Here is a 288,358-nt window from a genome sequence, read left to right on the forward strand (position 1 = left end):
GATCTATGTCCAACTACAACTCTTTTTCCAGGAGGAAAGGCAAAATAGATTTTGGTGAAACTACCAGTTTCACTAACTAAATCTCCACATATCAAGGCATGATTCAGACTATCAGATAAAACAAGACATGACATTAGCATGACATTTCTTAAAGTCAAATCAAGAAGATTAAATTGCTTTTTAAAAGGTTTTGACTGGCTCTCTCGCCCCTCTCTGCCCTCTCTGATCTCTGTCTGCCCTCTCTCGCCCCTCTCTGCCCTCTCTGATCTCTGTCTGCCCTCTCTTTCCCCTCTCTCTTTGTTCCCCCTCTCTCCATTCTTTCCCCCATCTCCACATGGTCATAGCCATCCCTCACCTATCTTCTCTTTCTCTCTTTAATTCTCTATCTCCTTTTCTCTTCCTACTCTCCTATAATAAAGCATTGAAACTATAATAATAAAAAAGGGTTTTTAATGAGCCGGAAATATGACACAAAAGTTAAGAGCAATGGTTCTTGACCTGTAGGTTGTGACCCCCTTGGGGTACATATCAATTATCTATATACACATACTCACACACAGTTAAAAATAAAACCTTTAAAGGGTTTTACCTAAATTACATAGCACTCTCCCAACAAGGTTTCTCAATTGTGTTTACTACAATAGTACACATCCCTGACTATACAAGTAACTAGTCAATTCTCCTAAAGTATATAAACGTCCTATGAATATAGAAATGACTTAGAGCAACATTATTGTGACAGCCTAATGATTTTTTTTTCTCCAATCTGTACCAGCTTCATCTTCTGTTTTTTTCAACTTTGGGTCATCTTTTCAAAAAGGCTAAACAAAAACAAATTTGTGATTGCTTAAGAGTTTGAAATCAAGAACGCAAAAGCTTAAGAGGAGTCTGGCATCTATAACTAAAATTAACCAAATATGTGCTCTGCAATGGAGGGAAGTCAATTCCAGAACCTGGGATGGAGAATAGAGGAGGCCGTAATCCTCTCTAGTTGGATGTTAGCCTGGACTATAAGACTTGCCTAACTCCTGTCTTGTTGGCACAGTGAACACATTTAACTAAAGGCACACAAAGGGCCTTTATTGTTTTCTGGAAGATGATAAGACCAGCTGAATAGTTTAATGCCTTTTCTGGCTCTGGGAGATGGAGCATTGGCAAGTCAAGGGAAGTAATAAAACGGTCATGTGAAACAGGCCCTCTAGAAATATAGTAATGACAGAAATATAAAATCTAAATGTGAGGAAGATTCACTGCTGGCAATTTACCATAGCCCAGACCTGCTGTCCCTATCTCCTGAGGCTGGGACCATTCTGTCAGATGAGCAGAGTGCCCACTATTAGATTCCAATAAAGGTGATGTCAGGACCTCAGCCTGCAGCCTTCATTCTGCTTTTATAAACACAGCAGTCTGTGGAATGCATGTATGAGCCAAGGACTGTATAAAAGGTGAAACAATGACTAAATACTCAACATGAAACACAGAGTGCAGGTAGTTTAACTCTACCAGCTGCCTTCTCTAAGCACAGTCATAAATAATAACTAAATGTCATATAAAAAGAACCAAAGATATGAGGATGAATAGACAGCTTCGTTAGCATGTGCTTTTCAGAGTTTAATGGTTTACAGCAACTTTGCTTATTTGCTGGAGATGGTTGCACCTCTCTCCCAGTGCCCCTTTTGGTCTATATTGATTTGAGTCTTGCAGTAGCAGTTCTCAACCTTCCTAATTCTGTGACTCTTTAATACAGTTCCTCATGCTCTGGTGACCCCCATTATTTTCATTGCTACTTCATAACTGTAATTTTGCTGGTTATGAATCATAATGTAATTATCTGATGTGCAGGATATCTGACATATGACCTGCAAAAGGGTCATTTGAACCCCCAAAGGGTTGAGATCCACTGGTTGAGAAATACTGTTCTTCCATGCTTACAAAAAGAACACATACCTAGGGTTCTTACCTACAGGTACTATTTACTGCTGCATTAGCTTGTGATATTTTCCTTGCTGAGCTTTGTTTCTGGAACTTCCTTTCACTTAGGTTAGTTTTTCCTCTCAGCTGACTATCACGTACCTATCACCAAGGACTCATTAGTTACTTACTGAGAAGAACTGCATAAGAAAATTATGTCCAGGTCAAGTGTCTGTCAAAGGCCCTGTTTATTCTTCTTGTCACATCGCCCAACTATGTAGACAATTGATAGTTCACAATAGAATACCACTTTGTGGCTTCTCATAGATAGTCCTGAGACGTGGGATTCAAATGGACAATCCCATATGCATATGGCACTCAGTACACACTATAGTCCTGGTGGGTTTGGAAGGGAGCTCATGATTTTGAAGAGACACCTGTTCATCTGGCACACCCTTCCCTGAACACAAAAGCTCTGTTTCCTTGGAAATATTTATGTCACTGAAGCTAAAGGTCATCCAGCTCTTGTCTTTAATGATTAAATGATGATTAAAACAGGCACGTCCAATAATGAAGTCATTTAAAGGGACAACATTCACGCATGTGTGCTGTGTGTCTTGAGAGAAAAGGAGTGAATTTCTGGAAAGCCAAAAGATCGATGATGATTCAATTTTAAATGTTTTATTTAAATATTCACATGGCAGTGTTTGTGCAGGCTCATCAATGACTCCACAGAGTGCTCTGAATTCACTGGTTTACTGCTGTATTATGAATGTGCCTTTTGGGCTGCCAACACTGAAGAGTTCCAAATTAGTGTGTATCCAATACTGAAAGGAAACCTGTCCCTTACAAAAGTCCTCCACACACTGATCCTCGGAGACAAATTAGTGTTCGAATTAATACAATCGTCTTTCAGTTATTCACCCAACACTTTGGATTTAAACAGGTTCCCCCCCCTTAGTATAAAAGAGAGAAAGAATAAAGCATAAAAGGAATTTGTCATTTTGAAGTACAGTTGGTAGCTCTCCTGTTTTCTCCTTGCCTTTCGCAATCTTCATCATCTGATATTAGATCTTTTCCTATGAGTGCATGGAGCACAAAGTCCTCACATTCATGTAGACTTTGCTATCCAAGGGGCGTCTTTCTGTCCCTCACATACTAGACTTCTATCTACAAAGTATCAAGCTATACTAGAAGCCAAGTACCTGAACTAATGTAGTCGACACTGAATAGCTGAGTTAAATGAGAGAAGCACAGAAATAATTCTTTGAAAATATTCGCAACTAGTGCTACAAAGAATAAATGTAGTCTATGATGAGGACCCAAACTAGGAAATATAATTTTGTTGAAGATGTCAGGGAAGTTCCTCTGAGAAAAGTATTTCAAGCTTAATGTTTAAGCTTTGTTTATTTACTAAAAAAAAATTGATGATATATAACAATATAGGTAATTTATCTTCCATTCAATCAATCAAAAACATGAACTAACCAGTGCATTCACAGATATACTGCACAATGAAGTCAATGTTTAAACTTTTTATTACATTTTTTCTTATTTATTCTATGTGTGCATGTGTGCGCGTGGGCATGCTCATGCCACCGTGCACATGAGGAAGTCAGAGGACAGTTTGAAGAAGTTGATTTCTCTTTCCACCGTGAGTCTCAGGGATTGAACTCAGGTCATCAGACTTGGTGGCAAGTGCCTTAAACCAGTGAGTCATCTCACCAGCCTGACAGCTGACCTTTACAGTAATAATCCTGGATGAGAGAAGAGGCCCAGGCACTTCTGGTTTACAGAAGTTAATACTTGGCTAGCGTAGCTTTAATGCCTTCTACGTTCTAACTTATAACACTTCTGAAAATATCTATCCACAGATGGACTATCTGATACGATTACCCTTATCCCCCCCCACCCCGCCCCACGCAACTTTGCTTTTTGTACTTTCATTTACTCAAACATTAACTGTGGTCTGAAAATGTTAAGTAGGAATTTCCAGAAATAAACACCTCATAAGCTCAAAGTAACAGTTGTACCACTGAGTTGTTATCACTGTCCCATTTTATAATTATTATTCTTAATCTTTTACCATACCTCATTTATAAAACAAAAACCTATAAAATACGTTGATTACAACAGAAACTTCAAGTAATGAAATTGTCTTTCAAAGACATGGGATTAACGTTCAGACAATGTGTGCTGTGTGTCATGAGAGAAAGGATGCGAGTACCTGGGACTTGAAAGAGCCAATCTTCATCCAGTTTTAGATATTCAAATATTCACATGAAATTTTTCTATGCTGCTTCTTCAATGAGTCCACATAGTCAACCTGACTGCATTGTCTTATAATTTAGGATTACTGGGGGGGGAAAGCAGACTACATAAAATATTTGATACTGTCTGTGTTTTGGCACAACTTGGAAGAAAGGATTTCCTGTTTACAAGTATATAGTATATACTATTACTATGCCATGCTTTCTCTTCACTATGTAAATGGTATACTAAACTATTATATCACTTTTGTATCTTTAGTAGGTATGTTGACATGAGCATATTTACGTCTACATATGTAAATGTGAGTTACATATGTACAAATATACACATATGTATATGTCAATTGAAATATCACATATAAAGAACTCAAAATTTAGAAAGCATTCAGGAGTGTTAAGTAATTTTGCTCTCCAATATGACATGTCTTTCTGTGATAATGACAATGATATTTAAAATAATAATTCTAAGCATCCATGATTTCCTACTACATATTAGGCACAGTGCTGACTTTCACCACCTATTCTACAATCTCTATAACAATATGGGCAAATCTGTTAGAATGTGTTATTAATGAATCACCCTAAAAGAGTAGAGTGGTACAGTGACTTGTAACAACACACATACTTTATTTGGCTTCAACTGAGAAACTCTGGTCTCAGCCTATCTCAGTAGGTCTTGGCTCTATAAGCTGAGAACAGCATATGATATTAAATAGATTCTGCATACAATAAGGCTGATGTCAGATGATATTGGGTGCATGAACCCTCAGTGTCTCTCATTCTCTCATTCTTTAGGGTGACAGCTTCAAGCCTACTCACACGACAGACAAAAAAATTACAGGCAGTGAATAGAAGGCCAGAAATTCTTTGAAGACCAAAAAGTCTTTAAAGACCAGCTCGAAACAACATACAACTCACACTTCATAGCCCCTATTACCTGTCCTCCACCCTTCTATTAGAGTACATGCACAAGCTCAGGACACAGCACCCCACTCTTACCACAATACAAATATCCAAGTCAGTCACAGGGGAGGCCAGGTTTGGCGAGCAATGAAATGGAGTCCTTGTATTGAGAGAGTCTTTTAGGTCACATTTTAATATCATTAGAAAAGTAGAAGAAACCATTATCATTTCTTACAAGATATCATGAAGAAGTAATATGACTGGCTATTTTACACATGACAAGCCAAGACTGAAAGTAGCACACAGTGCTCAGCATAGATCAGTTTTCAATGGATGTTATAAAAATGAAAGAATAAAGTCATAGATTGAACAATTAATATATATTTAGATGGAGCTTTGATTTGGGCCCATATTGCCTGTGTGTGAACCAATGCTTTCCTATTAATTTACTAGCTCCTAAATATAAACTCAAGCAGAAAATAAAAGTTGAAGGATACCAGACCACTGTTAGTAGGATCTGATTATGCATAACTAGCTTTTCCTGTTGCTGGCCTTCATAGATCTACAAACAACATAAAAGTATCTCCAGTTGACAGCCTAGAAATAATTTCCATCCTATAGTGCTGAGAAAAGATTTGCAGTCTTCCTAGGCTAGTGTCAGAGTACAGAAAAAAGCCAAGATAGTCAAAGATTCTGAAAAGGAAAATTTGTATAAAACTAAGCACACATGGAAGCAGGACAGGAGGATGTCAAGTTCAACATAAATAAATACAAAAAGCCATGCAGAAAGAAATCTCTGAATATTTACAGAAAACATACCTTTGTGTTTTAGGTAAACATATCTTGGAGTACATTTAAAAAAAAAACCACCCAAGCCCAGTGCAACAATCACAGAAAAGTAATAGAATGTCCAAGTAGCAGAGCAGTAGCGAGGCTGGCAAGAGTCTATATTCCCACCAGCACTCACATGGTGGGAACCAACAGCTGCTAAATGGACTTAAAGGCCTACTTAACAGAGGGCAAACATGCCTAGTATACAAACATATGCAGGGCTAGTGAGGTCATGGACCAAGAGAATTGAGTACCAGCACCATTCTAATGATACAGCATAATTCCTTACTTTATCTTGTAGCTTATCCTTATTCCCACAGATAAGTGTGGCTCTCACACCCTGTCAAAGAAGCTTCTTTTTATAGAGGATGGAGTAGATCCCAGAAAACCATGACTGGGCACAATGCGGGGATCAATGGATCCTGGGAAGTCCTGTCCCAGTGAATATATCTGTAGCACAGCTTCTGCATCTATGGCCCAGAAAGATTGTAAGAGCCCAAACACCAGGGGTCTCCTACGTCTTAGAAATGGATGATTAAAGAAGACCCTAAAAATGAAATTATCAGTAGGCATGCTAACACAGGAAATTATACTATATAATATATTCATATATTAATGTATCTATATCCATTAATATAAAATAACAATATTATATGTATTTTATAATATAACAAGATGATATATAATAACATAATATATTGTATAATATATCAATTATAATATAAATATATTAATATAAAGCTCTGGCAAGAAGAAAATAAGGTCTTCAGGAAATAATTAGATCCTGAAAAGAATGGCAATACATGGGCAAAGGTAAATTGGTAAATTGATAATATTTTTCTCATTGATGAAGCTCTTCATAAGACATTTTAATACAAAATCAATAGTTATGTATGGGGGTTGTAATAGGGGAAGAGGCCAAAAGAATACTTTTGTAATATTTTATATTTGGGGTCACAAGGTACCAATAAATATTTAAAAGACTGAATATAAAATATGTTCCTTGATCTCAAGGTAACAAAGTTTAACATTAATAACAAGATTAATTTTTTAAAGCCTTCAAAATATTTGGGCATTTATAAAGCATGCCTCTAAATAACTAAAGGACTAAAGAAGAAAGCACAAAGGGAATTTTAAAACATTTAATTCAATTAAAATTAAAACACAGCATAGTAACCTTTGTGAGATGCAGCTAGCAAAACTATGAGAGGTAAATTCATAGCATTATACTCAGATTCAAAAGTTTTCAGTCTGTAGGTTGCTGATATGTCCTGTTCGCTATATCCTTTGCTTACAGAAGCTTTCCAGTTTCATGAGGTCCCATTTATCTTGATCTTAGAACCTGAGCCATTGGAGTTCTGTTTAGGAAATTTCTTCCTCCCCATGCCACTGAGTCCGAGGCTCTTTCCCACTTTCTCTTCTAATAGATTCAGTATGACTGGTTTTATGTTGAGGTCCTTGATCCACTTTTGCAAGACTTTGAGCTTTGTGCAAGGTGACAAATATGAATCCATTTTCATTTTTCTACAGACAGATTGCCAGTTAGACCAGCACCATTTATAGAAGATGCTTTCTTTTTTCTGTTGTATATTTTTAATAAGTGTTAAAGGAGAAAGAAACGGAAACACATAAAAAGTAAACGAAGCTGACCCCACCGAGCTCATCCAGCAAAATGACTGCTTTCTACTGATGCGTTATCAAGTCAGCGTCATGCAACATTATCGCTAATTACAAAGAGATAGTCTTAAAAATGTTTGCCCTGTTTGTCCTTATTTCTAAGATAGAATGACATTTTTTTCTTCCTGCTTAAAAGAGAATCCAGCACAAACAAAGAAGTCTGTATCCCCCTGATCCAACTCTGAGGAGGAGAAGGTTCTGCAAACAGGAGCCCTCTGTGGGATACCACTGTGCTAAATATGGCTTGGCAGGAGAAGGCTGAGTCCATTGGGAACATGTAGGTAATGTCTCTGCCTATAAAGTCTGAAATTAAACAGAAGATTGGTTTTGCCTTCCCTCTGGAAGCAACATTTTCTCTCAGTTTTTGTGTGTGTAACTAAAGTGCCTCACTTTGAAAACTTTGGATGGACCGTTTTTTCCACTTAAAAGACACTGCATCATTCACATATTTAAAAAAAAAAAAAGGAGGAAGCATAGACTGCATCCCAAACACCTGAGGTAGATGCATCCTTCATGGATACTCATAAGGAGATGGTCAGTTTTCTTAAATTTCATTCTTAGCCAGCTGCTAAATGACTGAGCACTCGAAGTTGCTGGCTGCTCCGTGAGAACAAAGGAGCCGGTCCCCACACACACTATTTTAAGATCCTCCGTGTATGCTTGTGAAATGTTTTTATTTTCAGGCACTCCAGCTGGAAGCCTCCACTGACCACAGAGTGGTTCACTCTGAAAAATGCTGTCAGGAGCAAATTCCTTGAATCTATATTTCTTCGGTCGACAGGACTGAGTTGTTATGATTTTCTCAGTGATGTGAGGCAGCTGCATCTGTACCAAGTGGTAACCAGAGGAAACTCACACAGCTTGGTGGTTGCACAGTTTATACTTAACCATTGAGTAAGCTGAGCATTTTGGTCCAGAATTCCAGTATGGCCTAAGGAATATTAGCCGTCTCCTTTTCCAAATCTGTGGGATCCATACAACCCACTTGATCCCCTTGCTCGGGGCTTACTCATTATGGTCCATGTATTTGGAGAACGTCTCGTGTGTGGTGAGTTATAAGCTCATCACTGTTTGGCTTCTTCCAAGCTGTCCTTCATTACATTCTGTACCGGTGACTTGTTCCACTTCTCCTGTCTGGGAAAAGTCTTTTTCAGACAGCCATCTGTGATTTTGACTAATCCTCTTCTTTGCATAAATATAACCTAATTAGTAATAAACACCGCGGGGGTACATCCACACTCAACAGTTGCAAACAAAGGGAGATAACCATGAGCGTCTGTTGACTTGCTGTCTACTCCAGATACCACAGAGCCATTTGAAGGACTCAGCATTTGACTCCATGGTTATAAAGCTCTCTTTAACCACAGAACCAATATAGCTTTCAGGATCTGCAGACACTGAACTTACTGCAAACAATGTCGGCCATGCTACTTTTAACCAACAAAAGCTCCCTGTTTCAAGTAGGACAGTGATGGAAATCATGTCACCTCCTCCTTTCATACTAGCAAAAAAGAAAAAGGTGACATCCAGCCTTAAAATGTGGCATTCTGGTCAACACAAGAAATACTCCCAGGAACCTGTTCTGTTTCTTATTGGCATAATACAAAGCTCTTTCGGAAACTTACACCTCTGTCTTGTCTATAACTCTAATCTAATGAATAAAATTCATTATTTTTATTTAAAATTCATTGTTTTTATTCATTATTTTTATATTCTACCAGCTGGTAGAATACAAATAAAATTCATTATTTTTAAATTGTAGTAAAATATTCATAGAATACAACCCTTCCTTTTCTCTATGAATTTGACTCTTCTAGAGACCCCATGTAGGTAGAATAATGAAACCTTTGTCACTTTTTTAGACATGCTTATGCCTTTTAACATCATGAAAATTATCACCCATGTTGTTGAGCCTTGTGCCATGGTCCTAATTATGTTTTTAACAATGAATAACATTTTTTGTTGAGCATACTTTTTTGGTTTATGTATTCATCAGTGATAATGAGTTATAACAAATTTAAATTTTCTTAAATTTTCTTACTGCTGATAAACTTCCAAAAAGAGATTATTTGCTATATATAATAAAATTACCTACAAGCTTGAAAAATGTGGAGTCCTACACTCAAAGTTAGAATTACTTAATAATTATTCACATATTAGATAGAGGTAAGCATCTGGACTTTCAGAAAACCAGTGTGCAATGTCCTTTCATGGCTTCCGAAGAATCGAACCTGCCTGGGGTGGGGAGAGAAAGAAGAAAAAACACGGAGACAGAAAATATGGAAGCAGGTGGTCTGGGTTCTCTGCTGGAGGGACCCCTGCACTCCAGAACCTCAGCATGTTTGTTGTTTAGAGTTGAACAGGGAAAATGAGGAGTTATTACATACAACTGAACCTTGAGGTGAGGTTATTAGATACAAAGTAACAAGTAGGCAGGGCTGCTGGTGTTCATCTAGATCAAGGAGACAAGTTGAGTCTTGGTAGGCCCAGTCTCTGTCAGGGAGTGGTCTTCAGGCCATAAATACCCAGAGGAGAAAGATTCTGCTCACAGTGTCAACACCCAAACATGGACCAGAGGGAAGGTTTCCTCTGAGTCTTACCTTGGGGAGATGGCTTTGCCATTTTCTCCATAGGTCTGAGGCTCTGGTGTTCTTTACCTGGGTCTGCCCATGTTAACAGTGCACATTTCCTCAGGACTTCACGTCCCCAGAGCTTCCTCTGATGGGTTCACCAGTGGCCTAAATCCATGGTAACAGGCAACTGTTATTTCTATTCGCTTTTACTATTTGTTAGATGAGCTAGGTCCTGGACACTGAACAACCCAATACGCTTGAGCATGGGGAATTACATCATAAAGAATGAAACAGGGCATGAAGAAGGGGCATGTCTGAAGAAAGTGGGTGAGTGGTTCTGAGGCATTGCACCTGACAGGGAAATAAGGGAACATGCAAGAACAACATGGCTCCACAGCATTTTGTATGTTTGTTTTATGTTACTAAAGGCCCAAATTATGCTAGCACTAGTGTTGCTACCCAATGCCTCTGGAAAGATTTTTGAGCATAAAATAATAGAGTCAATTTAAAGCAATCACAAAGACTGTGTGTTGGTAGCCTCTCTGGTTAAAAAAAAATAGTATTCTTAAAAAATAAGCAGAGACAAGTTTCCCATAGAATTCACACAACACAAGGAGAAGGGATTGTCATAGCAGAGACTAAGATGATACTCAAATACAATTAGAGAAACCTGACCATCTCAAAGGGATGTCATGGGCTCTATAATCAGAGGCAGTCATAAGGGATAAGGACCAATTAGGGTATAAAGATTAATTACAGTACTACTCTATGACAATTAAACCCAACATATTTCAAAGCATCAAGTGAGTTATTTATGCAAAATAATATTTCTCTTTGTATTATATTGTTTAAGGATTTGCCAAGATGGCACAGTTACTAAAATGTTGTTATCATAGTTAATTAGCCTTGGTAATTATCATCACATATCATCAATACTCCCATCACCACCATCATCACCACCATCATCATCACCATCACCACCAACGCCATCACCATTACATCACCATCATCATCATCATCAGAAAGGGTAAGAGGAATTTTTAGAGCTGATGAACATTACATTAACACTTTCAGAAATAAGTAGTTATAGCTAGACTTACCATCTTGCATACAAAAAAGTACAGATTTTGATATGTAAGTCATATGTTAATGCTATGATGCTAAAAGAAACCTTTAAAATTTCTACTTCACAGCATACTCAACATAAAAGGTAATAAATCAGAGGTCTCAAGAGCAAGAGTCTTGTGGATAAAAATAGTGCTTAAAAATATCCATTAACACATGAAGCATAAAAATAAATCTTGAATGTGAATGTTTATAATATTGAATGTAAATATCAAAAACTAATTATCAACCTTTAGTGATAGAAGATGGTCACAGGGATAAGCCATAAGTTGACAAATATGTATGTTTGGTTCTGGCATTATGAAACACATCAGAGAATTATAGGCTAAGAAAAGTCTTTATTAAATTAACATTTTATGATTGAAACCATTGTAAGCTTATGAAGAACAATGTCTTGCCCTGACTCATGTGTCCATTAGACACCCTCAAACCTGCTGTTTTCCTTCCAGTGGTTACATTCACAATCCTCCGTTCTACAAGATTCTCAGTGCATTGTTATTAATTATATTCACCCTCTTGTGCTCTACACCAGCCCTCATTCAGCCTAACCAGTGGAACATCGTTATCCATTAACCAAGTTCTCCTAGCTCTCCTCTATCCAATTTACCACAGTGTCTGGTTGAAGTTTGAAGCTAACCACAAGAATATTTTCTAATGGGACATGAATTTGGGCTCTAAGGGAATCCAGATGGCAATTCCCAACCAACTTAGCTCAGCCTCTCACTAACAGCTACAGGGAAAAAAATGAAAATCCTCAATAAAATAGTAAAGACTGGACACCATCCAAAATTTAAGAAGAATTAGCACCAACTAAAGGCTAGTTATTTTATATTGAGGTAAATATAAAATATAGAGCTGGAGTTATGGCAAATGCTAACTTTGCTTCATGCAACAGAATTGCTAACAATGAGCAGAAAAATACCAGAATTAATACTGACCAGAAAACTAAAATATCAGTCTTGTCTCTAGCAAAATTATTTCTAAATCAGAGTATATTTTGCCTAACTCTGGATACTGCACACTGCTGTGATACAACTAGGCACAAAGCCAAAGTCAGTTCCTGGGCACAGCACATCACCGAGGGCTCAGAATTCCTAGGTGAAGCATTTGGTAGGGAAAAACAGAGGAACCATGAATCAGTTTCCATTATTACAAGTTCACACGAACAAGAAGGGAATTGGTATGACAAAGAAGAAAAGCCAGGACAGAATAGAACGCCCAAGTGATCCAACTTGCAAGCAATATGGAAAAGTTATCCACTGGGGACTAGCCTGCCTTGAAACAAGGAGAAGACTGAGGTATAACTTTGTGATCTATTTGACTTCACCAAGTTACGCCATATAATAGAAAAACTAAAATAAAACACCTTATGGCGTAAGGTGTTTCAGGGACACGTTTTGCCTAACATTTTAACACATAAAAGTCACTGACAAGGTAGCTGCTACCATCAAATTCAAATTGCATTAATACTGAATTGGTAGTATAGAAATGCACTTTAATTATACAGTAGCACACACAGAAAATGAAGGTTCATCAAGGAGTAAAAATATAGAATGTAAATGATGGAAGCAGAAGCATACTGTGAGAGAAGCGCCAAGGCATAAAATTCTGGAGTTCTTTTTCAATCTGCAAGCAAAATTAAATTGACTTAAGATGTGCATTTGTGGCTATGAAATATTTTATGTAAAACTCGTGGAAGCCACTAAAACTAAAAACTAAAGAGAACGGAAATTAAAGCATAGCATTACAGAAAAAGAAAGGAGGGAAGGAAAAAGGAAGGAAGGAAAGAAGGAAGGAGAAGACAAGTCCATAAAGACGCGAACTAAAAACTGCCAGGACATCTCTATCAGTAACTACTTTAAATATAAGTGGGAAAAGCTCAAGAAAACATATTTCACAAGTCTTTTTTTAAAAATGGGTTTTTAATTGAAAGAGAATTATATTGCTCTCTCTCTCCTCTCTTTCTTCTGTCTGCCCTCTCTCATGCCCCTTCACTTTCAATTTGATTGCCTCTTTTTATTTGTTATTGTTACATGTATACATATATATGCATGTATGCACAAATATATCACGCTGAGTTCATTTTCATTTTTTGTGTATTTATGATTTCATAGCTGACCACTCTGCACTGAACAACAAATACTAGGACTCATGCCTGGGAGTGGCAATTTTTCCTTCTCTTAGCAGTCAAGAGTTGCCTGTAATTCTTGTCTAGGGGTGGAACCCTATGAACAATTTCTCATTAACATTGCAATTGCTGTTTGCACATTCCAACAGTCCACATTGACTGTTCTGGTCTTGTTCATGCAAGACTGGTCATGTTCAAGTTTATAGGAGAGACTTCTTCACGACGAAGTAACATATAGTTGTGTTTTACCAGATTCTCCATGTCTAGACTCTACAGTAAGCAACCCCAGTGTATCTGGTATTCTGGCTCAATCTTTCCATCTCTTCTCTTTTAAGAGTTCCTGGGCCATAGATGCAGTAGCTATGATATAGATATATCTGTTGGGGCTGGGCTCCCTACAATCCATTGATACCTGCAATATGTCCAATTCTGATTTTTCTATGGTGGTCTCCATTTGCTATGGAAAAAAATCATCTTTGATGAGGGTAGTAGCTACACCTACCTGTGGATGTAAATTTAAGATTTAGAATTATACTGATATAAGAAAGTGAAGGCAATAGATTTTTTTCTTAAGGTCCATGACCTCACTAACCCTGGGGAACTGGCTAAGTTTCCGGTATCACACATAATTTGCCTCTGTCAAATGGACCTTAAGTCCAATTAAACAGGTGTTGGTTACCATTGACATGTGGATGCTGCTTATTACACCTTGATACATATCTTGCCATATTGGTCACTGTCCTGGCTCATAGGTGTTGGAGCAGGGTAGAACTATCTAATTGCTTCCTTCCAGGGGCAGCTCCATAGTATTTACTGGAATTATGGAACCTAGAGCACAGAAAAGACACTTTCAGGTCAGGTAAGCTTGAATCATCTGAGTCCTTTGCATAAGTGTGTTGTCTTCAGCAACAGAAGCCCACCCTTGACCCTTGACCATTGACCCTTGGGAGGCTACCAAAGGCTACATTTATAAGCTATTTTGTTTTAGGAGTCACTTGGGCTAACCTGATCACACATCTGAAAGGATGTTTCAGGTGCCTGGTACTGGGCTTTTGTTAGTTTATGGTTCCTGGGTGGAGTATTGTTAGCCCAAATGGCTTAACCTTAATATAATAGCATATATATTAACACACATACACACTATATATATATATATATATATATATATATATATATATATATATATATATAATTAACTTCCATGTGTGTATGTGTGTATGTGTGTATGTGTGTGTAATGTGTGTGTAATGTGTGTGTACAAACATTTATATGTATTGTATATAATTTAGGTAAATATAAAATAATTTAAGCAATTGAGGTTTTACCAAACAGCATTGGTATCATTTGTCTCTTGGCTCTTTTTTCTCCCCTTCTGGCCTCTGTCCTGCCATCCAGTTCAGTCTGCCTCCTCCCTGTTACTTCATTTCCCACTTCATATCACTTTTAGGATATCACTTGTACTCCACTTTCATGTACCCCCCTATACCACACATACACACACACACACACGTCTACGGTCTCTTCATATTTGCTTGGGTTCTATGGTTACTCCATGTTGCATACTCACATCTGAGGATTTGAAGCTAAAGTCCAGAAATGTAAGAGAATATGCAGTGTTTGTCACTCTGGGTCTGAGTTTTCTCACTCAATATAATCTTTTCTAGGTCCTTTCATTTACCTGAAAACTTCCGGGATCTGTCTTCTTTACAGCTGAGTAGTATTCCATTATGTATATGTACAACACTTTCTCTATCCACTCATCAATGAAAGGGACAGTCATACTGTTTCAATTTTGATATGGTTAGTAGGGAAGCCAGGAACCTTTCTGATCAAGTATCTGTGGAGTAGAATGTCAAAAATCTAAAAATATATCTACCATATGACCCATCTATATGCCAAGGAGTGGTATAGCTGGGTCATATGGTAGATATAGTTTTAGATTTTTGTGGGTTCTCCATCCTGATTTCCAGAATGGCTGCACCAGTCTGCATCCACACCAACAGTAAAGAATGAGGATTCCTCTTACCCATAAATATCAAGAGCACTTGTTTTTACTTGTTTTGTTGATTTTATCCATTCTGATTGGAATGAGATAAAATCACAATCTTGCTTTAATTCACATTTTCTTCATTTGCTTTTAAGGTATTAGGCATTTTTATTACTTCTATTGAGAATTCTCTGTTTAGATACCTGGCCAATTTTTTAATTGGGTTATTTGTTTCTTTGACCCTGATTTTTGGGCCCATTGTATATTCTGGATATTAATCCTTTGTAAGATAAAAACCTAGCAAAGATTGTCTCCCTTCCTGTGAGCTTCTGCTTCCTCAATTGATTGTTTCCTTAGCCTTCTAGTTTCATCAGGTCTTATTGGTCAGTGGTTGACCTTAAATCCTTTGCTAGTGAAGTCCTGGTCAGAAAGTCTGTCCCTGCACCTATAGCATATAGAATACTGCCTATGTTTTCTTCTAGCAGTTTTAGTGTTTCAAGATTCAAACAGAAGTCTTTGTTCCATTTAGATCTAAGTTTTGTTCAGGGTGATAGCTATGGGTTTCATTCTTCTGTCTGTGAACATCCAGTTTCCCCAATACAATTTGTTGAATAAAGTGTCTTTTCCTCAATGTATAGTTTTGTCTTTTTATCAAAAATCACATGGCTGAAGTAATGAGCATGTTTGGCTCTTCTGGTATTCCATTGGTGTATATGTTTATTTTTATGCCTCTTTAATAGTCCTTTATTCCAAAAGCTCTGTAAATACATTGAAGTCAGGAATAGCATCTCTCCAATAGTCTTTTATCTCAGAATTACTCTGGCTATCCAGTTTTTTTCTGGTTCTATATGAATTTTAGGATTTTATTTCTATTTTTCTGAAGAATTGTTGTGAGTATTTTGATCAAGATGCATTGCATCTGTAAATCAGTTTTTGGTCAGATGGTCTTTTTTACAATAATAATTCCACCACCCATAAACATAGGAGGTCTTTCTCAATTTCTTCCTTTAAAGATTTGATTTTTTTTTATTGTAGATATAGTTCACCTCCTTTATTAGGTTAATTCCAAGATATAATGTTGTTTTAGATGGTACTGTAAACGGAAGTATACCCATGATCTCTTTCTCAATGTTTGTTGGTGGTGTATAGGAGGACTACTGATTTTTCTAAGGTGATTTTGTACACTGCCACTTTGCTGAAATTGTTGGCTTTCTATAGAATTTTTCTGATGGATATTTTTGAGTAAGGGATCTCTTGTGTGTACCTCATAGCATCTGAAAATAGGAACAGTTTTATAAGTCTATATTTTAAACTCAATTGTATGAGATTAGAAATAAATAATGGGAAATTAGAAAACTTACAGATATGTGGAAAGTGAGGAGCACATTGAACACTGGATGTGTCAAGGAACAAGACAAAAGGAAAATAATAAGGAAAGAACGGAAACTTGGGCATTCTATACAAAACTGTGGAACTGTGGAACAGTAAACTGTGAAACTCTTCTAAGAGTGTATGGAAGCTACCTTATACATTAATGCAAAAAAAAGTGGGCTGGTGATACAGCTACATTGCTAAAAACTCTTTCTGTCAAGCTGAAAATCCAAGACCCAGACCCAGCCTCACAAGATGAAAAAAAGATTAAACTTCATCATGTCACCCACTGACTTCCATCCATATGCACATCAACCTCCCACAAAGAGATATATGTGATTCTGGAAATGAATAAAGAAATGTCTCAAACAGTGTATCTTTATATCTTAAGAAACTGGGAGAAACTGGAGAAAGCAGAGAAAATAAAAGTAACTGTGAGAAGAAAAAATAAATAAAAATGAACAAACCGAGCTTAGCTTTTTTTTTTCAAAGTAAAACTGGAAAACTTTCATTAAAACTAAAAGAAAAAAAGGATATATTTTTAAATAAAATAGTTACAGTATCATGACTGATTCCACAGAAACAGGGGCATCAGAAGACTACTGTGAAGAACTTTATCTCAATAAACTGAATTAAAAGAAATTAATTCTTCAGATTATACACAATACAACTGAAGATATAGAAAAGAGAATGGACCACCAACAAATTTGTGATTGAATCTGCACAGAAAAATCTCCCACCAGAGAAATGCTTATGACCTGTTGACCACACTGCTGAATTCTAACAACGTTTGAAGAACTAATGCCAATCCTCCCCACATTCCTCTCAAAATAAGTTAAATGGTCAGCCACCTCTAACCTCATAATACAAGACCAGCATTATTGTAATACTAAAGCCAAATGATGACTTTATAATACATAAAAATTAAAGGCTAATACCACTAATGAACACAATGTAAGAATTCCCCCAAAAAACATGAGTAAGCCAAACTCTTATAGACAATATATCTATAAGATCATATACCATAAGTAAGTGTGATTTATCCCAGGGGTAAAAGGAGGGCTCAAGATACACATAGATCAATTATGTAGGCTGAGTCATAGTTCACTAACTGAGTACTTGCCTGTCATGTACACAGCACTGAATCCAAATTTCCAGCACTACTCAGCAACATAAATCAATAAACATAGCAGACAATATTAACATATTGGAGGACAAAACTACCAGTCATCTTAAATAATGCATACAAGGAATATGACCAAATCTAACATCCCTACAGAGCAACAAATCAAAAAATTAAGGACTTACAGAAGAGATATACACTCCTGGAATGATTATAGCCATATGCAAGGTATCACAGCTTACACCATAAGAAATAGGGAAGGTGTGCATGCATGTGTGCACACATGTGTGTGTGTACACACATACACACACAGACACACACACAAACAAATAATAAATTAAGCAAAAGTTCCATATTTTAAAATAAATTAAGAAAATGATCCCACTTATAATATCATTCTAAAATTAAATATTGGGTATAAACTTAATTAAGGAGGTAAATTATTTTTAAGTTGAAAAACTAGAAAACATAAATGAAAACAAAGCTGACAAAAGCATACGTGGACTGATACAATATGCTCATGTGTTAAAATAATTGTTAAAATGTCAATGCTACTCAAAGCTATCTACAAATTTACTGAAATGTCTATCAAAAAAATTTTAAAGCAATTCTAAGATGTATATGAAACCACAGGAAGATCTGAAGTAAACAAGATAGAGATGCATAAGAAAAAATCTCCACAGAGGCCTTACCTTCTAATAAATTATACTACAAACAACCAAGACAGTATGGTTTTGTACTTTAGAAAAGATGCATAGGTCAATGGAATTGAAAGGCAGCCCTGAAATAAGACAATGCATATATAGTTTCCTAATTTGTACAAGAAACTGATAATAGAAAAAAAATCATCTCTTCAAAATATCAATGGCATACCCGGGTATCCATGTGCTAATAAAAAAATATGACACATATCATGCAAAAACTCAATTTAAAAAGGACTAAGTTTTAAATGAAAACCCAGAAACCATAAAACTCCTATAAGAAAACAGGGAACACTTTTTTTTCCACATTGGTCTTAGTAGTAATGAGGTGCAGGGGGTTATAAAACACCCAAAAAAGAGGTAAACTTGGAAAAATGAGGTGTGAGAGAAGTGTGTGTGCATGTGTGTATATGTGTGTGAGTATGTATATGTGGCATATATGTGTGTGAGAGTATATATGTAAGTGTGTGTGAGTGTGTGTATGTTTATATGTGTATGTATGTGAGTGTGTGTGAATGTGTGTGTATGTGTGAGTGTGTATATGTATCAATGTGTATATGTGTGTGAGTATGAGTGTGCATGTGTGTATGTGTGTATGTATGTGTATATGTGTGTGAGTGTGTGTGTGTGTGTATGCCCACCCTAACATGACTCACTGGATGACAGAAAACAAGCAACAAGGAGCACACACTATGAGAAGAATGTCAAGAGAATATTAGACATGAATAAGTTAACTCTGAACATTTACAGACTGAGAAAGGCAGTTCAGACTCTAAGGCAGAGAAACAGTGTTCCTCTTGTGGAGGCCAGAAGGCAACTGTAACAAACCAGCACAATCTTGGTGGCTTAGAGCCATGGGCATCTTCTCTCTCAGGAGTGCACATAGTTAAGGTCTCCACTAAACTGTATCCCAGGGAAGGAATCCATTTCTTTGCTTCTTGCTCATTGATGGTGGCTGCCTGACACCCTGGTAGGTTAGTGGCTATATCCTTCAAACTGCAAATATCTCACCCTTATCTTCAATGTACATGAAATCTTCCCCTGCTGTTCTAAGAACACACCTAGGCAATCTGGATTACCTGGTCCCCTATGGATTCGTAACTGAGTCTCATATCCACATGCTTTCCCACTTAAGATAAGACTGCTTCTGGGGTTAGACAGATGGCTCAGTGGGTAAGAGCCCTGACTGCTTTCCCGAAGGTCATGAGTTCAAATCCCAGTACCCACATGGTGGCTCACAGGCATCCGTAAAGAGATCTGACACCCTCTTCTGGTTATCTGAAGACAGCTACTTACATTAAATAAATAAATAAATAAATAAATAAATATTTTTTTTAAAAAAAGACTGCTTCTGAGACTGTTCTATGGGCATTCACCCATTGCACCACTTTTGTTACCCTCAAAAGAAAACAAAATACAAAGGATGAAGGAAAACCTGACTTCTAGATGTTAAACAAAGAATTTGTGAATGAAAGAAAATAAGGTATAAAAGTATTTGTTCAAGTATTGACTGATATAATATTTTCTAAGTACTTGAAAAAATACCTTCTTATTCAACTAAATACAGAATAGTAATTTGCAATTTAAGATGTCGAAAAATAAAAACTGTCTATACTCACACCAGCTTGGAAAGGCTATGTGTGGGTGGTGCATTTAGAATGAGGAGATGAGCTATGCTCCCCATGAGGTTACTCTGCCCTTTTATGGTATGTGATGTGAACCACAGGAGGAAAAGTATCAGAATTTTCTACCTTTTGATTTTTGAAGTGTACATGTGAATGTACAAACTGGTCAAAATCATTAGATTGTTTTCAAAAGAGATACTATAAGAGCAAATATTTTGAGAGGAAAAAAGCTGTAGATCTATACCTCATCTCACAAACACAGAGCTTAAATGTAATGAATCTACAAGCATAAAAGCTTAAGCTATGAAACATTTGGAAATGATGGGGGAGCTGACAGACTTCACTATGCACAATAGCATCTGTACCATAGGCATGTGGAGAATCCTTGAGGCATTTATGTAATTGCTATTTATGTAACAGCTTCTAGAAGAACTTCGAATCCAACCCAAAAAGCATGAACTCTCCTGATATCACTCAATGTGTCTTACATCTGGACTTTCAGTAATGTGTATGCTCCAGTAATTGAAACAGCATGATACTGGCATACAAAGGAAGACAGCGGAACTGTGGAACACAGAGAGAACCTAGAAATAAGCTGCTATTTCTATACAGTCAACTAATTTTCAACAAATATCCAAAGAACACAATATAAAGAAGGGCCAGACTTTTGAGTAATCAGTGTGGCAAAAAAGTGCACATCGTCATTCAGAAGAGTGAGACGTGCCCCTAACTCTCCTCAGATGCAATACTCAATTTTAAACAGATTAATCACCTAAATGTAAAGTTTGAACCTATAAAACTCCTGGAGGAAGGCATATGGAAAATGCTTTGGAACATTAAAAACTGGCAAGGTCAGGAAATGAAGGTGAAAAGGAACAGAAGAGTATATTAAACCAAAAAAAGGAACTAAGAATCAAAACAACAGGATGACCAGCAGAATGGAAGAAAATATTTGCCAACTATATATATGCTATATGGTTCAAATCCAGAACTCCAAAAAGGTTAAGAGCCATAAATAATAGAAAGTGACCTCTTCTTAATGGCGATGGAGCTAAACTTCCTCAACAGACGGCGTGCAAACAGCCAGCAAGTGTGCAGGGAAAGTGAGTGGGGTGGGTACCCATAAAGGGATGGAGGTTCAGAGTACCTGCAGAGGTGAGGCTCCCTGCTGGGGGGAGGTCCTTGCCCAGAATGCAGGGGTTCTGGTGTGGGCCCCTTGTACCTGCAGAGGAAACCTGGCCTGGCGGGAGAGTCTTTGGTCAGGTCTGGCAGCTGGAGATGCTGAGACCTGCTCCATTGCTCCGATGCAGCGGCCGCAGGTTTTGATAAGAAGAGGCAGTCCCTGGTTTTAAAGCTTTATTATAGGAAAGTAGGAAAAAGAAAAGAGATAGAGAAATAAAGAGAGAAAGAAAAGATAGAGGGGTGAGAGTTGGCCATGCCATGTGGAAAGAGGGGAGAAGAATGGGGAGAGAGGGGGAACAGGGGGCAAGAGAGAAAAGCAAGAGAGCGAGGAGGGGCCAAGAAGCCCCTTTTATAGTGGGCTGGGTTATCTGTTGCCAGGTAACTGGGGGCTGTGTTACCTGGCTGTATCCAGGTGACTGTGGAGGTGGAGTCCAGCCAGAACACTGGGCCTGGCCCTATGTGTGACTGATGATCACAGGATTATGGAGTTGAGGAGTCAGGAGTATGAGACTGAGTATCTGGGAGCACGGCTCACTGGTTCCATCCCTTGTAGAATATTCTCCTGGCTCTCTGAAGTCAGCCTTGCTCAATCAGGCTACCAACTGTCTTTCACGGTCCCACACAAGTGTATATGTAAGATGCTCGATATCACTCAACAACAGGAAACAGCAGGACAAAAGCCCCAGTAAGAAACCATTTCCAACCAGTAAGAATGGTTTTTGCCAAAAAGAGACAGAGAAATAATAGAAAGTATTAGAGAGGTTGAGAATATGAATTAGTGCAGTCGTTATGCAAATAGTATTCAGGTTCCTCCTTATAATATGTAAAACAGAACTATCATGTGATTCAACTATCCAACTACTGGGTATAATAGAAAGGAAACAAAGTCAGTGTGTGAACACGACATCTGTACTCCCGTATATATTGAACCAACATCCATAATTACAAGAAATGGGAGTAGTCCATCAACCTGTAGCCAGATAAATGTGCATATACATAATAGAATACTACTCAGCCACACATAAAAAAGTGACACCCTGAGATTGGCAAGATGGCTCAATTATTAAGAATGGTTATTAAGATGCAGGTCCAGTTCTCAGCACCTACTTTGAGCAGCTCACAACCACCTGTCACTCCACCATAAGACTCCTCACTAGCCTGCACACATATGGTACACATATGTTCATCATGGCATGTATGTGTATACATACATTTTAAAGTAGATCCTTTTCGGTTCATGGTTTCTGCAGTCACTCTATGCTATATACTAACATCTGAAGATTTGGAGCTAGAACCTGCTAATGAGAGAGAACATGCAGTCTGGGTTACTTCACTTAGTACCATCATTTTTTAGGTTCAACAATTTACCTTTCATAATCAAAGCAAAAAAATAATATTTGATTTGAGAGGGTGTGGGAGAAGATGGGGAGAGTGGAAAAGGAAGGGGTTGAAACATTAAAAAAGTAGAATTATTTGGAATGACTTTACAGAAAGAAGGGAAAATATGGCTTGAACACTGTAAAACACAAGAGCTAACTAAAGAACAAAGCTATTGGAAAAGTGCCATGTGCGTTGGTTGATCTATATAGACTTAACCTTGTTAAAATGGAATACTCCTCAAACTGAGATACAGTTCACATCAACATGGCAGCTAACTGCTTGCTTTGTGAAACTGACAAGCTTATCCTAAAATCTGTATTGCAAGAGGCTCAGAATACCATCTTAATTTTTCACATTTATTTTAGTGTGTGTAGGAGGGCAGGGAGCGGATGACATCATGGTGATGAGGAGATCAGAGGACAGCGCTCAGGAGTTGGCTCTGTCCTTCTACCATGTTCCAGGAATTGAACTGTGGCCATCAGGCTTAGCAGCAGACCCCTTTCCTTACTGAGCCATACTGAAATCCTTAGAGTAACTGAAAATATGGTAGAGAATAATGAAATAGGGGTCCTTACATGTTCTAATTTCAGAACTGACCAAAAAACAACGCTATTCAAAACTTATGAGCTGGTGTAAGGATTTAATATAGAGTTTGATCCAGAAGCGTGTCCACACGTCCAGGGACAACAGTACATCCATATGCACACCCTATAGATTAAAATTAACTCAAAATGGATTGATGGTGGAAATGTAAGTACTAACTAAACTAAAACTTTTAGGAAAAAAAAAATAGAAAAGAAACAGTTTATGACCTCAGTTTGGCAAAAGATTATCATGACATCAAAAACATAAGTAACAAAATAAGAGCATATAATTTAAATTTAAAAAAACATTTATACTTCAAAGAGTATCATAAGAATGGGCCTGTCAACAGTCAGCCATGGATGAAGAAGGGTCCCCATCTATCCAATCTCAATCCAATATTCCATACAGATGACCCTGCTTATACTCAGTATATCACAAAACCAAACCCAAAGCCATGCATCTGGAAAAGGGACTGATAGAGGTAGGAGTCGAGTTGATAGAGATGGGAGGGAGAACAGAGAGGGTGTGAGGTAAGAGTGATCAGAAGACATTTTATATGTGTGTATGTGTGTGTGTATGTATGTATATGAAACTGTCAAGAAATAGACAACATACATACATACACACACACATATACACACATAAATATATGTGTGTATATATGTGTGTATATGAAACTATCAAGAAATAGACAAATTTATTAAAATGCTAAAATGAAAATAACTGGAAATAATATCCAGGATAAGAGATGTCCATCTACAGAGCGCTTCTACTGCTCAATACGGGAGAACAAATGTGCAGCTAAGACACGGAGGGTCAAACAGATTTCTCTTCACCTCATTCCACTGAAGAAGTGATTCTTAAGGATGAGCTGCTCTTCAAAGTTTGTGAGCCCCTCGGTGACTGAGCATGCTCCAAGTTGTCATTGCTCCTTGGGGCCTCATCCCTGTGACTGCCACGTGCTTTTGAAGCCAAAGGAATAATGTGCGTAACCCACAATATCTGAAACTCAATGCATATCTTACCTTACAAATGGCGTTGGAATAAATGTGGTTCTGAACCAAGTTCCCAAAAGCAAACCAGACAAAACAAAACGATAGTGACAACAACAAAAACCCAATGCAAGCCGTCAAGTCTCCCTCACATCCACCCCTCTCTATACAGGGCTCTGGTTTCTTCCTCCTCTGTGTGTTGTCATTTACAAGGCTACATATTACCCTCTGTCTTCCTCTAATCATTCGGGTGCATATTTCTTGATATCTCCAATTAATTTACTTTTGAAAGTAGGAATTGCTCGTTTTACCTCTGCTTTAAACTCATAGTGTCAAGTGCATCAAAAAAAAAATCAAAGTAATTTTTGATCAACCAATATTCTACACATGTCTGGCATTGATGTTGTCTAATGTGATGTTGCTGAATTGTTAATAGTGTTTGAAATAGGGCTATTAAAGAGAACACTTCTGAATTACATGTTTACTATCATTTTCATTTTTTTTTAAAAAAACTTAAAAGTCTAGAACAGAGGATCTCAACTTGTGGGTCATGACTTCTTTCAGGGTTGAATGACCCTTTCACGGGGGTCACATATCAGATATCCTGCATTTCATATATTTTCATTATGATTCATAACAGTAGCAAAATTATAGTTATGGAATAGCAATGAAATAATTTTATGGGGGGGGCACCACAACATGAGGAACTGAATTAAAGGGTCATAGCATTAGGTCGGTTGAGAAGCACTGCTCTAAAACCAAGTTGTGTTGAAAAGAGTGGTTTTGCTTTTACCAGGGAGCAGTTGGATAGAGAACGTCGTGATGGATTCTAACCTGGCTTCCTGTTTCTTGGATATAACACTTTCTGGGCCACTTACACATGCCACGCTATTTTGGTATCCTTCTGAATTTATATTACAAGCAGTCCGCTCTTTTCAGCGCCTGGGCCATCTGAAATAAGGAAAAATCTCCTTTGGAGTTGCAAGCAGTCAGTGGCCGGATGGACCTAGCCAGCCAAGAGAGAAATGTTCATGTTTCCACAATACCACACCTAAAAAAAAGGCTTGAGAAACTGACCTGGAAGGTCATCCCCAAATAATAATCAACTTGAATCTCATTGGAATGTAAGCCAACTAGCACCCTGAGGTGTAAAATTCTCTAAGCTCCTGTCTTTCTTTATAAATTCTGTTTGTCTTTGTTTTTTTGTCAATTTATTTTTAATCCCCTTTGGGCTTTCCTAGTTCCTAGTTGAAACTGAAAGTGCCAGAAAAAATTACAAATGCTGCCACCATGCTTATGGTTTAGCCAGAAGTGGTAAGCAGTGGAAATATCAAGACACCATAATTAAAGTCTTGGCAAATTACAATCCCTGCAAGATGCAAACCAGGCAATATCCAACGTGGCCTTGACATGGACTGAGAGTAAGGCCCTTGGTTAAGGTTTTGGAAGAGTACATATATATGGAGAGGAGAGGAGGGACGTGAGGAAGAAGAGGAAACAACTGCATATTTGGGGACAATTGGAAGAAATCCACTAGCTACTATTGCCAGTGTTTATCCTTTTCAAGAGTATTGGTCAGTGTTGGATAGAGGCATTCTCTGCCTCTGTCCAGAGTCTTAAAGATTATTATAAAAAATAATTTCAAAGTATATGGTCAGGAACTAGAGAGATGGATGGTTCAGCGGGAACAGTTGTTGATCTTCACAAGGACCCAAGTTCAGTTACCAGCTTGCTTATGCCCCTCACAACTGCATATCCAGCTCCAGAATGTCTGATGCCCACTACTGCCCTCTGTAGGCACCTGTACTCATGTATCCAAACCTACTGTCTATCTCTGTCTATCTCTGTCTCTCTTTGTCTCTGTCTCTCTCCCCCTCCTTTCTCTTGATTTCTTAAAAATAATCTTAATTTTTTTAAAACAAAGGTATTATCAATTGGATAGAATATGGAAAATCTACAACCAAGTTAAATTTTAGACTGGTTATGGGTTAATCCTATAAATATATGACTACAGGCAGATTTTCCATATAGTCAGTAAAAAGTGTACACTGAGCAATTATTGCATTGTCAGTATCCTGTTGTCTATGACCCCAGTGACAGAGAATTTTGGTTCCAGCAACAAATCCAAGAACAGATTTAGGAGGAAAATGGCAAATTTTATTTCAGACCTGTTTTGTATTAAAATGCAATAAGATCTTCAGAGCTGGGGGGACCCAAGGAGCAATAGAGGTGTTAATTTACTCTATAAAGGTAAACAAAACCTGGGGAGCAAAGATGCTGCTAAAGCTACACATGACAGTGGTTACAGAGACGGGGTGAAGCTAGCAGCCAGTCTGTCCAGAGCCAGGTGGACGAGTGTGTGCACTGTTACCTCGCAGGAGCCTGTGCTCACCAGGGCTCTGCTAGACTTTGGATGTCCTCCAACAGTGTATGTGTCATAGGCTTGGCCTCTACAGCGATGGCATTGGGCAGTGAGAGGTGGGACCTATAAGAGGATCTATGAGCAATGGGACCATGTTCTTCGTTAAATAGGATTATAAGAACCCTTCCCCCATTTTTTTCTTTTTGCCTTCTGGCTGGTGGATGGTCTTCTCCCCACCCTCATGCACTTCTTCCATATGATGCTATTTGAGGGGCCAAAAGCAGTAGGATTGTTTGACCACACAGATTGGAACTTCAGGACAGGGAAGTGGGAAGGGGTGGATTGAGGAACAGGGGAAGGGAAGAGGGCTTATGGGACTTTCAGGGAGGGGGGATCCAGAAAAGGGAAAATCACTTGAAATGTAAATAAAGAATATTAAAAAAATAAGCTTTTACTTTTTGCAAGTTTATAATTGCACGTATCTTGTTATAAGGAGAGAAGGCTGACTAATACAGAAAGGCGGTAGCACATAGTGGGGTCATGGCTGTAACTGCGATTTATGGTGGTATGGAGGAGTCTCTGGGATTGGGTATTAGGAGGTTATATAAGTCAAGACTAGGAAAAGCCTAAAATATAGTCATTTGAGATTACTGAGTGATGTCATTTGGGGCACGGGAGATCAGAATGCTATTAAAAATGCGATTAAGAATGTGAGCAATAAAGACTCGTGAGGAGGCTACTGGGAAGGAGATGAGAAGCTCTTCCCAGTCGTGCCATAGCAACAGTTAGCAGCATCTTCTCCATTTGGCCAGGGCTAGGTCATCCGATAGCAAAAATTTTCAGGCAGTAAAACATCCTATTGTTGTATGGATATTACTGTGTGCTTTGGGCAAGTTTACTTGCATCCATTGCGGGCAATGGACAAAAGTGCAGAATCTCCAGGTCTTACAAAGTTACAGCCATGGAGGGTGCAGTTGTTAGTACCAATTTTAAAAGGGCAACTACTTCAGATAGAAAACATTAGGAAAGGTGCCTGGATGCCATCTTAGAAATCTTCCCAGCCCTGTTGCAAGCTGGTACAACCACTCTGGAAATCAGTCTGGCTGTTCCTCAGAAAACTGGGCATGATACCACCAGAGGACCTTGCTATACCACTCCTGGGCATATGCCCAGAGGATTCCCCAGCATGTAATAAGGACACATGCTCCACTATGTTCATAACAGCTCTATTTATAATAGCCAGAAGCTGGAAAGAACCCAGATGTCCCTCAACAGAGGGATACAGAAAATGTGGTATATATAAACAATGGAGTACTATTCAGCCATCAAAAACAATGAATTCATGAAATTCTTAGACAAATGGATGGAACTGGAAAATATCTTCCTGAGTGAGGTAGCCCAATCACAAAAAAACACACATGGTATACACTCACTGATAAGTGGATATTAGCCCAGAAGCTTGGAATACCCAAGACACAATTCACATATTAAATGATGCCAAAGAAGAAGGAAGACCCAAGTATAGATACTTGGGTCCTTTGTAGAAAGGGGAACAAAATATCCACAGAAGAAGATACAGAGACAAAGGGTGGAGCAGAGTCCGAGGGAAAGACCATCCAGAGACTACCCTACCCAGGATTGCATCCCATATACTATTACAAAACCCAGACACTATTATCCATGCCTACAAGTGCTTGCTGACTGGAGCCAGGTATAGCTGTCACCTAGGAGGCGTTGCTAGTGCATGAGAGAAATACAGAAGGGGGCACTCTCAGCCAGCCATTGAACTGAGCACAGGGTCCCTAATGGAGGAGCTAGAGAAAGGACCCAAGGAGCTGAAGGGGTTTGCAGCACCATAGGAGGAACAACAATATGAGTCACCCAGTACTCCCAGAGCTCCCTGGGACAAAACCATCAACCAAAGAGTACACATGGAGTTACCCATGACTCCAGACACATCAGCAGCAGAGGATGGTCTTGTTAGACACCAAAGGGAGGAGAGGCCCTCCGTCCTGGAAAGACTTGATGCCATAGTGTAGAGGAATACCAGGACAGGGAAGCAGGGCGGGGGATTGATTGGGGAAGAAGAGATGGCTTATGGAATTTTGGGGGGAGGGGGGAACCAGGAAAGAGAACAACATTTGAAATATAAATAAAGAATATATCTAATAAAAAAAGAAAGAAAAATCTTCCCAACCCTAAGGTCTATGATAGGCTTCTGAGAACAGAAATGCAAACCTGTGCCAGAGAATTTACGCAGTTTGATTAAAACAAACAAACAAACAAAAAAACCCACATGCCTTACAGTATCCACATGTTGAGGACTGTTTCTCTAAGGCAGTGGTTCTCATTCTTCCTAATGATGGAACCCTTTAATACAGTTTTTCTCGTGCAGTGAACGCAACCATAAAATCTCTTCATTGCTACTTCATAATTTTGCTACTGTTATGAATTGTCATGTAAATATCAGATATGCAGGATGACTGATAGGCCACACCCATGAAGGGATCATCCTACCCCAGAGGTTGAGAATCACTGCCCTATGGTCTATATTGCCTGTGTTGAATAGGCAAGGCACTTAGAGGCTTCTACTCCCACCCTCTGAAAAGGTCCAGTCATAGCCCGCCTGGTGGCATCTCATGGCACTGTCCAAGGCATGATGATTCGCAGTCATGAAAAGTGTTAGATTTGTGGATCTTGGAAGCTTCTACAGAGATTCTGGAGAAACACGTAGATGTCAGGAAACATGCTGTCATGTCAGGATTTCCACAAGCTGTTAAAGCTGTAGTAAGGTCCCCGGGAAGGAAAAAGTGACAGAAACACATGACACTCACAAAAGGAAAAGACAACAAGTAAAACAACCTCAAGAGAGGTCCATGTGCTGTAGCTCCAGGGCCATACGGCAGAGCTCCCCAAGCCTCTGGGGTTCCACATCTGCCCCAGTGTGTCTAGATGCTGGTCATGCAGCTTCAGAATGCAATCTGTCTTGCTCCATGTCAGTATTGCTCTTAGAAAATAATATTCTTCCTGTTTGCACTGTGCGGTCACTGATTCTTATATAGATGCAGGTATCTATTCTACCTTCACAAGAGTCTCAACAGAGCTCCCCCTTGAACCTCAGACAGATGGAAGTGGCACTGTTGAGAGCTGCCAGAGCACTTAGTTGGGCAACTCTTGGAGATACAATGAATGCGCTTTGCATTGTAATATGGACATGGACCTCTGGGAGGCAGGGAGAGGGGAAATGGGGGGAACACTATGTGAGAGAGCATAGGTTTTCATATGTTAAAGACTTGCTACCCAAAGTGATACTATGAGGGCAGAGTAAAACCTCTGAGAGGTAGAGGCCTCCCTTGTAGGCCCCTAAGACAGTGGAGGCACACCTTAAGAAGGCACTGTGCTTCCCTGTCCCTTACTCCTGTTGGATTTTGCTGCCTAGTTGATGAGGTAAGCAGTTTTTCCTTGTTCCCCATTCCATCCAAGATCTGCTGTCTTGCAAGAGGACAAGAGCAAAGCCTTTTGATGCTAAACTGGAACCTTCAGATTTATGATCCCAAATAACCTTCTTCTTCTTCTTTTGATCCGTTAAGCAGTTGGTGCATTTTGTTATAGTGACGGGAAGATAGCTATAGTGGTGGCTCTAAGTCTAGACATTCTTAGTAACTTTATCTTTGAGTTTGTATTTTGTAAGTAAAGTTGCATGGAGCATATGAGAAAAGAACTGTGCCTGTGTACGTCTGACATTCTTACTTCCCTATTCAGGTGTTACATGCATGATGTCTCAAGCCTTACCCTCTAGTTGTGGGGAGATGGCAAGGATACAATGTAACGCAATACAATACAATACAATACAATACAATACAACACAACCAACACAAAACAATACAATACAATACAATACAATACAATACAATACAATACAATATAATACAAATGTGTTCTATTTTGGACTGAGTAAGAGAAGAAAAAGAAACAGGGTGAAAGCCATGAGGGGCGGAGCTACTGCTCAGTCTGCACATGTAAGCTAGTACAAAATCCTTTCTAAGAGAAGAATGACAAGAAAGCCAGACTCTTTTTTTGTGACAACTAAACATTCGGAGGGAGACAGTGATGGGCGAGGGAGATGGGCAGCCTCAGTTTCTTCTCAGTCTACTTCTTCCATGCTCATCAGCAAGCCAGCCACATTGTTGGCTGTATGTGTGCCCATCAATTCACACATACGTGATACATACAGATAAGCCACACAACAGAATGGGTGTCTGCAGTGGCCTCTGTTCTGGGAGGGACAGAATACACAGGCTGTGTGAGGTACACAGTGATAGGTTTCTGAATGATATACTTTGGAATTTGAACCTGTATAACAATATAATCCCAAACCCATGCTAATAATTTGAGATTTTAATTGTTTTCTTTCTTAGGGGTACAACATTAAATAACAAATAGAAAGTTACTAAGGCAAGTGGAGAAAGAATAAAGCAAAGGGCTTTCAATGTTCATTATTTTTTGGTGGTAAGTTTTAATGCATTTTGAGCAGAAGTGCTTGCATTTTGAATTTACTCTGGAGCCAGTCTTGGGAGGGTTGTTAGTGCATATTGTGCAAGTACAGTTCTGTTCCCAAGGTATGAGGAGAGGACTTTCCGTGTGCGCTCTCCCAGCGGGCAGAGGGCCGGAACTCCAAGGGCCATTGCTCACGTCCCAAGTCTGTCCTTCTTGCTGTCTATCCATAGGCTGTGGACTCTAGACAGATGTGGAGGTGGAGTGGGCCCTACCTATTTTTAAGAAAGCAATATAAGAGTCACTTGTGGGAAGCCAGACTTCAGAAGGTCAGGGTTCAGTGGTAGAGCACATTCCTCGCCTACACAAGGCCCTGGGTTTAAGTTCCATTACCACAAAACAAAAAGACCCACGAAAACCAAGACCAGCACTTAAAATCTTGTGCAATGCAGTCTATGTAGAACAAAACATCACTTTTAAGTTAGATGGTACACTTGAGCAAGACCTTTTACATTTTCTCCTTTTTTAAAATTTTGATTGTTTAGAATTTTCTTTGTCATTAAGGAAAAACACTGGTAAATGGGTCAATGCCCAGTACCACAGGTTGTTCTTGGCACTTGACATCTTTGGTCTTCTTTTGTCCAAGTGCAGTTGTAGGCAGCAATACACTAAAGACCTTCGGTCTTTTCTCAAGATCAAATTGTATCCCGCGATAAACATATGCCTGTAGCTGCCTAGAAATGGGAATTCAGTCTGTGTCTTTGAGAAATTTTTCTCTTAGCTCAAGGCCAACGGGTCCCATGGGACTCAGCTCCACAACAGTTGCTTCATTAGCAGCTAATGAGTAAGAACGCTCAGGGCCAGAGAAAAGAGGACTGCCTGCCTTTACAATCCAAAGTTCAAGGTTAAGGCATTAGTGCGGAGAGTGAACCTGGCTTGCAGAAAACCAAAACCTTCCCTAATGAAAACACAAACTGCACAGACCATGAGACATCTTTGAGCGATTATACCTAAAGGCTAACACTGCTTGTATGGAGCTCATTAGATTGTCAAATGTTTCCCAGAGTGTCATATTATAGCCTCCTACTCAGAACTAATTCCTGGATGAGGCTTTGCCTTTCAACAGGTTTACTAATCACACAGGGAAAGCCAGAGCGGGAGCAAATTTGTTTCTATGGATTGCCAGGACTGGCTCTCATGATCAGGAGCCTGTTTCTTCAGTGTGAACAAGTTGGGATTTCGTCTCAGCTGACAGCCACAGAATTGGACGCTCTTGACGAATGAATCTGTTTACTCTGGGGTAAGCGGTTCGAGCCAAACGATTTGATGGAAAAATAGTGAGGGAAAGATTATGATTTATATCTGAGATAGAGCGGTAAACTCATTTGACATGCACAATAATGCTTGGCTTGAAAATACTTGAAAAATCAGTATCAGGCATGGTTGTTCACACCTGTAATTTGAGCACAAGCACTGAGGACATAGAAACAGAGGGGTCAGAAGTTGAAGGTCATCTTTGGCTACACAGGAAGTTTGGAGCCAGCCTGTATTATGTGATACCCCATCTCAAAAACAAAACAAAACAAAAACAAAAACAAAAATAAAACAATCAGAGATCAGGAGAACTGTTCTTTCATCAATACCTCTTGCTTAATAATCTGATTTAAGGAAGAATCAGATCTCTGGCCTGTCCACACCTCTCAATTCCCTTTCCCAAGTCAACAGTGAAGCCAAAGTCAATGATCTGGCCAACTCTACAGACCATTGTGGGTATCAGTAGTCTGTTCCAGACCCTTGCCATTTATCCTGTGTCTTCAGGATGCTGGCGAGACATTTTTCTCTCCATCATTGGTCTTATTTGTTTCAAACTTAGGATAATTACATATTTCATTATAGTTAATACATAAGTGTGCAAGTTAACGAAGACCGCTCAAATCCTACTGCACAGGATGGATAAAAAAACAGCAACAGAGAGGAAGGGAGAAAGGAATGGAGGGAAACAGGAGAGAGCGAGTGTGGCAAGGAGGGAGGCTGGTTGTAAACCACCACCTTGGGGTTTTCGTTGGTGAGAAGAGCATTTGTGGGCAAGTCCAAGTATGTATGAACTGTTGCTGATGTCTAGCTTACCACCTGTGTGTGTCTCCTTATCCGTGGAGTAAAGAATATTAGTAGTCAGACATGATGGCACACACCTTTAATGCCAGCACTTAGAAGGCAGAGGCAGGTGGATCTCTGTGAGCTTGAGGCCCCCTGGGTCCACATATCGAATTCTAGGCCTGTCAGCTTCCTCTCAACAAAAGAATATCAGCGAGATTGTCCTTGGGAGCATGTGACGCTCAGTGCCAAACCACAAAACCTGCAGAAAGTATGGGGTTGTACAAGTGTGCCAGTCATAATAAGCCACCTACACGATTTTCCAAATCATCATAGAATTTATACTGCTAATCACTTCATATTTTAAGTGTGGACTGCTTCAGACTTAAGAGAGTCGATGCTATTTTAAAAGGGAAACCTTAGGATGCCATTTTGCTTCCGTCTCACTGGACTGAGTCTTGGCAAGCATAAATTTGACCTTGTCTAGATTTCTATAATCCTCTTGGTCCAGTGCAATACTTATATAAGGCTCATCAAGTAGGCTCCAACTTCTGATTTCACAGACCTTAGTATATGAATACTGTCTCCACAGAGAGCCTAGATACTTGAAACTTTTATCTGTATGAAAGAACACGAAGATGAGAAGAGAAAAAAAAACACACACACAAGACTTCTGGCTTTGACATTCCTTATAATACTGTGTTTGAAGAGACAAGGAAATAAAAGTTTGCTAATGAAACACTCTTGAAAACACTGTTGCTTGTAGTAAGAAGTAACCTTCAGAAGGGGGTTGCCCAGTGCAGCCTTCTAGAAATGCTCATGTCAAGATGCTCAATCAAATTCTCACCAAAAGCAGGACTGTGAAGAAAGGGCAGAACAGACAGAAAAAGCAGTGACCTTTGAAAAGCCGTCACTCTTCCTGCTCAAATTTAAAGAACATTCCCTGTTTGCTAAAAAAAAAAAAAAAAAAAAAAAAAATCAAGATTGTCCTCTGACTGAGAACTGGGAGCATCTTGTTTGGTTTTGGGTAGGTGAGTAATTACCATCCACACCCCACAAATGTGAATAGGCCTTCCCGGAAATAAGCCATCCAAGTCCATGACGAACATCAAAATTGTAGACATAAGGAGCACAGCAGAAAATTGTAGCGTGACAAAATAGCTCCATTTAATTATGTGAAATTACATAGAATTTTCATCTTCTGTAGAGGTGCTTTATTTAAACTTACATCTAAAGGCACGTCTTTTGGTTAATGCTCCTTTCTTTCATTGCTAGTGAGGAAGCTGATGGGATGGAACCGGATTCCTTGACTTTACAAGTTATGTGACAGTTTGCAATGCTTAGGACTTTTTCAAAGTTGTAGAGTCACCCTTGACCTTTGTGACGTTTAAAACTGCAGACCACCTGATATCATTTTCTTGCATCTAACACTGCACATTTCCCAGCCTATGGAGGACTTTCTGGTTTGTTTGTTTGTTTGTTTGTTTGTTTAATTCAGATTAAAGGTCAGATTTGGGTTCCGATATCTCTCAAAACTTTCACTTTTGGGGGACATCCTAGGGGAAGGTGCCCTCCATATGAGGCACTGGAAGCCCCTGAAACCTCTCTTGGTAGCCCTGATTGCTGGGTCATTCCAGGAAAGGGTCAATATTGACTCAGTAATAGTCCCCTCAGGTCAGCTGCTGTCAGTGACTGCATGACTGCAGGGCAGAAACAGAGGTGACATCAACCTGACAGTTCTATGAGCATCATCCCACATCAGCTCCCACGGTCCCTTTCAGAGAAAGGATCAGCATGCTTCCCGTGAAGCCAGCTTTGGTCTGCTACCCACGGGACATTGACTGAACCCAGGGACTGGGGCCTTAGGCTCACTCTCAATCAAATGTGATTTATATTCTCTAGGGAATAAATAGTAAATAACTAAAGAAACATGAAGAGAAGACTGAGTTGGGCACAGAGCGTTGTTGCTTTCCCAGTGCCGTATCTAAGGAAGTCCATTGGAAGCAGTCCACATTTGCCATCATCCATAACTTCTCCATGATCCAGTCACATCCGAGCAATTCAGGAAAAGCCCAGCCTACATATGAGAATTAAAAATGAACTTAACTAAATAATTTTACAATAACTAAATAAATTTATAGTAAAATAATAAATAACTGCTTTAATTGTGTACCAGCCAAGGCCCCCCTCTATATACTGTGTGGGTTTGATCTTTGGGACCACTCAGGTCCCCTCACAAGCCATAGGCTTGATGTTACGTACAAGTCAGGCTCCTTCCTTTATTCCCATTTGCATCCACGTATGATGTGTGTGCCAAAGGAGAGACTCACAGAGATACAAGCTTGTCCAACTCAGCACACTTTCATCTTCCAAGGCTTAGTGTAACAGAGGCTCAATTTTCTAGCCTTGTCTTGCAATGGCTTTGTTAGCTGCCTTTGTCTTGATGGTCATTTAAGAAATTTTACTCAACAAAGAATAAGTACCTGTCTGGTGGGTACAGGGACCCTGTTTGGTGACAGAAAGGGCAATAGCAAAAGCAATGAAAGTGTTCCTTTTTCTCCACACCCTCTCCAACACCTGCTGTCTCCTGAATTTTTAATCTTAGCCATTCTGACTGGTGTAAGGTGAAATCTCAGGGTTGTTTTGATTTGCATTTCCCTAATGACTAATGAAGTTGAGCATTTTTTTAAGATGCTTCTCCACCATCCGAAGTTCTTCAGGTGAGAATTCTTTGTTTAACTCTGTACCCCATTTTTAAATAGGGTTGTTTGGTTTTCTGGAGTCTAACTTCTTGAGTTCTTTATATATATTGGATATTAGCCCTCTATCTGATGTAGGATTGGTGAAGATCTTTTCCCAATTTGTTGGTTGCCGATTTGTCCTTTTTTTTTTTTTTTTTTTTTTGCCTTTTTTTTTTTTTATTATTCGATATAATTTATTTACATTTCAAATGATTTCCCCTTTTCTAGCCCCCCCACTCCCCGAAAGTCCCGCAAGCCCCCTTCTCTTCCCCTGTCCTCCCACCCACCCCTTCCCACTTCCCCGTTCTGGTTTTGCTGAATACTGTTTCACTGAGTCTTTCCAGAACCAGGGGCCACTCCTCCTTTCTTCTTGTACCTCATTTGATGTGTGGATTATGTTTTGGGTATTCCAGTTTTCTAGGTTAATATCCACTTATTAGTGAGTGCATACCATGATTCACCTTTTGAGTCTGGGTTACCTCACTTAGTATGATATTCTCTAGCTCCATCCATTTGCCTAAGAATTTCATGAATTCATTGTTTCTAATGGCTGAATAGTACTCCATTGTGTAGATATACCACATTTTTTGCATCCACTCTTCTGTTGAGGGATACCTGGGTTCTTTCCAGCATCTGGCAATTACAAATAGGGCTGCTATGAACATAGTAGAACATGTATCCTTATTACATGGTGGGGAGTCTTCTGGGTATATGCCCAGGAGTGGTATAGCAGGATCTTCTGGAAGTAAGGTGCCCAGTTTTCGGAGGAACCGCCAGACTGATTTCCAGAGTGGTTGTACCAATTTGCAACCCCACCAGCAGTGGAGGAGTGTTCCTCTTTCTCCACACCCTCTCCAACACCTGCTGTCTCCTGAATTTTTAATCTTAGCCATTCTGACTGGTGTAAGATGAAATCTTAGGGTTGTTTTGATTTGCATTTCCCTAATGACTAATGAAGTTGAGCATTTTTTAAGATGCTTCTCCGCCATCCGAAGTTCTTCAGGTGAGAATTCTTTAACTCTGTACCCCATTTTTTAATAGGGTTGTTTGGTTTTCTGGAGTCTAACTTCTTGAGTTCTTTATATATATTGGATATTAGCCCTCTATCTGATGTAGGATTGGTGAAGATCTTTTCCCAATTTGTTGGTTGCCGATTTGTCCTCTTGATGGTGTCCTTTGCCTTACAGAAACTTTGTAATTTTATGAGGTCCCATTTGTCAATTCTTGCTCTTAGAGCATACGCTATTGGTGTTCTGTTCAGAAACTTTCTCCCTGTACCGATGTCCTCAAGGGTCTTCCCCAGTTTTTTTTCTATTAGCTTCAGAGTGTCTGGCTTTATGTGGAGGTCCTTGATCCATTTGGATTTGAGCTTAGTACAAGGAGACAAGGATGGATCAATTCGCATTCTTCTGCATGCTGACCTCCAGTTGAACCAGCACCATTTGTTGAAAAGGCTATCTTTTTTCCATTGGATGTTTTCAGCCTCTTTGACGAGGATCAAGTGGCCATAGGTGTGTGGGTTCATTTCTGGATCTTCAATCCTGTTCCATTGATCCTCCTGTCTGTCACTGTACCAATACCATGCAGTTTTTAACACTATTGCTCTGTAGTATTGCTTGAGGTCAGGGATACTGATTCCCCCAGATTTCCTTTTGTTGCTGAGAATAGTTTTAGCTATCCTGGGTTTTTTGTTGTTCCAGATGAATTTGATAATTGCTCTTTCTAGCTCTGTGAAGAATTGAGTTGGGATTTTGATGGGTATTGCATTGAATCTGTATAGTGCTTTAGGCAAAATGGCCATTTTAACTATATTGATTCTGCCGATCCATGAGCTTGGGAGGTTTTCCCATTTTTTGAGGTCTTCTTCCATTTCCTTCTTCAGAGTCTTGAAGTTCTTGTCATACAGATCTTTCACATGTTTGGTAAGAGTCACCCCAAGATACTTTATACTGTTTGTGGCTATTGTGAAGGGGGTCATTTCCCTAATTTCTTTCTCAGCCTGCTTATCCTTTGAGTATAGGAAGGCCACTGATTTGCTTGAGTTGACTTTATAACCTGCCACTTTGCTGAAGTTGTTTATCAGCTGTAGGAGCTCTCTAGTGGAGTTCTTTGGGTCACTTAGGTAGACGATCATGTCGTCTGCAAATAATGATAGTTTGACTTCTTCCTTTCCAATTTGTATCCCTTTGACCTCCTTATGTTGTCGAATTGCCCGAGCTAGTACCTCAAGTACAATATTGAAAAGATAAGGAGAAAGGGGGCAGCCTTGTCTGGTCCCTGATTTCAGTGGGATTGCTTCAAGTTTCTCTCCATTTAGTTTGATGCTGGCTACCGGTTTGCTGTATATTGCTTTTACTATGTTTAGGTATGGGCCTTGAATTCCTGTTCTCTCCAAGACTTTAAGCATGAAGGGATGCTGAATTTTGTCAAATGCTTTTTCAGCATCCAATGAAATGACCATGTGGTTTTGTTCTTTGAGTTTGTTTATGTAGTGGATTGTATTGATGGATTTCCGTATATTGAACCAACCCTGCATTCCCGGGATAAAGCCTACTTGATCATGGTGGATGATCGTTTTGATGTGTTCTTGGATTCGGTTGGCAAGAATTTTATTGAGTATTTTTGCATCGATGTTCATAAGGGAAATTGGTCTGAAGTTCTCTTTCTTTGTTGGATCTTTGTGTGGCTTTGGTATCAGCGTAATTGTGGCTTCGTAGAAGGAATTGGGTAGTGTTCCTTCTGTTTCTATTTTGTGGAATAGTTTGAAGAGTATTGGTGTTAACTCTTCTTTGAAGGTCTGGTAGAATTCTGCACTGAAGCCATCTGGTCCTGTGCTTTTTTTGGTTGGAAGACTTTCTATGACTCCTTCTATTTCTTTAGGCATTATGGGACTGTTTAGATGGTCTAGTTGGTCCTGATTTAATTTTGGTATTTGGTATCTGTCAAGGAAATTGTCCATTTCCTCCAGATTCTCCAGTTGTGTTGAGTATAGGCTCTTGTAGTAGGATCTGATGATTTTTTGGATTTCCTCAGTTTCCGTTGTTATATCTCCCTTTTCATTTCTAAGTTTGTTAATTTGGATACTTTCTCTGTGCCCTTTGGTCATTCTGGCTAAGGGTTTATCTATCTTGTTGATTTTCTCAAAGAACCAGCTCCTGGTATTGTTGATTTTTTGTATGGTTCTCTTTGTTTCTACTTGATTGATTTCGGCCCTGAGTTTGATGATTTCCTGCCTTCTACTCCTCCTGGGCGAAATAGCTTCTTTTTGTTCCAGGGCTTTCAGGTGTGTCATTAAGCTTGTAATGTATGCTCTCTCCATTTTCTTTTTGGAGGCACTCAGGGCTATGAGTTTTCCTCTTAGCACTGCTTTCATTGTGTCCCATAGATTTGGGTATGTTGTGTTTTCATTTTCATTGTGTTCTAAAAAGTCTTTAATTTCTTTCTTTATTTCTTCCTTGACCAAGGTATCATTGAGTAGAGTATTGTTCAGTTTCCACGTGTATGTGGGCTTTCTGTTGTTTCTGTTGCTATTGAAGACCACTTTTACTCCATAGTGATCAGATAGGAGGCATGGGATTAGTTCGATCTTCTTATATTTGTTGAGGTCTGTCTTGTGACCAATTATATGGTCGATTTTGGAGAAGGTACCATGAGGTGCTGAGAAAAAGGTATATTCTTTTGTTTTAGGATAGAATGTTCTATATATATCTGTTAAATCTAATTGGTCCAAAGCTTCAATTAGTTTCATTGTGTCCCTGTTTAGTTTCTGTTTTCCTGATCGGTCCATTGAGGAAAGTGCAGTGTTGAAGTCACCCACAATTATTGTGTTAGGTGCAATGTGTGCTTTTAGTTTTAATAAAGTTTCTTTTACAAAAGAGGGTGCCCTTACATTTGGGGCATAGATGTTCAGGATTGTCAGTTCTTCTTTTTGTATTTTTCCTTTGACCAGCAAGAAGTGACCCTCAGGGTCTCTTTTGATGACTTTGGGTTGAAAGTCAATTTTATCTGATATTAAAATGGCTACTCCAGCTTGTTTCCTGAGACCATTTGCTTGTAAAATTGTCTTCCAGCCTTTTACTCTAAGGTAGTGTTTGTCTTTGGCCCTGAGGTGTGTTTCCTGTAAGCAGCAAAATGTAGGGTCCTGTTTACGTATCCATTCAGTTAGTCTGTGTCTTTTTATTGGGGCATTAAGTCCATTGATGTTAAGAGATATTAAGGAATAGTGATTGTTACTTCCTATCATTTTTGACGTTATTTTTTAAATTTGAATGCTTAACTTCTTTTGGGTTTGATGAAAGGTTACTATCTTGCTTTTTCCAGGGTGAAGTTTCCCTCCTTGTATTGGTGTTGTCCTCCTATTATCCTTTTTAGGGCCGGGTTTGTGGATAGATATTGGGTAAACTTGGTTTTGTCATGAAATATCTTAGTTTCTCCATCTATGGTGATTGAGAGTTTTGCTGGATATAGTAGTTTTGGTTGGCATTTGTGTTCTCTTAGAGTCTGCATGAGATCTGCCCAGGACCTTCTAGCCTTCATAGTCTCAGGTGAAAAGTCTGCTGTGATTCTGATAGGTCTTCCTTTATATGTTACTTGGCCTTTTTCTCTTACTGCCTTTAGTATTCTTTCTTTGTTTAGAACATTTGGTGTTTTGATTATTATGTGACGGGAAGTATTTCTGTTCTGGTCCAGTCTGTTTGGAGTTCTGTAGGCTTCTTGTATATTCATGGGCATCTCTCTCTTTAGGTTAGGGAAGTTTTCTTCCATAATTTTATTGAAGATATTTGCTGGCCCTTTAAGTTGTAAATCTTCACTCTCATCTATGCCTATAATCCTTAGGTTTGGTCTTCTCATTGTGTCCTGGATTTCCTGGATATTTTGGGTTACAAGCTTTTTGCATTTTGCATTTTCTTTAACTGTTGAGTCCATGGTTTCTATGGAATCTTCAGCATCTGAGATTCTTTCTTCTATCTCTTGTATTCTGTTGTTGATATTTGTATCTCTGTCCCCTGATTTCTTCCCAAGGCTTTCTATCTCCAAAGTTGTCTCCCTTTGAGTTTTCTTAGTTGTTTCTACTTCTGATTTTAGATCCTGGATGGTTTTGCTTAGCTCCTTCACTTGCATGTTTGTGTTTTCCTGTAATTCTTTAAGAGATTTTTGTGTTCTCTCTTTCATGAGCTCAGCCTGTTGACCAAAGTTCTCCTGTATTTCTTTAAGAGATTTTTGTGTTTCGTCTTTCATGACCTCAGCCTGTTGAGCAAAGTTCTCCTGTATTTCTTTAAGTGTTTTTTGCATTTCCTCCTTGTTGGCTTTTGTATTCTCCTGGATTTCTTTCAATGATTTTTGTGTTTCCCTTGCAAGGGCTTCTACCTTTTGATCCATTGTCTCCTGAATTTCTTTATGTATGACCTTCATGTGTTCCTGTACCAGCATCATGACCAGTGATTTTAAATCCAAATCTTGTTTTACTGGTGTGATGGGGTATCCAGGACATGTTGGTAGAGGAGAATTGGGTTCAGATGTTGCCATATTGCCTTGATTTCTGTTAGTGACGTTCCTGCGTTTGCCTTTTGCCATCTAGATCTCACTGGTGTTAGTTTATCTTGTCAGTGCTGGACTCACCAGTGCAAGCTGCCCCTTCCCAGTTGGCCTCTGGTGCACAGCTTACCTCCTGCACTGCTTGTAGACAGTGTGCTGCTGCCCAGGCTGTTCAGATCCCAAAGCAGGCACCCGAAGGCTCCCGCTGGGGCCCGCTGGATTCACTGGAGCACACTGACTTCTCCCAGCTGGCCGCCCGGAAGCCCAGCTAGCCACTTGCAGGACTTGGAGATGTAATGCTGCCGCCCAGACTGATCTGGATCCGGAAGCGGAGAGAGTAGAGCTAAGGGCTTCTGCCTGAGGCCTTGCCCCAGATTGTGTCTGTGGAGCAGATGGAGCCTGTGTGCACTCCCAGGGAGTGCCGACGGTGTATGCTACTGTGACCTCCCCTGAGTTCCGCTCACTCCGCTGGGCAGCCGATCTGCCAACCGGGCTATCGCACACAAGGTTAGCCTGGTCGCCCAGTCCCTGAGTCCAGGCAAAAGCCTGGGAGGCCAAGGTCCGAGCAAAGTTCCCCTACGGCTTTGACTGTTAATTGGGTTTGCCAGGTGACTAGGATGGCGGGCGTGTGCGCCCGCGCTCCCTGAAAGCGCCGGGAGAGTCTGCTTTGCTAACAATCACCTGGGCGGGTTGACTCACAGATGGCCCACCAAGCCGCCCAGTTCTTGGGGTCAGTCCTGTGCCTTTTGGGGCCTGGACCCCCGCTTTGTTAGCCTTAGGCTATGCCTGTTACAGGTCTGCCCGCCTGAGCTCTCTGTCGTCCTGCAGGCAAAATGGCGGCGGCGCGCTCGCAGGCCTGGGCAAAAAACCTCCTGGTTGGGTTGGCACCCCGATGGCCCCCCGACCCGCCCAGGGCCTGGGTGCAGGCCAACGCCCGTCGGGCTCAGACCACCGCGGTGTTGGCCTCGGATTATGTTTGTGTACCTCAGTCTGTCCGATTCCTGGAGTACGGAACCAAGATGGATCCTCCTCTCCTGACTGGTGGGAGGCCGAGTTCTGAAGTGGCCTCCGTGCAGGAAAGGCGCCGCACAACTGCAGCTGCTTGCTGTCCGGCTGGTCAGCGAAGGTCAGTGGTCGTGGGCGCAGGGCCTAACTGGACCCTGTGACGCCTTGGTTCCACTGCTGATGGCCCTTCAGCTGGAGCAGCCACTGCTGCCGCTGCTGCCGCCGCCGCCGCCGCCGCCCGGATTTGTCCTTTTGATGGTGTCCTTTGCCGTACAGAAACTTTGTAATTTTATGAGGTCCCATTTGTCAATTCTTGATCTGGAAATCAGTCTGGCGGTTCCTCCGAAAACTGGGCACCTCACTTCCAGAAGATCCTGCTATACCACTCCTGGGCATATACCCAGAGGATTCCCCACCATGTAATAAGGATACATGCTCTACTATGTTCATAGCAGCCCTATTTATAATTGCCAGATGCTTAGCCCAGGTATCCCTCAACAGAAGAGTGGATGCAAAAAATGTGGTATATCTACACAATGGAGTACTATTCAGCCATTAGAAACAATGAATTCATGAAATTCTTAGGCAAATGGATGGAGCTAGAGAACATCATACTAAGTGAAGTAACCCAGACTTAAAAGGTGACTCATGGTATGCACTCACTAATAAGCGGATATTAACCTAGAAAACTGGAATACCCCAAACATAATCCATATATCAAATGAGGTACAAGAAGAAAGGAGGAGTGGCCCCTTGTTCTGGAAAGACTCAGTGAAGAAGTATAGGGCAAAACCAGAACGGGGAAGTGGGAAGGGGTGGGTGGGAGGACAGGGGGAGAGAAAGGGGCTTATGGGACTTTCGGGGAGTGGGGGGGGCTAGAAAAGGGGAAAGCATTTGAAATGTAAATAAAAAATATATTGAATAAAAAAACCCCTGGAACTTAATAAACAGGAGTTTTTCACCCCCCCCCCCCCAAAAAAAAGCAACGAAAGGGACTCCTTTTGCCAGAACCAATTATTTTTCTTCTGCATGGAGTCTTCTAAGGAGGACACATCAGCTACACTTCACCTTGACCTTCATTGTTAGGACTAGATAAAACACTTTCTTAAGAAGAAACAATAGCAATAACCTCTTTCAGAGAAAGTGACTTGGAAAGCATACTGTGTGGAGTTGTCATCATTCCCAGTGTTCCATATGCAATATAGCTCCATCTATTCTCTCTTCCGGCCACGGACCAGGCCAGGGAGCCGGACCTAAGCTGGGCCCAGTATTCTCACTCTCAGAAATGTGAAGTCAGATAGACGAATGCTGAGTTTGTTTGTGGTGTGAAGCAAAGCCTTTCTTCAGTGAGCAGAGTGCAGGGTGATGAGTTACTTGAGAATCAGTCAGCAGAGGGACAGGAATGAAGGAAGGTGGCCTGCAGAGCGGAGGAGACATGGTGGGCCCAAGGGCTGGAGGAAGCAGAAAGGCTTCGTGGGAACTTTTTCATTACCAGGCTTAAAGTTCTTCATAAAAATGGATTCTTTAGAACAAATTCTACCTTCCTTAAACCAACATGAGTGGATTTCTGTGAATAAAAATGTGATGACTAAGCAGCAACGTGTGATCACCAGGACTTTAGCCTTAGTCACAGCTGACCCTCAAGCTCTAAGCTCGATTTAACAACTTGTTTTATGTCGCCTGAATCATAATCACCTTCACAGAAGACCCCCATATTGCACACTCCGCCCACGGACGGTGCTGAGTGGATCAAGATTTCTTCCGTCTGGGAACGGATGATGCAAAGGGTGACATCAACATCCTGCGAGAAGCTTGTGACAGAGGCACAGGCTCGCTCACAGACATCCCAGGAGGTAGAGTCCAGTTTCAATTTCACTTAATTCAATGAGAGTTATAATTACTAGTTTGTAAAACAACCACACTACACAGGTGAACCTAAGCTTAATTTCTGTAATTCAGAATTGAAGGCTGAGGGCATAAAGATAGCTCATCCCATACATAATCAGAGGTGAGCCTCCCTCTCAAAGTCCTGCTCTCTACTGCCTCCTCCCATCTCTCCTCCCTTGACAGTTAAAAACCAGGGACACGGAAAGATCTGGCAGTTTATCAGTCTGGCTAAGAACATGGGTGGTTGAGAACTGACCTTTGGCAGCACTCTTTTGCACTGAGGTAAAGTTTTCACTGACAAGATTTTTTTTTTAAAGCAATTAGTGCAGTCTTTTAACAAGACTATGGAACCAGATTTATCTCCTTCCCTTCCGGAGGAGGCATAAAGATGACAATGGAGGAGAAGCTGCATTGTGTCATTGGAATTGGGGAAGCAGGTAATGGTATGTTCTAGAAGTTAAGAAATGAGAGAAAGTTTTATGGGAGAAATGGGAGGAAGCCCCAGTCTGTGACAGAAAGAGAGGTGGGAGAAACAGGAAGAGGGACTGGGCCTGGTGAGAGGGAATTAGAGGTCATGGGAGGGGGGGGGGGTTGCTCTGCTAAACCTTCCAGGAGGCTGATTGCCTCACTGAGGCAAGGGATGAAAGGTAAACAAAAACACCTATCTACCTACCCTGTGGGAGTCCAGATACTGGCTGGCTCTCTCCAGAGGAGAGGGTAGAGCCACAGAGACAGGAAGGCCAAGTCCACACAAATAACCCCAAACCATGCCAGGCTCCATAGCTGTGCAGAGCTCAGCTGCCCACTACCCTGCAGAGGGAGACAAGGACATCTTCTGCCTCAGCCCCAAGGAGAGTCCTCTCACTACTGAAGCTATCTTAGAGGGCAAGGCTGGCTGCAAAATATTTGTTGAGAACAAAATAAAAGACGCAGACAAGTGAAGGGTGTGGTGGGGAGCAATGCCCCAAGAATCCAGAGACCGGAAGTATATGCTTCTTGGCTGAACTACTGGCCAAGGTCTAGAGTCTAGGCTTTCTGACATGGGCTATCTAAGAGAATGAGCTTCTTGGGGGGACACTGAAGATCTCCTGTGTGGCCCGATAGAGGGACGCCGTAAGTGGAGGTGGCAGGCAGCCTTGAGTGCTAGTGGAGCTGTTGAGCCCTGCTGATGGCATAGTCAGGCAGGTTTTGTTTGTTTGTTGTTTGTTTTCACATCAAGAATGGGGACTTTCTGAGAACCAGTGTACAAAGAGCCACAGAAGACCCCCACAGGCAACTTCCTCTAGGAGAACAGACCTGCCCAGGACAGACAACTCCAAGAAAGATGCACAAGCCAGTGAAGTGATTATGCTAATAAAGCCCGACAGCCTGAATTCGATCCCTGGAACCCACTTAATGGAAGGAAAAAAAATCTAACATCCACGAGCTGTTGTCCTTCGTTTTCCTCCTGAGGCACATGATTCCTCTCACCCCAGTTTAAATATACTTTTAAAAAAATCCATAGCATCCAGTCGGCTTAGAACAGTTAGCCTGTGGTGGAACACGTGCTGATGTCTGCCTTGGCTGCTTATTCTCCATCTCCTCAAATCCATCTCTACCCTGACCAACCCTGCGCCTAGAGGGCCTGGCATCTAGGGACAGAATCACCAGGCTCATGGCTTCCGTGCACAGGCAGGTTGGGCCAATGGGTAGCACCTGCAGCCTTGAGGAATCAGGAGGGAGGAGCCTCGGTAAGAGCCCTCTGCCCAGGCTGCTGGGCAACTCTCAACTGCCAGCTCTTCCCTCTTCCACGGTCCAGAAACCCCACCCACCCCGGCTTCAGGCCTTGGAGCCCCACCTTTCCATTCCAGTTCCTTTAACCTGCTTACATCCTTACCGAAGTCCCTCTACTATTCGATTAAAAACTGTGAATGTGACCTCCCCTTTATGCAGCGGCCCCAAATGATAAACATTTACATCTGAATAGAATGGCTTACACTTACATAGTCCTAAATTTAGTATTTGTAGAAGGTGAATTCTTTTCTTGAATTCTTCCTTCTGAGTTCAACTAGCAGAGTTCTTTTGGGTACATATGTGCCCACGAGGGAGAAAGAGTTTGAGAGAACTATTGTGTCATATTTCCTGTTTTTGAAGTAATCACATAGAAAAGATTTCCTAGTGCTAATGTTCATTGATGGCTTCTTTGAAGAACAGGAAAGCTATGCAATACTAATATTTGGCATTATTGGGTAAGTATACATTAGTAGGTACTTCATTATATGGGTAACAGACCTGCTCACAAATGAGTTATCTCTTACTGTGCATTGCTCATGGTATGTGCCCTAGCACAGCTGTGACCTGATGATTCCTTTACAAGGGAAATCATAAGTAATAACCATTGTGAGAACAAGAAATAGTAGTTATAATCGTAATATACATGTAATTTTGAACTGTGATTTTTCTACTTAAAGATGAATAGTGACCATGCTTTCCATGTTTCCACATACTTTTCATAATGATTACTTGCAAATTCTGCATTGTATCTAATCACATGACTGCACCATGAATCACAGACCACTACTGTTCCATTTTCTCCCAGGCAGTTTTTCCATAATCTATATGAAATTTTACTGCACATAAAATAACATGAAATAACCGAATAGGCATGAGTCCTGTCCTTAGGTGAGTATGATAGTTTGGATCTTAGTTTGCTCTAGGAATAAGCTGGCCCCTAAAGTAAAGAAGTCTCATGGAGATGTCACTTCTCAGAGAAAAGGAGTGGGAACCTATGGTGACCATCTGGTAACAGTTCCTGTGTGTGCGTGTGCTTGTGCATGTGTGTGTGCATGTGCGTGTACGTGTGTGTGTGTGTGTGTGTGTGTGTGAGAGAGAGAGAGAGAGAGAGAGATTCAATATAATAATTGACAAGTGACTTACATAGTCATGATAAATAACTCTATGAACAAATGCCAATGAGATTCTGGAGGAACCAATAGCTCACTATATGGAAGCCACTGATCTCCATGGAAAGCCAATGGATTCTTCTGTTCTGGAAAGTTCCACAAAATGCAATGAGAGAGAACTGGTGTCAGTCTGTGCAAGCAGCACAGGGGGCTGCTTCAAGGCTACAAATCATCCTTGTGGCAGGAGTGACATGAGGTGTCTGTCCTCTGTAGCTGCAGACAATGACCATATCCATAGGGAGGCAGGGCAAGAGGCAAGCATGAACTTGATACTTGTACTTACATGAAATTCCCCAAACAACTATGGAAAAACCCTTGAGGAGGTAGCCAGCCTTGGGGACAGATCTCACTGGGGAGAACTTTTGTAAGGCTAGCTAGCTGTTGAGACAGAATTATTTTAAAGTACTACTTATTAACTACCGATGGTGTCTTAAATTCTGGGTCTAGGAAGGCTGGGGAGATAAATTGTGCTTTTTAATTTTTGTACTAGGTGCTTTGAATACAGACCCTTCATTGTTCTCTAACTTTTTGAAATCTTTGTTTAAAAATAAAATAATTGGGGTGAGATCAAAAATTTAGTTCAGTGGAAGGAGCATAAACCTGAGTATATCCCAACTACATTAAAAAAAAATCATACTGGCAACATTAGAATTCTTAGTAAAACAAAATTTCCTAGGTGTCCAGTTAAGGTTAGTGACAGTGCTAAGGTCTCATGACTGCAGGAAAGGCCATTATGGAGTCACTAGATGTAGAAGTCAGGATTACACCACTAAAATTAGGGTAAGATACAACAAAAACCAAAACGAAAAAGTAAAAGAGAAACATTAACTTTAAAGTCCTCATTGGGGTTTTTGACTTCTAGTTTTCCTTCTCTTTGTTCCTTATTTCTGCAGCCTTATAATTCCAGTTTTCCATTTGAAAAACTCCAAGACTATGAATTTATTGCTACAAAAGCTCCGCTGACCCCCATCTGTGAGCTTACACTCTAAAGATTTGGTAACTGCTTTACAGTTCCGTTTTGGTTTCACAGTTACTAAGTTGGGTGCTTTATGATGTCCAAGGAGCTGGAATATTTGCCATTAACTCGGGATGTGGTGAGAAAATGTAGTGCTTTTTCCTGTGTTTTTCCTTGGGGAAGCATACCATTGTTTTTCTTTGTGCCTTGGGATGTGACTGAAGGTTTTAGCTGCAATGTCCACTTTAAAGGCTGTAAATTCTACATGAAGACACACACACTTCAATCTACAGATCTACTGATCCACCCCTTGCCTTATCTAACAAACCGAAACTGGTGTATAACATTTTCTTCTGTCTTTCTTTTCTCCAGACCTTCAGTATTTATGTCATTCCTAATTTTTTTAATGTTACTCTTTTGGAATATAAAGGATTTACCTAGCATGCCGTCACTGTGGCAAGTTCCTTGTGTAAATACGTACAATATATTTGTCTTTCTCGACGATTTTGATTAATATGAACTGGGTTGCCTTGCTAGCACTTCATGTTTTCCATGCTTAAATTTGTGAGTGTGTGTGTGTGTGTGTGTGTGTGTGCACGTTCCTTTGTGTGCATGCACATAAGCACAGAGGTCAACATGGGGCAGTCCCACACTCCACCCCCCACCCCACCTTATGTTTTGAGATAGTCTCTCACTGAACCTGGGGCTCTCTGAGATTCAATTAGCTTGGCTGGCCAAGACGCCTCGCCTCAGGCAGCCTCCTCTGTCTGCTTCCTCAAGGGTGGAATTTTTAGGAGCACACCAGCATGCCGGGAGTTTTCCAAAGGTACAGGCATCACACTTAGGTTTTCATACTTGCTGGCAAGCACGGTACCAGCTGAACCATCCCCGTAGCATTCTATGTCAAAGTTTTAACCTTTCCACATCAACTTGAACCGCCCTTAAATGGGTTTTGTTTCTGAACCCCACCTAAGTTTTCCTTGATTACCCAGCAGTCTATTCTATTCCAGCCACTGTCTGATTATCTTCCTTGGCCTTTCTTTATCCCTCACCCCACCTCTTCTTCTCATTGTGCTTTGTTTCATTGTTCTGGATCCTGATTGTGTTTTCTTATAGAGATTGTTGCTCCAGTAACTTTGCGTTTTAAACTATAACGCAGTACCTGGCTGTTGTTCAACACTATTCCTGAGACATGAAGAAATATCTACTTACCGCAGATAGGGAATCAACAGACCAAAATAAGGGTGCTGTAAAGGTCCAGTTTTGTGAAACAATGAGTTTTACTGGGGTTGCTTATAGGAGTAGAAAGAACACAGAGACATCACCAGTTATCCCAGCCTGGGTGACAGCTCATGAAGGCTAGAAACTCAGAGCATACTGTGCAACCTGCAGACATCTCTCTACAAGGAAGAGAGTACTTTTCCGAGTAATTCAGTTGGGCGGAGTACCTTCGAGGCTTGAGCGTCTTCTTGGTAGCTTGGATAGTCTGAGAGTGTCTCCTTGTAGTTCTTACTGTTCATGTATCCTTGGGGACAGAGAAACCTGGTGAATCTGGTCAGTTTCAGGGACTTCTGAAGCCTTGGAGTCATTTCTGTCCTGAACTGCACAGGTGTCCCTGCAAGTGAGAATGCTTTATATCCATGTAGAATATCCTATGTGTTAAGGAGCTTCCCTGAAGGATAGAATGTTTCATCTCCTTTGTACATCCTATGTCTTAACAAGCTTCCCAGAACACAGAGGGTGTTATTGTCAAGGAAACCGCCACCCAACACTGGCCCAGTCCACATAATTTAAATTAGTCCTCACTATAAATGTATGGAAAATTAATAAAGTAAAAAGTATGTAGTGATGTGGAAACTACACATACTGATTTCAATTTTATTAGTAGTTGTTTTTATTTTATTAAAAATGGATTTTTTTCCTTCCAAAATACTCTAGTTCTATGGTTCCCTCCTGATATTCCTTCCAGTCCCTCCATACTACTCAGCCATACAGATCCACTCCCTTTGTACAGGACATCTGAGTGATAATAGTCAAATATAACATAAAACAAAACAAAACTTATTGGAATAGGACAAAATGAAGAGAAGGGGCCAAAAACAAAGCAAAGCAAAACCCACATTTGCACACATAGGAATCCCATAAAACACAAAATTAGGAGCCATAATATACAAAGAACCTATAAGGTTTAAAAAAGAAAACAAAAGCCACACCCAACAAAGAACCTCCAAAGGTGTGGTTAGCTCCCTGTTGGCTACCTACTGCTGGGCATGCGGCTTAGCCCTCTCCTGGAGTACTTTGTTTCCCCACTAGGACTCCCTTATAGGATACTCATTGTTTCATTTGTAAGTGGTTATCAGTTGGAGCTGGCTTCTGGGTTAGGGGTGGGGGCCTGTCTCACTTCCTTCAGCCCCTGGGCCCTGTCTGGTGCAGCTCTCTGCAGGCCCTGTGCATGCTGCCACAGTCTCTGTGAGTTCATATGTGCATCAATTCTGCTGTGTTTAGAAGGCCTTGGGAAATGCAAATCAAAACAACCCTGAGATTTCACCTTACACCAGTCAGAATGGCTAAGACTAAAAACTCAGGAGACAGCAGGTGTTGGCGAGGATATGGAGAAAGAGGAACACTCCTCCACTGCTGGTGGGGTTGCAAACTGGTACAACCACTCTGGAAATCAGTCTGGCGGTTCCTTAGAAAACTGGGCACCTCACTTCGGAAAGATCCTGCTATACCACTCCTGGGCATATACCCAGAGGATTCCCCAGCATGTAATAAGGATATATGCTCTACTATGTTCATAGCAGCCCTATTTATAATTGCCAGATGCTAGAAAGAACCCAGGTATCCCTCAATGGAAGAATGGATGCAAAAAATGTGGTATATCTACACAATGGAGTACTATTCAGCCATTAGAAACAATGAATTCATGAAATTCTTAGGCAAATAGATGGAGCTGGAGAACATCATACTAAGTGAGGTAACCCAGTCTCAAAAGATGGTATGCACTCACTAATAAGTGGATATTAGCCTGGAAAACTGGAATACCCAAAACATAATCCACACATCAAATGAGGTACAAGAAAAACTGAGGAGTGGCCCCTGGTTCTGGAAAGACTCAGTGTAGCAGTATAGGGCAAAACCAGAACGGGGAAATGGGAAGGGGTAGGTGGGAAAACAGGGGGAGGGAAGGGGGCTTATGGGACTTTTGGGGAGTGGAGGGCCAGAAAAGGGAAATCATGTGAAATGTAAATAAAAAAATATATCGAATAAAAAAAATTAAAAAAAAAAAAAGAAGGCCTTGTTTCCCTGGTGTCGTCCTCCACCCCTATGACTCTTACGTCCTTGTCCTTTCAGTCACCTCTTCCACAGGGTTTCCTGAGCCCTGAGGAAAGAGATTTGATGGAAACATCCAGTTTAGGGCGGAGGGTTTCCAGGTCTCTAACTCTGAATAATATCTGTTGTGACTCTCCGTATTTACACCTATCTGCTGCAGGAGGAAGTCTCCCTGATGATGCTGGGCAAAGCCCTGGTCTATGAGAAAAGCAGGATGGCACTGGGGTCATTTGATTGCTTTGTTCCTTTAGTAGAGCAGTTGTATTTGGTTTTTCCCTGGGTCCCTAGCCTTCTATACACTGGTCTGGTCACCTAAGTTGCATATCAGTTTTGTAAAGCATTTATATTATATACCTTTAGTTTTTCAGATTATAATTACATAATTTTCCCCTTTTCTTCCCTCCAAACCCTCCCATATACCCCTCATTTCTCTCTTTCAAATTCAGGACCTCTCTTTTCCTTAACTTGTGTGTATGTGTGTGTGTGTGTGTGTGTGTAAGTTGGGTCTGGGTTCCACTCCACAACTCTACATTTTGACCTCTCTTTTCCTTAACTTGTGTGTGTGTGTGTGTGTGTGTGTGTGTGTGTGTGTAAGTTGGGTCTGGGTTCCACTCCACAACTCTACATTTTGATTGCTTGTCATTTTATTTTATAATAGTCTTCATCTGTTGCAAACAGAAGTTTCTTTGATAAGGGGTAAGGACTATCCTTATCACTGGGTAATTGGACAAATATTTAGAATATTTAGAATGTAGTTACAAAGGAGGTTTAATAAAGTGGCAGTTGTAAGCTATCCTCCAAGACCCATGACTTCACCATCCCTGAGTAGTTAGTTTCCTAGGTTTCCAGTACCAGGCATGATTTCCTTCTTGTTGAGCTGGTCTTAAGTCCAATTAGAGAGCTGTTGGTTACCACCAAGGTATGTGTGCCACTATCACACCCTTGGGGTTACTGTTTCATGATGGCTGTTGTGGGTCATAGGCATCACTGTTGTTTGTTTGCATGGTACCTTCTAGTTCCATGAAGGCTAGTCCTCAGGGAAGAGCCTTTCATGTCAGTTCCAGCTGAGAGGCCTCTGGGCCCAGTGTCTAAAATGCATGATGTCTTCAATAATAGGACGTATTTTCAAAGAGACTAGAGCAATTGGAACTATGGGAAGTTAAATTATCATATGTATCCATGCTTTTATAGGAAGATAGATTTATGAGCTTAGTATACAGTAGCAGGAGATTAGATTGGTACTCATTTGACACCCCAGCTGCCATCTTGACACTATTTCCCTAATTTGTAAGACACAGAACATTTGTTCTATATTTTTTTAAAAAATGCAGTTATATTGATGTCTTTGTTTTGAGCTGAAGTTTAATAATTAACTATTAAATGTTTGTCTTAGGAAGGATGTATTTACTGCTAGGCCCTGCAGGGCCAATAAGAACCGAGATGGATCATACTCAGAATCCATACTTAGTGTACAGATTATTCCCAGACTTGCCCTGTACTTCTTGTTTCTCAAAAGAAAGTTAAAGAAATCAAGTCCTAGTAACTAAGGAAAAGTTCTTAGAATATCAATAGATAGAAAAATTAGTAAAGACACTGTCACTAAATAACTAACAAAGAGGTTCATATAATCCTAAGTACCATCAACTGAAGAAATAACTTCAACTAGAGACATCATGTTCTCATAGGATGCAGACTGGCAAGATGTGGCTGACTGGCCCATATCCTGCTCTGCTGGACCAGGCACGTACATGAGCCCTACCCCTGAGCCTGCTGGGGGATGAAGAGAAGAGGCGAGGTCCAGACAGAGTTCTGGCATCTTAAACCCAGAATGTCCTGTTCAAAAGCCAACTGGACTCACTCTTTTCCAAGCTGTGGCTGACAACCTGCAACTTTTCCCATCCTATCTGCACAGGACTTTCTATTTTTAAGCCAAGGACAGGGCTCTGCTTCCCCCACACAAACTGCCAGCCCACTGCCCCGGGACTTGCGGTGAAGTGCCTTTGCTCTGCCTCCAAGTCAGTGACATCCGCCAGTTACCTTCTGCAGCCTTCCCCAACGGTTGGCAAAAAATAACTAGGGTGCAGCCTTTACAATTACAGTTCTAAAGAAAACTACATATTGGTAATTATAAGGAAATGCCTACTTTTCTAAGTGTTTACGGGCAATGGGAAACAGGAGAATCCAGACCTTTTCATGGACCTTTCCGCCAGAATCTGAATGAGAAAGTTCTTCAGGGACCAGGCAAGGGGAGGAGAGGCAAACTGCCCAATTGCCAAGAGCAGGCCAGTGTGATGGCTCTGCAGGGAATTCCTGTTTTCAGATCTTCTGGAACTTTGGTGAGGGGAAGAGAAGGCAGGGTGTCCCCTGCCAGGAGCATCAGGAAAGGCTCCACCTGGCAGAAGCAATCGCTGCATGCTAATATTTTTCTCTTCTTATCTACACAAGAATATAAATGAAAATTCAATTTGTTTTGCAAAGTCTTATTTAAAAACAACCCCCCCCCCAAAAAAAAACAGCAAAACAAAACAAAACCCTACAACTGCAGCTAGAGCTTAGCAATGTCATAAGGGGACCATGTCGTCCATCCCTGTGACTGAGAAGAGGCAGCACCAGGGCCCCTTCAGTCCCACTAGTCGGGAGGAGCCGGGTCCACCAGTAACCTTGTTGAACCAAGAGGGAGAGATGGAGAAAAACATTCCAAAAGTTACGCCAACACAAAACCATCTTGACCATAAAGAACTAAACCAAATACAACAAAGTGGAAAAATCAGCATTTCTAGAATAAATATTTTACTTTAACTCAAATTCAGTTAGCAAGTTAAGAACCCATTATTCTGCAATGCGAACCGTTTTTTACTATCTGAGGAAGAGGACACACAGAGTCTGAAGGCGATGTGACGTGGCTTTATTGAATACAACACCACCCGATATTTATAGTCATGAAACGGTCTTAAGATCGCTGCCCATGTGCTCCCTAAAGCATCACTCCCATGCACTCAATCCATTTATATTAACATGAGGAATTCGCGGCTCGTCAGCCAGTATCCATGATAGCGCGTTTCATAAAACTATATGTAAGTAGAAAGAAGTAGAAGGAAATATAAAAAGGTTTCAGAAAAAAATATTTCCATATCTAGTCATCATCTTCCTGGTTTTCTGTAAAAGAAATCAGTAACAGTTAGAAGCATTCTCAGTTCCTTCTGTGCTTACTTTCTTTAATAACATATTTAATTTTCACCACAGAAAAGCTATTTTATTCTTTTATCACGTTGTCGGCCTGAGTTTACACACTTTGCTTACATTTAAAATCAAAGGCACAACCTAAATGTAGAGACATAAAAACAATTTTCTTTTGAAGTATTTTAACATTAGCAAGAGAGGCATGTGGCCACATTTCCTTGCCTCTCCAGCACCCAGCCCATGGAGTGGGTCCTCAGAAGAAGATCTCCAATCTGCCCTGAGCTCCCACTGATGAGAGAAACCAATTTCAAGGGCATCAGAAATAGAGTCTCTGTACCTGCAGGGAGTGTGGCCAACAACCCTAACGGACACTTGTAATAATATTCTCAAACTGCAGCTGTTAGACAGTGGGGGCATAGTAACAGGAGAGGGCATGATTTGCATAAATGCTTTCTCTGGCCTTCTACAAGTTAGCTCTGTAACCCATGTACAGCATTTAGGAATTAAATCTCTCTGGATTGGCACAGGTGGAGTCTGTTGCCACCATGCTGAGTTTATTCTCTTTTATCTTCTGATGAAATCTTGGGTCCTCACAATGCATTATTATTACTTTTTTGGACAACTCAGATATTAAAATATAAAGCTTCCAATTTCATCTCATCATTTTGGAACGCTTTAAAAGCAGGGTGCCAGTACTGGCAATTTCTATATTAAAAACTTGAAAACCAAATAAAGCCAACACTATCTTAATGATATGCTTTTTTTTTTTTAATTCCTAGAACAGCACTGCTGACAGATTTGATAAGCCCAATTTAGGAAACACTATGAATAAATAGAATTTCTCATCCAATATTTATAAAACATTCATAAGCTGGGTGTGGCGGCACACGCCTGTGAATCCAGTACTCAGGAGGCAGAAGCAGGACAAAAGTTGGCTTAAGGCCTGCCTGAGCTTGCTTCAAAACAACACACACACACACACACACACACACACACACACCACACACACACACACACACCATTAAAATATTCACCTGTCAAAAAAGATTCTGGAAATAGCAGCAATGTTTGGGTTTTGATCTCTTTCTTTTTTTTTTTTTTAAGTAAACTTTTCTCTATACTTCTCTAGACTAAATAGGTTTTCTCCTAAAAAAATTAGTTTTTTTTCCTAGATAAAATGAAGATAAACGTCTGAATGTCATTCATCGTATTATAAACAACTGGTGCCTGAGTCAGTGATGTGTGAGAAACCCCTTTCGAACAACAGAGATTATGCTGCTACCCAAGCAATTTAAAACAGCCAGGGTGATGCATAGAAATGAAGGGGGAAGAAGGGACAAGAGTGGGAGAAAATGTATTTGATTGTTTAATGCTAGCACACTGCATCTATAAATCTTAATATCGTGGACACAATTTTACTGGATGTAAATATGCTAGCAGAAGCTTGAGCAGTTCTATGAAGGAGACACTTTGTTCTGAAAGTTACTGATAAACAGAACATAAGGCACTGGTGGCGCTGTTGATCCTGAGTAACAGGACACAAAAGGCACCCGCGCACATCAACACACTGGTAACACCTACCTCGGTCGTCAATAGTTGATCATCTTGCGAAGGGCATCGTAGCACTTCCATTTGTCTGGGATATAAAAGGGCTCAAAGATGTGAGGAAACGGGGTGTCATATCCACATACTCTAGATATCGGGGCCTCTAGGTTCAAGAAACATTCTTCCTACAGGGAAGGAGCAAAAATGGGTGACTTTAGCATGTTCCATTCACAGAAATGAAAATTTCCACTTAAAATAACTCACATATTTATGACACAATTACATCTACGGATTTTAAAATCTCTGGGTTAGCTGTTATTTAAGAGCAGGTATGAACAGCATGTTGGCGAGATCCCAACTTTCCCAACTTTCCCTGGAAGACTTTTGAATATCTGCACGTGCCTCTGTGGCCACCTTTATCTATTACCGGCACCAGTGAAGGATCTTATCAACCACACTTCTGCAGGCAGAAATGCCAAGCAAGACAACACAGCAAATGCTCATAGAACTTAACCCTACAGCTTGAAATTAGTGACGACGTAAGCTTTCTTCTCGTTCCCTGTATCTTTGTTTACATTTATTAAACGAATGTGTTGCCTTCCTAAGTTCATGCCTGGGATTCCGCTGTGCTTTAGCCGGGTATCGGGAATTGGACCGTGGTCATCACTCTCACAGCCAGGCTTCTGAAGATGCTGCTGGCTCGTGGCTACCACAGCCCAAGGCCACTGCCTGTCTGGTCTGTGCTGACCTCTCGGGTGTTAACCTGAGATGAAGTTGTCTCTTTTCATTGTCATTCCGGAACGGCACAGACAGATAACAGACGGAAGTTCTGCCCTGGGCACCCATGTTGATGATCTAAGCATGGCTTAAGGCAGTAGCCAGATATTTTGTCTCCCCATACAGCTCTGTAAGGGGAGGCATCCAATTAAAAAACATAAAATCTAAATTTTGGTAAAACAAACAATGCACAATTTTTTTAAGGGAAAACTGTTATATAAGATTGTTAAATTAAATATGAATAAAGTGTTAAACTGATAGAAGATATAACAAAATGAATCTGAAGAAAATAGCATTATTTTTTTTTTTACTATTCTCTGAACTATTTCCATACTGATTCAACTATTTCCATACTGATTTACTTCCCAAGGATTAGCTGAAGTCTAAATATTCTTACATGCCACAGTCTTTCTAAATTATCATTCGAATGAATATTTTATAGGGAGAGATCATGATACAGTATTCAATCTGCATCCATAGGGCAAACTTTTTTCATCAGTACAAGTGTAATAGGGACAGAAAAGCCATGCTGACCAGATCAGTAAACCTCAGAGAGCAAAATGGACATGTATAGCCCTCTCCTTGGTCCCATTAATCACAATGACTTACAGAACCAAACACCACCATGCCAGTGTTACACTTCCCAGCAACAGCCACAGAACTTCACCATACGAGCTCACAGAGCCATGGAAGCATTCCACCTCTAACAACCAAACTGGAAAACAGGCAGGGTGGAGGCACCTCCACTGTCTTCAATGCATCAGAAAATTTTAAAGAGGTTTAAACTGTCAATGTGGGATAAACTCAGTTACATGTTAGAGGGCTCAGCTGTCTTCCCATCTTCCTTGAATACCACTTTCTTTGTAAGCGAATTAGCTATGGACACAATGTACAGAAGATGGAAGACAAGACATTTCACTAAGTGACTTTGATTTTACCCTTGTAACCACTGACTTGGAAAGCCAATCTATCTCATTATCCTCAGTCTCTTTATTGTAGACAATATCCAACCTGATCACTGTCAAGCAGCTGTGCTCCTAACTCAAGGATGTGAACTTTGCCTTTTCCCCAAAGTCATATACATGTCTGCACCAGCAGAGAAAAACCAATCTACCACCCAGACACACCTGAACTAGAAACATCACCCTCCAAGGCTAGGAACAGCAAAAAGGGCAAGGGTTTCAGTTTATACTTTTTAAGATTTATTTTAGGCTCTGTGAGACAACACTGAATCTGTCTTCAAGTGACAATGAAAAAAAAATTAAAGAATCAAGTTTTGTCTGAATAAAAGTCCTCATTTTAGGTTACAGAAATTGATGGTTTTGTGTGTAGCTCTTTCTCCCCTCAGAAGCCAAGAATGAAAATTAAATAGGATAGAATTAAATGATTATATGCACAAGAATGTCTTCCACAATTCAGGGGTGAGAGTTCAAGGACGGTGAACAGAAGACCACGGATGGCGCTCTCAGTGTAATTAGCATGTGCCCCAGAGAGGTGATCCGAATTGAAATTCTAACTTTTTGCTAAATCAAAGACATTAACCAAGAACCATCAGTTATTTCTTCCACAGACATCAAGTGGAACATATTGTAAAACAATTGGAAATATGACGTCTGGATCAACCAAGCAGCTGTGCTCAAAGACCTGGTCTATATGCAAATTACCCACAGGGCTACACTCTTTTGAGCTCCACCCAAATAGCACAGCCTTGCTCAACATCAGGTTTTTCATAAGGAAGCCATATACACATATCAACAGATAAAGACAGATAGACAGACGGACATATGAATGCTCACACTCACATACACACTTTGGAAAAGAAATGTCTGAATCTCATTTTCAGATATACAAATATATGACATTAATCCTTCAAAACATCTCTCTCCACTATAACCACATAGCAGAAACAACCATGTGTGCTGAACTGTCAGGACAATCTAAACCAATTACATTTATCTATCTGTTCTCTTGGCTGCTTAAGTACAATCAGATGTTTTGCTTTACTTTACTTAGTTTGTTTTTGTTTTATTAGAGACACAGTCTTCCTGGGCAGCCTTGCACTCACTACACAGACCAGACTAACCTTGACCTCTTGGTAGTTCTACTGCTTCAGCTCACCCCCACCCCAAGTCAGCTCACCCCCACCCCAAGCCCCCAAGTGCTGAGATTACAGGTATGAGACACATTCCCAGCTTAAGCACATACTCATTTAAAAATTATATTTGCTGACATTTAGCTCAGAAATAGCAAGTGCATAGAATGAGGAATTAAGGAGTGGCCTGGCCTACAGAGTTGTATAGACGGTTTTATGTAGTGTCTAGGGCAGAGTCTAGCTAGTGTCTTTCTCCACAGAGAGAACAGGGAGGGTGAACTGCCTGTATCCAGCTCCAACATGATCCGGCACTACCATGACATCACTGGGTTCAATACACATCCACACAGGAGTCAAGAGAGGCTTTCTTCCAGGTACTTGGGGTCCAGCAAGAAGGATGAATGTGAACCCTGATGTCCTTACAGTGACAGCTGCAAACTGATGGCTCATGGGACATCACAGTCCCTCCAGAAAGCCCCATGTAACTCCAACATGGCACAGACATTTCCTTCTGCATGTGCTTTTGCAACTGTGAGGTCCCCCAAAAATATGTTAACAATACTCACATAGTACCAGGCTCTGTGCTCAATGAGTTATATGTTTTATCTCATTTTTATTTCATTTCATGAGTGAAGAGACAGACTGTTGAAATTGTCTGAGGTCAAAACCTGATGTGCCCGGGCAAGGAAGATCCAAACGTTGCTGCTAAAGTCTCTTCCTCAATCTCAGATTTATTACTTTTAAATTTTTATTAGAAGTGTATGGTGTGGTGGGGCGGGGGGGGGGGGGGGGGGGCGAAAGGCAGGGAGGGAGGGGCATCCTCAGGCCACAGAGTGTACCTAGAGTTCTGAGAACAACTTCTGGGAGGGAGTTTTCTCCACCCCCCAGGGGTTCTGGGAGTTGAACTCAAGTCATCTGGTTTGTTTAGCAAGTGCCTTCACCCCTGAGCCACCCAGCAGCTCTACTGTGTATTAGTTTTGAGAATGCCAATAGTAAGAATTAGGAATGTTTGCTTAAAAGATGACATGGAAGGCAGACTGGGTTATCACAGTTTTATAAAAGATCATTGAGCAGTGCAGGGGGTTGGGAGCAAACTTGGAAACCTTGTCCACATCATAAGAAGTGAGGAGGCCGTATAAGATGTGAGGCTGAAAGCAGACTGTGTACGATGGTAACACACACAAGGGCAGAAACAGATGCCCCAGGACCAGGAGCCTCTGAGCTACACTGAGGTCTGTGCAGGCACAGTTCCAGCTGTTTATACAGTAGCTATTTGGACTGCTCTGTGCACCACAGCCAGCAAGGGAGGCAAGCAGTATATAATAATTCCAAATCACCAAACCCATAGATGCAGGCAAAATACATCTTCATTTGCCTGATTTTTATAATATAACATTCTCTTCAATTTCCTTGTTATGCTTTTGGAAAGCAAAGGTCATGAGATCAGAAGAGACAAAGTTTTTTTTTTTTTAATGCAGTGAAAAGAAAAACAATTGTAAGTGCATAGAATCAGACCCCTTACAGTTAAAGATAAATGAAATATTACCAAGATTTTAGCTATCCTACATTTAAGTCTCTGTTTTACTAGAAGTAACTTTAATTGCTTGAATGCGTTTCTTAAAGGTCACATATTGGAAACTTTCTTAGTTCCCTAGGTCAGTGATACTTGGACATGGAAGTTTGGGAAGCAGATATGGATTAGATGAAGTCGTGAAGATTGACCCCATCATGGCCCTGTGAGGGCAGCAGTGGCTGGAGAAAAAGATCAAATGTAGCCTCCAGAAGGAGTCACCCCATCTATTCTCTATAAATTAACCAGTTTCAGGTATTTTTTAACAGAAATAGAAAATAGTCAAGAGAGTAAAATACACTAACATTAATGTGTATGTTATATGTATGTGTGTGTGTATATATATATATATATAATTATATAATTTATATATATTTGTATAATTGCATGTTAGGGCTTTCATGGAATCCCTCAAGATCTTACAAATGCATAACATTTTACCCCATTAAAAAATTAAGTTCATCAGCTATAATCTCCCTGTTTCATGTGATAGTGGTCTATCACTGAAAACATTTAGTTCACCATTCCAGAACACTGTGGCTCCAGCAGCCCTCACCAAATCTTCATGTTGTTTTATGGTAAGGTTGCATAATATAATTGGCACAGCATGGAATCTGGAATTGCATCTGAAGAGAATCTTTACTCTAGGGTGATTTCATCTCTCCAAAGTCTCCATATGCAACAACAAAGCTGAAATCACTATTTCACATTATGATCGCTTTTCTGCCATTCTGCAGCTTTTGTCCAGTTACCTCTTTAGATGCACAGTAACATATGATAAGTTGCTGGTTTTCATGGCTGACACGTCAGAATGTTTAAAGATCACAGGGTTTTTATTTTCTTCTTGAGATTTTCCAAGTTAAAGGAGTCCCTTATCTATAGAAAAGCAGGTATTTGAAACAGCGGGCCAACTCATCGAAGAAAGATTCAGCTATGCCAACTGTCAAACCTGAGTTATGGCATCCGTAATATAGCACACAGCCCAGCAGCTCCTTACGAAGCCTTAAAACACATAAGAAATCACCCCCAGTACATCAGCCGCTCCGTGAAGGAGGGTGGAGGAGGCAGAGCAGGACCACTGAGCAGGCTGCACTCAGTCAGAGTCTGGTGTTGCCCCCTGGTGGGGCGCACAGGTCCTGAGCTAGGCAGGAGAAAGTACAGGGAGACAGGTAAATCAAAACCTCACAATGGTTAAAGTATCTAGCATATCAAAAGAATGTCTTTTCCACATGCTGAGCCCACGGAAAAGTGATGTGTCAACACACAGAAGATTGTGAGTGGAGTCCCGAGGGTTAGTGGATGCCACGAGGGCTGCACCTTTGGAAAACGGGTCAAGAAAACCGTACCGTAACATTTGGTATGCCTTTAAAAACAACCATTTGTTTTTTGTTTGTTTCTTATTTTATGTTTTACTTCAAGGACATTCCCAGCTCATATTTCTTTCTAAGAGGAACTCTGGAATAATGTGTAGTCAGTTCTTCTAGTGACAGAAATTTGGATGCAGTCCACTGTGCAAGACTCCACGCCATCACGAGCTGAGAGCTGTGAGGTCAAGTTCAAAGTCTGAATCAAAAACCTTATTAAGTCTTTCCTATGCTTTTTCATACGTGGTATGCTGGTGCTGACTAGAAAAAAAATGATAAACAATTAATTATTAACTAATCTTTCTGGGCGCTCAATGGTATCTGAGGAAAGCAGAAACAATAGGAACACCTTGTAAGTCAAATAGACAAGTGTCCATTATAGGATCTAATAAATCAGGCTTTTGTGTTTTAACAAGGAGAAAAATCCACAACCTAATTCCAAGGTGAAAGACAGATTTCATTCTAATTGGCTTTGCTAACAAAACAGTCTAGTATTGATAGCCCTTTGATGGTATCCATGCCACTGTAATGATTTGAACTATAGACTGTATCTTATGTGAGGATGGGCATAGATTCAGTTGCAGCAGTGAATAAGGCAGACGGACCAAAGAGTTATCATCTATTTCAAGGAGTATATTCTGAAACAGTGTGATGCTATTTGTCAGTGTACTGGCATTTATAGTTATATCCTAATATAATTTAGTCATCATTAATTTACTGATAAGCAAAACCACAGATGTCCTTCTATATAAAGATAGTTGTCCAGGGTTCATAACTGGAAGTCCAAGCGTTAAATACTAAAAACACAAGAAAGACTAAACTCATTTTCCAAAATGACATGGAGCAGATAGCTTGAAAGTCCATGAACCTTATATTAATCTCACTTATGTAAGGCTAGACATCACCCTGCCTCCAAATATTATCACAGAATATTTGTTTTAAATCTGCCATGAAAACTTGCCCACAGTCAAAACATGAGTTTCTGCAAATGAGAAAGAGTGACTCGGACATCTTGACTCACACTTTCTCAGCACATGAGTCACAGAGACCTGCTGAGGGCCGTGTGCCAGCAACTGCAGGTCACCGAGCTAAATAAATACAACGTCACCGATGTATGCAATTACGTTCACCCAAGCTAATGCTTTAAGCACTATGTATCACACTCTTAAAGCAGAGCTTAGACTGTATGTGTATTATTATGTGCCAGTTTTCCATGGGATTCGATATATAAATCATTCTTCAGTAGTCAGGGTTCCCACCCAAACCCCCAAGTCAACAGGATACCCTCCAAACCTACATGTATACTGTGTTGTCTCAATACTATGCACATGGGATGCAGACCACTAACACCCATATAACTAAACAATATCATTATATTCAATGAATAATAGAATTTTATCCAGAGTTATAAAAAAGCTTTATTACTGTTAAAGTCAAACTTTCTCAGCAAATTTCAAAGTGTAAAAATCATAGTGTTAACTAAATTCAAATCTGAGGTCTCTATTATACAAGTTCTTAGACACATCTTCAATGCCTGTTGTTAAGACCCCATTTCTTTATCATTGATGCAAATCCCTAGCAAGTTGATAGGAAAAATTTTAACAATTCTTGAGCTACTTAAAGAAAGAACTGAATATCAAATTAACGTTTTTTATTTAAATTCTGATTAAATATATTTACTTAAATTCCAACTCTATTTTAAAAATGAGAGTTATTTTCTGAAGTTGGAAACAAACACCATTTCTGATATTCCTGGGTTTCCCTGGATACAGCCAAGCTATCTAACACCTAGTTGGAGATAACATTAAATAAGAAAAAAAAGAAGGAAAGAAGGAAGGAAGGAAGGAAGGAAGGAAGGAAGGAAGGAAGGAAAGAAAGAAAGAAAGAAAGAAAGAAAGAAAGAAAGAAAGAAAGAAAGAAAGAAAGAAAGAAAGAAAGAAAGAAAGAAAGAAGAAAAATTTCATGGTCCAGTGTCACAGCATGCTACAATACTAATATCTTAATACAAAAATCTCAACGACTCTTGACATATTGCCTAAAGAAACTGAAGTAGCACAAATTTTAAAACCAAAATTTAGTATTAAATCAATGCCTCATACTAATCCAAAATTGTTGTAAGTTAGAGATTAGATTCTAGCTTTACTAAGCTAGTTTTCTAAATTTTGCTATTTTATAATAACAGCTGATGAAAAGAAAATAAGGTTAACTCATAACTCACTTTCATTTATAATGTAGCTAAAAGGAATATTTTTAAAACATGGCACTATACTGTGATGATCTAGGGACCCATAAATTTTAAAATATTAGTTGATTTTAATTTTCATGAATTCTAAATTAGGCATCAGAAACATAAAACCTAGCACCACACCAGTACCACTTTGGTTTCCCAGGTAAAACCTGCAAAGATTTTTATCCTACTTTAGACTTGCCCCTTATTGTGAACTATGACCTGAGATGCCCACCATTTTCAATAAATGGTAGAGTAAGGAAAAAAAATGACTTAAAATTAATTTCCTTGTTAAACCTTCCTACAGCGCATTTACTAATGACAACTGGACTCTGAAGGGCTTTTGGGCTTCATAATTTTGCAGTCCGAGGCTGAGACTCCTCGGAGATAAAGTATGTGCAATTTGACATGTAGAACGCACTGGGACACAATGCTTTTGTTAAAATATGTTATATGCAGGAAAGTGGGGGAAGGCAAGGATCTCAAATTTCCACAGACGCCGAAGCTTCTCAAATTTTACAGTTCAAATTCTTCCTATAGAAAAGAGCACGGGCTGAGACGGCAGCGGCACTGGAAGGCGAAATTTCCTTAGGATGCAGACACATAATGATAAACATAAGCCGGCAACAGCTCGGGGGTCCCCTCAGGAGCAAACAGCTCTGTTCTCGATAAGGTAGGATTTCCGGTGTACTTGTCACCGACAAATTAAAATCCTCCTGAAAAGTGACTTCGGGTGATCGCAAAAAGTCCTGTTTCTGCATGTTTTCTCATAAAATACTTGGGGCCGCAGTCTACCCACCCCAGATGTTCAAAAGTCAGATGTCAGGCATCGACCCAGCTAAGGCGACCTTTGTCTCCTGGCGGGGAGATGCACTGTTTTCTGCTTTGAGCTGCTGAGTTAGTGAGTGGTGGGCACTCTCTGCAACCTGTTCTTAAGTTTCAAACCTAACCATAAACTGAAACTAAAAAGAACAGATGGGGCCCTCTCAAACTGGTCCTATCTTTCTAATGAAAAAACAAAAACAAGAAACTGAATTTTTAAAAAGGTAGCTAAAATATTTGTTATTTCAAAACTTAGTATTGCAAAATTATCAAGGTTTATCCTTCCCTTTAAACTTGTTAGATTTATGTGTTGTTGTTTGTGTTTAAAAAGAATACTAAAGCAGCTTGCTAACTACACATAAACACACACACACACACACACACACACACACACACCAGGCAAAGGGGAGAGTGAGCACTTTACTATATATGCATGATGCCGACAGACAATGTCGATGTCTTATGAAATGAAACACTTTTCTAAAAAGCTCATTCTCGGTGCCATGGCAACGTAACCGTTCAAGTTTGATTTGAGTGACTCTATCAGGCCGAGTTGTTCCGCTGTTTGACGCTGGCCACTAGATAGATGGCTTCAATTTTAACCGTAAAAGCCCAGCAGAAATAAATGTTACACGTTGTTCTCAATCATTTGGCAGATGTCTGGTCAGAAATGTGATGCTGTTGTTTGCTGCTATTCATAAAGTTTAGTCACTGAATAAATTAAGCCCGTGTTAGGGAAGTGTGACGGAAGCTGGAAAGGGGCAGGTGAAAACCCCCATCATTCAGATGTATGTCTGCGCCCTCAAGCCAGTAGCCTGCTGGTGAAAATAAATAAATAAATCCAGCCGTTGCAGTGACTGCTAGTATCAAATAAAACTCAAATAAAAAAAATAAAATAAAATAAAAGGCAGAATCCAAAGTACATTTTTCTCTCTAGTGACGTTTCTGCCCTTAAAATTGGTTATTTTTGACAAAAATTCCTGTTTCACGTTGAATGTCTATGAATTTGCAAACAGTTTCCTGTGTTTCAGAACTCAGGGGGTGGCTCAAATCCATGGGTTTTTCTGTACTCCTGTGATTGAGAAAATTGGTGCTAATAAGACCATTTCCGCTCTTCACGCAGCCTTAGCACAGCTATACTATGTGCTCAGTGCAGATAAACTTCCAACGAAGAGGCTAAAACCCACAGATTTATCAGAGGGGTGGCTGGTGGCTGACATCTGGCTCTTAATACTTTATTATAGTTAAGTGTAGAAAGGTCTGACGAAAGACACCCTGAGCAAGGAGCTTGAGGTGAGCTACACAAACAGTAGTGATATAAGAGGTAATATTCATGTGTTTATTTAGATGGATCAGAACTTTTTTTTATTCTTTTAAATCCTTGTCTTCTAGGGACTGATTTCCATAAATTAAATCTGAACCTCCAATGAAGAATCTGTAGCTAAGGCAGAAAGTACTGAATAATCCCCGAGTCCCCCACCAGAGGCCACAGAGGTTCACATTACTGGTCATTATGTCACGGCTAATGATGTACCTAAGCATAAATGGCCTCAATTTCCCATACACTTAACACATGCAAGGAACAGCCAGAAAAACAACAAGGAGAAATACAGGGGGAGGGGGGATGAAGCTGTCCATTTCCCTATGAGTTCCAGGAAGGGGCAGCAGACACGCTCCTAACCCAGCCTAAACAATAACTAAACAGATCGTCCTATTTGATAACGAATTAGCATTAACTGTCTATATAGCCTGGCTCAATCCTTTTAACATCTCTGTAGTGGTGACAAGTGAGTCCTGAGAGGCAGGGGAAAGAGCCAACTCACACAGGTACACACACATCTGCCAACCTAGACCTGTGGGGTTCACCGGACACAGGTGCAAGGTGCATCTTGAAAGACTAGAGTCTCTGTACTCAAAGACTTGCTGGGATCCAAGGTGATTCTGTAGTTACTGTTACTACTGCACCTGTGAACAGGAGCCATTTGTTTTTCTCAAGGCTAATTGAGACTTTGTTTTTTGGTTTAAAAAAAAAAAAAAAACAACTCTCACAAGCAGCAGAAGAATTGGAGCCTGTAGTGGGGAAGACTGCTCAGACCATGGGGACTGGACAGCCTTCTTTAATCAGAATCACAGCAAGTGGGTTTGCAGGCTTGATGATTTTTTTTTCTTTTGAAGCAGCTTCCTGAGATGTGTGTGTGGTGTGCATGGGAGGAATTTGTTTCTAGTTAACCCTGAGCAGCTTGCTTTCGTGCGAGTATGTGACTGTGAGACAGCACTTGTTTCCAGCTCACGGCTGTCTGCATAAGTTTGACGGTTTCTATAGTGAGTTTCAAATCACAAAGCACTTCAGAAGAAAAGGAAACCAGCCCCCTTTCATTTATTTCTTTATTTATGAGATAGTCTAGATGAATGTATCTAAGTTTTTTGATTAAATATTACAACTTTTTGAGAGGCTGGCGAAATACTTTAAATACACATAGTTTGCAAGTCTTAGTCTGGCTTTGCCTTAAATTGGGGAATAAAATTTAATCTCCTTACAGTAAATATTTTATAGTTGTTCTATACACTTGACTGAATTTTTTTAAGGACTCTACCACCAAAGAATAATATCTGTAAAGTATTTAAATTAATGGTTTTTGAGAATTAAATTAAGTCCTCTTTTTTTTTTAAAAAAAAATCAATCAAAACAAGAGGCTATAGGGCAAGCCACTGAAATTACAATCATGAATTCAGTATAAACTTAATTCAGCAGCACAGGGTCCATCTCAGAGCACATACACCAGCCCCAATCCATGCTTATTCACACAACCGACACTGGGTGCTTATTAAGGAGCTGTGGGCTCCCCTTAGCAGTGGAAAAGGAGCTGAACATGTATGTAAGTTCCTACAAGTGGACACTGCCGTGTACAGACGGAGCTGCACGGGGCAAACAAATCCTAGCTGTCTGAGGCACACATTCCAGTCACTCTCGGAAAAGTTTCACTTTTAAAAGCACATGTGTCTGCTTTCTGACTCTGTCTCTCTGTCTGTCTGTCTGTCTCTCTCTGTGTGTCTGTACATACACAGATATGTGCAGACACATACCTAAATGCATATAAGTGCACATGTGTGCATATATGAATCAGAGTTTCCAATGCATTCGAATCTCATCATTTTCAATCCCCAGTCTCCAGAAGGAGCATGCTTACATTTGACATAACAAATCACCAACCCACCAGGATTTTCCCTAGGTTTCCTCCAAGGCTAATTACGTAGCAAATCTAATTAAGTTCATATGATTCATCTCAGCAGCAGGTACTTCAGTCACTCAGGCACTGCCAAAAGGGGTCTGAAGTGTGTGTTCTCCCTCCAAAATAATCACACTGTGCGCCAAACTGATAACCGTTAAACACAGCTGCAGAGCAAATGTGCGGTCTCGGTGCTGTAAATACGGTGTTCACACATCAATCTGCCCGCCAAGCAATTGCTGGTTCAGAACTACCGACCATGCACAGAATCTGCTCCAGAATGCTCTGGACATTAGTGCTTGTTTCCCTAGTGGCCTTGTATAGACAGGAGGGTACCCTGTTCATAAGAAACACACTGAAAGTCTGAAAAACTTCAAACCTCAAAAGCTGAAATGCATCTTGCTAGACTGCTTTAAGTTCAACAGCTCACATGAATAAGAGCATTCTGTGCATCTGAGAGTACATTTGCAGAACAGCTGACATGAAATATAGCTAACCTCGTTCTTAAAAAATCACAAAGTCATCAACACAAACTAATTGCCTCTAATTGCAGTTCTTAAGAATACTAGCCAAAGCTATGATGAACCAGTGCAGCAGAAATTAAACTCTGTTTCAATAATGTGACTAATTTCTGCAGAAGGAGATCCTTTGCAGAGGGGTGCTCCAAGCTCAGTGGGTTGCGGGTTGTTTAAGGACAGGATCGAATTCCCTCCAGAGATTGTGAGATCACCATGGCAACTACCCTTCCCCAAGATACGCAAGAACCAGTGTTCTGGAAATATGCTTGTCTTTCTGTGGTGGTGACAATATGACCTAGTTTTAGGGACAAAATCTACCTGGTCTTGTGCAAAGTGAACAACATGTTCACTGGTTGAATCCCCACCATAGAATATAGCTTTGTTAATGAGTGCAAAAATACTAAGATTAGCTATTGCACTACACTGTCTAAACAAAGCACAATTTGTGACTTAAGTTATTCAGGATGTTACAGCTGGAGTAGCTAAGCATGTAGACCCAGGCAGAGAAAAATGGCCATGAGAGAGCAAAGGGCTTATCAGGACTAAAGCTGGCCAGAGGAAACGCCAGATGTGCCCCACAGCTCCTGGAGTATCTCAAAAGGGGCACACATTTCAATAGTTACTTAAACTATATGTTGTCTTTCGAGCTGTCTCATCTTGGTGTGTGGGGTAATACAGATTTGTGAGTTAAGTATCTTGGTTTAGGTTGTGTTTGTTTGTTTGTTTGTTTTTGTCATTACTGGCTTGGCTGTCAGTTGCTAATTGTCTAAGTGCTGGCTCAGTTTAAGTGCAAAACCAACAGTGCAGAATATCTATCAGACACCATCTCACAAGCCTTTGTATTAGTGATACTCAGCTTAAAAGAGCTGCCTTGCCTTGAGACATTAAAGGACTTAGCTACTGCAAACACACACGCAGACACACGACAACCAAGCAGACACAGACACACAGACACACACACACACACACACAACTTAGAAAGTAGGCTGAGGCGATTTTCACTCCTTAGTGATGCCTAAACACCCTCTCCTTCATGCAGTAGATGCTATACTGTTGCAACAGCTATCTTGCCCCCTAAATAAGTTTCCTAGTTTCCCCAAGCCAAGGAGATAAATGCATGCCTTCAAAAGAAAGGAAGGAAAGAGGAAAAGAAGGAAATAAAAGAGAAAAGGCAAGGGAAAGGGAAGGGAAGAGAAGAAAGGGGAGGGGAGGGGAGAGGAGAAGAGAGGAGAGAAGAGGAGGGGAGGGGAGGGAAGAAAGGGGAGGAGGGGAGGAGAAGGCGAGGGGAGGGAAGAGAAGGGAAGGTAAAAGGGGAAGGGAAGGGAAAGGGGAGGGGAGGGGAGGGGGGGAGAAAGGGACGAAATCATTGCTTTCTTAAAAGCCCGTTTTATCTAATGTTTCTTGCTTTCCTCTATCCTGCTCTGGTCACACGGTGCACCTTCCAGATTCAGCACAAACGCCCTTCTCCAAGAAGCCATCCAGTAATTTGATATTGATTTTTTTTAAAGAATACATCCATTTTTCTCAATTATTATTACTCAAATACAACAAGCCTGCACTGTAAAACCCCACTATGTCCCTCCCTGTATGCACAGGAAACACATTTAAGGAGCACGGAAAAGGAAGGAAATTCCAAAGTAGGGGTGCAGAAGGAAAAGGGGGATAACCAGATGGCCAGCAGATCAGCTGCAACCAGAAGACGGCTACAAGTGGTTTTCATATTTTACACATCTCTATCTTATGCAATTCGTTCGGGAAGCTATGGAGCTGTGCGCGTTCTCAGGGCTTGTGCAGGAGGAATCTAAAGGTATCATCAGAGATGAATCATGGCCCTGCTGATAATTCAAACAGGAACAGCGATGACAAGAGGAAGTTCGGGAGGGCACAGTGGAAAGGAGCAGATCGCATGCGTTTGTAATTTGAGGGCAATTGATCCATTTAGTTAGAAATGTAAGAATGAAACCCCAAAATGTCTACTCGAAAAAGTCGAGAAAACAAAAGTGAGGATCTTACAATTAAAGATACTACCCTATGGTCTGCAGCTAAGTGGAATCTTTTCTTGGCTAGCATTTGAAGCTAGCCAAGGAGCCAGCCAAAGGAGTTAGAATCTCCTTTCTCTGCCAGTAATATATATATTTACTGTCATAGCCAGTGTCCTAATGACAATGTTACTCTCCCATTACTCATACCACTGTTCTCCTTTCTCAATGTTCTCTCCCTCAGTGCTGAGTTTTAAATGAACTGAGCCCCTCAGAATTTTACTACCTAAAAGAGTTCAAGGGAATTATGAAATAATACAATGATGAAGGCAAGCTTGAAGCAGAGCATTTTCTTTGTGCCCAATTACACAAAGTTAGTTCATTAGGGCATGCTTGCTTTCTTCAGCGTTTAAAAATTCTGATTTATGAAAATTCTGGTGTTTGGAAATTCTATTATTTGGTCTCTGGCTATGCACTGATTTCTGGGACCATTTAAGTAATTGACAAACAGCCTTCCATTCATGCTGTGAAAATAGACTTCTTTGTGCAGAAGACTGACAACTGTCACCGCATCTTTGACTGCATGGCTAACACTGTATTGGGAAGCAGGAAACAACTACGTAAGAAACAGTACGGTTCTTCCTCACACCCTCGACCCTCGGTCCTCTCTAGTGTGGGCTCACTAAGACAACAAATAATCTTAGGATCATTAACTAAACAGAAGGGGAAAGGCTCGCCATGGGAAAACTGTACAGAAAGCACAGAGATGGTGGAGAAAGCAGTCTCTTTTTATGAGAAAACCCCATAAAGTTTAACAAAATCTTCCATAGTGAAAGGAAGGAAAATATGTCTGGAGGCTAAAGCAGGATTCCCCCCTTTTGTGGGTAGGTGAGAATCTCTGGGACGGTGTAAGATGTTGCCTATTTAGTAAAAAGCAGGCCCAGAACACACTAGAAGCAAACATTTATAAATCACAAATCTAACAAAGTTCTTACATTATAATACTCTCAGAACCTAGCTATAAACAAAAAAACAAAAACAAAATATGTAAAAACAGTTAGAAAGTGGAAAAAAATGTTAGGAGCAGACCTTTCTCCAAAGAGAAAATACAGATGGCCAACAGTCACATGAAAAGATGCTCTACACAGTGAGACATTAGTATGTGTGGATGTGTGTCTGCTTGTGTGTGTGTGTGTGTGTGAGAGAGAGAGAGACAGACAGACAGACAGACAGACAGAGAAAGAATAATAAGAATGGAAACACTTCACTCACAAACATTTTCTCACTTTCTTATACAACTAAATACGCACTTCCCATGACCCTGCAGTCCAACTCTTGGGCAGTTATCCCAGAGAAATGAAAAGTTTTGTTCACACAACTAATATGTACCCAAATGTTCATGATAGCCTTTTCCTGACAGCAATGTCCTTCAAAGGGGTGAATGAGGGTAGGACTATAGTGCAGGCACACCATTACAAGCTAATCAGCAGCAGGGAAATCTATTGACAAACCTTGGTGAGTCCACGGACAGTAAGCTCAGTGGGAGAAGTCTCAATAATGGGACATATGATTCCATCTATACATACAAGCATACACAGACAAAAACTGAAGACATTGAGAAAAGATGCAAAGTTGCTAACAGACTGGGGAGCCTGGTCCAAATACACATGTAGAGAGTAAAGTGGTTTCCTGTGATGAAATAGGATCTTGTGGCAGTAAAGGCTACTCAGATCTACACATGGGATAAAAGTGCATGATGTTACACATGTACAAGCACACACACAGAAACATATGTTCAGCAAATGGGCGAAAACTGAGAAAGGCCTATAGTCTAGTTCATACTTTTATATTCTGTCAAATGACAGTTCATACTTCTATATCCATGTCAAATGAGAGTTCATACTTTTATATCCATGTCAAATGACAATTCCCCAAATTTGATAAGGTTCTACAATTATGTAAAATGATACAACTGAGTAAGGTTTTAGTAAGGGTACTCGGACCATACCTACCATGTTTTTTTAACTTTCTGAATGCCTGTAATTATTTTAAAACCTTTTACAGACTTTTAAAAATATATGCATATTTGAAGGGAACAATGGAGTACTATTGAGCTATTAAAAACAATGAATTCATGAAATTCTTAGGCAAATGGATGGAACTAGAAAGTGTCATCCTGAGCAAGGCAACCCAATCACAAAAGAACACACATGGTATGCACTCACTAATAAGTGGATGTTAGCCCAAAAGCTCAAAATAAACAAGTTACAATTCACCAAGCTCAAGAAAAAGGACTTAAGTGAGGGTGCTTCAGTTCCTCTAAGAAAGGGAACAAAATAGCCACAGGAGCAATAAGGGAGACAATGTGTGGAGCAGAGACTGAAGTAAAGGCCTCCCAGAGACTGCCCTACCTGTGGATTCATCCTATAAACAGTCAACAAATCCTGACACTATGGATGACAAGAAGTGTATGCCATGGTTGTCTCCAGAGGAGCCCTGCCAGAGCCTTACAAATACAGAGGCAGATGCTAGCAGGACTAGGCATGGGGTCCCCAATGGAGGAGCTGGATGGTGGTCTGGAGGAGCTGAAGGGGTTTACAGCTCCATGGGAAGAACAATGATTTCAGCCACCAAGATGCCCCAAGACTCCCAGGGACTGAACCATCAACCAAGGGGCACACATGGTTCCAGCCAAAATTGTGGCAGAGGAAGACCTTGTTGGGCATCAGTGGGAGGAGTGATCCTTGGTCAGATAAAGGCTCAACAGAGGCTCGAACAAAGGGAAACGTGTGTGTGTGTGTGTGTGTGTGTGTGTGTGTGTGTGTATGTGTGTGTGTTGGGTGGAGAGACACCACCCAATATGTGGAAGAAGGAGGAAGGGGAGGGGTTGTGAGTCTTAGGGGAGGGGGGGGATATCTGGAAAGGTTTTACCATTGGCAATGTAAATGAAGACGATATTCAATAAAAAAAATTAATTAAAAAATTTAAAAAAATCAGTTCATAGGAGTAACTAAAATCAGAATTAAAGCATAAATTGCTTTTAAGTACCAATGAGGAATAAATGAATCAGCCCAAATAATTTAAGCATGTTAAAAAAAAAAAAGAGAAAAGAAATCCCTTGTTGAAGAAGAAAGAATGGGAAGTGGGGGGAGGGGAGCCCTGGGTCTCAGGGGATTCTGTCAGTGACATCTAGAAGAGCACACATAACACACAGTCTTCCCCATCTCCATTCTTCTTGTTTGTAGCAACAGAAAGCCTACTCCACAGGCTTCTAAAACTTGGTGTATTAATTTTAATAGTGTACAGTACATATTTGGTATAAAGTAGATGCTAAAAATGTTTCTTATTTCTTGGTATAAAATAGATGCTGAAAATACATGTCTATTACGTTACCCCATGATGAAGCAGGTGGGCAGACAAGTGAACAATGGGTCATAAACCCACAATTAAGCTTTTAAAAAAAACTGCTGAATCTAAAGGATGTTCTAGTCTCACTATCCAAAGGAAATCCCTAAAACTGCAGACTTCTTGCTTTACTAACATTTGGACTCCACTACAGTAGCGTTTCAGCAGAATCTCATTCTTTAAAATGACCTTTGTCTTAGGATAGTTTTAAGTATACAGCATAATTCTAATGGTCTACAGAGTGCCTATAAAGTATAGCTTTTACTGTCAGTGTCTACCGATGTGATGCATCTGTTGCAACGAATGGACCCATACCTACACCTCACCATTAACTAAAGCCCAGCCTTCATCCAGGTTTCTACATCCTGTTGTAGTGCCTTCTTCCACTCCTTGGTCCATCCAAGCAGCCACTGTGTTCCACCTTCCCTTCTTTAGGATGCCCGGGACTGTCCTCACATCTTAGAGTTTCCTCATTTTGATGAGATTGACAGTTCTGAAGCACATTGACCATTCTGATTTAATGTCACCCACTGGGACTTGTCTTAAGTTTCTCATAGTAGGACTGGGCTAATACTGTTTCTACTTAAATATTTCATCTTAAATGGGGCAGAAATAATTGAAGTTTAACCATTTAAGTTTCTAGAAACAAGGCAATGGCTTTCTGCTGACTGTGCTTAACCATTTCAAACACCAAACTAGTTCTCAGAACAAGGTCTTCTATCATCAAATAGATGAACTCTGTGTCTGTCAATCCACTGTATGTGAGGCAGCCACAAACTGGAAAACATGATCTTTGTCTCACACAGCCCACAGGCTACCTTGTTTATTTCAACTGCTAATGCCACTTGACAGGCAGCTCACAGTCTTTTCAAATTCTTCATAGACTATGTTTCTCCATTGAGATGCGGAGCTTACAGACTCTCTCTAGGGCTGTAGAGGTGGTTCCATGGTTAAAAACATTGACTGCTCTCCAGACGCCCCAGGTTCAATTCTCAACACCAACATAGTGGCTCACAACTGTCTTTAACTCCAGTTCTAGGGAATCTGATGCGCTCTTCTGGCCTACACGGGCTGAAAGGACTTTCGGCACCAGGATGAAAGGATGAAAGGGGGGAGTATAGGGGGTTAGGTGAGTGTGGCTAGGCGGCGTGGGGGAAGGTGTCCAGGCGGGCCCTTGCCTGGGCACTTCTGCCCCTGAGGGACCACACACACACAGACATGGTATAGAATAGAGTTTATTCAAAGTAGGGGATGGGAGTTAGTGGTAGAGAGGGGGGGGGAGAGAGAGAGAGAGAGAGAGAGAGAGAATAGAGAGAGAGAGGAGTGAGAGAGTGGAGGCCAGCCATGACCACATAAAGGGGGGAAGAGCCCTAGGGGCAGAGAGGTGAAAGAGTGTGGGAGAGCATAGAGCAAAAAAAGGGAGAGGAGGGGCAAGTAGCCCCTCTTATAGTGGGCCAGATCTCTGGGGCGGGGCATACCTGGCTATTGCCAGGTAGGTGTGGGGTGGAGCTTAGACAAAACCCCAACACGGGCACTACGCAGGCAAATGGTGCACAGACATACATTCAGGCAAAACACCCACATACATAAAAAACAATAATAAGATATTTAAAAGTTTTTCTATATAGGAACTCCATTTTCCTATATGTTGGTAGCAGAAAATAGATGTGTCTGCCACCAAAGGTTCCAGGTGCTGCAGCAATTGGGACGTTGCAAGGAAATGAACTTCACAAGATGGATTTTTAAGGCATAGCACCCAATCAATGTTCTGATTAATACTAACAAACACAGGGTTTTTTTTTTCTCCTGTGTGTTCTTCAAAACTTCCCCTTGTTAAAAAGTACCAGTAACTCCTTATATTGAATGTGCATTACTGTAAATATGTAATGGGTAGTGCTGGCTGCCCACAGAGAAACCATAGTCATTCTCCATGGACTCTAAAGGAAGCTGAAACTTCCCCAGACCCAAGGGTGGGCCTGGGGAGACTTAGCAAACCAGCATTTTCACCCTTCAGCACTGGCTCAGGTATTTGGCTTCATGGTCAAATCTGGATGAATCTACAACTCTGGCTCAGAACTGATAAAGCCACGTGGCCAGGCTTCTACACAGAAGCAACACCATCATTCCAGCCAAGCAGAGGCCAAGAGAATGGGAAAGCATCTTCACCAATCAGACATCAACAGAGGGTTAGCATTAAGAACACACAAAGAACTGCCCCTCCCCCTGATCCAACTGAATATAAAAAAAAGTACAATTTAAAAATGAGATATAGAACTAACCAGAGAGTTCTCAAAACAATGAAATACAAATTACTGAGAAACAGTTAGGGACGTGTTCACCAACTTTGGGCATATACCCAGAGGACTCTACATCTTACTAAAGAGATTCTTGCCTATGCATTTTCACCAATGTTCTATTAATAATAGCCAGAAACTGGAAAGAGCTTAGATATCCATCAACTGATAAATAAAGACTGAAAATGTGGTATGTTTATACAATGGAATATTATTCAGCTGATAAGGAAAATAAAATTATGGACTATTCAGGTAAATGGGTGGAGCGAGAAACAATTATCCTGAGAGAGTAACCCAGACCCAAAAAGAAAAACTTTGCATATTTTCTAAGTGTAGCTGTTAGCTTTTAAGCTTTAGATATATGTGTTTCACTTAGCATATCCATAGAGGTTAGGTAGCTAGCAAGGGAACAGGGTGGGGGATGGGACGAGATAGAGACTCTTCCAAGGAAGGGGAATAAACATGGTGGTATAAGAGGGGGGGGATTAGAAGAGGGCGATCCAAGTGGGAAGTGGGACGGCAGGATAGAGGAGGGAATGCGGGGAGGGATGATAAACTCTAGAGGCCATTGTAAATGTCATTTGAAAAAAAATCTAACTGAATTAGAAAGGGAAAGAATAATATACCACTGGCAGGAGAGGGTGGCGACAAAAATTCAGGTGGGGTGGGAGTGGAGGGAAACGTGAAAAATGAAAGATAGGCAAAGACAAAGTACTAAAATTACCCAGGGTCATCTATCTGCTTCAAACACACTTGCAAACCTGTACTCAGACTCACAGACATGTGTGTGTGTGTGTGTGTGTGTGTGTGTGTGGTGTGTATGTGTGTGTGTGTGCACGCACTCGCATGCACATGCACATGCATGCAAGCCTGTGTGTGTGTGTGTGTGTGTGTGTGCACATGTGCGTGGGGGGGCGGGTGTGCATGCACTCGCATGCACATGCATGCAAGCCTGTTTGTGTGTGCGTGTGTGCATGAGCACACACAGACACTCCTTAGTATATCCTGATTGGCACAGATACATTACATTTCCTATTACCATTTCACAAGCAACTGTACCATCTCTCTCATTCATTTCGCTACTCAACCCTGTCAGAACAGTAGTCTGCGTTTCCCAGGCGTTCCCCAGCTGGCCCACCTCACTCCTAAAAGTCTACCTGGTGTTCTGCAGCACTGCACTAAGGCAGCTCTCATATTTGGCTGCACATTATAGCTGCCTTCAGAGCTCTGGAAACAGAGTCTGGGGTCCCCCGCACAAGCACTGATATAATAAGTACTCTGGGGTACAATCAGGGCATAGGATGTTTGAAAACTTCAAGGTCAGGAGTAAATGACTTTTGAACCTTTGCAGTCAGCTTTACATCAAGCGGGATGGGCAGGGCAATCCACACGGGGGATTGTTTTCTTATGAAGTGCCATACCACTAGGGCTGGAAGGTGAGACAGAAAAGCAGTGTGCAGAAAGAAGTCCTAGAAATAAGGCCTGATGTGAGAATGTTAAGAAAAAAGAAACGCTGGATAAGAAGGCAGATGCCAGGGAAACACTGAAGGGGAAGAGTTGAGAGAAACTGCCAAAACTAAAACTCACGAAGACACAAACATCTCTTCACTCTAGAACAATCTGGACGGCATCCACACTATACAGTATAAACCTACTCATTGATAAAGGAATGCTCTGTAAGGGATTTTTACGTCTCAAGACTCGTGCATATTTGGAGGTAGCTTATATGTGGTTAAAACTAAGCAGTAACTGCTTTATTACTTTTCCACGAAGCTTGAGAAAGGTGGTAATTCTAAAGCAGTAAATGTTGATGTGTGCTGTGGCCGTAAGCAACACGGTGATCCAGAAAGCGCTGCTAGGACAAAATGAACCAAGAAAGTGATTTTGTGTAGCTAAAGCAGCACTAAGAATACCACTCCAAATAAGCAAGTGACAGCTTCTCACATACCCACCGAGCTCATATAAGGTGCGGTAGGAGTGCAGACTTCACTCTGAATTATGTCTGAGTTATGGGGGGAGGGGGAGGGCGTCATTCCTTATCCCCACCTTAAGAAGAGAACACTGAAGCTCAGAGGGGCAGGAGACTAGTGTAAGTCACATGGTTCACACGGAACCAGAGGGTGCAGAGAAACCTGCCTGACGAAGTGGCAGGATACAGAGAGACCCTGCACCCCCAAAATGGACCAACATTTTGTGTATCTAAGACACACAGAAACTAATGCAGTTTGAGATAGCCATTGGTTTCCCACAAGCATCTACATGTGAACACACATGCACAGACACAAATAAAACCATTTCTGCCCAATTCCAGAACCTAAGATCATAACTCCTTCAAGCCATTTCATAATCTATACCCAATATATCAGATTTACAATTTCAAAGGAAACTAACCCATGAAAGTTATTGACAAACTTCTATTTGAAAAAAAAAATCACTAAATGAATTTGCCCATGAACTTTAATTTTATTCAATTAAAGCATATCCAGGACATAAATGAAACAGCAAGTTTAGCCTAGCAGGCCATTTCTAGAGCCAGTCACTTGCTTTCTCCACAGATGTAGGACAATGATAAGAGACAAATAAGAATTCTTTATTCTTCTTGATACAAGCTTTTCTGCAATTTTCATGTCCTCCTAGGCAAAAACACATGCCCAGACAACTGCCTTTTGTTTACACACCACAACAAACAACCTCAGAGAAGTCCTTGTAATTGTACACTTATAACTGTGTACAGCTGAAGATGACAGTGTAGGTACCAATTTTGAATGGATACCCTTCAGTCCAGAAGGCACCGCAGGCAAGCCTCCATGAATGGTGATGAGAGAAGGAGGGAGGGAGGAAGGTGGAAGAGGAGAAAGATGGGGAGAGAGAAGGGGAGGGGAAGGAGGAGAGGGAGGGGGAGAGGGAGAGGGAGGGGAGGGGAAAGAGAGGGAGGGGAGGAGAGGAGGGGGAGGGGAAGAGGGAGAGGGAGGGGAGGGGAAGGAGAGGGAGGGGAGAGGGAGGGGGAGGGGAAGGAGGGGAGGGAAGGGGAGGGGGAGGGTAGAGGGGAGGGAGATGGGAAAGGGAGGGGGGAGGGAGGGGGAGGGGAGAGGGAGAGGGAGGGGAGAGGGAGGGGGTGAGGGAGAGGGAGAGGGAGGGGAGGGAGAGGGAGAGGGAGGGGGAGTAGGAGGGGGGGAGAGGGAGAGGGAGAGGGAGGGGGAGTAGGAGAGGGGGGAGAGGGAGAGGGAGGGGGAGAGGGAGAGAGAAATCTGCACTGGGGCAGACCTCTTGGCTTCTGACTTATATATACATATATACATATGTGCGTGCATGTGTGCGCACATGGCACATCACCCTTCTCTTCTTAATCTGGAGCCTCTTCTAGGTCCCACACATGAGCAAGCTCCAGGTGAACACCCTTAGTTAGCAGGCGGCAGTACTTCAAACACTGCGGTGCACATGAAATGAGTAAGAATACCTGACTTGTCTGCTGTCTTCCCTAATGGAACAACAGGTGTAAGGGGTCATGGTTCCTCAGACAGAACAGGGGTTACAGAACAACAGAAAAAAATCAGCAAATAGGCATTTCATGTTTTGGTTATTATTTACAGCTGGGGAGGTCATTAGACAATGCTTTCTTTCCTATAAGGAGTGTGCTAAGATGAAACTGTCTTTCCCTGCTTCACTGGGGAAACAGGATGCTCATAGGCTAGGGCTGAAGAACCAGCTATGACTGGTTCAGCACCACTGAGGCAAAACCTCACTGTGCTTCATCGAGGCAAGAGGAAAGTGTTTTCTCAAAGTTGGCACACAGAAACTCATGCAGTTGTGGAGGAAGGAGGCCAGGTCATACCTCAACCCTACAGTAGAACGTGGTAATGTAAGAGTCTACTATGTAGTACTGGTTGTGAAGGCATGAAAGGGTCACAGCAAGTAACTACGGCTGCACACCACTGTCAGAGTCCCCGAGAAGAAGCACTGAGAAGCCACTGGTGCAAGTGAAGCCCCAGTTACAATGGAGACCCCCAAGATATTGGAGATGCCAGAACCAAGAGATGCCCAGCAAAGAACGCAGTCAGTGTGGCGAGCTGGGGGGGAGGCGGTGCTCAAGCCCTTTGGAAGCTGAAAGATTACACTGTCTGCGAGTGAGTCACAGACAATTGGGCCTAGAGCTGCAGTTCTCAGATTTACAACACTGCATTTTGGTATTGCTTTAGAGTGACCATTTTTCCCCCAGCTATTTTTGAAATAAAAATATTTACATACATTACTTGTTTTTAATTTTTAATTTTACAAAAAACTTTGTCCTTTTAAAGAGCTTTTGAAATATTGGAATTTAAGACCTTGGAAGCTTTTGGAATTAGACTGTAATTTATATTATGATGGGAAAAAGGGTGAAAATTATGACTTCAGATGATGTGCATCAATTTGACGCAGATGGAAATTCTGGCTAACTTTAATTTCACTCTGACCTGACTAGAACTTGTTGGGAGAGAAGTCACAACAAGAACTCATCTAGATTCAGGCTAGCCTGTAAGCCAAATCTTGACTGTTAACTGCTATAGGAAGATCCAGACCTTGGGAGGCAGAGGCAGGTGGATCTCTGAGTTCAAGGCCAGCCTGGTCTACAGAGTAAGTTCCAGGACAGCTAAGGCTATACAGAGAAACCCTGTCTCAAAAAACCAAAAAAAATAAGTTTTTTGGAAGATCCAGACCATTCTAGACACCACCATTTCTTAGGCAGGGAGTGCTGAACAGTATTCAAGAGGAAGAAGCTAGGCAAGAGAAAATACTGAAGAAAATACAGAGAAACACTGATGTGTTTGTTCTTTGTTCCTGACTATGGGTACTGGGTGACCTGCTGCTTGAATTCCTGCCCTGACTTCTCAGAAATGATGTACTGTAACTTCAAACTGTAAGACAAACAAATCCTTCCTTTCCTAGCTTGCTTCTTTTTGGTCAAGGTGTTTATCATAGCCAAAGAACTAAAACCAGGACAGTGGTATACATTACAGAGACAATGTCAAAATAAAAATCTACTCTTATCTGTTTCTTTAAAGTACAGACAAACCTGGGTTCTCTGAAAGTTCTATGGAGTTAAAAAATAAACAAATGTAAGCAAGTTAATGAAAAAATATATGAGCTGCACCAAGCACACACACACACACACACACACACACACACACACATCCAACATCATTCTCATGATGTGTTAGCAACCTGTCAATGTCAATGTCAAAGTAGTTAAATTGTCCATTCCACGGGTATCCAACTCAGACTGCCCTCCCTCACAAGAAATGTGGCTGCATACACAGTGAGAGATTATAGAAACGTGTGGGGAGAATTCAAGCTATGGTGTATCCATGGTAGGCATTACTGATCCTTCACAGCACTCTTTCCAAGTCAAGTGCCTTCCAAGTCAAGTGAACTCTTAGGCAGTTCATCAAAAGGAGAGCACGGGCTGCACATGAAGTCAACTATCAGCCTTCAATAGACTCTGACTCATGACTTACTAGAACACTGCTTACCTTTCTACACCACGAGCTGGTATGGGGGCAATAACATTTGCTTTTGTAGGCAATTTTAAGTGGGTTATTTTTCATTTCACACTTTAGGTGTGCTGAGTCATGGGTACCTGATTCATAGGAAAACATTCCACTTTTGTAATATTGAAAAATTAATCGCAGTCAAAACTAATATCCTTTTTATTAGAAGAAGCTAATTTTTGCAGGTCTATTTACATATCATAAATGTGGCCACTGTTTCACATGTATGAATATAAAAGGATATTCGTTAACATGATAAAGCAGGAAGACAATAAGAACACATGCTCCATCATTCCCTGTAGTCAACAAAACTGAAATCTAAATAGCAAATATCCTATCAGATTTGGTAGAAAGAGGGGTGTATTCTTACTCTTAATGATTTCATAAAAGTTCAATTTATTCTTGTTCTATGAAAATATTTACTCTGATAAAATGTCCTTTATTCATTTGAGACTAATGTGCAAATGCTCTTATCTGCTGCATTTAAATTTACTATTATTTGCACATAGTGATGCTTATACGAAAATGCTCCCTAGCTCCTTGAAGATCTGGAAGCAGATAGGACATGTGGCTGAGAAGTCAACCTTGAAAATGGCAGATGGTTTGTTTTGCTCGAAAATATTTTTAAAAGAATTAATTTCCGCCATTTTAATTAGAGTAGAAGCTTTTTTAACAATCACTCTAAATTATCTCATCAGATTTACAAACAATGCATATGGAAAAGGACAACATGAGAGCTATGTTACACAAACACTAAAATTTATCTTCATAGGAAACTGATTCTTTTACTCTCACATCTCGAAGTTGTAGCCATCTGATTTCCCTCACACATCCACTTCTGCAGTGTAGCCTGGTGTGCTACACGGTCCCCTGGGCAACTCTTCAGGCACAAGAGACAAAAACTACCTTGAACGAAAAAAAAATCTGTTTTATATAATCACAGAGGAAACACGGTGAATAACTGGAGAAAGCAAGTGATATTTAATGGTGGCCAGTCTACCTGAATGCCCTCTATAAGGGACTCTCTGACTCTTCAAAGCTTATAATAATTCTCTGAGGAAGAAACTATCAATGGGTAAACTGGGGATTGTAAAGAATGATGCATAAGGTCACACACCCAGTGAGAATCAATCAGAATTTTGATGGTTTACCAGTTCCTTCCAAAACTAAGAAGTGGGAAGAAACCTACAAGTTATGTCATATTCTTTTAAATATCAAAACCCCCACCAGGAAAGTATATTCCATGAAGACTGAAAGTTGAAAGCTTGCAGACCTAGAAAGGCTATTGGTTTTCAGCTGGTTAATGCCCTGAGTCCCTGCAAACAACCCTGAGACCTTAAGCTTTGGTACGCTTCCACTAAAGCATACACCACACTTGTGTACTTGTTCAAATACGTACATATTCATGCACATCCATCTGGTAGATAGCAATGATTAATTGCATATCTGTCTTCAGGGTAGATGGTTAGAAACCTGAGGGCACAAATGCCATCTTTTAAACTACTGATTATTATGTCTTGTAAACATAAATGAGTAACTGAAAACAATTTAGTCTGGTTTTAAGAACTCAATACTGATCAGCCATAACGACAGAGCACATACAATATATATGGGGATTTGAGGAATTGGGGATTGAGGGGGGAAAACCCCACTGGTTTATGGAGGACCACAGAAGGACGAACCTTGGGGGCAGTAAATCCACTCGTCAGTTAGCTGGGAAACCCAACTCTGGACAAAGTTGTACTGCATTTTATGCCTTGAAAGTGATTCTGCCCTGGGCACAGCCTTGTGAGGAAGAATGGCTCATCTTTTTCAGGTCTTTAGACTCACATGGACTGAGGAAAAAGCCACGGGTGGGGAAAGAAAACTGCAGACAAAGCATCTTCCTGAAAACAGATGTGTATTTCTTCCCCTATGAGCACACTGCCTTACAGGACAAAAAGTTGACTGTGAAGGTGTCACATTAGGGGTTGTGAAGGGGAAGCAGCAGCTCGGATCATGCAGGCAGGTTCAATAATATTAAGACCTTAAAATTGAAAACAATTTCCCCAGGTCTGAGCAGGGAACGAGAGACCTGACTATAGCAGAAGGTTCATGAGCACAACCTTACCATAGGTTTTTAAGATGGGCAAGGCATCATGACCACAGGCAAAAGGAACGCTGTCGTGTCAACACTGTGCCTTTAGCCTACAGACTCATACATTAGACTCCAGTCTTGCAGACTTATATGAAAATACATTTGTATTGGATTGAGCTACTAAATTTGTGTTTTATTGGGCTACTAAATTTGCCACACTGTGTTCAGGCAGTAACAGGAAACTTGTCTGGACATCTGTATCCTAGAGCAAGGCTACCCCTTAAGGGTGAAGGAGAGAAACTACAGAGGCCCTAAGCAAAAGTCATCAGATTAGTCAGGAGAAGAGACCACAGCTGACCCCAATGAGCAAATCCAAAGAAAACAGCGATGGACGAGGCTGATAGGGCCAGCCCTTTTGTCTCTGGAGGAACAACACTCTAGTTGTAAACCCCACCCCGAGATTCTGTCCTGAGAAGACTACTGAGAGCCAGCTCGGGGCATCTAAGGACAGACAGAGTTAAGAGTGACACAGCTCCTTGATGACGCCTCCTCTCAGCTGCTACCCAAGGTCCACAGAATGTGTGCACTACACCAGGTCACCCTCAAAACCCTTAACCAACTCCTGGGCCCAAACACAGACAGCAGGGAGACGGTAGCTCACAACTGAGAGAGGGCAAGCAGAAAGGATGGCCGTCTCTCTCCCAGATAGGCCCAGAAAGCGGAAGCCAAGACGGAAGGTCATGTGCCCTTTAAGAACCCAACGGGATGCACCTTGCATTCATGACTTTTCCATTAACTAGAGTGTTGTTAATGAATGGCATTAACACAAGTATTGTCAAGTACTCACTTGGTACCAGCTTCCTGACTATGAGGAAGCAACCTTCTGATAGAAAAGAGTGTATTCTTTAATCTTGTGAAGAACTGGGTAAAGTCCAGGTCAAGGGGAGGGAAGACTGACACAAAACTCAAAGAAAGGAAACCAGCAGACCGACCACACTGAAGTTCTGCTGGCTGAGCTGTCTCAGGATATGGAACAGCGGTTGATCCTCACATACACACTAAATCATTACAGTGTAAGGAAAATCTAAGATAAGAATATAAGTATAGCTTCAATACTAAAGGTGCTCAGGCTGCCAATTAAAAAGGAACTCACCAGGCTTTGCAAATGTTTTAACATCTGTTTTATGATTTAACTGTCAAACTAAATTATGCTAAACTTGAAATTACACTACCTATGGAATCCCGCCAGCTATCTCCACTCTTCCAGAATCTGGAACTCACAGCACATGAAGGAAATCTTAGAAACTACCAGAGTCTGACACACGCATGATGGCAGAGATGGCCCACATGTGTACTTTCACTTTTTAAACTGCTCTAATGTGATTTTTCTTTACGGACAAGTTCATGCTTTAACATGGTATTATCAGGAAGGAAAATAATGTTTCACTCAATCTATGCTTTCTATAAGGTGAGATGTGGTAGGTGTTCTATATTTATTTAAACAATTTATTCTTTACATTGTCCCAATAAAGAACTATAAACAGGATATCACTATTTATACTTCAACTAAAATTACCCAAATTGATTATTATACAGTATTTAGAGATAATGGTTTAATAAAATCAAAGATGAGGCATGGCAATATGAGAAAAAGAGTAGATAAAATATACTCTGAAGAGCTCCAATATTCAAACTGATTGCCAATAGTCTGTGCTGTTAATAATAGACAAGAGTTTTATCATAAAGAAATATGGGCATTATAAAATAATGGATGACATAAAGTATGCTATTTCATTTGAGCTAAATTATGCATGTATGTTTATAACAATAAAAGAACCATTGGATAAAAAACTCTCCCCACAGAGGTTTTCCCCCATTGAATCTGAGGAATAATATTTAACAATCTATGCACAAGACGGGGCAGTGTGACGTAACGACTGGTGTTACTTTTATGTGCCACAACAACAAAGCATGCATAGATGCTCCAACAGTGAACATTCAGTGATAGTTCATTTCACCTCTGCTGAGGCTTAAAGTCCTGAAACAGTTAACGAGTCAGAGGCAGTGTCAAATAAGAGGCACTTCCAAATAATGGAATATTATACCCGCTAAACAATTTTGGACAAAATTGGCATATGCAATTATGTTCATAATATGCAGAAAACAGAATACATACAGCACAATCTCAAAAGTATAAAACTGAAGTGTTACAAACAAACATGTAGGCATACAGAGAAGGTGGAAAAATTAATCCCACAGTGCTTTGTGCATCTATCTCATAAACAACATGTGTGTTTGCTTTTTTAAAAATTATTATTAAAAATAGTTCACTGAGGTCAATGTCCATCTTTCAGCCTGAGTCCTTTGAAGTATTTTGGATTTGAAAAATCATAGCTAGATTGATCAAATTGTAAAATGCTTTGTGAATTTATTTAGGGAATGATTTTTATATTTAGCTGGGTTTTTTTCTAACTCATTAGGTCAAGAATTCAAAACACATCTACACATAGGTCCATGGATGCATTCTTTTTAATTCATTAACTTTTTTGTTTAAGTGATTTATATACGAATAAAAAATTTCCTCCAGTATGAAATGTGTGCTTCATATTATGCTAAAAAGAATGAGAAAACAATATTTAACATATTAGCTTGGACATGTACAGCACATTTCATAAAAGAACAAATATGCTTTAAGTAGATACTATGCATCCTATGTTTTCTGTAACTGCTAGATGCATTCTATAATTTTGTTGCCTTCCAATGATGTTCTTGCTATGCTCCACAAGATCTTTTTTAAGCCAACAAAGAACACACCTGAAGATCATTAAGTTTCGATTTACTGAACTGAAAACTTAAGCTCTTTCAAGGGGATATATATATGAAAAATAGGTAACAGAGAATCTTTAGCCCTAAAAGCAAAATCACTGCCTGAGAGAATGGGTGAGGCCAGCTTTGGGGTAGGAATAAAGGAGATATAAACTCACTACATCACTATTATTTGGCAGTGTGCTGGCGATTCTGCATGGTCCACTAGATATAACCATCTCTGTTTTAGAGGTTAAGAAACCAAGAGGAAATATAAAATACCTCAGAAGAAGACACCGTGTTAAGTAATAACTTCTAACACTAAACCAATTGAATGAAACTGATTTCCCCCATGCCATTACGTTTCTGAGATGTAAAACTACGTCTCAGATTGAGAGCACATCTCCGAGTGCACTAGAGTTATGTAATTTAACTGGCAGGAGAGGCTGGGAGGATCAGGGCTCTGCAGCAAGCCCAGAAGAGTGGTTTCGGCACTGGTCTGAGCTGGGCTGGAGCCCGACTGCATGATGCTCTGGAAACTGGCCTTCGCCTCCCAGGAGCAGGCTGTGGCTTACTTAGACCAGTGGCTCACCAATTCTCACTAAGCCTCATACCCGGTATCCCAAAGAGATGGGCATAAAGCCAAGCCGCAGGAAGGAGTCAGGATCAGGATAAAGGCTTGAGAGCCGTGATGACTTACTCCAATCCACAGCATGTGACTCAGGGCAAAGCTAAAGCTGAACCTCCTGTGCCTGCTTTATCCTTTTCTTGAAATTTCCAGATCACTTACCATTAAGTGCTAGTATTCCATCAACAAACAAATAGTCACAACGGTTATTAAATAATTGCATTTTCTATGAAAGGCTGGCTTATCTAGACAACCGTTGGTTTATGCGTCCATTTTTATTCGCCCCCTCAAATTGTAGAGAGAATTCTACATTCTTGGTGGAGCCTTCAGGCACTACCATCTATTTAGACTGTCCAGATGACAAACTACCGGTAAATCATGCTTCAGTAATCGTGTTTAAAGTATCTCTAAACTAAACTGTCATTTCTCTGCAAAGACAACTCCTGGCACTTTAAACCCCAGCTATTCCTGTGTTCAGTCTTTAGCGGTTAAATACGTCTGCTATATCTATAACACTTAATGTGCAATTAAAGCTGATGCAAAGTATTAGGAGAAAGAAGCACAAGGCAAAAATTATTTTAAGCAATAAAACAATGCAAAGGAACAACAACAATAACTCCTAATATTCCCTGTGTAATGAATTCCACTCAGTGTTCTGAAAGCTTTAAGCAGGTTGGCTCATTTAATCCTAACAATAACTTCATGCAAGGGGCAATATGGCTTTTCTGATTTTCTAATGAAGAAACGGAAGCAGAGATTAAATAGCCTACAGTCATCAGCAGCTGCAGGACAGAACAGGCACTTGAATCTAGCGAGCCAGCTCAGAAGCTACGGCTCTAATGCCTAGAAGCAAAGCTTATGTGCATTACTCGTTATAGCTCTCTTCTTACAATCCCTGGTGAAAGTGGTCCAAGAGGGCAAAAGGAAGAGATAAAGGTATCAGTGAAATCAAACAACTCGGCTGGGTGTCCTGGCTCTGCGGGTACGGGGCTGAACAGATGTGGTCATGGCGGTAATATATGCAGAGGCAGGTGAGGAACACAGCCATAGTCTTGCTGCAGGCTGTTCCTTCTACATCTTGGTGCCACAGAAAACCCCTTTGGTGTAGCTTGACTAGTTAGGACTCTTACTTATAGAACATTTAGAATCCACTCAATAAACTCAAGAAAGGAATGGCAAGATGGCACAGAGACTAAAAGAACTTGCCACCAAGCCAGATGACCTGAGTTCGAGACCCCAGAGACCCACAGAGTGGAAGGAGAGAACTGCAAGCGGGCCTCTGACCCTGGTTCACGCGGCGCACACATAAATGCATGTGAAAAATGAAAGTGAAAAAAATAAGCTGTACGAAAAACAGGCAAAGATTTGCTTGCAGTGGGAATGAGTCTAGAGGTAAAACAGATAAATAGCTTATTATCCTGATGAGTCCCCAACCTATGAACTTCCTTATAAATCATTTAAAAATTATATTTTAGTGTTTTTCCTTAAACGTCTCAAATGAATGTTTTAAGCATTATTCCCATACCCTATCGTTGCTACTATAAATAAGACTTACGTTGTGGCAAACTGTATTTTCAAGTTCTATTTGGCACTTATAACAACATCATTAAAGTCTCTGGTTAAATTTCTGTGTCAATAAATAACGCTTTTTATTTTTTCATTTCTCCTATCCTTACAGGTTTTCAATTCTTTCTTGTGTTCGTATGCTGCTGGCAAGGGCATCTAATAGGGCAACAAATATAATTAAATGAGTCCTAATTTTAAAAGCCAATTCTTTCAACATTTTGCCATTACATATGTTTTTGTCTTAGGTCTTTGATATTTACCAAGTGGCAAATCTGCTAGGAATGGTTTCGTTCTAACAGTGTTAGCTCCTTAGGATTTACAGAGCAAATCTTCATGCATTCATACTGTGATTCTCTCTCCTCGCAGTCAGCTAATTATACGTCACTTGATGTAAACCCACCTGCCGCTCCCAGATCAGTTCAGCTTGACCTTGAACATCCCAAGATTCAATTTGTTACAAATTCACTTCTGTTTGTGGAGAAGCTTCATCTACCCTTGAGTGTTCTTAAATTGGCATTGACAGAGTTTGAGATTATGCTAACTTCATAATTTACTTTAAACTTGGTAAAATGAAATGGCTCACATCTCTTTTAGAACAGTTTACATACCAGTTCTGGTAGCCAGTCGAACCTAACAATAACAGTCAGTTGGGTCTATCTCTACTCTTCAAGAAAACACAAGCTACCAGCTCAAGATCATGGATGCTATATGAGGATTTGGGATTTTTGTTTTCTTTTTAACTGAGTCAATTTTGACATTTTTTACTTTTCTAAAAAAAAAAAAGTCAGACCTTCAGAATTGGCATACATGAAATTAAAATCCAAAGTTCTAAAGGTCATTAAAAGAGAATACATATATTGCATGTTAACAAAATCAAGTCTAAAAATCCAAATCATAAGTAAAGCAATGGTAAGAAAGACATTAACCAATCTTACCTTGCCCTAATTCTAAAAATGCTAACAAAATACATACAACGAGTCTACATAAAGCACACACCGTTCATAAGGACGCCTGAAGAGAATTTATGAAGATACTGACATTCTCTTAGCATGTAGATTTCCTCATATTCTGTTGACATGATTCAGAGGTATATTTATATCATTATAATAGTAACTACTTTTAAATTAGTCTCCCATAGACTTTCTTATTTTCAGCAAAATACAGATGATTTCTTTTTCTTTTTTATTGTACCCACACTGTCGCCGCACTGTCCTTCTCTTTTTTTAAATATATATATTTTTATTTTCTATATTTGTTGTTTACAATCCAAAAGCTTTCCCCTTTCCCAGTTCCCCCCCTCCCCATATGTCCCATTTCTAACTCTTGGTTCTAACACTCCTTTTGTTCATTTAAAACAATCTTTGATTCTGCTTCTTTTTCCCATTAAATTATAATTGTAATTTTAGGGTGACATTGGTCAAACTGAATAAAGCTATGATACTAAAGGTGTGTCTTACTGTACACATCAACATTATCTCTGAGTCATATATATATACATATATGTATATGTATATATATATATGAAGATATATATAAGAAGATACACATGTATATGAATGTGTGTGTGTGTGTGTGTGTGTGTGTGTGTGTGTGCATCTTCTTCCTTGTCCCCTCATTCAACTGCACAGCTCTTCCCCCAAAAAATACTTTCTGAAAGAGAAAGCATCCCTGGGGACCCTGACTCAAGACTGTGTACAAAGCCTCTTATCATACTACTTGACAGCATCCTCTACATCCAAAGTTGTATGCTAGAGAGGTTTACCTTAAACAGTCATGTAAAATCCTAGAATAAATTTCCTACTTGCTATTTTCCTTACATGGTGTTTTTCTCAAAACACCATAAGAAATTTACAACACAAAGCTTAAACTTTCTTAAAACTCCTAAAATGCCGTTGACCTCAGACACCAGCTATCTCTAAGTAAAATGTCATCTGTTTATCTTTACGACCAAGATCAACCCAAGCTATGGCTCCCGTGCTGCCAGAGCTCAGCAGAGGCCCAGACTTCAAGGTGGCTTTAAGCCCAGAACAATGCAAATGGCCTCTCAGATATTGCATGTAAAAGGCGTGTTTAAGAACAGAATTCTATAAGCCCACATGTAAGGATGTGTGGGCAGTGGTAGGAGGAGGAGAGACATTTCTTTCTTTGATTAGGAGCAGAGAGAAGAACAAAAGAGCTACAGGATGGAGTCTCAGAGGCATTCATATGTGGCGTTAGACTGTATCCAATTTTCTTGAGCTGTCAAGAAGCCATGTACAATTTTTCCTTTGACATCTGAGAAGTTCATGCCACTTCCTTCATGACAGTTTAGGATGAAGAGAGGAGGAGCTGACTCCCCGAAATACCAGCTGAGGAACACAACATCATCTAAGAACAGTTACATCTATACTCTGCCCCCATTAATGCAAGAGTGCCTGATTTAAAAAAAAAAAAAAAAGGAAAACAAGCAATGCTGGGGAGAGGGGAATGGAATGCACACCTGAGAATGCAGAATCATACATGAGACACCACTGACACTACTCATAATTAACACAAATAAAACTATCGTTAGTGAAAGTAAAGACCTTGCACACTCAAGTGGGGGGGGCATCACGGACAAAGGAGAGGCTGTCCAGAAGAGCAGTTGCACTTCCAGTCCTGCTACAGCAACGTCACCCAACCGAGAAACAAAGGTAGATACATCACCACCACCATAAAGGTCTATCTCTGCGAACTTTCTGCCTCTGTCTCAATAGTGACAAAAAAAATTAAAAGAGAAAACATGGCATTATCTTGTGTTATATTCTCCTATTTTATATTTAATGTTTATTTTGGATGATTTATGCATTCCTCCAGAACATAGTAAATAGAAGCTGTGAAGGACAATAAAATACTGTTCGAGTCCCCTGTGTTATAACTCTGGTTATTCAGCCAGGGTGCATCTGAGCACCAGGAAATACCAACTGAATAGTAAATTCAAGATCAAACCCTCCACACCTGGAACTCACCACACAGATAGAGGGCCTCGGGTCAGAGGTCAGACAGACATCAACGGCACTAAGAGGATGGGCTCTCAAACTCCTACAGCCAGCAGTGTGGGGTTTGTTGCCATTGACACTAAGTCTCGCTAAATGACACTAAAACTCTTTCATACTTGTACTTATTAAAATGGATCAAGTATCACAAAACACCCTTTATACTAGTTAATCATTTTGTAATCCCTGGAAAGTTATTTTGCTGCTTAAACTAAACAACACAAAGATTATTCAGTTAAAGATTATGTAAAATGTTGGCCTTCCTGTCAATAAAACTTAGATTAACTTAAATGACTGCAAAAGCCAACACAAGAGTAATTCCAGTGTTCTGAGCATAAGACACATGCTGACAAATATTAAATAGAAATAATTTTCAACTTTAAAGGAAACTATCATATCTTTTCTTTTTATAAAAGACAGATTTCAGAGCCGTTTGGCTATCTAGAATCATATGGCCATAGTTCAATTCTGCTACCTAAATGCAGCGTGGATTCTGATCAAGTTGTAAAGCCTTTCCGTACACAATCATTTTACCTGTGGGGGTGGCAGTAGTTGCTATTTCATAGTACTGTTTTGGGCTGCAGCGTTACCAATACTGACAATAAAACAATCTAGGTAAAGAGCCTAGGGAATGAGTGATAGTTTGGCTACGTGTCCTTCTGGGCAGTTAAACTCATATGGTCTCCATCTTCCTTAAACAGAGTACTGGCAAATCAGTAACTTGTGGTTTAAGAGAGAAATAAAGCAGCAACTTTTTAAAAGAAAAATCAAAACTATATTCTTTGCCTTAGGTTTTTTAAAACATGAACTTTTGCTAGATCAAGTAGTTAAGCATTCTCAGGCCCTCGTCAGGGCAGGGTGTTCCTGTGCAGTGCTTTCTGGACAAGCAGCTAAGTGGATCTTGTCCAGCGATAAATAACAATAATAAAAACAGAGAAGCCCTAAGGACCTAAGCTTCTGCCTGGCAATGGGCACACTTTTGTATGACGCCATCTTATGAACAGGTCCTGAACACAAACAAACTGGCAACGGAAGCTGGGCTGTGTATAGACACGGGCATTAAAAGAAACAGAAATAGAAAACATTTCAATGAAACTTTAAGATGAGCAAACATCAGACTAAATAATTGCGCTTTCTCAGAGAAGCCATGTGCTTATTGTCTGTTTCAGAGGCATGTTCAGTTTGATGGGTAAGCACATTTAGCCAGGTTTGAAAAAGCACGGTCTCCAGCCTCCAAGGTAAGTTATTACTAGTGGCATTACTAGTAGCACATTATTACTAGCGGCATATTATTACAAGTGGTACTGTCTATATACTAGTGAATTCTGGTGTAGATTATGGAAGTCCAGTGGCTGCGACCATGGCAAGGAACAGAATCAGAGTCCAGAGCTATCAAGAGAACACGTTTCTCTCTATCGGATTGTATCTGCTTCCTGGATGTCTGGCATGCCTCTGTCCCTTGCACCATGGCATGCCCAGCACTGTGTCACACTAACCCCCATGAATCAACACAAAGTATAGCTGCTAACCTACAGACTCTAAGTTTCTGATAAATGCCACACCTCTCCATTCAGCCATATTGACATGTGTGTTCCCAGCATAGCTCATACTTTGTCTTATTCCATGATTTTGTTTCAGCAAAATGTCATGTAATATTTTTCTTTTAACAGTGTACCCAAACAAACCCAAATTAAGAGTTTGAAGTTAAACAAACATAAGAACGCAATTAGGGAAAGAGCTGGCTGCAGGCTTCAAGTCTGGCCAGCCAGGGAGCCTGGGCTGTTTCACAAGCGCTGACACTCACAAACACTCCATGTTTTCCTTTTCCTAGAAAACATTTTCGTCTTCTCTTTGACAACATAGCTTTTGCCAGAAACTTCAAATGCCTAGTCTGCCAACATGTTTCAAGGTGACCATGTTAATATCATGATTATAGAATACTTTTACAAAACAAAAAAGTATGGGATGAACTTTTAGCATTCTGAAGTTATCATCTATGATTTGCTTTAGTAATTAATAATGTAATATGATATCTTAATCATAGCATGAATGCAAAATATAGTGCAAACCATGCAAGACACTTTCCTGATGATTTTCATCATGACCTGGAAGGTCATGTTCTGAAATGTACGACAGAAGCACCAAATACACTCAACCTACTTCTCTTCTGTCATTTTGTTTTGAGGCAAGGACTTGCTATGCAGCACAGGCTGCCCCCAGTACTAATCCACCAACCTCAATCTCACAAGGGGTTACAGGTATGTGCTACCATGCCCAGTTCACTATCTAATGTTGATAACAAAAAGAGTTAAATAGTATAAGATGAATTATACTGTAAAAGAAAATACAAATAATGCATGCTGTTTTACATCTTTTTTCTTTTCTTTTTTGATACAAGGTCTCTCTGTAGCCCAGGCTAACCTAGAACTCTTGGTTCTCCTGAGTGCTAAAATTATGAGATTAAAAGCATGCACCACTCTATCAGACAGAGGATTTAATCCCCATTTTTGTGATAGGCTTTCACAGAGCCCCCGCCAACCTCCGACTCACTCTGCAGCAGAGGATGCCCCACTGTCCCTTCTCCTTCCATGGGATTACAGGGGGTGTGGGGGGGGTGCTGCCACACCCAGCTGAGAAATACCTTTTCTGGACATTGTCAACTTTTGTATACAAAGAAATGTTGCTTACCCATTTGAGGGAAAATAAATCTCTTTTACTCACAACATGAGAAGGAGAAATGCATATATCTTAACCGGTGTTTAAAATTTAGAATTAAAAAACTGATGTGTGAGAAATGTACAAAGCAAAATCTTTTTAGAGAGTATTATGGGCCTGCCATCTGTGAAGGGCCACTGGGTCACTAAAACACTGCTTGTGTCAAAGCACCAGGTACTCTATGACCATCTTAGCAAGACAGAAGATATTCCAAAGAGACACACTTGTTCCCCTCCTGTCTTAAATTGGCTATGAAAATTATTGACATAATGATCCCCAAGTAACTGGAATTATACCAGGAAACAATATTCTGGGATAAGAAAAAGGCTGAGGGCTGTCACCAGCCAGAGGAGGAACCTGCCTTTCAGGAAGAGATTTTACAGTTCAGACAACGTATAACAACTTTTTAGGACAGACTAGAGCCGAGACAAGGATAGGCCAGTGATGGAGTGGATTATATCTTGACTGGACAAGACTGCTTAGTTACGCCGCTTGTGTCCTCTATTTAAACCCAACCCTCATGTCAGCACCCTAAAGATGAACTTGGAGGACACGGGTCTTCCTTATCTATTCTTCCCGATGAGGCCACAGACTAAATCTCCTCTCTCCACCGTTCACTTTTCCTTGCCTCTTTAACTGGCAAAGTGAGAATCGTGGCTTAGACTAGACTTAATCAAAAAGGGGAAATGAAGTGAAAACTTGAGGGTTCTTTGGAAAGTGGTGGTTAAGTGGTGTTTGGCTGGGAGCAAACATGTGAAGGAACCTTTGGCTGAAGTGGACACAGGTGACAGACTCGTGAAGGAACATTTATCTGGAGCAGACACAGGCAAAAGGATGTTCTGCTAAAGCAAGCCTGTGAGAGGACACATGATGAAGGATTCCTTGCTAACAACACGCCTGTACTGTTCCACCTGTACTGCATAGTTGAGCTGCATTTGTTGGGACTCCATAGAGAGAAACGCACCAAAAAACTTCTAGTGGTGCATTGCAGTTTCTTGAAGCTTCTGCTGATTCAGGCTGATTGGCAAAGTGATGCCAATTGAGACAAATGCCCATGGATGACGCGAGATGTTTGGAGGATATAAAAAAGACTGAACAGACAGTGGAGGAGGCTGAGCTAGACCTATAGAGCTAGTGGTACAATGCTTGTGGGTCTCATGTCTTTGCTGATCTTCAATTCCCTGAGAAGGCATAGCTGAGAACTCAGGGCGTTCCTCCTGGTCCCTCCTGCTGACTCAGGCTGAGACTGAGACCTGGCTGTCTCTGCTAGGTAGCTGCTGATTCATGCTTGCTATCCCAACTCTACAAAACTGGACTGCTGGTGTATCCAGCAGCTGATGTGTTTGCGAGTGGATCCACCTGCTGCTGCTAACCTGTGAACTGAACTGCTGGTTTCTAGACAACACAGATGGGAGTTGCTCCAAAGAACCTTTCTAAACAGGTCCACCACCACCACTACCAACAGTCCCCATCCCTGCCCGATACCCTGTCTTTCTCACTACCTCTGGTGGGTGGTGGGCTAAAAGGGAAGTTAAAGTGTTTAAGAACCATCATTAAAAATAAACATTGAAAAAAATCAAAGTTACATACATGTCCATGTAAAGTACAGACTGGGTCCCACCAAAATTCCATGTTGAAACCTAATTCTCAAGGATAAACACTATGTGTGAAATATTATTATTTTTTCTGGCATTTTCAAAGAGAGTTCAACAAATATAGATTTGAGGGCAGAGTGTTAATTTTTCTTCTTGTGTTTTAAAGTTGTCACTGCGTTCTGGCCTCCACTGTTTCTGAAAAGAAGTCAGCCATCATTTGTCTGCAGGATAAAGGCAAATTGATTTTTCTATAGTTAACTCTGATAAGCACTTAATTCAGTACAAACCATATTCATATTATAAAGTCTTATTCACAATATGGTATCCTGAAAAAGAAAAAAGTAACAGGACACGTTTTTTTGTTTTGTTTTGTTTTTTACTGTTTCTTTTTTTTCTTTTTTTATTTCACTCGATATTTTTTAATATACATTTCAAATTATTTCCCCTTTTCAGGCCCCCCACTCCCCGAAAGTCACATAAGCCCCCTTCCCTCCCCCTATTCTCCCACCCACTCCTTCCCACTTCCCTGTTCTGGTTTTGCCTTATACTGCTACACTGAGTCTTTCCAGAACCAGGGGCCACTCCTCCGTTCTTCTTGTACCTCATTTGATGTGTGGATTATGTTTTGGGTATTCTAGTTTTCCAGGCTAATATCCACTTATTAGTGAGTGCATACCATGATTCACCTTTTGAGTCTGGGTTACCTCACTTAGTATGATGTTCTCCCGCTCCAACCATTTGCCTAAGAATTTCATGAATTCATTGTTTCTAATGGCTGAATAGTACTCCATTGTGTATATATACCACATTTTTTGCATCCATTCTTCTGTTGAGGGATACCTGGGTTCTTTCCAGCTTCTGACTATTATAAGTAGGGCTGCTATGAACATAGTGGAGCATGTATCCTTATTAAGAAAGATAAGTCACGTGCCCAGGACATCTTTATCTTCTCTGGGTCATTTTTTTTAATCTGCTCTGTAACTGTCTTAATGCATAGCACAGTAGAAGAATAATGTGTCCAAGGTCCTGGGTTCAATGCACGACACACACACACAGCATGACAGAATTTACATTATTTCAAAGATAAAGAATAACTGCATTTATTGACTAGAATTGTAACAAGTGGCATCTCTTGCTATAGACAAAGGTAGGATCTGACGCTATGATGGGACAACGGGCCACTAACTTGACCATGCCGCTCCTATGCCCTTAGGATTCCCAACACCACTGTGACTTCAGCTACTTAATATAGAAACACAAGCCGGTTCATGGGACTCAACTACAAGCCCCGGAGTAATCTCCAAAATGTCTGGGCAAGTTCAGAAGTATTTAAGAGGGAAAAACTGTGACAGCTTGTATTATAATAAAGGTTGGCTTAAAACCTTGTGGTAAAGTGCAGTCTGCATTAGGCATACTCTTGGAAGACTCTGCCTTGGGCAAGCACAGAGCTGCAACAGTGTTTTATAAACGGAAAGGCATTTCAGGAAGGGAAATTAGGCTGCATGCAAACACCCAAGATAATACTTTCTTGTAGGAGTAATACTCCTGTAATATATATAATGTATGTGTGTACATATATATGTATACACACATATATATACACATACAAATGATATTTTTATCATATTTATTCATAAGCCACTATATTTCACATGATTTTCCCCACTGTTTTCTTTCTCTGAGGCTATGTGCTACTAAACAAGTGTCTATAGAATGATTCCAGGTCTTGGCAACACGATGAAATGCAATTGAAAGGAGTTTTGCTGAAAGAATAAACACACTGAAATAGTGAGCGATCCTGCACACAGCGTTGATTTGCCATGAGAGAACAATGTGGTCTGACCTTTCGGCAATTATTTCAAAAACCCAGCCTCATAAAAAGAAAACGTAGCTACTAATAGGTTTATTATTTTTTTTGCAAGCACTGATTTGTAATGTTATTAAAAAGTTAAAGGCATATTAAACCACATGAATATAGATTTATCCTCATTCTGTGCATAAATACTAGCTTCTATACACATATTCTGAGAGAAAAAATAGATTCAAATTTAAACACATAGGAAATATTGATGTTGTGAAATTGTTAAGGATCACCTAGCTTCCATTACAACAAACAAGTTATTTAGTGACTCCCAAAGAGTTTCCTACTAGGTATATGGATGTGAATGAGCAGAGGCTCATTTCCAGAATAAGAATTTGCTGCAAATCTTTTTTCTACATTACATTTAAAAGAAGCAAACACTGAGAACAAATCTAGCATTTATCATATTGGTTATGTTATTGTGTTATTGGTTACATATCACTTAAGAGACCAAATGTGATTTGAGGATATTGCTATTTAGTTCTGCCTTCATTACCCTGGACCTTTTGCTTAAAATGCAATGGCACAGTATGGGAGGTGGCATCTTCCACAGCGTAGTTCAAAGTGGTAAGTATTCAACCTCTATGCATAGGTGAATCCTGGTTTGTGCTGACTGTTACAGTTTGGAAAATGAAGTAAAGGATAAGCATTATTCCATGACCAATCAGGTCCTCTGTGTCCCCACAGTCAGGCAGATACATAAAACCCCCTGGGGGCTTCCTGAAGGGTAAACAGCCTTTTCAGTAACTAGACTAAGGAAACAGCAGGCACAGAGGCTCTGTTGCCTTCAGCTGATCTCCCTGACACAAAAGCAGGAACTCCACCATCACTGTGTATCTGAGTGTTTCTCTTTCAGCTAAAGGAACGTTAGGATACAAAGCAGCTAGCTGTGTCTGGTATACCAATAACTAAAGGAGCATGAAAACCAACACAAAAATAACAAACATACTTTAAGTGTTGGCTTGCAATCTCAAAAAAGATAAATGTGATAGTTAATCCTCCTCCTTTCCCTCTTCTTGTTCGTCTTTTCTTCTTCCCCTCTTCTTCCTCCTGCTCTTCCTCTTCTTCCTCCTCCTCCTCCTCTTCTTCCTACCCCCCTCCCTCCTTCTCTCCTACTTTTCCTCCTCTCCCCTTCCTCCTCCTTCAGATTTTTTTGAGACAAGGTTTCTCTATGTAGTTCTAACTTCTCTGGAACTTACTCCATAGATCAAGCTGGCCTCAAACTCAAGAGATCTGCCTTCTTCTGCCTCCTGAGTGCTGGGAGTAAAAGACTGGTTTGATAGTTAATTTTCATAATCAACTCCCCAGGAAGCAAGAAGTGTTTGATTATTAGGAAAGGACACTTCAGAGTGTGTCTGTGATGGTATCTCTAGATGCAATTAGATCATGAGGGTTCTAATCCATGAAAGCACACACACACACACACACACACACACACACACACGGACACACACACACACACACGGACACACACACACACACACGGACACACACATATATACACACACACACACACACACACACACACACACACGGACACACACACACACACACACACACACACACACACACACGGATAAGCACCAAATAGATGTAGCCCTTAATAGACCATAATATAATGCTGAATTTAATGCCCAAGAACCCAAGACAAAAGACAAAAACCATAAAGAATAGAAGTGAAGAAAGATGGTGTGGCCTTGCAAGGAAATGAAGGCTGCAGGAGGAGGTGTGTCCTTGCAGGGGGTGGGGTGATGCAAATCTGGCTTCTCTCTGCATTTCCCTTTATATATATATATTCAGGTTCACCATGGTATTGGCTGTTCTGTTCTATAACTGTTTCTCCCCTATTATGGACTGAACCCTCTGAAAACAGAAGTCCTTCTTCCTTTGTCAGAGTATGAAGTGTATCAGAGATGACTGTATTTCACTTCTGTGGCACTAAAAAAATAAACCAAAAAACAAAAAACATGCTAATGGAAACTTTCACTAATAATGAAGAACTGTAATCTACAAAAAATGTAAAATGTTATCAGTGGTAGAGCATCTGCTGGTGCCATAGTCCTAAGCAATAGACTTTCAAAGGCAAACTGTTCTTCACCAGATATGCCTATCAGTTTGTCCCTAAGCACACATGAGCATAACAGTCTGGCATCCTCACAGAAAATATGGAAAGCCAAGAGTGTGTCCTGTTCTATCAGTGAGCCAAGCCCTCACTTTGAGAAAAGAGTTTTCAATGAGATAACACAATGAAGAGGGTGGGATAGATTATTAAGATAATGCTTCCTTGGGAATTAATAGGTAACATTTCCTCCCAGTCTTCAGTAATGACCTAATGGTAAGAAAATTCATACCAAATGAACTTGTAAGTACTTAGAAATTTCTTCAAATAGTACAGCCAGTATTTCAAATGGAGGGCTTTTCTAGAAGGGTAGTGTACCAAATGACAGGTTTTTATTTATTTTAAAAAATATTTATTTTAATTTATTATTTTATTTATTTATTTTAGCTTGTTCTTATGAGAATTTATTTTAAAGTGTTTTCTGGTTCCTGTATTTTTTCCCCTTCATTTCACACTTTGAGTATAATGTGTCTCAATCACAGGTTTAGCGTTAGGAAATCATTCTCTAACAACAGCTAATCTACTAATAGCTATGATATCCTCATAGAAAATTAGCAATGCAGAAAAGCAGCGATGTATGCCCCCCTTCTTGAGAATGTTTTTTTTAAAAAAAATATCACCCTACCTTGACACATACAGTGTTCTTACTGACAGAAGATTAACTCTTTAAAATGCTTTTCAAATGGTATTTTCATATTGTTTTATGTAAATACCACCTTTGATCAACCACACAGCACAATCTCATTCCTTAACTTGGCTCCAGTACCACAAGGGACTTCTATTTCTCACCTACTAGGGTACAGAAAGTTCTCCTTAAGAAACTACTCCTGAATAATGCCTAGTCTGCCTGTGGTGAGAGAAGAACTATGTATTTTTTTTTTACAAAGATCTGCATGTTTGCTAAGACCAGCATGGTGAAACTGTCAAGAAGGGCAGAAGGAAAAGTGGAGTCTATAGGGGCAAGAAGGCAGGATAGGAGATAGGAAAAGCAAGAGAAAAGATGGGGTTCTCTGACCAGCCCAAAAGAGGGCTATATGACATCTTCCCATGGCAGAATGCAGCCAACACCTGTGTTGCTCTGCCTCCCAAGACTCAGTTTAAACACTAGTCAATCTAGGTCCTATTTTATTGAATGATTCAGGTCTTGCTGAAACAAATACTACGTTTAATTTATTAAGTTATTAGCTGCCCACATAATTAAATATTCCATCATATTCAACATTCCACAATATTTTATCAACATATGTACAGTACTTATTTTAATGTACTTGAACTGCTTTTGGATCTACTGCATGAAAGGTGGTTTTAATAAAAATATATGGGATTATGTGATATTAAAATATTAGTCACAAAATACATTCAAGATGGTCTGCTATGTATACTTAAGTTAGGAACCTATGCCCAGAAAAGTACATGGGTAAAAAAAATATGGAGTATAAATTTGGAGGTCAAGTGCTGAGGCAGGAGATTGTTAAGAAATGACATGAGATGAGAGGAAAGACAAAGGTATGCTTCAGTTTCTCTGACTGCTGACTAAAGGTATTCATACCAAAAGTAAAAAGTATGAGCACAAAGGAGAAAAAGGATGATTTAAGGACCACAGGAAAGCTGAAGGCAGCTCAGGAAGGACCAAGACGCTACGGGCCTGTTTCAAAGTATGTATTTTGTACTATCCAAGCCATCAGCTGGGGATTTAAAATTGATCCAGGAAAGAAATGCAGGGTTAAGAGCAATCTAACCCTATCAAAACATGTAAGTAGCCATGGCACGTTTCAAAGAGCGGCTTAATCACAGCTATGGAAGCTCCAGGCACGGGTCTGAACATGTGAGTCACACAGAGTGATCTTTAAACATAAAGATACCAACAGCCTTCAAAAATCATTCTAGTTATACGTTTTAACTTCATTTTTCTTTTAAAATATTAAATGTATTATCGTGTGTGGTGTTGAGGAAGGGACATGCGGGTCACAGCTCCCGTGTGGAGGTAAGAGAAGAGCTCTATGATGTCATTTCTCTGTGACGTCAGTTCTCTCCTCCTCTAGGCAGGTTCTTGGATCACAGTCAGGTCACCAGGTTTGAGTGGCACATGCCTTTGCCTACTGAGCCGTGTCATCACAACTTCTAGCTAGTAGTTTTAGTGAAAACAAATAGGTATCTTGTGCCGACTGGGACACAAAACTACTTTAATTAGCTAGAGTATCTGAGTCCCCCAAAAGGATTTAAGTCGGAAAACTATGACTCTCCAAAAAAAAAAAAAAAAAAAAATTCAAATCTTTCTATTTTAAAAAATAATAATTAAAACATTCAACATTTCTGAATCAAATGCAATTTTTGGTCATCTCCGCAAATTGAAAATATCATTTGGAATATTTACATTAATATTGAAAATCAAAACAACAATGAACCATTTCATTTCTGTTTATAGTCTTCATTTTCAACTGTTGTCTGTTTGTTTGGGCTTTTCGCACTAAGTACTGATTTAACTGTTTACAGTTTAGCAGGGAATTCACTGGCAGTAATTACTCTCTAAACATAACCATATTTCTTGTGACCATGAACTCACTCAAGAAAGGAGATGAAGGCCCATGCGAGCATGCTTGGTCTAATCTGAGCTATAAGTTGAGTTATGCTAATGAACCAAACTAAAATGATCTTCCAAAATTACAAATATTGCCTCCTACTTAAGAGGCATGACAAACTGAGGAAATTAGCTGCTTCTTCAGAAAGCACAGTCGGCCTAAACAAGAAGAACACATGTCAGGCTGACAACCCAGGCCTAACACATCATAGACAATTTACCATGCTGCTTCATTTAGCCTAGCAAGTTGTGCAAGGTAGCCAAGAGGATTGGCCAGGACAAATAAATACATCTTCTAATGTCTTATCATTTATAAAATTTTGCATGAACTTACTGTAGTTGGAAGTCTTTTTATTTCATTTTATGTATATGAGTGTTTTGTCTACCTACACATATTGGTACCACATGCGTGCCTGGTGTTGACAGAGGTCAGAAGAGGGCATCCTGAAATTAGAGTTATGGATGGTTACGAGGTATCATGTGAGTGCTTGGAACCAAACCCAAGTTTTCTGCAAGAGCAACAAGTGATCTTCAGTGCTAAGCCAACTCTTTAGTTTATCTGAAAATATTTTAAGTGATACTTTTATTTAATACATAATATATATGTACATATTACATATATTATAATTATATTATGATAATGTATATTAATGGAAAATGTAAGATATTATTCCATATCAAATAAGGTACTAAAATCATGTCAATGGGTGCTGAGTGCCAATTTGGTTTGGTTTAGAATCACCTAAGAGATTGTGCGACATAGCCAGGCATATCTGGGAGAGCAGATGCAGGTTCACTGTGGTTGGAAGACCAATGGTGAGCAGCCCTGTCTATGTGACAGCAGCCTGGACGAAGGAAATGAGGAAAACAACAGAGCAGTATCTTTTCCCTGTTCAGTGTTCTAGCCTGCATCACATGGTGGTTCCCTCCCTCGTTCCTTCCTGCCGCCATGATGTCCTGCCCAACTACTTGGAACCAAGTAAACCATAAACCAATAGTTCTCAACTTGAGGGTTGTAACCCCTTTGTGGTCACATAGTTACATTATGAATCATAACAGTAGCAAAATTATAGTTAGGAAGTTGCAACAAAATGGTTTTATGGTTGGGTGTCAGTACAACAGGAGGATCTGTATTAAGGGGTCACAATATCAGGAAGGCTGAGGACCACTGCTCTGGAACCGTGGGCCAGAGGAAAGCCCTCCATTATTTCTGTTCAGCACTACTACTATTCATTATTTTGTTCACTGACAGCAAGGAAGCTAACCCACACAGATATATTTTAAATCATTTAAGGATTATAGTGCTAAGTGAAAAATAGACCTCTTTGGGTATTAAAGGAACTATTTGCAGAGACTAATTCACTAAAGCCATCATATGTAATGAGACAGAGGAATGGCTTCCTTCAGATGACTGATTTTACCAGCCTCTGAAACTTCACCAGTCAGCGTGTGAATACAAATCTCTTTCAAAGACTCAAAAGTACCCCTAGTTTATTTTAAAACAAAGAACAAAAAAACCTCTGTCACAGGGTCACAGTGCAGAATGGTGAAGCATACAGCACACAGAGTCGCTGTCCAGTTTACAAACATGAACCACAATGAATTTTTGTTCAGGGGAGTGGTGATGTTTTAAAAATAATCAGTTCACCTATCAGTCCTGCTAACAACAGGACAGCAAGAATAGCACTCACCTTCAAATAAATCAAGAGTGACACTGGGACACAAACGACTCATTTAAATCATTGACTGAGTTTTGCTTAATCACCTACATGGCTCTGTGACCTGGCTTCCAGAAGGGAGCAAGAGGTCTCTCTCTTGAACTCAGAAAGCTTGACTCTCATAAACTCAACTCAACATCATATTACAAAGATCATAAAGTAGGATCAAATTGACTTTAGTCTAAGGACATACAGATGGTTCAACATATCCAAACTGGTCAAAATAATACACAATGTACACATGCAATATTGTCACAAGTGATGCAGGGGGGAAAAAACAAAAAAGGCACACACACACACACACACACACACACACACACAAAACTTTGACAAAATCCAACAAGCCCTTAACACAAAGCCCTAAAGATACTAGGAATAAAAGGGGTATGCCCCAGTTTAATAAAGGCTCCTTAGGATAGAACTGCAGTCAACACTATACTGAACAGGAGAAAAACAGGAAGTTATTTGTATTTTCTTAGAAAATGTTCACCATGGTGGCTACTACTTCCCATGTTTTTCTTTTAGGCTTTACAGTCTCTGAGCTCATTTTGAATTTATTGGGGGACTACAAGAGGAGGACAGATCTGAGAGATGTTAAAAGTTTGATTCCATGAGCTGGCAGGAAAAGGAAAGTTAGGGAGGCTGCTGGGGAGGGCTCTAACCAAGTAAATGGCATTCTTTGCAAAGCAAGCAGCCTCATAGTAATGATCAAGCCCAGTTCTAACCACAGTAACCCCTCCTTATCCACACAGAATGCTCTGAGTCTTCCAGGGGGTGCCTAAAATCACAACCAGTACCTAGTCATAACATGTTATCTTCCCTCTTTGTATATACCTGTGACAAAGCTCGACTCAAAGACTATCTGTAATAGGATTTACAATACATTTTAACGATAAGCTAAAATAATTACAGCCATATCCTGTAATAAAATTCCCAGACTGACTACTACTAAGCTTTGAGGGCATGATTATATGATTATTATATTACACTATTATATATTTAAGAAACAGTTACTTAAATGCAAGCAGAATGGTAGAAACCATAGACAAGAGGAAGCAATGTGCTCATCTCTCTCCTCACTGAAACAGTAATCTATATTCTTGTTTTCAAGACTTCACACCCAGTGCTCACTTTCCCCAATGACATCCTTATCTCAGTGAAGCCACGCCTCTCTTAATAAGCCTAGTGTGCATTTTCTTTTGACTCCCAGACATTCCACCAACCACACTGCTTGCCAACACTACCCTCTTAGTTGTTGAAGACAACTCCAAATCTCTCAATTAGATTACGGAGATAGTATTTTAATAAATCTCTCAGCCTACCCTTTCTAACTAGAACACCCGTTAGTCCTCTGCTTAAAATCCTTTAATTATATGTCACTGCTTGAAAGGATAACAGCAAGGATTACTTACTTACAACTATTTGTCAAGAGTCTTATAAAGTCTACTTTATGCATATTTATGGGAAACTTGGAATTGAAATCAAGGGAAGCCAGCTCAGCTATGGGATTTCTTCCATACAAAGGTAAACTCTGTAATATTGCATTCCAGATTCTTTGGTTTCTAATCCCTTCTTGTCGATCTTGACCTCAAACTACAGCAGTACTCTAACCATATCAAAAGCACACTTATCCCTAGAATTACACCCCTTTCTACCCAGACTGAATTCACTTTCATTTCTAGGATCATGGTCATCCTCTGGCTACATGAGCTACCACATATCAATTACACTGTCAAAGATTTTACAATCCCACAGTGCTCTGTTTGACTGTGTTGTGTTATATTCCATACTAGATCACAGTTTAGCATCTATTCCATTTAATAAATTCAAAGTATCTAAAGCAAGGACTCCACTCCTCATATCAAACGCCCGTATTGAGACACTGCGTAAAGTACACAGGCATGAACTATCATCACTCAGGAGACGACCAGTGCAACCAGCACATGGGTTTCACACAGAGATGCAAGACACCTAGCTGGACCACTGTTTCAGGCACTCGAGGTCTTGCATCAGCAACTCACTGCTGCAATGAAAGTATCCATGGAGGTTTTCAAGCAGAAGATGGGCAAAGTGAGGTTTTGAAAAATAAAGACTAGAATGCGATAAGAGGTGAGAGGTTGGAGCCAAAGAAGTAAAAAGTCCTCAATAAGCTTGAGGTGTGAACAGGAAGTGTTCACACCCGGAGAAGCTCATGTCCACAAGCTGACAGATACCCTGCATTCATTACTCGCTATTCTTGCTGTTCCTTGTTGAGATCCTTCCACATAAATCATTTAAAAAACAGAGTGAGGGGAGGGAAGGCAGGTGGTAGAAACCGAGCACACAGAAGACACAGAGGGAGAGGAGGGACTTCACCCCAGATGCTCATGAGCACAGCCATCCACAGCACAAGCTGGGACACTAGGACAGAACCACTGTCTGTGGCCACAAAAGCTGCTCACCAAAAGTACTCAACAGGCTTCGGGGCAAAACTGCTCTTTACAAAGCCCAGGTCACAGACTTTCTATGCTGACCAGCTCTCAAGAGGCCATGGCTCCTGTGTTTTAGCAAAAAGGCACATTTCCCCTGACTCCTTGCTTCATCTGTTGCTAGCAAATGATATGTCGCTAATAAACATTTTTTTTAAATTAAGATAACAAAATTGTAGGAAACTATTCATCACATTAGTATCCTGATGACTCTTAATTGATCAACATGATCAATATATTTACCATATGTGTGTGTGTGTTTATATACACACACACACACAAACACACACACACACAGAGAGAGAGAGAGAGAGAGAGCAAGTGAGAGAAATATATATAAATAAAAATAGATATTACAGGCAAAAACTCAAAATCATTTACGATCTGTCTTCTTTTCAAAACATGACACTCTTAACTACAATATTTATAAATTTGGTAGTAACAGGTTTATAAAGAAAAACAAGTCTCTAAATCAACCTTTCTAACACGAAACAGTAAGAAAAGCAAACTCCCTTCTGTTAAACACTATGAAACTTTCCTTTTGCACAATGATTCACACAGGTTATATAAAAATCCTCTCAAATGATCAGAACCCGACAGATCACCTTACAAACTATGTGTATCTGTGTGTGACTTCTCAGTTCCTACTCTCAGCTACAAGACCGCACAGCAAGGATAGAACAATGGTATGGAAAGTTACCCTCCTCTCCAATTGGCCTCTCTAGTGCAGAGTTATTGCTTCCATGTGTTGAAAAAAAGAAAGAAGAAGAAGAAAAAAAGAAATCTTTAAGCCAACCACAATCCCTAAAACTTTTGGCGCTCTTATTGCGTATTGAATCCAGAAGGGGGATTTTTTAAAAAAAACAAAACCCTATTTTTTTATTATCACACCATTATATCAGAGTCGGAGACTTGTCATTATGGGACTCTGCCGGAAGCTAATACTGAAGGCTGGTTTCTAAAATGTTCACAGGAATCACGCTATGTTTCTAAAGCTGTGAAATGCCTAAACTGGTCAGTCTTAACATTTAAATATGTAACTGCCGAGCTGGAGACCAGATCCTCAAATTAATTTGGGAGAAGTTACAATGGGAGAAGTTAGTGCTTTCTGCACAGTGGACATACTGTTTTTGAAAATCTGTGCCTACAAAGCTGAGGAACACAAGCACAATATAAAACTCATTTTCTGAAAACAAGGAAATCTATCATTTTTGGCTTTCTTTTTACTTCTCTACACACCAGGCTTCAAATTTAACCCTTTAAGTCCTCAAGGACTTCAGGATTCATCATGTGTCAAAGGAGAGGAGAGGGCAAAAGAGTTCGCACATCCCAAAGTAATAACAGATGAGAACATAAAGTTCGATGGGGAGAGACGACAGCGGCGCCTTGGAGGACGGGCCAGAGCATCTCTCCCGAGGGTAACAGGCCTCAGCTTGCTCTGCCTCCCAGTTACCTTCTAAATTAAAGCCAACATCCTCGATTAAATGTTTTCCTTTCATTCTTATCAGCATCCTTTAAAACATAGGAATCTATATACTATATACTAAATATAAGGCAGTCATTTCTCTCATAAATTTAGCATTATTTCACAATAAGACTTTATAACAATGCTAATAATAATATATGGGGCTTTGTGAGGAAGAAGCAACAGCTATGAAGAGATTGGAAATATGGACCGTAAACATCTTGCCTGGTGAGAAAGGACATCTGCAGTACATTAAAGTTAAACAAATGAATTATGACTATATTTCGTATTCATTCTTTTATATTTTATTTCTATAACTAAAAATAATCATTCTATAGTAATGCCAACAATATCATATTGTCAAGGTGTTCTTCTGTCAGAGATTTAATTTTTGTTAGCAAAGTATGATGTTTCTATCTAATAATATCAACTATAAAACTTTGAAAAGCTATTTAGTAGGGTGTTAAACTCTTGGGATTTTTTTAATTTAATTTTGACTATGGATAATAGGTTGAAAGATAATTAAAACATTTTTAGGTTTTTAAGAATTTTCAGATGTTTTTGTATTTGGAAACAGTAGTTTTACTATTGGATAATAATTTTCCTAAGCACTTTAAAGAATTAACTATGGGTTTCTAAAACCCGCCATGTATGTTTTCCACATAATAACACGTGTTGCAACATTTTTAGTTAAAATTTCATAGAAAAATGTTAGATTCTCTGACCCAACGAGAACCAGATATTTCAGGACGGAATGATAAAATTCAGGGTCCACCCTCATTTAGAATTTCAAGCTTCTTTCTCCCCAAAGAGAATGAAAACTTTCCTCCAACATTTTCTCTTTCTTCTGCTCAGAAGGCTGACTTTCAAGACCATAACCTGGTTTCATCTTTGCTAACCTTACAAGGTCCAAACATCAAAAAGAAATGTAGAAGTATGAATCACTCCAAGTGGTGAAAGCAGCTCTAAGTCACTTCAGGGACTCCATTTCAAACAACCCGTGGCACCAGTAACCTGATACAGGTTTCACTGACAGAAGGCTGTGAGCGCCCACCTCCCGGCGCTGCACACGCGGACAAACAACTGCTGAAACCACTTCAGCTTATTCTTAAACATATTACTAAAAAGGGACAAGGCACACATCTCTAGCTTCTGTCTTTATCAATAGGTAAAAGCAATAAAAGGCAAATACACTCATAAGACCTATTTAAATTCATTTTCTGCATTCTGTGTTTAGACAAAGAAAACGAATTAAGACAAAACAAAGTTCTAATTAGAGGCAAATCCCATACAAATTTTACAGCATTACCTAATTCACCTTGTAGTTTACTCGTTGAATGATTTCTTTATAGAAACAGACAATTCTATAATAAATTCAAAATTTCTATGTTCCTCTTGGGGCTACTGGACTCTCAGAAATGATTGCGTATGTATTCTCTGAGCATTGGTTCAAAATTCCTGGACTAGTTCAAGATCTCTACCGTCTTTATAAACCTATAAATTGGTCACAGCAATTTAGTGGCAAATGCACATCTGTTAAAAAGAGGCTGTGTGTTCCAGGTGCCTGCAAATACCTAAGGAGCCACAGTCAAGTTGTGAGAGTCAGGGCATGGCACAAACTGCCTTGCTTTGGTGCATCTGAGTTATGGTACAAATATGATTACACAGTGGATAATCTCTCTGTCAACTTCTACCACCATAAATCATCTCATAGCTTCAGGACCTAACTGTGACACAATCTTGTTGATTTCTGGTGCTGGCAAGCTGCAACAGCAGCGTTTAAACTCTTAACCCAGTGTTTCTGAAATGAGGATTTGCTAATGTATTCCTGGGGCTGGAAAGTCATTTTTCCATAAACTTGAGTCCACATACTATTTGAAATCAAGAGACACCAGATTAGATCATCTTTCAAAGTTCATTCCAGTCTGAAAACTGCATTATACTCAACAGCAGCGTACCAACAGAGATCACATTTTAAAAGCAAGCTCAGAGGAAGAAATGTTTACAAAAAGACACAATCCCAAGTTCAACTACCTTCTACTAGTGGTCCTTGTATAATTATATGCAAATGATATTCAGTATAGGCAATGAGCTTATTACCTAAGCAGTGGCCTAAACATGAAGGGCTGTCAAAGCTCCTATCAGCAGCAATCTTTTCCCTCCTCTAAGCTTCATTACAATCCGGAGTTATCAGGAGTCAGAAAAACCACTTTCTTTTGCCAGTTCTGCCTCTGGCTTGAAACAACATCTTAGTATTACAGTGATTATTCCTGCAGCCTCGTTTTAAAAAGAGTTGGTACATTATGCTACTCAATAATTAGCATGCAGCATAATGCAAGCCAAGTATTCAAGATATGTAAGTAATAGTAAGTAAGAGGAAAGCAAAATACTAACAAAATTCAAATATTCACTCTTCTCAACCATGTCAGTACCTATAGATGACAGAATGGCTTAATTTCCATTGAATATAATTATTACTCAGATTTGGTTTTTAAATATTTTGTTTAAATCTGTTTCCATAGTATTATTTTTTTTAAAAAAACTATTTAATTTTACTAACTAGCACATAAACTATTTTACTAGAAAAATTCATTTGCCGGTTAAAAATTTAAAACTTAATTTACAGCATTATGCCTTCATTGTAACCTCTATGAAACCATTAACCCCATACTTACAGCTTCTCTACAAAAATGTATCTTAATAAGTAAAGAACCATAATATCAGAAAAGAGAAGAAAAGCATTTATAAACTGTATTTATATTCGAAGTTTAAAATGTATGTAGTTTATATTCTGTTTACTTACTTTTTAAATTTAAAAAAAATTGGAAAAATTTAATTCCTTCACATTGTGCCTATGTTTTATACACGTATGAATAAACAGTTTTAAGTAGAATCTTCTCCTAAAAAGATTCTACTTTTTAAGAGATGCGGAGATTTTCCCCTTTTACACAGTATCGTAAGAGAACATTTTAAAAATGAAAGTGTTTAATTCACCTCTCGAGTACTTCCAATAACATCCCACACTTTTATAGCTAATTAAACTGATAAATATTTTTTTAAATTAGGTATTTTTGACAGATTTAAAGAGGAGTACTATACATGTCTAAAATGAATTTTCATAACCAACTTATTTCATAACAACATTAGAATTTATTGCAAGGGAATGATTAGGTTGATATGTAAAAGAATTTCTTTTTCCTTTTAATGCAGCAAACACAGCTTATTTTATTAAATTCATCTCCATCTTCCATAAAGGATTTTGAATTTTCTTCTTTCAAGATATACCTATGCCATTAACTGAAGGCTAGCATAGTCTCAGTGGGAACTGTTCACTCCCCAACAGTTCAGACTTTGGTATTCTGCGATAAGCAATTGTGCCTCTGGAACAGACATGAGCGACCCCACAGATGTAAAGAGCAGCGCTGCATTACTCTACCTGGACTGTGGAGCTGATCTCAGATGCAAAGCCTCCAGTCAGGGGAGCCTCGTGGCTAATCATCAGTCGCCCGGTTTTGATCACAGACTGAAAGAGAAGAGGGGAACCTGACATTGAAAAGAATGCATATTTTACACATATGAGAGCATTTTAATTCACTAATAAAAACAAACTGCTTACATTCCATAAATAAAAATCAGAAAACTGATTTTATGTTTAGTAAGTTATTACAAATGTCTTTCAATTGGGTACATTTTTTTGTACTGTATAGAAACTTTCCCATAGCTTATAATCTTAGCATGAAAGAAAAATGAGATTTATAACTCCGTGTAGTATATAATTTAAAACGCATGCCTATTTTACAGGACATTTTTTGTTATAAGTGAATTACTGTTTCGTCTGTCCCTATCTTGGTCTGATTTTTCCATCTTTTTACTTTTAAGATCCAAATGTTTTTTTGGACGGGGGCACATGACATGTGAGTATATGCAACGGTCTTGAGAAATACTGGTTGTGGACAGGAAAACACAGAAACAGCATGGAAACACCACAGTGAAGGTAAAGTCAGTGTGTCCTTGAGAGACTTGCCAATAATGAGTCACTCTGAAAATGAAGGGTCACAACCGTCTTCACAAATATGCACTAAGATCTTGTGAATGATCACAGTGCCACAGTGATATCCAGTGGCTTAAACAGTTGCTCACGACCAGTATGAAAGATCGTTTACAAAAACAAATCAAAAGTCATGGCTATGCTATCACAGCAGGAAGCAGGCAGGATACCAAAATCAACAAGTTATTGCTTAAAATATATTAAACCATATTTGCACGGAGAAGAGGTAAACTCTTTTCTAAATTGCTATCAAGGTTATCACCCCTCTTTTAAGATGTTACTGTTTTATCAATTTAAAATGAAATCTTAAATCAAGAGATACATGTCTAAAAGGAGGCAATTCTAACTTAGAAACAACGATAGCTTCAGCCTGAATGTGCTAAGTCCTAAAGTACGGCAGGACTCACAACAAAAATAAGTCACTGTAGTTACTAAGTAGTGACAGGAGAGCATGAGAGGATAGGAACACTGTAAGGACCCCAACCACTTCCACAGAGCCGACAACCTGAGGAACAGGCATTTGGCTTTCTAGGGCTGAGGTAATCTGACACTTTAAAAAAAATACAATTAATCTTCAATGTGCTGGGCTAGAAATAATGAAATACAAACATTAGATAATCAAGAAAAAAACCATTTATGTTTTCAAAATATACTGCATCAGATTTTTCTGCCTGGGTTAATCAGCTAGAACAATTCATTTATTACTGGTCAGATCTCTGAATGCTCGGTGGTGACACAGAGCCCTGCAAGCATGATGTGACCAATGAAGCAGCTAACACCCACCCGAGCTCGACAGTGTCCGTTCATGAGTAACAGCTGGAAACGAGAGACTGCTCTCTTATCCTAAAACTCCATACGAGGCACAAGTCCTTTCTAATCCAGGTTTGGACCCATTCAAGATCAAACGGCAAGGTTTACAATCAACCTTGAAATCCCGCTAGAATTCTGGGCAAACAGTCTATGTTTCTAGCAAGCTACAGAGTGGAAACTCTAAGGAAAAACTAGACTCCAGCTCTGACAGTTCAAGCAGCACGATATCCAAGCCTACAGAATCAAGACCTTCTGAGCATGCTTCAGGCAGAAATGGCTGCAGCAATGCGCCTCCATGCCACAGAACACTGCCGAGAAAAGCATGGCACCATGGAAAGATTCCTAAAGCAAGTCAGTTCGAAAAACAAGCAACCTAAAGGGCAACAGCTCATTTGCTGGAAAGTGATAAACCATAAAGGCCCCTTTTAAATATGTATGCGATTAGAAGCACTCCTTCTACAGGGTCAGAACTGGTTTCTCCTGGGAAATGGTAGTTAAGAAGGAACGCGGAAGGGAGTGTTAAACCTCATACAATCATGTAGGTTATTGAGAGTATTCTCGGAAAATCTAAATAAGCAAAAATAAAGGAGAATTCCATGAATTGATGCTAAATTGACAAATACATTATGGTCATAATCTCCTCAAAAATTGTTTTTAATAATATTTTAAGATTCCCTTAAAAAAAAAAAAAAAACCAGAGGAATCTTTAGATCCCAGACTGCAAGTGCAAAAGGTCACATTAAAAACACTGTCAACCAGCCTCCCCCTGCCACCTTCCTGGAGGTCTGTTCATGCAGAATGACAAGAAGCTCCTGGCCGAGACTTCAAGACAACAGACCCCAGACAGAATGACAAATATACCCTTCAAGGCCAATCTCTCTGCCTGTGCCTAGCAGTAAAACCTGTTGTCATTCTCAGATAAAGCACGTTGCTATCAGAACTGTAGACACAACTCCAGAAACTTCTGACACCCTCAGAACGAGAGGGCAGAACAGATGAAACTGAAGCTAACCTCACTTTGGATGTGTGGAGATGGCCACCACATTCACACAAGCAAAGGGGAGTGGGAAGAGGAGGAGCACAGAAGCCATGATTAGAACTACAAGTGTCGGGGGCTGGAGAGATGGCTCAGCGGGTAAGAGCACCGACTGCTCTTCCAAAGGTCATGAGTTCAAATCCCAGCACCCACATGGTGGCTCACAACCATCCGTAAAGAGATCTGACATCCTCTTCTGGTGTCTGAAGACAGCTACAGTGTACTTACATATGATAAATAAATAAATATCTTAAAAAAAAAAAAAAACTACAAGTGTCTCAGACACCATCATGGCCGCTGCTCTGAGCCAAGGATTGTGTGCCCACTATTTCATTTAATTTGGAAAGTATTCAAGTTTCATTTCTGAAGCTTAAAAAAATCTCTAATCCCTGGTCAGCATTTACATGGATAGAATAAAGAAGAAACACGGATATTTTCAGCCATTCTAAGAATGAACATAGACTGTGAGTGCCTAAATACAGTTCAATAATTAGAGGACGCAAAACAGAAACTCAGTGTGGCATGTGCCTTTTGTCATCATATTCGCATTCTTAGCTAAGACTTCTTAAAATTGGGTTTTTTTTTCTATCCCATTTTATTATTTTCACTTTATTAATATTGAAATCACTCCAAATTTATAAAACAGAACCCTATCATTTGTGGATCAATTAACTATCTAGTAAAATCAAGTATAGCTTCCAATAATCATACACCTAGGCAAAATTTAAGACACACAACTGCCTGGAACTGTCTTTACAAAGAACCTTACAAAGCGCTTTCTTGAGCTTTCTTAAAATTAGTATGGTGTTTTTCTTAAAGGTGGCTGCCATCAGCTTTATAAGCAACAAGATGACAGCTATAAATGCTCGTCTAAAGAAAGGGAAGCTTAAAGTTTTAAGTTGTCAAGTTCACATCTGAGGTATGAAAAACCTGAAGTCTTTCAACAACTTTTCAATATAAAAGCTAAACCAATCAAAGCCAGGAAAGACCACATAGTTAGGATTTTCCAGCTCTTGCTCCTTCAACTGTTCACCACTACAATCTGCCCCTGGATTAAGGTCTGTCGCACATGGGGCACCAGCAAGGGTGAAGTCAATTAAAGATTAGGACTGTGAAAAAAAAAACCTCTCCATTTTTCTCCATATTCCACAAACAAGAGAGTCTCTTCCCTACTTGTGAAAACCTTAAAGGCTGCCTCCCAAAGGCTATTTACCATTTAAAAAGATCATCTATCAAACAGCAGCAACCTGCTGTCACAGGAGAGGCAAGGAAAATGGAGACCACAGGCAAACACGATGTCCCGTTATAATGGAACCCAGATTTGGGATCTATGCACGACTCTACCCCACAGCTGTGCTTAGAGCGGGCATCTTTAGCAATGAGGAGAGAGTTAAGCTTACCTATACAGGATAGCTAGGACAATGTTGGGAATGTGGGCAGTACTCCAGGCAAGCCAGATCAAACATTATGAAAACATATTTAAAGGTATTGTACCCGCTACCTTTGCACATTTATACAAACACCTCTCACATTACTAAATCCATTTTAAAGTAACATAAAAATACACCTCAGTCTATCCTGCAATGGTTTGAAGTAAATCTTGAAATTAATGGAATTTTAACATAGCTTTTATCTGTTAATTTAAAGCAGTTTTTAGCTGTTAAAGTAAAACATAAAATTCATACCTATATATGGGTCCCCTGTGATGTCTCATACATGCAGGCTAATGTCACTTTAGCAACAAGATGCCAGTCTCCACAGAGCTAAGTTGTACTCTGCAAAAATGGTCACGCAGAGGTTGGCTGCCCAAATGCTAGACATATGTTTTAGTGAATGTAGCCTTTAAGGATTTTAACACAATCCAACCAGGAAAACTATTAAGCTGTCATTCCAGGAGAAAATGATACAGACAGGCAGACCATTAAGCTTGCACATGCTAGAAAGTACACCACCAGCATTCAGAATGCTATGTAAGTGTATGGCTCTCTCTCTCTCTCTCTCTCTCTCTCTCTCTCTCTCTCTCTCTCTCTCTGTGTGTGTGTGTGTGTGTGTGTGTGTAATTGCATGTGTGTATGAGTGAGAGTGAGTGTGAATGTGTGTAAGTGTATATGTGTATGAGGGTGTGTGAGTGTGAATGTGTATGTATGAGTGTATGTGTGAGTGTGAATGTATGTGTGTATAAGTGAGTGTGTGTATGTATGTGTATGAGTGTGTGTGCGCGAGAGTGTGTGTGTATGTGTGAGAGAGAATGTGTGAGTATTTGTATGTGTATGTGTGTTATTTCTTACTCAAAATCTATAGCAAAACCTTCTCCCTATAGACAATTTAATCTTACCAGCACCAGGCTGAACAATACATTCTAGTGCTGGTGAGATACAATAAGAATATAATATTCTAGATAGGCAATCTAGCAATTTCCATCAGAATGTAAAGATAAAGATAGGTAATGAAACATCAAAGTCTGCCTTTACCAGTAATCACAATGATTGACAGAGTCACAGCACGTTTTACTTATGCAGCACATACTACTCAGTAATTGCAGTCTAGAATTGGTCAAGGACACAATATTGATGAGCTTCAAACATCAATGAGAATGAATTAGGCAGGTATTTTTTGAAACATTTTGACGTGTAGTAGCCAAACACATCTCTCAGGCTAACTAGAAAAACAAAACAAAACAAAAAAAGCACAATTAGTCACAGGCTGACAAATGCACCGCTGGATGCCTGGAAACCAGTATTTATCAGCATGCCTGCCACACATGACTGGACCACTGGCCAGCGTTCCACTGGAGAAACAGCAGCACTAAAAAGAGCTGTCGAGCACTCCTGAGAGAGTTCTGAAAAGTCCATTTTGGCAAAGAGAGTGCTGGCAGGGCTACAAATATTTAATATTGTAGGAAAGTAGTGTAAACTGAGAAAAACCGAATCCCTACGGCTTTGTCACCCATGTGGGAAAGGAGGTAAAAGAGCGCTCAGAAAGCAATAGGAGACAACCGAACACACCCAGGGGGGAAAGCACCACGGTACCCCAGCCTCCAGGCACTGCTATAACACATCCAGATCTTCTCCATGGTTCACACTTGCCTCCATTATTTGGAAAATCACTGTGGAAATCCTGACAAAATTACGAGTGTCCATGACTCTAAAAGCTACTTCACAATACTTTGGATAAGCCTGCCGGCGCCAACCAGCCTTTACCTCTGCAGTTTGCTTGTGAACTGCCCTCGAAGGCCAAAGCATGGGAGCTACTGGCTAGTTTGAGAACATGGCTCCAGCCGCACATGTAGCAGAGGATGACATTGTCGGGCATCAATGGGAGGGGAGACCCTTGGTCCTGTGAAGGCTCGATGCCCCAGTGTAGGGGAATGCTATGCTAGGGTGGTGAGGCAGGAGTGGGTGGGGGAGCAACCCTCATAGAAGCAGGGGTTTGGGGGGTAGGGGGTTTGCAGACAGGAAACGGGGAAGGGGGATAATATTTGAAATATAAATAAATAAAATAACCAATAAAAAAGAACATGAGTCATTTTCTGCCTTTCCCTAAACTACCAGACATTTTACCCCCTTCAAAGACACGCTCTATTCTTCCTGCCTGGTCCCCACAACAAGCTGGTACTATTTTCTCAGTTCCTTACCAGATTCTAGTAGAGTCTGAGAAAGCTGACAAGACCGGGACCTTTTATAAACCCTAATGCCAGGGTATCAGTGCAAGTTTCAATGAACATGATCCAGGTGGCACACACTGCTCCATCACTCTTAAAAACGTTAAGGTTGTTCCACACCATGTCACCAACTAGATACTGAGTGACAAGCAAGGAAGCTTGGAACAGTAGTATAAACAAGAAATTCCCTTTCTTCACCATCTGAAGTATTTTATGTAACTTCTCAATAAACTTTTAATGTTGTATAAATTCCAAAGGTCACTAGTTCATTTCAAAAACAACATCTTGAGCCATGGGATAGTATTGGGGGAAAGTAAGAGAGTTAACTCAAGTCCCAAAGAGTTTTAACTTTAATTGCCCCAATTTCCTAGGAGAAAACATATCCTCCAAACAAGGAATTTAAAAACTGTTTTAAGAAATAGTAGATAAAAGAGAAAGAATGCTGCTGCTAAAATTAAATTCACTGAAGAACTTTAAATTTTGACACTTTCCTCCTTTTCTAAAATAACTGGGGGTGGGGGGTGAACCTGTATTTTCCTCTTCTGAAAACAACATTTGGCAAACTTTTCTCAAGTGTTGACAAGTGGGAAAAATATGGCGTCTGGCCATTGTTGACAGTGATAACTGGTAGAGATTGGCGACATCCATCCTGCTCCCTGGTTAACACAAAAACTAAGAAAGTGACCCGAACCCAAGCCAAGGCATCTGCCGGTTCTGTTTTACATGGCTGTTCGAAGTGTGTATCAAGGGCACAATTCTCCCTGACGCCAGCTGGTTGCCTACCAAGGTAATACTTCTCCACAGAACGATCAAAAGTATAAACACAGCTACACTCCTGTATCACCATGGATAAATGGTTTCATTTCCTAAAACTTGGTCCAACTCTGTTAGAATAAAGGGATTTTTAGTACATTATGAAACGAAATCATGTGCAGCTCATAATCTATGGTCAAGGTTAAAAATCTTTTGGGTCTTTCTTGGATGCAAACAGTGTTATAGGAAAACTTCAAGAATGTTTCAGAAAATTTAACAGTCTAAGCATATATAAGAAATCCAGAATAGAAGTAAAAATACAAACTCATATTTTCATTAAAACCAAGGTCATATGGGTAAAGTGCTAATATGACAAGTGGACTCAGGAAGAGAATTCCTTCATCAGAGAGAGTAATAAGTACCCACAGACCTCGTGTCTACTACTTGGTAAGGAAAGTTAAAAACACAGAGGTGTGAACATGCCAAGGCCAAGAATTATAGCCTCAAAACTTAATGTTACTGGAATATTAGCTCCACATTACAATAGCTATCAAGATGATTTACTGTATTAGCAAGAGGTGATGATAGTTACAAAGGTGATTCATAGTTTTAATCAAATTATAAGTTTAATTTTTTCAAGAAATTTTACTTCCTGCAGTGTTAATACTTTCCTGATTGACTTCTAATTCTCTAATCATAATGTTTTTATGGGCATGGACCTGGAGAAATGTTCAAAAGAAAAAAAAACTGACCATCCTTCTTCCTCACATTCTATAAGAAGTTAGAAGAAACAGGGGAAACACGCCTGTTACTGGACAGCTAGCCAACCTACCCAGGGCTAGTGAAACTGTGGCTCTTGGAGAACCTACAACAGCCCCTTTACTAACCAATATAATCCCTAACTACTCTCTAAATATTTGTCCTTATACCCACAGATAAGTGTAGTTCTCATCAAGAAAATGTCTCTTTGCAGCAGATGGAGACCATTACAAAAACCCACAACCAATCAAAATGTTGGCATGTGGATCCCAGTCCCAACTGATACATCTAAACCAAACTCCTGCACCCAAGGTCCATGAAACACCTCAGAAGAGGGGCATAGGCTGTAAGATTCTAAGAGCCAGAGGGAGGTTTCTGGGAGACTGTGTCTCCTGGGAATGTCAGAAGCTACACCCTGAAGTCTCCCTAACATGGCTGCCTAAAGATAACTGAACCAGGATGCAACCATAGATGAGATAACATGGAAAGGAGAAAGCTCATGAGGCCTCAACCCTAAGAAAATAACTGTTGGTAACTAGGAGATGCTGCAGAGAACTAGTCTCCCCCAGGGAAAAACACCATTTTGTTATCCAATATTAAATGATTAGTACTGAAAATGTGTGTGCGCGCGCACACTCACACACACACACACACACACATACATGAACTGAACAGGTTGTAATTATATATTTAGAAATACAAATATGCACACATGCGTACACACACATACACCACACATACACACACCATGCATGCACATGTGCATGTGTGCAAATACCAGCCACACCATACCTATATATAACAACAATTAAAGAAAAAAGGCCACAAATTTGAAAGAAAGCAAGCAGGAGGGGGTACAAGGGTAGGTTTGGAGGGAAGGGAGGGGGAAACGATGTAATTGTAAGTAGATGAGATACATTTTCACTGGTTTGTGTAACAGTTTCCTCTGAGACTAAAACATTGTATCCTGCAACCTTAAGAAAGGGGCTAAACAACTCAAAATAGCTTCAGGAAGTCCCTGCCGTTGAAAGATTCACTAGGACCAACTCTGCCAGAGTAAGAAATAGAAAGTGAAAGACCCTCTTAGAAGAAAGAGTTGAGCTGCAAAGACTCTTGAGATCAGACCAGCTGCCCCTAAGAAAGAGTCACCAGCCAAACTGCCTGAAGGGGTTTAGACCAACTGAGGCACCTGGAAAGACACCCTCCAGCCTACTGAGCTGCCTTCAGGTGGTGCAGTGTGCTCCGGGTTCCCAGATTTTGGGGGCTGTCACCCATGCTACAGTGAGCTTTGGTGATGCAGCTGTCTTTGAGCCATTACTGCTTCTATGAGTAATTTCTCACCCATATTCCAGTAAATGATCCCAATAAAACTTCTGGGTCACCAAGTTGGACTTTGGTAGTATCTATACTTATATCTTCTCTGTCTAAAGTGAGTGAGTACACATGTGTTGTCTTCCTAGGAAAAGTGTTGTCACACAATACCTTAAGAAAGTCTAAATCCCTTTTAGAGACAAAATTCTCAAAACTGCTTTATAAACTTAAATTACATTTATAACACTCAGTGTCCCTAAGATAAATAAACTTCATTTCCTCAGCAAGATGGTTCCCTTTAAATGTCAACTTGATACCATCTTGACTCCTGACAAGAGAGTCTTAATGCAGTCTAGAATACACAAGTGTTGTCCAGTGGATGGGTGACTGTTAACGACTACCTTGACTGCATTAGCTGATGTAAGACAATTCAGACTGAAAGGCAGGTAGCACTATTGCCTGGGTTTGGGTCCTTGACCAGATAAAAAAGGGGAAACGAGCAGAACACAGGGATGAATGCATTCTCTCTGATCTTGGCTATGGATGAAACTTGCTGTTTCAAGTTCCTGCTGCCATCCCTTGCCACAAGGATGACCTGTAACCTGGAAATAGGAACTCAAAGATATCCTTTCTCCCTAAGTTGCTTTCCTCAAGGTATTTTATACCAACAACAGAAATGAAGTTAGGACATATTCAGGTTCAACCATGAACCAAGGAAAGACCAAGATATCTATAAAGAGCAAAACAAAATTTCTATTCACGTCTCTCCCTTAGTTTTAGATGTTGAAGAAGTAGACTGTTTGCACTGTCTTAACTACTGGGCTTCCACACAGTGCATGGAGTAGACCTAGTCCTATGCTCAGGGGTTAAAGTGGGAAGATTGCCAAGAGCATGGGCAGGAGAAGAGCTTGCTGTAGCAGGCATTCTCCAGCCCTAGTCACCCTGACATCATGACACTACCTGCCCCAGGACCTCTTGCAACAATGGTGTTATAGTGAAAGAATATAAGTACACAAATTAAGAGTCATCACAACTGGAAGAACAAAGGACTTTGGGAAAGAATCAGAACATAAAACGTCAAGAAGATACAGGTAAAATCTGAGCCACGTGTCCAGAGCGTCAGGGACAAGAATATATGTCTGCTGCTGAAGTCTGTCGTTTATTCTAACTTTTATCAAATAACACCTCAAGGAGTAAATATCCCCATTAGCCTGTCTGCTCTCCTCACCAAGAGACTATCACGGTTTAAGAAACAGCCACCATACCAAGAAGAGAGACCCTGCTGCCCTGGCTCTGGTAAGACTCAACACCACCTGGCAATCCTGCTGCTGAGCCCCAGGCCCTCAGCTCCAGCTCAGGGACTCCGGATCCATTCTTTGTGACTTTATTCAATAGAACCACATGCTGGAGATGATGAATAGATGTCTACAAGCTGACTTTTTTTTTTTAAGAAAGTTTTTAATTCCCCCATCCAGGTGCATTTTCACAAAGAAGGAAACATCTAATACACTGCCATGTGCTCTACTTGAAATCGAAGTCCAATTTTTGATGGTCTTCAGTGAGTCACCCTGAGCAAACAATAAAGTCCCTTTAAATTCCTCAGCCCTTGAAGCATCAGCTCAGATTTCCAGCCTTTTATTCCTAGACAACTACCTACCGGAGGTGACCAGGAGCTGGTAAAACAATATTCTTTGACACGTCTGAACTTCCAGGCATAAACTGTTACTCCTCTGCCTCCGAGTTATGTTCTGTTTCACACATGAGAGCAGAGGGAGCCCACGAAAGGAGGAAACAAGTTAACATGAAGGATGGGGGCTCAGTACAGATTCATTAAAAAGTTAATATGGAAGGCACAGCCAAAGGTTTAAATGAAAAGCTTGGAATAGTAAAGTACGTGTGTGTGACAGTATTACAATTCTTAAAGTATGTGTTATTCTTATACATAATGAATTAATTCATTGATGTATAGTACAAAAGTGAATGCATGTATTTGTGTTTATATATATATTGCTATACACAAGACACTCGACACAACACATAGTGTTGTACGCATATATGTGTGTACATATTTTTACATAGTTTTGCAGAGGGTGGGAAGGGAGTATACGACACAAGAAACTAAGATTTTTGGACCCAAAGCAACGAGCCATTTCAGCATCAGCTAGAAGAGCAACTGTTCATAGGCTCTCAGGAAACAGCAGACACTCAACTCCCTAGTCAAAGGGGTAAACACCAGCTATTTTTCCTTTTGAAAAAATGTCTCACAGACATAATTCTATAGAAATTATAACTCCAGCTGGAAAAAACCGTATCCCCAAAACTCTATGTATTCACATTTGTAAGTACTTATAGAAACTAAAAAGCCACATTGGGGAACTAGTGCAGAGAGGTTCTCAACCTGTGTGTCACAACCCCTTTTGGGGACAAATAACTATTTCACAGGGGTCAGGTAGGACCATTGAAAAACACAGATGCTTACATTATGATTCAGAACAGTAGCAAGATTACAGTTATGAAGTAGCAATGAAATAATTTAATGGTTAGGGGGTCACCACAGCATGAGCAACTGTATTAAAGGATCACAGCATTAGGAAGGTTGAGAGCCACTGCTTTAGAGGAAAACCACCCATCACTGAGTCCACAAAGCTGAAGCCATTCATTCCTGTTACCCAATAATTATGTAATCAGACGCCTCTGTTTTAAACTATATTGGTATTTTTAAAAACTGTGCTTAGACACCTACATGTATTATGAGTAAATATTATTAACAACTATATCCTTTCTGATGATCTTTGCATAAGCCAGATCCAGTATCTCATTTAGAACACAGGACTGAAACCCAGAGTGAAGAGCCACCAGACCTCATCAGCCTGGGGACAGGAGTTACCGAGTCAAGGAAGAGCTGTCCTGAGACTACTCGTTCCAATGTGTGACTCTGTGAATTTAAATCAGTATGTTTACAACTCTCTCTCTCTCTCTCTCTCTCTGTCTCTCTCTCTCTGTGTGTGTGTGTGTGTGTATGTGTATGTGTGTGTGTGTGTGACAGACAGATTTAAAGAAGAAATTCAATAGCATGAGATACGTTTATTAACGTTGATTTTTATTGGCTTAAACTTATTATTTGCTGCCAGTCATGATCCACAGGGAAACGAATAACATCTCAAAGACGCGTGCACGAGAGAACTTGCAGCCTTAAGGATGAAATAACAGTGGCAGGGCACGCGGGTGAATGCCTCTTGCTTATGGGACTCAAAGCCTAGGCACTGGCTCACTGTCCTATCAGCTGTCCAAAAATGTCAGGACTGGACGTGTCATCATGCTCTATGATGACAAAACATTAAATAGCACACCGGTCATACTGTTTCTTCAGGAGCCTAGTTCACAGGAAACCAGACACCCCATCCAACCTGGGAACTAGACCATACTGTGCCCCTGGGCACACAGAGCCAGGCCCGAACCCCTCCACGCCCCGCATGAGACACATACAAAACTTCTTGTTTTTGTGATCCTGTAGCATGCAATACTGCTTGAAGTCTCAAAGTGCCTCTCTACCGCTTGCTGTGCAATGATGTTTTGATATTGGGACTGCTAGTGCTAATGGGTCGATAGCGACTCAAATTTTGTCCTTTTTTTTTTTCCCCCAGGAATAAGAATATTTGAGGACTTAATCCCAAAATAGTTTTGTCTGGTTGGTTTTTAACAGAAAAACTGAAAGCCAGTACCAATGGAAACAGAAAGAAAACACCTTCCATGGAAGATTCACTGAGCCTATCTTTTAAGAGTGAGCTAGAAAAATCACATCGATTATTTCTTTTCCATATTGTAGTTTGTGACACTGCAATGCACTATTAGCAAAAAAAAACAGTTAAGAGACAAAGTGAATGGAAACATGTTTGACAGTGCCTTTAAGGGCATTAAAAGAGACGGTGCCCAAATAAGTGCCCGTAAAATATAATAGTGGGATATATGAATATACATATATATATATATATAAAAGCTGGAATGCTCTCCAGGCCCAGATGTACTCCAAATGAAACCCACAAAGATTCTTCCAAAGAGACTGCTTCTATGCCTAACTCAGCCGCTTCAGGTTCTTGCAATTAGATTTCTCAGTGCTGAAGTCCTAGGGAAAAGGATGGTGCTGGTGATGGTTGCCATGACAACGATGATGCTGGTGAAAGGAAGGAGTGAAGAGGAGGCAAGGCAGAAGCAAAAGTAATAGGCTATGAGAGATGTCACTCATCAGCCTGCCTGCCTGACTGCAGTTTAAGATGAGAATACGATTTAAGCATCTTATTATATTTTTAAAATAGTATTTATTTCTTACTCCAGTTTTACATCTACTGGATAATTCATATCATATCATTGCTACATTAAAAAATTATATTCAGATCATTTAAAATACTGACCAGAGAGATGCTTGGAGGGTAAAGGCTCCAACTGCCTAAGTTGGAGCCCCAGGACCCCCATGGAGGAGAGACCTGAGTCCCACATGCACACACTCATGCATACATATGAACACACAATAATGTCAATAGGAAACAAACAAACAAAAGGATACTTACAAATAATCTTGTTAAAAGTAAGTAGCCACCTTAGATCCTGCAGTCATCGCTCTGGTTTGATGCAGGAACACAGCTTACCTCTGTGTTACTTCTTCTGATGCTTTTAAACACGATTTTACATTTTCCAGCTTTCTAAGTACTCCAAAAACTTAAGTTTAGAAAAAATGTGTTTAAAACAGCTACAATAATTAATAAATAATGATGATCATGGTGATGGTGATGGTGGCGACGACGACGACAACTCACCATGGGGTGGAGAACTAAGGTACTTTGCAGAATCTCCCTTAGTCTTGTTCAGGTTACAGCACAGGCTTAATCACCAAGTGAATAATGATAAAAAATAATCTAAGTGACCTCAGCAGTAACTAGGCTTAAATTTCGAAGAAACAACTGCCAGGGCTATAATACAGAAATTCTGGTTAGGAAAAGGGCAGCTTCAGCGTGGAATTGGGCAGCCTGGGCTCAGGCCTAACTGTTGTACTCAACTGAGGGGTCCGGTGAGCTTAGCTTCTCCAAGCTTCAGTAGTTTATCATCAGATAGAGGAGTAGTCACCTACTAGTTCTGACAGGTGTTTAAATCTGAGGCATTGCACATAGCTCCTAACTTGGTGCCTGCACTGAACACTCTATGATACTATCTTTAATATTAGCATAAAACAGAATTTTTTGTTCCATGTTAATTTGTGTTCTCTATTTCCTTTGAGGTTTTAATACAACAGTATTCTTTATTTTAACTTTTTTTTTTAACATTTCAAATGTTATTCCCTTTCCTCGTTTCCCCTCCAAAAACTCCCTAACCCATCCCCTCTCCTCCTGTTCACCAACCTACCCAATCCCACTTCCCTGACCAGGCATTCCCCTGCACTGGGGCATCAAGTCTTCACAGGACCAAGGGCCTCTCCTCTCATTGATGTCTGACAAGGCCATCCTCTGCTACATATGTGGTTGGAGCCATGGGTCCCTCCATGTGTACTTTTTGGTGGGTGGTTTAGTCCCTGGGAGCTCTGGGGGTGCTGGTTGGTTCATACTGTTGTTCCTCCTATGGGGCTGCAAACCCTTCAGCTCCTTGGGTCCTTTCTCTAGCTCCTCCATTGGGGACCTTATGCTCAGTCCATTGGTTGGCTGAGAGCATCCATTTCTAACAGTAGTCTAATAAAATAATAACCAAAGTACTTTTCATTTGCTACATTTGAAGTTTAAATAGTGCTCTATGATACTTTTTTAAAAAGTCTTTTTTTTTTAATATGAGTACACTGTAGCTGCCTTCAGACACACAGCAGAAAAGTGCATCAAATCCCATTCAGATGGTTGTGAGCCACCATGTAGTTGCTGGAAATTGAAGTCAGAACCTCTGGAAGAAAAGTTGGTGCTTTAGCCACTGAGCCATCCCTCCAGCCCCTAACATCTGCCTTTTTAAAATGTGCTGGGGTTGAGCAAGCACAGTCTTACAGAGGATGCAAGCTCAGTTCCTAGAAACCAAGTCTGTAACGCAGGCCTGTAACTCAGCATCAAGGTAGCCATGACCTCCCCTGGCCTCTGTGGGCCCCTGGACTTAATGCACTCAGGTATATACAATTAAAAATATTCGAATAAATCGTTTTTAAAAAATGTGTGTGCACACACATACACACACAATGAATGAAATATAATGAGTTCACACACACCACACACCACACACCACACACACACACACACAGCCATAAAGATGGCTTTACAGGTAAAAGCACCCGCCACCAAGCCTGATGATCTGACCTGAGTTCAATCCTTACGGCTCATATGGCAGAAAAGGAGAACAGTTCCTCCTCTGACCTATACATGCTCACTGTAGCATGATCCGCTACACACACACACACACACACACACACACACACACACACACGTACACACACACGTACACACACACGTACACACACATGTACACACACGCACATGTACACACATGTGCAGATATATGTACAATAAATTGTTTTACTCACACACAAACAGAAATGCAAGCAAGAATGGGATGATCTTTCAAAGGATGAGGTCAGTTCTTCATGAGGACAGAGAATACAAATGACAACTGAAAATCCTAGCCTGGAGGAAGGATTGTTCTCTCTTAGGTATATTAATTTCCTTGCTTGACACAATGAACATAAATGGCAAGAGAAGAAAAATCTAAGCACAGAAAGAACATGGCATTCATATTCCTTTTGTGAAAAGATTATTTGGCAAAAGAGAGTACATTTGTTAAAAACCGTATCCTAACAGAGTTTTAACCTTCTCACACAGCCCTGCTACAGAATCTTACGGAGGCTCATACTCTGCCAACCGTGATCAGGAGTCTCTAAGGCAGAACTGAATTGGAAGACATCAATGACCTGAGTCCTTCCACTTACAAGCACTCATCTGAAAAGTCGTGAGTCTTGTGAAAAGGTTTGTACTCCCATGGCTGTTCCCAGGGTGCTAGGATTCAAGCGTCTCTTCAAGTCTTCATCTTTCACAAAAAGGCAGAAAGGTTTCCAAATAGCAAAACAAAATGCAATGCCTGTAGCTCTGGATAGATGCTACCACTGAAATATGAAATATCCCCTGAGGCTCCCTTTGGAAAGCGGCTTGCCAGCCAGTGGCACTGTTTTGGAAGGCTGTAGGAACTTAGAGGCGGGACCTAGCTGGCACGAGGTCACTGCCAGGGAGGGGCCTTTGAAGCAGACATACAGATCCCTAGTTCCAGATACTCTGCTTTCCACTCTGTGATGTCCAGAGAGGCCTCTGCTCACTTTCCTGATGCCGGAAAGGCTGAGCCCCCTGAAAGTGTGAGCCAATATAAAGTGCCCCCATTTAGTCAGTAAGCTGGATACTTTAATCACAGAGATTTTAAAATAACTAATATAAAAAATCTTCCATTTCAAGTGCCTCATGTACAAATTCCAGGATCTACAAAGTTAAATGATTTAAGGAAGGACGCTATTCAGTAATAAAAATTAGGAAGGAATTCTAAATCTGCCTGAACAGCCAGTAGAATAATTCTTACACAATACTAGAGCAATTAAGAAACCAATAATATAGACTCAGCATTTAAACTGGTAAGGACTGCTTTCTGTGGTCATCGTATTAAATGTTTTTTTATTACTGAGTGGGCTTTATAGCCTGGGCATTGGGACCCGAGCGGGTAAGGAACCACCAAAACACATTCTCAGAGACAGTAGGCCAAGCTAAGCGTGCTCAAGCTCTTGCACACACAGATTCTTGTGGGATTAAGCTTCACTAGGCATGCCCTGTTCAGTCCATTGCCTCTGTGCTATCTAAGCCTGCATCAACTCAAACTTAGTTCCGCACTGAATGAAGAAAATGGGTTCCAGTAGGTCCTTAGTCATTCCTATCAAAGCACAACAGTGAACGTTCACAGAGGTCTCCACTTTCCCCAGTCTACAGTCTCTGTCCTTCCTGTCTTCAGGATTTAAAAAATAAAAATAAAAATGAAAATAATGCACTGGTCTTTCCTTTCTCCTTTTTCCCTCCCAGGTCTAACAATCACGGGCACCACGATCCAGATTTGAGCACATGGCACGGCCAACTCTGTGGAGACTGAATACATAGAGCGAAGGCTCAGATTTACCTCATTTCTCTCCTCCTTGTGACTCAGACTGAAACCGGAGCTGCGGCTACAGCCACAATGTTACTGGGCATATAAAATGTCAGCATCACCACTTTATGAGCTCTGGGGATAACTGCTGGATTTAAAGATCCATCCATGAGAAGTGGGACAAACCACCGCCTCAACAACTTGGCTCCAGCTCTTTCGGAATAGAGTATTGAGAATACCAGCAGAGGAGGCGGGTGGGAGCTATAGTCAAGCGGAAACAAGATCCTGACTCCCCCGAGAGCCCACTCGGCACCACGGAGTACCACGGCGCTGAGCAGGTGTGGGTCATGGATCAGAACAGACAGAACTGAGCCTCTGTCTCCCCGAACATCTGACATGGTGATGTCAGTGACACTTCAGAACAATGAGCACACCAGGTACCAGGACTTATAAATAATCCTTAAGAACCCAAGGAGGTTTTAGAGCACTACGTTAATTTAACTTTCACGGCAGGGGCTAGTTAGGCTACCTTCTTATATTCGGTTTCTTCGTGAACCTTAACCAAGAAAGAAAAGTTTAAAACTATACATCACTAGCTCTTAGGGTTCAAACTTCATGCACCCCCTTTCCTACTGGAGGGTTCATGTGAGTGTCACTTGAAACATGCCCCCCTATTTATACCCCAAGAGTCCTATCAGGTAACTTCTGGATGGGCTCCCGTAGTAGATTAGACATGCAGAGAACTGACAGCTATTCCTTTGAACTGGCTGAGTCCTAACCACATGCTATTTCGCAATTTGGAACACACCACCTCCCGGTCTCCCTGGTCTAGTCACATACGATATTTACATGAAGAAAGAAAAGCAAGAAGCACTCCCTGCCATTGTCGGGGATATTGTGCCATAGTAGGGAACTGAGATGAAGCAGTATCAGCTTACTCACTTCGTCCTCCAGAACAAGCCAGCTGCTCCCTAAATGCAGATTAGGATAAATCACAGACATAACTGCATTTTTCTGCAACAGAAATGCTAACACCAAATCCTTCCGAAAGTCGGAGAAGAACATGTTCCAGTGGTATCTTCTAACCCACGGGACACTTAGAAATATTTTAAGACCTTAGGAGCTGCCACAACTTGGGGGACTGGATGAGGCAAACTGCAAAGAGAAGGAGACACATGGGCGGGGGAGGGGGACAGGGGCAATGGCATCAGGGAACAGAAACTGGAGTTACCTCAAAACATCCTTCAATGCACACAGGGCATCCCAGAAAAGCACTACCTGGTTAAACATGCAAATAGTGTCGTGGTCCTCATTCATTTTAAAAAGTATAATTTCTATACAGCTCACTGATTTATTCAACATACGAATGTCTCAAAGCCATCAGAGTGCTTTTAAACACAAACTCCTGCATCCAAACATGACAGTCTTTTACAGGACAGCCTGGACCAGTCCGCGATTACTCAAATAGAGAAGTCCTCTTCCTTCTCTGTCATTCTTGCACCTGTCCTTGCTGTGCCCAACCTGAGCATCGCCACTCAGTCTAGACAGATCCCATCAATACCATATTTTGCTCATAGTTGATACTTGCGTGAAACATTAAATATTGAGAATAATGAATCTTTTTCAGGCCAACTTATAGAGAAGAACAAATGCTAAGCCCCAAAAGGACTAAAGGAAATAAAAGCCATGAAACCTAGGGAAACTAAATTTAAAAAAAAAAAAAAAAAACAGCACTCATGGAGACATATCCCAAACTTAAAACACACAAACATCACTAGACTCAAAAAGAACCAATGCAAGCCCAGCCATGGATTCAAGGGTGGGCAGGGCACTCAGACAACATATGACAACAGACGGTTGGGATGCTAGTGCTGAGGAGAGATTTTCATTACAAAAAGGAAAATCTAGTTTTCTGAACAAGGGTGTATCACAGAGTATGGGATAGAAAACACAAGAAACTAGTGAGGAGAAACTCAGGAGAATTTGTACAAATTGCTCATAACTGTGACCTAAGGGTTGCAATGAACTGCAAGTCACAGTGTGTGCAGGCCTCATTGCTGCACACAGAGCTGCAGAATACAGTATCATTTTAGGTACCATTTACCTCCCAAGCCTCCAGCAAGCAGGTCCTCTCATTTCACTGCTGCACTCACTCAGAAGAGATAAGAGGGTTCTCTATAGCAATTAGGTGCCAGCTAATCCTGATAAATATTAAATAGCAGGGAGCTTGGAAAGACCCTGACAAAAAAATATTTCTCCTCTCCTCACCCAACAAGACTCACCAATACAACCATCAGCCAAATGGACATGTGGTGATGACCCAAGAAGATGCTATTTCAGGACTGAACGTAGACCAGTAAAAGAGCCACCTCCTGTCACCATATGTCTCTGATAATGGAATGTGGCTGGCTGATGACACAGTGCCTTTGAGTTTCCAACAAGTTTCTATGCCTGTTTTAAAGATAAGATTCTAGAATTTAAATCAATGTAAAGACATTCAGATGACTCAGAGGAAACAGAACCTGACAGAGTTTATTCTTTGAATCCATCATTTGCTTACCTGCAATACATCTTTGAAAGACTGCTAATTCTATTCATAAATATGTGTAGAAATCAGCTTGACTCATCAACCCAGTGATCAGGGGGTTATATACGTACAGGACATAGGACTGAATAAACTCCAATTTGCAAACTACTAAGTATTGACGTTTTGTTGTCGGTAGACTAATCATTAGCCACTGAATCAGGGACAACTTCAGTAGCAGGCAGAGACTGATAAATTCTATGCCACTATTCAGTTCTCACTTTTCAAATAGGACCTGAAACATAGGATCAGCAGGAGCAATGGTCTTGAACCCAACACTCTAGCGCAAAAGAAGAGAGAAATGGTTTTGCTTCAACAGCCCAAAGGCTGGTGGCTCAGAACACACAGAGTTGATCATTTAAATGGCCACTACTTTCCATAAAGTCGGACAATAACATAGTAGGCAAGAGTCATTTCCCCGGCTCCAAGACATAAATTGGGTTGGCTGGTAGAAAGGACTAAGAAACAAATGGTTAAACTTCCTGAGCCTGTGGCCTATGAGGCACACACAGGTGTATTTCAGCAGGGGGAGTGATGGATTGATGAAAGGTGCTAACACTACCGGGAGGTTACCTACAAATGTCAGAGGGTTGCACCCAACCTCTGAAATAACTGGCAGCCGCCTGTCTGAGTAGACAGAACACAACAGCAACTGGGGATCGGAACACCAGAGCGACATGACACTAAGAACTCTTCCTTGTTTTCCAGGCTCCACGGACATTGGTGAGATCCAAAAGCAGCCTCCACCCCCCCCAGCCCCCACTCCAAGGGAGGCTGTGAGGCTTTTGTTGCCACAATGGTGATGAGGGGGTGGAGTTGCTGCATGTAAAGCAAGGCCCTGCTACAATGTTATGTCACCCGGAGACTCCGCAGCTATTGGCAGAGGAACATGGAATAACACAGAGGGAAGTCAAGGCTCAGATGGGCTGACATGCAACCCAGCGTATTACAGCCCCGGTAGACCACTTCTTTCTACCAATACGTCCACCACACTGACAAAGCCATATCTGCACACATCTGGAACTACACACCCTTTGCATTACCTAACAGCTCCCAATTCTCCCAGGTTAGAGTCTAGCAGGCTCTGGCCAGATGCAGTGTCAGGACCAGTGGGGAGGCAGCTCTGTGAGGCCCAGGCGAATGTGTCCTGGCCATGGCTTTGCTCGCATCTTACGTCCTGGACTTGGAGAGAATTCCTTTTAATGTCCCTACAAAACAGTCAGAGGGGGGTTATTCTAGAAAACAAAGGTAGTCATTTGTTTGACCTTTCTATTTCCCCATTCTTCTCTGAATAAATATTTTCTTGGCATCATCAGAAAATGATAAAGTTACTGTTTGCTCCTCTGAGATTGTGATTAGCTCCCCCCCCCCGCCCCCGCCCAGTTCTAACCTAGGGGGTTTTCGGTACCCAACTGGCAAGCAATGTCCTCAATACTCAATATACACTAAAACCAGCAGACTACAGGAGCTCAGGACAAGACTGCTGATAGAAGTTTTCCGAATCAAACAGAATCCACACCATAAAACGCAGGACCCAGAAATCCAAAATTCCTTTCTCATAGATACAGTGTTTGGTCAGCACATTTTCAACCAGTATGCCATGGGAATCCAATTAAAGGAACACTGTGTCTTTTGTCTAAATAATTTGTCTGTTGCGTTAGGGGTATCTTTCTTCTGCTGTCACATTTCTTCACTTATTCCAAGATATCATTATTTTCTCAGGCCAAAAAACATTACAATATAATGGCCTTTGTCAGAATCCGTAGGCTAGCTCTTGATAGAGAAGAAACTAATTCTTTCCATAAGCTGTTAAAAGGCATTATCTGCTACAATTACAGTACATAAGTGCACACATAGTACAGCGCCTAGGAACAAAGACAATGCTGTTCCCTGTTTACGCAATAATGAAACAACCAGAAAACAGCCGTATGCCTAAGTCCTCTAACAGTAATCTTAATGGGGCTATTTTCTTTCTTATTGTTACATTGGAGCCCTTCAAGATTTGATTTATGAGCAACCCGTCGGAGAATCTCTATGGGATATTACATCAAAAAGAAATTTAATTTTATAATGAATGTTTTTGAAACCCTTCATTGTCTAGTTATTATTTCTACTACACATACTTCTAGCCATGCTGTTTGTGATTCAGAACACAAACAAGCGTGCGCACGCACACACACACACACATAAGCATGCACACACACAGCAGCGTGCACACACACAGCCCGGCCTGTGCCCATCCATCTCCACTACCCTCTAGCTCTCCACTTGCATCTGTCATCAGACCCCTCAGCCCTTCCCACACATTAATATATAACATATGCGCCCCAGTCAGAGTTTCCCAAATATAACAAGTCGGTAGCTTCTACTATCAAACTTTTATAGACTCGGGTTTATAAAGCAGGCATCCTGAAATAATAGGGTATCTTCTTAGATACTTTGCTCATAATTAGACTTACAGCTTCTTATGGTCAAAGATGTCCCTCCCACAAAAGGAGCTATTCATTTCTCTTCATATAAATTATTTCTTGAAAGAAGCAAACATAAACATAATTCTTCTATCAAAGCACATTTAAAGTAAGCCTCTTAAAATACTTAGGTACTTGAAAACTTTTTTCCTTGCTTCCACACTGTTGTCAAACAATACCTAAGTCAAGCCTGTTCTATCCAGATATTCATGTAAGGTGTTCTAGCCACCCTGAGCCTCCTAAACTTATGTCAATCCAGCTCACACTACAGTTTGTTCTTGCCTCATCAAAGAGCGAAGACTGTATGGAAGCACAAGGCTCCCTGCTTTTGACCTGGTCCCCTGACTGAGACACACCCCCTTTGGGTTTATATCCACTGATATCTCAGCCTTTGTATTGGTGATGAAATAGAAACTGCAAAGCTTTACCTGGGAGTGAGCATGCTCAGTACTATCTCCCTTCCTGGGAGGGAGCATGCTCAGTACTGGGAGGGAGCATGCTCAGTACTATCGCCCTTCCTGGGAGGGAGCATGCGCAGTACTATCTCCCTTCCTGGGAGGGAGCATGCTCAGTACTATCCCCCTCCTGTCCTTGCACCTCTAGCTGGGTCTTAGTGTACCAGACCTAATGCTTTGTCCATTTGCACCCAATTTTATCCAGTTGTCCAAACTTTTAGAAACTTAATTCCAGCCGCACTAGCCAAGTAGTCTGTAGCTGAGAGGTGGCTCTCAGGCCCCAATGCTCTGAGACCAAGTTTTAGCTTAACACACAGTTCAGGGGTAGAATCTTTTATCTAATGAAAGCCACCGATATAGATTGTTTAGGGGAAGGAGGGTTTGTTTTGACTGCTTTCAGAGTCCATTCCCTCACAGCTGAGGGTATGGTCAAGCACTGAAGATCACGTGAGGACAGAACAGGAAGCGGAAGAAGGGCGAGGGGGATGTGGTAAACTCTAGTTTAATATTCCATCTGCCCCTTGTGCAGTGGGGCCACCTACCTTCACGATAGATATTTCACCCTCAGGATAGATATTTCATCCACACAGACATACACACAGTGTGCCTCATCAATGAACATGTAAGCATCACACCAACCTTTCCCTCCTGCCAAATATACCCTACCTGAACACTCAGCCTAGAGAACGGCCATTACCCTATCTGATCCCTAGAAATCAACATAAATGCCACACTCCATCTGTTCTCTTATATTCAGCCTGAGATCTGATTACCACCAGACTATCAGTGAGGTTTCGACGTTACCACTGCAATCAATCCCCTGGGTATAGTGGGACACTTCTTGCTTGTGGCAAACACAGTCACGATGCACAGCCCCTGCCATCTCTCAATAATGTAACCAGATAACGCACTATCCAAACTAAAACATTTTTCAGAGAAAAGGTGTACTAATAATTGTTTTGAGACAATAATGGTTCTGAGCAAACTGGGATTACTAGAAAGCACTGAGCCAACAGTGAGCCCCGAGCCAAAATCAAAAATAAAAGAAAGAGGATGGGGCCACTCTGTGGGTGGTCAGCACCTCAGACCTGTGATAGGGTTATAGAGGAGGACTGGGCCAACTATATTTACAGTTTAAAACTTAGATATAAGGAGAGCTGCCCATTGGAGATAGGTGGTGCGGCACAGGGGCTGGACCGGAGCTCATGACAGGGTAATCAATCACGAGGCTCTTCAATAGTACATGGGGAATGGAACGAAAATGAGCAATCGTGAAAGCCGGTCTGATGAAGATGTGAGAGCTGGCTGGAAGCCAGGCTGGTAAAGAGCGGAGACCTGGCTGTCCTACCCTGCAGGCTGCGAGCCTCCTCCGATTCTATCCACTATATCGAGCCGTGCTTTGCAGATTTTTCCTGAGCTAACTCCAAGAATTGCAGTTCTTAAAATCAATTAACTAAAAAACTAGTCCTCCAGTGAACTTCGGTCACCTACTTCAAACCTTCCTCTTATGCGGGGAACAAGTTTTCCACCCACTCGCTGCCTTCTTTCTAAGTTTTCCTCAGGTCACTCAGTCACCAAGTCAGAGGAGCGGCCGCAGCGAACGTGAAGCAACCTGGGTTTGGTGTGCCTGAAACGCTCAGCAGCCCTCGCCGTGGTCTCTCCATTTAGGACTATTGCTAGGCAAACTGCCCTTTCCATTACTAATTCATCCAGCTTCAGATACCTCAGGATTTAATGATAAATAATGTTCCTCTGGACCAGCAATAGGAAAAGAAAGAATAACTGAGGGGAAAAAATTACATTCATCAGAGCAATTAAATCTCTAAGGTATCTGGGCATAAATCTAGCCAACCATGAGCAAAAGTTTTGTCGTGAAATTTTATACAGAAAAGAATACAACAAGGTTTGACAAACTGAAGAGAGATAGCATTCATAGAAATGAAGAAGTAACACTGCCAAGATTTCATGTCCCCTGGATAATCTAGTAAATACTAATAGCTGGGTTTGTGCCCCCTCTCTCTCCCTCTCTCTCCTCTCCTCTGCTCTCCTCTCCTCTCCCTCCTGTATGTGTATGTGTGAGAAAGAAAAAGCTTATCAAACTAACCTTCATACTTGTACAGAAATTAAAAAGATTAGAAATAATTAAAGATTTGGTTTGAATAATAAAACTTTAAAACAGTCCCTAAAATACAAAAGACTATCTCTATAATCTTGTGATAAGCAAAATTTCAAGGTAAAGAAAACACAATACTTAATTGAAAAAGATGAGTAAATTTGGTGATAGCAAAATTTAAAATTACTATGCACTTAAAGATGTCACTAAAAGAATAAAAATACAGGCTTAAGCTAAGAATGTAATACCATCACTAATTCATATATTGTTATCCAAATGACAGAATATACTACAATCAGCATAAGAACTTGTTTATTTTCCCCATTTATAAGAAGGAAAGAAATTTCGAGAACAGCATAAGAACGGTCCTGTATGTTTTGAAAAGATATGCAAGCTCACTAACAATCACAGGAGGGTAGATCGGAACCCGACAGGATACCATGCCATCTCACGCATGAGGCGAACACACAGGCACGGCCACAGAGCAGAACACAGCCCAGAAGCTGCTTTCCCGGGCATTTCCCAGACAGTTGCTGCATGTGAGCATAAAGAAGCATGTGGAAAAGCAGAAGCACTGTGCAAAATGCAGAAATATGAAAAGCATCTTCCATATATGTTAATAGGGAAAGCATCCATTTCGGAATATTCATTTAATATTATACTAGCAGGATGAATTAGAGGACTGTAGATGTGCAAATTAATCACAATTGTCCTCTCTCTCCCCACTCAGAACATGCTACAATGTGTCTTCCATATTTCATAGGAAACAATCACCACAGTTCTCTGGTCCCTATTTCCAGACCCTACAACATCCTCCCTTCTCTCTGCTACAAAACTCTTTGGTAATTTTCCATTAGTGGTTTCAATTATTTCTCTCCTCTCATTTCTTTTTTTTTTTTTTTCCTTACCCATCCTGGGTTTGGACCTCTAAATTTCCATTTAAATTTGCCAGGGACTCTGGTGTTGTTAATCAGTTGCTCAGTTCTCCACGCTCTACCTGGGGACCCAGCGTGCATCACACAATTCAGATGGTCCCTATCCTCCAGTGCTCCCCACGCTGTGTTCCCAGCAGTTCACACTGCCCTGTGTGTTCTAATACAGATCACATCTCAGTGTCCTCCTCCAATCTGGGTGGCCCTTCTGGACTTATCTCCGTCTAGTCATTCTCTTATGATCCTATCTAGCCTCATAGATGTAACCTTTATACTCAAATTAGTTATTACCCTTAGCTGAATATCCCACACACTCCCATCATGAGACACCCAAACACCACATGCACCATGAACTCTGAAACCATGTGCAAAAATAAATATTCTCCTTCCCCTTTAAGTTGTGATCCCAGGTATTTTTGCAACAGCAAAGAAGCATTAAAACACATATACAAAGCTATATAACTATAATACAAATACGAAAACTGTATTTCTGAAACAAAAAAAAACCCTGAAAGTTCTACTATTGAAACCAAACTTAGAATAAATTCCTTGATGCAATAATAGACCTCTGTAAAGTTACTGCTAACCAAACATCCAGGATCAATAGGTAGGTCTGTTACAGAACCACAATGGATTTACTAGCTATAAGAAATGCTTGTTTTTCTCCTGGTTGGTGGCTATGTAGTAGTAGAACTGTGACATCGCCATGACTGATGGAAGGTCCCAGCTTATCATTATGTATTCATAGGATGGTTAGCATTAATTACTGCTTTCCTAATTAGAAGCAGAGACAAAAAGGTAGGGGGAAGAGATGCAGTGTGTTAGATATGACAAGGAAGTGGCGGGGACAGAGCAAAGGTGCAAGAAAACAAGGACACCAGTAACAGCCAGGATGTCTGCAGCAATTCTCTCTGTAGTTCGCACACGGCATTTGATACTTTCACCAGGGTAATAAAGCCATGATGAGGCCAAGCTCAAAGGAAAGATGGATATAAATGATGTAGGCACAGGCAGGCAGACAGACACACAGACACAAAGAGGGAGATAGAGAGGGAGGGGGGTGTAGATTTGATACGCGTATATACCAAAGGTCTATGAGGAGAAGGCAGTGAGCTGGTCTTGTATTGTTTTATCAAGACAGTGATTCTGAGTGGGATGGATCAAGTATTTTAGCAGGAAGTACAAACATTTCTAAGAATTCCTGACATTTGCAAAACTGAAAATAATACCTTCACTTTCCTAAAGTTTGTTTTTCTTCTAGTCAACTATCAATGGCTGGGTTTTAAACCTCTAGATATAACTCACTCACTGGGTCTCAGGATGTGAGTCAGTGGTATGTCATTTGACTGGTGTGAGACCTTGAGTTCTATGCCTAACACCGCACATACACATAATAACTTAAGCTCATTATTTTAACAACTGCATGAAATTCCCTAGAATATACCATCTCCCCACTTATAGGTCATTCCGTTTGTTTCCAATTATTCAAAATAACTGCATTCCATGGCAGTCTTCTCACACTAACACTTTTATGTTCCACGGGCTAAAAGAAAGGACCATTTTATTGACTAGATATTGAGAGCTGAGCATTTCCTTTTTCTTCATTTGAATTATCTAATCATCCCCACCCTAAATACCCCCATGAGAAAGGTACCAATAACCCATCTTTCCTGAAGGATACAGCTTCCAATAATACTGTGCATAATCTGTACTAGCTGCCCACTTGTTTTCTTTGTCAGTAACTCTATTCTTTGCTCTGCTTTTACTAAGAAGAAAAAGATATACTTCAAATGCTGTGAATTTTTTTCTGCTATATGTCCAGTATATGTATATTTTTCACTGTCTGTCATTTTATTTCTTTGCTTATAGTAACTTGCCTTAAGAAAAATTTCACTTTTTACATAGTCAAATACCTCTGTTTTTCTTTATAGCTTTTATGACCTCATTCTTGTTTTTTAAAAATCCCTCAGGCTCAGGGTCAGAAAAGTTGTTTCCTAAGTCTTCTATTACTTTGTTGTGATGGTGTTTATGTGAACTGGGAATACTGTCACCGTGGAGTGAAGGGAAAATTGAGTGTGTTTTGTCTTCAGATTAATGTATGTTTTTCCAGCACCACTTATTAAATAAATTATCTACCCCAATGATTTAAAATATCACCTTTGACATACGCAGCTCAGGTTCCTTCTTAGTACTGTCTTAACACTACATCAGCAACTATCAGAAACAGTTGCGGATCTTCTGTTCACAAATTATCTATCATTGCTGTTGAGATAGAAGGGCAGAGTGGAGTAGTCAGACAAAGACCATATGTCCACACGGCTGCAATGTCTGTATTAAGCCCTTATAGCAAAAGCTTGCTAATCCCCAATCTGCAAATTCATTTCTAACCACAGACCATTTATAAGACATTACACTAAATTTTAATTTCATCTACTTGGAAATCTTTCTACCTTGGCTACTTTTGAGGATTTCTTCTTTGATGCAAAGTTTCAAAGTTTAAGCAGTTAAAAAAAAATTAAAAGCTCCTTGAGGATTCAATATGGGGTTGTATGAAATGGTGTTTATGTAACATTGCTTTACCATCCAGAACACAGTATATTTCAGCCTAATTTGATGGCCTTCCATGGGACTTTATATATCTACGACTATTCTCATAAAAATTTATTCTGAAATATTTTTATTTCTTACCATTATGAATTGGACCTTTTTCTGAGATTTTTCATTTCTTGCTATTTGTCACTAGTATAGAAAAAGGCTATGGATTTTGAACATATTCATGATACAGAAAACTTGCTTTTATTTTTTTTTTCATGCGTGTGTTTTTCAAAAGAGTTTTTGCTACGTTGAACAGGCTTGTCTCCAACTCCTGGAATCAAAGAATCCCCCCATATCAGCTACCTCTGTAGTTAGTGTACAAATCCCTACTACCTCATAGCTCAAACAGTGGTAAAAAAAAAAGACTCCTAGTTTCACAAGAACATAATCTCATCCTTTAATAGATGAATAATCTTGGGTTTTTTTTTCCCCTGTTTGTACCAACTCATTAATTATCAGTTTATCCCTATACTGCTTAGATAGATAGATAGATAGATAGATAGATAGATAGATAGATAGATAGATAGAAGCAGTGAGAGCTGACATACATTTTTTGGTCACCATCTGGCAACTGACTTCTTGCAATGGCCCCAGCATTCCACAGTCCTTGTTTACTCTAGTAAACAACTTTGTGCATTGCTCTGACAGGCTAGGCTCGGTCCTGCTTCTGGTCCTGTGCACTTGCTACTCACAGCTGCCCGTATTTATTTACACAGTTTCCTTTTTTTTACTCAAGAGCTCACTCCAAAAGCACCGTCCGAGGGCGGTGTTCCTGATCAGTCACTCAGCACTTCGCTCACCCTTCAAGCTATTCCTTGTACTTCACAGTATTTATTACCTAACTACACACATTAGTATACTTGTTTATTGTCTCCCCCAAAAGAATCTAAGAACCAGGAATGAAAAATATTCTCTGTTCTCTTCCCTATGAATACCTACCTATCATAGGAATAAACATAATGAAAATACAGTTTTAACAAGAATGCCTTCAAGGGATCCTATTATGATGGGATGTTGTCTACAAACTTTGACACCCAGTCTTGCCATAGAACCTCTGGGCAGGTACCAGGATTCCCTGGAGACAGACCTCCAGCTTTGCTCCTTCTAGGAACTTGGAGATAGATATACAACTCTCACACTCTATGTCTCCAGTATTAGTTGTTTGTTGTTGTTTATTTGTTTAGTTGGTTTGGTTTGGTTTGGTTCCATGTAGGAGAAAGAGAAACAACATTCTGAAACCTTCAGACTGTGCTCAAGGTGGCCACAGGTTAGGCAGGAGTTACCCTCAGGTTTCTACACACACACAAACCTGGGCACACAGCTCAGTCTGTTGAAGAGCGATGGAGATTTGCCCACAGCTAGCTGATACATTAAACACTCCACAGCTCGAGCCCCGGGTAAACATCAAGCCAAGCATACAGCACTGTGTGCAACAAGAAGGAAAAAACATCCTCCCACTGCCTTATGCCTGCCCCAAAAGCTCTCCTCTTGGAAATTCTGAACTTGGTTTTGGTGCCTGGGAAGGCCCTCGGGGACATAGTTAGACTATCACCTTCAAGAATCCTGCCAGAAATGGATTTCTCTCTACACCGTGTAAATGATAATCTAATATAGCAAAATTAGATCAGTTACAGAATAAAAAAATCACATCAGTTACTAACATTCAGGGAAATGAACCACACCTACTTACACACTCTGCCTTTTGAACACTGGAAACGAAAATCCAGTACCAGTTCAAACCGAGTTCACTGAAGTTCTGAGGTTTCATCCATGCATTTTCTAAGAAATCCCACAGGTCACACTAACAGAATTTCAATGAGGTGTAGCCTCACCTGGAAGCGGGAAAAGGAGCCTGCAGTTCTAACAGCATGACTGCCTTCTTGGTCCAGCTTGCATTTCCCAAGTTTCCTGTGGGAGGGCACTGTAAATTTATTTCTCTACTATTGAACATTACATCTGGCTGGGGAAACGTCTTGCATACTTTATTTATTATATGTTATTTGGAAGGCTTTCACTGTTTGCTCGGAGAGTACCCCAATGTCATTCCAAAGAATCTAGTCACCACATATGGTGGTTGGAAAAGCCTCCGCTCTCTCATCCCACAACACAGGGATGCTTCTCACTCCCTCAGTGGGTTTCTTTTGCACATGAACAAAAGGGAACTTCAGTGAGTTGGTTGCAGGACTCCCCCCTAAAAAGGTTTCAGTTCCACTATCAGGAGATGCCAAGCAATTCGCAAAATGTCTCCCAGCTCTGCTGTTACCACAAGCATTAACACTCACAGATCCACAAACAAAAGGTTTCTTGTAAGGTGTTTTGTGGTCATACAACTGAGAACAACTTCTAAAACTCCAGATCACAGCACAGGTGAGGAAACTCTATGCATCCACTGGGCTCAAGCAGAATAGCAATGTCAAGCTAACTGGAGCTGAGAGACATTGAAGACTTCTGAAACACAAAACTGAAGTTGGATTTACATAAACCGGAACCCAAACACTCTCCTGAGATAACCATAATTTATCCGCCACTTTCTTTGGAAAAAAAAATAGCAAAGTTAAGGGAAAAGGAGATGAAATAATTGTGATGCAATTTAAAAGTGTGGTTAATTAGATCATTTTGGAGAGTCCACATGAATGAACTAGACCTCCCAAAGGGAGTTTAAGGGTTTAAGCGACTAAACAATTGTTCGGTGTCCTCTGAAGCTCTCAAAGACTACAATACAACTTACATGGACAACATAATAACTGCTTTCCCCCAAAAGAGACTGAAGTGATTTATACAAATCCAACACGACTTACATCTTTTATTTAACATAGACCATCTGGAATACATATTGAATGCATTTGGCGCATTTTCTTTAATTTACTTTAGTAATCCAGAAAGTCATTCTATCTACACAGCTATCCGCCCCCTTCTCCACGTTTCTGCTCACTACAGTTTCATTTATCCATGGTTAACAGACAAGTCAGAAGGTCAAAGGTACCCTAACGCCACTTCACAACAGCTCCACCATTCTCCACACTTCACCTTAGCCCAGAGACATCCTATCACCCCCCATCAGGACCAGGGAGCGTACACAACCATCAGCTTCTTCAAGAGAAACCATTCACCTCTAGCTTTCATCATAACATACTGTTGCAATCATCCTATTTATTAGTTACTGTTTTTAATTCCTTATGATTCCTACTTTATCAATTTGCTTTTTCACGGATATGTTGTGTAGGAAAAAGCACGGTATCCCTGGGCTTCAGTCCTCTCCAAGACATGAAAAGAAGCATCCACTGGAGGAGTGAAACATATCCTTTTGACCAGAGAAAGACTCCTGTATTAACTGAAATATCCAAAGAGCTGTTAACTCTTTTACCTTTTCCTAATGGCCTGGAATTTTCACTTGCTGGGGGGGGGGGGGGGGGGCGGGGAGAGAAGTCTTAGGTAGGAAGTAGAAAAGAAAATAGAGAAGAGGCTGACTGACTAGCTCAAGGTCATCGGCAACCAGAAGAAACCCAGTCAGTGCTCTCCCCGCCCCAAAGCTCCCTGTGCTCACAGAAGCCCAGAGCCTGCCTGCCTCACATTTATGTGAGGGCTACAAATGCCAGGGGAGGGTGCTTAATGGTAGCAGATGAGAGAAGACACATATCAGGTTGTGCTCGGGTTTGGCAGGCGTCTGTTGCAGGCAGGGAGGAAAAAAATGGCAGCTCCAGATAGAAACCCTTCTCATCCCTTCTCCAAACACGTTCAGCGAGCCGAGCAAACTCAAGGTCCCGCTGTGTATTTTGGAGAGGAACTTTGGGGAGACACATGGTAAAAATGAAGAAATGGAGACCGGTCATGACTCACACCCCACACTTACTTGTCAAAAGACCCAATCCACTATGCAGCCAATCCTCCATCTTTATTCTGATTAGTGGGGCCAGAAGGAATGCAGGTTGGGCCCACTTATGGAGCCCTCCCTTGATAAGATGAGGAGAGGCTTCCAAGGACGCCATGAGTGCACTCTATCAAGATTAATAGCCATGGAAGTTCCGAGGAGTCTCCCTTCCCCAAGGGTGGAGCTGTTACAGACCACAATTTACTTGAGAGATTCTGTTTTGTTTTGTTTTTTAAACATCCTTGCCTCATAACACAAGAAACTTCTCATCAAATTATCTTCCTATGCAATAACCTATTGGATTAAACATCTCAGTAGAGTCACACACTTCAAAACGTGCTTCATAGGGGAAGACAAAAGAAAGACTCCATATACTATATAAACTGGTATAAGACACACTTACTAAAGAAGTACTCATCCTAAAACAGACAACACAAATAGTTCTTATTGCCTTAAATTTAACGAACGTTGTCCTCTACATGGCACCAAAGTGACATACAGTAAAGTAAAGGTACATTCTACCAGCCAGCTTTTAGGATTAAGCATGAATAATGGTCTTTTTCCAAGAGTGCTATGGGTACACATGTGAGGACATCTAACAAACCTTGGCTCTTTTTACCCAGTAACAAGAAGCAAAAGGTCACAGTTGACACACAAACGCAACACTGAGTAAGAATCCCTTCAAAGTCTGTAGCCATACAGGCATGCTGGTCCAAATGCTGACCATATGTAGAAGTGGCTAATGCAGACCAATGTAAAAGAAATAAAAGTTGCCATTTGCCATGGTGGAAGGTGGGGAGGCATGGGGTAAGGGGATAACATTTTTGTGAAATAAAATGTTTGATAAAAGACAGTTTTCCCCAGATGCAAAATATGTTTATTTACTGATTGATCAGAAAAGTACCCAAATGCCCTTCTAGAAAGAGATTTCCTTGGGTGTATCATAGAGATGGACACTGCCATTTATCCCACATTTTATGAGAGGTACTACATAAACATCTAAAATAAAATAAAATAAAATAAAAAAGGACCTAAAAGATGGTGGGGGTGGGGGACGCTTGTTGAACAAGCCTGGCCACCCAAATTTGATCCTGGGGCCCAGATGAAAAGAGAAAGTCAACTCTATAAAGTCCTTGAACCGCTGCCTGCACACCGAGGCTCGCAATGCCATACCCCTCCCCCAAATAAAATCATACAAACTACGCTAAAAATATATTTTAACACTAATACCATTTGAGATGTTTTTACAAGATTGCTACCTTCCCAACCCAGTTTTTACTGCTCTATGTAAATAATATCCATAAACCTCTGCAAGGGAGCTCATTGCCTTTTCAGGGTATTCCAAAATAACAGCATGCAAGATACCAATCTCCTTCCAAGTCATGAAAGACCTCAGGTCACCAGACAAACCGCTAGTCGGGTTTAAAACATATCAGTTTTAAAGTCATGTTAACTGAAAGGAGCCACTGGACATTGTGAGAGGGTGATCTAAGAACACCATGAGGAACCTGGGAACCAGGACACTTACCTACCAGCTGAGAGGAATGGGGACAGCAGTGGCCTCCCCACTCAGAGGAGATGGCCCACCTTCGGGGTACAGGGGATACCAGAGCCCCAGAAAGACTCTAAGCGTGAATTCTACACACACTGTTATTTTCCCAGCATGCCTCACGACACATGATTGTGCAGCACTGAGTTAATCCAGCCCTCCAGGTCATAAGCAATGGCGTCTCATCTGCAACACTCTCACTCTCCTTTGCTTCCAGGTCATTAGGTTAAGCACTGCAATAATGGCCTAGTAAGTACAACTAATCATCAGGACAGAACGGCTCCGAAGGGACCAAAAAGATGGGAATAGCACCTATGGCATGAATAAGCTGGGGAGAGTGTGAATCATGTCCCAGGAGGGACAGAAAAGGGACAGTGTGTAATATCCTCATGCTGTTCAGAATGGTGCACAATTTAAATGGATTATTTCTGGAATTTTCCACTTAATAATTTCAGACTATGAGTAACTGAAGCCACAGAAAGGGAAAGTAAAAATGCAGATAATGGGTTGGTGGCTATGCAAAGGACATGGAGAAGAAAATAACAACGGGGTCTGGAAACTGTGCACACATTTGCATGGAAACTGCATAGAAATAAAGCCTTCTAAGAAGGAAGCGCAGAAACAGGTGCGAAAACACCTTTCAACTCAAAAAACAAAACAAAACACACACACACACACACACACACTCCCTCTAGCAGCAGAAACTGCATGACAAAGGAACTGGCTGCCTCATTTTTATGGGAGCAGGCAAGATGCTCAGCTCGATGGCCATTTGTCAGGGCATCATCCTTCAGGGCACTGTAGCTACATTTCCTTATTCTCCAATACAATCCTGAGCAAAAAAGATCTCCCTGACTCTCCCTGGTAATGAGGTAGCATTATAATTTAATGGTGGTGTATACCATGGAAAAGAAGTACTTCTTATACAAATGATAAGGCGTCATACAACCCCATGCCTGCAGCCTCATTAAAATGCACAGACAAAGGCAGGAATTGAGCCAGCACTCTAATACATGTGATAGGAGAGGAAACCCCACGAGAGCCCTTTGAACTACTACAGAGGAGGAAGCATGCGAGGCTGTAACCGCCAGGCACTCTACAGAGGCTCCAGACCACTGGGGCCTGGAAGCAGACATGCAGGTCACCCATGCGTCTCAGCCCCCACGACGAGCAAAGCCATGGGAAAGGCTGGCTTGAAATCGCAGTTGTGAAACCTTTCTTAGCTGCCAACATTTTTCAGTCACATGAAAAGTAGGGTTGTCAGGCTTCCTTAAAATTCCGTTCTTCAAAATAAGCCTCTCATCATCCCTAGAGAGACTAATTAAAAACACAAACCCGCATTCCCAACCAGCCATCCTTCGGCTCAGAAATACTAATGAGAAACTAGACGTGAAGATAAAAGGCTATTTAGCAGATTAGTCAGTCGTCCTCCGCCCTGCCCTTCGGTTCTACAAGCCAAACTCCCCTGGAAGAAGTTAACTGAGACACAGAAGTGTGTCTCCAGTGAGTCACACCAAGACGCGCCATTCCATGGTCCTGCACAGGGACTTGTAAGGAGCGAGACTGAGACAGCCCATCCGTTATACCTCGACATCTCAATCAGCGCATAGTGAAAGACTAGCCCTCCCTGTCATCCCTCCCCAGCACTGTAACTAAAGAAAAGTCTGGAACATGCTAAGTGGGATTAATATAAAATTGTATGACAACTAGCAACACACGGTCTTCAGCAGCTCTGTGACTAAAAGGGGAAAAAAAGAGAAAATATATAAATATATAGTGCCAAGGCGCTAATATCAATTGATGGCTACTGGGGGAAGCCTACTTTCTTCAAGGTTTTGTCCGGAGTGGCTACTCATGCCCCAGAGATAGCCCTATGCTCATGCCCATATCCATGTCACTAAGTGGCTTTAAAATCACGGCGCATTTATTTGGGAGGGAAGGGCAGGACTGAAAAGGAAGGAAGGAAAGAAGGAACGCAGGTAGATTTTATGAAGACATCAGACAAAGATATGAAATTCCCAAACACCAAACGGTGGGGGACAAAGAGCCAAAGAAAGAGTAATTTTATTACTTTCTAAATCTGATGCAAGAAATTAGAAACTAATAAGAAATACCCAAACAGCCATCAGTTAATGACTTCATTAAGACTGTTATAACCAAAGGGAAATTAATTATTTGAAGCAAGACAACTAGTACCCTGCAGGAACCCAGAAAAGCCTGTTTATGTAACTCTGTCGGGGGAGGAGGCTGAATTACCCAACATACTTGACCCTTCACCCCTCCCGTACTGTGAAGGATTCATGTACACCCCACAGGAGGGAAATGAACCTCTTCACAGCGAGCACACATTGACAACATCAGGTGTAGCCATGGAAGCACAGTAGGTATCTGCTTTGGTTCTGCATTAAATGAAGATGAACAGCTGTGGTTTGAAAACAATTAAAAGTGCTGATATCTTTTTCACATGTGTTTTTCCCCCATAGAGTGTCAGTCCATCTCCTATCATCATCAGCTATCAATATATCAGCTCTGGGTCCCCTCCTGTGGTCAGCAGAATGTCCCCTCATCTTCTTATGTGTAGTTCTCGATCTAATGTGAACAACAAGTACAGAAGTCAGCTAGGACTCTACAAACAGCAGCAGAAGCTGGCGGAGTGAGATCAGGGATGCTCTCCTCCCCTACGGAAGGAGTGTGTGCTCTTCTGCAAGGGCTTTAACAACTTCTTCAAAGAACCTAGAAAGCTTGTTTTCCACCTTCTTCACAAGTGTTTGCCAAATGCTATAAAGATAGAAACCTCATCTCTGAATAAATAGTCTAAATATAGGAGGAAGAAATCAAGTTCTGAGCTGGGTGTGGTAGCATACTCATAATCACAGTACTCAGGGAGCAGAGGCAGAAGAATCACCTAAATTCATTCTAGTCTATGTAGTTGGCTCCAGACCAGCCGGAACTACCCACAGTAAGCCTGTCTCAAAAACACAACAAATGCATTTCTCCTTCACGCGCTAGATGTGAAGGTCACAGAGAGGATGCACAGAGTAGGCGAAACGACATGGATGAGGAGATCAGAAACCACAACCACAGTGATACCTGCTCCCAGAGAGCTGGAAGCAAGGAGCCTGGGGGTAACGTGGCTGTCCGGCTGAATACAGGCTGGAAGGCAATGTGAAGCCACTCAGGAGAAAGTCCCCAGAGGAGAAACCCTGTCAGCTATGGTTTCCAAGACTCGCCCAACCTCAGCGAAAGAATGGGAACCTCTGTTTTAATGTGGTTATGCTCTACCTACAAGGCTGAAAAAACAAAACAAAAAACAGCAAGGCACTTGTCACATTGGAGAATGATAGCAGCTACCAAGGAAAGGGCTAAGGACACACTGCAAATCGAGAGAGGAAGCCTGCATAAAACAAGCTGGCAGTCTACAGCCTTGCATCTGACCACAGCTGTGACTAGACACTTTTATAAGAAAGAATGCAGCCCTTGGGGGTGGGGAGGGGGGCTAAAAAACCTGATAGAGCTGAACACTACCCTGTGCACAGAGAAACGTCAGACAATGACAGAAGACAGCAGACAGCAGACGACAGCAGCAGAGCGAGCACATCAGAGACTTTACATTTTGTCCTGAAGTTCACCCCGAACACTGAACGGATTAGAACTACAGGGAAAATGCAAGTAATTGGTCAGTTCAGTTAGGCACGGTGGCGTACCTTGCTGGCTACAGCCATCATGAAACACAGGCACACAGATCTCTGTGAGTTCCAGGCCAGCCAGGATTACAGAATAAAATAGTGCCTATAAAATAATAACAACAACAATAATAATAATAATCCAAAAGCACAAGTAACAATTTATTGCTAATGGCTTGGAGAACTGCTATGCTCAAGGTGTGGGGAGCACCCTATTCTGGTTACACACTGTCATTTCCTGGCTTTCCATGGTAGAAAAACAGGGAGTTCCCTGGGGCCCTTTAATAAAGGTGCTAATCCACCGCGAGAAGTCCACCCTTACGACTTCACTAGGCCCGGCCTATAATCACTATGTGTGAGAATTTTAACATGTAAGGTTTGAGGGACATGAGATCATTCAGTCGCTTACCCCTGGATAGCAGGACCGTCTTCAAAGGAGCAGGAGGACAGACAGTAAGGCAAGAAAGACCACACCACCAGCTCAAGTGAAGAAAAGAAGAGTCATTGGTCCCAGAGGTGGCACTGCTGTCTACTAGGGAGGCAGGCTGACAGGAAAGAGGAAAATTAAATAAAGAGATAACAAGAATGTCACTGAAAAAGTTCTGGGCCGCACGGCTAGTGGGTGGGATCTACCTACAAAGCTGGAAAAGTAACTTGTTACTGATTGTGTTTAGGGAATAATAAAACATACAAGCAAACCAAAATACAGGTCTAAGTAAGCATTAAACTTAAAAGTATTAAAAGAGAAACTCTGTAAAATAAACATTAGTGGAGGGCTTCACATATTATCTGCATTTTTTATTTTTCTATATAATATTGAAACATAACGCTTCTGTTTTTAGAAGCTATTGGGGACTTTTTCCTTTCTTCACATAACTTTGGGAACAGAAAACACTTATAGGACCACCACTCCTAATCTTTGAAGACTCTACCAGCAACTTTGTCCTGTTAAGAAAAAGGCCTTACACCGACGAAAGGCAATTGGTTTTATTTCATTTTTTTTGTTTGACTTTTTTGCCTTCTGACAGTTCCAACTGATTTAATGTCTCTTTATGGATAAAACTGATTTACGCTGAGAAAGAAAAAAAAAAAAAAAAAGAAGGAAAAGAGAAAACATTTCCCAAACCTTCTATTAAGGATTTCCAAATTCTATAGTCTGGCGTTCTACATTAAGAGTCTGCCTCTAGAGGGTAAGAAAGGAGCCGTGAGAAGCAGGAATGAGGCTCAGAGGGCAGGAGGCTCGTAGGACATGTGTGTTAGAGAACAGAAGGGTAGGTTTCCATGATAATGAGGTGGGGGCAAGAAAATCAAGGAAGAAAGTAAGCCCTAATTAGAAACCAGTAAATAAATTTAAATTTTAAGGAAAACAATTTTTAAAAGGTCTGCAATGCAATTCCTAAGGAGCCAAAGCAAATCAAGCAGTCATCATTTTCTACAGAACACTTCTGACATAATACTAAGCTTCCTACCTCCTGGTGTTCTACAACCACTGCTACCTAAACTTGACAAGTTCCCTTCTAGGGATTCACTGCTTAAGAAAGATACCTTTCCCTGTTCCCTATCACTAACTCCAAATTGTAGCTACTTATAAAAGAATACAATAGAGTGTTTACTTTAGACTAGTGTTATAACAAATTCTCTGCTTTAAAACAAATACTGTGCTAGACATTCCTTATTTTTTTCAATAAGCTTACATAAAAAGTTAATATTTCTCATTTTCTCTAAGAATTCAATTACTTCAAGTTTGAGCTTTCCAGTTCCAGTTATATACTATAAGCTTATATATTAAAAAGGTACAAAATCTGACTTACTTGAAGAATACAATACCAAGATGGAATGGCTGAAAAAAAAAAATACTAAGGTTCATGAATAAGATGCTGGTAAGAAACATACAACGTAGACCAGAATACACAAATCATGAAGCTTCTGGCTATGAAATGATAAAGCACAAGACTCTCTTCCAGCTCAGGGTGACAGAGTGCGTACCTTTTAACAGGAAAGGAGGGCAAAGGGTAGGCGGGGCCCTGACAGTAAAAATAGGAACACAACTCGTCAGAGGGAGTGATCTTCAGACAGGAGACTGGGGTAATAATGAAACCATAAACAAGAACAGAGGAAACTCAGTTCCCCAGACAGGAGAGAAACTGGGGTAGAGGAAGCTAATATCTTGGGGGGGGGGGGGGGGGCAAGCTCATCAGCAGATATAGAAGGGGTGCAAAAACTTAAGAATAGTACCTCATTAATCTGCACAAATGTTATATTTTATGGGTCAGTTGAAGTTACATTCAATTTCAAAAACACTTGAAATCAAGTGTGGTGGTGCAGGCCTGAATTCCCAAACTTGAGAGCCTAAGACAGGAAGACAGCACAAGACCAGTTGGGACCACACAGCAAGAAACCTTCACCCCCAAGGAGAGAAAGGGAAAGTTTGAGAGTGAAAATAACAAGATTGAAGAGGCCAGTTCTATCAACTGCTCCACTTCTCCCTACAGAAGGCCTGACTCCAGAGACAATCCAAAGAAGCCAATTTCTGATAGTGATTCAAATTGTTGACAGAGATAACATTATCCTGCAAAAATGAAGACCACTCCATCTGAATATCAAGTAGACCCTCCAGAGTGAGGAAGGACTTTGCATCTATGATCCCTAAGCATAGGCTCGCCCCAAGCACCAATCAGAACATTTTGCCCTAGGGCAAAGACCATGGAAACCACATCAGTTAGCTACCCAGGATAACCAATGCCAACCAAAACAAAAAACAGAAAGGACTAAGAGTGTAATTTTTCAAATATGCCTTTATGAAAAGTTAAATTGCATAATCATTCAACACCCTAGGAAGAGAGCAGAATGAAGGATTTGGTTGCTGAATCCAGGGAAACACTCCTAATTAAGGTCACTGTCTATGACTGGATAGCTTGTCTGAGCTGCGCACAAAATGGAAGACTCTCTTCACCAGCAGGGCTTCCCCCTCTCTGTCCTTGTCTGGCAATCCCAACTTTCCCTATCCTCTACCTGGGGAAGGCTGAGTAGCCCTTGGCTACAACCTTCCTCTTCTCTCTGAAAGAACCAACATAACAAGTACCTGGGATTCCTGGAATGACCAATTCTCCACACAAATGAGCCATTCACAGAACTTTAAATAATTTTTATTTACTCTGAAGAAAATGCCTTTCCACACTCCAAAGTCCATACATACCCCATTTACCCCAATAAAGTGCATGTGTACGAGCCCATCCCTAATAAACGTACACACACAAGCTAAGATCATCCAAGAGAGCTGATTCATTGAAGACCCTCACAAAAGGCCTTCACCTAAAAGAGCTGTAACACTAAGATACGGAGAAGGCCTTCCTCTCCCCCAACCCCTCCAGCACTCATTCCCAGCCAGACTGGGATCCTGCAGAAACCCCGCCTATTCCAGGCTCCTCCTCATCCTTCCAGTGTACATCAGAGTCTAGATACCCTGAGAGGGAGGAAGCAGGGGTGCAGAACCACAACTGGACCCCAAAACACAAACCACAGCAGAAACTTCAAATATTCAAAGAAGGAATTTTTAAAAAAAAGGGAAAGAGACAAAATGTTGTTTTAAAATAGAATAGAGAAAGCCAGGACAGAAAAGAGAAGAGACTCAGAAAAATCCAACATAGGTTTTTCGTGCAGCCAAAAGGAATGGGTTTTCTTTAAGAAACCATACGAAAGGATTTCCTCATGTTTAATTGGGTAAGAAGGTCCCAAAGGAAAATTGAAAAACACAAGGTGAGTGTTACAACACTCAGACCTGCAACACACTCAGCATTAAACTGTGAGGGGAAGGGGCACAGGACTGTCAGAAAAACACACAGAGAGAAATCATGTACAAAAGTTCTCTCCTCCAATATGATGCAAGGGTTGAGCAAAACCATCTTCAAAGTACTGAGGGGAAGGCTGCTAAGAGCCCAGCCAGCCCTAGTGCTCATGGGTACACAGCGTGTCAGGAGTATCCAGACACGCCACGCACCCTGCTTAAAGAGAGCAGTTCTCACCCTGAGATTTCATCTTACACCAGTCAGAATGGCTAAGATTAAAAATTCAGGAGACAGCAGGTGTTGGAGAGGGTGTGGAGAAAGAGGAACACTCCTCCACTGCTGGTGGGGTTGCAAATTGGTACAACCACTCTGGAAAGCAGTCTGGCAGTTCCTCCGAAAACTGGGCACCTCACTTCCAGAAGATCCTGCTATATCACTCCTGGGCATATACCCAGAGGATTCCCCACCATGTAATAAGGATACATGCTCTACTATGTTCATAGCAGCCCTATTTATAATTGCCAGATGCTGGAAAGAACCCAGGTATCCCTCAACAGAAGAGTGGATGCAAAAAATGTGGTATATCCACACAGTGGAGTACTATTCAGCCATTAGAAACAATGAATTCATGAAATTCTTAGGCAAATGGATGGAGCTAGAGAACATCATACTAAGTGAGGTAACCCAGACTCAAAAGGTGAATCATGGTATGCACTCACTAATAAGTGGATATTGACCTAGAAAACTGGAATACCCAAAACATAATCCACACATCAAAAGAGATACAAGAAGAAAGGAGGAGTGGCCCCTGGTTCTGGAAAGACTCAGTGAAGCAGTATTCGACAAAACCAGAACGGGGAAGTGGGAAGGGGTGGGTGGGAGGACAGGGGAAGAGAAGGGGGCTTACGGGACTTTCGGGGAGTGGGGGGCTAGAAAAGGGGAAATCATTTGAAATGTAAATAAATTATATCGAATAAAAAAAATTAAAAAAAAAAAAAAAAGAGAGCAGTTCTCTAAAAGGCCCAGCAACGTGAGGGAGAAGGAGGCCAGGGGCAGTCAGAGGAGACGAGCTGGAGACTCTCACGGCTCTTCTAGAGCAGCTTAAAGAAGCAAAACAGGGGCTTTGAGGAGTCAAGAATCAGATTGGACCTCCAAGAGGGATGAACTAAAAGGCTTGTTAAAGACTTTTTAAAGGTGAGGTAGGGAAAGTGGTCAAACACAGTCCTAAAACCTAAAGGAAGCTAAAAGAATGCAATGACCACATCTGAAGTATCAGTTGGTAAGAACAGGCATTTCACATGTTCTGTGCAGTGCTGGCCATGTGATTGACTGGCCATTGTGAGTGTTTCTAATGCTGTGAAGAGACACCATAACCACACCACCTCGTAGAGAGGGAAGCATTTAATTGGGGCTGTCTTACACTTCAGGGGTTTATGGTAGCACACAGGCAGACATGGTGCTAGAGAGGCAGCTCAGAGTCCTACAGCCAGATTGGCAGGCAGCAGGAAGAGGGGGTGACATTGGGGTCGGCTTAAGCACTTGAAACCTCCAAGCCAAGCCACCCTCAGTGACACACTTCCTCCAATAAGTCCACACCTCCTGTGGGGGCCATTTTCACTCAAAGCACCACAAGGCCCATCTCAATGGTGAAGGCCATTTACATTATCGGGGTGTCTACTGGTATCAGAGCAGCTACTGGTTCTCCAGCTTCCATAACCTATCCATGCGTAAACTATAGGAGATGACATTCCTTGGGATTAGGAAACAGGATGCAGTGGTACCAGCCTCACAATGCAAAAACAAACAGTGGGCAGAAAACAGGAAGAGGACGTGAAGACAGAGATGGCGCCAAGCAGAGCATTGGCATCATCTTCTGACATAGTGAGAGACCGAGAGATATTGAGAGTCAACATGGTGGCTCACACCTGCAATCCTTGCTCTTGGGAAGCCAAGGCAGGAGGACTGCCCTGAGTTCCAGGCTAGCCCAGACCTCAGACTAAGACTCTGTCCCAAGGAGCAAAGGGCAAGGGCAGGGGTGAGGGGAGAAGGGACAATTCTGAAATTTAGTGATACAAGGCACTTGTCTGAAACAAGTAATTTAAAACCAAAAGTTAATCAGCAGAAGAACATGCTCAGGAAAGACCGTGTGATGTCAGCAGGAACGGTCACAATTCAGCTTGGCGGGACTGAGAAACAGATAGGGCATTATGGAGGCAAACCTTCCAGTGCAGCTGTGGTTTTCTAGACCGAATTAAGTGAATGGAAGATCTGCTTCAAAGGTCAGAGGCTTGAGACACTATCCCATAACCAGGCTCCAGACTGAATGAAAGCAGAAAGCAAGTTCAGTCCATGTTCCCTCCCATTGCTCTATGTGCTCCCTCCCACTGCTCTCTGTGTGCTCCCTCCCATTGCTCTCTGTATGCTCCCTCCCATTGCTCTCTGTGCTCCCTCCCATTGCTCTCTGTATGCTCCCTCCCATTGCTCTCTGTGCTCCCTCCCATTGCTCTCTGTACTCCCTCCCATTGCTCTCTGTGCTCCCTCCCATTGCTCTGTGTGCTCCCTCCCACTGCTCTGTGTGCTCCCTCCCACTGCTCTCTGTGTGCTCCCTCCCACTGCTCTCTGTGCTCCCTCCCATTGCTCTCTCTATGCTCCCTCCCATTGCTCTCTCTATGCTACCTCCCATAGCTCTCTGTGCTCCCTCCCATTGCTCTGTGTGCTCCCTCCCATTGCTCTGTGTGCTCCCTCCCATTGCTCTGTGTGCTCCCTCCCATTGCTCTGTGTGCTCCCTCCCATTGCTCTCTGTGTGCTCCCTCCCATTGCTCTCTGTGTGTCCCTCCCATTGCTCTCTGTGCTCCCTCCAATCACTCTCCATGCTCTATGCTCCCTCCCCTTGCTCTCTGTGCTCCCTCCCATTGCCTTCTGTGTATCCCCTCCCATTGCTCTCTGTGTTCCCTCCAATCATTCTCCATGCTCTCTGTGCTCCCACCCATTGCTCTCTGTGCTCCCTCCCATTGCTCTCTGTGCTCCCTCCAATCACTCTCCATGCTCTCTGTGCTCCCTCCCCTTGCTCTGTGCTCCCTCCCATTGCCTTCTGTGTATCCCCTCCCATCGCTCTCTGTGTATCCCCTCCCATTGTTCTCTGTGCTCTCTCCAATCACTCTCCATGCTCTCTGTGCTCCCACCCATTGCTCTTTGTGCTCCCTCCCATTGCTCTCTGTGTTTCCTCTCATTGCTCTCTGTGCTCCCTCTCATTGCTCTCCGTGCTCCCTCTCATTGCTTTTTGATCCACTGAGATGTGAACAAGCAAGCAGCCTCTGGCTTCCACTGCCATGGAGCGACCTATGGCCACCACACTTTCCTCCTCATGACAAGCTGCATCCCTTCAAACTATGATCCAAACAAATGGGTTGTTTCCATGAGAAATCTGCTCATAGCAACAACAACAACAACAAAAAGGTAACTATATACCATGGAGGCAAATACAAGTTTCAAACTGGACAAATCAAAACATGGCACAGACCATGTGTGTTTCTATAAGCATGCTCAAGTCCCTGTGAAAAACTTTACATTCTTTCCAAATTGTATTAGTTCCCTGATTATTAATCACATGCCTTCAAAGGTAAAAATCTAAAGGAAATTCTGTGCCCCAATCTCCAGCACAATCAAGATAAAGACATATAAATCCATGCTCTGGCCATCAAACCTTATGCACCATGAGGACAGGAATGACGGGACTCGCAGAGGAGTCCATTTTCCTGGTGTTCATCTAAAATACACTTTTCAGAGACTCAGAGGGGGCAGAATCTAACAAATCCATGTTGGCACCAGGGTTTGCCCCAGCACATCAGTGTTGCGCCACACCATGAAGCAAAGTAAAAAGCCAAGCATAGCTGGAGTGCTGACTCAGTGCCGGCAGCACTGCCATCCACCCTGCTGCCTGGCTCCAGCAGGCCCACTTGAAACCACTCAGCTCCGACTGAGAACTGATTATTACACAGCTCTCCCAACTCCAGTGCATCCTACCCCTGCATAACCACAGGCCACAATCGGGCCTGCCCAACCTAGCTTTGTGTATAACTTTCATTTTTCTATTCACTTCCCCAGTGACACTGAAAAAAGGAACACGGAAGAGCAATAAGGTAAACAAAGTCATACTGATCCAGCCATTATGTCCTAAGTAATGTCCAGTTTCTGATGCTATGAGGAAACATCATGACCAAAAGCAACCTGGGCATCCCTATGAGCTAGTCTGATGGAGATACTTTCCCAAATGAGGTTCCTCTTCTAGATAACTCTAGTTTATGTGAAGCTGTCAAAAATATCCAACCAGGTCATAATACATCATCAAGAATACATACAATTTTAGAAAGCAATAAAAGAATAATAAACTAAGAGAAGCCAAGTTTCAGAAAGAAATGATGAGGAACAAATGTGCAGAGGAGTGTATGTCCCTAGAAGGGCTGACTATGTGCAGAGAAGTATATATATATCTGTGCCTGATGAGGGTCACCTGATGACAGAAGAAATCTGAAAAATAATTTTAAAAAATTAAAATATATATATATATATATATATATATATATATATGCATATATATATATATCTGTGCCTGATGAGGGTCACCTGATGACAGAAGAAATCTGAGAAATAATTTTAAAAAATTAAAAAATAAATAAAAGTAAATTTTTAAAAAGCCTTTTAGAAAAGTTTCATAACTATCCAAGCTAAATCATCACAGTTAGACACTGAAAAAGTAGGGTCAGATTGTAATAGGAAAAGGTGAGGCGGCTTAAGTGCTGCTTAGTGCGTGTAAGTGCAGGTGTAATGGAAGAGAGTGAGCTAAACGGCCGCCAAGAGACAAGAAGGAACGCTCAACACACTTAGATCTCTCTGAGGCCCATCAGATGCCTCAGCATCAAAAGGCACTTGCTATGCAAGGCTGGAGAACCAAGGTAGTGCTGGAATCCACATAAATGCCGGAGAGGACCAAGTCCACAAGGCTGACCTCTGACCACAGAACATGTTATTTCACATGTGCGTGCACACACACAACATAATTATATTTTTTTTTTAAATTTTTAATCTAGATGTCTTGCAGTATACCTAAAATTCTAAATGAAGGACAAAGGGAGGTGACCAGTTATCACTATGACATCAAGTGGTAGATTCCTTCCTAAGAACATAGGCTAATTCCCTCCTGTCAATGTCACATGAAGTGACAGGTTTCTTCCTAAGAACCCCCCTTCACTATCATAAGAAGTGGTAGACTTCTTGCCAAGACACAGAAGATGAGGTAGTGGATCCCTTTCCTTCCAGAACAGCAACAACAAAATAGTTAAAGCAAAAGAAAAACTCTTGAGTCAAATTCACATAATTTAAATATGTAAACGAGGACTTGCAAAATACATTAAAGAAGATTAGAAACGGGGAAAAAAAAGGAGTTGTATAATTTTTCTCTCTCTGGGCCCTGTAAAAAGATAAAATAAACCAAATAAAAGGAATATGTTAGCTTGAGTTAACTGAGCAGATACAGTATTTCTGTCATGTATTTTAGAAGAATGCAAGTATGTACATATGGGAGAAATGCCTAGGCATCTTATAAAACATGGTCTAAGCTGAAACTCAGCAACATCTGTAAAACTCTCAAGTGATAACTTTCAGAGCATAAAATACTTTCATTGTAAAGGTATCCTGACATGAGGCATCTGTTCTCTAGGAGGGGATCAGGCCCGGGGATGGATTACAAGGGAGCCGCTTCCTAGCTGAGTGACTCAGAGGTTCCGACTTCCTGAGACTCAATTTCCTTCTCCCTAAAACAGTTAATGATAATTCCCACCAAACACACCATAACCGCAATGGTTAAATAGGGGAAGGAGTCCAATAACACAGACACCAAGGAAAAGCTCCACACTCTCCGGTGATCTACTTCTACTGCCAATGGCTGCTATACGTTCCAGGTGCACACAAACAAATCATCACAAATCACTCATTTCATCGCATCTCAAAACTATGTCAAACATCTGCTCACTCTCTGCTTGGGAAGCCGTGAGCTGGGTGAGAAACTCGAGGGCTAGAGGCAAAATCCAGCTGCCAGAGCCGCAGCTGGTCCTTCCTGGCCATCGGCATCCCTTCCCACCTCGCATCCCGCCGCCTCCAAACTCAATTTCCTCCCTGTAAAACAGACCCTGGTGTCAACTTAGAACCGCTGAGAATAACCAAGAGGATTTCCATAAGGTGTGCGGACTTTTGACCACTTCCATATATCTCTCACTGGGAATGGGGCTGCTACGTCCTATGATACAGAATATATTACACAAAATTAGGTTGAAGCCTAGAGGTGTTATCTCAAACACCTCTAAACCCAGACCAAAAGTAAAACAAGTGGCAGGACTGGCATCCCCAGTCCTTTGACTCCCTACAGAAAGTATAAGTTCATGTACTCTTTTTTTCATTGAAAGATCAAATACCACAGGCTATTTTAAAACTCAATGAGATCGTTGGTAACTATATAAGGAGCACCTACTATACCGTACTCTTCATGGAGTAGGATGGCTCCGCATAAAGTCACTTGCAGTCAAGCCTACTGGCCTGAGTTCAACTCCTGGTACCCACCACAAATCATCCTCTTATGCACTCCCAGACATGCTCTCATATACATGCACACACTAGATAAATAAATAAACAAACAAAGAATATAGTTTTAGACACTATTCATAGCTAGTTCAACCTAGGGACCTAAGAATACCTAGCTGGCCACGGGGTCACAGTATAGCACTGAGTGAAGCACCCATACTTCAAGACAGCAGACAAGAAGGTGAACCCTTCCCTGTTGAGACTCCCATTGGTACCTCAACTGACTGGACACAACCAAGACAGAAACAAGCAAACAACACAGGAAAGATAACCTGACAGGTAAGGCCCAGTCTACCATCACTTTCCTGTTCTGGACCTGAAAATACTGCTGTCAGACAGGGATGGGCAGCCCTGATCAACCTCTCTGTAAAGTCAAACTACATCACAACCAACTACAAATACATGAGACTCAGTCTCCCAGCTCCTAATGAAAAACATAAATTTCTTCCAGACAGTTAAGTCTAAAATTATTTATTCAATTACCTTTTCCATATTCACTTCCACAAAAGCTTTTAATATTAAAAAACAATTTTTCAACAGTTTAAAATGCCTTTCCTTGAGGTAGATAATGAGAAGAATAAACCACTTAAAAGTTAAACAGAACACTTTAAATCAATAATAACTGTAAAACTAAATACCTTTGTGTTGCTGAAGACACATTATTTCACCCAGTAACTCTTTGACTACAACTTTTACTTTCAGAGACGAGATTCCTGAGTAGCTGAGTTCAATCTAATTGAGCGTCCATACACTAATATACAAATAAATAAACCACTTAGGGTACAGCATAACACATACCCTAGAATACACCTAGTGACAGAATATTTATTCAGAACTGTAATATAAAATATAAGTAACTTGCAATGACAAAGCCAGACACCACTATGGAAACGTAATGATCTCCACCCTAAAACCCTGCCTAAGAGAGGCCTCTAGTGGCTACGGTCAGTTACTAACCACCCCACCCACCTCATGAAGATTCAGTGACCATAGTCATTCTCAATGCTACCATCTTTGCCCTCTTTTCTCTCTATAACCTCTCTAACATTTACTCTTTCTCTGCCCCCACTCTCTCCCATTCTCTACCTTATTCCCTCGGTGGTGCACACATAGCCCCAAGCAAAACATGTAGCTTACAGTCACTGAATTACTCAATTAAGTCCAAAAGACCAAATTCTTTTAAATGCATATGAACCAATGAGCAGTGCTTGTTCACCAGGAACTCTGGGGAGGGAAGCACTCAGGTTCCCATGGATACACAGTGTAGCCATGAGGCTCAAAGCTCCAAAATTTAATGACTACTCAGCTCATGGCGGCAACCTTAATTTTTAAAAATGGCATCAAAGGTGATCGAAACCAGCCCAATGAAAATGATGTTTTCAAAGGTTGCAAAGTTAGGGTTAAGTTGATAAGCCTTCAAAAACGTAGGTTTTCCTCTATCAAAATGCACTCATCAACCCAGGTACAAATGGGAGGGCTAGGCCATCTTGGTCCTACCTGCAGCCTCCCTTTTTCTTACTGAGATCTCTCTGCTCCCAAACCCTTCTGTCCCTAACCCACCCTGCCAGCTATCACCTGCCTGGCCTTTAGGACTGCCTAAATACAGTATCCCAGTAGAGTATTTTATGAAAAGAAAAGAAATCGCTGTCTAGAAATGAGGGAAAGAACATTACTAAACCAGGGACAAATGATTTAAGTCATGCTCTATGCCACAAATGAATTACTTCACATTGCTTATCTCCGATGATCACCCAGCTCCAAAACACACACAGCGATGGGTGCCCCTGACCTGAAGCCACAGAACAACTACTCCCATGTGTGGACAACCAGAGTCAGCCATATAACTGATGCTTAACAAAATGGAGAGGGTGAGAGAAGATGCTAAAGAAAAGAAGGCAGAATGGGAAAAATTAAATCTATATTCTTTTGTGATTTTGTTCATTTTTTTTAAACCATAAGAAAAATAAAACACTGTGTCTTAGACAAGGTTTCTATTACTACAACAAAACAGCATGACCAAAAAGCAAGTTGGGGAGGAAAGGGTTTATTTGGGTTCCACTTCCAGCTCACAATATATCATTGGAGGAAGTCAGGACAGGAACTCAAGCAGGACTGCAACCCAGAGACAGGAGCTGATGCAGAGGCCACGGAGGGTGCTGCTTACTGGCTTTCTTCTGCTGACTTGCTCAGCCTGCCTTCGTATAGAACCCAGATCCACCAGCCCAAGGATGGTACCACCCACAATGGGCTGGGCTCTCCCCCACTGATCACTAATCGAGCAAATGCCTTACATTTAGATGGCATGGAGGCATTTCCTCAACTGAGGCTCCATTCTCTGTGATAACTCTAGCCTGTGTCAAGTTAACACAGAAAACCAGCCAGTACACATTGCTTTGGGTTGGGGGGTAGGAGAAGCAAAGGAAGCTGTGACACTATCCTGTACTAGAAAGTTCTCCAAAGAGAAAAGCACTGATTCAACACACAGGGGCACTTATGAAGAATGGAAACCAATCAGCTCGGGCACAGGAAGGCAGGTCTTTGAAAGGGAACCAACTACTAGGATGTGCTCTAGCTATAAATCCCATTGACAGTGGCACACCTGCAGTGCAGACTAGGAAATGAGAGGAGAAATGGCAAAGGACAGCTTGATAGAACGAGGTCTGAATGGTAAAACATGGGCTTCTGATTTATTAGAAGATGCCATAGACCAGTCAGTCTTCTTTGACCAATGCACATGTCCCAGGTACAAAGTGTGACCATTGGGATCTCAAGCCTATATAGGCAAAAACACACGGTGAAGTCAACATGAAAATTAGAATTAAAAAGCAAAACCTAAAAACTAAGCACAGAAAGGTATTTTTAAAACTCATCAGGACCAGTCTGTGCTGCCAAAAATTCTTAATGTGTGGCCTTCCACTGGAGTACAGTCGACTTACCAGGAGCCACACTGTTGGAGAAAACCTACTCTCCCTCTTGCTCCCAGCCTCTTACAACTGCCAGCAGTTGGGGGGTGGGGGGCAAGGAGTATATAAATATATATAAACATACATATAATATATAGAGATATATATTAATTAGTGCTAAGCACCCTGTTTTCTCTTATTCTCTGAATCCTGGCTAATGATGGCTCTCTGTATTAATTGTTTTCTACCATAAATTAAAACTTCTCTATGAGGGTTGAGAAATGCACCAATCTATGGGTAAAAATAATAAGTCACTATGTCCATGTAGCAGAATAATAGTTAGTTCTCCCAAAGCTGGCATTCTCGCAACCTTTACAGATACTTCTTAGGCAAGTCACATGAAAACAATCTGTAGATATACTGCTATAAAAGCGTGGGGTAAGGTCCTCCTCCCCTTCTAAGGTAGAAGAAAATTATGTTGTACTTTAGCAGATCTGAGTCTAGTAAGAACTTTTGCGGACCCAGTCAACATCAGTAAAACACTTGACTTGGTCACAAGTACTTAGTATCTTAGATCCTTGTATAGCTGTATCTTAGATCCTTGTACAGCTGGTCAAAACCTAGTTAAAACACAGCTACCCTTATTTGCAATGATGTCTTACCCAATTGTATTTTCAGTGTGGACAGTATTTCAGCTTGGAGATACAAGGTACGGTCCTGATGTGACCAGGAAAGTGTTCTGTGTTTTGATATATAACTGGGTAAATTATTTTTAGAATTTTATTTAACTGTATCTATGTCATCTACATTCAAAAACGATTTGTAGCACCTTAGGGCAAAACACAAATATAATAACATACCAAATTAGTATCATGAGATCAAAGAGACAGCCAGAGGAAGAAAGGAGAATTATCTATCAATTCCTGTAAAGAAAGGATATGTCTATCAATTCGGTTTTTCCTGCCTTTATCAGATGCACTAGTTGCATCCTAGATTGTTGAGTCCCTGAAAGCTGAATTTGCCTCAGGAAGATGAAAGACAAGACCAGAGTTGTCTGCCAAACGAGGCCTCTGGCTTGTCAGCCTCATTATCTTGGTTCTGGGTTGGATTATTTTTATCCTGCTGACTCTCTGGTTGATGGCCCTCCAGTTTGACAGTGTAGCCAGCTTGGCATTCCTGAATGACTTCGGTCTCTTTATGACTCTCTTCAGTGCCTATCTTGGTATAATTCTTGCTTTCCTTTCATGATACCAAAGGGAATGTTTTGACACTAAGCCTTCCCCTTCCCCTCCCCCCCCCCCGGGGAAATTAGAAATGATTGTGTGTGTGTGTGTGTGTGTGTGTGTGTGGTATGTATTATAAATGTATGTATTTGTGCTACATGTGTGCCTGGTATCCACAGAGGCCAGAAGAGAGAGTACAATCTCCTGTAATTGGAGCTACAGGCAGTTTTCGAGAGACCATGTGGGTGCTGGAAAGCAAACTTGGGTCTTCTGCAAGAACAGCGAGTGTTCTTCTTACCCTCTGAGACAAAGACTCAGGATCCTAGAAATGATCTGAAAAAAGATGGCCCTACAACCACAGTAGAAGCATACTAAAAATAAAAGCTTTGTTTTTTGTTTTGTTTTGCTTAATTCAAGTTAAGCTTTTCCTCTTCTTTATGAAGTTTATAGATACCAAAATGTAGTCATATTTTTAGTGTGTGTGCATGTATGTGAGTATATGTACGTGTAGGAGTGTGTATCCTCTGGTCTGCACAGCAGAGTTCTGAATGTTGCCCAGGGAATCCAATCACAGCACCAGAGTGCATCAAATAAACCTTTATGATTAAGGAAAAGTATTAATTTATGAGACGAACTCTACTATCTACCTTTGAGATTATATAAGTGAACTATAACATGTTTGTGACAATAAGCAGGGGTGTGTGTTATAATCTCTAGTGTAGTGAGTGAAATAATAATAAAACTGAAGATCTAGCAAGCTAGTAAAAACTGTAAATTACAAATAGCTGGTCATCCCAAAAGAATGAATGAAGTATGTACAAAAACAGCTGGGGTGCATATAAAACAGACAGAAGATGATGGATGTAAACTCACATAGAAGCAATTAAATAAGTATAAACAGATTAAATAATCCTAACAGTTTTATGAATAAATTCTGGATAAAATTTCTATTAAAAACAAAAATTGCTTAGAATTAATAAATAAGGAATTAGAAAAGCTTCATTGTCATTATCTGTGTTAGGCACTGAGTTCATTCCCACTAACCATCTGTAAGAAAAGCCTATGCCCACGTGTCTTCCCTGTGAGTGCTTCATAAGAGAAATGGAGCCAGAAAAAAAATCACACGGAATCATCTTATTAACAACCTAAAAACACAAAATAAAATAAACTGTAACACAGATAAGTCTATATATAAATATACATGTAGTTTAAATGAAATTTCTCATCTGTGCTGACAACACTCCTTCCAAGATCCAAAAACCCTCTGACAACAAAGCCCAGGACCAGACACGAGAAGCCCTCTTTTGAGTCATTGGTCAGGTTGTCCAAGAGACTCTTAAAGCATCACAGAGTATTCCTATTGCCCTTAGTGGCCCCCACAGAGGTGGAAGATAAGTCTCTATTGCTGAAGACCCCATCAACTTCAGAAACAGGGTCCAGAGGTCCCTGAGTTAGAAATGATGCCACCTCTATGAAGATTAGCTTTCATGATACCAGGAGGCACCACGCCATCTTCCAACAGAGGGAAGCAACCTACAGTCAACAGTTACGATGCCCATGAACCACAACAACAGGCTACAACAACAGAGTTAGGGTTTATGCTGCAGTATAAGCCTCAGGGTGCAGGACAGGCTCACACATCTTGGCAATAACCAACAGCAACTCTAGCTGGACTTAAGGCCCGCTCAACAAGAAGAAAGTCAGGCCTGGTACTAGAAACCAAGCTAACTACCCAGGACTATTGAAGTCATGGGTCTGGGAGGAGAACTTACAACCACGACTTTCCTAAGCCAGGATAATCCCTAAATATGTTATAAATATCTGTTCTTACACATAGAGATACATGGAAGTCCTTACCCATTATGAAGAAAGTTTCTCTTTGCATCAGTTGGAGAGCACAGCAGAAAGCCACAGCCAACCAAAACAGAGTTATGGAGTCCCGATAAATGCAGCTACAAAAACAGCTCCCACGCCTTAGACTCAGGGAGCGTTGTAGAGGTGTGTACAGAGAGAGGGTAAAAGCCAGAAGAACGGGGAGTTGATTGCGAGACTGTCTCTCAATTAATGTCAGAAGCTACACCTATAAAATCCCACCAACATGACAGGGCAAATGACCAAAAGTGAGCCGCAAAGGACAAGAGGCATCCGAATGAGGACTGGTGGGAAGGGCAAGAGGCCTCAGCCCAAGAGGAACAAGTTCAGGCAACTAAGGAATGACAAGAGCAGGAGAAATAATCTTCTCAGGGAAGAGCATACCAATTGAAACATATATACATTCAAGTCCATTATACAGACTGAGGAGGTTGTATTTATATTTTTTAGGACTATATATGGATATACATATGTATTTGTATGCAGAAATAATTGATGAAAAATAGGCCATAAATTTGAAAGACAGGAGAGTTATAAAGGAAGATTTGGAGAAAAGAATGAGAGATGGAATATGATGTAATTATATTATAATAAAATATTTTAGAAAGCAATTACAAAGGGAGGAGCCAGGCTGGGTTGGGACAGAAAGGGAATGACTCTAGGAGGAGTTGAGGGGGTGAGTAGGATCAAAAGACAATACCTGAAATTCTCAAAAGAACTAAAAATATTTTTAAAATTTAAAAATAGTAATCATAAAATACTCTAAATCTTAGGGTTTATTTGCTATAGCAACAAATACAAGAAAAAGAGAGAGAGAAGTACCTGTAATTACTATTTAGACTTTAGTAGATGAGATCATCACAAAACAGAGGATCTGGCTTTCCCTTGAGCGCTGATGTAAGAACTGGCACTCTATAAACTACTCAGAAGTCAATGCGTAAGATACCGGTTATAAACTCAGCTCTATTCTTCAAAGACAACTACACAGTTTTACTTAGTAATAAGGGCATCAGCAATCTAACCTAAATATCAGGACCGAAACTATAATTCAGAGTAGCCAGAATCTCACAACATAACATTCAGTTTGTGAGCCACAGGAACAATATGATATAACTAGGGTAATTTCCTAAATAATAAATGTGGTTGATTATAGAGAAAAAGACTTTCAAAAGTGGAGCCAAACCCTTTAACTCACTAACTCAAGCCAAGCTTGCTGAACCTAACCAGTGAGAAGTCAGCTGCACGGTGACTTCAGTGGTCCTGACACTCTCTTTATGCCACTGCTTCCCACAGAAGTCAATGTGAGTTTCCTGCAAGGCCAACATTGGGCTATTTTAAACAGAGAACACCATGGGAGGACAAAGACAGTCTAAAGGGATCTGTTTGTTTGAACATCAAGCTACAGCACCGATACCATTCACATCACAGATTTAAAACTTTAAATCAGTGGAAAACGCTCATGCAACTCACAATTTCAAAATAGTTCTTTTCAAGTATCCAAAAAAAGTTGACAGAAGGCTTTAGGGAAACAGTGATGCATCCGTTATAGATTTATACCTTGCAAACTGTATCCACATCCCAAGGCACAATCGTCCGCAGATCGATGACTTCACACGACACTCCAAGCTTTTCGTGGGCCATGGAAGCCACCTCCCGGATGACATGAACCTGAAAATGAGGGAAAATACAGAGAGAATGACTGGACCAGCTTGGAGCTTAAAGACCAGCTGAATGTCAGCATCATTCGTAAGGATACTGTCTGCAGGGGGAGAAATGATCTGCAGGGAGAATTCATTAGTGTTGACCACCAAGCCACAGAAAAGTATCAAGGACAAAAGTCTAGACAGCAATTAGAAAAAAAATGCCAGGAGAAAAAGAGAACTATTCATTCCAAAAGCTCAGAAGGCAAACAGGGGCAGAGGCAAAGGCAGGATGAGCAGAGAGAGAGAGAGAGAGAGAGAGAGAGAGAGAGAGAGAGAGAGAGAGAGAGAGAGAGAGAGAGAGAGAAAGAGAGAGAGAGAGAGAGAGAGAGAGAGAGAGAGAGAGAGATCCCACACACCAATAACATTTAAAGAAAGGGGGAATCAGAATAATAGTTCTAAACATGAAACAGATAAAGAAACTAAAAAGGGGGAGAAAGTCAGTAATCCCAAAAGGTTTCATAGACAGAGTAGAAAGTACTCACACTCAAATAAGAAATAGCTACTGGGTTTAACAACTAGGAAAGGCACCAGAGAGATGACTCAGTGAGTAAGAGAACCTGCTGCTCTTTCAGATAACCTGGATTCAATCCTTAGCATCATACATAATGGCTGCCAGCCAGATCAGAGACAGACAGACAGACAGACAGACAGACACACAGACAGAGTGGAGAACTACAACACCAAGCCCTGCTGCTACAGCTGAGGCAAATCCAATGAAACTATCACTAGGAAAGAGAAAGGTAGCTTAAGACACCGAATTCTGTCACAAGATAACAGAGGTAGTCCATGAGGCCAGCAAAGCACTCATGAGAGAGAGCAAAAGATAGGATGAGAAAGATCTCAGTGCAACATGTAACACATATATGCAATAGTGATCGATTGGAAACAAAGGCATTCTTAATGGGCACGGCTGTGTGTACCCATTTAATATCTCAGTATGACTGAACAGGTACCTCCGGTCACAAAATGAGAAAATGCCAAGGAAGGAAAGTGCAGCATAGAGAACAAGTTAATAAAATTGTGTTGCTTGTAAGCTGGGCACAGCAGCAAGCCTGTAATCCCAGCACTTGGGAGGTGCAGTCAGGAGGAACAGAAGTCCAATTGCACCATCAGCTGCTTAGCAAGTTCATGGCCTGACCTGAACATCATTAAGACTCTGTTTAAAGGCAACCATGGCTGAACAAGGTGCAGAAGATAAGTACTCGATAAGTCCTCAGCCTTAAGTAAGACTTTCCACCTGAGGCTCAGGGCCAATGTAGAAGAGGGGTCAGAAAGAACTGGAAGCTGGCAGAGGAGCTGTAAAAACACCATCTTCCTCGCAAGACACATCGAAACCTAGAATTTAGAACAGCTAAGGATGGCTTCCCTTGCTCCTCACAAGAATCGGCCTATCAATGGCCGGACATGAACAGAGGAAGAGATTAGGGCTGCCACATCACACTGTGGAAACATTTACTACTGACAAATTGATAAGGAGGAGGAATCACTGCCTTCAGTTGGGAATTGTAACGCAAACTAGGCTCCAATGGATAGTTCCAATCGATCACTCACACAGCGATCCCTGTGGTTAAATTAACTGGGTCACAAAAGTCAGAAATCTAGGAACAACACTGAGGCGCATAAAGGAGAGGCTGTGATAAAGATGAAAGAGAGAAGAAAGAGGGTTAAGAAGTGAAAGTAATCAGAGCGTGTGTGTGTGTGTGTGTGTGTGTGTGTGTGTGTGTGTGTGTGTGTGTGAATGAAAGTTTCAAAGCAGAAATTAATCAAAAATAAAAATAAATAAATAAAGCTCTCTTTTAAAAAGAAGTTGGATTGCTTAATTAAAATGGGTTCAGAGTAGATCATATAGAGTAGAGCAGTCTCCTCAGTCTGCACACAGATGCACATGTGCACTGCAGTAATAAACTATCGATTAACTTGATAGGAGTCATCATTTAACCATATGTACATATGAGAAATCGTCATGCTATCCACCTCAAATTATTCTTATCTGTCAGTTACACCTTAATAAAGTTGGAGATGAGGATGGATAGCATTAGCACAAAGAGACTATCTGAGACATGAAGCACACACCAGAATGACAAACAAGAGTTTCTCAGGGCAGTGTGGACTCAGCAGGCAGTCAGCATTACTGACCTGAGTACCCCAGGCAACCAGAGTCACATCGCTGCCCTCCTGGATGACTTCAGCCTGAGACAAGGGGATCTTGTAGGGTTCTACTGGGACCTGTTCCACTAAATACATAATGAGAGAAAAACAAAAGTTAATTAATGTTCCCAAAGTGACACTTGTGTCTTAAAGAATATAAGACATCTCGCTATGACAGGGTCCCGTTGTTGAAAGCTTCATGTAAAAATATAAATTTTATTATATAGCTCCATGACATCACAGCCCAGATAAATATATGCAGCATTTGAAATATATCATCTATCCTGAAACATGAAAGACCACAATAAATCTTAATGGTGCATCGTCCAACCTAACTCATCAGAACTGGCAAAGCATAAGACTGAGAGTAGACAGTGAGAGTTGAGGCGTGACGATGAACGAGGGAAAAGGACTGTGGTGGGTGGAATTCTCTGCACTGCACAAATTTAAAACTGTTATTGTTATAATGTCTATACATTTAGGTCCAGTGAAATGGTTCAGCACGTGAAAGTTCTTGCGGCACAAGCTGGACGACCTGAGTTCAATTCCATGAACGCACATAAAGGAAGGGGGAAGAAGAAAAGCCACTAGACAATGTTGCCCTCCTGCTCCACGAACACACAGTGTCATGTCCAAACAAAATCATTTATAAGTTAGTTTTAAAGGAAGCTCAAAAATTATTAACAAATTTCCTAAAAGCCTATGTCGCTGTTCAAGTACAGTCCTCAGACCAGTTTTCTTTCAAGCAGGAAATGTGTGACCATTTGAAACACAGAGGAAACACATAGTAGAATTACGTTTATTGTATTTCATTTTCGTACTTTGCATCGATGAAAAAATATCACCCAGAAGTGACCAACAGATGGAAAATGGACAGACAGACAGACACATTTGACCAGGGGACTAAATTCTCTGAGTCTGTTAACCATTATGAAAGTCTGGACCAAACCAAGGATACCTGGCCAAAGATAGCACCCTGGCCCTCTGCCGTTACTTCAAGCTCTAGCAGCAAGATCACAGGCCAGCAGAAGGGACAGGAAACCAGCACACATTCTAGTCTGCCTGTGAACCAGGGAGGGACATGCAAGAACCCTGTCTTCCCATCTCGTAAATCAATTGTCAGCTGGTGAATAGCAAATCCCTGGAATGAGGACTCCAAGGCTGGCGCACTGGCACGACGGCTTGGCATCTTGGCACATCTTCGTTGAGAAATTGCCAGCAATGACTGCCTTGTTGTCTTAAATAAATTACCCAGTACAATAAGGCCTCATTATTTCAGCAATTAAGGAACAGCGTGGCACACAATGCTTTATTCTCTCTCTCTCTCTCTCTCTCTCTCTCTCTCTCTCTCTCTCATTGTCTCTCTCTCTCATTCTCTCTCTCTCATTCTCTCTCTCTCTCTCTCTCTCTCTCTCTCTCTCTCTCTCTCTCTCTCTCTCTCTCTCTCTCTTTTACATCATACAAAATATGGGACTCAGGGAAAGGCATATTAAGACCAAATTGGGAGCCATAAACCCTCTGTAGGGGGCAAGTGAAGTCTGGGGTAAACATTGAGAACCAATGTCTCAGCACACAAGCGTGCCATTTTCCCCCCTACCCCCCCACCCCGGCCAGGTATGTCTCAAAGGGATGGCAAAGCCTTCCACTAGTCCAAGTGTGACTGCTCACAGTGTGTCCAGAAAATGTCCACTTTCTATTTTCTAACCCCTGCCACCATGTTTACAGCTTGAAGATTATTCCCGTGTATAATCTACTAATCCTACCAAAATTAGATAAATTGGACTCCTTATTCAGCTATACACAAAAACCCTGTTCAACAGTGTATACTAAACAGGATGAGCTTCAGGATGCTGCAGTTTCTCCATTCAAGAGCCCAAACTACCAGATCCCAGTCTTCTCGTATGTCTTGTCTATGTAAGCCCACGCTTCATTCTCTCACCATCCCAGTCAGGTCAGTCCCTGGAGCTATGCTGAATGACGCAGATCTCTTCAGAGTTCTTCACAGCTTTGCATCAGTTTAAACGTAAGCACTTGAACATGCTCATCTGTAAATGAGCCAAACCAGACAGACAGACGAGCCAGTGAAAATCCACAGGTACTCTGTGGTCATATTAGTTTAAATGATAACATATTCCAGAAGGTTATTTCAAATTTGTAAGCATGCATTCCTACGTGCTATGTGCTTTCTGAAAAAGAGCAGGCAGCAGGAGTCGGGACTCTGGCATCACATGCGCTGGCTCAGAGCACACACACCACCTATATCCATTCCCCTCTCCCTCATGCTGATGGCATACGCATCCTAATGAGCCGTGCAGAGAAATCCTCAGCACCAGCTCCACAGCGATGGTGGGCAGCACAACTGAGAGACCAAGAGGTCGTCATGAAGCCTAACAGAGGGCACAATTATTGGGCTTGACAGATTTCATAAACAGATACTGTAAACCTCTCTTACACATGAGAACATGCACGCCTAGCCCATGTTCACTTATAGACTCACAGCATGAATACGTTCATTTTATTTCCAAATAGCTCATTTCATTTCCCTTACTGTTTCTCCAATTTTCTTCTAATAAGCCATCTTAAACAGATTTTTGTAAGAAACAAAATACATAATAATAGATACACTATGCATAATATAGTCAGTTAACAATGACTAAGCATCTAATATATCTAAGCCTCAAATAAAGACACTGGATAAAAAAATAAAATAAATAAATAAATGAAAAAAACACTGAAGAAGTCACTCATACTATTGAAAAATGAAACCTTCTTTGGGAATTATAAAGATAAAAGATACTATTAGTATTAGCCAAAAAATAAAAACATTATATCGACAACCTATCACCAGCCACTCTGGGAGTCTAAGAGGAGGCAACAGCCCACTTATGGAAATTAAAGAGATCTCACCAAGTATGGCCCAAGTAGGGGAAGTCTTGGAGACAGAGGTGGTTGGCATGAGAGACAATAAAGAAAGATTCTGGTCTAGAGAGCTAACCCCAAGACAGCCAGGACTACATAAAGAAAAACTATCTCAAAAAAAAAAAAATCTGAGAGGAAACAAAAAGCATGGACATATACAGCAAAGAATACACGGGTATCCAAGAAAATAGATATTTCAGATGAGGCAAATACTGAAACCTCTGAGTTATCATTCCCTGTATCCCTTGAAAGACCTGCCAATGCCTTTTGATTTCCTAGGCTAATTATTTGTGTACAAGAAATTCAGCACTGATCATCATGCTGCAAATTCCCCTTGAGGTACATGATGACCATTTCAGATATATAAGGATCATCGATCCTTCCCCACACATTGAACTTCGAGAATGACAGTTTCCCCACAAAAGTGAAACACGGGTAGAGTTTTATTATACCTGACGCCCTGACAAGACATAAATGTTTCCTGTCTTTAAAAAGTACTGTGCATTTCTGGAATGTTAGCCTATGGTGCCTGATGATGAAATATACTCAATGTCTGCATAGCATCCTGAAAACAACCTGCTTCACCCATCAGTTCCACGGGAGAGGGCTCCATCATTATCTCTGCATCTAATTTGGTAGTCTCTTACAAATCATCATATTACTTTTGTGTCCCAGGATCCCACCTGTGACTATGGAAATATCACAGCAACAAGAGGATACATTATCTCAATCATGACAGACATCTTCTGCATTCTGAGGAAGAAGACAACATTACAATCTACAAAATTTCACTAACCCCATCATTAAGGCTGCATAGGACATTTATATTCTAGGAAGAATTACTCTTGCCCACAGGGCCATTTGCTGTGTATATCTCAGAGGCACTGTGGATTATTCCCTTTTTGAAATGTTAGTACAAATAATGCAAATGAAGCTATTAGAAAGCAATGCACCTGTAGGTGGAACAGAGCCATGCTTAATTCTGTATCTGTGATCTCTTTGTATCCTGGACAAACTTAACTGCAAAGATGGGAAGATACAAAGCTCGTATCTATGCATGGTAGACAATGATACCCTTGAGACCTGACTATTAAATAAAAGCCATCTGAACAAATGCTACAAGAATCCACAAGTATCCTGCATGTGATCAGAATACTTCTCATGTACATACGTGTATATATAATCATTGTAAGGCTGTAAGTGTCTTTATGGATACCATTATTTCAGAAGGTCATGTATTCTTACCATTGAAATGTCACTCAAGAACTTATTGTTTCTAATTCAATGGCAATGTTACTCTAGAAAAGTCTACTCCTTTTTTACCTTAAATGCACCTGATACCACTTTTGTGCACGTGTGAGCGTGTTCATGTGTGTAGTATGGAAACATGTGCATGTGTGAACACGTATGTGGAAGCCAGAATACAAGTCTCAGGTGTTATCTTCCAAAACATAATATACCTCCTTTGAGTCAGGGTTCCTCACTGGTCTGGAACTCCCCGAGTACACGTGACTGGCCAGTGGGCCCAGGATTCCTCCGGTCTCTGCCTCCCCAGGATTGGAATAACAAACATACATCACCATGCCTAACATTCTACATGGGTTCTGGTGATAGAACTCAGTTCCTCCTGGTTTATAACACAATTATTTAACTGAGTCACACACACATGGGGTGGGGGTGGGGCAGGGAGAGAGAGGGAGGGAGAGGGAGAGAGAAGAGAGAGCTCCTGAAATCACTTTTAATAATCACTTAATTGAATAATCACATCCTACATCTCCAGCTTTTCTGCACGAGACAAATTAGAAAGCTTCTCAAGATGGCTGGCAAGCGTGCGTGGCAAAGGCAGAAGTGATAAAACAGCGTCTATCTGCTCTTTGCAAGACCAGCAATTAACCTCCTTACATTTTGCAGTCTTGTTTGACATAACAAAGGAAAGCTTTCATGGGACTGAGACTTCATAACACAGTGTAGTGAACTTTAACCACGGCTCCAGCCCCTTTCATCTTCGCAGTTACTCGGAGTAATTGTTTCCATGCAATCAGCAGTATGTTACATTCCCAGGTTGGCAACAGTGCTACCTAATCAACTGTACTGACAACTGTTCTTTCTTCTTTAAAACACAGGAATTACTTTGGATATTCCAAATGAGACACACTCATGAAGACTCAGAGCTACCATGCGCAAATAAGAGAAAGCACATGAAGTTTCTAGCTCTGCGTCTGGGTCTCCTCGCATGGAAGGGTTGTTCACATCCATTTACTTACAAATCTCATTTTTCTTAATGGTTGAATGATATTCCATCGTGTAAGTGTACCACATAGAGGTCAGTAAGGGGTCATTAGGAGCAGGGCTTTCAAGGGGGAAGAACACAGCAATATAACTAGTAAGGGTGACTAATAGAACAGGAAGTTAAATGGGATGGGGTTTGAAAGAGAAAAACCAAAAAAAAAAAGGGATAGATGACTGACAATAAAGATTTTCTGAAAACGACATGAAAAACTATTGCCGATGCTTCCTAAAATATAAGCATTTCATATATTTAAAAAAAATTTAAATGTTGTTACACTTTTCCAGGACAACTATCTCCCTACTAAACACTACAAGCTAACAAATAAAAACCAAATGTCAGGAATGGGTTAACTCTATCAGAGTTGTTGGCCAGTTAGGTCCTATGGACGCTCACATTTTGCAGGTTCTTGCCACCTGAACTGATGGCAAGACCCTGTTGCTGAATATATCACATATTTGTGCCATAAAGCATGGAGAAATCACACAGGTACTGACTGGGAAGCTTAAAACTTCCTGGATAGTTTTTACAAGAAGTTGCTATGCATGCTATGAGAGGAAGAAAGTATAACTCAGTCTTATCCAGACATGCTGACAGGTGCAACAGTGGCACAAACGGCACAGGACTAACCAGCCACTCTCTAATTAGAAATAAGACCTGGTCCCCAACATGGAACCCATATGTACACTGTTATCAGAGCCAAACTCATTGTCTAGACAAGACATAGACCTAGAGGAGGATCTACTCTGACTACTATGATTACAGTATTAAACCAACTCCTAATGATGTCTTGCTATAGTATCTCTCAAACCTCATCAAAGGTTCTTTTTGCAATCCATTGTTGAAGTGTGAATTTCTGGTTTCATTGAAGACTCAGTTATGTCATGATTTTTTCTGGAAGCTGCCTTATGAGAGGATGTTTTGCTGAAAACAGACATGTGGTATTTTTCTGGAAGCTGCCTGGTGAAATGGCATGTGATGTTTTGCTTAATCAGATGCTTGAGAGGACACGTGATGTTTGGAAAGAGTATAACAGACAGTAGACAATGCTCTGGCATTGCTTTGCCTTGATGGTCTTTGCTGATGATGCTCTGGTATTGGTTCGCCTTGCTTTCTTCACTGATCTTCACTTGGAAGATATAGGAAGAAATATACCAAGGAACTTCTGGTGGGGTTCTAGAAGGCTGTTTCTTGCTACTTCAGGGGACATGTGCTGAACCTCAGAGTATTGCAATTTCTTCTGGATCGAGCCACTGCTGCTGATTCGTGTTTGGTGTTCTCCTAGTGGACTGGACTGCTGATGATGAAAACTGGAATTTCCCCAAAGAACTACTTCTAAACAAATCCATGTTCTCCTTCTTCTATTAACCATCTTCCTCACCTTTGGTCAGTGGTGTATAAAGGAGGTTGAAGCATTTGTTTAACAACCCTTATTACAGTAGGTTTTGAAAAATATAAGTCTACAAGTGGTGACTGAAATAGAATTTCATAACTAGTCAAGACGCAGAGAATAATTGAATGCACAGTGCTCAGGCCTAAATTGGACATCTCTACACACTCTCTTCCTGCCAAGTCTCAGGGAACAGAAATAGTAAGAGCCCAAGGTAGAGGCTGAAAGGAAACAATATTTCCACACACACTAGAACAGTTACAAATATGAACTCATAATGGTTGTGACCTGTGCAAGCTCAAATCAAGTCAAAATTCCAGTATGGAGAGGGGAAATGGGTATGAAGTCCCATCCATTGCTGTTACCAAGCTATTGGTAATTTATTGATGCTGAGCAAAAGACAGTTATTGTTAAGGGTGTGGCTCTAGCAGGTCTCACATGCTCCAGTGGGTGGTCACAACCTAACAGTGTCTAGGCAACACCAATGAGACTTGATGAGTTTGGAAAAAAAAGACAAAGTTGAGTGGATATGAAACTGGGAGAAGTTGGGGGAGGGGATGAATATGATCAAAATACAATGTATGAAATTCTCAAAGAAATAACACAATATTTAAAATAGACTACTAATCTCAAATGAATTTTCCATAGCAATGAAAAATATATGAATGTCACACAAGGAAAATAATTGAACACTAAATTTCAGTCACTACACATCAGCAATAGAGAACTGGGAAGTAGAAAATCACTTAACACAAGAATTGAGGTACAAAAAAAGAAAAATGATTGTTACTCCCAATTTAAAATGGGCCACTGTTTTGTTAAGCTGATAAGAAAAAAGCACCAATAAATGGATACATCTTTTCAGAATTTTCATTTTTAATTTAAGTAATTCTGTTTTTATTTAAAATAAAACAAATGGGGGCTATAGGGATAGCCCAGTGGTTAGGAGCTCTTAATGCTCTTGAGTTTGTCTCCCACTACACACATCTGGCAGCTGATAACTGTCTGTAACTCTACTTCCAGGAGACCTTTGTCTGGCCACTGCAAGCACACGCTACACACAAACTCAGGCAGGCACACACGCATACAAAAAACAAAACACAGGCATAATACATCATGTTAGGCTATCCCTAATCTCTGCCACATTCACAATACAGTTCTCAGTCACTTGCGCAGTTATAACCATGGCTATCCACAATACTCCTCAAAACACTGGTTTTGTGGAAAACATACAGCGGAACATCACTCTTAAATGGGTGCAAAAAGGAATTAAACAGTTGCCCCTAGACTCAGGTTACCTCAGTCACAGGGTACATCCCAGTTCGACTCTTTCTTCTGACAGTTAGTAAACCACTGAATACCTCACACATTTCTGGACTTTGCCACATCACCACTAACCTTTAGACATCCTCATCGTCAAGAGTAGTTTTGTGGTGTTTCTAGAACTTTTGCTTGGAACGTTGACTAGGTTGTTTGTTTTGTTTTGTTAGAAGGGTCACGCTATGTATCCCTGTATCCCTGGCTGGCCTTGAACTCACAGCAATCCTCTTTCCTCAGTTTCCCAAATGTTGGGACTGCAGGTATGTGCCACCACATCCAGCTTTCTCGAACTTTCTCAACTGTGGTTACCTATTAGGTAGGAACCAGCATTAGTTTTTATTTTTGTACATGAACAGGCAATAGCAGCTACTGGACCCTGGGGAGAAATTAGCAAGATACTCTTGACTTCAAGCTCCACATACTACTAGGGTGCAACCAAACACTACATGGGGATTAGAGAAAGCAGTTAAGGACTTAATACCAATTTTGTGAGCTTCTAATTTACAGAACAATTTTTATTAATGTCTCAATTCACTGATAATTAATTAAATTAAATTTTTAAAAAATTTAATAAAATTTTAAATAAATTAAATTTTAAAGAAATAATTCTTTAAAAATTTATTTGAAGAATACTAATAGCTTGATCTTTAGTATTTGAATATACAGATTATAGACTTGATTTTTATACAGACACATTTTTAACACAGATGTTAACTTTCTTCCCCTAAATACCTGAATGTATATAAACACATATTTTCTTCAATACTGTTTAAAACAGCCAGAATTTAGAAACAATTTGGTGTTTCTAAGCAGGGTAAAGATGTGGGTATAGTACATAGTTTATGAAGTAAAGATCATCTTCACCTATGTTAACTGACAGAAATATATCCAAATACATGGCAAGATGGGGGCATGGGTCAAGAGCCCCACCCTAACTGAAGAACTATTTGTGGCTGATGGCTTCTAGTGAGGAAGATTCAGTTTTCCTTAAGGGTGTGGTCCCAGGTATGCCCACCATATTACAGTACACAGTCCCACACCAAGGAATATAGAAGGATCACCAGTTGGACCCAGTGATTATTTAAAAGTGGTGGCCATAAGGCTGGGAGGGTGGGCAGGAGTAGGGGTAAATGTGATCAAAACACATTATATAAAATTTTAAGAGAATTAATAGAAATATATTTTAAGGAACAGTTCCTTATAGAAAACATACAGCTTATTCTTTTATCACTTGAGTACACAGACATATATTTATAGATTTTTGTACATTTATAAAAAATTGTTTCACAAAGCAAGTTACAGAAAAGTGTTTATATATTTTTATGTTTTATACATCAGCAAGTATCATCCACCTATTCACCTATGCAGATAAATATAACTCCATAGAAGTTGGGCTAAGGGGGAGAGGGGAGTAAAAAAGTTGGAAGGGAAACTATTTTTATTCTGTATAAAAACTATAGACGGCTACAGAGCTGTAATGGGCAAATTTGGTACAAGGTACAGCGACTCATGATCCTAAACTTTACACACAGGCAAGAAAGCATCACTCTATCATATGGCATAAGCTTGGTCGCTAAGAAGATAACTCACAGAAAGTAAGGACACATGTTCAATGTTCAAACTTAATCTGGAAAGTAAATCGGAAAATTCTTCTGGGCCCAGTGCCACAAACAGCACAGCTTATCAATCAGAGAAAACACGTCAACAAATTCAAAGGTAATTCTGCACTTCAAGTTCACTGAAGACCTTTGATTCTGTTCTCAACATTTTATTGAGGCACTCTCTGCAGCAATGAAATTATGTCCTGTTAACTGCAGATACACTTGTTTTGGATACAACAAAAGTGTTCCTACATGGCTAAGCTAGAAACAGATCTCTGTGAACAATGCATAAGAGAACAGAGACATACAAAGTAAACCACTGTCAGGAAACACATGCTTCCGAAGTGATACACAGATACACAGATTCAGATGAGATAGTGTAGACACTACACACACAGACTGAAATTATATATTCTGATTACACATACAAACACACACACATATAATATATATTGGGGGATAACAAGTAACTATTTTAGATGACTGACATTTTAGGTTCCTAAGGAAATCGATGTTTAGAATCCTTAAAAATCCTTTATTTCAAGAACTATGGAGACAACAGTACTTCAGGTTTGAGGAAATCTCTCTCTGCTAGCAATACAAGTCAGTTTTAAAAACTAACTGGATAAAGTAAAATAGAAGCCCAGTGCATGAGCCTTCAATAAATGATAGTGTGTGCATACAACGGATATGAACTTAAGGTAATACATATGCAACAGAACTGGTTATGCCTTAGATTTTCAAGTCCTTTTTTCTTCATAACCAAAATGCATTTTCCAATTAACTCAGTAGCAGTCAGGTGCTAGATAGAGGTGCAATATAGTAATAATATTTAAAGGTCAGTAGCTTGCTGAAGAGAGAAGTAACCTACTTTCCTTAGTAGAAACAATTTTTCTTACAATAATAAAAGTACTCAGTAATAATAATGATGAACAACAATTCATAAACTGAAAGGCAGGTTCATTCTCTGATTAATGCCCTAATATTGTACACAACTGTACAGAATTATCACAGTGTAATACTAATGACCAATGACTATTTGCACAATGGGCCATGATATAGCAATCCAGATAAACTAGAGGTAGGCGACAACATGGATGAATCTCTGCGACACCAGGTTGGGGAAAAGAAGACAAAGAGAAAATATGAGAGACTCCATTTCCACAAAGCCCAGCTAATCTAACATGAACAGCTAACCTAATCACAATCAGAAAGCAACTAGGCTTCGCACTGAGAAAAGAGATGGGCAGGAAGAAAAGAAGAGGGGAAGGCTTACAGGAGTGATCAAATGCCCTGCATCTTGTTTTATACAGTGGCTACAGGGATGTACGTGGTTGTCAGAAACCCATCAAACCGAACACAATAGCTGTGTGTTTTCTTGTACATAAATTACATCATAACAAAAATGCATGGCTTCAAATTTAACTGTTCAAAAGTGGATTGGCAAAGTAATGTTCTTGAATTCACGGTTTGGGGGGGAATATACTTTAGATAGAATAAATCATTTGATATTTAAATTTTCCATGACAGCTAAGAAATAAGCATTCACAGATGTGTGTTTATAGAACTGTGATTGTGAGCTACAGGAAGGGTAACCAGGCATCTTGGTCTACTGCAGACAGACCCCCAGGGAAGCCCGATTCCACAGCACACTGTTAATAGTACCTGCCTGACCACAGAGTCCCCTGACCCAGAGGACCTAGGGGTCACTTATCTAAAGCAGACTTTCAATGTCAAGAAGTACAAGTACCTTTTCTTTCTCCTCCAACCCACACTGACCAAACAGAACTAAGCATGATCTTTTATTCTTGCTAACATTTTACATCCTGCAATCAAAATCTAAATAGATGGGTTTTCTCTAACGTTTACATCTGAGGACAAAATTAGCTATCATAGAACTCAATCTATAAGAAAAGTGGAAATCAAGGTTAGGGGAAAAATGTTTTTTAAAAAATTAACTATGTAAAAGAATGTAAGGATAGTCACAAACACAAAATATAAGAAATCTTTACCTGCTGCCCGGTAAAGTATTTTAGGTTCAAAAAATATACATGGATTTTTATCTTCTATGCATGACAAGAGAAGTCCCTTGGCCTGGAAAGGGCTTCTGGGTATAACCACCTGTAAAAAACAAACAATTTTAATAAAATACATCCCATTAAATCTACTCCTACGGTTGATACTTAATCAGTCAAGTGTAACTAATTCAACTGGGGAATGGGTATTTGCATTTACTATAAAATTTACCCCTTGCCCTCAGAAAAACATTTCTAAAATGACATGCCACTAGCCAATGTAAAGTGCCACAATCCCCTTCATTCTAATGGTCAAATGGAAACCCGAATTTCCTAAGTGAAAATGCAATCCACTGAACTCTGTGGCCCGTGTATTAGAGCATCCCATTACACAGAGAAGAACATGGCTAGTCCACGGCTCCAGTGCACAGCAAAGGGCTCCAAGAGCTTTAGGAATGAGGAGGAGGTAGACAGGAGGAAATAGATGATGGTAGACAGGAGGAAGTGCATGAGATAACTTGGCAAAGCACTTTGCGTGGTCATTTCATCTCTCCTTCACAGGGACCTCAGGAAGCAGCTACGCCTCTTCTTCCCACTGAGAACCGGAGACTGCAGCATACAGAGAGCAAGGACACTGCCTAGGGTCACAGCGCTTGCCAGAACAGATTCTTACTCTCTCTGGATATAGACTGGAGGCTACACTCTTGACCATCAAATCACAAACTTGCATCTAAATTCTCATGATTGTAAAATAAATAAGAACAAACTTCAGTTTGGAAGGATTATTAAAATAAACATGAACCTCCTACAATGATCAAAGAAGACTCCTTGAAGCAAACTACCTTTGGATCTCAAACACACTATTGTGGTTTTTGTTTGGTTTGGTTTGGTTTGTGAATCTGGAAGTCAAGTCCTTCCTTAGCTTGCACATGCTAGGCAAGCCCTCTACACTGAGCGACACCCCCAGCCCTTGATCTGGTTCAGAGAAAGCAGTACTAGGTAGACCAGGTGGACCTCACACTTTTAACCTTACTGCCTTGAAGGAATTGTGTTCTTTTTATTAAAAGAATTTTGTTTAAAAATAAAATAACATAAATGTCTCTATTAACCATACTACACAATGCCTTTATGCTTCTGTTCTTTATTCTGTCTTTCTGACTTTCTTTCTTTCTTCGTTTTTTGTTTTGTTGTTGTTTTTGTTTTTCTAAACAGGATTTCTCTATGTAGCCTTGGCTGTCCTAGAACTTGGAACTCTATAGATCAGGTTGGCCTCAAACTCATAGAGATCTGCCTGCCTCTGCCTCCCAAACACTGGGATTAAAGGCATGGACCACCACTGCCCTGCCATAAAATTTGTTTATTTGTATTTTATGTGCATGAGTATTTTGTTTGTATATATGTCTATATACACAAGGGTTGGAGTGCCTGCAGAGGCAGACATCTGAGAATTTGAGTAAGTCACCCTGAGATGCTGGGAATTGAACCCCAACAGTCTTCAAGAACAATTACCACTAAGCCATCTCTCCAGACATTGTTTTCTTCATATAGTTATTTTCATTAGCCGTGTGTGTGTGTGTGTGTGTGTGTATTTCAAGTTTAAAAATGAAAAATAGAAAACACAATAGAAGATTAAACATTCTGTTGTTTAAAACCCTAGGATATGATATATACATTAAATATGATCAACATCCAGCTCAAACTCAATAACTGGTATTGCCCCAAAGTGGCTCTGTCCCAAACTGTCACTGCTGGCTTGTATCAGAAAAGCATACAGACTCATTCAACTGAGACAAACCTTATTCTTATGATCCAGCAGAAAAAAAAAAACAAAAAAAAACAATAAGGTAAAAATGTAAACATTTTTACAACTGATTTGTGCTGTGAAAAACAAGCATGCCTCTATGTAAAACATCTGTGTGTTTCTAGAAAGCTGTTTGGTGACTATCAAGAGACAAAACATTTGTGACATTGAAAAGACTTAAAAGCAATCACAAGCATCAGTTACAAATAGGAGACTCTTCCAGTGGACTGAGCAGAGCTACTTTATTCTAGAACAGAAAAGATTCACATCTAGATAACAGCCCTCCCTCCATCTGCTCAAAAACTGAAATCTGAGCTAAGAACAGACTTGGGGTAAATATTGACTAAGCAGCAGGTTTTATTAACAGCACATCAAAAGCAGTTAAACAAGAAAAACCCGTTTGAAAGAAGGAACTAGAACAGTGGAAGAATATCATACTTTTAGAACCTATGCAGTTAATTAATGCCAACTTCTGGTCAGTGCTGCTTCAGGAGAAACAGTCTAGAAAACTGGGCAACGGCAAGTCAATTTAAAAAGAAATGCTACCCCCCCCCTTCTCAAATATAGTTAAGTTGATATCATTTCCAAAGTCCTGATTGTCCTCCTTCAGGTAAGAATGCTGTGGGCTAATACTGACAGCATGAGCAAAGGGGAACAACTAATCATGACCAAATAAATGAAATAAACAAGGATACCTTGATTCCTGGGCAATGGGCAAAAAAGGCTTCAGGACTCTGAGAATGGTAGAGAGCCCCATGGCCCACACAACCCCACGGGGCCCGGATGGTGAGGCTCCCGCAGTTGAAAAGATCGCCTGAGCGGTAGCGATACTTGGCGGCTTCGTTGACAATCTACAGAGAGAAGAGACATGCCACAGTGACTCTTTCCTGCCCAATAAATGTCCTAAAAGCATGACACTGAATCTTCAAATGCATTCCCACTACAAAATGCCAACTGCAAAGCACAAATAGACAACAACTGCTGGGCAGGGCGGAGCTGAGTGGGAGGAGCCGGCATCTAAACACTGGAGACTGACCCTAAGAGATACCCTTCCCAGCAAAGCAGCAGGCAACCTACCTGATCAAAAGCTGGGAAAATGTAGTCGGCAAACTGGATTTCTGCAATAGCCGTAGCACCAGTGACCGCGATGCCAATGCCAAATCCAACAATTCCTTGTTCACACAGCGGGGTGTTAAACACTCTATCTTTACCTTTAAAAGAAAATGATTAAATAAAGTTAATAGGAACATAAATATCAAGAAGAAACCGTAAACAGCAAAACAGTTGATTTCAATACATAAGCATATTAAATATAAGAAACCTAAACATACCAATTAAAGAAACACTATCACACTGAGACTGTCTGAAAGGCAAATCCCGGGTATCTGAAAGGAAAAGAATAGAAAACTACACAGCGAAAACCCTAACCAGAAGAAGTTCACATCACACAATCATCAGCGGGCATCAAGAGGAAGACAGGGTCAAAGATAGTAAGAGTCGGATTCACACAGACTTAAGAAGACATGCAACAATGAGCGCCAGGCAGTACAGAACAGATACCACAGCTAAAGAGAGTACAGGCAAGTCCATTAGTCAGCATTAGAGTCTAATATGCCATCTGGGCAGTAACGGAAAAAACTACTCCCCAGAAAGCAAAGGATCATCAAAATTATGGATATAGCATAATAAATGAAGTGAGTTAGATGCCACATGCAGGATACCACCTACACCCAGAACTCCAATACAGAACCATCCATGTGCTGGGCCATCCATCAACCTATCCCAGCAACTCTGTAAAGTGTAAAATCAAATGCAGCATGTCTCAAAAGAGGAGACTTGAATGTGGGAAAGAGACTTGTTGGGAGAAGTGGGGGTAGTAAGCAGAATGCACTTTGCACACACATACACACACACACACACACACAAACAAATATATATATATATACATATATATACACACACACACACATATATATATATATATGAAAGTGTCAAATTACAAATTCATTAAGAATTATTTATAAGAACCATACTGAGTGTGTTCTCTGGCCATGGTGGGATTATACTAGGAATCAGTAACAATAAGAAAATCTATATATGGGGCTGTAGAGCTCAGTGGTAGCTTAGAGAACATCTTCAGCTCAAGCTCCAATATTCAAGATAAAGTAAAATAGGGAGAAGGGGAAGGGAGGGAGGAGAGGAGAAAAGAGGGGAGGGGAGGGGAGAAGGGAGCTATAAGTTGAGACAAAACAAAACAAAACAAAAATCATATCCCCTTAAATTGGAAAATATAAAAGAAATGAATCAATCTCTAAATGCATATGACCTACCAAACTCATCCAAGATGGTATCACTTAAATACATCTAATACATCTGTGACAAGCAGCAAGACTAACTAACACAAGAACCTGAGTCCAGTCCTCAAAACCCACATTTTAATAAAATCCAATCATGGACCTCCATCCCTTTGCAACTTGGCCTCTCAATAAGTACCTACGGTCTCCTAGACCTTTACTGCCACCCCTTTACAGCCATTTCTTCTAGCCTACCTCCATTTCTTTATGACTCCTCCTAATCTGCAGAATAGCTCTCTACCAGGAACCCCACAGCTGCCACACTAAGATGGGGTTCAGGTATGCTACATGTGCCTTCCTTCCGCTCCATCCCCCTGAGACTTACCCTCTTGCTGCAGAATTAGGGCTGACCTACCTTTGACTGCCATCCTTTTCAGTCATTCCTTCCTGGCCATCTCCAGTTCTTTGTGACTCCTCATCAATCCGGAGAACAAGGTCTCTACTAGGGACCTATAGGTGCATACTTAGCCATGAGATTCACAAAACCCACAGCCGCTTAACTAGGATGCAGTCATTCCTTCTAACCCACCTCCATCCAACTCATGGAACTGTTCTCTACCAAGAGCCCACAGCTGCCACATTTGGCTAGGAAGCAGACTGGGGCAATAACAACCAAAGATTGAATACCCACCCAACACAGTTGAGACCAGACATCTATACTAAGAAATACCACAACCATCATAACTCCAGGAGCTCAATCTCAGCTCAAAAACACAAACATGAACAAGCAAGACAATATGTCTCACCCAGAAACCAGAAATCGTATTGCAATAGGCCCTAAAAAAGCAACTTAGCTGAAGAAAAAAAAAAACTTCAAAATATCAATTATGAATATTTCCAAGGACCTAGAAGAGGATATGAATATATGCTTCAATGAGATCATGAAAGCACAAACCAATGAATGCAATAATGAAAACAATTCAAGACATGAAAGTAGAATTTAACAAAGAAAGAGGGTCGTTAACAAAGAGCCAAAGAGAAATAAAACTCAAAATGAAGAGTTCATAAAGTCAAATTAGAGTTCAAAGGTAAGCCTCACCAACATATTGAAGTAGAAGGGAATTTCAGGTGTTGAAAACAACAGAGAGGAAATGGGCAGCTCAGTCAAAGAACATGTTGACTGTAAAAAGAATGATCCATAAAGCATGATAAAATCACTACAGACGGTTTGCTACCTAGTAAAGGAGGCATTGTCAAAGCAGGATTTGAGGGCTAAAATAAACATACAGAAGGTGAGAGACTGTGTAATACATTATTTTGCTTTACAAAACAGCTGCTGATGAAATCAATGAAATCTTAATAAGAAACAAGTAAAAAATAAAATTCAGGAGATACAGCCAAAGGTAAACTAAATTAAACTTCTTAATAAGGAAGGATGATGATCAGCTTCCAACTTGGGCCACTGACCTACTAATAAAGGTGCAGAGTTAAAAAAAAAAGGGGGGGGAGGGAGGGCAGGCACAAAACATCGAGGAAATCTGGCACACTATGAAAAGACTAAACTTACAAATAATAAGTCTAGAACAGGGGTTCTCAGTCTTTGTAATGCAGCAACAGTCCATCGTGCTGTGCTGACTCCACAACCATAAAATCATTTTTGTTAAATGATTCAAAACTGTAATTTTGTACTGTTATGATTTATAATATAAATATCTGTGTTTTTCGATGGTCTTAGGTAGCTCCTGTGAAAGAGTATTCAACTTCCAAAGGTGTTATGACCCACAGTTTGAGAACTCCTGGTATACAAGAAGGAGGAGAAACCCAGATAAAGGCACAGAAAGTATTGTTAACTAAATCACAGAAGAGCATTTTCCCAATCTAAAGAAATACCTGTCAAGGTACAAGAGGCATATACAACACCAAATAAACAGAACCAGAAATGAAACTCCCTACAACATATAATAATTAAGACCTCCAAATGTATGGGGGAAGGGGGGATATTACAAGATACAAGAGAAAAAGACCAAGCTACATATACTGGCAAGCCCATCAGACTAAAACCTGACTTTTTATTGGAGGCTCCAGATATTCCACAAGCATGAAAAAAACACAGATGCCAGCCTGAACCACCACACTCAGCAAAACTATCAATCACAATTGATGAAGAAATAAAAACAGTTCACAATAAAAACAAATTTAAACAATGTCTATCCACCAATCCAGCCCTACAAAAAGCATTAGAAGGAAAAAAACACTTGAAAAATATCCAAGAGGATACAAAGAATAAATAATCCAGAACAATCAATCAAAAAGGGAAAATATACTGCATATTAAAGGAATTAATAGTTCTTTTTTTTAAGATTTATTTGTTTTACATATGTGAGTAGTATACTGTCTTCAGACACACCAGAAGAGGGCACTGGATCCCGTTACAGATGATTGTGAGCCACCATGTAGTTGCTGGGAATTGAACTCAGGACCTCTGGAAGAGCAATCAGTGGGTGGGTGGGTAAGGGAGCACCCTCATAGAAGCTGGGAGGGGAGTGGGATGGGGGATTTGAGGAGGAAAAACTGGGAGGGGGGATAATATTTGAAATGTAAATAAATAAAAAATTTAAAAATTAAATAAAATTGCATAAAAATTAATAAACAGTTTAACAATTCTATACATTAATGGTCTTAATTCCTCAATAAAAAGACACTGACTAAAAGAATAAATTAGTAAACAGGCTCCATCTTTCTGTGGGAGACCAAACTGTGGAAAATCAGACCTTCAACAGCTCTCACCTTGAGAGTTCACTGACCTTGCAGTTTACAGCTGAACCACCCCCTTCTTCACACAAGGCTGATCAACGGGTTCTCATCCTGGCCAAACACCTGGGGTTGTCTAGGTGGAAACAGCATTCCAGAAAAGCTGCTGGATGCCACAGCCAGCATCCGTCCCGGATGACCTTTCCGTCCTGGATGACCTTTCCGTCCTGGATGACCTTTCCGCCCCAGATGACCTTTCCACCTTCTGTGCTTTTAGCATCCCCCCTCAGCCCCTCCCTACTTCCTCTTACAGAGTGTTCAAAAACAGGCGTTTTCATTAAAGAGTCTTTGACAAGACACCCCTTTTTGCTTGGCCTCGCTCTGTCTTTTCTGCCCATTTCTCTCTTTCAGGCTTGGGTTCCCCTCAGCTCCCCGAATAACTAGGTCCTGCGGGACAGGATATCTTTCTGCTGTATCCAAGAAACACACTTCACCACCAAGAACAGACATCACCTTGGGATAAAAGGATGGCAAATGATCAGTGTATCACTCAACCCTCATCAGAAAATGTTTCTTTTTGCAGGGCATGGCAATTAACACACAGACCCACACTGGACAATGTGCAGTAAGTCGAAGACTTTAGAGCACTTGGTCATAAAAGGGATCTTTATCAAACCCCACCTTCCCCCCCCCCCCCAGGACTCACAGATCTATGCAGAAGAGAAGGTGGAAAGAAAAGCCAGAGGTAGGGGATGGCTCCTCAAAAAGTGTCCTCAGATAAAACATGACTGGCCACATATTAACTCACAGAGACTGTGACAGCGTGCACAAAACGCACACAAGTTCAAGCTGCACAAAAATCCCAACACAGAAAGCAGAAAGTATACACACCTTCAACCAAGAAGTCATTGTGACTGATGCTTGCTGGGAAAGAGAAAGTCAGTTTTCTACAACAGCGTCACTGGATATCGATCACACTCCAAAGCAGGCCCCATGCCCAGGAGTAGTTGGCCAACACACAATGGACTCATGATGTTGTGTGCTTTTTTGTTTGCCCACCCACCCCCATCTTATTGGGTTGGTTGTTTGTTTTGCTTTGGGGGTTGTTTTTTAAGAGAGAGAGAGAACATGGAGTTGGGTGGGTGAGAGGTAGGGAGGAGCTGGAAGAAACTGGGAAGGAGGGCAAGCATATTTGTCCAATCACAAAAATCATGAGGCAGAAGTAGGAAGCTCCCCAAGACTCACTTGATGGCCCACCTGGCTTACTCAGCAAGCTCCAGACCAGCGAGAGACCTTGTCTCAAAAACAAGGTGAAGAATGCCTAAGAACTGACACCCCAGGTTGCCCTCTGGCCTCCACACACACACCCACAAACACACATGTGCATCCATAGAAACTTCCCAACTACACCTGGTCCAGGGCCCACAGCACAATTCTACCACATCTTTAAAGAAGAATTAAGAGCATTCCTTCTTAAATGACTACATAAAATAGAAAAGAAAGGAATGCTAGAAAACTCTGTATAAAACCAGTATTGCCTTGATGCCACTCCCAGATAAAGGTACAAAAAAAGAAGATAAAATTATAGTCCAATATCCTCAATGAATAACTTAGGTGCAATATGTTTTAATATAATATTTGTAAACCAAACTAACAAGACATGAAAATTTGTTTCAAGGGCCAGGAATGGGAGCGTAGGGGCGGGAGGAGCTCGATAAACCCCCTCACACAGGCTTTGCCTCAAACCACAGCGTAGACCTCATTAACACACCACTCACATCTCAGTTAAAATTTCACTGCTTCTCCGCTAGTGCCAACATTTTATGACAAAAATCTAATTTCAGAAATCTGATCAGGAACCCAAACATCCAGGGACAGACCCGGTTGGTATTCAAACTCTGTTTCTATAACCCAGGATATCAGTTCATCTTGGTATGCAGAATTCACTTTCGGCTCAATCACTCCCTTTGAATACCAGCCACAAACAGGGCAGGTGCTGGAAATGCCGACTAGACACATCCTGTACTTTGTAACTCTTAAAAGCAGCTGCAGAAATTTAACAGTGTGATTCACGCTCATCATAATCTGCGACAGTCTTCTGAGCGTGTAACCTCTACGTCTTATCAATGCCCTGCTTCACTGCAAGTACCTGGATAATGTTTTTGAGGGGGGAGACTCTATTGCTCGAGTGGTAGCAAATGAACACAAATCCCAGCTGCCTGCCTGCAGTGGAAGCCAGCTCCAGCAAGTCTGAGCCTCCTCAACCAAACGAGCAGCCATTTGCTCCTCACAGCTTCAAGTTCATAGGATACAGGTAGGTGTTTTTCATCTTGGCGAACAAAGTACAGCTTTTTCAGCCACTAGAAGGCAGAAACATGAATTTCTCAGACTTCTTACTTTAGAGGAAACAGTTTAACAAACAGGACATTTTTAAACGCTCCAAGAGAAAGAGCTCCCACGTAATCACAAATCTCTTTCTGTCTCCGGCCCAATCGTGACTGGTGGTGTAGGCACGAAGAGTATACACAATGTTGATGGCTTCTTCTTGCCATCAGACAGTGCAGTTAACCCAATGTAAAGCTCATTTATGTGATATCCTGAGAGATGAGACACTGCAAACAGCAATGGCGCTGTTTGCCATTGAAGCAAGACAGACCGGGATACCTATCTTCATAAATTACTAAATTACCCAAGGCTCTAGTCTTACCTGCAATGGAAGAATCACGATGCAAAACAGACTCAATTCGTTCACACATTTATCTCAGCGGTGATCACAAAGCACCGAACATTACATTAACATGTTTCTATATATTAGAGTTGTAGCTTGGCTTTTATGCTGTAATTAAAAATGCCACGACCAAAAGCATCGTAGGGAGGGGAGGAAAGAGTTTATTTGGTTTACATGCCCAGATCACAGTCCATCTTGAAGGGAACTGAAGCCAAGGCCACTGAGGAACACGGTTTAGGGGGCTGCTCTCCTATCTTGCTTGGCCAGCTTTTTTAAAAAACTTAACAGCAGCTGCCCAAACTCTCCCATGTCATTACCCAAGGTCATACACATACACACATACACACACACACACACACACACCACACTACACCAAAAAAAAAAAAAAATTACCTTCAGGCCAATCTCCCGGAGGCATTTTCTCAACTGAGGTTCCCTCTTCCCAGGTACATCTAGGATTATGTCAAGGTTTACCTAGAACTAGGTAAACAAAAAACTCATCCCCCCCCCCCCACCTAATCAGTGAGGCTTATATTCTAGACAATGGAAAGTACAATAAAGAACAATTGAGTAGACATGCAGTGTGCTTACAACACTAGGCACTGTGCAGTACAGCAATGAAAGGAGTGGGTGACAGGGAGTTGGAACTAATGTGGCTTCAAACAGGGAGTTCACAAAGTGGAAACTCACCAAGGAGGGGTGACATTTAAGAAAAAACTGTGGGTGCTAGAGCGATGGCTCAGTGGTTAAGACCACTGACTGCTCTTCCAGAGGTCCTGAGTTCAATTCCCAGCAACCACATGGTGGCTCACAACCATTTGTGATGGAATCTGATGTCTTCTTCTGGTGTGTCTGAAGACAGCTACAGTGTACTCACATATATAAAATTAATTCTTTAAAAAGAAGGAAAAAGTGAGAGGAGGGAGAAAGAGAAAGAGAGAGAAAGAGAGGGAGAGAGGAAGAAAGAGGGGAGTGAGAGGAAGAAAGAGGAGAGAGAGAGAGGAGAGAGAGAATGAGAAGGAGGAGAAGGAGAAGGAGGAGGAAGAGGAGGAGGAGGAGGAGGAGGAGGAGGAGGAGGAGGAGGAGGAGAAGGAGGAGGAGGAGGAGGAGAAGGAGAAGGAGAAGGAGAAGGAGAAGGAGAAGGAGAAGAAGAAGAAGAAAAGAGAGAGAGAGACTGAGAAACTGTGAGCCACACATCACACATGCATCCACAGATGCCTGGGCACAGGGACAGCCATAGTCAACCTCCATTGTCAACCCGACTGCATTACCAGCATCTAGTAGACAGAGGCATACTTCTAGGTGCATCTGTAAGGACAATTCAGACCGACACTAAGCATGGCTTGGGAGCATCCCATGGGCTGGGGTCTCAGACAGATGGGATGGAAAGCAGACGCTAGCTTAATAGTGACCTGGCCCTTCTCTCCACCCTACCTGCTGAGACAAGAAAGGCCGTGCTCCTCCACCAGCTCCTGCCATCACAATCTTGTGCTGACCCCCCTAAGCCCAAGCAATCCCAGGCGAGCCCTCTGAAACCATGAGCCAAAGCACATCTTTCTGTCCACATTGTTATGCCAGGTGCTTTGGTCACAGCACTGCAAGATGAGATAAAACGAGGCTGAGAGTGGAAAGACCTTGAAGAAATCACTTCAGCATATCAGAGAAAGAGCACAGAGGATAGCCAGGGATCTAAACACAAAATTGTGGCAGAGATAAGCCAATTCTTAGGGAAGAGGTTATAGAGGAGCAGCATGGGTCAGGCAGGGCCTTCCAGGCCCTTTGTCTTGGTTTATTTCCCTATTTGAGTAATCAAATACTCAACAAAAGCAAGTAAGAGACCTAAGGTTTATTACAGCTCACAGTCCCAGACTCTAGTCCATCACAGCAGGAAGTCAGAGAAGAAGGAATTTGAGGGAACAGCCACAATCTACTCATGGTTAAGAAGCACAGAGGGAGCCTGGCAGTGGTGGTGCATGCCTTTAATCCCAGCACTAGGGAGGCAGAGGCAGGAGGATATCTGAGTTCAAGGCCAACCTGGTCTACAGAGTGAGTTCCAGGACAGCCAGGGCTATACAGAGAAACCCTGTCTCTAAAAAAACCTAAACAAAACAAACAAAAAACAAACAAACAAACAAAAAAGAAGCACAGAGTGAGAACTACATGATGATGCTCAGCTCACTCTCAACTTCCAGAGGCCAGGGTGCTGAGGATTGCAGTGTCCCATCCAAAATTAATACCATTGCCCACAATAATTCATGAATACAATCAAGATAATCCCCCAAGGCAAGCGCAGAGGCCCATCTCCGAGGTGAGAACAGGTCTGGTTCCCAGCACTAGCCATCCAAAATGCCCTTGTAAACACTCTTCCTGAGGATGAGTAAGAAGGCAGGTGAGCAGGATAAACAGGAAATGGCAAAGTCAGATCACCCTGACTGTCACTGCATCACTCTCTTCCTGGTTGGCGTTCTATGAATAGTCTGTAAAAAGCAAAGGAAGTCACCGCAAGACAGACTGCAGGATACCATACCACTGAGGTGAAAGAGACTCAAAACAGCAAAGAAGGTGGGATGGACGGGCGAGACTGGATGAATTCTAAAACCCGAGTCAAAGGAGGATTCACTGAAGAAAGGATGCTGCAGTCTGAGTCACAGACACGCAAAGGATACTCGGAGTCTTTGGGCCTGAGTAATGTTTAAAGATACCACAGCCAATGAGTGAGGCTGAGAAAGGAAAAACAGATACAATGCTGCATAAAAGCTTCTGGAGATGAGACTCCAAAGTTTTGTTTGTGCCATGCCTTGGACATCTAGGTAGACTCTCAGAGGACTGTGGCATATGAGTGAGACGGTTTGGCATAAGTAACCTCACGTATTAATGACTTAAGATGGGATATAATTACTGAGTGAACCCAGAAGGAAAGGTGAGTGAAGAAATGAACAGAAATGGACACTGGTAGTGCCTTCGGGTTTGTATTACTGTGATGAAACAAGATAACCAAAAGCAACACCATGATCAAAACCTTGGGGAGGATAGGGCTCATTTCCTCTTACAGACTCCAGGTAGCAGTCCTTCCCTGTGGGAGGTCAGGACAGGAACTGATGCAGAGACACTACTTACAGACTCACTCTTTAGGGCTTTTCTTCTACCACCCAACCTAGTCCACATGGGGAGTTCCAGGCCAGCCAAAGCTACATCATAAGACTCTGTCCCCCAAAATAATTTAAGGCGGAAGAAATAACAAATTTTCAGGTTAATAGACATCATCAGTAGAGAAAGGGAAACTGGTCCAAGAAAAATTAATGAAATAGAGAGAATAACTAGGACCGTGTCTCAGTGACGGGGAAGATCAGTAGCACCCTGACATCCCTTAAGATCCAGATGGAAAGGAAGCAAGGACACAAGCACTGAGGCCCACACATGGACACAAGCAGCAAGGAAAGAGGGGCCTGCCCAAGGTCTCGGTGGCATCGACTTAATAGTAAAATCCTACAATAGACCCAGCTTTCTCTTTGTGGTACTAAGGACCAAACTAAGGGCCTCATGTGCACTAAACAAGTGTTCTCACACCCACAAACAGATTACTAGCAGGGGGGAGGGGAGGAGGAGGAGGAAAGCAGTACTGAGAAGGAGAAAGAATGAAATAGTATGGAAACACACCCAGAGTCGGGCAGCAAGGGCAGTCCTTGAAGGTCACCACCAGCCTTGAGCCCAAACTGAGAACACTGGGTGTAATGGCTTGTTTTGTACCAATGGCATTCAGCTCAAGTGGCCTTAGGATTTACGCAGCAAGGTAGATTTAGCTAGAATTGGATCCCAACAAGCAAATATTGTTCAGAATTCAAGATGGAGATAAAAAGAAGAGAGAACATCAGAGAGGACAGAAAAAAGAGAGGGGGAATTTGTGGCTTTAAGAACCAGTAATGCAGTACTTGGGAGATGGCTCAGTGGTTAAGATCTCTCCCAGATGACCCAAGTTCAATTCTTGGCTCCCACATAGTGGCTCACAACTGTCTATAATACTAATTCTAGGTAATCTGACTCTTCTGGTTCCCATTGGCACCAGGCTCTCATGATGTACACAGATACTTGTGAAACACACATGCAAAAAACATAATTTTTTTAAATATTTACTTTGATTTAATATGTATTGGTACTGGCTGGCTGTGTGTGTCAACTTGACACAAGCTGGAGTTACCACAGAGAAAGGAGTTTCAGTTGGGGATGTGCCTCCAGGAGATCCAGCGGTGGGGCATTTTCTCAACTAGTAATCAAGGTGGGAGGGCCCCTTGTGGGTGGTACCATCTCTGGGCTGGTATTCTTAGGTTCTATAAGAGAGCAGGCTGAGCAAGCCAGGGGAAGCAAGCCAGTAAGGAACATCCCTCCATGGCCTCTGCATCAGCTCCTGCTTCCTGACCTGCTTGAGTTCCTGACCTGCTTAAGTTCCAGTCCTGACTTCCTTTGGTGATAAACAGCTGTGTGGAAATGTAAGCAGAATAAACCCTTTCCTCCCCAACTTGCTTCTTGGTCATGATGTTTGTGCAGGAATACAAACCCTGACTAAGAAAAATTGGTACCAGAAGTGGAGTATTCCTGTGACATATTTGGGAAGGACTGTGGAAGGACTTTGGAACTTTGGGCTAGAAGATCCATTCCATGTTAAGAGCTCTGTGAGATGTTGTGTAGGAGCTTGGAAGATAATATTGAGAACAGTGTAGAAGATGGAGGCCTGGCTTGTGAAATTTCAGAGGGAAAACTAAAGACTCTTATCAGGGCCATGTTTTGATTGTGAAGATTCTGTGGTTTTGGTCAGCTGGGGCTGAAGAATCAGCTGTGATTAACAAGATACCAGAACCACTAAAGCAAACATTTGTGTTACTAGGACTATTGATGCTGGTTAGCTGGAGGTAAGAAATTGGTGGTGATTAAGAGACCAGCATCGGTTAAGAGCACCAGCTGCTCTTCCAGAGGTTATGAGTTCAAATCCCAGCAACCACATGTGGCTCACAGTCATCTGTAATGGGGATCTGATGGCTCTCTTCCGGTGTGTCTGAAGACAGCTACAGTGTACCCACATACATGAGATAAATAAAGAGACCAGCATCACTGAGGTGAAATCTTCTGGGAAGTTTTTTCTGAAAGCACAAAGGCTGTGTTTCAAAGATATCCACAATTGTACCTTATGCTGTGGCTGGACTTGGTAATGTGTAAGAGTCACCCAGGTTGTACTGGTTTTGAAGGCATAAAGGGGTCATGAAGAGAAGCTGAGGCTTGGCACTATGAGAGGCCATGGAAGGCCACTGGTGAAGGTGCAACCTCAGTTGCAATTGATGGCCTGGGACTGAAAGTGTCATGCATAGGAGTTGAGGCTTGACACCATGAAGAGAGACTATGAGAGACTATTGGTGAAGCCTAGTTACAGCGGAAGACCCCAGCATATTGGAGATGCCAGTACCATGAGATGACCACTAAGAACAGCAGCAGCAGTGGAGTGCAAACAACTGGAGCCTAGAAGACAAGGTGTTTGCTACTAAGGGCAGAGATGGAAAAGTGACCCAAGCCCTTGGAGGAGCCTAGAAGATCGTGAGTTGGATCCCAGACACTGAATCATTGTAGTTTGAGTTTTGCTTTTGATTGTGACTGTGCCCTGATATGTTTCCCTCTTGAAAGAAGCATTTTAGTGGAGCCCATAGTTAAGAGACTTTGAATTTTTAAAAGACTTTGAATTTTAAAAGATACTGGATATTTTAAAGGGATTGGACTTTTAATATGTAAAGACTGTGAGGCTTTTAAAATTATTTAGATCTTGGGAATGAATAAGAAAGTAAGGGTTGAGGTTTAATAGTGAAATATTTGTGTATCAAGTTAACAAGGAGTCAATTGTACTGGTTGGTTGTGTGTGTCAAATTGATTCAAGCTGGAGTTATCACAGAGAAAGGAGTTTCAGTTGGGGATGTGCCTCCAGGAGATCCAGCTGTGGGGCATTTTCTCAATTAGTAATCAAGGTGGGAGGGCCCCTTGTGGGTGGTACCATCCATCTCTGGGCTGGTATTCTTGGGTTCTATAAGAGAGCAGGCTGAGCAAGCTTGTAAGAAACATCCCTCCATGGCCTCTGCATCAGCTCCTGCTTCCTGACCTGCTTGAGTTCCAGTCCTGATTTCCTTTGGTGATGAACAGCTATGTGGAAGTGTAAGCAGAATAAACCCTTTCCTCCCCAACTTGCTTCTTGGTGATAATGTTTGTGCAGGAATAGAAACCCTGACTAAGATACCTGCATATATATGTACTATGTGCATGCCTGGTGTTTTCAAAGGCCAGAAGAGGATATCAGAGCATCTGGAACTAGAGGCACAATGGGTATAAACTGCCTTGGGGGAACTGAAAATCGCATCTGTGATCTCTGGAAAAGCAGTCAGTCCTCATAACCACTGAACCATCTTTCCAGCCTGTAACATAAAATTTTTACAATCTATTATAAATGAACCAATGAAGTGTCAGCATGGGGAAGGCAGTAAAGACCCACTCCTAACAGAAGAAGGAGCTACTGGCCACTAACAGCTGCTGTGGAAGGATGAGTCCCTTTCTTTACAGTGTGGCCCCCAAGAGGCCAACCATGGTCCAAGCCCAGCTCCATACTCAAGGATAGTTGGGGAGCAGATAATTAGACGCAATCAACATTTCAAAAAAAGACGAAGAAAATACAAAGTATAGTGAGTGGAGAGGGGGTGGCAGGGGAGGGGAATGGGTCAAAATACAGTGCATGAAATGCTGAAATTATAAAGAAAGCATTACTTATTTTAAAAGAAATAATTTTAAAAAATGATAAAAAGATAAGATTGCCAGAGCAGCAGTCCTGGGACCAGGGAGCTGGAGAAGTTCATGGCTGAGATCAAGATGTGGGGGATGCTTCAAAATGAGAGCTAGAGAAAAGATACTGCTATCGATAGTAAGAAGAGTGAGAGTCTGAATGTGATGAGCAAAACAAAGAAGAAATGGAATGTTGGGGAGACCATCTGTGAAGACACAGAGAGACGATGGAGAATGACCGTAGACAAGGACTCAGGGCCTAGACCTGGACCGTAGACCTAGCTCTCAGCAAGGACTGGGCAGGACCAGCAAATGACAAAGAATAACAGCACATGCCTATCAATCAATACACACTGCAACTAGTTAATAGATGTTTGTTTTTAAAAGATAAATTAGGTAAGGAGAGCTACATTTACCTTTAGAAGTACACTTTATTAGCTTGTCCTACCTTTTATTTTTTAAGACTTATTTATTTATTATCTAAGTACATTGTAGCTTCAGATACTCCAGAAGTGGGCATCAGATCTCATTACGGATGGTTGTGAGCCACCATGTGATTGCTGGGATTTGAACTCAGGACCTTTGGAAGAGCAGTCAGTGCTCCTAACCAGTGAGCCACCTCTCCAGCCTCTTGTCCTACTTTTTTAAGATTTATCATTTTTTATGTGTGCTTGTGTGTCTCTGTGTGTCTGCACACATGAGTGCAGGTGCCCTCAGAGACCTAAAGAGGGCATAGGGCCCTCTGGAATTGGAGTTACAGTCAATATTGAGTATCCAATATGGGTGCTAGGAACTAAACCCTGGTCTTCCTGAATAGCTGAAGTGTTCTTAACTGCTGATGTAAGACCCCCAAAAGCCCAGGGTGCCCCAGCACCCCACGCCTCGGAAGGCAACACCCAAATCACTCGCGAGAAACAGTCTTGATGCAATAACATGAGGATTTCTTTATTCCAGAATTCTGGGTTCCATAGCTGTACACCGAGCAGGGTTAGAGGACTGTGGACCCCAAGTGCAGAATTGTGACAGCTTTTATAAGTTTACAACAAAGCCCAAGAATCACAAGCCAATCATTTCTTAGCATCAAGAGCCCGCGAAGTGCGAGCCAATCGATTTGTACCATTCCATAGTTTTTAGGCCAATCAGTTTAAATTATCAGAGCCCACACCCAGTGGACCAATTAGTTTCCTATTTTCTTGGATGTCTATAGCTGTGTGAACTCCTGCATAGGGGTAATGGCATAAACAGTTTAGAGAAGCAAGATAAGCTTAGCTCATTTCCAGTAACCTTGTGGGGCCAGGATCACCTATTCAAGGCCTTTCTGCCTAGCTCTTAAAGGGCGGACTCTGGACTGTGACCTTTTACCTAGTTTCTAACAAAGAGCACAAAGAGCAGGCTCTGGAATGTGAAGTGTTTGGGGCTCCTTAGAAGGCCAGAGTTAGGCTGTATTTTCTATTCTTTCACTGAGCCACCTCTCGCGCCCATCCTAGGTTCTGGGATGAGTGAACTCAGCCTTTTGAAACCTAGAACCAAGTTAGTTCTTTTGAGTTCAGTACTCCTAGGCAGCATATGGTAACATAAAAGTCTCACACAGCTGTCCTCTTTGTAGCTTAGCAAATACCAAAACTGCTGATCTCTGAAATAGGGGATCCATTCATCTAAGTGATGGCTAATATGTGGGAGCAGTTGAAATCCTTATCTTTCCAAGCCTCTGAGACTCGGGGAGAGTCACATGGCAGGCCTGTATACCACACTGTCGTAGATATAATCAATTACTTTACGTATTTCACTTTAAAGGAGGAAAACCTCACCTCCCCTGAAACAGCACCTGCATCCTCCATCTTTAACTGGGTCAGGAAAAAAAAAAAAAGAAATATTACACATACTTCTCCAACTGTAAATCAAATTAACACTTAAGGTGAGTGGGGTAGGGTAGCTCAATGGGAATGACATCCATCTATGATGTTTGTTCTCCATGACCAAAAAATTTAAATAAAGAAAAAAAAAAGCAATTGACATTTCAGATAAACATATGGCTATAGAGAACTAGAGTAAAGGGGGTGGGGTGGGCAGGGCATGCCCATGCCATGTGACTTACAGTTGGCTATGCCCCTTACATTTCAGAGGACATCTTTGTAACTGCCCACAGTTAACATCGAACGGGTTACCTGGAAGGGAAGCTGGGGATGTATAGAAAGGCAACGAAAAGAGATGGAGACCAAGACAACACCTGCTGCTCAGTCTCAAAGTTTAAAGGAGAAGTCCAAATATATAGGTGGAGGAAGACCCTTCCCCCAAACGCTGGAAACTTCCCAGTAGAACAGGTTTGGTTGTTGTTCCGCAGGTGGCTAGTGTTTCTCAGGAAACTGCAGGTCCTTGAAGAACAATGGGCTTCACCTTGGTCTGAGAGCTCCACCCTAGGTGGAGGGGATTATAGCTAACACAGGAGTTCCCCCTCAAAAGCTGGATGAGGAACTTCACCTTGGTCAACATCAAGTTCCTGCCAGGTGGCAAGACACCCCAATAAGGCTCTCTACAATCCTTGTATAACTTCACAGTCTCCAAAAGCAATGAAAATCACGTGGAATAGCAGCTGCCCACTGTCTCAGTGACTTCACATTTGTGAAAGTATGTATAGTATTCACACATAGCAGTATGATAGCATTCATACTACCGATGGTATTCATTTGTAAAAGACACAGGACACAGACCTTCCCGTACAGCATTGTCTGTACAGTGCCAGACAGGAAAACAGAACCAGCAAGTTAACTTCTGCTGAAGAAGTAGAGAGGATCAAGCTGAGTCCAGCAGTAATCCTGTCTTCAACCCAATACGCAAAACATTGGGCAAAGAAGAAACAGCTAGGAAAGGAAAGGACCACGGATGACTGCTGGCCAATCACCTCCAGGGATTTGGAACTCAGTGAACCCTCGCTCTTCTCTGTCCCTAGACAGGTTTCAGAACCCATTCTTAATTTTAGATAGTTTGCTTTGAAACAAAGTGCCGCTATGCGTTCTTGAAGCCACCTCGGATAAAATTAAAATGTTCTTTTCACATAAAATTTTCTGAAAAGGCAGAACTAAAACTAGCCATGTCTAAGTAGCTTCTATGTCCCCAGATTTCAGTAGACCAAAACATCTTCTCAAAGAACAGCTGTCTTAGTTAGGGTTTCTGTTGCTATGTAGAGGCACCACAACCAAGTCAACTCTTGTAAGAAAAGCATTTAATTGGGGCTGGCTTACAGTTCAGAGGTTCAGTCCATTATCACCATGGTGAGAAGCATGGCAGCACGCAGGCAGACATGGTGCTGGAGGAGGAACTGAGATTCACAAGCAGCAGGAAGAGAGTGAGACACTGGGCCCGGCTTGAACATCTGAGACCTCAAATCCCACCTCCAGTGACACACTTCTTCCAACAAGGCCACACCTCCTAAGAGTGCCACTCCCTATGGGCCTATGGCGACCACTTTCATTCAAACCACAACAGCCAACTTAATCAACATCTGTTCAGAGAAACTGTGCAACATGAACATATGTGACTAAGGCATAAACCAAATCAGAGAACTAGAAGTCATGAAAGTACAACTATTTTAAATGCTTGCATCATGTTTAATTATGTATAGAATATGGTGTTGGTATTGAGAGGAGGTGTGTGCAGGAGAATGTAGTAACCTGCAAAGGCCAGAAGAGGCTGATAGACACACTGGAGCTGGAATTACTGATGATTGCGACCCACCTGACATGCTTACTGGGAACCACCCTAAGGTCCTATGCAAGAGCAGTATGCACTGAGAACCACTAAGCCATCTCTGCAGCTCCTATATAGGTACAATTTTAACAATATGAAAAAGAAATACTGTATCATTATCATCTTTGTCACAGACTTTCTGGAATATGTTGTGACAGTTCGACATTTTTTTTTCACATCTGCTCTCCAACGCTTTGATAAAGAAAAAAAGCATTTTTCAGGGTTGCCTAAGGCCGGCACAAAACTAATCTAGATCATTCTGTATCCACAAATTAAATGTTCTTTTTTTCTAATATTAAAAACAAAATGGAATATTCTTAAAGAATTATTTTTTTCATCCTAAAACGAGATGACCACATTATTTATCTTCCAAACTGGAACACTTCTCCGGGTGCTAGGTATTAAAAAAAAAAAAAAAAAAAAAACAGATATTAATTATCTTCGAAAGGGGCACTAGACAAAAAAAAAAAACAGCTCCAGGTAACAGAGACACCCAGCCTTATTATTAAATGTCAGTGACAGTGGCACCCATGAAAACTAATAAGGGAAGATGGGAGGTTGGCTTCGCGGTGAGCGGTTCATTATCCTGTCCTAGAAATGAAGAAGGGAAGGGGGACAAGCAACCAGCCATGGAGGTGGTGCCCAGTCACTACCAGGATGCTCACTAGGACTCCCAGATGGCACTCTCCCACTGTGCCCATCTGGCTGCTAAGGATGCTGCTGTGGGAAGCATCAATTGTCAGCCCTTCCTCTAAGGACTGTTTCAGCAACAGCAAGCCATCCAGCCTGAGGCCCTGGTGGGCAGCCCACAGGCCCTGCTGAATCTTATCTGAGGACAAAGGCCTGGTCCTCTCAGCACAGTGAATTCAACTCAGAAGTCGCTCTGACTGCGCATCTCATGGAGCTGGCTGTGAGTGCCATGGGTCTTACACCACGCCTGGCCATCTCCCACTGTTACCTGCTTTCAACAGGTCACAACAAAGTTTTTACCATCTTAGAATGTACCAAGTCTCACTGGGCGGTGGTGGCGCATGCCTGTAATCCCAGCACTTGAGAGGCAGGCAGATTTCTGAGTTCGAGGCCAGCCTGGTCTACAGAATGAGTTCCAGGACAGCCAGGGCTACACAGAGAAACCTTGTCTAGAAAAAAAAAAAAAAAAAAAAAAAAAAAAAAAAAAAAAATTAAAAGAGAGAGAGAGAGAGAGAGAGAGAATGTGCCAAGTTTCAAAGTGTAGAAAATTCACTTGTATTTATACTAATATCGCAAGCCTTCAAAACACAGACTTTCAGGAAGCAATCATTGCAAGAGCCTTGTCCTATAGTTTCTGCATCTTATCCACAACACTCAGGCAAGCATGCCAGTGTATGAGGGGGAAAAAATCAAAATCAAATAGGGGCAAGTGTATATGCTCAGGAAACATTTGTAGAATGACATGTACAAAACACAATGTCCCTGAGATAAAGGACTCTGTAATGCTGGCTGTGCACACAAGAGCGCTGTAAACCAGAAAAGCCCAAATCAATTCCAATGAATAACAAGAAGAAAAAAGCTATAAGCTTTTCTAATAATAACACAGACTCCATCCCATCACCTTTGGAAATGGAATGAAATACAGTGCCTTAAGCTTGGCAGTTATCTGACATTGGGTAAATGAACAGGCTTATATATACCAGGCACTGAAGACTAAGGCCAGGGTGTCTGTGGAACTCATATAGACATATGGCTGATAGCCTACCAAGTACTAAGACAAGTAGATATGGCAGCAAGGTAGACAGGAGTTGAGTTGAGTTGAGTACCTAAGTGGGAAATTGAGGGAGAAATACACACATGAAATATTTAACTTAAATAATGGGAAACATGACAACAAAAAGACGGTAGTTGCTAGTTGTAAGTGCAGACATGCCCACAGTGCGCTGACATGCCCACAGTGTGCAGATATGCCCACAGTGTGCAGACATGCCCACAGTGCGCAGACATGCCCACAGTGTGCTGACATGCCCACAGTGCGCTGACATGCCCACAGTGTGCTGACATGCCCACAGTGCGCTGACATGCCCACAGTGTGCTGACATGCCCACAGTGTGCAGATATGCCCACAGTGTGCAGACATGCCCACAGTGTGCAGACATGCCCACAGTGTGCAGACATGCCCACAGTGTGCTGACATGCCCACAGTGCGCTGACATGCCCACAGTGTGCTGACATGCCCACAGTGTGCAGATATGCCCACAGTGTGCAGACATGCCCACAGTGTGCAGACATGCCCACAGTGCGCTGACATGCCCACAGTGCGCTGACATGCCCACAGTGCGCTGACATGCCCACAGTGCGCTGACATACCCACAGTGCGCTGACATGCCCACAGTGTGCTGACATGCCCACGGTGTGCTGACATGCCCACAGTGTGCTGACATGCCCACAGTGCGCTGACATGCCCACAGTGTGCAGACATGCCCACAGTGTGCAGACATGCCCACAGTGCGCTGACATGCCCACAGTGTGCTGACATGCCCACAGTGCGCTGACATGCCCACAGTGTGCAGACATGCCCACAGTGTGCTGGCATGCCCACAGTGTGCTGACATGCCCACAGTGTGCTGACATGCCCACAGTGTGCAGACATGCCCACAGTGTGCAGACATGCCCACAGTGCGCTGACATGCCCACAGTGTGCAGACATGCCCACAGTGTGCTGACATGCCCACAGTGCGCTGACATGCCCACAGTGTGCTGGCATGCCCACAGTGCGCTGACATGCCCACAGTGCGCTGACATGCCCACAGTGCGCAGACATGCCCACAGTGCGCTGACATGCCCACAGTGCGCAGACATGCCCACAGTGTGCTGACATGCCCACAGTGTGCTGACATGCCCACAGTGTGCTGACATGCCCACAGTGTGCTGACATGCCCACAGTGCGCTGACATGCCCACAGTGTGCAGACATGCCCACAGTGTGCTGACATGCCCACAGTGTGCTGACATGCCCACAGTGTGCTGACATGCCCACAGTGCGCTGACATGCCCACAGTGCGCTGACATGCCCACAGTGTGCAGACATGCCCACAGTGCGCTGACATGCCCACAGTGCGCTGACATGCCCACAGTGTGCAGATATGCCCACAGTGCGCTGACATGCCCACAGTGTGCAGACATGCCCACAGTGTGCTGACATGCCCACAGTGTGCAGACATGCCCACAGTGCGCTGACATGCCCACAGTGCGCTGACATGCCCACAGTGTGCAGACATGCCCACAGTGCGCTGACATGCCCACAGTGTGCAGACATGCCCACAGTGCGCTGACATGCCCACAGTGTGCAGACATGCCCACAGTGCGCTGACATGCCCACAGTGTGCAGACATGCCCACAGTGTGCAGACATGCCCACAGTGCGCTGACATGCCCACAGTGTGCAGACATGCCCACAGTGTGCTGACATGCCCACAGTGTGTAGACATGCCCACAGTGTGCAGACATGCCCACAGTGCGCTGACATGCCCACAGTGTGCAGACATGCCCACAGTGTGCTGACATGCCCACAGTGTGCTGACATGCCCACAGTGTGCTGACATGCCCACAGTGCGCTGACATGCCCACAGTGTGCAGACATGCCCACAGTGTGCTGACATGCCCACAGTGTGCTGACATGCCCACAGTGTGCTGACATGCCCACAGTGCGCTGACATGCCCACAGTGCGCTGACATGCCCACAGTGTGCAGACATGCCCACAGTGCGCTGACATGCCCACAGTGCGCTGACATGCCCACAGTGTGCAGATATGCCCACAGTGCGCTGACATGCCCACAGTGTGCAGACATGCCCACAGTGTGCTGACATGCCCACAGTGTGCAGACATGCCCACAGTGCGCTGACATGCCCACAGTGCGCTGACATGCCCACAGTGTGCAGACATGCCCACAGTGCGCTGACATGCCCACAGTGTGCAGACATGCCCACAGTGCGCTGACATGCCCACAGTGTGCAGACATGCCCACAGTGCGCTGACATGCCCACAGTGTGCAGACATGCCCACAGTGTGCAGACATGCCCACAGTGCGCTGACATGCCCACAGTGTGCAGACATGCCCACAGTGTGCAGACATGCCCACAGTGTGCTGACATGCCCACAGTGCGCAGACATGCCCACAGTGTGCAGACATGCCCACAGTGCGCTGACATGCCCACAGTGTGCAGACATGCCCACAGTGTGCTGACATGCCCACAGTGCGCTGACATGCCCACAGTGTGCAGACAGACATGCCCACAGTGCGCTGTCATGACCACAGCGCGCTGTCATGTCCCATCCTCAACCCACTTTTCTATGTTATCTGAATGCATACAAATTACTCTGGGCAACAATGTAGATTCTTTAATCTCGCTGGTTTGTTGGGGTTTTGTCTATTTACTTTAATCACAGTAAGGGAGGGGGGGGAAAGATTAAAAATTCATGACTACACTTACAAGGATTCCAGAAGATTCGAAATGTGTTAGGTCACAAGAAAGAAGGTGTGTAGAGGATCAGTGAAATGATATAACAAGCTGTAAATGTTACAACGGGGCATGCAAAGGGAGCAAAAGAACAAGTCACAAAATCCTAGCTCTGAGTAAGGCCTTCCTACCAGCCCCAGGCTCTTCAGGTACAAACAAAAGTAGTTGTTACATCACTAGCCCAAAGTCTACTGGCAGTGGTCCGACCAGTGCCTGGTCCTCTCAACAACAAATACGCTCTCCCTAAATTTTCGATTGCAAGCTACTCAACTCCTAAGTGCTTAAAACATATCAAATTAGACCATAATTATCTGGCCATAGCTACAGATACAAAATAGTTTTAAACACTGACTCCAAATGTCAGAGGTCTCTGTGAGCAATGCCCTAAAACTCTCTCAGATGTTTCTCCAAAAAGTTAAAACAAATAGACAGTTCAGTTAAACTTTTACAGTATGTGACTTAGTTACCAACAATAAAATAAAATAAAAAGATTCTTTAAACACCAAACAATGTTTAAAGAGGTCAAGAAAACTCTTAATGAGAACATGTTTTAAACAACCTATCCAAAAAGGCTTGACTTAATATTGACTGAATAATAAACTGCACAAGACTGTATGTAGTCCTGGCAATTCTGCAGAACTGTTAGCAGCTGTGTTACAGAGATGGACACATACCTACCTCTTCTTTGGCCGGAATTAAGATGACATAGGCGGTAAAGTACCAGAATGCTTTTATACAACCTACTTTCAAGGGGGCAAAGGTGGGCTGGGTATAGTAGATCACATCTAAGACCTTGGGCTGAGGCAGGAGGATAGAGGGTTCAGGGCCTGCCTAAGCTACTGAGCAAATTCAAGGCCAACCTGGGCAGCTTAACTCAAAACACAAAATGGGAGGGCTGGAGATACAGCTTAACGGGATGGTGCTTATCCAACACTTGGAAGGCCTTAATTTCCTTTCTCAAAATCAGAAAACAAAGAGGTTAGTACAAAAACAACTTCAGGTAAGTCCTCCTGTAAGTTCAGAGTCTCTAAACTCTCCACCCACCGTAGCATGTGTATAACTTAGCAAATAACCACAATAATAAAATGGCAGTAATCGGAGAAAGTTAAGCCACATTCGACATTTCCTGTTTGAAATCAGGCCTAGCACAGCAGTTCAAGGTGGGACCTGCTGAATGATGTTTCCACAGAAACACTGTGGGAAGATGTGTTTCTGTCCTTCCATACCTAAGGCACCTTCTAATAGGTTAAAAATAAAAAACCCTTGGCCTATAGCAAAAGGCAGGATAGTAAGGTGGGAGGGACATCAGGCAGAGAGAGGAACTCTGGGAAGGAATCAGGCGGGGAGGAAGTCAGACATGGACTTACGAAACCGAGTAACCATCCATGTAGCAGAACTTAGATTCGTATAAACAGGACAAATGAGTTTCAAGCTAGTTGGGAACAAGCCAAAGTTAAGGCCAAAACCATTGTAAACAAAATGAAGCCTCTGTGTCATTATTCGGGAACTCGGATGGGCATAGAAAAGCCCATACAGTTACAGGGACCTTGAGAGTCGGGATGCCAGGGTTTAAATATGGCTCTAACAACTTCTCAGCCACGTGATCGTGCATCATGCTTCAATTTCCCCATCCATAAGTTAAAATAAAAAAGAATTAACCTATGGAGGATTTTCTAAGGAAGAAAAGCAAGCTACAGCATGCAAAGGGAAATGGAGCACTATCATCTAGATGGTAATAGGTAATGGCAAACACTGTGGAGGATTAGTAGCTGAGGCTACTCTGACACTGAGAAGTACTGGGCACACAGTCCTGACGGGCCCCAGACCATCAGGTGCAAAGGCCAATCAGCACTGACGACATGCTACCTGTCCTCTGTGATAAAGTTCAACCCGATGTCTGTGGCACCGGCGCATCAATGCACAGCACTGGAAGGAAACTCCCAACAACACAGAACCCCTAAACCTAGCACCTCAGATCCTGCTCAGCCTAGAAGCCCCCCTAGGGAAAGCTTTGATACTAGCATATTTGGAGGTGCTAGAATCTTTAGGAGGTGGGTCCTATGAGAAGGAAGTTGGGTGACTAGGGGTACCATGAGACTCTAGTCCAGGGTTTCTCAACCTGTGGGTCGCAACCCCTTTGAAGGTCAAGCAACCTTGTTGCCAAGAAAGCACAGATATTTCTATTTACATAATGCAAATCATGTAATTGCAGTTATGAAGTAGCAACAAAAATAATTTTAGACTTGGGGGTCACCGCAAGATGAGGAACAGTATTTTTTTTATTATTCGATATAATTTATTTACATTTCAAATGATTTCCCTTTTTCTAGCCCCCCCACTCCCCGAAAGTCCCGCAAGCCCCCTTCTCTTCCCCTGTCCTCCCACCCACCCCTTCCCACTTCCCCGTTCTGGTTTTGCCAAATACTGTTTCACTGAGTCTTTCCAGAACCAGGGGCCACTCCTCCTTTCTTCTTGTACCTCATTTGATGTGTGGATTATGTTTTGGGTATTCCAGTTTTCTAGGTTAATATCCACTTATTAGTGAGTGCATACCATGATTCACCTTTTGAGTCTGGGTTACCTCACTTAGTATGATATTCTCTAGCTCCATCCATTTGCCTAAGAATTTCATGAATTCATTGTTTCTAATGGCTGAATAGTACTCCATTGTGTAGATATACCACATTTTTTGCATCCACTCTTCTGTTGAGGGATACCTGGGTTCTTTCCAGCATCTGGCAATTACAAATAGGGCTGCTATGAACATAGTAGAACATGTATCCTTTTTACATGGTGGGGAGTCTTCTGGGTATATGCCCAGGAGTGGTATAGCAGGATCTTCTGGAAGTAAGGTGCCCAGTTTTCGGAGGAACCGCCAGACTGATTTCCAGAGTGGTTGTACCAATTTGCAACCCCACCAGCAGTGGAGGAGTGTTCCTCTTTCTCCACACCCTCTCCAACACCTGCTGTCTCCTGAATTTTTAATCTTAGCCATTCTGACTGGTGTAAGATGAAATCTTAGGGTTGTTTTGATTTGCATTTCCCTAATGACTAATGAAGTTGAGCATTTTTTAAGATGCTTCTCCGCCATCCGAAGTTCTTCAGGTGAGAATTCTTTGTTTAAGAGGAACAGTATTAAAGGGTCACAGCACTGGGAAGGTTGGGAAACACTGAGCTAGCCCTTTTCTCTCACCCTTTGCTTCCCAGACACCGTGAGGTGACTATTTCTCCTTGGCTTCATGCTCCTCACACCGCCATGGGCCCAAAGGCACCATAAATAAAGCCAAAATGAGCCTTCCCTCCTTTGAAGCTAATTTCCCCAGGCTGAGTCACAGAAGCAGAAATCTAACATTGTCCCATTGATAAGGCGTCGGCTGGGCAATAGGGAGGCTGCCTGGCTTCTTCGTCCAGATACCGCGTGCGCAAGGACTGGACGGAGGGGGGCTGTAAGCGGGAGGCTCAGTCATGGATGAATATGTGTAAAAGCTGCGGATGGGCCTGAGGGGTCAGAGGCAACTCAGGATGGAAGACCACGACCATCAACTGTTGCCGCTACTGTGTGTCTGCAAAACTCTGGGCACCACACAGGGTCAAGAGCTGAAAGAGGTGCACAGAGCCCCCAGCACAGGAGAAAGAGCAGCGACCCTGGCAGGCAGGCAGCCCCCGTTAAGCCAGCAGTCTCTTGGGGATGTGTTCCTTTGCCCCAAGTTACCTGAGCAACCTAATGCTTGCCATACACTTGAGCAAAAACATTATGCCAGGTGGTCGACATGGGAACCGCATGAAGATGAGGCCGGCAGGCCAGGGCCCTGAACAACGTCAGGATTTTCCTAGCAATGGTTTTGATACAGCCTTTGATCCCGCAGAGGGTATGATATTAACTGGTAGTCAGTCAACGGCTAGGGCTCGCTCTGATACTGCATTGCAGGCTGGAACTTTGCTTCTATGCATGAGCTGATTGATGTGACTACAGGACATGAAATTCTTACTTTTGATCAGATGGTGGCATTGTGAATGACTCGAACGGCCTGGACTTTAGAAAATTCAGACTCTTACAACTATTTAAGCTTCAGAAACTTGAAAAGAAAAACACAAAATTTGATTTTGGTCAAGATGCCTTGTTTCAGTCAAACCAATGGAGAGGAAATTTGAGAGAGCTCTTTTATCTTTTTGTGGCAGGTGGGGACAGGCCTAATACCTGCTAAGCACACACACCACACACTCTACCACTAAGATACACCTCAAGTCCTCGCTCTTACACCTTTTACTAAGACCAAATGGACATGTTTATTGGTGAGATATTGTAAACGTCCCTAGTGCACTTAACTAAAATGCATCAAGAAGGCCTAGGAATGTATCTCAGTGGTAATGTTCTAACCTCCCTTCCATTATACAAGGCCCTGGGTTCTATCCCTAGCATAAGAGGACAGAGGTGGGAGGTTAACACTGGGAATTAGAGAAATTCACACTGGAAATGTAATTTTTCAAATAAATGCACACATAGCTGATTCTGATAAACAGATTCCAGGAACCAAGCAGAGGGCATTTCCAAATGAACCTGTGCCTGTGTCCTGGTGGCTGACTTTTACCAAAGCCCATCTTTCCATAAACACCAAAGACAGGCTTGCATCATCCTTATGATACCAGCTGGAATTTAAGGGCAAGCCAACTCCATTTTTCTTTTAACTCTCCCTTCATTTATATGGAAATGAGATGTTTCCAAAAATGTATCTGTACCCAGTACCTACGTCAACAGCAACGCTCCGAGTGCACAAATTCCTCCAGCTGATTCTTGACTGTAAGGGAAAACAGCCAGGCAGCAGCATCTGAAACCCGTGTGCATGTGCGTCATTCACCAAGAAGGACATTACCAAGCTGTCAATTTCCATTAACCTGCCTTGCTTTAAAAATAGCCTAAACTTCCCTATCTAAATAGGATGCTGCCCTTTTCTCCGAAGTGAAGGGAACAGGACACGGAAGTATAAAAAATAAATGAGCTTTTTCCCCCTTTGTAAACAGGAGAAGGTTGACAGCAAACCAATTCTACATCCAAACTGAAGAGCTATTAATAAAATAAAGCACAAGAAAATGAAGAATCCATTTTAAACAGAAAACAAACAATGTTCTTCAAATATCATCGGTCATTTAAAAAATAAAAAAGATCTGTCAGTTTCACAGCTAGGAACAAACTCAAGGCAAACATGTGAGCGAAACTAAACACAACTTATTCCATAATTATGATCTTTAATATAGCCCCAAGGCAGCACAGTGTAAAAATGTCCCCCAAAGAACTGATGTTTGGCCAAAGAGGGGAAAAAATAGTTTTGAACAATAGAAATTATTCTTTTCCAAATCTGGAGTGTTTTCTAATTTTTATAGCTTATCACATCATCATTTCCTGAGCTAGCTCCAGATATTTTTCCCCTAAAATCAGTTATAACCAACAAATCCTACAGCCCATTCCTACAGCCTAATTGCTTGCAGAGAGAGCACTTTTATGTTTTATACTCCAATGAGGAGATAACTGTAGAGTCAGAAAAGCATCAAAAAGGGCTAGAGAGATGGCTCAATGGTTAAGAGCACTGGCTTCCAGAGGCCCAGGTTCAACTCCCAGGACCCACATGGAAACTAACAGCTGACTGTGACTCCAGTCTTAAGGGATCTGATGCCCTCTTCTGATCTCCAAGGTCACCAGGTACATACACAGTGCACAAACATACTTGGAGACAAAATATCCATATACATAAAATAATAATGGTAGAAAGAAAAGTATCAATAGAAGTATCAAAAAAGCAGAAATTAGGCAGGAGAAGTAATTAACTGGCTAGCAAATGCATTATTTCACTGAGTGGGAAACATATTTTCACCACACTAATTTCAGATAACAGGTATGTGACTCTGTATGTTATCTATGCACACATATTCACATAGCATCCAAGCAATGCTTAAGTCTGTCAAAAACAGAATAAAATGGTGAGACCTCATTGATGTTAATGATAGGCTTCGGCTCAACTAATTATCCAGGGTACAATCATAACTGAGAGATTGGGTTTGAAAATAATTCTGAGCAATCGAAAGAAATGGCAGTTGGTTCACTGTAGGTACTCTGAGGTTCGCTAAACCCTCAGTCCCAGCAACTTTGGAAAAGTCCATCAGACATTACTCCCAACATACAACCCGCTCTATCCACTAAATCAGGACTTATATTTCCTTTATTTGCACTAAATCATGACAAGTGGCTTTCCATTCTTCCCTTCATTCAATCACTATTCATGTCTGACACTGCTGTGGCCACTGTGGGGCACGAAGTCAAACTGATGGGTAAGAAACAATCGAACTGACTTCTAAGACACAATGCTACACACATCCAGAAGAGATCATTGGGAGGATTATGTGGAGATATCAAAGGTTATGGGCAAGATGGGCAGGGTCTTGAAACAGGCTGGTTCTGAGGCAGAGGCTCTGAGAAAATAGGTAGGAAGACTGAAGGCAGTTAATGACATGGGGGGTGGGGGGGGGGTGGGGGGATAAAAGTCTAAAGCTTGAAGCTGAAGCCATATTGCTTTAGACTCTAAGGCTAAGTTAAGAACACAGATAGTCACTGATAGACTCGGGAGGAACTTTTAAAGAAGGGAGTGTTGACCAGAGCTGTATTTGGGGAAAACGAACTTCACTGATGAACTAAATTAGGAAGGTGAAAAAAAAAATTCTCCTGGCTCAAGGTCATTCTGATGGCAGTAGTGAGAGCATAAACTATGCTAGTGACCCCAGGGACAACAGCAAGAGAACTCCCAAAGTAAAACCACAGGACTCGGCATGCCTGGGGTCATTCTGAGGATCTATGCAGGCTCCAAGAGGCAGGTAGATTTTAGAGGTCACTATCTAGAATTAAACACAGCAGGAAGGCTCCCATGTTGGCCCCCAGCCAGCTAGCAATAGTAGAGGAAGGGGTGTCACCTGAAGAGAATACAGACATTTCTTTCAGTGTCAGAGACATTGGGGGGAGGGGGGGACTTTAGGGTTTTTTTTTTCTTTTTGAGATAATAATATATTTATTCTTACAAACCCCTTCCCTTTCTTCTCTCCAAACCCTCCCATACGCCCTTCCTTGATCTCTTTTAAAGTCATGGCCTCTTCCTTTGTTAACTGTTGTACATACATGTGTGTGCATGTGTGGTTTTCCCCCTAAATACATACATACAACTCTCACAGTCTATAGCATGTTCCTTGTATGTATGTTCATGGGCCCAACCACTTGCTATTGGACAACCAATGGATAGGCTCATCCCTGGTGAAGACTGGTATTTAAGCATGGGCCCAGTCAGTTCCAAACCAGATGCGTAGCTAAAGCGAACCAGGATACAGACTCTAACCCAGCCTTCCGAGATTAAAGAAACCTCCATTCATCTTCTATGACATGAGAGGATTTAGTCACAGCATCTTGAAGCCTTAGTCATCTAAGCTAATTCTGACCATGCTTTTCCATGGAATGCTGCCTTCATTTGGGTCAGCCAGTATTCCCTGACCTCTGGCGGGCTCCAAGGAGATGCCTCAGCCTGTTGTCCATTCATTATTCACCCCTCACTATTCCCCAGCCTCATCCTCCCCCATGTTTCTGAACCTCATAATGCCTATCAACTTACCCTGACTGACTATCTTCATCCTTCCCTGCTGTCTCCCCAACAGAGCCAAAGACTAATCCTCACACTTCTCAAACAGGAGTCACAATAGCTGCACTTTCCAGAAGTAAATATTCCCAGGTATCACCTCAGATCTACAAGTTAAATATCCTGGGGAGCAGGTTCCCACAGTCTGTGTCCTTGAAAACCTTCCAAGTTCAAATCCCTGACCCAGCAATCACTTCACCCCTGGCTGCTCTAACCCTAACCCAAACCCTAACCCCTTCTCAGAACCCCCATGCTGTAGCCAAAGTCACACACTAACTTAAACTTGTATGTATGTTTTCAGGGTTGACCTCTTGGTATTGGATAACCAACTGGTAAGCTCTTCCCTAAGGAAGGCTGTTGTTTAAGCATGCCCTTCATCTTGTCCCACAGCATCCATATTCTCATAGGAAGGTAGCAAGTACCTGGGCACGGGAGCATGGTGTCTAGCTTCCCCCAGGATTCACCCTCCTGTACCTCTACCTGCCAGAACTCTGACCCCATGGTGCCCATCTAATCACAAAACACACAGGACATCTCCCATAGTCAACCCTTTATCTCTGTGCATATTACCTTTTCTGTTTGAATCAAGTGTAAGATTCTGCCAGGTGTGGCTGAAGGGATGATGGCTCAGCAGTTAAGTGCATTGACCGCTCTTCCAGAGGTCCTGAGTTCAATTCCCAGCAACCACATGGTGGCTCACAACCATCTATATAATAGGATCTCATGCCCTGTTCTGAAGATAGCTACAGTATACTCACATGCATAAAATTAAGTAATTAAAAAGATTCTGCCAGATGGTGCAAGGAAGCTGATAGTCTAGAGCTTCCTCAGAAGACTTTCTATCCATTCACCTTATTCCATTGTTTCCCCCATGCCCTGTTTCCAGACATCTCTGGTATACTCATGGTCTGAGTCTTTGGGCAAATTTATGACATTGAACTGGGCTAATTCTTGGCTAGCCACTGTAGATCCCATTTTTCCATGCTAAGGCATTTTACTTTTAAACTTCTAACAGCTTTTCCAGGGCTGTCCCTGGTCTCACCATTCAAATCCACAATAACTCCTTTGCAAAGAAAGACCCTCACATTTCAGTGGCGTTTGGAGAGGAAATAAAAAATAGATTCCTTTATTAGTAGTGTCTTTTTGTAGAGGTCTCCACTGCCATTTGCTATCAAAACTCTTGGTGTACAGTTTAAACTTCACATAATTTAACTCACACACTTTTATTTAAATTCTGTCATACAGAAAAGAAACAAAGTTTCTTGGCATTTTTATGTGGTTTTATATTGTTATTTCATACTTAGCTATTTTACTCCATATGTAATGCAGTGTTGGTTTATCTAGTACACTGTGATTTGCTTAAATGCAGAAATAACATCTTGAAATTTTGGTACCCTCTAGGGCATCAGTTCTCGGTCTTGGCTTCATATGTGAATTACGTAAGGTCCTCTTAAGACTGTAATACCACATCCTACTCCTTCAAGGAAGGTAGCATCTCTGAGGTGATGCTGGGTATCAGTGATGCTGAATGTGGGCAAAACAAGGGAACAGCACTCAACAGGACTGGAGCTGTCTGTAGGCCTGTTCTGGATATCTACTCAACTTATGAACACAAGCAACCATAAGGCATCTACTTTCCTTGGACGGCACCATCAGCAAACACTTGATCCTGATAAACTGACCCTTAAACCAGGAAGGTAACACCACTGAAGTACATCAGCCTAGACCAAGTTTAGCCATATTTTTCTTGCCTGTTGGAAAACTCTGCACAGTTAGCTGTCTATCTCTCATGACCACTCGTCAAGGTATCAATGGGACCAATTCATAACAGCCTTTCTCTGCTGTGTGTACTACCCATTGCTGCCTTGTTATTTCTTCATAACTTGTGGTCAATAGTCCAACAATCATATCATATGCATGAGGGAAACCAGAGATATTTTGAGTGGCAACCTTCCAGTTCTTCAGATACTATAAAACAGACCCAAGTAAACAAAACAGACAGAGTTGCCAGGCAGCAAGGGTTCCAAAACAGATATAGAGCAGAAGCTCAGGAAACTCGCTCTGCCAGAAACATAAGCCAGAGGGCGCATGTTGAACGTGCATGTCCACAGCAGGCCTGTGGTTTTCCCTGAGACCTGACTACTCAAACAGTGATATGGCAGAATTACCGAAGCTACAAGTCCCCCTCAAGCACTCCCGAAAATTCAATTTTAGCAAAGGCAGGGAGGGATCTTAGATACCTGCAAAATTGCCCTATCAAAAACACTTCCTCCTCTCCCTTCTTCCTAGATGACGGACAGTAGTCTGGTGAAAGGCAAGAAGAGTCAGGCAAGGCAAGACACCGAGCAACTGCTAAAGCCTTCATAAGACAGACTCAACAGACAAATATGGACTTCCTGTGGTCTGGAAAGAAGAAGAGATTACATCCCATCCTAACTATGGCACCTCATCCCTTCACAGTTCATCAGAAATTAACTACCTAAGCAGACACCACTAATACCTGAAGGGGATCAGCAAATAAAGCTAATCAGGTAAATGGTGCTGCATCAATCCCTCTACCCTACGGAAGTCACATGTGAAACAGACCCCAGGACCAATAATTCTGTCCTGTGATCCATGCTCCTTCCCTAGACCCTCCAGGTACAACAGGAAGTGGACACCATAACCAGAGCAGTGGCCCCATCTCTTGAAGGCCATTTCAAAGAGTGAGCCATGCAGTCTGACTTGGCTGTTTCTTCCTCTGTAAATGAAGACTGTGGAGTAAGCATCCTTACTTAGGCTGGAAGAACAGGGAACGAGTTTTACTTTGCAAACATCTTTAACCACAATGGGAGCTAACGCCAAGCGGTGAGCTGCCTTCTTCTACTCCACGCTCTAAGAAAAAACATCTGCTACCCACAGAGCCCATCAAGATAACTGGAGAGAACGGAAGAGCAACCAAGCATTGAAACTATTCAGTTCTAGATTGGCTTAGGAGTCTCTGGGAGCAATCAAGACAGGATATGTGGGTCAGAGTCTCCAACAGATGGGATCCCCCTGAATTTACCTTCAGCATCCTGTGCGGTGAAAGAAACCATTAAAGAGAACACAGCTAAGACAGTAATAGCAAGCATGTCTCTTTTTACACAGAACATACTCCGAGAACCAAGGAAGCAAAGAGCTATGATATTCATTGGTGTACGTGGACAGAACGATTTAAAGTATTCCTTAGGCAGAAACTCCACTGAACATTTATTTAACACAAGGAAAGTATACCAATACAATGTGCTTACCTGGAATCCCAGCACTGAGGAGACTGAGGCAGGAGGATCACAAGATTAAGGCCACCTGGGACCCTGGGAAAGGAAGGGGGAAAAGGGAGGAGAAAGAGAGGGAGGGAGACAAAGAGACAATGAAAAGAGGAAGGGAGAAACAGACATACCATCCCATTGTTTAATTTCCATTTAAACAGGCACAACAGATTGGTGGTACGCTGTGTGCTCCATTTCTTGTTTTAATTAGAGAATTAAGATGTTCCTACAGTGATTTAAAGTTGCCTCCTGAACTTGATGAACTCCCACTTTTTTTTTCTAAAAACAAATGCTCAAACTCAATAAAGAAGAGACCTTGTCTAATTTAGAGTCCAGTGCTGGGGGTGGGGGTGGGGGGGTGTCTTCCTTTCTGGCTCAGAAAAAAGTTTCTCCTTTGTTTCTGCTGGACTCCCCACTAACAAAGACCAGAAAAGAAAAAGATGGGTTAAGTGAGCAGCCTGCCCAGAAAAATGAACAGAAATTCCTCATTACTAAAGACACTTGTGCTTCCAGGAGCCAGAGTTGCAGAATAAGAATTCTTTGGCTAATTTATGGCTGGCCAGACGCCATTGCTTCTGGCTGGGGGCCAGAGGACCTGTGGGAAGGGGTGGCAGGGTGCCACAGAGAAGGTCGAGCACTGCATGGCTAATGCTGCCTTTGGGTGTAGCTGCTCACCAGGAAACTGAAAACTTTCGGTCCAGCAAGCTTCCCTAGTGACTTCTCAGCTCGTGACATTTGCCAACCTTTACCTAACCGATCTTCATCAACCCTGCCAATCAAAGCAAGCGAGAAACCCCATCTATTTAAATGGGAACAGAAAACAAAGCCAATGTTCTCCAAACTTCTGTGGCTCTCACAAAGGAGTCTCACTCAGCAAATACCTGGCAAATGACATTCATGCTGTCTGTCCCCTTCATGCAAGGCTTGTTTTTACTGGCTACGCCTAGTCTGAGCAGAGAATGACTCTTTCCTAGTGAATTTAATAATGATTACTATGTGATCTTAGAGCTGTGTTACATGCACTAAGCAATGAAATCCCAAGCCAGGATTCGAGGCAGGGAATGTGCCTCCCTGTATACTATAATAGCCTGTACATTAAGATTCCTGAGGTGACTCGGTAAGTGACAATATCAGCTTTGTGTCAAGTTAACCTGAAGTGGCTATAGTTGTCATGCATACATCATCTATAGGCAAAAAAAAATCCTCGAAAGAACTCAGCGGATGATGAGATTTGATTCAAGTTGAACAAAAGATAATGGGAGAATCCAGGCATTCACAGATATCAGAGGCTGATCTGGACCATACCAGGGGGTGGGGGGTGGGGGGGTGGGGGGTCATCATACCCAACCTCTTCACCCTCATAATCCAGAAGTCTAAATGAGCTATTATTAATCACACTTCTTTATTGCCTGATGGTCTTTAATTTTAAGAAATGTAATAAATCGTTAAATTGATAATCCCCAAGGAAATCTGAGCAATTAAAACTGAGGAAGCCACAGTGCTATTTGGAGAGGGAGGAGTCTGTTTTGTAACCTAACCTAAGCTGATCTTTGAATCTCCAAGTCAGCAGCAGTCTGTTTTCAATTCTTCAACACCCATGGTTTTTCTTTGAAAAGGAAGAAGACAATGATGACAAGATACACAAACAACCGTCAACAGTTGAATGAAGGAGTCGCAGAAACTGAGTGTTGAACCCTCCCAAGCATGGCTAAGAGCATGGCGTGAACATCAAAAGGGTGAAGAATAAACCAAAAAATGTACTTAAAAAAATGTAAGTGTGTGTTGTCCAGATGTGCGTGAGTATCCCCACAGGCCAGAAGACGACATCGGATTCCCTGGAGCATGAGTTACAAGCAGTTGTGAGCCATCCAACGTTGGTGCTGGCATCTGAACCCGGGTCCTCAGAAAGAGCAGCAGGTGCTCCTACCCAGTGGGCCATCTCTTACCTCCTCCCCTTTTTGTTTTTGTTTTTTTAATGTGTTAAATTGACAAACTACAAGTATCCCAAAATGGTCATATTGCCATCTCTAAATGGGAGTCCCTTTGCGGGGGGAGGGCCTTGTGGCTGTAGATATATAATTACTACAGCTGAAAAAAAAGTACAAAATACCAAAGGGTAGCTAAGACCACCACTTTCTAGTCTTCACATACATGACAGCCATGCCCCAGGAACGGTAGGCCATCATGTGGCATTCACCTGGTGGCTTTCAACTCTTAAGATGAATTTGTCTTTTTGGTGAGTGTTATTTTATGTTAAATCTCTCTAAAAATTATTGCCTGGCATGGTGGGGTAAGTCTTTAATCCCAGCACTCACGAGGCAGAGGCAGGTGCGTCTCCATGAGTTTGAGGCCAGCCTGGTCTACATAGGGCATTCCAGGCCTGTCAGGTCTACATAGTGAGACCCTATTTCTAAAACAAGAAAGAAAGTAATGTATTTCTTTCTTGTACTTTTATTTGTGCAAAAGTAATGTATTTGTGCTGTTTTTATTCATTTGTCCTTGTTTGTCTATGGTGCTGATAATTCATCCCAGGGCCTCCCCCTTCCTAGGTAAACATCTAACACTAAGCTCTATCCCCAGCTTTATCTAAAGGAAACACACCATATGTTCCCCAGCGATCTATGGCTAAAGTGGACAATAAACTGGAAAGGTTTTACACCGAAAACTTGAGTCAAACAACTCTAAATACATAAAAAGTTTAAAAAAAAAATAAAAGTGAAATAATCAAAAATATTTATAGCATACTATACTACAAAGTAACAAAGAATATTTCCACCTAGTAAAAGGCATCAGAATGAAGAAAGACAGGCAGAGGCTGGGCGGTTACTATCGCAAATCCATCCCTCAAGGGACATGCGGCATCGTCACAGCCAAGGCATGTCATACTTGAAAATGTAAGCGCCCTTTTACGGTTTAACACACGTCTTTTCATAAAATACACAGCCTCGCTTTTCTGCTCTAAATGGCCAAGTTTAAAAAGATCAAAGAGTCAGTGCTGTGCTGTGGACAATCACTACCTGGTCACGCCGATCTCCGTCCATCTCCCAAGCTCCTGTTCACACTCACATCCGAAAACTTTAAAACCGTGACACGGCAAAGAAGGCTGAGAAAAACTGGCTTAAGGACATCGCAGTCTGCATGATGCTTAAATGTCAAAAGGAACACCTGTCTGCAGCTCTAACATTTAGTGTTTAATCAATTAGGGAGGGGGGAAACGGCGAAAATACCAGCTGCCAGCAAAATGACTTCATACGCACGGAGAACCTGTCTGGGAGAACAGCACCGAGTTCTCAAACTTTTTAAGATGAACTTCTGTTAGCTTTCCTTACTCCACAGATAACTCAAAAACTTTAAGCTTTGCTAAATTAGAATTCCTCTTCCTTTTCTTTTTCTTCCTTCCTTTCCTCCTTCCTTTCTTCCTTTCTTCCTTTCTTTCTCTCTCTCTCTCTCTTTCAGTTTTGTTTGGGTTTGTTTTGAGACAGGGGCTCATGAGCTCAGGTGCCAGGTTGGCCTCAAACTCATCAAGAGGCTTTAAACTCTTGATCCTCCTGCCTCTGCCTCCCTTGACAATCCCCTGGGATGGGTTTGTCAAGTTCTGGGGATTGAATTCAGGGCTTCCTGCAATTAGGCAGCACTGTTAACAAAGCTGACAGACATACTTATAAGTAAGTTCTCTAGCTCCAGAACGCTTTATATTGTCTCTCTCTCTTGTGTGTGTATGTGTGTGTGTGTGTGTGTGTGTGTGTGTGTGTGTGTGTGAGAGAGAGAGAGAGAGAGAGAGAGAAAGAGAGATGTGGGGAGGGGAGGCTGGGGGAGGGTATCCCACTGTATATATATAGCCTTGGCTAGCCTCAAACTCATAAAGTTCTGACTGCTTCCACTCTGCCTTCTGGGATTAAAGGTGTGTGAGTGACATCACCCTGGGCTAAAAACTCTACATTTCTAACTTTCTTATAGAAGGGAACTGTAGGTCTGCACGCCACAGGGCACTCAGCACGGCTAACCTCTCAGAACTTCCATTTCTGTGGCTTTTTGTGAGAAATGATCCACCTAGATCAAGGCTTCTCAGCCTCAGTACTATTGAGCCAAGAATCTCTGGGCTACACACAGTCTTCCTTTCTCTCCAACTCTGATACCCTATAAAACATCGAATAGCTCATCCTCTTAAACGCTGTTTGTTGAGACATTGTTCAGAAGTACCATTAAGACAATACTCACTTAATTTTTGAAAAATTCAAATACAGTGGCCACTTCTGACAACTTAAATTTTAGTAGATTCCAAAGTGGTGATTTGTAATAAAAATCAATTTTAAAAAAATCAACAAAGCAAATAAGCAGGTCAATATAAATGACGTATGGATTAACAAGAGCCCATCTCATTTCTAAAGGTAATTCCACGAATTGAACAAAAAACAAAAAAATCGTAAGAAATTGATAAAACACACGTACAGTTCAATAGGACAAACAAGTCGTATATTCCATTTCTCCAAAGAATTCATGGTTTTATAAGATGTTTTCTTTAGCAAAATTAAGCTTCGGTTTTTTAGACACCAAACCCTCATCTCTCCGACCACAGCCCTTCAGTACAGGCCTGACACTAAGTGCAAAAGCGAGACTATCAGTCAGACAAGCCTTTCGGCAGTAGGAACGTAGAGCAGAAAGCCAGTTGCAATGTTGACGATATTAATATCATTATTCAGAGAAAAGTTTGAGAACTGTCAAAAAGCTATGCATCTGCCCCTCAGGTTTGAAACTACTCTGGAAAAAGACACTTCTTAAAATAATATTCAACAGTGCCTAAGGTATTCAGGGAGAAATACATGAGGGGAACCAGAAGAAAGCACAAAAGATTGCCTGGAAGTGTGGAGAAGAGTCCACGGGGCTCCTGACCTTCCGTCTCCACCCTACCAGTGAGGGCAGATGCCAAACGTCAACTCGCAAACACAGGCACATCGCAGATGAATTTTTCTCTCTCGCCTCATGACTGTCCTCCTTCTCCCTCCCAACGCCAGCATCCTAAAGTATCTGCGTATACAGTTCCATCGGTGTTTAGAGGAGAAGACAGCTAAGTGGTTATATTAGCTCTCCCAAGCTGCTGTGGCAGCCACACATGTATGAGCGAATGGATGTAGTAATGGAAAATCCCCGGCGCCGGAGAAAAGGCAGATGTCCGGCCGGGCAGGAGACTCCTTCAAGTTCTCTTTCTCACCTAAGTTTCCTGCAGTAAATGGGCCAAAGAGCGTCTAAGAGGCACAGCCCAGCAACATTTATAGCAGTGCAGAATGGTACTGTGCAGAGCACAGCTTCAGGCACCATTTGGGTTTATGTGGAGGGGCTTTGGGTAGAGGCGGGAACACTGAGAAGTGGGCCATGAGGGACAGAGATGGGAATGGTTTGGGATGGGTGGGGAGGGTAATAGAAGACACGGGGTATGACAGTGGAAGTGAGGGTTCTGGTGAGGGGAGGGTTCAAGCAGGAACGGGGAAGGGGAACGGGGAGGCCAGAAACGGTGGGGACGATGAATAGAATCATCCAGAACTAGGGACGGATGAAAATGCTGCCAATTAAGAAACCTGTTAGTTTGAGTCCTAACTTAACAAATACATTTGTAAAGGAAAAAAAATATAAATGCACACAGCAGTCTCATGGAAGACGTACACCCCGCACATGGGGTCAAAGGAGACTGTCGTGTAAGCACGTGACCTCCCACAGAAGAGTACACTTTCCCCCACAAACCAGGGAATGTAAACTTCTCTCCCAACCTTTGCTTCCCTAGAAGTCCGCTAGCTCCATCCGATGCTGCTGAGACAGATCTCACACGCCCACAGCGTTTAAAGCTGCCATTCAGTGCCCAATGAGTTGCTAGGGACATATTCTATTTCTTTTAATTGCCAAGACACTCAGTTTGTTCTTTTCCTTCCCTATCAAAGGGCAGGGAAGGAAAAGAGAAACTGTTTGATACTTTTTATTTCCCATTCATCCTGGCTATATGAGTACAAGCTTTTGGTTTAGTGAGGTCTCGTCCACTGTAATACAAAACAGTGTCCAGCCTTCCAATTCTACGTCAGCAAACCTGCGAAGAAACTTCAATCTTTACCTCCTGATGGATGCAGAAGGCTTAGCCACAGTTCCACACCGCACACTGCTCAGCTCTCATTGAAAAGCACAGGCTGCCACCTACTGGCCATGAGCCTTCCTGCACCACACACACAAGGAATCCCAGAACAGGGCTTGGTCTGCTTTCTACTGCGGTGATAAAAACACTGCGACCAAAAGCAACTTGGAAAGGAAGGGGGTTATTTCACCTTACAGCTTAATGTCTGGATGAAGGGAAGTCAGGGCAGGGACTCGAGGCTAAAACTGAGGCCCAGGAACTGAGGCAGACCATGGAAGACTCCTGACTCTGGGTTTACACTTACACAACCCGGGACCTCCCGCCCGGGGGTGGCACTGCTCACAGTGGGTTTTGGCCTCCCACATAGATCATTGATCAAGAAAATGCCCCACAGGTGTGTCCACAGGCCAGTCTGATGGGGGCATCTTCTCAGTCAAGGCTACCTCGTCTCAGATGACTCTAGCTGTGTCGAGCTGTCGAGAACCAACAGAGTCAGCTCATCATAAGAAACGGTGTCTTCAAGTATACTATTACAATTTTTTTTTAGTTTGTATAAATTATTTTAACTCCACAAAATAATGGTAAGCAGACATGTTTATATGAAACTGAAAAATCCATGGAGTACACTCAGAAGAGCTGAGATTATTTTTTAAAGTATTTATTTGATTTTTGTGGTTTTGTTCCTTTCTTTTTTTTTCCCCCCCTTTTTCATGCCAAGAATCAGAAATATTTCTTTGGGTTTTTTGTTTGTTTGTTTGTTTTTGTTTTTGTATTTTCGAGACAGGGTTTCTCTGTGTAGCCCTGGCTGTCCTGGAACTCACTCGGTAGACCAGGCTGGCCTTGAACTCAGAAATCCACCTGCCTCTGCCTCCCAAGTGCTGGGATTAAAGGCGTGCACAACCACTGCCTGGCTCAGAAATATTTCTGTAAGTGTAAGAAAAACTTATTTTCAAATATACTCTCTCCAACATTACCTTTTAGTTCTGAAAACAGAACTTGGTCACAGAGCAGGACTTAACTGTCCATCTTCATCAGGTTAAGATCTTTTGAGATTCGAACGAATCACCCCACAGCACCTGTTCACACTGGTGCTATGAGTTAATCTGACACGATGCTAAAGCTAAAGGTGTACAGATGAAAATCCCTGAATCTGGATCTGGCCGTCTGCCTCACTCTCATGCTTCCCCAGATATAATCTATAGCGTGCACCAGGCAATTGTGTTTAAATTTGTCTAACCTGAGAAAGTTCTGAGAAACGGCTGCTCTGTCAATATCTAGGTCTGTGCTTGCTGCTGTTTATTTACATGCTTTCCTGATCATGACTTTATGAACAACCTTCATTAGATCATTGCTTTCTTTGTTACATTCGTGTGTAAAAGTACACTGAAACTGAAGTAAGGTTGTTTACAGCACTAGACTGTGGTTTGCCCCATTCTTTAAGGTCTCGCAGACAGATCTGCATAGTTCGGTGAAAGCAGACAATCTGCGCACTGTGGGAGTCTAACATGAAGATCTGGAGCAAAATAGTCAATGTATGACTCTCAAGTGCTGAGTAGAGGTATAAATTAGAGGAAGAAACTCCGAAGTTGCTAGGACATCAACAGGAGAAAACATGGACGAACTGCGCCAGACAGGATGGATCTGGTAAAGAATCACACAGGTGACCCTGTGGGAAGAGCCAGGAAAACTCTCCCCAGCTTAACTGCATCACACTGAGTCAGCTGAAAAGGGGGCTGCCTTCAGCAGCGTACAGCTGCACCACACAGAGAAAACGCCAAGCTGTGGAAAAGCATAATTCTGCCTTTCAAATACTAATATATACAAACCTACTCAGATATGCTCCAGAGGTACAAATACTCAGATGTGCCCGATTGTCTCCGGAAATACCTAAGCGATGTTTCCGCTCTCCTCTATACTTCCTGAAATAGTATACAATATACACTCATCTCTCTGAAATCAAATGTATAAGAAGTTTCTTGTTTTTCTAAAGATTTAAAAGTTGCTAAGAGTGTGTGGTAAGAAGGCAGCCTTTTAACCAACTTCCTCTGCCTCTCAAAGGCTCACAGAACACACAGCCGGGAGGAAGCAGAGGATTGGAACCCTGTTATCAGTGGCAGAAAAAAGAACATACTGACTGTTTTCAGGACACCACACAGAACACCATACCCCAGATATACTCAAGAATGGTGCAATAGGGAAACACGGCAATTTTGTTAAAACTTTCAGCTGGCCTCACTGCCCATTCAGAACACACCTGAGCACTCCGGGGCAGAGGCCACAGGCAGAGAGATAACTGATACCAACTTCTTCTAAGACTGAATGGATCTACTTTGCGATTAGACAAGAGTGAATGAAGAAACACAGCACAGGGCACCGGAAAGGCATCATTAATAGTAAAAGAAGAAACACATCCATTAGCAAGTCAGAGGGCCGAGTGTTGTTAGAATCAAAGCAAGTTCAGCTGGCTCTACCTCTGACTGAAAAGACAACGAAAAGCAGAGAGGAAATGTGTGCCATGCAAGAGACACAGACTGGCTGTGAGCAAAGACTCAGAGAAGGGACTTCAGTGTCCCCTTAGCCAGGCCACAGTGCAGATCCATTTACTCAAACACAGGTCTAATGTGTTGCAGAGATGCACATTAGCTATGACGAACTTTTAAGTCCATGGCACTAAGTCCTCTAACAGAGAATACCTCACGTACAGAATGGGCTTTTTCTGGTCATCCCCAGGTTTTAAGTCTGAGGTTTCCCAAAAGAAACTAAGTTTGGCTTCAAGACTGAACCACAGGAATCCTGCCTAGCTACCCTACAGATCAGCCAGATCTCCACAACTGTGTAGACCGATGCTGCATTACAAATTAAATCTCCATAATGTCTTAGAGTTTTCCTTGTCATGAAGAGACACCATGACCAAGGCAACTCTTCTAAAGGGCAGCATTTAATTAGGGCTGCCTTAACAGGTTCAGAGGTTCAGTCCATTATCATCAAACTGGGAAGCATGGCAGTATCCAGGCAGACAGCATGCTGGAGAAGAAGCTAAGAATTCTCCATCTTGACCCAACTGCAGCCAGGAAAGGGCTGACTGCCTCCCAGGAAGCTGGAAGGAAGGTCTCAGAGCCTACGGCTACAGTGGCACACTCCCTCCAACAAGGACACACCTCCTAATAGTGCCACTCCCTGGGCCAAGCATATTCAAACCACCACAACCACCAACAGAAACAAAATATCCACTCTTACTAACACAAACTAGTGGGCAGAATCTTGAGTTAGAGACAACAGGGCTGAGCTTGACTCTGGTGATGGCAAGAGGACGAGGTCCTTGGAGAGATGAACGATGTGACAATGATGTTGTGAACTGTTTTGGCGGTTTGCAATTTGTGATACATGTAGTATAAACTACATTAGAAGATTCCAGCTAGAACAGATTTGGAGAAACCCAGGCCATAGACCACGCAGGATGTTGCCAAAATAAAAGGAACCCAACCAAACAATAATGCAGCAACATTATGGACATGTCTTATATTTTCAAGATCCTTAAGTAAATATTCTACTGAACGTGGTTTATATAGCTAATAACTTACCATATTTGTCTCGTAACCCAACAGTGCATCGGAAGACTCCACCAAAGGCAACATCTTCACCAAATATTACTGAAAAATGATTGTTCAAGGAATATATTTAGTATTGACTAAAATTTAAGTCATGAAAATTAAGAAACTTAAATATTTAGATTTGAAATTATGCATACACATACATACTCATGTCTGTGTAATATAAAAGTGGTACAAACACATATACATAATATCTATTTGCATATATCATACATATATGTGTAAATATATACACATAATCCTATGTATGTATAATACATATATGTGTATACACACATACATACATATACACACATGTATACACACACACAACATACACATACACACACCACACACACACATACATAATTATGTACGTATATACAAAGTCAACCAAACTCTAAGTACTCAGCAAGATTAAGCAGTTCAGCAGTTAAGAGTGCACACTAAACTTGCATAGGAATCAAGTTTGATTCCCAGCACCCACAGAAGGTGGCTAACAACTTCCTGGAACTCTACCTCCAGGGCAATCTGGCACCTGGAGCATCTCTAGCCTCCATGGGCACTTGCACTCAAATGCACATACCCACATACAGATAACAGACACATAACTAAAAATAAAATAAATTTTAAAAATTAAATTACTTGTAAAATTCTTTCAAAGACACATACACGAGCAAACTTTTTTTTCAGCCATGAGGAAAAATGAAATCCTAATATTGTAAGGAAAATGGGTGGAAATCATTACACTGGTTAAACTAAACCAAACTCAGAAAGATAAAATAAATACTGCCTGTTTTCTCTCATATGTAGAACCTAGGCATGTGTGTGTGTGTGTGTGTGTGCACACATGCACGAATGTGTGTGTGTCTGTGTGTGTGTGTGTGTATGCGCGCGCGCGTGTGTGTGTGTGTGTGTGTGTATGCGCGCACGCGCGCGCACATGTGTGTGTGTGTGTGTGTGTGTGTGTGTGTGGCCAGAGAGGTTATCATGAGAGGATTGTAATAGATCTTAAGAGAAGGAAGAGGAGGAGAAAGAGAGGAATAAAATTTGACACTGAAAGCAGAACGCGGACAACCTAAGGGTAGGAAAGTAGGTGAGGGAAGGAGACACATGCATTACGTTTACCTGCAGTGGGGTCTTTGGCCAATGAGTTATCCAAGGCACTTGTTATTGACTGGAAGAGGTTCATTTTCTGAGTTTGCCCTATGAAAAGTAAAGTTATATTATATCAAAATTCGTAACTTACGGAAAAAATGACCAGTTTCCTAACAGTTGTTATAACACGGTTTTAAAAACAAAATAAAAGGGCAAGGTAGGAAGAAAGGCCCAGAAACTATCACAGGAATTTACCTAATGGTTTGCAGAGATCCCAGATCTATAAAGGCTGCAACCGCAGGAACCTCCACAGGTGGGTGGATGAGGAAAGCCCTAAATTACTAAACAATGTTTAGAAAAATAAGTAAATGGAGAGAAACAGCCAAATGGTGAAGTGTCTGTAGACAAAAGTTACAACTTTCAGTAGAAAAGGAGCTAGAGGGAGCCAGACAGTGTTTGAAGGGAGCTTCCTAACCAGGTGTTCCGAACCACAGGTATAAAGAACGCACGTGACCAGTGGCTGTTTAAACTGATGACAGCAGCAAATGCCCACCACCCATGAGGCAAGGAAGCCTAAAGATAAACTCCGGTGTGCAGGACCAACCGTCAGTGCTGGGAGAATACTACAGTCTCTTCTGTAAACATGTCAGACTCAGTCCTTCCTATTGTCCTACTGCTTAATACGGATGCAGGCCAATGGCTGTCTCTATAAGGTCTTTAGGAAGGAATATAGGAACAGATACAGAGAAGGAACTTAAAATAGTGTCTCGTAAACCAACGGTGCACTGGAAGACTCGAAGGCAGCATCTTCACCAAACAGTACTGAAACATGATGTTTAAAGAATATATTTTGTAATCCCTAAATGCAGAGTGAAAGCTAGCTGTCGATCATTAGGCCCCCTCAAGGTCATCAAAAGCTTTTTCGGACAGAATTCCTAATGTTGCAAATTAAGGATATGCATGACATGACTTTGAAGCTTTGAACAAACTAAATGCTGGCGGAGAGTCACAATCACGGAGCTTTAGGCCAACTCCTCTTCAACAGCACTCAGAGCAGAGACAGGCTTCATGTGAAACTTCTTAAAAACAGTCCTTACCTTAGCACTTTTCTACCTCCATCTCCTGCCCCCACTCTGACCACTGCCCCTCTAACCCCCATGTTCTTTAAAGTCACCCAATGTGAGGCACACTCAGGGTCTAATAGCCAGCATGGGTCATAACAGCTCCTGCTGTTGGCTTCAAACCTGACCATGATGTGATGGTCTCTCACCGTTTCCTCCTCTTCCTTAGCCCACCAGGCTCCTCAGTGAGCTCTCGCCTCTGCCATCTTTAAGTCTTCCACTGTTCTCTCAGCCTGACCTCTGACACTCTTCTGTCTGACCCTCAAGTGTCTCTGATCGCTTCAATACCGTGCATGTCCAAGCATCAGGCCTTGGCAGCCCCATCAGAACACCTTGCTTCCCTCTGCACCCACAATAATGCCCTGTTCATACTCTTGTTTCTGCAGTCAATAAGAATTCACTCGGGCTGGAGAGATGACTCAGTGGTTAAAAGCACTGACTGCTCTTCCAGGGGACTCAGGTTCCCAGCACCCACATGGCAGATCACAACTACCTGGAACTCTTATTCCAGGGGATCTGACACCCTCACACAGACAGAAAAACCATCAATACACACAAAAATAAATAAATTAAATTTAAAAAAAAGAACTCATTCAGAAAAGCATCATTATATCAGGTATGTCAAAGACTACGGTCACACCAAAATGTCCAGAATTACTTCATAAAGTAATTTTCTTCAGGCTACAGTTGTTTCAGTCAATAGTTGCCTTCATTAAATCTTTCTCTACCCTCTTTACTGTTGCTATGTTAAACACCATGACCAAAAGCAACCTAGGCATTTATTTAGTCATACAGGTTATATGTAGTCCACCACTGAGGGCAGTCGGGGGGAGGGGGGGGGATTCAAGCTGAGACAGGAAGCACAGAGAGAAAGCTGCTTACCAGCCTGCTCCTTGGCTTCCTATATAAGCAAGGACCACCTACTCAGCCTTCCACAACAATTAATGATCAAGAAAATAACCCCACTGGCTGCCGAGGCCAATCTAAGTGAAACACCCCCCCCCCAGGCTATGTCAAGTTGACAGCTGACATTAACTAAAAGCCTATCGGGGTGGGGCTGGTGAGAAGGCTCAGCGGTTACGATCACCAACTGCTCTTCCAAAGGTCCTGAGTTCAAATCCCAGAAGCCACATGGTGACTCACAACCATCCATAACAAGATCTGGCACCCTCTTCTGGAGTGTTTGAAGACAGCTATAGTGTACTCACAATAAATAAATAAATAAATAAATAAATAAATAAATAAAATTTTTGGTGATACAAGACATAACAGTTTAGGATAATTTTTTTTTCTTAGTGACAATAATATACCCACTCTCTCCGACTTCATACATGTGATAAAATGATATTTTTGCTTATTAGGATTTTCATAGTTAAGAACCTAGGGAGAATAGGAACATCTTTTTTTTTTTTTTTTTTTTTTTTTTTTTTTTTTTTGGTTTTTTTGGATTTGGTTTTTTCTCGAGACAGGGTTTCTCTGTGTAGTCCTGGCTGTCCTGGAACTCACTCTGTAGACCAGGCTGGCCTCGAACTCAGAAATCCGCCTGCCTCTGCCTCCCAGAGTGCTGGGATTACAGGCGTGCGCCACCACCGCCCAGCTAGAATAGTAACATCTTAAGAGCTGATCTTGTTTTCATTTTAATTTTGCTGACCATTTAATAGCAAATGTCCCCACAAGACCTTTTCCCAGAGCTAGGGGCAAACCCATATGCTGCCCAAGTGGGCTGCCTCTGAGCTCTACCCCACCACCACCACCACCCGGTCTCTTGATTCATTTCATCACACTGTTGCTCAGCAAGTTTTTACTAGAAAAGGAGTAAAGTCGTACCACTCTGAAGCAGGAGGATTAGGAGTTCAAGCAGGTCATCCTAGGCTACAGCCCTAGAATGTATTCTTGACACTGTGAAAACATGGCCTCACCTCATGGGAAATAATTGACAAGTTATTTATGTCTCGGTGTCAGCACACAAATTACATTTTCACTAGCGGACATATTTGCCAAATATTGCAAAGTTTAGGGCAGGAGTGTTCTTTAGTACTGTCCCAAGTCATAAAGGACAATTCTGATACAGTAACATCTACTTTCAATCCTTCTGAAAGCTGAAGAATAGATGGTATAGAAGAAACCATGTTGTCCCCAAGTACAACTTTATTTTATAGTCTCAGTATGTAGCTGGCCTAGAACTTAAGATGGCCCTGCCTCAGCCTCCAGACACTCTGTTCTTCTGGACTGGCCCTCTATTAGCCTATTAGGTACTCTGATCCTTCTCTAATTCCCATTAAAACATCCCAAATATCTACCCACAACCTAATATTGGAGAGGACCCAAAACTGCACACGTGTCTGGGGGGCACACTATCGTGCAAGCACCCATGTATACACACACAGTTTGTACTTGATGTAAATGAAAGGGCTTGGTTATAGCTCAATGACAGAAAGCTTGCCTGGCACACCTGCTTGTCTTCAGTCACCAGCAACATAAACTAACAAGAACAAAATAAAGTAAAAGACTCTATAGATCCAACTGTGCCTATGTGGTGTCTATGAAAGCCAGGGGTCAACATCTGATGTCTTCCTTTATCGCTTTTTTGTTTGTTTTTGTTTTGTTTTAATTTGTTTTATTGATAGCTTGTGGCCCTGGCTGGTCTGGAATTGACCACAGAGATCAGCTGGCCTCCAAGTGCTGGAAATAAAGGCATGTGCAAACACATCCAAATCCACCTTGCTTTTGAACTGACAGTTTATTGGCTAGCTAGATAGCCCTAAATTCTTCCTGTCCCAACCTCCAGAAATGGGAGTACAGGCACTTCCCTGTCACATCCAGCTTTTAATCCCAGCACTGGGGAGGCAGAAGCAGGTAAATCTGAGTTCAATGTCAGCCTGGTCAACAAAGTTAGTTCTAGAGCAGCCAGAGTCCTACAAAGCAACCCACATTATGACTCCCCTATAGAAAGCCCTACAAAGACTACACTGGAATAATCCCCACTCCATGCACAGTCCAAGGCCCTGCTGAGTCCTGTCTCTGCCCACCTGAACTGTCCCATTCAGCATCACTGGCCCAAAATGGGCTCATCTCAGTGACTGCTCTGGCAAGGAATCCCATCCAAAGACTTTCTAGGTCTATGTGGTCTGGCGAGAATGCAGACATGCTCTGGCTTACGGTATGATCTGTCTAGAATACCACCTTTAATCCCCAGCAAGGTAGGTAAGGTTAGTTTATAGAAGGAAGCAGCCATGTTTGAAAGTGACATCTAATTGGAAGGCAGACAAGGTGATAAATCAGAGAAAGATTTTACATAATGAGTCAGATATAGGATACACCCAACTCACACAAGAACAGCACAGGAAAGAGGAGGTGTTTAAGAGCAGCAAAAGGAGAAAGAACAAGCTGGACACATGTGGTGGAGGTGTGTGTGTGTGTCTGTGTGTTTGTGTGTCTGTGTGTCTGTGTGTCTGTATGTCGCCGTTTTATCAGGACATTTTTACAGAGACAGGTTGCAGAGAGAACAATCTGGACACAGGTGAAGACAGAAGGAGCCAGAGAAGGAGAAGGAGCCAGAAGCTCAGAGCATGCTGCCAAAGTCAGTATACGGCCAAGTAAAGCAATTCAGTAAGAAGCCTAGAGATGCTTAAGATTAGATTGTAAGAGACTAGAAGTTTCCAGGCCTAGACCTAGGGATTGTAAGGACAAAGAAACACTCTAGGCTCAGCCCCAGCTGTGTGTTCACAGGCCTTCAGTACAATTCTCATCCCATTATCTGAGGAGATAAAAGCAACCTTAACTAACATCTAGCACCCAACATGCTTAGAAGAAAAACCCAACAAGATCAGAGAAAGAGAAAATCCACCATCACTGCAGAAAGCAGAGGACATCTGACAGAAACATGGCGGAACACAGGAGGCATCTGTCCTCCTTTCCTCCACAGAGAAAAACTTGCCCGGGATCATCTCCAGAGAAAGCATCAGTTCTTTGAGTTTGGCTGGACACTGAAAGATACATGGGGAGACTCCAGATATGGAAATCTCTGAGATTCTTCCAGTCACAGTAAGGTATCCCAAAAGACAATTTTATTATATAGACAGACTCTTCCTGTATTAAAAAAAAAAATGAGAAGATGTCAGATCCCTTGAAAGCAAAGATAGGGCATGAGGGGATAGCAATATTATTTGAAAAAGCCATGCAGGTAGTTATTGCAACCCTGACCACCAGAGTAAACCCATCCCTACTTTCAACGGCAATCTTTACATATTTCTTCTTTTAAAAGACTAAAAGAATCAATGTACAACAAGAAAAATAGCTGTGCAGCAAGAAAAATTAGTTATGATACAACAGAGGCTAGAGAGACAAAAGACAGAGGAAGTAAGAGAACAGCAAGTACTTATTGTGAACCTATGGTACCTGATGAAATTGAGGACCAAGACACACATCCCGGGCTGGAGAGATGGCTCAGCGGTTAAGAGCACTAACTGATCTTCCAGGGGTCCTGAGTTCAATTCCCAGCAACCACATGGTGGCTCACAACCCATGTAATGGGTTCCAATCCCTCTTCTGAAGGCAGCTACAGTGTACTCCTACACATACATAAATAATTCTTTAAAAAAAAAAATAGACATCCCAATGAACTTACACTGCCACCTCTTTATGAAATTTAGGAAAGGCAAGCATCCTCACTAGATTTCCCAGTTATCCAAGAACAAATGCCAGAAAATGTTGAAAATTCACAAAATTAACAATTGGTCTGGAAAGATTTAGCAATGGCTGTACTAGAAGCTAGTTCTCAGTTACAGTGGCTGACATGGCTGCACAAAGAAGCTGCAAATGGAAAATTGTAATTGGTCTAAAGATGTTAATATCATGAACGATCAATTGTTAGATGAATGTTAATACGCTAATTTACAAAAGCAGATGTAATTTGATGACTCTGTTATTATACAATGTACTTTAGTAACTTTAAGAGGCTAGGATACAGTGGAGGAACAAGGGGAAAGGTCTATGTCACTCACAAAGACTATGCAAAACCCTGGAGAGACTTTTACTGATTCTTTACATAGATTAATGTCTGCTATAAAATAGGATAATATCAAATCCAGATGCAAGATGGGCATGAATTGAAACTTTAACTTTTGAAATGCAAATGCAGACTGTAAAAGAGTTCTTAGACTTCTAAAAGCTTGACAAGAACCTATGGATGTATGGATTTGAACTATTTCTGATATTGACCCTATTGACTATGTATTTGAAAAAGCAATGGCCAATAATCCTAAATTTCTGAATTGTCTGTTTTTCTGATTATAGGTGACAAGGTCATTTGAAAAGGAACTGTAGATAAGGCATTCCTAGAGACTGTACTGGAAGACCTCAGTCTTTCAGGATTTGTAGAAGGTGTGGAAAAGGCCTAATTAAAATAATTAATGCAAACCAGCAAAAGATTTGTGAGGCAATCCCTTAACAATGGGAAACTCCCAGGTGATAATCCTTTAAATATAGGAAACTCCCAAGAAGTTCACTCATAACCCAGGCAACAAACAACATGAGCCAGATAATTCCTGTCAACAATCCACAGAGCAACTAGAGAAAACCAAACTCGGTAGGTATTGAATATCTAATCCATGGTACAGAGGCAACACTGCTCTGGCAATAACCACAAGTAGCTCACAAGGACAGAGCAGCTTCACTTGATAGGACAAGTCATTCTGGGGGTACTGGGACACTAACAGCCCTACCTTTAAAATGGTTAACTGACAAGAAAATGTCAGTTAGAGCAATGGACTTTGAATAGGGAAAAAAATACAGGGACTTGAGCTGCAGGTACAAGGGCAACTGGAAACCCCACATATAACAGTCTATAAGTCTTCAGAATCTTCTGTATGCGTCATTTAAAAGAAATCTGGAAATTAGAATATGTTGACTGATCTAAGGGCTGGAAATAAAATCACCAAAACTATGAGTCCATTACAAAGTGGAATCCTCTTACCTTCTCTATTACCAAAATGATGACCTATAATAATAATCTATTTTAAAGACTGCTCAAGATAGAGAAAAATTTGCTTTTACAGTACCAACTTAAAACAATCCTCAACCTGTGAAAACAAACCAATGGAAAGTTCTTCCTCAAGGAAGGTTGAATAATCCAACTCTGTGTCAATATTTTGTACAACACCCACTAGAAATAATTCATAAACAATTTCCTCAATCCATAATTTACCATGATATAAATGATATCTCGTTGACCAATTCTGATACAAATACAATCTCTCTAGAATGCTTAATGAAGCAAGAAATATTTTACCTATTTGGGGTAAAATACAGGTGCTCCTGAAAAATACTGAGAGGAGATTCAATCAAGTATCTAGAATTTAAAATAAGCCAACAAAAGATTCAACCACAAAAGATACATATCAGAAGAGATCAGCTACAAACTTAACTATTAATGACTTACAAAAACTATTGAGAGATATTAACTGTTTACAGCCTACTATTGGACTAAATACTCAAAAGTTGAGGAATTTGTCTCAAACTTTACAAGTCTGATTCAAGCTTAAACAGTCCTAGACAATTAACACCAGAAGCAGAGAAAGCATTGACTCAGGCAGAGTAAAAGTTGCAGGACACACCTGTGAACTGCCTAGAAACCAAACTTGACTGTATTGGTGAGAATACTTGCCTTCTACTCATTATGGAGAGAGAAGACAATATTCTAGAATAGATCTTCTTAGCACATAAACAGAGGAAAAAACTCAAAACATGTTGAACAGGTTTGTGGACTAATTATAAAAGTTAGACTAAGACTTTATCAAGTATCAGGAACAGACCCATAATAAATAATAGTACATTATACTACTGCAGAAATTACCTCATTATGGGTAATTAATGAAGACCAAGCAAAGAGCTTGTAGTAATTATTTGGAAGAAATTAACAACAAATATCCAAAAAGCAAGCAACTCCAGGTCATAAGAAGAATTAATTGTATTCTACCCCCTTATAGTAAAAGAGACACCAATTTCTGAAATTCCTACATTTTATACTGATGGAAATAAAACAAAAATGACGGGCTATAAGTCAGGAATAAGTAAAGTAATTCAAAGCCCATATGCTCTGGTTTAAAAATCAGAGCTATATACAACTCTTGCAGTATTATTAGATTTTTCTGAATCTATCAATATAATTACTACCTCACAATATGCATAGAGATTGTGTTACATATAGAAACTGCTGAACTTATTCCTAATAATTCAGAATTGACATCATTATTCATACAACTGCAATAGACAATTTGAAACAGATTATCTATTAGATATCACCCATATTAAACCTCATATGGATTGCCTGGTCTACTGGCACAAAGAAATGAAAAGATTGACCAATTATTAATAAAAAAAAATGTGCTAGAAGTCTTAGAATTTCATAGAAAAATAGCATGTTAACAACAAAGGTTTAAAGAAAAATGTTCCCATTACTTTGTAAGAAGTCAAAGAAATTCTTTATAAAAAAAATGAAAAAGTCCTACTTGTTCTTTGCATAATCAGGTTCTACTACCTGCTGGAAGTAACTCTAAGCATACCCAAAAAAGTTAAATTTGGCAGATGGAGTTTCATTTTGTAGAATTGGGGAAACTAAAATTTGTACATTATAGCACTGATACATATTCAGGATTTCAATGGGCTTCTGCTTTGCATTGTGAAAAGTCTGAGTCTGTAATTGTACATTTGTTAGAAATTATGGCTATCATGAAGATACCCTTACAAATTAAGACTGAAAAGCCCTCACATATACTTCCATTAAAATGAAATAGCATAAGACATATTACAGGTACAACATACAATCCAATAGGTCAAGCAGTTACAGAAAGATCTAATCGTACCTTAAAGGAGATGCTTAATAAACAGAAAGGGAATAAGAACTGAATAATGCTTTATTAACTTTAAATGTTTTGAATGCCAATGAGGCAGGAACAACATCTGCTGAAACACAAGATTATAGAACTACTGAATTAGATCAACCTGCATACTTTAAAGATGTTTTCACATCAGAATGGAATTCAGGAAATGTGTTGTATTGGGAAAGAGGTTTTGTCTATATTTCCACGTGTGATGAAAGACTATGGATTCCATCAAAACTGACAAAGGTTCCATCTGAGTAAGAGAAACTTCTCCGTGAAAGGCAGGACTCAAGGAAGGAAGCGACAGAAAGGCAGCCATGCAAACAATACAGAAAGCTGGCGATCCCCTCCCCCCCTTTATGGTCTTTACAGATCAACAAACTGGCTGAAAAAGGACAAATGTTCATCAGACTGGCAGACTGGAAAGCCTTGATGCCAAAATAAACATCTACTGAAGGACAGATGGTCAGGACTGCAGTGTGAAGGATCATCACATCAATGGATCTTCATAAGGACATTCAGACCGTTAAGTTTATGGGATTGATAATTGTTTTGGTAACAGAAAGGGGAAGATGAAGAGGAATTTTGATCCAGAGGCTGCTCTGGCAAGAGCTCCTATCCAAAGACCTTCTAGGTCTATGTGATCCTGCTAGAATGCAGACATGCTCTGATTACAATATGATACAAGTGTAATACAGCCATGCCCTTAGTACACACCTTTAGTCCCTGTGGTTGGTATATGCTAGGCCCAGGGAGTGGCACTATTTGGAGGTGTAGCCTTAGGGGAGTAGGTGTGTCACTCTGGGCGTAAGCTTTAATAGCCCCCATTCTAGCTGCCTGGAAGCTAGTATTCTGCTAGCAGCCTTCTGTTCCTCAGCTCCTCCCGCACCATGCCTGCCTAGATGCTGCCATGTTCTCGCCTTGATAATGGACTGAATCTCTGAACTTGTAAGCCAACCCCAATTAAATGTTGTCCTTATAAGAGTTGCCTTGGTCATGGCGTCTGTTCACAGCTTTAAAATACTAAGACCAGAAGTTGGTACCAGGGACTGGGGTACTGCTGTGATAGACCTGCCCATGCTTTTGTCTGGCAGAATGTGGACTTGGAGACTTTGGATTTGGAAAGCAATGCAATCCTTTAAGTGGGGCTTAATGGGCTATCCTAGTAGGAATATGGAAGACTTTGTTGCTGAGAGTTCTACATCTTCATCTGAAGACTGATAGCAGAATATTGGCTTCGAAGCAGCTAGTATTAAAGCCCACGCCCACAGTGACACACCTACTCCAACAAGGCCACACCTCCTAACAGTGCCACTCTCCACAGGCCAAGCATATACAAACCATCACAGTTCCTAAGAATGAAGTCAAGGTTAGTTTGTAAAAGGAAGCAGACATGTTTGAAAGTGACATCTAATTGAGAGGTGGACAAGGTAACAAATCAGAGAAAGATTTTACAGAATGAGTCAGAATTACAATATGCCCCATTCTCACAAGAACAGCACAGGAAAGAGAGGCTACTTAAGCGCAGCACAGGGAGAGAGAGCATGGTAGACACAGGTGGTAGAGGTGGTGTGTGTGTGTGTGTGTGTGTGCATGTCTGTGTGTGTCTGTGTGTGTGTGTGTCAGTTTTACTAGGACAGTTTTACAGAGACAGATTGCAGAGAGAACTAGCTAGACACAGGTGAAGACAGAATGAGCCAGATAATGAGAAGGAGTCAGAAGATTAGAGCATACTTAGTATTTTCTAAGTTATGGTCCAAAGTTAGTATGTGGCCAACGCACTTTAGTGAGAAGCAAAGAGAAGCAGGATTGAAATCGTAATCTTGGAAGATTAGATTGTGAGGAGGCTAGAAGCTTCCAGGCCTAGGCCTACAGATAGTTAGAACAGAGAAGGAAATGCTCTAGGCTCAGTCCCAGTTATGTATTACCACAGCTTGGGTAAGGCTCTCATATCATCCCATCTTCTGAGGAGATAAAAGCAACACTTATGGAAACTGAATGTCTTTGTGTCTCAGTATCTTCATGATACTGGATGATAAGATGACCTCCTTGCTGCCCGGTCTCATAGGGTCACGTTTTGGGTTATGCCAAATCTAAATAGTCAGAAAAACAATTACCTGGCCTCAAGGGTTCCTAGCTTTGCCATCAAGTTGTCTCAGCGAAAGAGAAACATTCAGACATCCTCACGTACTACTTCCACCAATACTTCAAATCACAGTGAAATTTAAGTCTTCATCATGTGCCCTCCCGCTCTCTGAAGATGGAGTTCTACCCCAGAATCCCCGACTTGTACCAGTGGTCCTGGCACCTTACCCTCATTAGTGCCAACTGTCAACCTGACAAAACCTAGAATCACTTAGGAAACAAGCCTCAAAGCACACCTGTGAGGAGGCACCGAGAGGAGGTTGTTTAGTAGAGGCAGGAAGACCCACTCTAAATGCCAACAGCATGAATTTATTTGCTGGGATTGGACTGCATGAAAAGGAGAAAAGACAGAGTACCAGTATGCATCCCATCCTACTTCCTGACTGCGGATGTACTGTGACCAGCTTCCTCGAGCTGCTGCCACCACCAGGCCTTACCCTACAGGATGGACTGTAAACCAAAATCTATCCTCCCTTAAACTGACTTTTGACCTGAGTGTGCTGGGGAAGGGGGTTGAAGATGATGTAATCATTTGTAGCAAGAGAGACTATAAATGGTGATGTGGTATTTTTCTTGCTATATACATCTAGCAATACCTTCCACTAACTCTTCTAATAACACAAAAACATCGCAAATCACCTGCTTCCTAGAAATACACAATGGCTTCCGATAGCCCAACAGAATCTGAACCAAAGTGCAATGCACCTCTCTCTCTCCCCAGGCTTTGTCCTGAATTTTAAAGCCTCTACATCTTTCTTTCGTATATCTTTTTCACTCCAAATAAAGTCACATTGCACAAAGAAATATCAGGTTTACTAATCTGACTTCATTCATGCTATTCCTATCCCATAAAAAAGACAAGCCTCATCAACAAAAGGCCTTTGTCTATCCTGGTCATCACAGGAACTGCCTACCCCACTACCAGACCCATCTCAATCACATTGGTTTTCCCTGTTGATACAACACAGGACGAGCCTACGAGGGGCCTTAGACCTACTCAGTCTTTTTTCTGCCTGAAAAACAATACTCCTGTGGTCTTTGCAAAGATAAGTCCTTATCCCAGTCCACTGTGCACCTTAGAAGAAGTTGGCCCCGGCCACCAATGGAAGCAGAACCTTTTCTGTGTGAGATCAAACAGTATGGATGCACGGGAAGCCTTTGCAGCACCCGTGAAGAGCAAAGAGTCCAAATCTTCATTAACAGCCCTAATATGCAAAGTTTCAGCACCTAAAACTGTTTGTAAGTGTCACACACAATGGGACTGACTGGAAAGCTGACTCTGCCCTTCACCACACTTAGGAAGGCCACAAGCATCTCTGAGCCTCGACTGCCTTATCTGTGCAGTGGGCACAACACCATCTAACTCGCATGATTGTTGTCAAGCTAAGAGACTCCATACCTCCAACAGCTGAATAAAAGCAATTGCTCAACAATGGACAACAGTGTTCACATGGACAGGAGAAATGGCTAAGGGCACAACTTTCGAAATATGAAAAAAAAGAAGCAGAGCTCAAGTCAAGAAAGAACATGAACTAGTGAGCAACGACATGGGAGAGTGCGCCTCAGCAGGAGTGAAACAGCCTCAAACACAAGGCGCAGAGGAGAGTACAAAATCCCAAGGGTGTGTGCTTGGGCTTTGCAGCCTTAGCCCCTAACACACTCTTACACGTTCTTACACACTCTCACACTTAATACGCCGAACACTCTTATACACACTGGGTGTAAACTGGTGATTCGAAGTAGGCGTTTAAAAACTCCACTAAACCATTCCTATCTTCGAGTGAGAGCTCTAATCTCTGGGGCTCTATCATTGCGGGCAGGAGAGCCCCAGACACGGAATGTATGTCTGCATGTTTTATAACACGGTGAAACTATGACATTTTTTACAACACTGTGAAACCATGTCTATTCAAAGTTTCCTTTTACTGAGTTAGTACTTCCAAGATAGCAGACACTGTGTTATATATATTAGTGATGTTTAGTCAGTCCTTAGTTCTCGTCTCCTTTTGAAACAGCTGTTATCATTAATCCCTTAATTACAGAGATGTGAGGCTTGCAGAAGTGAGGACTTCAAAGTCCCAGGCGATGGGGACGAGACCAAACTCAAGACCCTGACTCTCACTACTCAATTCTACAGGCCCTCAAAACTCCACAGCATCATGGGAAATTTTTTTCTAGTTGATGCAAATTGGACTTGTATCAAAACTACAATAGTGGAGAAGGCAGTGGTCTTCAGCAGCCTTCACCAGGAGTGGTGTAATCACGCTTTTATGTTTTTTCTAAACTATGCCTTTTATCTGTAAGATGCTTGTACTGTTTCTATAGTAACAACCTAGAGACATGACATCACTCCGATTTTAGTAATTTCACAATTGTGGAAAGGAGAATTAGGAGGACCTGTGCTCTATTTCTCCATTACTAGGCCAAAGTTTCTTTGCTGTGAAAACAGTACTGAAGGCTGGGAGGGAAAAACGAACTGCTGTTCCCTGCTGTTCATCTTTCTAATACTTTTATTTCACAAAACTGGGAAAGCCTGTTCATTTAAACCATATCTAAAGGCCTCTTATTGCCATCCATGGAGTGGCAAGTCCGAAATCCTGCTTACTCCATTCTAACCCTTGGAGCTATGTGTCACGAACTTCTGTCCTGTGTACTGTTGAATAATCTGCTTCAAGGCTCCAGTCTATCTAACTGCAAAGTAAACATTAAGACATGACCTACCTCACATCCTGCCCTATGAACTAAATGAGATGAGGAATTTAAATTTCGCCAATAGCAAGCTTTCGATAAATATTCAATAATTGTTCACAAGTAAAGACGGACTTCAAAAAAATGCCAGCTCCGGCTTGGGAGAAGTTATTGGACAAGAAAACAGGATAGGTTTCCCTTACTTTCTCCTGATGCTCTGCAGTTAGACCTAGGATAGCAGGCGACTAGCAGGACAAAGAGTGTAGCGAAGGTGGCACAACAGGAGTCTGTCATTTGCTCTTCCCCACCACCTCTACGGAGTACTGCTTGGCCAAGTGGCAGCAGGGCCCAGCAGGAACTCGGTATTAGGCTCAAATAGAAGTCTGGATTCTTTCCCATTTTTAGGCAGAACCTGTTTCGTGACCTTGAGATAATCAAATTCTAGTATTTACTCCCGAGGTTTACACTTTCCATCCAAAAGAAATTTAAAAGGCAAATATTTTACAGACAGTTGCCTCAAGTTAGTGACTCAGTCTAGGACAAGCTGACACCTAAGACCTGATACGGGAACGAGGGAACGAGGGATAGAACTTAGGGAAAGTGGGGAGGAGGCACTCTTTAGACAACTCTTTACACCCTCAGGCCCTCCCAGAAGGCAGAGTGCCCTCTCACCTATCTTGAAGTTCCCAGGAACTGCATCTGAAAGGAAGAGTCACCAAGTAAAATCAAAAGGAACCCAAACCGACCCGAACCAGGGAAGCTCTGGATTATAGTCTAGAGTCTAGGGCAAGGCAGGGATCGACCAGGGAGGGATGCAGCGAGATCGCCAAGTCTCACCATACTGCAGGGACTCTGGGTCCGGCTGGAAAGTGAAGTGGGCCACCCGCCGCTTCTGGGCCGCGTCCTCGCCCCCGGGTTGCAGGAAGCCTTGCACCAGCGCAGCGCAGCGCACTCCGCACCACCGCCGCTCCGCTCCCGCAGCCCCGAGCCGCAGCAGCCCACCCGCGCGCGCAGCCACGGCCGCCATCCCCGGTTCTCAGGCACCGCAGCCCACGCTGCCGGCAGGGAGGGCGGAGCTGAGGCGCAGGCCTCCTCATTGGGCCGCCTCGAGGGGCGGGTCTGTGAAAGAGACCAATCGGAGATGGAAGTCCGGGGGCGGGGATGGAGACGCTTTGACCTGGCAGCCTGCACAGACGGAAGCCAAACTAAGGCCCTGGCAGCCTGAGGTTTGGTCCCTGGTTCTGAACCCACCCCGAAATCAGCTGCAGGACTTGCGGTGTCACAGCGCGACTGGCTGTGCTCTTACCCAGTGTCATTTTTTGCGGTGCCATTTTCAGTAGCGTTTTCGTTTTAAAACTGTACTTCCTCCTGTGTTTCTCATAGTCTGTGAGTGCAATTGTTAGCCATTGCAAAGACAGGCATTGGTTTCGGGTTTCTGGAAAAACCCTAGAATTCTGGAAAAGCCTTCACTCTTATTTTGCAATAATAAATAAATCTAGACTTTTTTAAATTGATTTTGTTTTTCCTGATTTCGATCATATCAAAAAAAAATGGTAAGTAGAAATTTCGGTCTTCAAATCCACTAGGAATTCTTGTTGAGGTGCAGCAAAATATCACCTGATGGTCTTACTCTGTGTAACTTAGAAACATGCAAACGTTGAAGGATTGATTTAAATATAAAATAATCAACTTTATATAAATTTTATTTTAAAATATTTAAGTGTTTAAAAGTATATACCCTCCTTAGCCATGAGTTGGAAGATAGCCATCAACATAGAACACAACCGAGACAAGAACCTATGTCTAGATCTAGAGGAAGGATTCCAGAGTGAAGGGAGCACTGTGACAGATTGAGAGAACCGAGAGGAAGGCGCCAGGGAGGAACGTTCCTCCTGTAGTATTTGTGACCTCTTAACAGATCTTTGGTTTAGCTAAGAAGCACACAGGGGATGAGTAGAAATGGAATTTTAAGTATACAAAAAGGCACACAAAGGAGACAGCTTAGACAGTGACACATTCAAATGTGATAAGAGACCTAGAAGAGCACGAAGAGAAACAAGCTCTTGAAGGTCAAGATGCTTCCAGAGGTAAGACTGGCCTCCACCCACAGGACCGGATGTCACCAAAGCAGATCACAGGGAACGACAGTCTTCCACCACAGGTGAGATGGGTGCAAAGGCTTATGGGAATGAAAGAATGAAGTGCCTTCCAAGGTGAAAAAAGAAATGTCTAGTTCCTATGCTGAGAGCCTCTGCCTGTCCCCGTCCCCAGTCACACTGTGTTGAACTTTGTTTGGGAAACTGAAGATTCTTTTCAGGGAGTCAGACTAGCTTTAAATGCCTCTGGGAAGTGAAAAAAAAAAAAAAAGAATTGGAAGTTTTCAGTAATTTTATAATCAAAAAAAAAAAAAAAAGATGAAACTGACTACATTTGGGATTTCTGATGGCATGGTCCTAGGTTCTGCAAGACACCTTACTATGCTGCAAACGGGTTATCCTCTTTGTTGGTGCCATTTCCACCTGGGTTTCTGAGTAACCCCCGGGACACCAAGAGCCTGTGACGATGGAGGCAGCAGATATCACAGTTGCTGTTCTTTCTTGAGAATGATTCTTGGGTGGTTTTCTCTCCCAGAACTTCACAGCTATTCACTCTACTTCTGCTGAGACTCAGCTCTTTTTAGGTTCAGTGATCATAGGTAGAAAGTTAATACTTTCTTTGCAGGTGGATCCAGAGGAAAACCATGACCCTCAAGCTGACATGCCATACAGAACAGTAAAATGTTGCTCCCGTTGGCTAGGAAGTATGCAGATGTGGCCTCCAGAACTGAGAAACTTGGAGACATTTGGCAGTTAATAATGGGTTTGTAACAGGATTTATTGTTTTATATTTATGCACTCTTTAAACTCAATATTTCAAAAAGACAAATTAGTCAATGAAAACTGAGCAGAAAGAACTAGGGTATGGCTGAGAGGGTAGAGGAGCTTGCTGCTAACCTTGATAACCCGGGTTCAATACCTAAAGATGACATGGTAGACAAGAAATGACTCCCTGGGGGGTGGTGAGATGGCTCAGCGGGTAAGAGCACTGACTGCTCTTCCGAAGGTCCTGAGTTCAAATCCCAGCACCTACATGGTGGCTCACAACCATCGTAATGAGATCTGATGCCCTCTTCTGGTATGTCTGAAGAAAGAAAGAAAGAAGGAAAGAAAGAAAGAAAGAAGGAAAGAAAGAAAGAAAGAAAGAAAGAAAGAAAGAAAGAAAGAAAGAAAGAAAGAAAGAAAGAAAGAAAGAAAAAGAAATGACTCCCTGAAAGTTGCCCTCTGATGTCCACAAGATGCCATGGTATGTATACACACACACACACACACAAATAAAGTGTAAGAAAAAGAAAACTTCAATGGGCAGAGAATTGCTTGTCCTGATTAGACTTTTTTGTAAATTTGACACAAGCAAGCAGGGTTATGTGGGAAGAAAGAACTTCAATTGAGAAAATGTTTCTGTTAAATTAGACTACACACAAGTCTGTGGGGCATTTTCTTGATTAATGATTGGTATAACTAGGCACTAGACACTGTGGGCTGTGCTACCCTCGGGCAAGTGGTCCTGCTCGGTGTAAGAAGGCAGGCTAAAAAGCCAGGAAGAGCAAAGCTTGGCTTCTGCTTCAGTTCTGCCTTGAGTTCCCTTCCGGCTTCCCTGGATGGTGGGATACAAGCTATCTGCTAAAATAAAGACTTTCTTCCACAAAATGCTTTTAGTAATGGTGTTTTGTTACAGTGATAGAAACCAAACTAAGACAAAGATATGGCTCATAAAAAAAAAAAAAAGCAAAAAACAAAGTAGCACAGCCACACTGAAAGACAGTTTGATAGTTTCTCACCAAATTACATTGCTCTTACAATATAATATTGATAATTTTCTCAAGTAACTAGAAACTTGATATTTTCTCTTGATATTTTCCCAAGTAACTTAGAAACTCAAGTCAACATTATGTCTCTTTATTTTTCTTTCGTAGACAGGGACTTCTGTCACCCAGCCTGGCCTGGAATTCAGCAGGTAGCCAAAGATAACGTTGAACTCAAGTTCTTCCAGCCTCTGCCTATGAAGTCCTGGGGTTATAGGCATGGGCACCATGTCAGGCTTTGCACAAAATATTATCCCAGCTTTGTTCGAGCTTGCCAAGCTCAGAAGCAAACAAACTGAACATCAGTCAGTGAATACATAAGTAAACTGGTTCCTTTAGGCAGCAGAATACAATTCAGCAGCAAAAGCAAAGGAAACATGAGACAAGCTGTGATGGCTAGTTTGTTTGTCAACTTGACTATATCTGGGATTAATGAAAAACCAAAAGTGGCTGGGCTTACCTGTGAACTAATTTTGCTTAAGTGAGTTCGAGGGCAGCCTGGTCTGCAGAGCAAATTCCCACGAAAGCCAGGGATACGCAGAGAAACCCTGCCTCGAGGCAAAAAGAAAAAGCAACACAAACAAACAAAACCTCACTGAAATGGAAAGGCACAGTTCTAAACCAGATCTTTAAGGTGGGAAGGCAGAAATTTAATCCAGAGCTTTTGAGACAGGAAAATCCACCTCTAGTCTGAGCCACGCCTTCTGCTGAAATCCCATATAAAAGACATGAAAGAAGAAAGCATCATTCTTTGCCTGCCACTCTTGCCCTCACTAGTAAGTCCACCCCTTTGCTGATATCAGAGCCTACTTCCTCAAAATTCTAACATATGCTCAAAACCAGCTGAGACATCCAGCCTTGAGAACTGAACAACTAATGGATCATTTTTTATTAGATATTTTCTTCATTTATATTTTAAATGTTATCCCCTTTCCTTGTTTCCCCTCCAAAAATCCCCATCCCATCTCCCCTCCTCCTGCTCACTAACACACCCACTCCTGCTTCCCTGTCCTGGCATTCCCCTACACTGGGACTTCGATCCTTCATAGGACCAAGAGCCTCTCCTCTAATTGATGTCTGACAAGGCCACCCTCTGCTACACATGCAGATGGAGTTATGGGTCCCTCCATGTGTACTCTTTGGTTGGTGGTTTAGTCCCTGGGAGCTCTGAGGGTACTGGTTGGTTCATATTGTTGTTCCTCCTATGGGGCTGCAAAACCCTTCAGATCCTTGGGTCCTTTCCCCTGCTCCTCCATTGGGGACCCTGTGTTCTGTCCAGTGGTTGACTGACAGCATCCCCCTCTGTATTTGTCAGGTACTGGCAGGTCTTCTCGGGAGACAGCAATATCAGGCTCCTGTCAGCAAGCACTTCCTGGCATCCCTAATAGTGTCCAGGTTTGGTAACTGTATATGGGATGACTCCCCAGGTGGGGCAGTCTCTGGATGGCCTTTCCTTCAGTCTCTGCTCCACACTTTGTCTCTGTATCTCCTCCCATGGGTATTCCAGTTCAACTACTGGATCCTTGAACTTTCCATTCACAGCTCCCCATTGTTTGATTAGCTGGACCACAGCCTGTAAGTCATTCTAATAAATCCTCTTAAAAATATATATATATATATTACATATTATATATACATATGCATGTGAAAATACATATATACACATATGCATATATACATATACATATATGCATATATACATATATACATATATACACATACACTTGTATGCATATATACATATATATATGTATATATATACCTGATTAATACACAAACTAACCTGAAAAAGGTACCTAACTGTGCAATTCCAACTATATTACACTCTAGAAAAATAAAAATGATGAAACAATAAAATATAAATAAGTAGTTACCAGGGGAAGAGAGGAATGAAAAGGCAGAGTATGGAGGACTTTCAGGGTAGTTAAAACATCTTCTAAATTATAATGGTGAATAAATTCAATAAGTGAAATACATTTTCAAACCCATTCACTCTATCACAACAAAACTGGACCCTAAAATAAGTTATGGACTTTGGGGAGAATGCAGGATCAAAGTGGAACTTCATGGGTAACAATGTGCCTCCAAGGAGCAGTGCTGACTGTTGGGTAGGCTGCATATATGACAGAAGAATTCTCTATACACAGTTTTCAATTTTTCTATGAATATAAAATCATTTTAAAAGACAAAAGATTATACCAAGATATAAATAGATATTTCTTCATAAGATATTCCAGTTGTCAGAGGAGGGAAGGGAAGCTTTGATCAGATTATAAAGTTAATTAATTGGTTAATTAATTTAAAAGGCATTCCAGTTGTCATTAAATGTTTTTAAAATATTCAATATTATTAATCATCAAGGAAATTCAAAACAAAACTAAAATGGGATACCATTTAATATCACTCAAGAAATCTAAATGTAAAATGAACCCATATCCAGTACTAGTGGAGCTTAGTAAGGAAACAGTGTATCAGCCACCCAGAAATGTCAAAATAATTATACAGCCCATCAGTTCTACCTCTAAATGTTATGTGACCAAGAGAAATAAAATTACATTTACAATCTAGAAAGATTTTCATAGCAACACTATTTGTAATGGCAAGGATGGAAGGCATCTGACTGTCCATTGAATCAAGCATGGGTAAATGAAATGTGGTATAGTCAGAAATAGAATATTAATACCATGGCAATAAAAAGAAGTACAGTTACATGGATGAATCCTGAAAGCATACCAAGGGAAATAAGCCAGAGATAAAAAATGTAAACCAAAGAAGGGTGGTGGTGGTGCACGCCTTTAATCCTAGCTCTTGGGACACAGAGGCAGGAGGATTTCTGAGTTTGATACCAGCCTGGTCTACAGAGTGAGTTCCAGGACAGCCAGGGCTATACAGAGAAACCCTGTCTCTAAAAAACAAAACCAAAAAAAAAAAAAACAAAAAAACAAAAAAAAACAAATAAACACAAAATATAAATTTATATAAAAAATTGTAAACCATTCCATTTATGTGGGAAATGTTACATAATGTAGATAAATGGTTTACAAGGATGGGGAAAGGAGAAGTGGCTATAAATGAACATGGAGTTTCTTTGTGGTGATATAAATTGTCTTAGTAACTTTTCCATTGCTATAAAGAGACACCACAATTAAGCAACTTACAGAAGAATTTATTGGGGGGTTGCTTATGGTTTGAGAGAGTTAGTCCATGGCCATCATGGCCAGGAGCTTGGCAGCAGGCAGGCAGGCATGGCGCTAGAGCAGTAACTAAATGCTCACATCCTTATCTGCAAGCACAAAGCAGAGAGGGACAGGGGAAGAAGAGAGTTAACTAAGAAAGGCATAAGCTTCTGAAACCTCAAAGTTGACCCCCAGTGGCACACTTCCTCCAGCAGTGCCACACCTCCTAATCCTTCCCAAACAGTTCCACTAACTGGGTGGGCACCAAGCATTTAAATAATGAGCTTATAGGAGACATTCTTATTCAAACTACCACAGAAATGTTGTAAAACCAAATAATGGTGATAGTTATAAAACCTTGAGAATATACTTAAAAAAATACAAAGATCTGTGACATCTGTATGGATTAAACTCAGTTCTCTCCAACAAAGCTCATGAGAATACATCAATACAGCAATACTAACGGCCAGGCCTTTGAGATGTAATCGGGTCATGTCAGAGCCATCATGAAAAGATTGATGTCGCTGTAGGGAGAAAACACTTACTCGGAGGAATGGATTAGTTACTAGGGGAGTGGGATGTTATAGGAGGAGTGGGATGTTATAGGAGGAGTGGGATGTTATAGGAGCCTTCTTGGTTTTCTTTTGCCTCATCTCTCACCAGACACATTCTTTCCTTCTCATTTCTCCTGTTATTCTCCCATTGTGATGGAAGCAATGTGAGCCCTTTACAAGAAGCTAAGTAGATGCTAACACAGGGCTCTTGGACCCACAGAACACGAGGACAGGAGCTCTGTTCTCTTAGCTCCAAGTCTTGGAGGTGCCGTGTAGGGATTTTTGTTATTGTTTAAGACTAAGCTGCCCTGAAAATGAGGAACAAATATAAGAGACTGGGAACAACCTTCCACATTCCCAGAGTGGACAGTTGTAAGACAGTTGCTGACATGCCAGAGAGTGTGAGGGTTAAGAGACCTGGGACTTGGTTGGAATAGTGCAGGCTCCAGGGGCAGTGAAACCAATACAGTGGCTAGTAACCAGACTCATTACTAGAAAATACTCTGGAGTCTTGAGTTGAGCATAGCTCACATTTGTAATCCTGGCATTAGGAAGTTGAGACAGGAGAATTACCTTAGTTGGAGTCCAACCTAGGCTACATATGAGACACACACACACACACACACACACACACACACCGTGGAACCTGAGAAGCCTGAGCCCGTGGTCAGTGGTAAATCAGTTTCTGGAGACACTTACCTTATCTGCTGACTGGCCTGACAATTCTGGGGCTTCCATGGAGACCTTCCACAGCCTGAAAACATGAAGAGTGATCCTCCCACAGAGCTCAGCGCTGCCCTCTCCACTCCTAGCGCACTCGTCAGACAACCCCCTCAGGGTGATCATTCGGCACCATGGTGAGTGAGCATGAACTGGAGGCATAAAAGACCGACCAGTCCACAGACCGCAGAGGTGAGTGTGGTCAGCATATGATCCTGGTGCACAAGGACAGATGGTTCTAGCGAGAAGAGCACTCTTGTGAACACCTGACCCGGGGCTAGACCTGGCAGGCTCCATGAGTCCCTTTGCCTCTTCCCTTTGATAATGCTCTATCCTTAAAGACATTTATCATGTTACTTTTTATCATTCTGATTACATTTATCTAACTTTGCTCATCCATCCTTTCCTTATTTGGCATCCAGATGGTTTTGCATCTGCTGCACGTTTTCCTTTTCCGCCACACCAACGCCCAACGCCCATCTCTAAACCTCAGATTACTTCAAGTGGCTTCCATTCTCTGTTCTTTTCCCCTATCCCCTGCATCCTTCTCATTTTACATTCATTTGCTAAGTAAATTTTACTAGTTTTACTTAGTTTCGTTGGTGGAGGGAGGTTGTTTTGTTGCTGTTTTGTTTTAATTTTTTTGTTGTTGTAGTTAAGGGTTTTTTTCCCTTTTCTTTGTTTGTTTGTTTGTTTGTTGAGGAAGGGTTTCTCTATGTAGCCTTTGACAGTCCTAGAGTTTGCTCTGCAGGCTCCCTGTCTAGCTTTATTTTTCCTTTAAGAAATTTTTATCATGACCGCACACTTTTGCCATTTTTCTGTTCCAGCCATCATTGTTCATGTGTTAGCTGGCCTGAGTCGATTTTAAGTGTCCTTCTACACTGAGTTTACTGGGGTGTTTTCCAGTAAATTTCCAGCAGATTGTTCTCTCCTCTCAGTGTTACTGGGAATTGGGTTCTCAAGAGTAGACTGGTTACCGAGAAGATCCTCAATCAAACCCTAAGAGATCATCATCGTCAATACAAGAAAATGAAAAACAGCAAGGCAGCATAAGGTGCAAAGAGGTCATGACCTCTCCATTCCTGAGTCCAAAGAAGTTAAGATTATTGAACACTAAGAATTCAATATCTGCATCTAAATGAATCACTGACTTCAAGGGTGAAACTAACAGAGGGGTGATGTGAAAGGAAGACAGCAAGGAAGAAGAGAAAGCAGTAACGTGGCTAAGAAATCCAGCGAGAGGTTCGGATGGAAGGACAGCAATGCTGGAAATGAAAAACTTGGTCAGCTAATAAAAGGAATGAAAGCACCACCAGCAGACTAGAGAAAGCAGCAGAAGGAAACCAAGGGTGAAAGGCAAGCCTGACGAAACAGCCAAACATCAAAGCAAAAAAAAAAAAAAAAAAAAAAATTAAACCAGTATGGCCACACGGTCGAAACACTCTAGGGTCTGACCCAACCACCAAAGCTAAGAAACCATGGGATAGGAAAAAATAAATAAACACTAAAGATACCGAAAATGTATTCAATGAAATTATAACAGAAAATTCCCAAAACTCTAGGGAAAGAGACAGACGTCCAAACACAAGAAATATTTGTTATCCCAGAGAGACATGGCCAGAGAGGAATGCCTCCATGACACATCACAGTCAAGATGCTGAAACCACAAAATAACTAGATCAGCTTAAACAGAGGAAGACACCAACTCCCTCCACAGGCAGCAGCAGAGCAGCGCTCTGCTCAGCATTCCTAAAATCCATGACAGCAGGGAATGGTATGTTTCAGGCCCTGAAATTGAATAACTGGCAACCAAGGTCCAGCAATGTCAATTTTGACAGAGTACACAGGAAGAGGCAAATTCTCGCCCAGTGTAAATCGTGTCTTATTGTGTGTTCTATCCTGAGAAGTAATAAGTTATCCACCAATGACAACATCCGAGCAAATCCTGTTACTTTGGCATGTACCTCGCCTACAACTACAGCTGTCTCAGAGGCCAAGGCCAAGGAATACAAGTTTAAAGCCAGCCTGAGATACACAGTGTGTCCCTGAAGGTGACATAGATAAAGGAGAGGAGAGATGATCAATATCAGGGAAGCCTGTTAGGGGGATTCATGTAAGTCCTGCTAAGATCTGTTGCTGCTGGTTGCCCTTTATTTTGGTCCATATAATTTTAGTAAACTGAGCCTTCTCTTCAGTATGTGCACTGAGAATCCTACTTGTGCCAAGCACTGTGTTTTTGCCAACATAATCCTAAGGCAACCCATGCATCTGAGCCGCCTGTCCCACCCCACATATAAGTTACCACCACCACCTTCCCACACATAGCTGAAACCCCTCTGCATTCATACATCCTGCAGGGCTTCAGGATGGATGGTGGTCAGCCTTCCAGGCACCCGACTCATCCTACTCAGACAGAAACTATAGTTCATTCACTGCAGAGCAGAGGTGGCATCCTTCAAAGTGGCGTATTCTTCCGTTGGTGCTTATCCTGTCAAGAATATTTTGAAGGTGGGGCTGGGGTGGGGAGTGTGGTGGCTCATATCCAAGTAATAGTTTCTGCCTAGGTATCTATAGTCATTGTCTCAGAGCAGTAGTTCTCAACCCATGGGTTGAGGCCATTGTCTCTAAGGGGGTTAGCTAAGACTATCAGAAAACCAGGTCTTTACATTATGGTTCATTAACAGTAGCAAAATACAGTTACAAAGTAGCAATGAAAATAATTTTATAATTAGGGTCATGACAACATGAGGCACTGTACTAAAGGGCAACATCATTGGGAAGGTTGAGAACCACTGTTTTCCAGAGAGACATGTTAATTTGTAAAAAATGGCATGTCTGTGAGCAGTGGTGATTGTTTTAATTCCAAAGATAATTTACAAGTGCTGCCGGATGTATAAAAATCTTAGTTAAAATTAATGCTTAGACAATCATTAATATTGAAATCGAATGACTTATTTTTAGAATAACTGCCAGCCAAGATTTATTACATCCAGCAAGGTCATCTTTAAAAATCGATGTCTTACTTTTTCCTTTTTGCATGTCCTGCCTTTGACCTCATCTGAACTACAGTTCTTGTGACAGGTGTAGGAAGACTTTGTGGGGACCAGTGTGGAAAAGGAGGGAAGAGCATGGGGCAAGTCCCCGTGACCCCTGACACCTTCTCCATAGCATGTAAAGACACTCCAAGATGAGGTGAACGGTGGTTCCCAACCTTTACTTTGCATTAGATGCCACACGACACCCACACCCCATGGGGTATAAGCATTAACAATACAAGAATTCCATCCTATCCAGTTTTTTTGCTCTTTGGCCCTTTGGGAATTGAACCAAGGCCCTTGCGTATGCTCAGCAAGCGTTCTACCACCTTGCTGTATCACCAGTCCCTATTTCTCCTACTTTTAAAGACCTTGAGCAGACTGTCTTTCTTCAAAACACCTGATATCAGCCATGGCCATAAGATTCGGTTTGCCAGTAAATGTGAACATAAAGGAAAGCAGCTAAGAACTAGGGGTCAATTCTGTCCTCTGTCTCATCAAGTTAATATCTCAAAGACTAGGGCATCCATTGGCATGTTCCTGATCTGATGCTTTAAGGCATCTAATGCTTGATGGTATGGACCATGAGTGAGCACCTTCAGGTGTGTCGTGGGATTGTGCTTTGTTTGGGGTTTGGTATACATCCAACATCATTTCTCAGTGCAAGCCAAGTCCTTTGCCTGTTGTTCAACTGGCCTGATCTATGTTGATTCTCGAAAACAGTGCTCAGCGACATCCTTAATGACCGTTATAAGCAGCTGTGAACCACCTGATATAAGTGGTGGGAACCAAACTTGGGTCCTGTTATGTATATGTATATATATGATTGTCTTAGTCAGGGCTTCTATTCCTACACAAACATCATGACCAAGAAGCAAGTTGGGGAGGAAAGGGTTTATTCAAGTTACAGTTCCACATTGCTGTTCATCACCAAAGGAAGTCAGGACTAGAACTCAAGCAGGTCGGGAAGCAGGAGCTGATGCAGAGGCCATGGAGGGATATTTCTTACTGGCTTGCTTCCCCTGGCTTGCTCAGCCTGCTATCTTATAGAACCCAAGTCTGCCAGCCCAGGGATGGCTCCACCCTCAAGGGGCCCTCCCCCCTTGATCACTAATTGAGAAAATGCCCCACAGCTGGGTCTCATGGAGATCCCCTTCCCCATGGATTCACTTCCCCAACTGAAGCTCCTTTTTCTGTGATAACTCCAGCCTGTGTCAAGTTGACACACAAAACAGCCAGTACATGGATTCATTTTAGAATGATAGAATTACTGAGATATTAAAATCATGTAACATATTATAAAAAGAAAAACTAGGAAATTTTCTCATAAGTAAAGATACTCTAGGAATATAATAAAGCAACAGGTAAATATAAATTTACAGCCTAAAAGGCCAATCATGAAAATTTGAGATTTGTTTAGTATTTTAAATTAGTCAAAGTTTTTATTTATATTAACATACTGAAAGACCAAACCATGATAATTTCAATAGGAGCAGAAAGAGATTAAATGACTGAAGTAGAAATTGTAGAGCTAGATTTAAAAAAAAAATCACTAAATACTATGCATGTATAACAGACTAACTTTAGATTCAAAGGTAAGAAAGTAGAAAAACAGAAAAAAAACACAGGAGGAGAATTTGTGGCTAGCCTGGGCTATCATGCAAAACCTTTCTTGAAAAACAGCACAAGGAGGGGCTGGAGAGATGAGATGGCTCAGTGATGAGTGAATCTGCTCTTTCAGAGTACCCATGTGTACACATAAACAGGCAGATACGAAAATATATACATAAAACAACAACAAAATAAAAATAAAAAGGAAAACACAATATATTATGTAGTCATTGCTACATAATGAAGTTTCAGGTATAGAAACAGCAATGGTCCCATAAGATTATAAAGGAGGTGAGAATTTTCTATTGCTTAATGATGGCTTGGTCTTTGGACATTGTAGCGTAACACCTTACTCAAATGTCTGTGGTGGTGGTGTATACACAAACCTACTGTTCTGCCTGCTATAGATAAAACTATTACACATACAATTATTCACAGCACAAAATGCTTCGTAGTGATATTACACAATCGTATACACTTAGGATACTGCACTAAACAGAACTCAGTACAGTGCCAGGACATCTTCATTGTCCTGAGGCCACATCAAGTTACTGACATACACCATCTAGGTTTTTATTCCACACATGCTGTTCACAAAACGCCGGAACCCCGTAGTGATGAAATTCTTCAGTTGTATCCCAGCCTTTAAGTAAGATGAAACTATTGTTGTAACTCAACAGACTCCTCAGGGTCTGAGCTCAGGCGTGCAACCCCTCAGCACACAGCTTGATGTATGCTTGACAAATGATTGATGCAAGAACATGAGGTTTATTGTTCCACATACATGAGGTCACTCATCCTCGAAGGGGAGTTCACCCTAAACACAGACAGGAGACATCCACGTACCCACGTACCCACGTATGTGGGGTTGTTCCGCCACTGCAGGCAGACTCAACCCCGAACACAGAAAGCAGACATCTTTTATACTCTATTTGCAAGGGGGGGGGGGTTACTATCAGTAATATATTTTTAAATTTACAGGTCAAGAGTGATTTTTGCAATAACATTGTTGACAGTTTGTGGCCTTCCCTGGGACGCAGTAGCAGGAGTGGCAGGGACAGGGAGGGGGGGGTGATTCAGAGAACTGTTACTTTTATTTTGTCTTGTCTTGGTCAGAACAGTCAGAATAGCTTGGTCACTTGGTAGGTTAAAACTTTATTTATGTTCTCAGAAAACTCTGCTCTCGAGCTACTGAAGGTCAGGAGCCTGTCAGCTCCTCAGCCAGGCTGGTCTCTGTGTTTCTTAAAGGGGAAGCCACAGATTAGCTTTCAGCAGCTCCTCACAGAGAGGCGCTGTGACTGGGAAGGAACCTTGCTTTCCACAGTATCGTGCAGATAATAACCTTAAGAAAGATAGGACGGCTGTACTATTATCAGAAATGGTAAGTTGCATAACCTGATGTTACAACACACAAATAGGATTATTGTTTAAATGTCAGAGGGCTCAGTCCATCTGAGAATATAAAAACTATAAACATTCATGCACCTAACAAGAGAAAAATGAGATGCACGGAGCAAATAATTCCAGAAATGAGGACTATATGGGTTATTTAGCAGCAACATCAGACGCTAATACTTTCCTCTCAATAACAGAACCGTTAGGCTAAAGATCAGCATAGAAATTGAAGACTGGAAGACAACTACACATCACTTAGCTCCTTTACATAGCTACAAAGCACTCCTCTCAAAAACAGCAGTGTATGTACAAGGAACAACCAATCTCCAAGACACATTGTGTGTTAGTCCAAAATCAAGCCTTACCACATTCAAAATAATGAAAATTATAAAGCATGTATTCTGAACACAGTGGAACGATAGTAGAAATTAATAACATAAAACTTTGGGAAATTCGGGGGGGGTGAAACTGAGCAACACACTCGTAAGTAAAGAGCGGCTGAAAGGGGGGAATCGAAATGGGAGCTAGAGAATATTTTCAGATAAAGCTACATGAAGACACGGTGAATTTAAACTTAGAGGGTTCAAACTCAGCAAAAATATTATCAACAAGGAGATTTGTGATTGAAAATATCCACTTAAAAGTATAAAGAATCCCAAAGCAACCTCCTGAATTTCTGCTTTAAAATGAGGGAAAGAAGAGAAAACGTAAGCCCGAGTGGACAGAAGGAAGGAACTAGTGAAGACTGCAGTGGAAACTGGCGAAAGACCGTGGAGAAGAGTCAGTAAAGCCAAAGGGTAACTTTCTTGAAAAATATATTTTAGAAAGAAAGCTTTCACTCGATATGAGAGATGGGAGGAGAGTGAAAGGGGGAGAGAGAGAGGAGAGAGAGGAGGGAGGATGAGGCGGAAAGGAGGGAGGGAGGGAAAGAGAAAGACAGAAAGAAAGACACCAAATGAATCATAAATGAAAGAAAGAAAAGTATATCAAATACAAGATGATACGTGTGGCAAGAGGGCTCGCCACGCAAGCCTGAAAACTGAGTCTGGAATTGCGCTCTCTGGGTTGGGGATTTAGCTCAGTGGTAGAGCGCTTGCCTAGCAAGCGCAAGGCCATGGGTTCGGGGTCCTCGCTCTGTTAAAAAAAAAATAAAAAATAAATTAAAATAAAAAGGAATCGCGCTCTCTAACGCCAGCGCCGTCTCTCGCTTGCTGAGCTCCAGCGGAAGGAGAAGTGGGGTTAGTAAGGAGGTGCCCATACCACGGCTCTTACAGAGCAGACAGCCAGCAAATCCACCGGTGGTAAAGCACCCAGGAAACAACTGGCTACAAAAGTTGCTCGCAAGACTGCGCCCTCTACTGGACGGATGAAGAATCTTCATCGTTACAGGCCTGGTACCGTGGCACTCTGCAATCAGGCGCCATCAGAAGGCTACTGAACTTCTGATCACAAGCTCCCTTTTCACTGCAGCTATTGGTGCTGTGAGGCAAGTGAGGCATATTGTGGTTGGCCTTTTTGAAGATACCAACCTGTGTGCTATCCATGCCAAACGTGTAACAATTATGCCAAAGATAACCCAGCTAGCATGCCACATACGCAGAAAACGTGCTTAAGAGTCCACTATGAGGGCAAACATTTCATTCTCAAAATAGTTTTTTTTCCTCTTCTTCCTGTTATTAGTAGTTCAAATGTTAGATTTTTTTTCCATGGGGTCAAGGGTACCTAAGTATATGACTGCCAACGGAAACATAGGGGACAGAATCAGGTGTTGGCAGTTTCTCCACGTTCATTTGTGTGTGAATTTTTAATATAAATGCAAGATGTAAAGCATGAATGCAAGCAAAATGTTTCCCTGAACACATTCCAACAGTTCAGCTTTATAACAATTATAAGTAAACCTGTTAAAAATTTCTGGACAATGCCAGCATTTGGATTTTTTAAAAATAAGTAAATTTCTTACTGACGGCAACTAAATGGTGTTTGTAGCATTTTTATCACAGTAGATTCCATCCATTCACTATACTTTTCTGAGTTGTCCTACGTGCAAGCACATATTTTTAATGTTGTCTGTCTTCTGTGTTGTTCCTGTAAGTTTTCTATTAAAATACATAAAACTGTAAATAGATAGATAGATAGATAGATAGATAGATAAATAAATAAATAAATAAGAGAACTGAGTCTGATCCCTAGAATCCACCCACAAGGTAGAAGGAGAGGTTTGACCCCACTAAATTGTTCTATACCTCCCCACGCACTCAGGCACTCGGGTGTGCGCAAACACACACACACACACACACACACAAATTTAAAAATATAATAGTAATTTTTGAAAATTTAAATACAGGGAAACAGAAGGATCAAAAACAATCAATCGGTGGTAAACATAGATGCTATTGTCATATATTTCTTTCTTAATAGTAGAACACAGATGACTGTTGTAAGTAAAACGTATTATAACATCCAAAATGTAGATCTGACAAGTTATAACAGGTAATTCTATGGGATTTATACTGTCTAAGGCTCTCATTGTTTCTGTGAAGTGGTGTGACACAAGACCTACTAAGCAGATGGTAGTGTGTTAAGAATGAGGGTTGCCATCCCCAGAGCCTTTCAAAGAGGCACAGATACAAAAGCAAGAGAGAAATTAAAAAGGAACATGCCACTAACCCCAAAGAAAGCACTAAAAGATATTGATAAGATTGCTACATGGGATGGACCATCTTAAAAAGTGGCTACATAGTATCCCGAGTAGATTAGTACTATCTAGAGGCAGTGAGAGGAAATGAGCCACCTCACAGGTCAGTATTGACGTCTCTGGCTGTGTAACCTTGGGTATCTACATTAACCACTGAGTCTTATGGGGAGACATTAAAACCCATCAAGTTAGATGTGGCAATGATAAGATCATATACCTATAAAGACAGACATTCCTCAATAAGTATTTATTGAATTAGTTCATTAACATGCAAATATAGTGAAATTTTACGTGTGTCTGACCCAGATTAAAAAAAAAAAAGCCTACAAAATATTAGCTACATCTTTCATTTTTATTAAAACTTCAGAAGAACAAGATGGGCATAGTGATGCATATGTGTGAATTTAGCACTGGTAAGGCTGAGGCAGGAGAATCATTAGCTCCAACCCCAGTGGCACAGCCTATCTCAAAAACAGATTTTAAAACAAAACAAAAGAAAAAGAAAACCTTCTCAAATATAAATTGTAGTAACTTGCAAAAGACGCCAGGTGGCATCAGATAATAAAAATTATTAGCACTTTGTAATCCTCCCTAGGAGGCAATAGTATTTATTATAAATTGCAAAGTACATATATTTATGAAATATTGAGGTTTAAATTTTCTAAGTCAATGTACAAATTTAAAATGCTTTTTTCCCATTAATTTCCAGCTCAGCATCAATTCCATATGATGTATGTATCGTTGCCCCATCAAGAAAAAACAAGCCAAGGCCCACGCAGTGCACACTATTGTATTTTGTATGCTATTGTATTTTGTGTTCACCTCTCCCAGCAAGTAGTTATTGACACCAGGGAATGGTGAAAACTATTTAGAAAACTAAAGCTGATGATCAAATTCAGGACTGTGTGTGTGTGTGTTTTCTTTGAGGACATGCATGCATAAGACATACTCTGGATTCAAACCCAGGTAGTCTGAATTCAAAAAATTCAATGCCTGACTTTTTGTCCCTGTCAATGTTCTACCCACGACAAAGAAGAATGGGCTCATATATATTCAGACAGGGCAGAAAGGAAAGTTTCAGAAACAGCTCTCAGCATACACGAGAGGCAATGTGGCACACGGGTGGTATTTCAAATCTCTGAGGATGAGTGACAGGCTTCCCGATTAACTTTCCCATGACAGCTTATTTCACAGCACATGTCAAACTCCAGTTGGTCCAAGCTTTTTATTTTAAATAAGAAAATAGTATTTACCAATATTTCTATATGTACCCCATGTCTTGACTCACGTTTTCTGGTACTCTCACTGAAGTATACATCTTAAATATAGCCCCCTCTCCAATTCCTCTCCATCCAGTCCTCCCCCAATATGTGTCCTCCCTCACTTCAAGTCTCTCTTACCCGCTGCCTTTAACAATCCACTGAGTCCAGTTATTATAGGATTATCTACTGGTACATGAGTAAGTGACGGTGCTGCTATAGACCTTCTAAGAAAAGTGAGCCTCCCTCCTGGGGCAGCCATCGGACCAACAGCTCTTCAATCAGGGGCGGAGCCTCGGGAATCGTTCCTAGCTCTATTCTGCAATTTTTCACTAGCTTGATCTTGTGCCAGTCTTGTGTAGATAATCGTGGTTTCTGTGTGTTCGTTTGTGCAAAGGCCAAAGTCCAGAGAACAGCATTTCACACTACCCGTCCCACCACTCTCCCACCAGCCCTCCTCACCACCCACACCACCGTCCCTCCTCACCCTCCTCCCCACTCTCCGCCTCTTACATTCTCTCTACCTACTCTTCTGAGATGTTCCCCGAGCCTTGAGGTAGGAGAATCAATATAAACATCCCATCTCTGACTGAATTCTCACAGTAATTTATTTCCAGAACTTTAAACAGTGCTTAATCTCTGCCCTAACCATCACCCACTAGTTTCAGAAGTCTCCTCTGACTAAGGTTGAAAGTTACACTCATCTATTGATAAAAACATAGATATTTACAAGGCAGCTTGACACTTGACAACTTGACCATCTAGTAAAAGATCCAAAGCTTTTCCCCTTGGACCTGTGACTTCCCCAGCTGATTCTTTGGCTGTGTTTACAGCAGTAGGCATGAACTCTTTCCTGTGGTATAGACTTCAAATCCAATCAAGGGGATCCAATCCAAGTTGAATAACATCATAAACAATCTTGTGCTATTGCATCAGTAGGCACATCTTGACTGGCAGGTTCATATTATACAGTACAGAGTTTGATGCTAGTTAAAATCGTCAATGCCTCTGTTCCCCCATCAGCCTGCATGGACCCTTCCAACACTAAAAACTCTAGTCAATAGGAGAGAGTTTTCTGGTCAGTCGGGGTTGTTTTCCTCTGTCCTAGGTCCAATATATTCTCACCCTAAATTTCCACTTCTAATTCCTCATACTGCTGGCACCTTTTTGTTATTGCTTTGGTTTTTTGGTTTGTATTTTAAGGCATTGTGTCACTATATAACCCAGGCTGGCCTTGAACACATAAACCTCATGCCTCGACCTCAGGAGTGCTGAGATTAAAGGCATCTATGATAAGCCTTGCCAGCTGGCTTCTTCCTGTTTCATCAGCTGATGTTTCCCCAGTATTAGCTAACCCATAATCAAGTAGGAGAAAGATCCGTGCATTGCGGCTGCATAACTCAGGCAACTATGACCTCAGATATCTCAGACTTTTGGGAGCTTGGTTCATTTTCTCATCACCAAAAGGAGGTGACCTGAATGGTTTAGGGTCCACACTTCTAGGATTCTGCTTTTACAGTCTCTCCTTCCTTGTTACATCTAGACGAAGGTACTGAATAACTACCCTTCTCCTGAGTTAGGTCAAGTAGGGTACAAGACAAAGGAGACAGACAACTATTAGCCAGAGCCGTGTGGAGTTCTAGTCTGTTTTACTGATGTCAAGTGTGACAATAGTAGGGCCACAGGAGCATGGAAACCTTGTCCTTCCCAACACAGAACTGAATGTCCTCAGCCAGTCAATGCTGGCCTGCACTATCTGTCTCTCCCACACAGCACAGCAAAGGAGAAGCGTAATAAAGCCGGCAAGACTGAGCCAGCAACCAAGCGCCTTTAGCCAAAGTGCTTGCTTCAAACATGGACTCCAGAACAAAGGACTCCTCTCTGACCATAAAATTCTCCATTCCTCTCAGGAACTGGCCTCATTAAAAGGCTTGTCCCTTTCATTTAGGGAAAAAAATGTGTAAAAACATCTATACCATATACATCCTTTAAGATGTAAAGCCCCGTGTTATCTATTCTGCGCAGCATTTCCAGAAAGATCATCCAAATCTGTGCTCTCCTAGAGACTGCTGCACACAATCTGAATCGTGACTGTGACTGCAGGGCTCCTCCTCTACTTACATGAACACGGTCTGGGGCAGGGGATGAGGGTTGGGGGAGGGAAGTGTCTCTTCTTTTGCCACTGTGAGGGAAATCGCCATCCACAGTACAGTACGGCGTGCTCAGATGATCTCTCTCTATATCAATGATAGTTTCACACACTTGAACTGTAGTCTGAACCCTTTAGTGTGTAACTGCCGCTGAATGACCCATGAAGACCTCATCCTCCAAAGCTTCCTATTCTGTCTGGCAAAACAGACCCCCAGCCCATTTAGCACTCTCTTGGTTACTTTATCTGCAAGGTACCTCCATTCCAACAGGACTTTTCTGGCTGCTGCTGCTTCTAGGAGATCCATTAATTATATAGCACGCCTCTTTGAAGCCTTCTGGAATTTTCTGGAGAGAAGGTACAGCACATTCAGGTGTAAACCGGAAACCTATTTGTCACAGTCTCACCTGAGCTAGAGCTAGTGCATTGCCACTGACTGACTGTCTCCTCTCACTCTCCTAGGAGGGTGGGGTTTTTTTGGTTCGTTTTGTTTTGTTGTTTTTAAACTAATTTCAGACAATGGGCAAATGTATCAAAGGGATGTACTTTATTTCCAGGCCAAGCCTCCTTCCGGTTCTTCCCTGCTCTGTTGTAGCAACTTGGCAGCTACATGCCTACATGTTGGTTTTGCAACATCAGTGAGGTGAAAGACATAGAGGGCAGCCTGATTGAGCAAATGAGGTTTGTTACCACAGCACAGCCTACCCTGGGCTGACTGAGCTGCAGAAAGAAGGCTGGGGACATGTCCAATTGTTATTTCCTCACCTGTACCCAGAGATGTAGAGAGAACCAAGGTGCTGGAGGACCAGTATCTATCTTAGACATAAACATACACAAGACATGCACATGCACATAATATACATGGGTATGGATATATAATATACATATATACATATATAATAATAATTATGGTATATAAAATGGTTAAGGTGTATGATAGTTTGATTTATTGTTACATGTTGTATTATCTTATAGATGATATTATATGTCATTATGTATTATATATATATATATATATATATATATATATATATATATATATATATATATTAGTAAATACCAATGTATTTTTCCTGCCTGTCTTTGAATTTTTTTAAGATTTACACTGTAGCTGTAAGACACACCAGAAGAGGGTATCAGATCCCAAATGGGTTGTGAGCCACCATATGGTTGCTGGGATTTGAACTCAGGACCTCTGGAAGAGCAGTTAGTGTTCTTAACCACTAAGCCATCTCTCCAGCCCTGGATTTCCTTCTTAAGCTAAAAAGTGTTCAGGTTTGGATTTAATGCTTTTTCCAGTGGTTCTCATCCTGTGGTTGAGACCCCTTTGAGGGGGTTACACGTCAGATATTTACATTATGATTCAAAACAGTAGCAAAGTTACAGTTATGAAGTAGCAGCAAAATGATTTTATGGTTGGAAGTCACCATAATATGAGGAGCTATATTAAAGGGTTGCAGCGTTAGAAAGGCTGGGAACAACTGATTTAGACTGTGCAGCTAAGGACTGGTGCGATCAAGCCTCAGAACCGACAACAGACTGCTGCAAGCTGCCCTCCTGCTCCTCACTATTTGTTGACTTTCCTGTCATTTTTTATCACTTTCTAATAACTTAAAGGGCTTAAAAACCAGGGTTCTGAAAGCCTCGGTAACCTACTTGAAGTTATATAGTATAGCTACAATTCCCAATCTGATCTTTGGAGTCACAGGTGGTCCAAAGTCTGAAACTTTTTGACCATCAATATTATTTCTGCAAGTAAAAAATTCCACACATCAAAACTTCATTTCATGCATAAAAGCATTTTTAAAAAGATGTATGAATTATTTTTAGATTTTTGCATCTAGGACATGTAAAAAATATATAAATTAACTTTGTGTTTCCAATGCTAGGGTTTAGTGCTCTCTTTTACTCCAAATACATTAAATATACACAAATATTTCAAAATCTGAATAACAAATTAGTCTGATCCCAAGCCTTTTGATGAACTACCTGCAACTTATCATGTGACAGGGTTTCGTTTGGGCCCAAGCACAATTCTGATGTCATAGGCTCAAATCCCTTGCTATTTCCTAACACTCTTTTCCACAAGAACAAAAACATATAACCAAAACATATAGATGACAATAACAGACCTAGCCCCAGGCCGCCAGCAAGCCTGGTCAGGAGGTATGTGCATTCTGTCCCTGCACTACGAGTTAAGTATATAAGTACTAGAGCTGAGACAGAAAACTGTCTGAGAGATGGGAGGAAACGAACCCCTGGCCTTTAATCTTAACTCAAGAACCTGAATGTTAAACCTTGTCTTCAGGCATGGTAGCACAAACTTGTAATTACAGCATTCAGGAGACTGAGGAAGGAAGGAAGGAAGGAAGGAAGGAAGGAAGGAAGGAAGGAAGGAAGGAAGGAAGGAAGGAAGGAAGGAAGGGAGGGAAAAGGTTGGAGCTGTGGCTATAGCATAGTTTACCTGATGAGTTAGTTCAAAGGCAGCCTGGGCTGCACGTAAGACCCTGCAAAGACAGCAGCTGAGAGATCTTGCTGCTCTTCCAGAAGACCTGGGTTCAGTTCCCAACATCCATGTCTGGTAGGTCACAACTGCCACTAATCTCAGCCTCAAGAGACCCAGCCTTTTCCTGGACTCATTAGTTACTCACATGTATATGGTATTCATTCACACAGGTAACACACATAACATAGCAAAGAAATTCTTTTAAAGCCATTTAAATTTGTGAGGGATTAGAAATTGTTCACATTATTTGTTTGATGTATTAGTTAACTCGTTATGTTGCTATAGCCAAATACCTACCAGAAGTAACTTAAGGAGGGAAGGCTTAAGTCGGCTCACAGGTCATGGTAGAATGCATCCCAGCATCTGGACGCCAAGGCAGTGAATCTACAGTCAGGAAGCAGGGCATGATCAAGGCTGCTGCTCAACAACCCACCCCCGTTCCTTTTTAGTCTAGGACCCCAGTCCAGGGATCCCACCTATATTTGAGGTGGGTCTTCTCACCTTAGTTAACCTAATCTAGAAAGTGATCTACAAATATGCTGAGAAAGTTGTTTCCCTGTTGATTCTAAATCCTGTCAAATTTCTAATCAAGTTTAACCATCTCAACTCCACCCTTCATCAGCTTGGCAATGAGCACCTTTAAATCTAACCATTCTCAGAGGACATAGGAAGAGTGAGGGAAGGAGATTCTTTACTGGCAATATTAGTCCCAAAGATGGGGGGGAGAAAGACCACCCATCCAAATTATCATGGACAAATTAATTAAAGCAAGCTTCCTTTTTATTCATGTACACAGACTTCCTCCCACTAAGGTGGAACTCAGCACTGGATGTGAGAAAAACAAGGCTTTTATAGCTCAGAGATGGGGGCAGGTTTCCAAATGGGGAATTCTGCAGGCAAATAATGGGCAGGGTTCACCAAGGAGCAGAACATAAGTATAACAAGTTAGTCACAGTGACCTCCTGAAACAAAGCCATAGTTGCAAGGTGGTCATAGCAACCCTTTGAAAACAAAGGTAGGGTTGCAGGATGGTTATTAACATTTTGAAGTAAAGACAGGATTCCCATTCCAGGAACATGCAGTACAAAACCATCGGTAGCTAAGGTTACAGGTGGGACATAGCCCAATCCTTGAGAAACAGAAGTTTAATCACAAACAGAAATGAACCTAGTTTGTCTTTACTCTAAGGCAGGGTTTAAGCCTGTAATGGAAGCAGCCTACTTCAGAATGCTGCTAATCTAGTTCCTGGTAGGGTCCTTGTCCTTTGAAACCCCATAAGACACTCCTCAATGTCCATGTTTCTCTCAGGATTCTTCTGAACTCCAACTAGAATGGCCCATTAACCTCTACCTCAGGATTAACCTTCCAAATTCCTCCACATTCCTCCGGTAAGCCAGTTCCAAAGGCATAAGGACCACAAAGTTTCTGTCTTAGATACTTGTTTCATTTCTCGGACAAAAGCAACTTAAAGAAAGGTTATTTGCAACTTGTGTTTACAGAGCACGCCAGGGCGGGAGTATGAGGCAGATGATGACCCTGTGTAGACTGAGGAGGGAGGGAGGGAAGGAGGAAGGGAGGAAGGGAGGGAGGGAGGGAGGGAGGGAGGGAGGAAGGGAGGGAGGGAGGGAGGGGCAGATGAATAAGGCTTGCTCTGTCCACTTTCTCCTTGTTATTCTGTTTGAAAGCCCAGCCTAGGAACGATGGTATCCATCTGCACCTACCTAATCTAGAAAATCGTTCCCAAACCTGCCAGAGATTTGTTTCCAAGGTGATTTTAAAGTCCCTTTAAGTTGGCAAAGATAATTGACCACCACCATATGGACAATTTGCGGGATGATTTTGTTTCCAGAATCTATGCCAATCTATAGAATATTTTTCTCTTTTCTCTACAGGTAAGGTGGTTGAAAGAACAGAAAAGGGAACAGGAGTGTGTGAAGTTGGAAGTCTTGCCCTCACTTCAGCTTGATGAGCCTCTGAATTGCTTCTTTATACTGGAGAACTGGGTGACAATCTGGGCATTTCACCACAGCAAAATCTAATGCAGTAGCAGCATTAGTAACGGTATGGACCTGAAATCCCAAGTGTTTTACAGGCTGTCAGGACGATTTCCAGTTCAAAGTCAACTTGGGAAGCTTGGTCAGACTCTGTCTCACAGTAAAGAGTAACAAGAGGGCTGTTGATGTAAGGTCAGTGGTACAGAAATGTCCTGGCAAGTCCACGACACTAGATTTGATGTACAATATTGTACTGATAAAAATATAGCAACAATGAATAATGATCATTGTGGACATTATTAGAGTTAATTAACTGCAGAGTTGCCTATAAAAGTAGCTGAGAAGAAACATTTTCTGACAAATGGTTGTGTTGGCAAGGTCAGTTGCGTATGGATATTGTTTTGAACTCAGCTTCATTCTATATTCTATTAAGATATCTAAATCAATGGCTGATTGGGAGATCATTCTGTAATTTGGGGGATTGACAAAACTTACCTCACACTGAGAGAGCAGTTCCTCCTGAGGTGACCTCTCTAACTGTTCATTATCAGTATTCTCTGCTAATACAGCCCTATACGTGCACAGTGCTAAGCTTTTGAAGACAAGACTTACTTTTTCTCTCTATCTCTCAAATCACTTTTTTATTTAAAAGTCATTAGAGATGCATACAGAGCTGCATCTCTAATCCTAGGAAGAATTTTCATATACTCTCCACCCAGGTTCTTGAACTGGGTATATTGTATATTGTCACAATATAATGGTAAAATCCAACGATTAAAATGGATAAACATATTATTTAGTCTATAGACATTCACATTTTATTAACTGTTCCAACACCCTTTTGTTATCTGAATTCCAGGTCATGGCGGGCTCAATCTAATTTCTTTGTTGTGCTGCACAGCTAATCTAAATTCCAGGTCAGATATGGCAAACTTGTTTTTTCAAGGCCTAGGTAGTAAATATTTACATTCCATGGGTCATAAGTAGCTCTAAGGAAACTGCTCAACTCAGCCAAAAGCAGCCACAGGTACGTAAACAGTACTGGTACTATGCTCCAGTAAAACTCTCCATGAGCACCCCCTCCCTTTGTCCTCCGGCCGGCCTACTCTTTGTGTGTTTGGTTACCATGGTCAGCCGTTGTCCAATGATATCGAATGGATATTAAATAACTCACTAGTTTTAAATGGTAGCCCATTGTAGGGAGCAGTGCCTCACTCCACGTGAATCATCCCAGGTCAGAGCATCAACTATGCGTACTATCTCCCTTCAGTTACCCGGGAGCCAGCCTGGTTATCACACCACCTGGTACAGTACTCTTGTTCAACTAACTTAAATTTTACTTCACAAAGTCCACAAGGGCAAGTGTAGTGTGATGCTACCAACTTGGGAAAGGCCAAAGAAGCCACAGAGCACAGCACTTGGTGTTAAATGGTATCTTCCATCACCACAAGAAGACGGGTAAGCATGCTAGAATAATCTCTTATGGGGGAAAGGGCTCCTATAACTTATTACTGTATACCTTTAGAATTATTCACGTTGTTAATAACTATTATTAGTCTCTTACTGTGCAGCTTTATAACTTTGTCACGGGTGTGTAAGGATAAAGTTGGGTGCTAGGTGTGCTTCCAAGCATACACGAGAGATCTTGAACACATCACCTATGGAGGGAATATGGGCTTAGGGAATACAAAGAAATATAAATATAAGGCCTAGGAAAACAAGCTGCCAGTTGAATTTGACTGATGGGTCTCAGCTTACCTATTCTGAACCATCAGTTCCTGACATGGGGACCCAGACCCCAGGATGTATAACATCCTGGGGCATGTGTCATGTGCAGAGTTATGAGCCTCAGTCCAGAAACGGAAGGAGTGAAAAATCTGCCCTTATGACAAGTTGTTCAATGTACCTGATATACAGAACTAGAAACTTCTGAGTTGCCCTGGTTTCTAAGACCTTGGTATCTGGAGTCCTGCAAGGTTGTTGCCTTGTAACCTATCCCTCCATCCTGGTTTGATGCATGCCCATGATTAAATTCAAAATACATATATGTGGCAAGACTAGGCTAGGAAATACGTTGTGCTAGCTTCATAATCCGTATGGGGAGTCACATTGTTTCAATGCGTTTCTCACTGCTGAGGGTAACTGTGTCCTTGGGGATCTTGTGTGCCAAGTTTCTCCACTATAGTTACTATCCTTCTTTTTGTAACCACTGAGTATCATGGAGGAAGATACCTCAAGACTGAAAATACTCTCATCCAAACAAGTCTGGGCTGGTCAAGATTCCATCCTGAATGGGAGAATCTCGCATGAGGCTCCTCTGCTCCCCAAGGGACCAGTGACAGTTCATGGTTTTTGGGAAAGGCTTCATTTTCTTTGGTGGTGTAGCCACTGAAAAATATCCCATGTCTGGTAAATAGCCTCCCACCCACGCTCATGCAAACAGACCTAATTCTTCTCAGTAGTTTGCATGTGAAAAATGACATGAAAATAGGAGGGGCACTCTCTGGGAAGATACAGTCCCAGCTGCAAAGGAAAGGGAGATGAAAAGATCATAATTAGTCTAAGTTTCACTATATACGTGAATGAAATTGTCAGAGGATAAATTGAAAAAACATTCATGACTCACTTTAACATCCTCTGACAATTCTTGATTTGGAAATGATGATTAGTGCTTGTGAATAATGACTTTAATGACTTTTCTATTTCAATTATTCTCTCTAATATGTTTAGATAAATTTGTACTGTGTGAACACTCCTAATGCCTCAAATACTTACTCATTTGATGATTTATATACAATTACAAACCTATGCCTTCTCATTATCGTTAATTTTGTTCTTTCATCCTTCCCAGGTGAGCCAAAGGGAGTCCCTCAAACAGGCCCCTTTGTCTTTTTGTCAGGACATTCTCTCCTTCTTACGCTGAAGAATTTTTATTTCTGTTCCCTGCCTTGTTCATTTCACTCTTCTCATGATTCCTGGGTGGGGGTGGGGGTGGGGAGGTCTAGAAGTATATATACTATTTTAGCTGCATTGAATATTTTAAATGTATGTGGTGTGTGTGTGTGTGTGTGTGTGTGTGTGGTGTTCGTATGTGGATGTGTGTATATGTACCATGAATGTGTAGGTCTCTATGGAGGACAGAAGAGTATATTGTATCCCCCTGAAACCTGTAGTTATAGGCAGTTATGGGCCACCTGATATGGATACTTGGAACTGAACCTGGATCTTCTGCAAGAGCAGCAAGTGCTCTTAACCACTAAGCCATCTCTCCAACCTAATGCACAGAAATTTTTAAAAGACAGAGAAACATCATTGAGGAAAGATGAAAATAAATCCACACAAGGTAAAGTAGGGTCTCTGCCAGAGGAAGCCACCTTCTCAGTATTTTGCATTCATCTTTTAGGATTTATTTTATTCTTAATTATGTGTGTGTAGAGACAAGTGAACATGAGTGCAGGTGTCTGCATAAGCCAAAAGTGCCATGTCTCCTAAAGCAAGAGCTATAAATGGTAGTGAGCCACCCAACCTGAGTATTTAGAGCCCAGTCCTCTATAAGAACAGCATACACTTTTAACCACATTAGGCCCATATTTTGAATTCCTAATGTACCTACAAGTGACTAAAAGCATTTCCTCTGAGGAGGAAATGATATCATCAATAATGCCAACATTAGACAATTCAATGCCATGTAGCAAGAAATGTGAACCTCAAACTAGAATTTCCAATTTCCCTTCACAGAATTTTCACACAAACTAAATGTACTTTCCATGGACCTAGTATCTATCTATCTTTAGAATTAAACAATGAGTATTCTGTCTAAAACAAACAACACTATTACCCAAACAGCTCTTTAAAACATGGATTGAGAAATAAAAAAGATACTGTGTTCTGTCCATGTGTGAGACATAGTTTTGACATTCCTGAGGATTGGATTACAGCAAAGCCTCTGGTGTGTGTCACAGGCCCGCACTTATGCAAGGTGTGGCCAGCTGCTGTGGATTGCCACAGCGAGCTTAGGCTGGTCCCAACACCCACTTCTGTGTGGCTTATGCCATGGGTTAAAGTTCAAAAAGTGTGATGGATGAAAGGTGGCACTTGTAGGCCAGGATCCCAGAGTCTGATCATTTGTCACTCACTCTCATAGTTGGAACTGGTGCCAATGACCCATTAATTTGATTTGTGTTGACTTACTGTATTTATTGACCAAGCACTTACTAGGTGGCACAAGACACTTGAGGGATTCTTCCTAAGGATTAAGACAGTTAAGTGCCAAAAAAGTTAACTTTGAAAACACTGAAAAAGGTCAAACAGACACAGACAGGCACACATAGAAAAGACACTGCAGTCTGGGGAGATGGCTCAGCAGGTAAAGCATCAAGGCTGACAACCTGAGATCCATCCCACATACATGGAAAGAGAGAAAGGACTCTTGCAAATTGTCCTCTGACCTCTAAACATGAGCTATCACACACAAAAATAATGAGTACTTTATCCAGGGCAGTGATAGCAAGGGTAGAAATGTGTCTACAGCTGAATAGTACATTTCAACATATAACAACCTATACAACAGACATCTGTCATGAAATACTTTTTGTGGGTCAGAAGGGAGTGGTGTGCCTAAAGGTTATAGGTTAGACTCTCACAGGAAGCGGAGACAAGTTGCTTTAGCTGGAGTCATTGTTACCTTGAAGCTTGACATGACTGGGGCTGTCTATTCTGTCCTAAAACTCAACTCACATATTTGTTGATAAAAAGGTCTATCCTTCACTGACTGTTCCTTGCCACATGGCTATCTCTGTGGGCCTCTCTGATGTCCTCACAACTTTGTAGCTACCTTTTCAACAGAGTAACCCTGACAAAGAAGATGAAAGCTGAAAAAAAATCTTTTAGAACTAACCACAGTCAGGGATAGTAACACACACACACACACACACACACACACACACACACACACACACACTGGGATGCTGAGGTAGGAGAATTGTGAGCTGCAGCCTGGGCTCAAAAGGAAGACCCCTCTCTCAAAAACCAAGCAAACAAAACTAGAAGTAGAAGGTAAATAAACATCTCTACAATGTCTTGTTACTCTGATCATCCTTACTCAGTATGAGAAAAGAATCCACAGGACATAAAATCAACAGCCAGAGATAACCATAGGCCACCTTAGATGCTGGCCACCATGAGGATGTGGGGGTGGAGGTGGGGACACAAACAAACTCTGATGAAACACGACAACCACGTGGGTTGCAGAGTTATACGAATTGAGACAAAAACCCTGATGTAACATGACAACCACATGGGTTACATAGCTATATGAATTTGTCAGAACAACAGCTAAGACCTGCACATTTCAATATCTGTACATTCTTCAAAAACTATGAATGATTGTGATGGCCAGGGAAGAATATGAGAGTAATTATAATCACGTACTTCATAGTGGCATCTTGGTCAGTGATAGCCACCTGCTTATCCGAGATATGTCATTGTCATCAAAGCTTCTTTGTCATCAAGCAATGCATCTCCAAATCCCTTGATTTGGAGATGACTACTCCAAATTCTTTAGACGAATACTAAAGAAAACAGGTGTAAATAAGCAGTCTGCTCCCTGAGGTGGGCACTGGAAAACTCTTACTTCATTATCAATCCTGTAACCAAAATAGACAATGGGGCTTTTATGGAAAAAATTAACTCCACCATGAATTAATTATGTTTAATGTTAACTGCTTGACAAAAAGTACCAACCTTTTCTTTTCTTCCACTTTTTAATAATAAAATGAAGATTCAGGCTGGGGCCATAGCTCCGCAGTAGACCTATTTGGGCTACTTCCTGGGACACAATGTGTTGTCTCGGTTAGTTAGCTGGGATGGAACTGTGGGTTCCTAGCCTACCACCAGGCGACACCTTCAGCCCAGCCTTTTAGTTCCTTCAACTTCGTCTTAATCTTCAGTGCTGCTGATTGCAGAAGCCTACGGGAGAACGTCCCAGACATTTCCCTTCCCTACCTTCCCCTAATGAAAGGGACTATTCTGTGGACTTCAGCCATTTGCCAAATCAAACCTGTTCCTCCTACATCTCCAACCCACGGCCATGAGACACCATCACAATCCAGGACTTCAGGGATTTACTTTCTTATGTCTCCTCTGCTCAGATTTTTATTTATGTTTTAAATAAAAGGGCAACGCAGCTGCCTCAGAGCCTTCTAGAATTCCTGGCTGTTACAGGAAGAATGCATCTCTCACTTGGCACAGCATTCCTGGTGCCTAATCTGCTCTGTGCCTCCTTGTCCCCTCAGCCCCTGCTGGACTCCCATTTACTTTTGAGGTGTAGGTATTCACCCCACCACTTATCCCATTTCTGGATTCCATAAAAAGGCTTGCATAACTAAGGGAGATAGGGAAACTTGGATAAGGTAAACAATGAACTTTAATAGCCAGCCTGGATGGTCTGGTGTAGTTCAGTGGCAAAGACTCTTGAGTGTGGGCAAGCCCTGGTTCAAACATCAGTACCAGACCAAAAGAAACAAAAAAACAAAAAACAAAAACAAAAAGACACTCACACACACACACACACAAAACAGTATGTAGCTCTATGTTTTCTATAATTTAAACTTACTTCATCAAAGGATGTCTCAACTTCAAAATCCAGTTAAATCTCAGTTTGGACACTTACTAACATTACTCAGATGCAGTCGAAGAATCTAAATATTTTCTAATTCCTAACATCATGTCTTTAGCATTATCAACATCCTCAATCTGTATTTTATTGCCAGGGAAGACATGATGCTTAAATTAATTTGTACCAATTTAAGAAGTAACTTCAAGAGCTAGAGGGAGTCTCCTCAGGGTGAGGGACCATCATTGGAAGGGGGACAATATCCTAGTTAGGGTTTCTATAGCCCTGAAGAGACATCATGATCATGGCGATCTTATAAAAGCAGACATTTTCATTGGGGCTGGCTCACAGTTTCAGGATGTTTAGTCCATTACAGTCATGATGGGAAGCACAGTGGCACACAGACAGACATGGTGCTGGAGACGGTGCTGAGAGTTCTACATCTGGATCCACAGGCAGTGGGGAAGAGGCTGAGACCATTTCCTCCAACAATATCATATCTACTCCAACAAGGTCACACCTCCTGATAGTGCCACTCCCTGTGAGCCTATGGGGACCATGTTCCTTCACACCACCACAGGGGATGGAAAGACTGCAGGAGGGCAGGAGTGACCATAGGGGACACAGTCTTCTGTACAGAGACTCATGGCAATTGTGATTCCCTGCTGGTGTAAGACCTGCTCAAGGCCAATCCATCCAACATTCCAGCATTGCTGGGGGAGGGGCTTATGAGCCATCTCTTATTTGAGGAACTATCATTGACAGTTGCAGGCTTCTGGGTAGGGCTCAGTTCTCTTTAAGGATATATCCCCTGGTAGTCTGACCATTCTCCATGCCCAAGAACATATATGGCTGAGCCAGAGGATGGCCCCATACCCATGAGCACAAATGGCAGCACAAATTGATAGGTTGTTGTTGTTGTTGTTGTTGTTATTGTTGTTGTTTTGTTAATGAGGGCATAAATTTGGCAGTGGAGTGGGATGTGGTGGTTGAATATGGGAGGAGTTAGGGGGCGAAGTGGAAGGTAAATCTGATCAAAACACACTGTATGCATGTATGAACTTCTCAAAGGTTAAAAAAAAAATTAAACAAAAGCTGGGAGCATAGCTCAGTAATTGAGCACATGCTTAGCATGTATGAAGCCTTGGATTAAATGCCCAGTACTGTGACCACATAGTCACGGTACTACTAATTCAATGACTTAAAGCAGGAATCTAGGCTTTGAGATAAGTTTTATCATTGGAAAATAGAGATGGTAGTAACAAAGAGAAGCTGATCTCAGGGGGGCAAGCAGAAAGGAAGAGGAGCAGAGGCTGCCATCCCTGGGGGCCTAGGGATAGATCTGTGGAAAGAAGCCATGGCCAAATATGAAGAGTTCACTGCCAAGCTAAACTCTTCTGCCCCAGGAGCCAGGTGCTGGACTAAGTTACATCTGGGATTAGAGCACCATGAAACAGTTCTGAACTTAAGGAGTTTACAATCTATCCATGGGGACAAGAGAGCCATCAATCATAGCAGTGCTTTAAAATGTTATGCCACAGAGGCAAGCAGACTTCTCCTTAAACGAAGGACCAATCAAAACCTTAGAGGAAGAAACATTTCTAGGGGACTATGACATCAGCCACGCCAATGAGGGGACATGGAGGAGGCGTCTGGCAAAGAACCAGCATGGGCATCAAGAAAGTTTAGGAGCCTGGGGAATGGTGGAGTGGAAGGCGGCAGAAGGAAGTTGTGGGATGAGGTTGGACATGGGGGTTAAGAAGAGGTGACCTGGTCCAAATAATGACCAGGACACAGGACACAGGTCACAGGCAGAAGTCCTAGAACCAGATGACCTGGGAGTGATGTCACTGCCTGGTTAGTTTATTCTCTACTCATAAAGCAATGGGAGATTCTAAGCTAGGGCCCTGAGCTTTGCCAGGCTTGACATTTTAAAGGCAACCTTTTGTGCCATGAGGCAGACCATTTTCTTTTTTTTTTCTTTTTTTTTTAATATTTTTATTTTCTATATTCTTTGTTTACATTCCAAATGATTTCCCCTTTCCCAGATCCCCCCTCCCCATATGTCCCATAAACCTTCTCTCCATCCATTCTCCAATCACCTCCCTCCTTTTTCTCTGTCCTTATATTCCCTTCCAATGCTAGATCGATCCTTTCCAGGATCAGGACCCTCTCCATACTTCTTCATGGGAGTCATTTGTTATGCTATTTGTGCCTTGGGTATTCAGGGCTTCTGGGCTAATTAATATCCACTTATCAGAGATTGCATTCCATGTGTATTCTTTTGTGATTGGGTTACCTCACTTAGGATGATATTTTCGAGATCAAACCATTTGCCTAAAAATTTTGTGAATTCATTGTTTCTAATTGCTGAGTAGTATTCCATTGTGTAAATATACCACATTTTCTGAATCCATTCCTCCTTTGAGGGGCATCTGGGTTCTTTCCAGCTTCTGGATATTATAAATAAGGCTGCTATGAACATAATGGAGCATGTGTCTTTATTGCATGCCGGGGAATCCTTTGGGTATATGCCCTGGAGAGGTATAGCAGGGTCCTCTGGAAGTCTCATGTCCAGTTTTGGCAGACCATTTTCTAAGCATAGTCTTCAAATTCTAATGATGCTGTGAGTCCAAGCACAGAAGTTCTAACTGTGGTCAGGCTCACAAAAAGCTAAGTACTGGATCTTCCCGGAGAAATATGCTGTTAGTGTGGTGGAGTTTTAAAACTCTTGTGAAGTTTATGCATTTATCGTGCACTCATCTACTCTACCGATGACTGAACGTAGCCTGCAGCAATGTGGAGAAAAAAATAATCCAACCAAAGACTAAAAACCAAGAACCCAAGCTCGGAAGCCATAAGCAAATCAAGTCTTTCATGGGTATTTCAAATCTGAACTTGAACTTCCTAGAACTTAAAGCAAAAAGAGACACAGCTTAGTCAGTTGTCTATTCTCACACGAAGGAAACAGGGGTCAGCTAGTTCTTCCAGTGGCACTTCCGACCCTGGGACTCTCTGAGCCGCCTGGAGTTGCAGACTTCTCATCCTGAAGCACCTAAAATGATGATTTAGCCCCTCTAGGAGAAGCAGATGCCACCGTAGATAAGAAGAGTTTTGAACACTATATAATGGTGCAGATGTAAAGTTGCTCCCTGAAGAATGCTAAAAAAAAAAAAATGCCTTTGGAATATTTGATGTCTTTCTGAATGATGACCAGCATGGCCACATCCACAGCTATTTACCAGGAAGCCTTTCACTGGATAGAGAGGGTGCACTGGCCTGTATCACACTGTCCTATTTGGGGGACACTGAGAGCCCATATTTCTATGGAAATAACACTTGACTCATACTAGGCCAGTCACAGATATCTGAACTCTCCTACTGTCAACAAGGCCCTGCTTCTGCCACCAGCATGTCTGCTTTTCAGGACCCCAGGTACAGAGAGCCATTACCATCCCGTTTATGGAGAGTGGTCATTGCTGATACTCGATAACACGTTAGTTGTCCGTCCATTCATTCTTTCCCCTCCCTCTAGTACATTTACTTTCCCCTAACACGCATATCCATGTTGATACTTGAGATGTATCATTGTATTGGCTTACCTCCTTGTAAACCATAAACTTTCCCTGTGTGTTTATTTCATTTACTTACTGACTCTTGGGCTGCGTAGTTCTTTGTTGCTCAGGCCCTTTTTTTATCCTTGTTGGGTAGATGGTCTGTGGGTGGTCAGTACTCTGACGGTCACCCTCCCTACAGCTTCTTCCCCATCTCTCTCACGCATGAGCTGTCTTGGAGCTCACACCCAGAAACGTATTGTTTTAAATATCCTTGAATGTGTTTCTTCGCGAAACTGTGATAACTTTTCGGCGACTCTTCTAACAATCCATTAGACAAACTTAACAACTGTACTTACTATTATGAAGAAGTAATTGAAATGCAAAACTGACACTGTATTTGAATGGTTGAATTGTGGTCTTTAATATCTAAGACTGAATAAAGGGAGAAAAAAAAGTAAGATACAGAAAAGAAGCTGAGTACATTGACCTAGGCCTGCAATCCCAGCTACTGGGAAAACTGAGCACGGAGAATCAACCTGAGTACAGGAGGTCAAAACCATCCTAGGTAACAGAGAGAGAGAGAGAGAGAGAGAGAGAGAGAGAGGACTTAAAATTGAAACAACCAACTAACCAACTTTCTAAATTAGGAAGGAAACCTGAATATGCTGGCACACTGCTGTAAATCTCAACACCGAGGCAGGAGGATCACCACAGGTTCAAGGCTAGCCTGGAGTACATAGCAAATGCTTGTCATAAAAAAAATAAGGAAGATGATAAAAGAAATGTAAATATAAGAGAGGTAAAAGTGTAGACTGAACTGTAGGAATACTCAGTTTCCTTTTGATTTCTAGTCTTTCTAAGGCATGTGTAGTGTGGAAAGAAAGGAAGATAAAAGATTGGCAAGATCCATGATTGACATATGGCATTACTTTCTTCAATACTGCCTGAACATCGTGTCCTTGATTCATGTCTGCAATGCGCGCATATATCATGATTTACTCTTGCAATGGCCACCCCTTCCCCTGCAAACAGCAACAGCAGCCAGCTGCCAAGCCTCCTCCACTTTTGACTGGGGGACTCATGACCTACTTGTGCATTCTTCCGTTTCCTCATCTGGCAACAACTACTCCCAGGGCATGGTGTCTGTATCATGGCTTCTGACTTTAGAAAGACAGTCCTCTCATCCACAGACACCTGCTGGGTAAAAATACATAGGGAGTGAATGCAATCAAAACATCAACAAATCCTACTAAGCCTAGATTGCAAAAGAAGCTTGAGTGTTCCTTTGTACAGATTTCAATTGCACTGGGTTTGAGCAAGTTCAAAGTCCTGTGAGATACTGGTCCTTAACTTAAGATTAATGTGGAGTCAAACTCAAAACTAGAATCCAACTCTTTCCATTAGTTTACTCTATATGAATACATGAGAACCCATGTGTAGACTGGTGTGCAAAACTGTTGTCTCTGCATCCTTGTTGCCACTCCTGTATTCCTCCTCTCCCATATAGCATAATATTTGAAAAGTGATCTTGAGATGAGGAGACGAAGGTCAGTTGAATATCTGACATGACGGTGTCAGAATTAGAACAGAGATGGTCCCTATCATTCCTCGTTCCTTGCTTCGGTTAATAGTTGTCATTCACAATGTCCATGCTGTATCTTTCTCAATGGACAGTGTGGTTTTCCTCATCAAGTAGTCTCTGACCCAGTTCCACTTGGCCCAGTTAGAAGCATTGGACATACTGACACCTCCTTCTTTGTCACCTGATCCAAGTTCCAATGTAGGTAGAAGGGACAAAGTTGGGGAAATGAACTATCTTAATCATCAGAATCACATGTTCTTGGGGGATAAGGAGCTCATTTGTGTGTGTTAGAATAAACCAGGGAAGATGTTCTAAGAATATTCCTGGTTTTATATAGGTTATAGACCTACATACCTAGTCAGGCAGTAATACACAATGATGACCTGCATGCATCTCCTTTAACCCTCAAAACAGCACTACAAAGTACTACCAACCATATTACACACACACACAAGCTAAAAAAGTTTAGCCTGTTGACAGGAAGCCTTTCACTTGTGACAGTTTTCAAAGTAAAACTTGAGATAGGAGCCAAGCTCTTCCTCCCTTTAAACCATACACCTGTCACCAAAAAAAAAAAAACATGTGTAAATCCAATTGCAGACTGCTGTGCAGTGCTGTTTTCATTGTAACTCCAGAACCATTGAAGATGCATTCAAGTATCTACAGTTTTCAGATAGTGTACTTGGAACAAGGAACACCAAAATGTCATATTGACGGTTCCTACATTTAAAGGCAGGGGGTACGGGTGGGGGTGGGGAGGATATAGGGAATGGAAGGAAGGAGAAAGAGAAGGCAGAGGAGATGGATGCGCAGGAGAAGGAAGAGAAAAGGAATAGGACGAGGGTAACAAATGGTACAGGAGAAAGAGAACATGGAAAAGGCTAAACTGAGTCATAAAGAAGATCATCCCAGGCTCAGGCTTTGACAGTGGTGTCGGACTTGAAGCTATGAGGCCAACAAGGACAATGGCTTTCCCAGGGAAAACAAGAATTTCATGTAATCTAGAGCTCTTCCAACAGCACAGAGCAGACAGCATCCTAGTTGGCTTGGCTTAAATAAGTCTTGCTCTTGGAGATATTTTCTCATTGACCAAAGACCCCCAGGGCAAATGGCTCCCAGTCTAGCCAACCTCCTGCTAGAGAACACTCTCCATCTTCCTATCCCCAGGCTCCTTCATGGTTGAAGGAAAAGCTACTACACTTGATTATGTCAATCCAAATGCTAAGGGCTGCTTCTTCTCAGTTCTTACCTTTAAGAACAAGGATGCATTTACTAGTGTCCCTAAGGACTCTGTTCATGTTTCACTTGCCAGAATTATGGGCTGCCTGTGGCTGTCACTCTAGCCTAGGATACATAGCGGTACCCTGTTCCCAAAACAACAAAAGATGTGCCTTCAACCAAATCAAAACTGGCAGAAAATGAAACCAGAGCATTGGGATTTGAGCAATGGGGACAAACCTAGTACTTCCTTAGTGCAGGGGAGAGTTTGATCCACTGCAGAACAAGAGGTCTACCTGTGGGCAGAAGAGGAAGCGCTGCTGAGAAGGTAACCAGGGCTTCCTGCAGCACACTTAGAGACACCCAGGGGACATGCTCTGGTAAGCGACTGAGGCAGGAGAGTCATCTGAAACACTAGGAGGGATGAGAACCCATCAGTCGGTTAAGCCAACCACAATGTGAATTTCTAGAGTTCTCTGCAGAAAACTTGGAAGAAAGGAAGAGGGCTGGGCATGGTAGTGCAGGCCCTTAAAACCCAACTCAGCAGATTGAAGCAGGGGAATTGCAAATTTGAGGTCAGCCTGGGCTACATAGTGAATTCCAGGCTAGTCTGGGAGACATAGAGAATAAAGGGAGAAAGGAAGGGAGGGAAGTAGGGAGGGATTCAGGGAAGGAGGAAGGGAGGGAGGGAAGCAGGGAGGGAAGCAGGGAGGGAAGGAGGGAGAGAAAGTAAATAAATGGGGTGAAAGGGTAAAAGACCTTATCTCTCAGCCAGCACACATATGTCCTATTTCTTTCATTTCAATATCAGGAAACCAGGGGTCATTTCAAGATTATTTGTTTTAGGGAAGTTTCTACTTGGTCTCCATCATTGACTCCTTTTTTGACATTCCATAGTTTCCTGATTTTTTTTATTTGTTTTATTTTTCTTCCTTTTTATTCTCAAAATTGGTCTACCCAGGCATAGTGGTTCATGTCTTTAGTTCCAGTCCTCCAGAGACAGAGGCTGAAGATCTCTGAGTTTGGGCCCAGCCTGGTCTACATAGTGAATTGCAAGCCAGTTGGGTCTACATAGTAAAACCTTGCCTCTAGTAACAACAACAACAACAAAAACAACAACAACAATAATAATAAATCATCTAAACACCAAATATATTGTCAGCATCCTTGTGCCCTTGTTTTTAACCATTTCTTTCATGAGTAACTCATTATTTGCTGAGTATTGGACAAAGAGAAGAACACGGGAAACAAGGAAGGCATAAAGGTATAGCTCAGCATTAGAGGCCCTGGGTTTGATCCCTGACCTCATACTCACAAATCAGAAGGAAAAATCAAGGTAGAGATGAATGACGGCGGCAGACCAGAAGGTGTGGACTACCAGGTAGGAGCCCTGACTCAGGCACACATGGGTGAGAAGGAGCCTCTCCAGGCTCACAGGGAGGGGTCTTCAAAGTCAGAAAATCTCCAGACCAACAAGCACAGGAAGAAATCTGTAACTATAACCAGTATGTGTGGGGTAGATTTCCAATGCCCTACGCTGAATTAAGCACCTTTCCTTTATAACTTTGTTTTCTATAGTGACCCCATGAGTTAGGTACTAGCACTAAAGCAAGGACCATAACTGAGGAACCGGGTAGTTCAGTGAAGGTTCCAAGGTAGCACAAGTAGCGAACATAGATCCGGGGGTAACTCATGAGGTTGTCTCAGATGCTGTTCCTTCTGCTGTGGCCTCTGCCTTGAAGGCTGCCTGTCAGGGTTGGCTAGGTGGCTCAGCAGGTAGAAGCACTTGCCTGATGACTTGTGTTGGATCACAGGAACCCACATCGTGGAAGGAGAGGACCAATTCCCACATGTTCTCCTCTGACTGCCATACCAGACATACACAATGAATAAATAAAGTTTCGTTATTATAATCAAGCCTTCATACTCATGGAATACTTGGTAAGTGCCTGGCACTATGTGCTCTCCAAACCTCACTGCAGTCCATCTTCAGAGTAGCTGTATAAGATGTCAGCATCTCCACACTGCAGGTAAGGAAGGCAAGGTCTTGTATATAGACTTACTAAATATTAGTATTAGATGTTAATTATTAACAAAACTGTGCTACGTGCATTCAAGAGAGCCAGGATCCCAAGTGATCTGAGTAGCTCCAAAGTCAAAGACTTCGTCATGCAAACAGTGAACATGGTCAAACATTCAGGTTGGGGTCTGAGGGTGTAAGAACATGAAGACCAGGCAGGCACTCATACTCAGTACACTCAGCTACTGTGACAGTGAACTTTATGTCATTGTTTCCATTCATCTCAGTTACTGACACTTTTTCAGGACTGGGTTGCACTTCTGAAATTTTGGTTGTTAAATTAGGTGTTATTTTTTCTTGTCTTTGTACACTAATAAAAATCCATAAAACTTGAGCAAAAATAAATACAGCTTTTAACAGGCAATGGTGATATACACCTTTAATCCCAGCACTTGGGAGGCAGAGGCAGGCAGATCTTTGAGTTCAAGGCCAGACTGGTCTACAGAACAAATTCTAGGATAACCCAGCCCACACAGAGAAACTCTGTATCAAAAATTAAAAACATGGATTCTCTGGTCCTTCTTAGAAGGGGGAACAAAATATCCACAGGAGGAGATACAGAGACAAAGTGTGGAGCAGAGACTAAGGGAAAGACCATCCAGAGACTACCCCGCCTAGGGATCCATCCCACATACAGTTATAAAACCCAGACACTATTTTGGATGCCTACAGGTGCTTGCTGACAGGAGCCTAATATAGCTCCTGTCACCTGGGAGGCTCTGCCAATACATGACAAATACAGAGGGGGACACTCTCAGCCAGCCATTAAACTGAGCACAGGGTCCCCAATGGAGGAGTGAGAGAAAGGACCCAAGGAACTAAAGGGATTTGCAGCACCATAGGAGGAACAACAGTATGAGCCACCCAGTACTCCTAGAGCTCCCAGGGACTAAACCACTAACCAAAGAGTACACACGGAGGGTCCCATGGCTCCAGATGCATATGTATCAGAGGATGGCCTTGTTGGACATCAAAGGGAGGAGAGGCCCTTGGTCCTGAGAAGGCTCGATGCCACAGTATAGGGGAATGCCAGGACAGGGAAGCGGGAGTGGGTGGATTGGTGAGCAGAGGGAGGGGGGATGGGTTAGGGGTTTGGGGGGCAAACCACAAAAAGGGACAACATTTGAAATGTAAATAAAGAATATATCTAATAAAAACTCTAACAAAAACCAAGCAGAGGCTGGGAAAATGGCACAGTCATCCAATCAAGCTTAAGACTCTAAGTTTAATCCCAAGAAACCATACTTTTAAAGTAAGGAAGAATGAAAGGAAGGAAGGAAGGAAAGAAGGAAGGCAGGCAGACAGACAGAAAATGAGGAGACAAACACTGACACAAATGATGGACAGCAATAAACTGAATGAGCAGGGACAAAGGATGAGAAGGAAAGGCAGGTTCCGGACTCCAGTGGGCTTTCAGAAGTCATCCTCAGCTTTTCAGAGTCAACGTGGGCAGGAAGACAAGCGCAGTCTGAGGCGCTGCCATTCTGGTGACATGCTCCTAGGGCCCTGGGTTCCACGGCCAGCTCCACTTTCCTGGGGGGACAGGCTGAGGTAACTGGCTGCCACCACATAGGCAGCTCATTACCTTTGCAACAGGCACTTCATAGGCTGCCTTGTTAACTTGTGGAAGTCGTTTGAATCAGGATGCTGCTAAAAGTATTGGAATGCTTACCGAAGAAAATGACATCTAAGCATAAAAACATGTTTATTCCAAAGTCCCGGAGTATATATATGGAGGTCTCCACGTGGCTGGGACTTTTTACTGGTCTTTTGTAACTGTACTCATAATGTTCCTATATGGCACAAACCTGGCATTTCTAAAGTAAAATAAAAATGTTAAATGAAAAAAAAATTAAAAACAAAAAATAAAACAGAAAACCCCACAAAACCTTTTTAAAGCTACTTTTTTAAGGTGAAGGAGAGAATGGGAAAATCAGAGTTAGTATCAGCTCCAACAGAAAACAGAAATTACCTGAATTGTTTATTAAACTGTCTGGGCTAAACGTATCTAGAAAAGTTTATAACTTGGCCCAAATGACATGACTCTGCTTCACACTCAAGACAGGATCTAACTCTGCAGCCCTAGCTGGCCTGAAACTCATCATGTAGACCACGGTGGCCTCAAACTCACAGAGATCAGCCCATGTCTTCCTCTGCCCCGGAGTGCTGGGACTGAAGGCATGCGCCATCACATGCAGGTGCGATGTTCAAAGATGGATTTCCACAATGTATTATTTTGGGAGAAAACAATTCTCTGGCTTGATGGGTTAGCATTTTATTCCCATTCCCTTTGGCGTCTCCCTCGCCTCTCCTGTCTTACCCCTTAGATTGGCACTCGCCAGCCAGGCAGTGAGAGGCACCACTCTTTGCAGAAACAATCACTGAAATCTCATGCCCACTTGAAGGGATTTCTTCTCAATTCCCACCTCCTCTTCTCCTCCCAGTATCTGTTCCCTCTTGCCTTCCTCCGTGTTCCACCCAAACTTCTTGGGTCAGACCTAGGCCACCCCAGGTAACTCACCAGGTGCTCAAAAGGTGTGCCTCACAAAGGCTCTTTCCTCCCAAACTTCCGGTTTGCCAGACTCAGGCCTGGCCAAGGCTCTCGCCTGCCTTTATGTTTAGTAAACAGTGGAAAAGTTGCCATTTCAAAATCAAAACAAACAGTTTGAGCACTTAGGGTATTTGCCAAACTGGTCGGAGGAAGGAAACACTGAGTGTTTATTGAAGAAGCCAGTGCTAAGAGCTGTGGTGGGGCCTTTGGGAGGCCATGTTTCCCACAACTGTATGGGATTGTCATATTAGGCCAGTTTTGGGAACCCTGCTACAGACAAGAAGAAAATAATTACATAATGCAATACAAAGAGATTTATTGTCACAAAACTCCAAGAAGCTTATCATGGACTAGATAGAAGCACAGTGCAGACTGGATGCTGGACACAATGGGCGGGTGTTGTACAATCCACTAGACCGTGTGGACACATGGGCCCAGAATAGCTTCAGAGGGAGGAAGAAACTCTGGGCTGGGCTCAGGAGTAAAGCATGGCTTATGCTGCTAAGGGTGCACAGGATATGAGTAAGAATGGAAACGTCTGGGTTGGAGGTGACATGGAATGACTGACAGGAACGGAAGAGAAGAGAGGTCTGACTGGAGCCCAGGCAATGCAGAAGAACAGGAGCCCATGTGATGTAGAGGATGCGGAATTCCATCCGGGGCTGGGATTAAATTAGAGCTTAACTGCTGTAGAGAAGGAGGAGCCCTTCAGGTTGTTCATGGCAGCTGATGAAACAATGCCTGTAGCAGGTGAATCTGCCCAGTGATTTTCCCTCGGTGGCCCAGAAGTTCTTACTCAGAGGGTTTGTCAAAATCAAATTGCTGGGCCCCACCTTCTGAATATGAAAGTCAGAAGTCAGGGGTAGAGCCAGAGAGTCTGGGTTCCCTAGCAAGTTTCCAGTGATCCTGAAGCGGGGTCACACTTGGAGAAGTGGCTTCGTGCTCGATGGACTGGAGATAACTATGAACTAGGGCCAGGACAAGGGTTATCGTTCAAATGGAAGCAAAGGAACTAGTGGGTGGTTGGAATGCGTGTGGGAAAGTGTGAAAAACGGAGGGATCTCTGAGGGTTCAAATCCGTGGGTCCAAATAAGCAAGAATACATGGGTAAATTCCACAAAGAGCTGTCTTTATTGCAGTGAAGTCGCTGGTCAGATGGAATCCTTCCTGCTTGTTCTGTTGCTCCTGGTCATGTAAAATTCGGCAGCGATGGCCAGCAAGGGAGGGTTTAATGAAAGCAGAGGCTGGCAGCGCTGGCAGAAGCATGCTCTAGGCAGTACGGGACAGATTGGGCAATTTGTGGTTGTCAGTGTCATCCAAGCCAACCTGACCCACTTACATGCTTGTCCCAGGCCGAGCTCTATAGCATTGTTTCATATCGTCTGCTTGCATCGACTCTACACCCAAACCAGAAATGCCTGTTCAGAACCAGAATGACAGCTGTTGTCACGGCCACTCCACCCCCACTCGGGGGCTGGGAACTGTGAACCTTGACTCACTAAACGAGTGGCTCCCAAACTTTTTTGGGATGGGCAGCGCCATCAGCTTCTCTCAAATTTACCACCAGGGGATGCCATCCCTGCCCTATTGTGAAGTTGGGTCACCCCAAGTCAGAGGAGTACTATAGGGAGGAAGTATCACAGAACCCTTGGGGGTACTCCATTGGAGAGAGGCCACAGAGAAGAGGAGGACAGTCCTGCATGCCTCCCCTTGCAGCCTCTCAGAACAACAGGCACACCGCTAGGCAGCTGTCTCTGTCTTGTCACCATGCCTATGAATCTGCTTTAAGATCAGAAAGTCAGTTGTAGGACCCCTGGACTGTAGCCTCAAACAAGTGTACAAAGTTGTGCCCTCTCAAACCACAGGGAGAAGACAAAAACATAAATAGAAGCATAAACACATGTCACTCAGGCCCATGTGTCACACAATGTTTCTCTGGAAAAACAATCCCCACGTTCTGCCTAGTACCCATTCCATCAGCGAAGGACGTTTCCAGAAAAAGTCTGTGAATATCTTACATTCCTAAGATTCCAGTATTATAAATTAGACCATTTCAAAATAGAGGCACCTGCAAAGATCCCCTCTCAGTCTAGCAAGTTAGAGGCCATCCAGAAAGAGAGGTCCCCACAAAGATGCCCCCTTAGAGGCCATATAGAGAAAGTAGTCGCCAGGGAAATGCAAATCAAAACAACCCTGAGATTTTACCTCACACCAGTCAGAATGGCTAAGATCAAAAACTGAGGAGAAAACAGGTGTTGGCGAGGATGTGGAGAAAGAGGAACACTCCTCCACTGCTGATGGGATTGCAAACTGGTATAACCACTCTGGAAATCAGTCTGGCAGTTCCTCAGAAAGCTGGGCATGATACTACCAAAGGACCCCACTATACCACTCCTGGGTATATACCCAGAGGATTCCCCAGCATGCAATAAGGACATATGCTCCACTATGTTCATACCAGCCCTATTTATAATAGCCAGAAGCTGGAAAGAACCAGATATCCCTCAGCGGAGGAATGGATATAGAAAATGTGGTATTTACACTATGGAATACTACTCAGCTATTAAAAACAATGAATTCATGAAATTCTTAGGCAAGTGGGTGGAACTGGAAAATATCATCCTAAGTGAGGTAACTCATTCACAAAAGAACACACATGAAATGCAGTCACTGATAAGAGGATATTAGCCCAGAAGCTCAGAATATCCAAGAAACAATTCACATATCAAATGATTCCCAAGAAGAAGGAAGGAGAGGCCCCTGGTCCTGGAAAGGCTCAGAGCAGCAGTGTAGGGGAATACCAGGACAGGAAAACAAGAAGGGGGTGATTGGAGAACAGGGGGAGGGAAGAGGGCTTATGGGACTTTGGGGGAGGGGGGATCCACGAAAGGGGAAATCATTTGAAATGTAAATAAAGAATATATCGAATAAGAAAAAGGTAGTACCCACAAAAATGCCTACTTAGTTGAGAATATTTGTGAGAGTAATTTTAATCTCCCTTTTAATTGTCATCTCTGATGTTTACTTTCCTGTGTTTGTTAGCCAAGGCCTAGTCCTGGAGGCTTGTAGCCTCCATACAATCTAATCTAGGCCTAGAATGTTTTCAGCCTCTGAGAGTAAGTCTCACCCTTTCTAGTTCTTTCTGAGCTCTGATTGGCTGATTCAACTCAGCTGTTCTGGCTCAACCTCCTCTCCAAGCTGACTGACTCTATCTAGTTTCTCCCGAATTGCTCTACTTGGCCTCATACTAACTTTGAAGATATCTTCTAATCTTCTGGCTCCTTCTGATTCTTTAGCTTGTTCTGTCTTCACCCGTGTCTAGCTTGTTCTCTCAACTTGTCTCTGCAAAACAATCATGGTAGAACCTCCTCCTTCCTTCTCTGCCTCTCTGCACTGCTCTCTAAAGTAGTCTCTTTTTCCTCTCTTTTCATGAGAGTTGGGTACATCCTATTCTGTCAAATCTTTCTCTGATCCATCACTTTCCTACACAGTTAGACATCATTTTCAAACATGGTGCTTCCTTCTACAAACTAACTATTTTCATTGTTTGGGATTAAGGGCATTTCTGTATCCCAGCTAGAGGGGTTAGAGGGCTTAGCCACACCACAACTAGAAATAGTTTCTTCTTTCCCAGTAAGTAACACAATTGTGGGCTTCACAGTGTGACCAAACACACATTAGAGATCACCTAGAAAGAATGGTACCCATGAAGATGCCCTCTTAGTCTGGCGTGTTAGGGGCATATGGGTCTGCTGAGTAAAGTGTACTTTACTTTGTTCCTGAAGCTACTGCTCCTCTGTTAAAAAGTTACTTCCAAAAGAAACATTAAAACATAATCAATCAAATGCCAACTATGTAGCAAACTTTACAGTAGGCAATGGGGCACAGAGCAGTGAAAACATTGATTGAAAAGTGTACATTGTGAGAGCTGGTCCTGCATTAACTGGCAAGCAGTAAACAAACAGTTATGGTTTATAGAGAATGTTGGAAAAAATAAATCTCATAACAACAGCAGAACAAGGAAGGGGAGTATGACGTCATAATAAGGAGACCCATAGCATTAACCCTGATATTCAATGATGGCCTCCATAAGAAGTATCTGAATAAACACAAGGAGATGTGGGAACAAGCCCAGCGATTACTGGGCAAAATCATT

At 41.5% G+C, this 288,358-nt stretch overlaps 1 protein-coding gene across 1 annotated transcript; it reads right to left on the bottom strand.

Annotated features, from left to right (window-relative positions):
- Positions 1-54,596: 54,596 nt before the first annotated feature.
- Bckdhb (branched chain keto acid dehydrogenase E1 subunit beta) lies at positions 54,597-242,668 on the bottom strand. The gene is made up of 11 exons (XM_052187725.1): positions 242,444-242,668; positions 227,803-227,880; positions 226,666-226,734; positions 184,279-184,412; positions 183,897-184,052; positions 181,398-181,506; positions 169,857-169,954; positions 167,575-167,685; positions 112,283-112,369; positions 56,474-56,622; positions 54,597-54,868 (listed from the first exon to the last, which is right to left on the bottom strand). Exons 1-10 carry the CDS (start codon positions 242,631-242,633, stop codon positions 56,482-56,484), a joined length of 1,173 nt encoding a protein of 390 aa, XP_052043685.1. The 5' UTR covers positions 242,634-242,668; the 3' UTR covers positions 54,597-54,868; positions 56,474-56,481.
- Positions 242,669-288,358: the final 45,690 nt, after the last annotated feature.

This window comes from Apodemus sylvaticus, chromosome 7 (assembly GCF_947179515.1).
Source record: "Apodemus sylvaticus chromosome 7, mApoSyl1.1, whole genome shotgun sequence".
Classification (NCBI taxonomy): Eukaryota; Metazoa; Chordata; class Mammalia; order Rodentia; family Muridae; genus Apodemus; species Apodemus sylvaticus.

Excerpts from the sequence above, each read along its gene's own strand:
- Bckdhb (XM_052187725.1), bottom strand. The coding sequence starts at position 242,633 with ATGGCGGCCGTGGCTGCGCGCGCGGGTGGGCTGCTGCGGCTCGGGGCT. Across the intron at positions 181,507-183,896 it reads CCCATTGCCCAGGAATCAAG|GTGGTTATACCCAGAAGCCC; the intron begins GTATCCTTGTTT and ends TGTTTTTTACAG. Across the intron at positions 169,955-181,397 it reads AATACTTTACCGGGCAGCAG|TGGAACAGGTCCCAGTAGAA; the intron begins GTAAAGATTTCT and ends TTATGTATTTAG.